We start from the raw sequence: 280,911 nt of genomic DNA, 5'->3' as shown, positions 1-280,911 counted from the left end.
CTATTTTCAAACATTTTGAGGAACCTCATGCGTGTTTCCAGAGTGGTTGCACCAGCTTGCATTCCCACCAACAGTGTAGGAGGGTTCCCCTTTCTCCGCATCCTCGCCAGCATCTGTCATTTCCTGACTTGTTCATTTTAGCCATTCTGACTGTGTGAGGTGATATCTCATTGTGGTTTTGATTTGTATTTCCCTGATGCCGAGTGATGTGGAGCACTTTTTCATGTGTCTGTTGCCATCTGGATGTCGTCTTTGCAGAAATGTCTGTTCATGTCCTCTGCCCATTTCTGATTGGATTATTTGTTCTTTGGGTGTTGAGTTTGCTAAGTTCTTTATAGATTTTGGACACTAGCCCTTTATCTGATATGTCATTTGCAAATATCTTCTCCCATTCTGTCAGTTGTCTTTTGGTTTTCTTCACTGTTTCCTTTGCTGTGCAAAAGCTTTTGATCTTGATAAAATCCCAATAGTTCATTTTTGCCCTTGCTTCGCTTGCCTTTGGTGATGTTCCTAGGAAGATGTTGTGCAGCTGAGGTCAAAGAGGTTGCTGCCTGTGTTCTCCTCAAGGATTTTGATGGATTCCTTTCTCACATTGAGATCCTTCATCCATTTTGAGTCTATTTTCGTGTGTGGTGTAAGGAAATGATCCAATTTCATTTTTCTGCATGTGGCTGTCCAATTTTCCCAACACCATTTATTGAAGAGGCTGTCTTTTTTGCATTGGACATTCTTTCCTGCTTTGTTGAAGAGTTGACCATAGAGTTGAGGGTCCATTTCTGGGCTCTCTATTCTGTTCCATTGATCTATGTGTCTGTTTTTGTGCCAGTACCATGCTGTCTTGATGATGACAGCTTTGTAATAGAGCTTGAAGTCCGGACTTGTGATGCCACCAACTTTGGCTTTCTTTTTCAATATTGCTTTGGCTATTCGAGGTCTTTTCTGGTTCCATATAAATTTTAGGATTATTTGTTCCATTTCTTTGAAAAAAATGGATGGTACTTTGATAGGAATTGCATTAAATGTGTAGATTGCTTTAGGTAGCATAGACATTTTCACAATATTTATTCTTCCAATCCAGGAGCATGGAACATGTTTCCATTTCTTTGTGTCTTCCTCAATTTCTTTCATGAGTACTTTATAGTTTTCTGTGTATAGATTCTTAGCCTCTTTGGTTAGGTTTATTCCTAGCTATCTTATAGTTTTGGGTGCAATTGTAAATGGGATGGACTCCTTAATTTCTCTTCTTCTGTCTGTTGTTGGTGTAGAGAAATGCAACTGATTTCTGTGCATTGATTTATATCCTGACACTTTACTGAATTCCTGTACCAGTTCTAGTAGTTTTGGAGTGGAGTCTTTTGGGTTTTCCACATAGAGTATCATATCATCTGCAAAGAGTGATAGTTTGACTTCTTCTTTGCCGATTTGGATGCCTTTAATTTCCTTTAGTTGTCTGATTGCTGAGGCTAGGACTTCTAGTACTATGTTGAATAGCAGTGGTGATAACGGACATCCCTGCCGTGTTCCTGACCTTAGCAGAAAAGCTTTCAGTTTTTCTCCATTGAGAATGATATTTGCGGTGGGTTTTTCATAGATGGCTTTGATAATATTGAGGTATGTGCCGTCTATCCCTACACTTTGAAGAGTTTTGATCAGGAAGGATGCTGTACTTTGTCAAATGCTTTTTCAGCATCTATGGAGAGGATCATATGATTCTTGTTCTTTCTTTTATTAATGTGTTGTATCACATTGATGATTTGCGGATGTTGAACCAACCTTGCAGCCCTGGAATAAATCCCACTTGGTTGGTGAATAATCCTTTTAATGTACTGTTGAATCCTATTGGTTAGTATTTTGGCGAGAATTTTTGCATCTGTGTTCATCAAGGATATTGGTCTGTAGTTCTCTTTTTTGATGGGATCCTTGTCTGGTTTTGGATCAAGGTGATGCTGGCCTCATAAAATGAGTTTGGAAGTTGTCCTTCTATTTCTATTTTTTGGAACAGTTTCAGGAGAATAGGAATTAGTTCTTCTTTAAATGTTTGGTAGAATTCCCCGGGAAGCCATCTGGCCCTGGGCTTTTGTTTGTTTTGGAGATTTTTGATGACTGTTTCAATCTCCTTACTGGTTATGGGTCTGTTCAGGCTTTCCATTTCTTCCTGGTTCAGTTGTGGTAGTTTATATGTCTCTAGGAATGCATCCATTTCTTCCAGATTGTCAAATTTGTTGGCGTAGAGTTGCTCATAGTATGTTCTTATAATTGTCTGTATTTCTTTGGTGTTCGTTGTGATCTCTCCTCTTTCATTCATGATTTTATTTATTGGGTCCTTTCTCTTTTCTTTTGGATAAGTCTGGCCAGGGGTTTATCAATCTTATTAATTCTTTCAAAGAACAGCTCCTAGTTTCGTTGATTTGTTCTATTGTTTTTTTGGTTTCTATTTCATTGATTTCTGCTCTGATCTTTATGATTTCTCCTCTCCTGCTGGGTTTAGGCTTTCTTTCTTGTTATTTCTCCAGCTCCTTTAGGTGTAGGGTTAGGTTGTGTACCTGAGACCTTTCTTGTTTCTTGAGAAAGGCTTGTACCGCTATATATTTTCCTCTCAGGACTGCCTTTGTTGTGTCCCACAGATTCTGAACCGTTGTGTTTCCATTATCATTTGTTTCCATGAATTTTTCAATTCTTCTTTAATTTCCTGGTTGACCCATTCATTCTTTAGAAGGATGCTGTTTAGTCTCCATGTATTTGGGTTCTTTCCTAATTTCCTCTTGTTAATGAGTTCTAGCTTTAGAGCATTGTGGTCTGAAAATATGCAGGGAATGATCCCAATCTTTTGATACCAGTTGAGACTTGATTTAGGACCAAGAATGTGATCTATTCTGGAGAGTGTTCCATGTGCACTAGAGAAGAATGTGTATTCTGTTGCTTTGGGATGACATGTTCTGAATATATCTGTGATGTCCATCTGGTCCAGTGTGTCATTTAAGGCCTTGATTTCCTTGTTGATCTTTTGCTTGGATGATCTGTCCATTTCAGTGAGGGGAGTGTCAAAATCCCCTACTATTATTGTATTATTGTCGATGTGTTTCTTTGATTTTGTTATTATTGGTTTATATAGTTGGCTGCTCCCACGTTAGGGGCATAGATATTTAAAATTGTTAGATCTTCTTGTTGGACAGTTCCTTTGAGTATGATATAGTGTCCTTCCTCATCTCTTATTATAGTCTTTGGCTTAAAATCTAATTGATCTGATATAAGGATTGCCACTCCTGCTTTCTTCTGATGTCCATTAGCATGGTAAATTCTTTTCCATCCCCTCACTTTAAACCTGGAGGTGTCTTCGGGTTTAAGATGAGTTTCTTGTAGGCAACATATAGATGGGTTTTGTTTTTTATCCATTCTGATACCCTGTGTCTTTTGATTGGGGCATTTAGCCCATTAACATTCAGGGTAAGTATTGAGAGATATGAATTTAGTGCCATTGTATTGCCTGTAAGGTGACTGTTATTGTATATTGTCTCTGTTTCTTTCTGATCTACTACTTTGAGGGTCTCTCTTTGCTTAGAGGACCCCTTTCAATATTTCCTGTAGAGCTGGTTTGGTATTTGCAAATTCTTTCAGTTTTTCTTTGTCCTGGAAGCTTTTAACCTGTCCTTCTATTTTCAATGATAGCCTAGCTGGATAGTATTCTTTGCTGCATGTTTTTCTCATTTAGTGCTCTGAATATATCATGCCAGCTCTTTCTGGCCTGCCAGGTCTCTGTGGATAAGTCTGCTGCCAATCTAATATTTTTACCATTGTACGTTACAGACTTCTTTTCCGGGCTGCTTTCAGGATCTTTCTTTGTCCTAAGACTTGTAAATTTTACTATTAGGTGATGGGGTGTGGACCTATTCTTATTGATTTTGAGGGGGGTTCTCTGAACCTCCTGGATTTTGATGCTTGTTCCCTTTGCCATATTGGGGAAATTCTCTCCAATAATTCTCTCCAACATACCTTCTACTCCCCTCTCTGTTTCCTCTTCTTCTGGAATCCCAATTATTCTAATGTTGTTTCGTCTTATGGTATCACTTATCTCTTGAATTCTCCCCTCGTGGTCCAGTAGCTGTTTGTCCCTCTTTTGCTCAGCTTATTTATTCTCTGTCATTTGGTCTTCTATATCGCTAATTCTTTCTTCTGCCTCATTTATCCTAGCAGTGAGAGCCTCCATTTTTTATTGCACCTCATTAATATCTTTTTTGATTTCAACTTGGTTAGATTTTAGTTCTTTTATTTCTCCAGAAAGGGCTTTTATATCTCCCGAGAGGGTTGCTTTAATATCTTCCATGCCTTTTTCAAGCCCGGCTAGAACCTTGAGAATCGTCATTCTGAACTCTATATCTGACATATTACCAATGTCTGTATTGATTAGGTCCCTAGCCTTTGGTACTGCTTCTTGTTCTTTTTTTTGTTGTGAATTTTTCCGCCTTGTCATTTTGTCCAGATAAGAGTATGAAGAGCAAGTAAAATACTAAAAAGGTGGCAACAACCCCAGGAAATATGCTTTAGCCAAATCAGAAGAGATCCCAAATCGTGAGGGGGGAAAGGGGATAAAAAGGGTTCAGAAAGAAAAAAAAAAAAGAAACTATTAAAAAAAGAAAGCTGATAAAAAATAAAAAGGAAAAATATTATATATTAGATAAAGTATTTAAAATACATTAAAAAGAAATATAAAAGTTAAAAAATTTAGCAGAAGAAGAGAAAAAATTGAAAAAGAAAAAAAAATTTAACTGCAAGGCTAAGAATCATGGGGTGAAAGCCATGCGATCCATGCTTTGCTTTCTTCTCCTCTGGAATTCCGCCGCTCTCCTTGGTATTGAAACTGCACTCCTTGGTAGGTGAACTTGGTCCTGGCTGGGTTTTTCTGTTGATCTTCTGGGGGAGGGGCCTGTTGTAGTGATTCTCAAGCGTCTTTGCCCCAGGCGGAGTTGCATCGCCCTTACCCGGGGCCGGGCTGAGTAATCTGCTTGGCTTGCTGGGTTTGCTTTTGGGAGCTTTTGTTCCCTGAGCACTTTCCGTAGAGTTCTGGAAGACGGGAATGAAGATGGCGGCCTCCTGGTCTCCGCCCCGGAGGAGCCGAGAGCCCGGGGCCCCAGTCCTCAGTGCGCCCTCAGAAAACAGCACCCAATTACTCCTGTCACCCTGGCCTCCAACTTTGCTCCGAGCTGATCGAGCCTGCGACCGGTTCAAGGTAACCCCAAGTTTAGAGCTCACTCCTCGGCTCTGTCTCTGTAGCCGGCTTCCCTGTTCTTTTTTTTTTTTTTCTTTTTAAAGATTTTATTTATTTATTTGTCAGAGAGAGAGAGAGAGCGAGCACAGGCAGACAGAGTGGCAGACAGAGGCAGAGGGAGAAGCAGGCTCCCCACAGAACAAGGAGCCCGATGTGGGACTCGATCCCAGGACGCTGGGATCATGACCTGAGCCGAAGGCAGCTGCTTAACCAACTGAGCCACCCAGGCGTCCCCCGGCTTCCCTGTTCTAATACCGGTAAACTCTGCGACACTCAGACACCCCCGATCCTTCTGTGACCCTTTGGGACCTGAGGCCACGCTGACCCTGCCTGGGCTTCACCCCTGTTAAGCCTCTGGAGCGATGTCCCTCAGCGGAACAGACTTTTAAAAGTCCTGATTTTGTGCTCCGTTGTTCTGCCGCTTGCCGGGAGCCGGCCCCTCTCCCCGCGGTCTATCTTCCCGTCGCTTTGGATTCACTTCTCCGCCAGTCCTACCTTTCAGAAAGTGGTTGATTTTCTGTTTCTAGAATTGCTGTTCTTCTTCTCTTCAATCTCCCGTTGGATTTGTAGGTGTTTGCAATCTTTAGATAAGCTATTTAGCTGATCTCCCGCTACCTGAAGTAATCTCAGCCTGCTACTTCTCCGCCATCTTGACTCCTCCCCCCATAAGAGACTCTTAATCTCACAAAACAAACTGAGGGTTGCCGAGGGGAGGGGGCTAGGAAGAGAGTGGTAGGGTTATGGACCTTGGTGGAGGTATGTGCTATGAAGTGTGTAAATCTGGCGATTCACAGACCTGTACCCCTGGGGCTAATAATACATTATATGTTAATAAAAAATAAAAAAAATATTTTAAAAAAGCAGGAACATAAAAACATGGAAAGAAGGATATACAAAGAGAAGTACTTAGGATATACAAAGAGAAGTTCCCTGTGGCATTTGAATTTTCTTCAATTTTGGTTAAACAGAAACAACAATATGATTCAATTCTTTCCAATTACTCACTAAGGTGATTTTAATAATTGCATAATTCACACATATCCTATGTTTAAGTGACATCAGGGGTTTCCCAGTTAAAAATCCTTCCAAATTGAATAACTCTGATGGGTGACAATTAGAAAGTAAATACATTTAGATTATCTGGAAATAGGTTAAATACCTGAATAGATTAAAATACCTTTAGATTATTTGGAAACTAAGAGCTGGCAGGTCTAAACATATAGAAAGATTCTAATAGGAAGTTAAAAAGGCAAACAACTGGTCTCTGATAGCAGTGACTGAATTTGAGGGAAGAAGTGGTCAAAATGAGATGGGGAAGATCTACCAGGCATTTCTCCTTTGTGTCTCGTGGCAATACTCATTTAGGAGGAGATGAAGGGGATCACAGTGTGTGGGGGGCACAAATTATGGTTTCCTAAACAATGAATAAGCTGTTTAAGAAGACAGAGAGGTTTGCCTATATTTTAGAATGATTTCTGAGGGAAAAGGGGTAAAATTTTAAAATTTGGATGCATAACACATTAGTTAAATTGAAAACATTGTACTTAACAACATTCCCTAATAATGCTGATGGAGATATTGATGAAGAAATGAATGAATGAGTTTGTTTTTCCACAAATAGATTGGATGCTGACCATGACCCTGTGCTGGATATAAGCCCAATAATGATGAACGGTGGAATTGCTTGATAAGTATTTAACATCAATGATAGTAGGAGTTGCAGTTTCCACATAGCCCTTAAAACACCAATTTTCAATAAAATAGAAAAGAATGGGAAGTAGAAAACTAAGATCATCACAATTTAGCTGTATCAATTGTTCAGTAAATATGTGTTGGTTTGAATTTATGTAAACAGTATACAAAACCAAAACAAAATTCTAGAATTCTCCTACAGACAACATCAAGAATTGATAGGAGTTTCTTTTATTCTTTGGGACCTCTTGGTTTCTCATTTCTGTCACTCTGTCCTAGTTTCTTAGGTTCTGTCTTCCTGAACACGTGAATTCAATTTGCTGTCATCAGGAAAACAGGATCGTTTCTGGTAAGGTACTTATGGAGGAGTTTATAAAGCTCTAAAGCCCTGCACATTTCCCTGGTTAAAAATTTGAAACACAGAGGATGGGGCGCCTGGGTGGCTCAGTGGGTTAAAGCCTCTGCCTTCGGCTCAGGTCATGATCCCAGGGTCCTGGGATCGAGCCCCGAGTCGGGCTCTCTGCTCCGCGGGGAGCCTGCTTCCTCCCATCTCTCTCTCAAATAAAAAAATAAAATAAAATAAAAAAATTGAAACACAGGGGAGCCTGAGTGGCTCAGTGGGTTAAGCCTCTGCCTTCAGCTTAGGTCATGATCCCAGGGTCCTGGGATCTCTGCTCAGCAGGGAGCCTGCTTCCCCTCACTCTGTTTGCTGATCTGCCTACTTGTGATCTCTCTCTGGTGTCAAATAAATAAATAAAATATTTAACAAAAATTAGAAACACATACCCAGTTCAGATCAGGTTCCCCATTTGTTATGGAGAAAGGGTCTTAGCCACTTGGGGCTCTTACATTCTTTTCTTTTTTAAAAAAGACCACTGGGGGTCACCTCGGTGTCTCAGTTGGTTAAGTGTGTGCCTTCATCTCAGGTCCTAATCCCAGGGTCCTTGGATGGAGACCTGCCTGGAGAACTGAAAGGGCTCCCCGCTCAGCAGGGAGTCTGTTTCTCCATCTTCCTCTGCCTCTGCCCCTTTCTCTTTACCTTCCCCTTCCCCTCACCCCTTCCCCTGTTCTCTCTTTCCCTTTCAAATAAATAAATACACTTTTAATTAAAAAGGTCTGCTCCAAATACTCACAGGTGAAATCTAAGTTTTCTACTTGAAACACTCACCTAGGACTTCAAAACACATTCTTTTGTATATCATTATGGATTCCTGAATTTTTATTTTCATAGTGTTATAATCAATATCGGTCATTCTGATCTTGCTAAACAGTCACACTAGGTTGTCTCCAGCATCTGGTGCTATTCATTTTCTAGGGCTGCTACAACAAATTATCACAAACGAGGTGGCTTAAGAAAACAGAAATTTTTTTCTCAGTTCTTAAGTTCAGAAGTCTAAAATCAAGGTTTTGGTAGAGTCAGGCTCCCTCTGGACAACCCCCTGACAGAATACTTCCTTGTTTCTTCTAGCTTCTGGTGGCTCCAGGGATCACTTGGCTTATGGCTACATGCCTCCAATCTCTGCCTCCATTTTTACATGGCCTTCTCTGTGTTTTCTCCTCTTCTGTGTCTTATAAGATTCTCATTAGATTTAGGGACCACCCAGATCATCAAAGATGATTTACCTTGAGATCCATAATTACAACTGTGAAGATCCTTTTTCTAAAAACAGTCACAATCCCATGTTCCTTGGTTTCGGATATGAATATATATATCCAACAGGCAAAAACATTTCTTCTAGTTGTTAGAGCCTCTCTATTTTTAGAGTTGGCAAATAGCATAGACAGAACTAGCTCTTACTACAATTTATTTAATAAATTTTAGTGAGTGCTTGTAGAGGACAAATATTATGCTAGTTATGAGACTGCAGGCCAGGTTCAGTATTTGCTCAAATGTCAAAATTTGAAGCATCAGAGGATGCAGATGCCAGCAGATCTCTTGTAAGAACTCTCCAGGCCATTTTATATCTCAAAGTTTTACTCCAGGTTACAGGCACCTAACCTGCAAAAGCATACCATTCTGAGAGTTGGGTCCCTCAGGTTGTATTTCTGGTTCTGCTCCTGGATTGCTGTGGGACCTTCCACAACACAGAGAAGGTGGGTGCACTTCCTACAAAGCAAGGAATATCCTGAGGACCCCTCTGCACAAGGGACCCTCATACCCCAAGGAAAGCTGGAACCCAGGAACCAAGCGGACTGGCTGGACTCCTCACCCTGAGTCTAGGGATGCTCTTCCTGCGGCGAAAGCCACTGATTTCAGTGTCAAATTGGAGCTCTGACTTTAGTTTGGTCAAAGGGACTTCAAATCCCTCTTTAGTGTGAATCTAGAGTCAAAAGGAAAAATAGTTTGCATTTTAAAAGCCTTGACATTTTTTTACTGAGATATTCTTGTGGTTCACGTTGCACTAGAGAAAATGGGTGGGTACAAAGGAGCAAGGAGGGGAGCTTGGGAGCTCTGGGCCCTCTCTGGGAAGCGGGCAGGGGGATGCTGTACAGGGGCTTGGGGACTCTGGAAAGGTAAGTCACCCGTCCGGCCACCTGAAGAACTACATTTCCTTAGAGGCCTTGCAGCATTCAGCCAGGTGGGGAGGAAGAACGTGCTCGGACCCAGCCCATAACTCCCACTGTGCCTTCCTCACGCTTAACTTGACTGGAGGGCTCTGTCGCAGTGCCTCCCGGGACCTGTAGTACAGGTCCCAGCGTCTTTGTGATTCGCGGTCCCCCTTAGGCTCTTTGGGGGCGCCCCCGCGAGGCGGGTCCAATCGCGTGCGCGTGCGCCGATCACAAAGGGCCGAAGGGCACCTCTGGCGGTTGTGGGGCCGTGGCTTCGCCTCGACACCGCCTTCCTGCCCCGTCCCTCCTCTGACCCGCCCGCCCCCTCCTTCCTGGAGTCACTGCTCAGGCCGGGCAGCGGCGGCAGCAGCGATAGGGGCGGCGGCTGGGCTGGGTTGGGCAGTGGCTCGCGCGAGACGCGCGGACTCGGACCCTATGAGGTGAGTTACGCGTAGCAGGGGTCTGCTGCCCCGCCGGCGGGTCGGTTTCCCGCGGCGGGATGTTCTCCCGAAGGAGCCACGGAGTTGCGAAGAAGTCCACCCAGAATGTGCTGGAAACCTATCAAGGACGTGCTGCCGCTCCTGAAGCTCTGCGGGCGCCGCAAGTGGCGCCCCTGGTTCGGAGGTTCCTGCCCTGACGTGGGCCGGGGGGAGGGTCGGGGCTGGGATGCCGACCGCATGCGGGGCTGTGGGGGGTGTGGGGGTGCAGTGAGACCCTCCTTTCCGGGGCCCAGCATTGATCCCGACAGCGGGCAGTCTGGCCTCGGACTCTGCCCTGTCGCCCAGATCTTAAACTGGGTTTGAGCCCGGTCACCTCAAGGCCGGCGGAGCCGCCACTTTCCCCTCCCTGGCAAATCCTGCACTCCAGGTGCTACACAGACACACGCGCGCACACACTCACACACACTGAACTGACACCTCCCCCTCTCGTTTTTTAATTTTTATTTCTGACTCTGACACCCAAAGTAGACTGAGTCTCCAAGTGTTCCCAGCCCAGATTTAACGGAACTGTCATCTCTTCTGTGGGCTCCCTCCCCTTAAATTTTATTTTTAATTTTGCGTCGGAGTCTTAAGAGAGACGGAGCCCCCCAGCGCTCCCAGTGTAAATTTAATTCAGCTGTCATCTATCTTCCCGCGCTCCTCTTATTTTTATTTTATTTTGGGTCTGGCCGCTTGGGCTTCCTTGTGTGGTTGGTGTGAAGGGGGGCTCCTCCTGTTTGTGGAGGGAGGGGTGGCTTTCCTGGGTTCAAGGAGGCTGCTGCTGCTTTCTTGCCAGATGACACTGAGAGTTATTTCCTTCTTTGGTTTTATGGACGCTGGGTGGAGGTTCTGTGGATCCCAGGGGGCCTGCAGGGACCTGGGATGAAGCTCATCCTGGTCGCTGTGAAGTGCCCCCAAGGCTTCCTGTCACCTGCTGCATGTGATCTCTGGCCGCTTGCTAGGCTGTGTTCTGTTTTCCAATTTCTTCCCTACTTAGTCTTAACTTTTGTTTAGGACCAACACCCTAGAGTTTTTGGAGGCTGAGAAAAGGACATCTTGTTTCTTCTGGATGTCTGTATTCTTAAAATGAGGGGGAAAACACCTGATTTAGAACACATAGTCTTATGTGTCTGTCACGTGATGAAAAAGAATTGGTTCACACACCAGACAGACACACACACACCTGGTTTCTCCCCAGTGAAGTTATTAAAATCTCAGATTCCTTGAGATTTAAACTATCTCGTTCAGTTTGGAATGAATGTAATTAATTACTTACTGTTTAAGAGAGATTAGTTTTCAAGAGTTATAAAAGTGAAGTCGAATGTCCTTGGTAAACTGAACTGTCTTCTCCCTGTAGTAAAGTCTCATGGTCACACAGGTTGCATTGTGCAGGGTTCTTTGTAGTGACTGATACACACCTACTCCAGGGACATTTTGATAAAGGAACGGTATTTTAAAGGATTTGATGTGGGGGAATTTGTGTGTGTGTGTGTGTGTGTGTGTGTGTGTGTGTGTGTGTGTGTGTGTTAGAGAATTTGAACTTTTGTTCTGTCCAAGTCTGCAGGATTAAGTTGGCTCCATTTTGTAAAGGCGGAATCAATTAAACCTAGATCAGTTTGGCTTCTTGGAGATGCAGAGTATATTGTTACCATTCTAAGAAAGTAGTTTCTCAGAATTGGTGGAATTGTGGTTCACTTTAAGTGCAGCACCTATTTTGAGGAATTTTCTTTTTTCATTTCAATGAGCTCATGATGACCTCAGTTTGTAAAGTAGAGACGGTTCTTGATATGAGGCTGTTTTTTGTGGATGCATTTGTTTGTGGGATGACCCAGTGTCCTTTCTTGCTGCAATCTTTATCCTTAGGGACTATATTTTTTCAAATGTGTCTGAAGACTTCCAGTTAAAATGTCTAACATAAAGTTTGGCTGACTGCTGTGGTTCAAGACTTTAAATAAATACAGTACATTAATGTACTAGTTCCTAGTACATCATATACCCTATTTGTTTGCTACTTAAAGAAAAATTCTACTTTGAAAAAATGGCCTCTTGATCTGAAGATAGGAATTAGCCAGATCAAGACCATTTGCAGGAAGTGAACGGGCATTATTGTTGTATTTTATTTGCATATTTCTGTAATAGTAATGCTTTTCACATATTTTCTCTTCAAGCGATAATAAAGATGTTCTTTTTTACATACAAAGATGATACCACTGATCTGGATTTCCAGCCCGTGGCGGCATCACTTTGGCTGGTTACTTAGCCTGTCTTTGAACCTCAGTTTCTTTACTCTGCCAGATGGGTATAGTCATGTCTGCCTTGTAAGGGTTATGGCGAGTCTAATGTATAAACTGCTTCAGCTTGCAGCAGGCATGTAACAGTTTCCTCTCTCCTCTTACTTGCCTCCCATCATGAATAGGCCAGGACAAGTACTTTGACAGGTACTTTCCCACACCACCCTTTATATTTTGATAATTGCTATTAATTTGTCCTGTCTTTCTAAAAATTGTCTGTGTTTAAGACTACTGGCTGAGAGACATGCAACGAACTGTGGAAAGTACAGTATTTCTCGTTCATAGTAATGGCTCCAGTTAGAACTTGCTTAGCTACTTTAATCTAGCTCCATATTGTAGATTGGCCTGATATTATTAACCTTACTTTACAAGGGGGGATTCTGAGGCCCGACAGATCTTACAAGGGGCCAAGCAATGGACTATATGGCCTATATGCATTGTGTTAATTACAGGTAGAACAAAGAAGCTATTAGTTCCCCTGGCTTCCAGTTCTTCCTGTATTGTTTGAAATCATCAATGGGAAGTAAGTGAGTCAACAAAACAAAACAGAAACCAAAAAATTCTGTGTATTTGCCATCTTGCTCCAGCAAAGATCCCAGGCTTAATTAAAGTTGAGTCCCTCCTACACATCCCCATCTAGAAATGGTATTGATGTAGCAAGAAGAATGATGTACCAGTAAGCATATAGTATGGTATGTGATTAGATATTAGCTTCTATGTTGGACTCCGTTATAGGATTTCAAGGTGGTCAAAAATGCTCATTAAGAGTGGCACAAACAGAAGGGCCTTTTGAGAAGGCTTTCCTCATGCTGGTTCTAGAAGGATAGCTAGAGTACTGAGCCACATGTTTAACTTAAAATTTTTTAGTAGTCACATTTAAAAAAGTAAGAAGAGGTGAAATTAGTTTTAATAATACATTTTATTTAATCCCACAGATCTAATCTGTATTATATCAACAGGTAACCAGTATAAAATGTTACTATATTTTATGTTATGTTTTTCATATCAAGTCTTTGAAATCCAGTGTGTGTTGTACACTTCTAGCATGTTCTCCTTTCAAACTAGCTGCATTCAGAGCTCAGTAGCTCTATGTGGCTAGTGGCTGCATACTGACAGAGCGAGGTTAGCTTTTGGAAAGTGCAGCGGGAAGATAGTTCCAAGCAAGGGGAGATGGAAGCTGGTAGTGGAAGTACACATGGCAATGATGTAGAAAGGTGAGGAAACACCAGCCTGCTCCTTCCTCCTGTCCAGTGAGAGAGTCACAAGGTGATGTTGGTCATGAGACAGAGTGCTAGAATTCTTACCCTGGGAGTGTTCACAATGTCAGAGGCATGACTGGAGTATATGTAGGCCAGGGGTAGAGGACAGTACAGTAAGTTGGACTGGGGAATCTTGGTGGGGGGAGAGGAGTGGTTGGCCTGACTGGCAAAAAGCTGAGGCAGTTTGGGGACAGGTTCAGAAAAGGTCTTGTTTGTCTGAGTTGGAAGCTCCTACCTTACCTTGCAGGTGAGAGAGCCCTCTTGAAGAACTTTAGTATGGTCACATGGTAAGATTTGAGAGCTGCCTGGCTGTCAGCAGGGCCAGGAAAATGGATTGGGAGGTGATGGGGAGGGGTGACCCTGCTGGCAGTAAAGGAAGAGACGAATGACAAGGGTGTGAAATAAAGATGCTCCGTGAATGGAGAGGGAGGGTGGGATGTCAAAGGACCAATGCAGGGGGAACTAGTGATTCTCTCAGTGAAGTAATGGACCAGGTTTGTAGAAGCCAGGTGAGAAATGATCAGTCTGAAGCAGAAGAAATCTGGAATAAGAGACCATAATCAAGGCAAATCAAGTGATATCAGGGCTTGGGGCAAATATTTGGAACCAGAGAGGAGAGAACAGTCTCTCACAAATGCTATCTATATATTGACAGAGTAAAGTGGACCATTTTGGTATATTTCCTTTAAGCATCTGTTGGTTTAGAAAGGACAAGTTCACTTACAATTTTAAATGTTGCCATTTAAACTTTTTATTAGCATTTCTTCTCATGTTTTTCCTCTCATTTTTATTAACTACAAGCATTTGTTGAAACTGTGTACCATAAGTTAGCTTACCATTTCCTGAATAGTTAAAATTGTTTCCTTCCCTCCCTCCCTCCCTCCCCTCCCTCCCTCCCTCTCTTTCTTTCTTTCTTCTTTTTTTCCTCTGATCTAAATATACTGCTCTAACATCTTGGGAAGAAGCTTTTTCTCTATTTTGTGTTATCTCCTTAGGACAGATTCTCTGAAGTCAAATTTCTGGGTTTGAACAAGATTATGACTCAGTTTTCTCTGCTTTTTCCTAAGTGGTGCTCCCAGTGAGCCTGCTAGTGGCAAGGACAGAGACTATACCATGTGCACTGTAGTCTGACTAGCAATACACACATCTGTGTAATTTGATCATTGGTGGTGGGCATTTTGGAGAATGGGAGTGTCGGGAGGAGGGCCAGAGGAGTTAGGAGGAAAACCTGGCTAATGATAGATGAATTTAGTGTTAGGGGTGTTGAGTTTGAGAAAAGGGCAGGATCCAGTGGAGATGTCTAGGAGGTTGTTGGACAAGGGGTTCTGGAACATAATAGTAGGGTAGAAGCTATGGTATGGTTGTTTATTTGCATCCTGGTTCCAATCACATCTTCCCACAACCTCTGATGCAGGCAGTGTTCTACCCTCCACTGAGAGGGTGCAGAAACTGAGGCTCAGTGAGCTTAACTGCTTGTCTGTCAGCACCCAGTCAGTTAGCGGCAGAGCTGGGATTCCTAATTCTAAGGGCCATGTTTTACCTCTGCTAATTATCTGACCCAAAAGCATATTTATATATCAGAAAATATATTTACCCACCACAGTGAATGTTGACATAGAAACAAAAGCCCTAGGGTTTTTGCGTGTCTCCCAAAAATATTGCTTTGACTTTTGCTGCTCTCTTTCTTGTCCGTTTTACTAGATTCTTCTAGGGAGACTTGAGGCTATATTTGATATAGGATGGCAAAAGATTAAAAAAATAAAAATAAAGTAAAATAAAATAAAAATAAAAAAACTCCTTTTGTGTTTTCTGTTCATTGGCCTCTCTGTGCCCTTGGAGGGCCTAGCCGGTTGTAAAATGTTTGCATGGACATTAGTGCCAGAGGACATTCTACAACCAGAGCAAAGAGGTGTAATTTTCAGGCTCTTCAGGCAGTCTTTGTTTGGTCTCTCTCATTTACCTTGTTTGAAGAGAAGTCATCTTGCCATAATGCTCCCTTTGCTAATTTTCTCATCAATTACTAACGTTTTATATCTGTAACCTCTGGAACATGAGATGAACTTGTGGACACAAATACGTGTATCACAAATACACCAATCCCTGCTTCTAGCACTCGGGGATGTCTGGACTTCTGATGAGATAAGTGTGAACCGAGGATAAAGTCTGGTTGAGGGGGCGCCTGGGTGGCTCAGTTGGTTAAGCCTCTGCCTTCGGCTCAGGTCATGATCTCAGGGTCCTGGATTCAGCCCTGCATTGGGCTCTCTGCCCAGCAGGGAACCTGCTTCCCCCACCCTCTCTGCCTGCCTCTCTGCCTACTTGTGATCTCTGTCAAACAAATAAATAAAATCTTTAAAAAAAAAAAAGTCTGATTGAGCTCAGATGTTTTGTTTGGGACAACTGAAAAAGGCTGACTTCCTCCTTTTATTCTGGGAAGAGAGCTAATTGATAGGTCCGGAATACTTGGACATAAACTTTTATCATTTGTATTTTTACTTTGTTTGTGTTTTATTTGCAGTTGGGCATGAATACTTTTACTGACTGTTTAGAGTACTGATCTTGCCATAGATAAAACTGTAGAGAATTGTTTATTTTAAAAAATTGAGTTTTCAAATAGCAAATTGACTCCATTTAAATTTTAAAATTATTTTAAAGGCAGACTATTGTACTTTAAAATTATAAATATAATATATAATATTATATATATAATATATATTATATATATATATAATGTGGTATATCTATCTATCTATCTATATATAAATATGGTAGACACCTATGCTGTCTCAGATTTTTTTATTAATTATTTTTATTAACTTATAATGTATTATTTGCCCCCAGGGTACACATTTGTGAATCATCGGGCTTACACACTTCACAGCAATCACCATATCACATATCCTCCCCAATGTCCATAACCCAAACACCCTCTCTATAAAATTTTAGTTTCATAGACTTTTTTTTAAGAGTGAGTGAATGCGTGTGTGTCTCTATGTCTGTCTGTCTGTCTGTCTGCTCAGGAGGGCTGTGTATTCAGATATTAATAAGGCATAAGCCCAGGACCTATGCCTCTTGGAGAGGTCGCCAGAGCTTCCTGAATGAGATGCAGGCTGAGGTGAGTTTGGAATGATGAATATGGAGTTTTCCAGGGGGAAAAGTTGGGGATGAGGGGACTGCAGAGAGAGGAACTTGTGTGAAGGTAAAGGTGTGGGCACCATGGAGTTAAGTGTCCAGTGGCTTTTATCCTGTGGTGTGGTAGTTCTTGGGAGCCAGGACGACCTAAGTAGAGGGCAGGGGCCAGATCCGGTTTTTGCCCCCTTGGTGATTGGTCTGAGAGTCTCAGACTTTCTGAGATTTGAAGCATGAGTGCCAGGGGAATGTGAGCTCCCACCTTTTGGATTGCAAAACCCTGAGGGTGTAGCATGGGCTGCCAGCGTTCATCTTTCCCCAGCGTGGAGGGAACCTACCTCAAATGGAATCCATAATGAGAGGGAAGTGGGGCAGAGAGATGGAGGGTGAGAGGAGTGCAGCGGACCCTTTGTGACCCGAGAGGTCCGGCTGTGTCTGTGCCATCTCCAACTCTGAGCTTCTTGGTTGCAGGTGCCAGTAACACCCTGTTTTTGCTTCAGCTAGCTTGAGTCATAGTTCTGGGTCTTGAAATGGAAAGAATACAGATTCACATGCCAGAAAGAGAGGGAGGAAATCCCAGGTCAAGGATGGGTGGGGGGTGGGTATGTGTGTGTATGCTTTTTCTATTTTCTAAGAGCTGAGCCAATTGAGCTTGTATATATGTAGAAGAAGGAACTAATGAAAAAGCAAAATTGAAGAAGCAGTGCAGAGAAGAGGAATACAACAAATGGAGAAAGGTGGGGTCTTCAATGGGTGAAGGGTGTGGGGCAGGCGATCAGGCTTGACAAGAGGGACATCATTTCCTCTAAGGCCACTTGGAGGAACTAAGAATGGGGTCCTAGATGTGGAGGGAGCTCTCATGCCATGGCTTATGTTTTCTTTGTGAAGGGGAGCGTCCTCAAAATGCATTTAACTTATGCATTCAGTACTTGGAGAGAAGCCAGGAAATGCATATTTATAAAATGAGGACAGTTAGGGAGTGGGAGGAGAGTTAGGGAGTGCTCATATTGTCTGGCCTTTTACTTGGTGACCATGGCCCCAGAGTGGCAGCAGGTGGGCCCAGGGAAGTGCTGTGTTCTCAGTGGTCATCTTTCCTTCATGCCTCTCATCTGTGGGACCATCTGTCCTACTGGGTTAGGGGTAATTTTGATCTCCATTTTTACCTTGAATGCCACTTAAGCTCACATAAGATGTAATATGATTGAACATATTCATGTGGCACCTTGCCCTTTTGCAATATGTTTTCTCATATTCTCATTGGATCAATATGCTGCCTTAAGCTACCAGCTCAGAAGGGATTTACCTTTTAGATTCATAGTCAAGCTTTGTTTCTTAGTTCTGAATGCCATTACAAGTTTTTTTTCTGTGATTTTATAAAAGAGATATTTCATAACCATTTTTAAAAGATTTTATTTATTTATTTCACAGACAGAGATCACAAGTAGGCAGAGAGGTAGGCAGAGAGAGTGGAGGGGAAGTAGGCTCCCTGCTGAGCAGTGACCCCAATGTGGGGCTTGATCCCAGGACCCTGGGATCATGACCTGAGCTGAAGGCAGAGGCTTTAACCCACTGAGCCACCCAGGTGCCCCTCATGACCATTTTTATGTCTTTATATTGTTTTAGAAACTTAAACCACATCTGAAAGATATTTTCAAAGAAGTTGTAATTTTCAACAATAAATATGTCATTTGCTATTACAACTGTGGTTTAGCTTAAAAACATAAGGAGCCCTTTGATATTGTCTTGCGTTTGATTTCCAGTGATGGCACATATTCACTGAACGTCAACCATGGTTTCAAGGACACACAGGTACTAGTGACATCAGCCTTTGCTCCACTGTGGGAGCCATGAGAATGTGCCACTCAGGCCTCTGCTGTGGGGATCATGACTGACTGATGGCTCTGGCTGCTGCCCTTGGGATTCACCACCACCTCTTAGCCAAAGCTGAGCTTCTCGTGGGCTACTTGCAGTTACTGAGCAAGTGGGGATACTACTGTGGTCCACTCATGCAAGATCCAGATGCCTCTGAAGAGTGACTTTGGCTTGAGGACTCCCCATGGGTTGGTCAAGACCTTCTTAGGACTGAGTTGGGAGTCTGAGACCCTTCCTTCCAGCCCTCCTTCCTTCCCTGTCTCCTTCACAGGGGGTCAGACCTGTACTGTGGTTCGGCCTCCCCCTGTCTTCTCAGGTCTCTCCCCTTTACCCTTCACATACAGTTCCCCCAATAAATCTACACATGTAATCCTGTCTTGGATTACACAGGGAGCCCAAACTGACACATTGTCCCTTTTCCCCAGAAGGTGTTGTGTATCCTACCATCTAAAACTTTTCCAGGAGACAGCATGAGCACACTACATTTTCCACATAAACTTTCTTTATCCCTCTGCCCTGAAATGATATTTCCTCAGAATGCCCATGGCATTTTGAACTTCACATTTGTCATTTATGGCCTTTGGCTTTGTATCTGCTGGATCTCCCCTCCTGGATGATAATACATTGAGAACATGAAGAGCTTCTTGTTCATCTTGATTCGTTTTGGTAACAAAATTCCTTAGTTATAATCATATAATTAGCATTTGATCAGCACTTTCCATGTGCCGAACACTGGAATACTTTTACGTGAATTAACTCATGTAGTCTTCTCAAATAGGATAGATAATATTATTCTCCTCATTTTATGGATGAGATCCAGAGAGGTTAAGAATCTTGTTCAAGGTTACACAGCTGGAAGTGACAGAGGCAGGATTTGAACCCAGGCAGCTGGCTCGAGTCCCGTTGTTCATTTAGCAGTTATTTTTTTGTTAAGACAGAATATGTTCCAGGCACTCTACACAGTGTTGGGATTGCCAAAGCTTGCAATCCAAGTCTAGAATTAACAACTATTTAAAAAGCAAACCCCGAAATGTGATTTCCAAATAGATTAAGTCCCTGGGGTAGTAACAGCCACCCTATGTTTTGAAAAATTTTTCAAAACCTTCCTACCCCAAGATGATTCTCACTAGCCAGATGTTCCCATCATTAAAGTAATGATTTGAGACTGAGAATTAAGGTCTCCTGAAAGAGTCCCCTGACCTTCTTCCTTGTGTACATGCACTCATGATCACACCCACCCCTCTGATCCCGAGGAGAGTAGCTATAAGAAGGACTATTTGTGTGGACAAAGGGAAAAGAGGTTGGGCAAGGAGGTTGGGGGAGAGGGGCAGCCGGACCAGAGGGCATTGGGAAGGATAGGCTTGGGTGAGGCTTCTTTCATGGAAACAAAATTTCAGATACGCTACTATAAATTTTGAATATACAGAAACCAAAACTGAGTCAGTATATCTTCAAAAGGACTGGCGCTAACTAGTAAAAATTCTTTCAATGAGATCTTTGATAGTATTTTTAAGACAGCATGGAAGAGAGAGGAATAGATAACATATGTTGCTTCTTTACAACTTTTGAAAGGGATTAACGTGTTTTATTTCTGTACGGTCATATTTCTGGGACAAACAGTGTAGACCTATATTTTCCATGGATTTTATGTCTGGTAAGAGAAGGAGGATCTGTTTGGGTTGATTAGGCTTGATGTAGTAGAGCTTATGCTGAATTTTGGAGTAGACGTAAAATATCGTGTGTGTGTGTGTGTGTGTGTGTGTGTGTGTGTGTGTGCGTGCACGCATGTGTCATATTATAGCTCTTTATTTTGGAGAGAATGGTTCCATTCCTCTCTTCCTGCCCCTCATATAAATATGTACACAAGCAGACACATCATTTTAACTAAAGTAAAATGTAAATAATGGGCTGGAAAATATTTGAAATTTATAGGACAAGATAAAGTCATATTCTCAGTACATAAAGGGCCCCTATATTTTAACAGGAAAATCAGAATACATGTTTAAATTATACATATACATATCACAAATGAAAAATGACAAGAACCAGTGTCTTAAATGTCACTTCAGTTATCTAGGATATATAACTTACAAATAAAAATGTGTTTACCTCTTATTTTAGCAAAGTTGCTGTAGTGTTTGATTTTTTTTTTCCCTGAATGATTCCTCCTGGTTGTCTGTGTTTGCTTTCCAATACACCTCTGATAGGACTCTAATTTAGTATGATCTCTCTGGAAAGTAATTTGTTGGTGTGTGCTAATGGTCTTAAAAATGTATCTATCACTTGACTCAATTTCCTTTTCTCAGAAATGATGATAGGTATACTTAAAGGCGATTAAGAAATGCATTGCAGCATTGTTTTCACATTTGAAATGTTGTTTAATGAGGTAAATTTCACATAATATAAAATTAATCATTTTAAAGTGAATAATTCAGTGGCATCTAGAACATTTACAGTGCTGTGCAATCATCACACTTCTATTTCCAGAACATTTTCATCACTCCCAGCAGAAAACCCTGTACCCATGAAGCAGTCTCTAGTTCTCTCCTCCCTTCTGCCCTGGCAACTACCTGTGTGTGTGTTTAATCAGCTGGGGGATTTTTAAAATTTAATTTAATTTCTTTTTTGCTTTGCTTTTTAGAATCATTCTGCTCTACCAGAGTGATAATAGAATTGACCCTTGAAAAATGGGTTTGAACTACATGGGTTCACTTACATGTGGACTTTTTTTTTTTTCTTAATAATAACAGTATAGGATTGTAAATATATTTTCTCTTCCTTATGATTTTCTTAATAGCATGTTCTTTTCTCTAGCTTACTTTATTGTAAGAATACAGCATATCATGTGCATATTATATATATACAAAACATGTGTTTATGTTATTGGTGAGGCTTCTGGTCAATAGGCTGTTATGAGTTAAGATTTTGGGGAGTCAAAAGTTAAATGCAGGGAGTAGACACCCCTAGTCCCTGCATTGTTCAAGGGTTAGCTGTATATGTTGAGCATATTTGTATAAGTCAAGATTCTTGGTTGCAAGTGGCAGAAAGTCTAACTTCAAAAGGGGGGGATTTAATGATACACACGACTATTCCAGGGGTACATTTGGCTTTAAGTATGTATGACTGTTGACAGGGATGTAAGTGGAGTCCAGGACACCCACCCATTCTCACGTCCACCCTCTTTTTTGACCTCCCTCTTGGTGAAAAATACTCCTTTCCACTCTTGGTTCTGTGTTTGTATCTTTTCTGTGCTTCTGCTTCATTGTCAGGCTGACTCTGCCAGGTGCAGGAGAGATGGTCCCTGAAAGCTAGTGACCCTTGAGAAGAGCGTGGCCCCTTCTAGGGCCCCAGGTCTTGAGACCGCACTGATTGGCTTTCCATGGGTCATGGACCCGTTCCTGTAGGAGATGGGGTACTCTGATTAACTGGCCTGGATATCATTTGCCCTGTTCCTAGAGACTGATCTCATTCCAGCTCATATATTTCTGAGAAAGTAGTTCTAGAAAGCCATTCTGATACATTCCCACATAAAACAGTACTGCTCATATCTCTGTTCATGCCCATCTGTATCACGAGAGCATTGACTTTTGTGTTGATAATCCTAGGTCATTGACAAAACTTTACATGACATTTCATAAGTTTTATTTAAGACTGTGGGACTTATAGTGGAGGATTTATCTAATTTGAGGGAAGTAAGGGTTTCCCTTTTAATAAATGGATTTCCCACTCTTTGAATTCTATGTTAGACAGTATACATTTTTTGGAAGTCATTCCACAAGTAGATACTGAGGGCTTGCTGTGGGCCAAATGAAGCTCCAGTTTCATGAGGTTTTCATTCTATTAGGGCAAATGGACAATAAACAAATAACAAGTAAGTGTATAGTTTCAGGTAATGATTACAGAAAAATGAAGCTTCATCAGGGGGTGTATATGCTACTCTAGACAGCAGGGTCAGGGAAGGCCTCTCTGAAAAGGGATTTAGAGTCAAGATCTGGGTTAAGCAGGGAACAGTTTGGTGATTATTTATGGGAGTAGTATTCCAATCAGAGGCACAGTAAGTGCAAAGACTCTGAATCATCAATAGGCTTGAGAATCTAATGGAGATTAATAGAGTTGGAGGAGTTGGGGGTGGGGGAGGAAAGGATAGGACCAGGTGGGGCTTGTAGGTCTCACTGAGGACCTGGGATTTTTTTCCTAAGGTGAGATGGGGAGGCCCAGGGGGAGGACGAGCAGGGGTGCGACCTGAGTTGTCCTTCAGGACCTTTCTTTGTAAAAAAAAAAGCCTCTCTTCTCTTTTGGCTTGCTTTATAAAAAGTCTGATCCTTGACCCCAATACTGAGCAGTGACTGGAGACAGAAAAAGGAAGAGGTAAGAGAAGGAGTGGCTGTGGGAACCATGGCAGGAGTAGGTTTTGCAGAGGGTGGGCACACATAGCCTGTGTCTGTCCTTATTGTGACAGTGAGCAGTGATGAGAAGACAGGCTGGGAGTACTGCAGCCCATGGGGCAGGAAAGTTAGACTGCCATGGGCCATGTAAAGGGGCCCACACAGCAGCCCAGGCTTCTAACAGTATGGATGTGGGCTTGCTAGGTTACCCCAAATTTCAATAAGAGGCAAGAAGCAGATATATTAGACAGTACCCTTGGCATGCCTGGGTGACTCAGTCAGTTAAGCATCTGACTCTTGATTTTGGCTTAGGTCATGATCTCAGGGACTGAGTCCCGTGTCAGGCTCTGTACTGGACATGGAACCCGCATAAGTTTCTCTCTCTCCCTCTATTCCTCCTCCTGCTCTCCTCTCCTTGGGTAGCACTCTCTCTCTCTCCCTCTTTAAAAAAAAAAAAAAAAAAAAAAAAAAAGTTCCCCCTGGTGTTGACCACAAATGGAGATAGATCTGCCAGCTGCTAAAAAAGAATGAGCATAGGAAAGTGTTGAATCATCAGGTTAGTATTAATTCATCTATATAAATGATTGCAAAGAGAAGCCGATGGTTGGCTTCATTTCAGGAACCCGCTAAATTAGGGCCCCATTTGTACTTTATATTGTGTTTCTTAATGGAAAGACCTGAGGGAGTCTTGATCTCTGGCTCAGTGACCTGAAAGACCTGATTTTTTTAAACCACTATTGCTAGCTGAGAGTGTGCCGATTCAGATTCTGTTCTGGTGGCTGCTTGTTGGTGCCAGGTTTACCCAGAATGAGGAAATGTGACTGAATATATGCTAAGGTCACCAGGTCTTATAAATGAACCTTATCATGACTGGAAATGTCATCACCTTTTCCATGCAGGGGTGTCGCACATGTGCTTGTTCCTAAGTCAGTGCCAGTTATTGAGTGGCTGGGCAGAGATCATTTCTTTCTGCCTATTATTTTTCTACACTTTCTGGTGAATGACAATTAGAGAAGCACAGCTTTCCCTAAAGGCAGCAAAAGTCCTCAGTAATGAGGTCATTATAAGGCATTATCTACAACATACATGTTATTATAGAATAATGTATATGAAGCACATTTGATTTAAACATTGTATATCAGTGGTGTACGTTTATGTTTTGTTATATTGGTACTACATATTGGTTAAAAAGAAAGTCTTAGGATCCTATATTTGAGGAATGTATTTCAAAATATTTAAATAACTACTTTTTAAAATGTTAGTGCTAGGTAATTAGGTTACATCTTTATGTAGAATTACTTTTACATGGGGATTGTCAGTTGATAACGATATGTTAATATCTTCTGATTTGTAAGAATTTTACTTTCTACATCTAGTTTACCTTCTAAGTATAAAGAAATGAAAAATAATCCATTTGAGTAGGATAGATATCTTTTATAACCTCTTCAGTCATACTGATAATTGTTTCCTGTTCAACTGTCAGATTTTATTTTGGTATTTACAAGGGTGTTTTTGGATGTGGATAACAGAAAACCCAAATACAAATGATAAGGAATTTTTTTTTCTCCTATAAAGCAGCCCCAAGGCAGGATGAGCCTGAAACCAACTAATTCATTCAGCAGTTCTGTGATGTTGGCACTCCAGACCCTCTCTGCCTCCCTGCCTTGCCATCCTTAGTGTCCTCAGTGTGGCAGGCTTGTCTTCAAGTGGCAAAATGCCTGCAGCCCTTACAAGCACTGCACCCAAATGGAATAACATCCAGAGGCAGGAAAAGAGGAAATGCTTTGTGTCTCTTAAAAACAATGACTCTTTTCCAGACATCTCCATCAGAATTCCTCCCATTTCTTATTGAACAGTGTTGGGTCATAGGCTTGAGCCTAAACCTATCACCGGCAAGAGGCGTGTTGCAGTGTAATTGGCTCAGCAGCATCAGGTCTTCCTTCCTAGGGCCAGGGATAGGCCAGCCTCTCTGAAGTACATGACTTTGTTGGGGGAGAATGAGCCCTGAACAGATAGGGAGTCTGATAGGAAGAGGAAAGGTCTGACTGTGGGGTGGGGGACTGGAGGGAAACCAACAGTTTCTCTCTAGGACACTCTTACTTTTTTGTGTAAATGCTGTGGAGAATATCTATGGAAGTAAATCATCAATCATGGTAAAATTTTGGATATGTGTATATTTTTAGGGAGGAATTTTAAATTTTGCCCTCTAACATGGCTATAATGTAGACAAGAAACAAAACTATGAGCAAAGCTAAAAGATGAGTTTCGTTCAATTTTGCAAGTAGGAATATATATAGTTTAGGACCCAGTATGCTTCCAAAATCATTATGCCAGGACTCTAGGGGCCTTTTCCTTTTCTTGGGCTGGCCTGGTGGTGCTTGGGCATACAGGCACAAGTGTATCTGTTGTTGGCCCTGAAGAGGACTGAAGATTGGATGAACAGTGTGGATGAGGCTCACTTGAATGGTTGGGCAAAGGCTTGATTCGCTTTGATGCTTGGTTGGGTGGATGGGTTTAAAGTGATTTTACTTTTATTATCTATTACAAATTACATATTTATGAAACTTATTATTTAACATATGTACTCAATATTTATAACAGTTTAAAAAATCCTTTTATTATGTCTAACACATGGCCTGTATGCATATAAATACATTCAATTGATTCAAGGTCCAAACTGAGACTGGGGTTTTCTTGACTAAATATCGAAAGGGGAAAGGTAGGACATTGGGGGTCAATATACAAGGGCTGATTAAAAAGATGGGTTATGGAAACCAAAGAGAGGAAAAAAGAAGTGAAGACTTAAGGAGCATTTCTAGATAATAACCAGGTGGTGGGGTCTTTGTGTTTAAGGACCTGGTAGGATGGAAGAGTTGCTAGAATTAGCTTTCTAGTAAGGCGAGCAGAGACAAGGATACATGGTAGGTGACAGGGGAGAGGAACGAAACTGGGACCCCAGATGTGGGGAGGTGACAAGCAGTGCCTGGATCTAGAATATGCTGTGGGTATGCACGGTGGGAGAGGGGTGGAGGACAGCCTTGTTGGGGTGTGGAAGTCAGGCATGACCTTTGTAGATGCTGAAATCAGTGCTAGTCACAAGAGAAAGAGTGAGCCAGGCCCTGAAATCTTCTGAGAGCGTGCTGGGATGAGTGGAAGACCCTATGCAGCTCAGGTGGGTGGGCTAGCTGGCATGCAGACTGGTTGTGTGAATAGCAAAGAAGTGTTGGTGTGCATGAGGGGAAGCACTGCCATGGTCTGGATATTGCAGTGGGGAACAGGGAGGATGCCAACCTCATCTTGGGCCCAGCAGTATGTGCTGTAGGAATAATGAAAGGTTTACCTGGCAGTCTATAGGGAAACAGTCCCCTCTAGGAACTCCAGGTTGTAGGTGGATCCAGAAGAGATGTGGTGCAGGAGAGGAGATTTGGGAAGATTTTTTGGATCTAGACCATGGAAGTATTGTGGTTAGGAAACTGGGGTGATATTAGGTGATGCCCAGAGCCATATGGAAGTGACAGAGATAAGGATCATGTGGGAAGCTTGGATTTTTAGGGACATGGATGAAAACCAAGGTGGAAGGCCAGAGGGGACATCCCTGGCGTGTGCCTCATCTAATGCTTGTCTATTTATTGAGTCTGGTGTCAGGCATCTTGTGGGGAGGTGAGGAACAGGGGCGGAGTGTTGGGCAGCAGGAAGGGGAGCATCTCCTTATGTTGGCATGGGGTGGAGTAAGAGTTATCTTCAGTAACTTATTGCTTAACTTCTGGATGACTCCAGGAGTAATTCCATGTCAGATATGTCCAATGATGTGTATACCTAAAGGTGGATGTGGATTGAAAACATGGCACTTGAGAGAGTTTTTCTGGAAGTTGAAGTCTCCATGGCATCAGAAAAAGTGTGCTTTCAGAATGGATTTTTCTCTTTAAGTTCTTATAGCTTTCCAGAATTTCTAGAAATAATTTTGCAATGGTGGGGTATTGGATGGGTGTGGTATCACACCAGGTGTCCTTACCTGCTGCCTGACTTTGGGGGATTACTAGGCTGATTCACCCTTTTCCACCAGACTACTCCCACCACGTCCTTGACCACATCTCCTTTCACAGCCCTAATGGAGTGGGGCTGAATCTTTCATCTGCCAGGTAGTTAGTATTTCATCCACAACAGGATTTTGCATTTGCATATAATCGGTACAAGTGACATTTTTAGGTCTGTAAATAGATGCATTTTTCAGATGAGTATTTCTCTTTCATAATAATGATGATGATAAAAGTGTTGATTTATGATTGAAGCACAATCTTGCTGTCTTATGGGGTCTTATGACCTGATTACTTGCTGAGTCTCGACAGGGCTCCATTGTGTGGATTTTACCTCCTTACCAGGTACAAAGCTCCAGGTTGTTCATCTGCCCTTGGCACAGTATACTGCACACACAGGAGGTTCTAAAATCTACTAGCCAGTGTCAGGAAAAGGAGTCTTGCCTGCACCCTGGTTAGCATGGATTACTGTTGACAGAAAGTTTGTATCAGTGGGCAGCATCATATTCAGATAATTTTTTTTTTTTTTTTTGCTTTTCCTTATAATGTTATCCTTGGGGGCATCTCTTCATGGGCTTGCTGACCTTCATGGCCAGTGAAGCTGCTTGGTGATGAGTTTCTTCTTCCCCATCAACATTTCCACAATAATGTTGAAAAACAGCCCCTCCTAAACCTCATGGCTTATGTAGGCCTTACGGCAACAAGTGTCTATTTTTCCTCCTCACCAGTCTGCATTGGTTGGGGTGGTTCTGGCTGCCAGTTGCTTGGGGTTGGCTCCACTGTGGGCTGGGTTCAGCTCTGCTCCAGGAGTTTTCTTGTATCCATTAGAGCAGAGACTGCCTGAGGTTCTCCAGCCACCATTGGGTCATATTTCTAAGGACTTGTTGCCCCAAATCATTTGTAAGTGTGCATCAACCAAAGGTGTGTCTTCAGTTAAAGAAGAATTTGTGGCATTTTTACAGACTACCACAAGAGGGAAAGAGGACAGGGACCAAGGCAGTTGTTAAAAGATAAAATCACCAGAGTCATATAGCTTTTAAGTAACAGTGCATCACTAATGACATTAATCCTTGTCAGTGTTTTCTGTCTTATGTCTGACGAGTTTATTTTCCTTGTTCTCACTGATCTAAATTGTCTTATTTAAGTTGTCAGATTCACCTTGTATGTTTATTTCCCCTTTTTTGTATAACAGTCTGTAATCTTGAGCATCATGGTTTCATGATTTCATGTCATTGTCTAGGGAATTTGAGTCAACTAGTAAAGGATACTATCTTCATTTACACATGGTTATATAGGCAGGGCTGGGAAGGATCTTAGTTCTCTGGGAGGGGGCAGCAGGAGGGATGGAGCTATAGAAAGGACTGGGTATCCTTTCCTACTAGGGAAGAACTGAATGAATTGAGCTCCTTATTCCTTTTGAGGGTTTCCACTGGGGCTTCTGAGTGGGATAAGGATCCTTCCCCTTCCTTTGGTGCTTCCTGGAGACTGCTGAAGCAGGTTTTCATGAAGCTCTGTTATGATCCTCTCAGTTGAAAAGGAGTAGAGGGGCACCTGGCCGGCTCAGTCATTAAGTGTCTGCCTTCAGCTCAGGTCCTGATTCCAGGGTCCTGGGATTCAGCCCCACATTAGGCTCCCTGCTGGGTGGAAAGCCTGCTTCTCCCTCTCCTAGCTCCCCCTGCTTGTGTTCCCTCTCTTGCTGTGTCTCTTACTGTCAAATAAATAAATCTTTTTAAAGAGAGAGAGAGTAGACATGGTATTGAAAGGGATTATATGTGAAGGGAAAAGGAGGAATAATCCCATTGTTTTCATAGTTTTGTTTGTTAGTAGTGCTTATTGCTGTATTGGGATCAAGTACCATTTAATAAGGCCAGTCTGAACATTACTGAATTGTACCTGTGAAAAGGAAGTTGGAGTCTGCAGTGGCTGGACAAAGAAACAGGTGAGGCCCAGAGGACCTGAAGCATGTTAGAGGAGTCTGATACTGTCTCTTATGGAGAAACCCATTGTACATTATTCTAATTAGGGTGTCAGGGCCTGATAATAAAATTAAGAAGGTTTGGGTCGACTGGCAAGCTTCACACTCTGCAGAGTCCAGAATTACTTAGGCTTTATTGAGAAGCACCAACGTTTACTCATGAGAACACACCCTTCACAGCACCTGCAGATTTTTCAGAGAAGGTTCCCCAGATTTCAATGGGGATGTTGCACATGGGAGATAGGGACTCTCAGGGGCAGTTGTGTAAACATTCTTCCCTTCCACTGTGTCCAGCTCCATGCCTCACTCCCCACCTCCACCAGACCTGGCTGTTCCAAGACCAAAGTCTCTGGAGTCCTGGCAACCAGTCTGGCCCCCACTACAAGACAAACAGAGATGGTAGATCGTTTTTAATTGAGAAAGGACTACCGTGTGATTAAAGGACATGAGTGAATGTTCATGAATGTGACCACTTATTTATATCATTAGTTATGAGGGAGAGGAAAGCAAGCAGACAAATTAATAAACACCTTTGAATTTGCAAATTATCACCTATTTCTCAGCAGATAGCACTATTAAAAACTTTGGCTCAATGAAAATATTTTAATGCACTTGAAATCTTAAACATGGACTTGATTTCTGAGTTACAGCAACTCATTAAACCCAATGGTCATGCTTCCCACCTGTTAATAAGGTTAATGGTACTTCTGAATGTGGTATGAATTTCAATTACAGAGATTGTTTCCAAAGAATTATTGAATAGTTATTATATGTAAAACCCTAACTTAGGACCTAACAAATTAAAAAGAGGGATACAAGCAAAGTGAAGGAGAGGTAGAGACTGAATCCTATCACTAATGTAAAATATGCCTAGTATGAATAAAGATAGGTTACATCAATTGGCTGATAAAAATGGGGAGTTAGGAGAAGGGAGTTGAGGGAAATTGGAAGGGGAGGTGAACAATGAGAGACTATGGACTCTGAAAAACAATCTGAAAGGTTTGAAGAGGTGGGGGGTGGGAGGTTGGGGGAACCAGGTGGTGGGTATTAGAGAGGGCACGGATTGCATGGAGCACTGGGTGTGGTGCAAAAACAATGAATACTGTTATGCTGAAAATAAATTTTAAAAAATGATTTAAAAAATTGTGAAGAATAATAGTGAATGAAAAATCAGCCAAATGTGAATATAACATCACTAAAAGCTTACCTCATGTTTTCATCCTATTTTAAAATCTAACCTCATCATTGTGTTAGTGAAGCACTTAAAGGAAAAAAAAAAAAAAAACTCAGGATGCCTGGGTGACTGAACTGGTTAAGTCAGTCAATAAGCCTTCGGCTCATTGAGTCCTGCATCCAGGTCCTTGCTCAGAGTGGAACCTGCTTCTCCAACTGCCTGCCGCTCCCTCTGCTTGTGTTTGCTCTCTGTTTCTCTGTCTCTGACAAATAAACAAAATCTTTAAAATAATCCTATTCAAGTGTAACTACCATGTAGTGTTATAGTAGTTTCAGGTGTACAATATAGTGATTCCACAGTTCTGTACATTATTCCTTGCTCATTACAAGTGTATTCTTAATCCTCTTTCACCTATTAATTATCCAACTTAATCCCTTCTTTCCTTTCACTTTTCTTAGACAATAGAGCACTGTACACATTCACCTAGAGTGCTGATTCACCACAGACCCACTTTTCTTTAAAGGAGCTTTTATCTATTTCATAAGGGGTTTTCATAGCAGGTGGAAGCTCAGATAGACTAAGGTCAGCAGGAACAGCCTGACTTCTGTGACCAGGGGCTCTGGGGGGAGTCGCTCCAATCATGACATTGTTTGTGAAAGACCTTTCTCTTCTTGCGAACTGAGAGAACATTTTCAAATGATCACATCTTTAAAATAAAGGTCCATGTACCTGGAAGGAAACCGACAAGTCCACCGCATCCAAGGGCTCCTGTTGACTGTGCCTAGTAATGGAGTAAGGGCGTGACCTGCCAGATGCCCAGAAGCAGCTAAGGCCAGACCCCACCTCATGCCCCTGACAGGGACTGCCTACCTCTCCTGATTCCTCGTATATATACTCTGAAGATCATTAAAAAGCTTTTTAAAATCCACAAAATGAAAAATAGATCAGCGGCCCCTTGTTTATCTGTTCTTGTGTTAGGGCAAATTAAGAAAATGAGTCTGAATATTCAAAAGTGCAATAAGGGGCACCTAAGTGGCTCAGTGGGTTAAGCCTCTGCTTTCAGCTCGGGTCATGATATCAGGGTCCTGGGATCGAGCCCCGTGTTGGGCTCTCTGCTCAGCAGGGAGCCTGCTTCCCCCTCTCTCTCTGCCTACCTCTCTGCCTACTTGTGATCTCTGTCTGTCAAATAAATAAATAAAATCTTTAAAAAAAAAGTACAGTAAGCTGCATGACTACTTCAGTAAGACTAGAGTGGATAAACCACTCATGTTAACAAGAAAATTATAGGCCAGCATGTATGAAAGCATTTGAGTTTAGATTCCCTTACCAGTTCCTGGAAGACTTTTAAGGCATTTATAACCATGAACAAACATTTTTAAAAATTAAAGGGCTTCCTTTGCTGCTAGGATAAATGAGGCAGAAGAAAGAATTAGTGATATAGAAGACCAAATGACAGAGAATAAAGAAGCTGAGCAAAAGAGGGACAAACAGCTACTGGACCACTAGGGGAGAATTCGAGAGATAAGTGACACCATAAGACGAAACAACATTAGAATAATTGGGATTCCAGAAGAAGAGGAAACAGAGAGGGGAGTAGAAGGTATGTTGGAGAGAATTATTGGAGAGAATTTCCCCAATATGGCAAAGGGAACAAGCATCAAAATCCAGGAGGTTCAGAGAACCCCCCTCAAAATCAATAATAGGTACACACCCAATCACCTAATAGTAAAATTTACAAGTCTTAGTGACAAAGAAAAGATCCTGAAAGCAGCCCGGGAAAAGAAGTCTGTAACGTACAATGGTAAAAATATTAGATTGGCAGCAGACTTATCCACAGAGATCTGGCAGGCCAGAAAGAGCTGGCATGATATATTCAGAGTACTAAACGAGAAAAACATGCAGCCAAGAATACTATATCCAGCTAGACTATCATTGAAAATAGAAGGAGGGATGAAAAGCTTCCAGGACAAACAAAAACTGAAAGAATTTGCAAATACCAAACCAGCTCTACAGGAAATATTGAAAGGGGTCCTCTAAGCAAAGAGAGACCCTAAAAGTAGTAGATGAGAAAGAAACAGAGACAATATACAATAACAGTCACCTTACAGGCAATACAATGGCACTAAATTCATATCTCTCAATACTTACCCTGAATGTTAATGGGCTAAATGCCCCAATCAAAAGACACAGGGTATCAGAATGGATAAAAAAACAAAACCCATCTATATGTTGCCTACAAGAAACTCATCTTATACCCGAAGACACCTCCAGGTTTAAAGTGAGGGGGTGGAAAAGAATTTACCATGCTAATGGACAACAGAAGAAAGCAGGAGTGGCAATCCTTATATCAGATCAATTAGATTTTAAGCCAAAGACTATAATAAGAGATGAGGAAGGACACTATATCATACTCAAAGGAACTGTCCAACAAGAAGATCTAACAATTTTAAATATCTATGCCCCTAACGTGGGAGCAGCCAACTATATAAACCAAATAATAACAAAATCAAAGAAACACATCGACAATAATACAATAATAGTAGGGGATTTTAACACTCCCCTCACTGAAATGGACAGATCATCCAAGCAAAAGATCCCAACAAGGAAATCAAGGCCTTAAATGACACACTGGACCAGATGGACATCACAGATATATTCAGAACATGTCATCCCAAAGCAACAGAATACACATTCTTCTCTAGTGCACATGGAACATTCTCCAGAATAGATCACATTCTTGGTCCTAAATCAAGTCTCAACCGGTATCAAAAGATTGGGATCATTCCCTGCATATTTTCAGACCACAATGCTCTAAAGCTAGAACTCAATCACAAGAGGAAATTTGGAAAGAACCCAAATACAGGGAGACTAAACAGCATCCTTCTAAAGAATGAATGGGTCAACCAGGAAATTAAAGAAGAATTGAAAAAATTTATGGAAACAAATGAAATGAAAACACAATGGTTCAGAATGTGCGGGACACAACAAAGGCAGTCCTGAGAGGAAAATATATAGCGGTACAAGCCTTTCTCAAGAAACAAGAAAGGTCTCAGGTACACAACCTAACCCTACACCTAAAGGAGCTGGAGAAAGAACAAGAAAGAAACCCTAAACCCAGCAGGAGAAGAGAAATCATAAAGGTCAGAGCAGAAATCAATGAAATAGAAACCAAAAACACAATAGAACAAATCAACGAAACTAGGAGCTGGTTCTTTGAAAGAATTAATAAGATTGATAAACCCCTGGCCAGACTTATCCAAAAGAAAAGAGAAAGGACCCAAATAAATAAAATCATGAATGAAAGAGTAGAGATCACAACGAACACCAAAGAAATAAAGACAATTATAAGAACATACTGTGAGCAACTCTACGCCAACAAATTTGACAATCTGGAAGAAATGGATGCATTCCTAGAGACATATAAACTACCACAACTGAACCAGGAAGAAATGGAAAGCCTGAACAGACCTATAACCAGTAAGGAGATTGAAACAGTCATCAAATATCTCCAAAAAAAAAAAAAAAAAAAAAAAAAAAAAACTCCAAACAAACCAACGCCCAGGGCCAGATGGCTTCCCGGGGGAATTCTACCAAACATTTAAAGAAGAACTAATTCCTATTCTCCTGAAACTGTTCCAAAAAACAGAAATAGAAGGAAAACTTCCAAACTCATTTTATGAGGCCAGCATCACCTTGATCCCAAAACCAGACAAAGATCCCATCAAAAAAGAGAACTAAAGACCAATATCCTTGATGAACACAGATGCAAAAATTCTCGCCAAAATACTAGCCAATAGGATTCAACAGTACATTAAAAGGATTATTCACCACAACCAAGTGGGATTTATTCCAGGGCTGCAAGGTTGGTTCAACATCCGCAAATCAATCAATGTGATACAACACATTAATAAAAGAAAGAACAAGAATCATATGATCCTCTCCATAGATGCTGAAAAAGCATTTGACAAAGTACAGCATCCCTTCCTGATCAAAACTCTTCAAAGTGTAGGGATAGACGGCACATACCTCAATATTATCAAAGCCATCTATGAAAAACCCACCGCAAATATCATTCTCAATGGAGAAAAACTGAAAGCTTTTCCGCTAAGGTCAGGAACACGGCAGGGATGTCCGTTATCACCACTGCTATTCAACATAGTAATAGAAGTCCTAGCCTCAGCAATCAGACAACAAAAGGAAATTAAAGGCATCCAAATCGGCAAAGAAGAAGTCAAACTATCACTCTTTGCAGATGATATGATACTCTATGTGGAAAACCCAAAAGACTCCACTCCAAAACTACTAGAACTGGTACAGGAATTCAGTAAAGTGTCAGGATATAAAATCAATGCACAGAAATCAGTTGCATTTCTCTACACCAACAACAAGACAGAAGAAAGAGAAATTAAGGAGTCCATCCCATTTACAATTGCACCCAAAACTATAAGATACCTAGGAATAAACCTAACTAAAGAGGCTAAGAATCTATACACAGAAAACTATAAAGTACTCATGAAAGAAATTGAGGAAGACACAAAGAAATGGAAACATGTTCCATGCTCCTGGATTGGAAGAATAAATATTGTGAAAATGTCTATGCTACCTAAAGCAATCTACACATTTAATGCAATTCCTATCAAAGTACCATCCATTTTTTTCAAAGAAATGGAAGAAATAATCCTAAAATTAATATGGAACCAGAAAAGACCTCGAATAGCCAAAGCAATATTGAAAAAGAAAGCCAAAGTTGGTGGCATCACAAGTCCAGACTTTAAGCTCTATTACAAAGCTGTCATCATCAAGACAGCATGGTACTGGCACAAAAACAGACACATAGATCAATGGAACAGAATAGAGAGCCCAGAAATAGACCCTCAACTCTATGGTCAACTCATCTTCGACAAAGCAGGAAAGAATGTCCAATGCAAAAAAGACAGCCTCTTCAATAAATGGTGTTGGGAAAATTGGACAGCCACATGCAGAAAAATGAAATTGGATCATTTCCTTACACCACACACGAAAATAGACTCAAAATGGATGAAGGATCTCAATGTGAGAAAGGAATCCATCAAAATCCTTGAGGAGAACACAGGCAGCAACCTCTTCGACCTCAGCCGCAACAACATCTTCCTAGGAACATCACCAAAGGCAAGGGAAGCAAGGGCAAAAATGAACTATTGGGATTTTATCAAGATCAAAAGCTTTTGCACAGCAAAGGAAACAGTGAACAAAACCAAAAGACAACTGACAGAATGGGAGAAGATATTTGTAAATGACATATCAGATAAAGGGCTAGTGTCCAAAATCTATAAAGAACTTAGCAAACTCAACACCCAAAGAACAAATAATCCAATCAAGAAATGGGCAGAGGACATGAACAGACATTTCTGCAAAGACGACATCCAGATGGCCAACAGACACATGAAAAAGTGCTCCACATCACTCAGCATCAGGGAAATACAAATCAAAACCACAATGAGATATCACCTCACACCAGTCAGAATGGCTAAAATTAACAAGTCAGGAAATGACAGATGCTGGCGAGGATGCGGAGAAAGGGGAACCCTCCTACACTGTTGGTGGGAATGCAAGCTGGTGCAACCACTCTGGAAAACAGCATGGAGGTTCCTCAAAATGTTGAAAATAGAACTACCCTATGACCCAGCAATTGCACTGCTGGGTATTTACCCTAAAGATACAAACGTAGTGATCCGAAGGGGCACGTGCACCCGAATGTTTATAGCAGCAATGTCTACAATAGCCAAACTATGGAAAGAACCTAGATGTCCATCAACAGACGAATGGATAAAGAAGAGGTGGTATATATACACAATGGAATACTATGCAGCCATCAAAAGAAATGAAATCTTGCCATTTGCGACGACGTGGATGGAACTAGAGGGTATCATGCTTAGCATGATAAGTAAATAAGTCAATCAGAGAAAGACAACTATCATATGATCTCCCTGATATGAGGGAGAGGAGATGCAACATGGGGGGTTAAGGGGGTAGGAGAAGAATAAATGAAACAAGATGGGATTGGGAGGGAGACAAACCATAAGTGACTCTTAATCTCACAAAACAAACTGAGGGTTGGTGGGGGGACGGGGGTTGGGAGAGGGGGGGAGGGGTTATGGATATTGGGGAGGGTATGTGCTATGGTGAGTGCTGTGAAGTGTGTAAACCTGGCGATTCGCAGACCTGTACCCCTGGGGATAAAAATATATGTTTATAAAAAATAAAATTAAAAAAAAAATAAAGGGCTTCCTTTGTTTCTCCTTCATTTCCAGATCGTAGTAAATCATCAGTCTCCACTTTATGGAAAAGAAGCTCAAGCAGAGAAATGGAGTGTATCTCCTAAAATTTTTTTCAATCATAGTTCCAGAATCTCATGGATTCAGGTCCAGCTGGAAGCAGGCGCTCTATTAGTCCATCAGGATTCTATCTTAACAGCCCCTTTTTTCTCTCTGGCCACTACTTCTTTGTCAGTATCATTCTTGACCAGGCTTTCTGTATGCAGTTGCCCCTAGAGACTGGAGGCTTACAAGAGCTAGCTGAGCAATCACCAGGGAGAGACAGCTTCTCTGTCCTCATGCTTTCACAAAAACTCCCATCAATCCCCCCCCATTGGCCAGCTTGGTCCTAAACCAATGTCCATAGCCAAGAGTAGTGGTGTTCTCCTTAACCAAATGTGGATCCCTGTTTCCCCAGGGAACAAGAGCTTTCAGGCATTGTTGGTAGCATGCCAAATGGTACAGTCCCCAGGGTGGTGGAATATCATGTGCATTTACCCTTTGACCCAGAAAGCACATCTCTGGGAAGCTGAACCACCGATGCAGTGGGAATATATAGAATACATGTGCACAGGGTTATTCACAATAACAGAGGATTAAAAATCATCAAACATACATGAACAGAAACTGATTTAATGAACTAAGGCACATCCATAATTGGGGCTGATGAAAGAAATGAAGAGTATTAGGACGGCTAATATTATGTGTCAACTTGATTGGGTCATGAGGTGCCCTGATATTTTGGTCAAACATTGTTCTGGCTGTGTCTGTAGAGGGTGTCTCTGAGTGAGACTAACATTGAAGTTGTTAAACAGTGAAGCAGATTGCCCTCTCCAATGTGGGTGGGCCAGCTCCAATCAATTGAAGACCAGAATAGAGTAAAAAGATTTCTGACTTAGAGAGAATCCCTCCTGCCTCATGGTCTTTGAACTAGAACATTGCTCTTTTCCCCTGCCTTTGAACTGGAATGTTTGACATTGAGACAGTGTAAGTAAATATTGGGGCTTTGTGTTTGCTGCGCCCCCAATATTGGTTACACAGATACTTTCAACATTACTTCCCAAAATAAATGAATGTGTTAATCAAGCATCCTGTGTGTGAATGTTGATACTTTGGGGTCTCTTCAGCCTGGAAAGCAAGAAGTTACTCAGATTGATATCCATCTATACAACAGATTGAATGTGTGACTGGTGATAATCAGGGGAGGGCACAAGAGCCAAAACAGAACTCCAACACAACCTTGTGAGATGGTGAAAATCTGAAAGGCAGAAAAACATGTGGGTCCGGAAACATTTAATCAGGGTCTGGGAGAGAATCTGTGGATCAGAAGCAGAGACTTGTCACAATGTTTGTTCATTTTTTGAGCACGGCAAGCCACTTTATGCAAGTTTTGACACAATGTCTTCTGAGAAATTAGACCATTTTAGACTCTTCCTACTGTTAAGCTTGCTTGTATCTGACTGCTTTAATTCTTTCATGGACTTTCAAGTCATGAGGCCTCAGGAATTCCTCTAATGTTCTGCAGGAATCTATCATCTCATGTAACAAAGCATTTCATGATAAATCACAAATATCTGCTGCTTCATTAAAAGCAGATTTATCTTCAGTGATGCATGCACAAGACAATGGAGTGGTGGCTTCTGATGGTCATTCCATCCTGCTGATCCACAGCAAAGCTGCAACAGGTGCAGCCAATGCACTACTGGGCACACCAGAACCCTTAAATGCAGAAATCCAGCCCCGTTGGTCTCTCAAAAGTGGCTTTAGATGATTATGCCGTGAAAGAAAACAGGTGAGACTTATTTCTGGTATTGTTTGGGTCCATTTGCATTTTGTGATTACCCACCAGAGCTCTTAACATGTCAGATATTACCTACTTGTAGTGGACTTAAAATAGGTCAATGGGAACTTAGCCCACAATACTAGACCCAACCTCCAGGGCCAGCAATTCCCTTGCAGCAAAACCTTGAGGGAGAAACCTCAGAGTCAAAGCCCTGATTAAGGAGGGAAGAGACTCACATAGCTCTCACCAGATGCTTCTCAGCCTCAGAAAAGTTTCCATTTTTTGTCCCATGGATGGGACCATCTGGAGGCACAACCCCAGTAGCCTCGTGTCCCAGTTTCCCACAGTGGTAGCTTCTTCATTAACACAGACACTGCATTAGCTGCCCCTCCTTTCCATCTCAACTTCTCCACTTCCTAGAATGAGCTACTTAGACTCAAATGTTTTTCTCAGGGTCTGCCTCTCAGAGAACGGAATGAATTCAGTCCTGGAGCACATGCCCAGCGTACATGAGAGGGATCCCAGAGCCCTTCTTCCAATTGAGCCTTTTATTGCACTCTGACACGTGACCAGAAACTTTGGAATAGAGGGCTGAGCTGAAGTCTACAATTACAATAACGTCTCTCCCTCTGGGCTTTCTTGTGCCCAGTGTCCCTGAACCTATGAATACAACCACAGAACATCTTGTTCTCTGGATTGTCTCCAGTCAAGTGAGCTGGAGAGCAGGTTGTCTTTTGAAAGTGGCTGCCTGGTTACCAGAGTTCTAAGTTCAGTTGGGGCCTATCACAAAGGATGTGAGGTCACTCTTCCAAGATTCCAATACATGGGCCCCTTCATTCAGTCACACCTCTTCGAGCCCCTTCTTGTCAGTTGACTACCTTTCTTCCCCATGTCATCTCCATGACTGTACACACGAGCCAACAGTGCCATAGGCACAACTCTCTGGAAATGTAACTAGGTTCCAACCTTTTAGGAGACAGAGCAGAAGTCAGAGCTTTTTTCTGTTTCCTTTCCCAGTGTCTGTGTCCTAAGTCATTGTGGGCCTCCCACAGTCCCCACTTTCCCAACCTGCATAGTGGGGACCAGGCTAGAATTGACTTCCTTGGGATGTCTTTGGGTGTATGTGGATCCTATTTATAATGTGTGTGGGATGGTATCATGTGTATCTGAGGCACAAGTTGAAGGATGAAACAATTACAAGAGGGGGTGGGACTTGGCCTGGAGGACCCCCCAAAGGAGGCAGGTTCCAACACTGTAAGGTTGGAACTGTCACTTTCCTTCTTTACCTCATTATAATGTGGCACCATGAAGGGTTGGAAAGGCACAAAGATGCATACTTTGTCATCCTCTCTAGTGAAACTGTTCAGTTGTTTCCCATCCTGACTTAGACTGAGACCCCTTTGCCTCATTTTGGTCTATGAGGGGAGCAGCCGTCACAGTGGCTCCCAGGGATCCAGACCTGTGGTATAGGCATTGCTCTGTAACATTTAGGTGGTGGGGGACTAGCTTATGAGCTGTAGGATACAGTCAACATGATGAAATATCATGTCTAGAGTTTCTCTAGAAGTCATGCAAAGAGTTTCTCACTTTCTAGTTACTTTGCTCCTGTTCTGTGTTTCCCTTTTTCCTTGTTCTTCTCTAGCTCTGAACCAAAAATAAGCACAGATGTTTTGAACTGCTATCCATAGAGGCTCACAGGGCAGAGAATGAGGCAGTGCCAAGGCCCAGAGACACACAGGAACTCAGATTCTTGAGTCCAAAAGGCTTTCCGAATTCTGGGAGCTAACTCGGGGAAAAATCCTCTGCCAAGTCTCCTTCAGTCACAGCCCCAGGCTCTGAAGTATCCGGAGGTTGGGTAAACAGGACACATTATGCCTGCATTCCTCTTCCACAAAAGCTGTGGGAAATTCAATTCCTGCGTTTGGAGATGCAGGGTATTGGCACAGAGGAACAATAGATAACTGTTCCCCAGGCCTCAGCCTCTCTCCCTGCCTTCCTCCCTCTCTTCTGCTCTGCTCCCAGTTTCTCTCCAGCTATGCTGGAGGCCTTTTCCCTCTCCTCTGGCCCATCCAGCTTCTAGTTGTGAGGATCTGCAGCAGAGGTCCCTTCTTCCTGACATACTGGAGGGCTAGCTCCCTGTTTTCATTCTTTTATCAGCAAAGTCACCCTCAGTGAGGCCTCTCAGGCCTTCCTGTCCAATGCCTCTGCAGCCTTCCTTCCAAGCACACTTCATTTGTCCTATAGAGCCCTTGGTCTTTTCTTTCACATGTCTTTGTTTTGTGCTGTGGCCCATGTCTAGACAGTGGGCTCCTAAAGGCAAGGAGCTCTAGATATGATCAGCGGTACGCATGGGCCCACCAAGGTACCTGGTGTAGGGGAGTGCTTAAGTGTAGAGTTAGTGAATGAATAATTGAGAAGGTCTTGGAGCCCACCTCCCCTTTTAAGCACCTAGACTGCAGGGAGAAGTGGCACTCCAAGTTTCAAGCTGTTTCTGGGCAGGGCGACAACCATGATGGGCTGGGCCTAGCTCTTCCTGCTTCAGTTCCTCCAGCACATCTCCCTAGGTTCCATGGACAGGGAAGCACCCTATATCCTGTTCTCCAGCTCTCCTGAGACAGGCCCAGGCAGGCAGACCAGCCAAGAAAGAGATGCTTTCTTGAGGGGTGTCCTCAAGGCACTGGATTTCTAGAGTCATAGAGCCAAAGGAGCAGGATCTCCAGGCTCCAACGGCAGAAGAAACGGCCTCAGAACCCTCCCTTTCCTCCTTTTCTGTCCACTCGCAGGGTGTCCTCTTTACTATTCCACACCCTCACCTCAGCCAGAAGAGTGCTTCTGCACCCACCCCTGTATGTCCAAAGTACGACCCTGAAGATCTCATGGAGACTAGTCTTATCGCTGGGCCACAGACACAGTGTCCAGTGTCTGGCACTTCCAGAACAACATAAACACATGAGAAACATGTAGGGAAAAATGTCCTGACCATGACTAACCATCAGAAAAATGCAATGAAGAGCATAATGAGATATCACATCAGTTGGAATTTAGCTGTCATTAAGAAGACAAGAGCTAACAGATGCTGCTGGGCACCATTGATGGGAATGCACATTGGGACAGTCACTATGCAAAACAGTATGGATGCTCCTCGACAAAATACAAATAGATCTATCATAGGATCCCACAGTTGATGTTTTGGACCATAGCCGTAGAAAACCAAGGAATGTGTCCAAGAAATCCCTGCACCCACCGCCAAATCAAGAATTATTTTCAACAGCCAAGACACCAAAAACATCAGTGCCCATTCATGGTGACTGGATAAAGAAGTGTTTACCTATATAATGGGATATTAATCACCCATAAGGAAAGGAAATTCTGCTAGGTGTGACAACAGTAATGAACTTTTAAAGCGTTATGCTGAGTGAGATAAGTGAGACAGAGGAAGGCCTATTTATATATGCAGGTATATACATGTGCATACAGAGATGATAGATAGATAATAGATAGAAATATATTTTTCCCTTCTACATGGAATCAGAAACAAGGGAGAGAAAAGGAGTCAAACGAATTCAGAAAAGCAGGTCACATTGAAGGAACCAGAAGCAGAGGGCAGAGGGTGGGGCAGCGATGGAGTGAATGGTGAAAAGGTACAAACTTCCAGTTTTATGAGAAATAAGTAATAGAGTCGTAGTGTGCAACCTGATGACTACAGTTCATACTACTCTATGGTGTATTTGAGAGGTGTTAAAGGAAAGCCAATTCGGAAAGTCTCATCCCACAAAGAAAAAGATGTCCTTTCTTTTCTCTTTCTTTTTGTATCTCTAAGAGATGATGGCGGTGAACTCAACTTATTCTGATAATCTTCTTAGGGTCTGTGAAAGTGAAATCATTATGTCGTGTGCCTGAAACATGCACAGTGCTCTATGTCAATGGTATCAATAAAACTGGGGCAAAAAAAAATTTACTATTCATAATGAACCTCAAGAAAGTTGATTTGGTAAAAAGAATGGCAGGTAAACAAAACTGAAATCGGCAGAACCTAAAATCAGTAGATTATGATAGGGATAAAAACACCCAAGCCACTTGCATAAACAATGGATTCTGAGTTCAAAAATCAGTGAATTACAATGAAAGGAGATGAAGCAAATTTTAAATTTGTGTTCTATTTTAAAAAGTTGATCAAGAAATAAAATGTCTTCATAAATTAACTCTGAAAATTACCTTCCTAAATAAAGTTTTCATGTTTTGGAAACTCTGATTTTAAGGTTTGAAATGGGCACAGAATGACAACATTTGGTTTGATCCAAGTTGTCTCAGGGAAAATGGATGAAGTAAAATGCCTGAGACTGGGCCTACATGGAAAGGTATAAATGGCCCAATAAAATTCATTTCTCTGTCTTTGCAGTGTTTCAGTATAATTTATTTTTATGTCATTAAGTACATGAAGTTCATGGATATGTTCTAAATGTTTTAAAGGCCCTAATATCTTTGTACCACCTCCCTGTGCCCTGTCTTCACATCTCATTGCATCTTGTGAAACTAAGCCTCTATACCATGAATCAGAATCTTCCCGTGATCATCTCCTTCCAGCCCTTGACAAACAGCATTCTACTTTCTGTCCTTAGGAATCTACTTTAAGTAGGTCCCACAAGTGAAGTTAAAGTGTGTATTTTTTATGAATACTCATATCAGTTAGCATAATATCCTCAACGTTCACCCATGTGGTGGCACATGTCAATGTTTTCCTTTTCTTTTAAGAAAGAATACTATTCCAGTCTCTGTGTATGCAACTACTGCTCCTTCTTGGACAGAGTCTTGGATTGTGTTCATCGTTCATGGCTCTTATGAACAATGGTGCCGTGAAAAGCTGTGTTCAGATACATCTTCAGATACATCTTCAAGACCATGCTGTCAATTAAGTTGGGTATCTACCCCAGAAGAGGAACTACTAGAACACGTGGTAATTCTACTGTTGATTGTTTTGAAGAACTGCCTTACTGATTTCACAGCGATGCCGTTAACATTCCTACCACACACAGTGTACAAGGTTCCAACCTCTCTGCATCCTTGCCAAAACTTGATCTTCTCTTTTCTTTGAAGTCTTTCTTTTTCTGGGGCGAGTCATCTTAAAGGATGTGAAATGGTATCTCATTGATTTTCATAATTTGGATTTCCTGAAAAATTAGTGATGGGAGGTATCTTTTCAAATTTCTCTCCATGTGCCTATCCTTGAGGATAATAGGTCTATTTCCCACTTATACAGTCACACATTACATTTAACTTGTTCATTGTTGAGTTTATGTGATCTCTATGTATTGTGGATATTGAGTTAGATACATGGCTTGAATATATGTCCTCCCATCCTGTGGACTGTGCTTTTCCTTCATTGATCAGGACTTTTAAAGTCACAAAGATTTTAGGTATTCTGAATGTCCAGTATGTGAATTTATTTTTCTTTTCAATCCTGTGCCTTGCAGATCCTATCGATTAACTCACTGCCAGATCCTGTTTTATGAAGCTAATGAAGATGATGGCTATTGACTTCCAACTTGAGAGATGAAAAAGGTTCATTGGTGGAGGCAGGCAGCATCATGAACTAGAAAAGCACAGGCCTGAGGATGGGGTCCTGACAATATGTGATGGCATGATGACTGGAATACATGTGGTGGGCCAACAGGGGCACCACATGTGTGGATGATGGGAGCAGTGAGACATATGACTGGACATTCCCCAAGCTCAGTCTTTCTTCAAAGTGAGCCTTTTATTGCACTCCACTTCATCGATGTTTGAAGAGCTTCTTTTTTTTTTAAATATTTTATTTATTTATTTGTCAGAGAGAGAGAGAGAGAGCACAAGCAGGGGGAACAGCAGGCAGAGCAGGCAGAGGAAGAAGCAGGCCTCCAGCTGAGCAAGGAGGCCGATTTGGGACTCAATCCCAGGACCCTGTGATCATGACCTGAAATGAAGCCACCCAGTTGTCGCAATGTTTGAAGAATTTCTCAATCAGATGAGGAACATAGTCTCACAGGACAAAGGGTGATGAATGGGTTGTGGGTCACCTGCTTCCAAGGCACTTTTATCCCCCTATCGTAGGGAGTTACTGTCTCAAGTCAATTGCAAAGAAGGTTACAATGACTCAAGGACACTGGAATCAAACCCCAAGAGGCACCCATCTCTAATTCCCATGCTGAGCTGAATCCAGGTAAGATATACATTTGCTCTGTGTTACCAGTGCATGGTCACTACGTTCTATGGGACAGAGGGGAGGGACATGTTTGAAGGTGAGCTAGAGAGCTATTGTCCCCTTCATGAGTGAGAGGAAGGCCCTACCTCTAGTCATAGCACAATTGAACAAAAGGGATTGATGTCATCAAAGATAGAGAACCATCAGCCACCAGTATTCATGCCAGCTGTACAAAAACTTGTGGTGAGGCCTCCTGTGGCAAGTACGGATGTTAGGTGCTTGAGGTGACTCACCCTAAAGAGAAAAAAGTTTTTGCCACCCTGTCAAGAGTGCTCAGAATTGACTACAAGGGCAAGAGGACAAGAACTGAAGAAAGCATGTTTGAAAACCTTTTCAGGGCTGAAATAAAAAAGGTAGCATGCCCTGAGAATTGCCTCATCATGAATAGGCTATCTCATTTCATTGCTTGAGGGCAGAAAAGAAATCATCCTGTATTTTCCATGTTGAAAACAAGAAAACACAGAACCTTGGATTGTATTATTTATTTAATGTAAGTTAGCCAACATGTAGTACATCACTCACGTCAGATGTAGTGCCTAGTAATTCATCAGTTGTGTTATCACTCCCAGTGCTCATCACATGGCATGCCTTCCTTAATACTTCTCACCCAATTACCCCATCCCCCCACTCACCACCCCTCCAGCAGCCCTCAGTTTGTTTTCTTGTTAAGAGTTTCTCATTGTTTTTTCTCCCTCTCTGGTGGCTTCCCATTTAGTTTTCCCTCCCTTCCCCTATGATTATCATATGGCTTCATTCCTATATGGAACCTAAGAAACAGTGTAGTGGGTCATGGTGGATTTTCTTTAAATGATGTTATTTTTATACCATTCCATGTTTGACCGAATTTCACTTTTCCCGAAAAATGACCCATTCCAATGAGGCTTCCATTGGCCCTGGAGGGACGGGATTCTTCACTCTTGCTCAGTGAGTTAGGATCCTGAACCAGGTGTCAGGAGAACCTCAGCATGGTTATTGTTCCATTGGTGCCCTTGCTTGGCCTCAATTTCCTTATCTGTAAAACAATGAGAGATATAAATGCTAACTATTTTTCCAGAAGGTTTTCCAGCTCCACACTTCAATGGCTACAGAAAGCTGAATGTGGTTTAGTCTATGAAACAAGGGGTAGAAATATTTACTTCAACTACTTCATGAAGACACACAACCAAATAGAATGGAAAAAGCAGAGGACTAGAGCTCCAGTAGGACTTGAGTGAAATGCTTTCATAATGGCAAATATCATAGGAAGTTATCTTTTCTATGAGCACAGAGGTGGGGACTGGCCTTTTCATATCCACAGACTTCACTTTTGTCTTTGGACATTTTCATTGATCTTTAATATAGATTTACATTCAGGCTGCTTGATGAGACTTGATTATGAAATTCCAAGAGCATATTCTAATCCTTGATCTCATAATATGCTATCATTTTTTTATTTTGAAATTACATTCTAATTGACTTATGGTGTTATCTTCATTGCAGGTGAACAGTAGTGATACGGGAGTTCTGTATATGACTCAGTGCTCATCACAGTAAGTGTACTCTTAATCCCCATCTCCTATTTCAAACACCCCCCCCAACCTGGATCCCTCCAGTTTGTTCTCTATATTCGAGGCTGTTTTTTTTATTGTCTTTTTTCCCTTTGTTGTTTGTTTCTTTTTCTTCAGTGCCACACCTGAATCAAATCATATGTTAACGTAACACACACCAGCTTTAAGTCTTACCTCAGTTTCTTGATCTGGTTGAGTTGTGGTGCATAGACCACCAGGTTCAGTCCACAGTGGCTCCCAGGGATCCCCACCCCTGCCATATACCTACCAGTCTATAAACCGAATGGTTGCTAATGGATTTCTGACCAAGAGAATACAGTCCAAGAGATACTCTTTAACTCCTTTAAGCGTTCGTGACCAAACATTGTCACTTTCCTGTTACTGTCTTGTGTTCCCTCCCTTTCTCTGAAGTATCCCCAGACTGGGAAAGCAAGCACTGGTGTTTAGAACTGCCTTACACAGAGGCCACAGAGGAAGCAGCCTAGCAAGTGGCCAGGCTAATAGCAGAAAGGAACACAAGCTCCCAATTTAGCTTAAACTCAACAAACTGAGTTTCCTTCCCCACTGCCCCCATGTAATCCAGAAGGGAACCTGAGGAGAGCCTCCAGGTGTGAACAAAGCCCTGCCCTGGCTGTTTCACTTTCTGACAATCAAAACACCTCTTAGTTGCTGCCAAAATGTTGCTGATAAATCTCTTTTGAGTGGCAAAAGAGATTAACTTTTGTCCACTGGTCTGCTGACATCTTGTTTCTCCATAGGGTCCGTGGACAAGGGGCCTCGGCATCAGCTGGGAGCATGTTGGAGGTGCAGACTCTCAGGTCCGTCCCAGGCTTACTCAATCAGAATCCGCATTTTTCCGAGATACGCAGGGGATCAGAGCCTGAGAGGATCTGCCCAAAAAACCACTGTGGAATGTTCCACAAAGAGGAAGGCTAATCGGCCACCTTGATACATCAATGCGGAAGTGGCGGTTATTTCCTGGGCCTTTTTGGCCATTGCTGTCATTCTAGAATCCCCTGAGGGGTTGATTTCCCAGTGACCCCAGTGGGAACTGTCGTGGAAGAAAGGAAGGGACACCCTCCAGGCTGGGACTTAGAGCAGCCATGGAAGCTAAGCATGGGCCCAACAGCAGAAGCTCCCAACTCATCAAGGCTAAGAGACTGCTCTGGAGCTCTATGTTGTTCTCTTGCTAGATCCTTTTGTGTCAGCTTATGTTATTGGGGATTTTTCTTGTATTGCTGGAACCTGTCCTCTTAGATTCACTGTGGCTATATCTCTAAGTTGTGGCATCCTTGGCTTGTCATTTTGCTTCCATGTAATTTTAGACTTCCTCTTTGGCTTCTTGGTTGACCCAGTCCTTGTTCGGTAGCATGTTCTTTAACCTCCATGGATTCATGATCTTTCCAGGTTTTTTCTTGGGATTGATTTCTAGTTCCATAGCATCACGGTCAGAAAAAGATGCATGGTATGATGTCCATCTTTTTTAATTTGTTGGGACTTCTTTTGTGGCCTAACTTGTGATCTCTTCTGGAGGATGTTCCATGTGCCCTTGCAAAGAGGGAGTATTCTGCTGGTTTAGGGTGGAATGTTCTGCCTCTATCTGTTCAAGCCAGTACATCACTCAAAGCCATTGATTCCTTGTTGATTTTCAGTTTGGATCACGTCTCCATGAATAGAAGTGGGGTGTTAGAGTCCCAACCGTATGGTATCACTGTCAAAGAGTTCCTTTAAATGTGTTAACTGGTATATGCATTTGGGTGCTCCTATGTTGGGTGTCTAAATATTTAAAATGTTTCTATCTTATTGTGTGGTCTCCATTATTATGATGTAATGTCCTTCCTTGAGTCCTACTACACACACACACACACATATAATTTTTACAGTCTGATTTGTCTGCTAGAAGTATTCCTTGCATTGTTTTGGCATCCATTTGCCTGATAGTTCTCATCTGCTCACTTTCAATCTGTGCCTAGGTCTACAGGGTCACGGGAGTTCTCCATTTCAGATAAGTCAGTGCAACTCTGTCAATTGAGACTGAGTGTATAAACTAGTGAGTGTTTGAGACCATAGATATCAGAACAACATAGACCTAACAGTCCTCAAGGCCAGCAAGGAGAGTGTAAGGATTCTCTGAGCAAGGATATGGACCATTATCCTGGCCAAAGAGAACCAATCCCTTCTCCTTCATGCCCCAGCCAGGGAACAGTGGCTACCATGGATCTGACCAAGAGGATGGGGGCCTGGAAGGCATTGCTGCCAATGGACTGCTTAAGGAAATGGAGGAGTGCTGGAAATCGTAGCTCCTAGGTCAGCATAGATGTGAATGGAACCAGGCCCAGCTGTGGCCTTCAAGTGACACCTCCCCATTTTATCCCCCACACTCAAAACAACAGGGAAAGGAATCCAGAGATCATGAACAAAGATGCCAGGAGGATTCCAGTCTTCGTAAAGGGTGTACCTGGAGAGTCTAGAGGGAGACTGAGGATGGAAAGTCCTGACTTCCCTTCCTCCGTTTACACACTGTCTTCTTCTGGCTTTGTCCCTTCCACAGGCAGGATTGGATCTCTTTACATGTTCTTCCCCACTTAGTGCTGATGCAATCCCAGAGACTGAACTAGAAAATGGTCAGTTCTAAATACTGGGTCCAAACAAACAAAAACCCCAACACACAAACAAAAACCCCATGTCACCAAGGAAGCAAGGCATAGTCCTACTTGCTTTAGAGCGGAGAAAGGCAGCCCCTATCCTGGGCAGTACATAGGTCTGGGGAGTGTAAGGAACAGTTAAAGCCTCACCAGTTCAGTGCTTGTTGCTACTGTTCCTGGGAAAGTACCTGCCACCTCTCCATCTCAGGAGTCCTGAGGGCTGTCTCTGCTGTTTGCCCAAATTGCGTACACTGAGATGAGCCTGTCCTCTGGGAAAGGGGACTTGGGGTTACCACCGGTAGCTTGTGAGGAGGGCTGGCGCTTCTCCTTCCTCCCACATAGAATGGCTGATGACTCTAAGATCTCTTAGCTCAGGAATGAATAGGACAGTCTGTGCATCTTTTCCATTACTGTAGGAAGTAAAAGAATCAAGCCACACTCCTGAGCTAGAAAAGTTAAAAAAAAAAAAAAAAGGAATTTAATATAATACTATTTTAACCTATGAAAAACTATGTAATACCATTAACTACTGTCCCCCAAATAAGGAAATAGGTGGGAGGAAGAGGTGTTAAGCAGATGGGGTGCTCACACCACAAGTACCCCACCTGCTGAGGAGGAATCCTTGCACAGCCTCCAGTGACACAGGTTTAGCCCTGATGGTGGCTGTGGCCAGTTCTCCTGGTGCTGGAGTTCTGCTGGCCAGCTAGGACCGGGGCTCCAGCTGGCAGGACAGGATGTAGCTAAGGACAGAGGGACACCTGTGAGCTGACCAGCAACTTCACATCAGGAGTCCCTTCCTGGGTTTACCCACATCTGGAGTCTGGCACCCCGGCAACAAGGCTGGGGGCTGCCCAGGGAGCCACAGAAGAAGGATTCCTGGAGGGGCTAGCAGGAAGAGTCCACCCCGACCCTCACCCAGCTCCTCCTCACCTGTGATCCTTGCTGAGCCACTCCACAGTTGGGAACCAGGCCCTGAATTGATCCTGGGGCTCTAGAGTGTATTTCTCAGCAGCCACCAGGAGCAGCATGATGTCTCTGAGGTCTCTGTATTCCTGGGCCGAGACAGAAACAAGGGATGCAGGCAAAGCATGGGTGGGGAAGCTGCAGGGCCTGGTGAGGGCTGAGCAGCGGGACAGAGGGCCCATTCTGTGTCTTGGCACACGTGGCCACCCTCCTGCCTGGAAATTCTTCCAGTCCCAACCTTTTCTCAGAGGCAAGTAGAAATAGGCCCTCCTCCAGGAAATTCTCCGTGATGCCTTTCCTCCATCCCTACTGACTAACTAGATGGGTCTTGTACTTCTTGCTTAGCCACCAATCCCAGTAAATGTGAGAGGAAGGAGGTAGAGCCAAGGGATGTTCTTCCCAGAGACTTCTCTGATTGTGCTGCCTCCCCTTCCCTACAGGAAGTGCCACATATGCTCACCTTATTCTTTTTTTGGCGGTTGATCTCATTCCCTTGGAAAGTGGACAACCAATATCCCTCAGAAAGAGTCCCCTGGTTAGTACTAGCACCTTACAGCCACGCCTTCTTAGGCTGCACTTAGGCCAGGACACAGGAGGGGCCCACTCAGGTGCAGACAACGGGATGGGGTCTAAGCAAGGCCCTGGACTCCAGAGAAAGGAGGATGTGGGGAAAATGAACCAGCTGCAGGTCAGGATCCTGCAACACGACCCTTGTGATGACAGAAGGGGGCAGCTGAAGCCTCAGGCAGGCAGGGGCTGCTGGGCTACTCAAGTGTTGCTGATGTGCATGGTCCTCACTTCATTCTCCTCCCACAGGCAAGCTCCAAGGGAGAGCCTGTGGAACATTCAGACAGACCTCATGCAGCTTTGCCTTCAGGAATCTCTGCTGCTTCACCAGTCTTGGACACCAGTCTAGGTGTAGCCTCCCTTCCCTCAGCACTGAGATGGGCAAGAGACCCCAGCTCACAGGGCCAGCTGTGAGGCTGTCATGACAGGAGGTTTGCCAAATACAGAGAGCTCAGGGCTCAGTATGGGGGCTTTCTGCTCCCAAACCTCAGGTCTCTGGTCCTTGCTCCACAATTCTCAGGCTCCCCTACCTCCAATAGTCCTCCATTGCAGTATCCAATGTCACCAGGTCAGTGAGGAAGGTGCCAAGGTAGGAGATGACACCCAGTGTCATCAGAGGGGTAGGGTTGGATGAGTCCCTGCACTCTGGTGCCACAAGGACCTTCCCCTGAAAAGGCTTCAGCCTCCTGGCCCCCCTGTGCTTCCCACATGGGGAGCAGCAAGGACCCTTAGTAGTTTACCTTCAGTTTCCTTTCTCCTTGCCAGACCAGAACATCAGACTCCTACTGATCGTCTCCAGGAAGTCCTTGGTGAAAATCACAGGGTATGGAGCCCTGGGCCCCTCTACGCCCACAAATGCATTCTGTATCCAGCTTTCTAGACCCTCCTCCTGGTCATTGGCAAATAGGAAATTTAGGAAATGTGGCAACAGGAGGTAGAGCTAGAGTTGCAGGTCTCACCTGTCCTGATTTGGAGGCTTCCAGCTCTCAGGGCAGAGCCCCTCTCCTTGACCTTGGAGGCCCTGTACCTCAGGCACACTCAACTCTTCGGCAGCCTCTTCAGGGCTCTCTGCAGGTTCCTCATCAGGGCCACTCCTATAGGGCCAAGGACAAGTTCCTTGAGGCCAGAATACCCTCCGTTCACTTGCTCCCACTGTCTTTGATGTCAGACCCTCCAGACCCTAGATATCTGACGTAAGTCTGCTGATATTGATGCTCCATTATCCTGAAGCATGCCATGAGCCCTTCTAGAACAATCTCAGCTACCACATTCAGTCCATGTGTGATCTTGAGATTGTAGCCAGGCCTCTCTGAACCTGTTTTCTCATTGGGAAAGTGAGAACTCCACCTCCCATGGTCTCCTGAGGACTCAGGATCCTATGACTGTCATCATGGTTGTGGCCCTCAACCCATCCCAACCCCGTCATTGAGCAGGGGCCTGTCCCCGGGCTGTCAGGGTTTTTACAGTCCCCCTTGTGGACCAGCTATGGACATAGAGAGACAGGAAATCTAGCCTAGGGAGTCTGGATGGGCAGCACCAGCTCGTCTCACTCCCAAGAGTATCCTCAGCCCAGGCTGTCAGCACATTCATGCCAATGGCTTCCCCTCCCCAAGGAATGCTTCAGGCCATTCCCTACTCCATCCACACAGGACTGTGTTCCCTCACACCCCTCCCCTCTTTCTGGACCTGCACCTTCCACACTACTTTGATGAGTAGTTCCCTGCCCTGTAGGTTGTCTTGAGCACACAACTTTTTAACAATTTGAAAGCTCTTCCTGAATAGAGGGAAAGAAGGTAGGATCAGTGTAGGAATAATGGGGCAGGGGAGAGTGCAAGGCCCTTTTCCTTGGGAAGCCCCACATGTCAAAATGCCTGAATGAGGATTTTCTCTGGGTTCCTGTGAGCACTAAGATCTTTGTTGGACATGGGAGGGAGTTCTCCTGGGGGTCATCCTGGGCGTCCCTTCCTGAATTAATTGAGCAGCTCTGTTTTGGGGGATTTTGGTTTCCCATGGGCAGAGAGTTCAGTGGCTGTCAAGTGAACACGTGAGAATGTTGAATTCAGCTCAGCACAGGGTGGGACATGAGGAAAATTGATTTCTAAAGCAGGAGGCATGGTGGCCTGTTCCCCAGAAAGGCTGAGAAAACTGGCCCCAGGCCCAGGTCCTTTGGTCAGGGTTGGCTGCCTCCCAGGAGGTCCAAGCTGACTGAGGGGGTAAAGGGCAGGCTTATGGGAGATCCCTCACCTATCCTGGTCTCTCCATGGAGAGAAGCCTCCTCACCTGTAAACTTTCTCCCATGTCCTGTTCAGGCAGTGAATGGAGACACTACAGAGCCAAGAGGATGGCATGTAAGGAGGAGTAGTTCCCCAGGATCTGACAGACCTGAGGAGGGAAGAGAAGGAGCTGTCAGGGGGAGAACAGGAGCCCCATCTGCTCTAGAGCTTCAGTCTCCCCTCAGTTTACAGCTCCCCTCCTGGATGAAGCAGGTATCCAGGATCCTGCAGAAGGGGACAAGCCCTAAAGAGTAACACTGCTGGGGAGAGGGAGGATTTTCCCATTGCGCCATGTAAGTTAAGGTCAGCCTGCCCCCAGGAGGAAGAGCCTAGGGACTGCATGGTCTCTAGATCTTAGACCAGGGATTTCAACCCTGAGAAGTGATAAAGACAGAAGAGGAGGCTCAAGAGAGCAACTCAGCTGGGCCTCTCATAGCAAAACTTGGCTACCTTGATCCAGTGCTCCACCACCACAGCCTTGTCCCGGGTGTCATGCTTGGTTTGCCAAAGCAGTGGTATGACCAGTTGGCCATATTGTTGAAGTGGGCAAATGTGGCCTGGACTGTGGATGTCAGTTGCTCATTGCTAGGCTTGTTCCTCCTGGACCAGTCAGAGCCCAGGGACTGATGGGGCAGCATTTTCTTGAACAGTTCCTAGAGGACAGAGGCAGGAGAGCTGGGTCTAGGACAAGTGGAATGAGGGTTCTGCATAAGATTTAAGAGGGCACCAAAATCTCAGTAATTAAAATAAGTAATATTTTAATATGATAGGCTTCTCAAAGGCAAAATTAATGCTAAATAAATCCATGGTGAACATTATTAAAGTTTTAAGTAATTACCAGTGTTCAGCTGAGCCTTATTGGAGCCTAAGGTAAAAGAAAAAATGTATACCACTATAGATATGTTTTTATGGATTTTGAATGGTTAATTTTTTTCGAGAACATTTAAGCTTTGAAAAAATTTGAAAAAAGAACATCTCAATATCAAACAATCAAAAAGTTTTAAAACTCACTATTAGCTTAAATATTTTGCTTAAAACACAGAATGCATTATAATTTTATTTTCCTGGCTTTAATGGAACAAATTCAACAACATTTTCAAAATCTTCTGTGCTTATCTCATTTTCAATTGTGAGAACTGCAATGCTTGACAATTTCTCTTGACAAAGTAACAATCTTTTAGATGTATTTTTAAGGCCACTAGTTCACAAAGACAGTTCTAATCTAACTTTAACATTATAAAATGGATTCTTACCTGGTTTTCCATTTTAAGACACTTCCTCTGTATCATGTCTCAAGCCAATTAGTAAGCAAAGGTAGTATACCATCCCAGGAAAGGTACAAGAACACAGAGAAACAGACTTTGGGATGCACTGGCTTGCAAGGTGTGCTGAAAGTTGCCAGGCAATCAGGAACACAGACCTTTCTGGCACTATGCAGTATCTATCTTAAGCACTCAGGAGCAACAGTGTGCTGGAGGAATTTTAAATTAATCTCAGAAGGAATCAATGACCTAAATGTGAAGCATATTAACTATAGAATTTTTTAGAAGGAAGACAGAAAATCTTTGTGATTTTTGGCTTAAGCAAAGATTCTTTAGACAGGACACCAAAAGCACAATCCATAATAAAAAAAATTTATACACTGCACTCTATAAAAACTAAAAACTCTTCCTTTTTGAAGGACACAATTAAGGGAATGAAAAGATGAGTCAGAGATGGGGAGAAAATATTTCCAATTCACATAGCTGATAAAGCACTTAAATCTAGAATATACAAAGAAATTTGAAAATTCAGTATTAAGAAGACAACCCAATTAAATATATGGTCAATCGATTCAAACATACAAACTGCCAAAGACATACAGATGGCAAATAGCACATGAAAGATGTTCAAGATCATTAGTCATGAGTGAAATGCAATTAAAACCACAATAAGATACCAGTACCACTGAAATGAAAAGACTGATCATACCAAGTGTCAGTGAGAATGTAAAGTAACTACAACTGTCATACTGCTGGTGAGAATGTCAACCATTACGGGAAGCAGTCTGGCCGTTAAACATAGAACTTTACACGATTCAGCGGTTCCATTCTCAAGAGACAGGAAAGCACATTCACATAGGAAGACTTGTACACAAATGTTTACTGTAACTTTGTTTAGAGCCAAACACTAGAAGCAACCCAAATGCCCATCAACAACCGAATGGATAAACAAACTATGGTGTATCTACACGATGGAATGCTATACTACTCAGAAATGAACTATTAATATCTGCACCAACACAGAAGAATCTCAAAATAATTAATAGCGTGGAAGAAGCCAAAGAAAGAATCATGCAGTGTATACTCTTCTATTTCTGTAAGATTCTAGAAAATCAAACTAATCTAAATGACAAAAAGCAGATCAGTGGTGACCCAGGGACTGGGCAGGGGGTGGGAAAAGAACATAAGAAAACCATTGGGAATGATGGTTGTGTTCATTACCTTGATTGTCATAATGATTTCACAGGTAGACACCTATGTCAAAACTTCTCACAATGAACATTATCTACACATATCAATTATTGTATGTCAGTTATACTCCCCAAAAGGAGCTTCCTTTTTTAAAAAGGAAAACACAGAGCAGGTGGTCTGGAAGTAACTAAGTGAAAGATCAGGAGGACAGAGGTTGTGTTCAGATAAAGGTCTGTATGGTGACAAGGATGCAAAGATGAAGTCAGGAAACCATTGGGGATGAGGGGTCGAGTTGCTGATGGGTAACTTGGCAAGAAGGGAAAGGACTCAGAAACAACTAAGCCATTTAAAAAAAATAAAATAAATAAGGCAAGTAAGCAGATCAGGAGACATGGCAGTAGCAAGGACAGACAAGGCCTAGTCAAGGGAGAAGTTTCCACAGAGGGGGTGGTAGATGAGGTGTGGAATGGGCCTTGGAGAAAAGAAAGACCATGATCTCACTCCCACAGGCGTGGGGGAGACAAAGAAGCATGAGAGAAAAACCAGGTTAAAGAACCAAGGAGGTGAATCCAAGAGGCTGAGGCTCTAGGGTTATTACTTAGCCCAGTAAGAGGATTTCCAGAGGGTCAGGGACAAAGTGGGAAGGAGGGCAAGAAATGCAGGGCAATGATTTCGAAAGCACCCCAGAGATGACCCTGGGAAGACACCTAGCGGATCAAAGGGACATTAGGCCTAGCTACCACCTGGTGGACACCAAGGCAGGCAGGGACCCTATAGTTCAGCCTGGATGTGATGCTTCTCTGAGGGACCCTTACTTTAAAGTGCACAGGAGACCCTGCTCCCTCAGGAACACTGGCTTGTGCTGTGTCCTCACTATGAGTGACCCAAGAAGGGCTGTCGGGCTCAGGGTTCCAAGAGTAGTTAGAGCCCAGTGAGCTGTAGAAACTTTGAGAAGAGCCTGCTCAGAAGCTGTGTTCACATCCCAAGCACTGTCAGGCCAATGGGCAGCCCAAGGTATAAAGCAAGGGATACTCTTAAAAGTCATAAACAAATCTGCAGCTTAATTATCCACTGGCTTTTATATTATAATTAAGAACCTGGTGGAGCAAACTAGATTAAAAATGACTCCTATAAAAACCCCATATGTGGTACTATATGTATTTTCCATTTGAGCCCAACCATTTAAAACCAAGGGCTATTTATTTAGAAGATTTTTGATATAAAACATCTCTGGTACAAAATAAATCCTTTCACCCCCAGCAAACATTTATTGCATTATAAGCACAGCACTGTTCCCTGAATGGGACAGGACCTCTGCTTCCTGGAGGCTCACGAGCAGTAAACCCTCTTCAAATAAACACAGAGAACTTGAATCTGCACTGATGAGGCATGGGCACATGAAAGAGGGCCACAGCCTGCCCCTGCACCAGACAGCCTTGGTTGACTGATGTGCCGCTTGTATCATCTTCTCACATGCTGTCAGCTCTCATTATTACAGAGGTAAGACTTAAAGTGCCCACCCTTGTCCCCCATGACGTATTGGCCTAAAATTGACTTTCAGAAAATCTCCCCATTCATAATTAGTCACGGGAATTTATGAACAGCTGAGTAGCACGTTAGCAGACATCATAGCTGGTAGGTGTTTTGTCAGCCACTTCCCTCGTCTTATTCTCTAAACCTCACTTGAAGCGGTATGTCTAGATGCCTGGAATCATGAAAGGTGTTCATTTCACATTACAACACTACGACTCCCAACAGGCTTCTGCATTCAGAGGCTTATAAATACCAAGCAGCCAGCCTTAAAATCCTTAAGCACAGAGAAACTTATAGACTATATTCTCCCTCTAAAAAGAGTTTAGAGAGAAACAGAACCTCTCTCTTTGCTCTGGACAAAACAAGACAGCAGGATAAGAAACTGACTTCAAACACTGCCACTTGATGTTTTAAATTAACTTCTTCTGTGTCTTTATAAAACCTGGCTATCCAGTAGGTCTGACAACTCTTAAGTCTTGCAGGATATAGTAGTTGCTTTTATTTTAGGTTTCTATACTTAGGAACATTATTTATAGTGTGGGGCAGGAAGCATACCGAATCAGTGGTGTGTCCACCCAGCTTCAAGTTTCTAACCCAGTATTCCAGAGCACCTTGGCCACTATTGGCCCAAGTGACATTTAATCAAAAGTTTATACAGTAGTGTTCTTCAGATCAGATCAGAACTATTAGATATCTAGAATATAAAAGATCTAAAGTAAGGAACATTAGACACCTAGAATGTCTGGAACTAACTAGCCAAAAGCTTCCTGTGCTAGCCTCAAGAGGTTTCACAGAAGTGCAAGAAGATACCGATGCTATGGAAATATTTAAGGCACAATCCTTTCTCTTTGAAATCTGCTGTGTTTATAGTTTCTTAGTTTCTATAGCAAAACTTGGTCCAGACCCTGATGATATGTGGATGCCGTTTTAACAAATCTAAATAAACTGAGAAGAATGGAAAAACATGAGGTCAAGAAATGGATAGAATTGCTAATCCACAATCTCTTATTGGCAATTTAAAAATCCAATGCACCATGAAAACTAATGCATTTTGTGTGGAATTTCCTAGTGGGCAGGACCTGACCTGAATCTGAACTCCTGTGGTGGCAACACCCAACCAACCTGAGGCTATTCTGGCTTTAGTTATCCCACCAGTGCTGAATATTCATCTCTTAGGCTACAGAAATAAGAATCCTCTTGGTTACAGGGTGTTTGTCCAGTCCCCTGGGGTGTATCATATAGACATCCACAGCAGGTTAATGTTTGCTAACCATCAACATTCCACACCGCCATTCTAAAATCTGAAAAATTCTGATTCCAAAGGACACTTAACCTGATGATCATCATAAAAGGTATGTGGACCTGTCTAACCATCAACTTCTACCCAGATTGAAAAATCAGGCAAAGATATATGCATCTGGAAGGAGCCAGTCTGATTCAAGTACTAAGATATAAGCATCAAAACAAGGATGATTTATATGCAAATGCTCAAAACGTCAACATCCTGAAACATGACTCTGACCGTGTTGTCCAGCCAGCTTATTCTATGCACGAGATAAACTAGCTTCTTCTACACACCAGACTAGATAAACAGCACCTGCTCTTAGGCTGGCTCAGGAGGCTAGCACTCTGCAGTCCCCATCCAAGAGTCACTGCTCTCGGTCAGACACTATTAAACTGGGTAAAAAGCTGCTTGTACCTGCACTCTTTTTTTTTTTTTTAAGATTTTATTTATTTATTTGAGAGAGAGAGAGATCACAAGCAGGCAGAGAAGCAGGCAGAGAGAGAGGAAGGGAAGCAGGCTCCCTGCTGAGCAGAGAGCCCGATGTGGGACTCGATCCCAGGACCCTGAGATCATGACCTGAGCCGAAGGCAGCGGCTTAACCCACTGAGCCACCCAGGCACCCTGTACCTGCCACTCTTAACCAGTCATGTGGTAACAGTAGCCAGAGTTAAGGTAATCCCCCCTACACCACCTCCTACATGCATAAAGTCTCACAGCACAAATAGCAAATGAATTTCTACACCCAGTTCCAGTAAGGTTATCAAGGCTGAGGGGGGCCTATTAATCTGCAGACATTTTACCGTACTCTCTGTAGCAAACGAGGATGGTTTTCATAGACAGGACATAAGCAGAATGACAGGTTATATCTAACACAAATACACAATTCTGCATGTACTATTCTCATTTTTATCCATTCCTGAAACACCATGGAGCATTAAGAGTCTCTACGATTCCTCTTCAGATTTACTTACTGTTTGATTTTTTAAGTCTTACCTTAAATACACATCAAGTATCAATTAACAGAAATGCTATCAATAATGCTATAATTTAAAGAAAAGCCTTCTTTGTGTATTTGAAAGATTTAAAGACCAAGGTATCTACTTTCAAGTAATGATTTACTCATTCAGTTCAGTAGATGTATTTATTATATATACTTCACCAAACGGTTCTGTTTATAGAAGGGTCCGTTGTATTTTTCTAAGTGGGACTAATGAAATTCAGGATTCTGAATTTTGAAATATCCACTGAACATGCCATGTTCTTTCAGGTGCCAGGTCTTTCACAGATCGATCTCCCATCTAGGAAACTCTTTCCACACTTCTATTTCAAGGCTCAGGTAGAGATTACCTCTCTTGAAGCCTTCCTCAAGTCCTCTGAGAGAATTGTTCAACTTTCTTCATTGCTACCATTAGTACATTTTCGTAGTTGGCAATTATACTGTAATTTTTTTTTAAAGATTTTATTTATTTATTTGACAGAGAGAGATCACAAGTAGACGGAGAGGCAGGCAGAGAGAGAGAGAAAGGGAAGCAGGCACCCTGCTGAGCAGAGAGCCCGACGCGGGACTCGATCCCAGGACCCTGAGATCATGACCTGAGCCGAAGGCAGAGGCTTTAACCCACTGAGCCACCCAGGCGCCCCCTGTAATTATTTTTTTTCCTCACTTATCCCCCACCCTGGCAATCAGCTTATACAACCTTGGTGAGATATTCTTTGTTTTCTGCCCCAGAACTTTTGTTTCTTCCTCAATAGGTATTGAATGAATGAATGATGAGGGAGTTAAGATTCCATTATGTCACGTTCTCTTCAATATGATCATCTGGCAAGGAGGAAAACAGGGGAACTGTCAGTCTTCAAAGGTGGAAAAGACCAAACCAGACACTCTTTAAACAGAAAGCAGGAGTCACAGTCAATAGCACACATTACACGAGTTGTGCCATGAACAGTACATTGAGAGGAAACACTGTTTCAATGTTAACGGCTGCACAGAAAGGGCAGGAATGCTAACGTGGCTATATTTCAATGTCCCTCCTTGCTGCCACACCCAAAAGCTTTCAAACAGAGGAACTCTGCGTCAGTGAGAAAGCCTTGGAGACCAAGATATTTTTGTAGGAAAAAAAAAAAAAAAGAAAAGTTACTTAAAAATACTCTGGATCAAATGTTTCTGAAACAATTTGGTGCACAGAATCCCAAGGAGCTTCTTGTTAAAATGCAGACTGGCGGAGAAAGACAACTATCATATGATCTCCCTGATATGAGGGAGAGAGATGCAACATGGGGGGTTGAGGGTGGTAGGAGAAGAATAAATGTAACAAGATGGGATTGGGAGGGAGACAAACCATAAGTGGACTCTTAATCTCACAAAACAAACGGGGGGTTGCTGGGGGGGGGGGGTGGGGGGGGGGGGGGTTATGGATATTGGGGAGGGTATGTGCTATGGTGAGTGCTGTGAAGTGTGTAAACCTGGCGATTCGCAGACCTGTACCCCTGGGATAAAATATATGTTTATTAAAAATAAAATTAAAAAAAAAAAAGAAAGAAAAAAAATGCAGACTGATTTGGTAGGTCTGGCTGGGGCCTGACATTCTGCATTTTCTAACAAGCTCTCAGGTGAGGCTGGTGCTCCTGGTCTACGAACTATCCTTGTAAGGAGCATTTGTGGCACAAGGATAGATATCCTGTTTTCCTACAAAGTCCAGGTGGGACTTGTCTTACATTTAACCAGCATGCCCTTGTTACCATTCCTTGTTGTACCTAATCTTGGTGGTGCTAATTATATAAAACATTACTGAAAATTCAACTGGAAAAAAAATCTATGATTTTAGAAATCTTTAAATTTTCTTACCTTACTCTGGTAGTGCCATCGAAAGAAAATTTATGCAGGTAGAAATTGCAGTATTTTCTATGAAACCAATGTAAAAAATTGTTAAGATACACAGACAAAATAAACTATACACTTCATGGTAGTACTGTGAGTGTGTGTGTGTGTGTGTGTGTGTGTGTTTCAGAAAAGAAAAAAGCTATTTCTAATAACATAAATGCACACTTGACACTGTAGCACATGCGACAGTGTCTTACTAGCCCCAAACAACTTTCCTTTCCCTGAGTGCCTTACACTGTTCCAAGTTTAGGTTCCTCCTAAAAGAAAAAAAAAAAAACTAAAATGATCATTTTCCTCATAATTAAATCTTAGCCATTGCTTAAGTCTGTATTAAAAGAATAATTTCTCATAGACCAGATTCCTCAGGTTTCTACTTTTCCCTTCTACTTTCCCTTCCCATTATCATCATTATTAGTCTCTGGACAAGGACCAGTGTCAAGAAGAAAGAAAGATGAATGACCAGGAGGATAAGACCGTGAACATACAGTGGGTTAACAAAATGAAATTGCTGTCAAGAATTTCTTGAAATTAGTAGCTAAAAACAAGTTTAGGATTGCAATTAGGAATTCCATTCCCTTGACCCCCACACATTGGACGATATAATAAGGAATGAATGTATGATATACAAAAGTATTTGGCTAATAAAAGCAGGCTTTAAAAAAAATTGAACTTTTTCTTTTTTTCCCCCCACTCTACAATAAGTTTTGGCAAGTTACTCTTGGGTCATAAGATTCTTTGTACTTTCTCTGCAACCACCCTTTTAAGAATGTAGAAATCCAAAAATTCATCAAAGTATATTTCTTGGTACTGATAACACATCCCTATTTGACCATAACAAATCCCCATCCTAGGTTTATCTAGGCTAACAGTCTAACACTGAGAAAGATGAAGGAAAACATGTATACCCAGATCTCCTGAATAAGTCTATTTCCCAGCTCATCAACTGCCTCCTCCATCTGAAGGCAGCCTGAGGTTTGTTTTGTTTTCATTTCTTGTCTTAACTTTCCCCTGGGTCAGTAACTAATCTTGTCTTACTTCATTTGTTCTCATTTTGAGAACCTGAACATGTAAGAACATCTCCTGAGAAAAGTCATGGAGGTAAACTTCTGCCAGATGTGGGGGCTTAAAATGGCACAGACTCCTTGCTCTGCCTTGAGGCTTTTCTATCACAGACTTGTGCCCATGGTGCCACCTCACCATCCCTCCCACGGCAGGCACCACCTCCCCACAGGGGCCTTTCTGGGCCTGCTTTCCTACTTTTTCTGGGCCACCTCACCACTGCTCTGATGCTTTCTCTACCACCTGTTCTGTCATCCTCCCAGCCCTTGCCTGTCGCTGAAGTCATCTTCACCTTCGCCTCATTTAAAGGTGGTATTCCCTCCACCAGAGTGTCAGCCCCATAAGAAAAAGAACATCTCTGTCTTTTCTCTGAAGCATCACCAGCACCAAGAGCAGACTGGCACACAGCATGTGCTCAAATAAATACTCAGGAGAAGAATAATGCAGGCATTTTCCTCGGACAACTGTTTTGAGTATTGCAAGTATCCTAATATTTGTTATGGTCCTCTGTTCATGCTACATAAAGTGGACCTGGTCTTTCTTAACATGTCATTTATGTAACAATATTTACATTAAAATACATTAAATTCTATGGGCACTTTTTAAAACCCTAGGCCCGGTGAGTCCTTCCCAGTCCTTTTCTTGCCTTGGGGGTTCACGCTTCCTGAGCGAATGGCACACCACTGACTCGGTATCCTACTTTCTCATGCATTCTCCACCAAGGGTACAGGCACCCCCAGCTGCATTCTGCGATCATTTTTGATCCCATCCTGCCATTGGATTTTAAAACATTGAACAGAAGATGCTGAGAGAATCACTCCACACATTCAGAAGAGATCTTATATGGACTAGATGACTGCTTGTCATGCCGACTGTTCTTCACACCTTAACTTTAATCAGGAAACCAATGTGGCACTGAAATCACCGTTTCTCAGCTTTCCAAAATACTTCTCTGTCTCCTTGACTTGGCTTATTTTCTTAATATGCAACAGAGAAAATGTCCTTTTAATATAATGAAAACTAAAGAACACAACAAGATGACCTGTATCTAGACACCTGGATGCTGTCAGTAGCCACTAGTAGTCTCCAACTTGTTCTGAGGTCACGGCCTATCATCATCACCATCACTTCTGGATAAAAGTTTTCAGATTTATAAAATGTATGAACTTTAAAGATACTAACAAATAAAACTCAGTAAGGTTTGGCTATGAAACACCATGCCCAAAGTCTGAGCTATTAAAACACTCCCAAATGGACAGACTCTTATACAACAACTCAAAGGCTACATCACCTACGCTGATGCTTCTTTTTGTACCAAATATTGCAAGGACCACTGTGTACGCATTAAAGTCTCTGAAGTCAAGAAAAGTAAAGCCCCGCATGACCATCTGTGTCAATGTTAAGCCTGTCCCCTCAGAAAGTCCCACATGAAGCCTACCTTTGCTGAGGCAAATACATTATGGCATTTCCACTGCAGCTGATACTCTAAGCTACACTACTGGGAATGCCACATAAGTGATTGACATCTTGTTTGTACTTTCACTGGAGAGTAGAATAAAGATGTTTTTTTTAAGAAAGCCACACAGTGTGAATAAATATTACTGTTCTGAGAAACACATGGCTCTCTTGAATGCTCAGTGCTCAGCTGCATCTATATGGTAATCCATTATAGCACACTTGAAATCAAAATTAGGTATTACTACTGATTGGCACATCAGGGAATCTGTCATTCTTTTAACTGATTATCTATAGTGCTTTTTTCTTCAGAACCTACTGCATGACCAGGAATACTGCAAAACATAAGCTGCAGTTTATACAAGATGCCCCAGTGTACTTTAAAACTGCTGATCTTTCTCTAATTTGTGTGGGAAACCTTTTTTCCCCACATGATTACCAGATGATTGCAACATATCCCAGTTGATTCACACTTGATTTCAATTCCACTTAGAAAGGTAGGATGATGAAGAATGAGGACAAGATCGTATCCTAACTCATGTGAGGTAATCTACCAAAACAATGGCCAAAGAAACTTGTTCTATCCAGAAGGAGGGAGCATGGGGTGCAACTCTCCCTGACTAGCCACATGACACAGGGTGTGAGGTAAAGGAAGCGCTGACTAGGGAAAAAATAGGGAGTTTGGTTTCAAAGAACAGTAAAAGTCATAGTTACTTGATCTTTTGAGTAATAAAAGGTCAGAAACATTCTGACAACTGGGCAGTGGGTTCAAAGCGAATGCTAGGAGAATCTGGCCACAAGGACAGTCTTGTTTTAGGCAGACTCACAGCAGGAGGAGGCTGGAAACATGGATACTTCCAAGAAGACTGACAGAGAGGGCACCTTGTTCTTCAGCTGTCATGGGCCTGACCACACATCTTTCACTAACCATGACTCCACCTTCCAGTTTGGACAAAATACCTGCATTGAAATCTGGGTGTCAACACTTGTTTCACAACCTAAAATTTCACAGAAATGAGCTAACAGAAGGAACTGCATCATGTTAAACATAAGATGACTATGTTTTTAGCTAAAAAGGGAAGTACTTCTCTTCATTTATGGCAACACCTTCCAGAAGAGTACATTATCTATCTGATCACTAGTCACACTGTTCTTGAGCAAGGAAAGCGCAGCTCCATGTTGTTAAATCCTCTTCAGTCCTTAAGACCCAACTGAACCATTACCTCTTCAGAAGGGCTCACTTCAGCCATACCTCTCACCACACCCCTCTAAGTTTAGTTCACATGTATAGGCAGACACACAAGGAAAGGTCTCAGCTGAAGAAAGGTGCCCACACTCTGACATGGTGGAAACACAGAACCTGGCAAGTAGGTACATGATAAAGATAACTGAATGTGGAATTGTGCTTCTAAATTACAGTAAACCTTAATGCTTGATTACATCATCACTTGAGAGGCAATACTTTTCTCATTTAAGGTAAAAATGAATGAAGGAAAATATTTCAAAAGAGAGACTAAAATACAAGACAAAGACACCTAAAGGAAATATGGAATGTAATAAAAATGGAGGGACACCTAATTTCTCCCTCCTATATTTTAGGATCAACCAATACTAAAATGTTGAAAACTACATTAAGCAATTAAAATCTGGAAAGGGTAAAGGGTCCCATCTACAACCAAAACACTTAGAGAAATTACTGCCTAAAGCACACATAGAATCACAAGGAGTCATGGGTTGGGTTGGGGGTGGGTAGTAGTGCTCCTCCCATGAAAGCAGAACATACCCAGAATATGTAGGAAAGGAGGGAACCGTCCTGGACAAACATGGAGATTCCACCTTCTGAAAGAGATTTGCTGAAATAGGGTAATTTTTTTAGAATTTCTGAGTCATGTTCTTAAAAGGTTCAATAGGACAATGAATCTTATTTAAGGTCTAGGAAAATAAAATGGTGATGCACAAATAAGTAACAGCTGGAAGTCAGAAAATATTACATGGAGATGAAACATGGAAAGCATAAATCTAGAGTCCACCACAGAGTCCTCCACTATAACCCTGTGTATCACAAGACCTCCTTGGAACTAGATAGGTTGAACAGAGAAAAATATCTACATAGAGCATGTTTTAAAGTTGTAAATTCTGTATCTAAAAAAATCCTACACAACCCTATAAAAGCAGAATATCTATGAAGGAACAAAAATCAGGCTCATAGTCTTTTTCTCTGCAACATTAAGCTCCAGAAGACACTGTGGTCCATGGTTCACTGTAGACCAAGCCAAGTAGAATGGGCAACAGAATACCACCCATATGGAGAAGAGAAATTCCAAAGTAGACCAGGTGCTTATGTAAGAATCCAGTACATCATAAAGTTAGCTAGAGCAAACTACAGCTGTTTTAAAAAGCAAACAAAAATTAGAATTTTAAGGGAAAAAAGATAATGATTCAGAAAGTATATAGTCAGATATATTTGCTTGAAGGTAAAAGAAAGATATTCTAGAGTTGGAGTTATACCAGCCACCTATCTCCCTTCCTCAACATATGAAGCAAATTCATATCAGGCAAATACAGAGATAACTTAATCAAAACCAAAGGTACAGGGGCATAACCACTGTAACAGTGAGCTATACTTATAGAATAGGAGTTACTATGGTTATGAAAACTAGAGTAAATTCTCAAAATGATTAACCTAAGAGAAATAACATTCTAAAAATATTATACTAAAACAATCTGGATACAAAATACTTAATATAGCTGAAATGTGGGAAGTACAAAAGAGATAGGATTAAGGTAAAGTTTTCATCAAGTACTGCTTTACTCTTGATATGAACAATTACAAGAAAAAAGTTTTGAAGAGTATTTTGCTAATTTAAAAATAATTATTAGTAGCACAGAGGATGACAGGGGAAGGGAGAGAAGACTGCATGGGAAGAAATCAGAGAAGGAGACAAACCATGAAAGACTGGACTCTGGGAAACAAACTGAGGATTATGGAAAGGGACAGGGGTGAGGGGATGGGGCAACTGGGTGATGGGCATTAAGAAGGGCACATGATGTGATGAACACTGGGTTTCATATGCAGCTAATGAATCACTGAATTCTACGTCAAGAACTAATAATGTCCATGTCTGAGCTCTCTACTCTGTTCCACTGGTCTATGTGTCTGTTTTTGTGCCAGTACCATGCTGTCTTGGTGATCACAGCTTTGTAGTAAAGCTTAAAATCAGACAATGTGATGCCCCCAGTGTTGTTTTTCTTTTTCAACATTTCCTTAGCAATTTGGGGTCGCTTCTGGTTCCTGACAAAATACCGGTGGAATTTTTATTGGAATGGCATTGAAAGTATAGATTGCTCTAGGCAGTATAGACATTTTAACAATGTTTATTCTTCCGTCCCATGAGCATGGAATGGTCTTCCATCTTTTTGTGTCTTCAATTTCTTTCATGAGTGTTCTGTAGTTCTTCGAGTACAGATCCTTTACCTCTTTGGTTAGGTTTATTCCCAGGTATCTTATGGTTTTTGGTGCTATAGTAAATGGAATCAATCCTCTAATTTCCCTTTCTATATTTTCATTGCTAGTGTATGAGAAAGCAACTGACTTCTGACATCGAATTTGTATCCTGCCATAATACTGAATTGCTGTATGTGTTCTAGTAGATTTTTTTTTTGGCGGGGGGGATTCCATATAAAGACTTTTGGGTTTTCATATAAAGTATCATGTCATCTGCAAAGAGAGCGAGTTTGACATCTTCATTGCCCATTTGAATACCTTTTATTTTTCTTTCTTGTCTGATTGCTGTTGCTAGGACTTCTAATACTATGTTGATCAAGAGTGGTGAGAGTGGGCATCCTTGTTGTGTTCCTGATCTCAAAAGAAAGACCCCTCAACTTTATGGTCAAATAATCTTCGACGAAGCAGGAAAAAACACACAGTGGAAAAAAGACAATCTCTTCAATAAATTGCTGGGAAAATTGGACAGCTATGTGTAGAAAAATGAAACTTGACCCTTCTCTTACATCATACACAAAGATAAACTCAAAATGGATAAAAGACCTCAACATGAGGCCGGAATCCATCAAATCCTAGAGGAGAACATAGGCAATAACCTCTTCAACATCAGTCACAGCAACTTCTTTCAAGATATGTCTCCAAAGGCAAAGGAAAGAAAAGCTAAGATGAACTTTTGGGACTTCATCAAGATCAAAAGCTTCTGCACAGCAAAGGAAACAGTCAACAAAACAAAGAGGCAACCCATGGAATGGGAGAAGATATTCACAATGACACTACAGACAAAGGGCTGATATCCAAGATCTATAACACTCAACACACATAAACAGATGTCACATCAAAAATGGGTAGAAGACATGAACAGACACTTCGTCAAAGAAGACATACAATGGTTAACAGACACATGAAAAAGTTCTCCACATCACTCGGCATTAGGGAAATATAAATCAAAACCACAATGAGATACCACCTCACACCAGTCAGAATGGCTAGAGTCTTTATTTTTATTTTTAATGAGTGACAATCCAGAGACCTTCACAAATCCCCAAATTAGTAGCAAATAATTCTACCCACAATATATGGTTTTTCTCTGAACAAAGCACCCGCTAAAACAAATTCAAGAGGAGTCTTCTTTTCACACAAGGATCTTACATGGGAAATGTCAGTCACGAGCAAACTTGCCATACTTTTCTTCATTTCATACATGTTTCTACGTTCTGGTTAAAAACTGTATTTCTGGGGTGCCTGGGTGGCTCAGTGGGTTAAGCCTCTGCCTTCGGCTCAGGTCATGATCTCAGGGTCCTGGGATTGAGCCCGCATTGGGCTCTCTGCTCAGCGGGGAGCCTGCCTCCCCCCTGCTCTCTCTCTGCTGCTTCTCTGCCTACTTGTCATTTCTGTCCGTGAAATAAATAAATAAAATTAAAAAAAAACTGTATTCTCAGGTCTCTTCAATTTTGATACAAGCACAACCAGTTAGTGGTCTTTTTTCTGCCTCTTTTTTTTTTTTTAAACAAAATAAACAAATCACTTCCAGAGAGTTTCTAGCTAAGTAATGAGTAGAGAATTAACACATGTTCAGTGAGATGCCACCTCGTGGTTCCTGCCATCCCAGAAACTTAGAAGATTTAAATGCTCGTCTCAACACAATTAGAAAGTGTTGCAGAGGGACAGTCAGTTAAGACTCTGCCTTCAGTTCAGGTCATGATCCCGGGGTCCTGAGATTGAGCCCCCATGTGGCTCCCTGCACAGCTGAAAGCCTACTTGTCCCTCTGCCTCCCTACCTGCCTCTGCCTCATCTGCCTCATGTGACTTTTCTGCCTTTCTCTCCCAAATAAATAAATAAATAAATAAATAAATAAATAAATAAAATCTTTTAAAAAGAAGGCAAAAATGTCACAGACCTGCGATCTACTCAGGACAGGCCACACCACCATGTTCACTCAGTGAATGCCCAAGGTCTGCAAGAACAGCTGGTGCACTGCATGCAGACTTCAAGCCAGACTCTCCTTCCCATCTGGCCTGTGTCACAAGCACATCAAACTCGAGGTGTCACTCTAGGTGTCAGTCTGAAACAGAAACCACACTACACATTCAAACAAAACAAGCCAGAGAAAATTTATAACACACGTTTGTACAACTCTCTCCTGAATTTATAAAAAAATTTATAAACATTTATAAAAAAAAGAAACCAACTCATCCATATCATGTGAACACACTTGTGTTCACTAGTGTTCACTAGTGCACAAATCAATCTGAAGGGAGAGAAAAAGCTCTTTACAACTCTCCTGCCTTCTAACAATAAATAGTACATGCTAGTGTGAATTTTCCACATATGTAGCCCTGATGACCTTTCTACTGTCTGCCCTTAAATGGTTCCTGGAAGCTCAGGGCATCTGGGCCACAAACAGATAACCACCAGGATGTAACTTCACGCTTCCACAAACTGTCTCTAGTTTCCCTTCCCCCAAGGTGAATTGAGTAATTCAGTATATCCTCTTACATCAATCCCAAGTTTTTCACCTAGAAGTTTCAAGGCATAAAGAAAACTATACTCTTAAATAGTAAATGTAGAAGCTAAACATTCATTGAAAATGGCTCCTTTTAACTTAGACACTTGTAGTATAATCCAAATTATTAACATGCTATAATCAGATAATCAAATTTTAACCACAAGCAATCCATTTTAAGGATCGCCAGAAAGGAGTGGATGTTGATATTTATTTCCATCTCCCATTTGCAGAGATCATAAACATTTCATGATTCAAAGCAGACACCAGTATCACCATAGGCTATCGAAACGAAAGGCCTGGGCCCTAGGTTTGATTATTATCCCAGTATCCATTATAGAGCACAGAAAAGAGAAGTGATTCTGAGCTAACTCCCCACCGACGGGAACGTGTGAGACAATTGAGGAAAGAGAGCGATGGGCCATCAGGGCCTCTACTGTGGTCCCTGCACAGGGCCTCAAGGTTTATCATGGAGCAGATCACCTATACGCAACAACACTGCTGTGACCTGGAGTTCTTCCCAACCAAGGGCTCAATCAAACATTACTAAAACAAATAGACGAAAGCTGTGAAGCCAGAACACTTATATACATGCCTCTCTTGTAAAATACATATAACACATTAAAATATACATTAATATAATAAATATAATACATTAAATATACCTCTGATGTTATAAAAAGTGACCTAACATTCTGGTCAGGACAAGCAGTGGCACTGATTTTTACTCACCAATGGAATTCAGGACAGCTTTGGGGATTGGAGGTGGGTGTCTCTCCTGGCTCAGTTTTTTTAAAATGAATATTCTCCAGGGAACATGAACTAACACTAGGTTTTGTTTGGTTGTTTGTTTCTTTTTCCAGTTAAAATCAGTCATTCAGAATTATTGCAGTGACCCAGGAGCTGCATTCATGGTTGCCATCATTCTTTGAAAAGAAAAAAAATCCATGGAAGCATCCAAGTATTTGAAATCCTCACTAAGAACTTAAATTCCAAGGATTTAAGAAGAATCTGTTTTACTTGTTCATTTTGTTGTTCTTGTCCCTCCTCCACTCAATAACAGTAAAGTGGTCCTTGTGGAAAAAAGATTAAAAAGCAGTAAGAATATGAGAGATTGGTGGAAGGAAGTCCTTCACTCGGCATGAAAAGGAAGGAGTAGCGTGGAAGTATGTTTGCACACTGGACCGTCCTGAAAGAAGTCCTGAAGAATACAGCAGGAGCTGTGGAAACCAGTTATTTGCAAAACCACAATCTGCTGTCTTGCTATGTGGTATTTGCTCCTAAAATAGGGTGTTAGCCGTTACATAAAGAAAGCAAAATGATTGTGACCTAATCCTGCTGGATACCTGCCCTCAATGTGCTAGTCTGTCTAGGATTCAGCCCAAGATATTTCACTGAATGCTTGCATGGCCTTCAGACTCATTTTCATCTGCAAAGAGTTTAAAGATATGCAGTTCCACCAACAGAAGGACAAAGAAGGTGGGGGAAGAAAAATGAAGTGGGGGGAAGTGGCGGGGGGGTACAAATGGAAGCAAACATCTCAGAATTGATTGTAACCCTATTATATTCATAATTCTAGTTTTTCTTCAGGAAATGCTTCTCTCTTATTAATATCTGAGGTAGGGTGATGCTATTAAGGGTGAAAAGTTATAAATGGTCCCCATCTATACTGGAAAAAATATCAAAACTCCAATTTCTGATAGCAAATACAAAGCAAGTGTACAGAGAGTTAAAACCAGCCATTCATTTCACCTTCTTTTGCACAACTCTGGGCGCGGCACTGGGTCCGGTTGTGTTCTTATTATCAGAAGAGCTAGTAAAAATCCTTTCCTCCTCCTTTCAGGAAATAATTAAAGGTTAAACCCACTATCTCTATAAGCTCACTTGGAGCAATAAAGAAAAGAGGACCAGTGTTGAATTCCACTAAAGTAAGACAGCTCCCACTGCAGCCCTAGAACCACTGTCGCTCAGCTGGGACTCCCAAACTAACTACACCCAGCAAGACTCCATGTGCACGCGAACTGCCTCCACTCCAGCATTACCTCCACACCACAGACAGGGAAGGGAGATGGTAGGTAGGAGGCCTACGGTAAATTTCAAACAACCCAAACTCATCTTCAGTCGTAAAGGAGAAAGAAACACTAGTGACCATAGCCTACTCCCCTTCCTCTGTGTGCCCCTGAAGAAGCCACAGGTCATCGGCACTCACCTGCTGCGGTCTGCCCCTACCACCCACGCCTTCCGACCTGTATCTCCCCCCACCTAAGCAAGGGAGGAAGAGACACAGCATACCTCTTCCTGAAATGACATTCAAAGTGTTTTCTTGCTCTTTGGGTGAGGGGACTGAGTGCAGGGAAGATGGGATTGTGATGGAGAGATGAAGTACTGCTTCATTTGGCCATTATATAAAGTATTCTTTTCATCCTAAACAAGCATGAGATGAGTAGAACAGATTTGTGTGTGACTTTTCCACTTTATGTTTGCATTAGGTCACTTTGGAACCATGCTTCCCTCCAGCCAAGGGCACTGTGGTAACAAAGCCTGAGAAGCCCAGGGAAACTGCGTCAGTAAACCCTGAACCTTAAGTTCCCTGCTGTACAAGGACACAAATGTGCTGATGATTCAACCAAGTTTTTCACAAAGAGAAGTAAGTCTTTCTAATGAGGTATCAAGTGCTGTTGATAGACTATCGAGCTTCTCTGTCCAATCAATAGCCATTACGCACATGAGGCTATTTAATCTGTAAATTTAAATCAAATGAACTTACTTAAAATTAAAACTTCAGTCACAGCAGCATATTCAAGCACTGAACAGCACATGTGGCTAATGCTTATTTAATTGGATAGCACCGACACAGAACATTAACATCTTCACAAAGTTCTACTGAACAGAGCTGCCCTAGAGAAAAAGCAACTGAGAATTTTAGATCTGCAAAGGCTAGTCAGAATCAAGTCGATTTAACATTGAAACTAAACGGAAGCATGACATTTCATTTCATGCTAAAAGACTTGCCTGTGAACTTCTGATTTATAGCATCATGGGTTGGTAGAGCTGCAAGAGACTTCAGGGCTAGCCAGTCCCAGTCCTTCACCCTACATACATGGAAGCCAAGGTAAAGAAGGGTGGGTACCCACCTCAAGGACACACAGCTCAGCAGGATCAACGCATGATCTAAAGCTACCTTATTCTTATTCTTTTATCCTTAGAGTTTTAGGTGAGGAAGGAAAATGTTTTTGAAATAAAAATAACAAATAACTCCATTCGAGATAAGATGAGAATTTAAGAGGCTTTAATCCAGCAATAAATAGAAACAGGTACAAATCACTGTGGGGGCTATAAAGGATTAAACATAATGGTTTCTGGCCTCAGGAACTCTACAGTCTCATTAGGAAGCTAAGGCACAGCCACCTTCAGGGAAAACTGAGAACATCCAGCAATAATGAAATGGTCACGCGGGGAGTGTATCATACAAGTCCACAAGAAAAAAAAAATGGGCACCTCTAGCTGGAGTTGCCAGAAGAAATCAGTGGGTCTGAACAGAGCTGGAAAGTTTGGGCCAGAAGATGAGGAGAGCAAAGGGCAGGCCCCGAAAAGAGAATTGCATAAACCACAAGGCAGGACTCAAACTCAAGAGGTGAAGGGGTAGTAAGCAAAGCAGGCTATGTGTGAGAGAGCACTTCCACAGAACAACACCCTCAGCAACATGATGAAAGAAAACATGCAGGGCCCTTCAGGGGCTCAGAGTGTTAGCCCAGCTCGGGGCCACAGAGGTAAGAACCTACAAAGAACGCATGCAGGTCTCTAGGAAGGAAAAACAACAAACAACAAACAAAAAACCAGGACTTATTTAATCTGGAGAGGTAATTTGGATAAATCTAAACCTAAGGAATCTAGAAGTCAAATGTCCTATTTATCCGTAATCTTTGAAAAATAGGTAAATGAGTAGCATTGTGAGGTCAGAACACGTGTAAGCCTTGAAATTAAGCCTCTCCTGTCAATGTGTATTTCAACTGGTGTGAGGGGGAAAGGGAATGTCTTGCTGTCAAATTCTAGATTTTTCTTAACCATAAATGAATAACTCCAAACAACTGCATTTCTGAACCAAGGAAATGGCATATGACATGGCAGGCAGCTTGAAACAACATCTCTATATTAACTATATGCTCTCATTTTTCTTTATTCTTGATGCTCTGACATCTGGGACCTTGCTGACCTCAGAGGGACTGCCCCTCCCAGGGTAAGTCAAGTTGAACACACACTACCTTTGACAGGCAAACCAACCAATACAAAATCCATTCCTGCACCACCTCCTTTTATGGGTTCTCAGACTTGGGACACTATCCTCCTGCTCAAATCACCTGGGGACCAGATACTAGACCACTAGGGGCCCCCTCTACAGCCCAGAACCTGCCAAGCTATCCAATCTATCCAATCCTAAAACTCTTCAAACTATCCAATCCTAAACCTGCTTAGCTTGCTTCCCTTGCCTTGCCCATTCCTTCCTTCAGAAACCACAACAAAGACTCCCACCCTCAATTCCCCCCTCTCTGCCTGCTCTTTGTGTTCTCTATGGCTCTCTCTTCATAGCCCTGCTGGCAGGCCATGCCCCCTGTTTCTACTGTACTCCTGGGAGTACAATAAACATCTCTCCCTTCATGGCAACCATTTTCATGTCTGTGTGCCTGTCTTACCACACCTGCTGAAAACAAATCCATATGCCATTAAAACAACCTCTAATCTACTGACTATACGGGGTTCTCAAAGTTATTGACCTTGAAGCCCATTCACCAGGCATTCTATACCAGCCCTCCTTTTCCCCTGTGCAGGGAACTACCTTAAGGGCTTCCACCAAAGTATCATTTCTACAAAGGGCCATTCGGAATTTTCTGGGACTCACATCATTACTGGAATTCTGGTATAAGTCCATTGTTACTGGTGGGTGCTTCCAGTAGTAGGAAATGGAACATGCTCCATGAGGGAAGGGGGTTGTGTCTGACTTGCCCACCGCTGTATCTCCAGCACCTAGAAAGGTGCCTGAAACACGTAGCTGGCATCCAGTAAATGTGTATAATAAATGAGCGAACTAGACAAGAACAGATACATCCTGATAGACGTGGCCTGTGGAGTCCAGCTTCAAAAGCAGGGGAGTATTAAGACTCCTACATGGTAAGTGGCACGGCACTGAGTTAAAGAAAATGGGTCCTACAATCAGACCAGAGGTTAAATCTCAGTAGTTGTGCAGTCTTGGACAAGTCACCTACAACAACAAAGACCCCAGTCTTCCATTGATAAAACTTGGAAGAGAGAATCCACTTTAGAAGGAAAGGAGGACACAGGATAGCCACGTGCAACATTTTCATTGTGGTCAAGATGGCAGTGTAAATTCATTTTATGGGGTCCCACACCATCATCCCCCACTACCATTTGAAATACATGGCAATGACAGATGAAATATATTTTTAAGAGAAGAGTAAAATTAACAAGTGAACCTCGGTAACAACAACAACAAAAAACTGGCAAACATCCCCATGAAGCAGCAACTGCAGAAACTCTCAGTGATGCACAGATGTGTAGCCACAGGCAAAGGTATCTGGAGGCCGACTTCAAGGAGGACAAGTGCTCCCACTGGAGATAAAGGCAGACTAAAAAGCCTGCTCACTTACTGCCTGAAGCCGCAACTTCAACTGGGCTGGCAGCCTTGATTGCACACCCCGTGCTTCACCAGAGCACGCTGAGGTTTCCAGTAGCTCATTGCATCTAAACACTACCGCCTCCTTTAACAAGGCTTCCCTTCCTGATCGCCCCTGACTTACAGGGATAGGCAGCAGTTCTTCCAAACTCTCATCTCTCTGCTTTCTTCCAATCTGCTTTTTATTTATAGGCTATTTTTACACAATATCCCTTCTGGGATATAACAAGTCTTAATAATTCTACTTCTTGTAAAGGAAGCCTTCCCCAATTATTTACACCTTGATAAGTATTTACCTCTGAATCCTCATAAACCATTGCTTTATATGGCACTAACTTGTAGAAAGTAGCAATGAAGTTACTTAGTTTTCAGAATGAACCACACAAATTATAACCTACCTTCTAAAGCCAGAGACAGAAAGAGAACATGAGCATAAACAAAAGTAATGCTGGTTCATCATTCATTTATAGTTACTATACAAAATGAAAGTTTTAGGAAGCCTGGAATAATATATATTTCTTCTATTATATAGGCAACTAATCCTCTGTAGATTGCAATGTATCTATAACTCTTTCCCTAATCTTGAAGTTCTGACATGAGGAGAGAGTATTAAAATCTCCTCTGTGGGAGGTAGAGGACTACAGTGTCTGTTTCTGGCCTTCCTGCTGCAGGACGAGACTTGCAATTAGTGACAGCAAATGGAATCCTCAAAATATTCCTGGGCTTTAGAGGCCATCAGGAAACTAACATAAAGGACTTAAAAAAATGGTAGGAAAAAGAAGTAAGAAGGAGGAAGGTGGCAGAAACAAAGTGAGCCAAAACCTGATCTGCAAGCAACAAGCTCAAGAGGGTTCCAGAGAACGAATGCCAATTTCACTGCAGGATCTCTAGAGGGTCTGTGCCCTCCAGACCTCAGTTTCCACCACACGGTAAGCTGGAGAACTGAACCTGAGCTTTCCTTAATAATCAGGACCCTCAAATGGAGCCAAAGTGGTTCCAACCAAGAACACTCCCAGCCTCATGGCAAAAGAAAGACAAACCCTCAAAACAAACAAACAAACAACAAACAAAAAACAAAAAAAAAAACAGGATAAAGAGAGATTAAATCTAGGTTCTAATAAATCTTGTCTCAAAATCCCATCACAGAGCATGCAAGAGGCCATGTGAAAGACAGCATATTGGGAAATTAAAGACTTTAGATACTGGAATGATCCGATGCAGAATAGGAAACATTACACATTAAATGTTTAAGAACACCAAAGAGGTCAAAAACGAAGAAGGATCAAGAGTCTATCAAAAGCAACAGGCCAAGTGTGAATGCGGAACTGAAGAAAGTTAAAACAGGGACCAAAAATCACTGAGACGTAAAACACAATAGAATGGCGGAGCAGCAGATGAGTCCCAAATGAAGGACATCACGCACTGCATGGAAGAAGTGAAGACATTCCCCAGAATGCAACACAAGGAGGCAGGGGAAGGGGGTGAAAGCCAGCTCGAGAGGCATGGAGAACAGATGCAGGTTTAAATAAGAATCCTGGGAAGTACAGCAGAAGAACAGAAAGAGTCAACATTTGAGAAGACAGCAGCTGAGCATTTTACAGAAATGATAAAGGATCTGAAGCCAGAAATATGGGAAATGCACAGATACCAAGCAAGACAAGAAATCTTCAACTAGATATTTTGTGGTAAAGCTACAGAACACCAAGACTAGAAAAAGTTTTAAGGAAAGCCAGAGAGAAAAGGCAATTAAAGGAACGACCAGGTGGGGAACAGGATTTAAAGCTGCTACAGTGGTAAGGAGACGCTAGTAAAATGGTACCTGTAGAGGGTGACAGGATTATTTTCACTGCCACTACTGCTAATACTGTGTCTAATGCACAAAACAACTGAAGACTGTGAAGATTAATCTGGAGCAGAAAAAAATAAATGAATTACGACCCTCAAAAGAAGGGTCATACGAATGAATTTCACAACTCTGGTGATCACTTTCAAAGCATCTCCTCTTTTTATCAGAAGCATTTGTATCATGCCTGGGATGGGATATTATAGCACACATGATAGAATATTTTAAAACAACAGACCATTTTACTCAAACTCCATGTTGAAAGCAAATGACTCTGTGTCAAACACTTTGAAGAAGGAAAAAGTCGTGGAACAACGTTTTGTCAAGAAAGCCCAGGGAGAAAAGCAGGTAGTAAAACCAAGTAGCAGTATGGAGAAAGGGCAGCCCTCAGGAAGAAAATGAACACAATTTTCTTCAGCTTTGTTCTCTCTTTTGTTTTCCTGTTATTGGTACCTTTTTCTTTTTCTTTCCCCAAAATCACTTCATATATGCACATTTCAGTAAATGTTGGGAGGAACGGGTACCAAAACTTTTGAATGGTTGTTTCAGCTGAGTGCTTATTTTCTTCTTTAGGTTTTTCTGGGGTTTCCACTGTTCCAATAAGCATGTGTTGCTTTCTGGCAGGGTAAAGCAAAATGCCTTTTTAAAAGAAGTAATGGCAGGTCTTCTGTCCATCTGGGCCAGGAGACAGCCCATGCCAGAGCAGGCAGAGGGGGTACTAGACTCCCCTGTGATTCCTGCCCTCCTGTCTTTCCCCAGATCTTGTTCTCTGCTCTGTCTCTCCAGTCGCGTCCAAACCCAGAACAACAAAAGGACTGTTCAAAACTTTCAAAAGTTTGTGGGAAGGGCCACGCAGAGGCAGGGAGACCCCGTGGCCAAGCGAGGTATCCATGGGGGCATTGCTGCCAAGCAACGCTTTGTGTCATGTGTGGCCTGCCCTTTTTTTTTTTTTTACATTCTAATTTTTTAATAAACATATAATGTATTATTAGCCCCAGGGGTACATGTCTGTGAATTGCCAGGTTTACACACTTCACAGCACTCACCATAGCACATACCCTCCCCAATGTCCATAACCCAACCACCCTCTCCCTACACCCCCAACCCTCAGTTTGTTTTGTGAGATTAAGAGTCTCTTATGTCTCTCTCTCTCCAATCCCATCTTGTTTTAGTTATTCTTTTTCTACACCCCAAACCCCCGACTTTGCATCTCCACTTCCTCATATCAGGGAGATCATATGATAGTTGTTTTTCTCCGATTGACTTATTTTGCTAAGCATAATACCCTCTAGTTCCATCCACGTCGTCGCAAATGGCAAGATTTCATTTCTTTTGATGGCTGCATAGTATTCCATTGTGAATATATACCACTTTCTTTATCCATTCATCTGTTGATGGACATCTAGGTTCTTTCCATAGTTTGGCCATTGTGGACATTGCTGCTATAAACATTCAGGTGCATGTGCCCCTTCAGATACCTACGTTTGTATCTTTAGGGCAAATACCCAGTAGTGCAATTCCTGGGTCATAGGGTAGCTCTATTTTCAACTTTTTGAGGAATCTCCCTGCTGTTTTCCAGAGTGGTTGCACCAGCTTGCCTTCCCACCAACAGTGCATTCCGCTTTCTCTGCATCCTCACCAGCATCTGTCATATCCTGACTTGTTAATTTTAGCCATTCTGACTAGTGTGAGGTGGTATCTCATTGTGGTTTTGATTTGTATTTCCCTGATGCCAAGTGATGTGGAGCAGTTTTTCATGTGTCTGTTGGCCATCTGGATGTCTTCTTTGCAGAATGTCTGTTCTTGTCCTCTGCCCATTTCTTGATTGGATTATTTGTTCTTTGGGTGTTGAGTTTGCTGAGCTCTTTATAGATTTCAGATACTATCTTTATCTGATATGTCATTTGCAAATATCTTCTCCCATTCTGTCAGTTGTCTTTTGGTTTTGTTAACTTCTTTCTTTGTTGTTCAAAAGCTTTTGATCTTGATGAAGTCCCAATAGTTCATTTTTGCCTTTGCTTCCCTTGCCTTTGGAGATGTTCCTAGAAGAAGTTGCTGTGGCTGAGGTCGAAGAGGTTGCTGCCTGTGTTCTCCTCAAGGATTTTGATGGATTCCTTTCTCACATTGAGTCCTTCATCCATTTTGAGTCTATTTTCGTGTGTGGTGTAAGGAAATGGTCCAGTTTCATCTTTCTGCATGTGGCTGTCCAATTTTCCCAACACCATTTGTTGAAGAGACTGTCTTTTTTGCATTGGACATTCTTTCCTGCTTTGTCGAAGAGGAGTTGACCATAGAGTTGAGGGTCTATTTCTGGGCTCTCTATTCTGTTCCATTGATCTATGTGTCTGTTTTTGTGCCAGTACCATACTGTCTTGATGATGACAGCTATGAAATAGAGCTTGAAGTCTGGACTTGTGATGCCACCAACTTTGGCTTTCTTTTTCTATATTCCTCTGGCTATTCGAGGTCTTTTCTGGTTCCATATAAATTTTAGGATTATTTGTTCCATTTCTTCGAAAAAAATGGATGGTATTTTGATAGAGATTGCATTAAATGTGTAGATTGCTTTAGGTAGAATAGACATTTTCACCGTATTTATTCTTCCAATCCATGAGCATGGAACATTTTTCCATTTATTTGTGTCTTCCTCAATTTCTTTCATGAGTACTTTATAGTTTTCTGAGTATAGATTCTTTGCCTCTTCGGTTAGGTTTATTCCTAGGTATCTTATAGTTTTCAGTGCAATTGTAAATGGGATTGACTCCGTAATTTCTCTTTCTTCTGTCGTTGTTGGTGTAAAGAAATGCAACTGATTTCTGTGCATTGATTTTATATCCTGACACTTTACTGAATTCCTGTACAAGTTCTAGCAGTTTGGGAGTGGAGTCTTTTGGGTTTTCCACATAGAGTATCATATCATCTGCGAAGAGTGATAGTTTGACTTCTTCTTTGCTGATTTGAATGCCTTTAATTTCTTTTTGTTGTCTGATTGCTGAGGCTAGGACTTCTAATACTATGTTGAATAGCAGTGGTGATAATGGACATCCCTGCTGTGTTCCTGACCTTTGCGGAAAAGCTCTCAGTTTATCTCCATTGAGAATGATATTTGCGGTGGTTTTTTCATAGATGGCTTTGATGATATTGAGGTATGTGCCGTCTATCCCTACAGTTTGAAGAGTTTTGATCAGGAAGGGATGCTGTACTTTGTCAAATGCTTTTTCAGCATCTATTGAGAGTATCATATGGCTCTTGTTCTTTCTTTTATTAATGTATTGTATCACATTGATTGATTTGCAGATGTTGAACCAACCTTGCAGCCCTGGAATAAATCCCACTTGGTCGTGGTGAATTATCCATTTAATGTACTGTTGGATGCTATCGGCCAGTATTTTGGTGAGAATTTTCACATCTGTGTTCATCAAGGATATTGGTCTGTAGTTCTCTTTTTGATGGGATCCTTGTCTGGTTTGGGGATCAAGGTGATGCTGGCCTCCTAAAATGAGTTTGGAAGTTGTCCTTCCATTTCTATTTTTTTGAACAGTTTCAGGAGAATAGGAATTAATTCTTCTTTAGATGTTTGGTGGCATTCCCCTGGGAAGCCGTCCGGCCCTGGGCTCTGGCTTGTTTGGAGATTATTGATGACTGTTTCAATCTCCTTACTGGTTATGGGTCTGTTCAGGTTTTCTATTTCTTCCTGGTTCAGTTGTGGTAGTTTATATGTCTCTAGGAATGCATCCATTTCTTCCAGATTGTCAAATTTGTTGGAGTAGAGTTGCTCATATATGTTCTTATAATTGTATTTCTTTGGTGTTGGTTGTGATCTCTCCTCTTTCATTCATGATTTTATTTATCTGGGTCCCTTCTCTCTCTCCCTTTATCTCTCTCTCTCTCTCTTTGATAAATCTGGCCAGGGGTTTATCAATCTTATTAATTCTTTCAAAGAACCAGCTCCTAGTTTTGTTGGTTTTTTTCTATTGGTTTTTTGGTTTCTATTTCATTGATTTCTGCTCTGATCTTTATGATTTCTCTTCTCCTGCTGGGTTTAGGCTTTCTTTGTTGTTCTTTCTCCAGCTCCTTTAGGTGTAGGGTTAGGTTGTGCATTTGAGACCTTTCTTGTTTCTTGAGAAAGGCTTGCATCACTATATATTTCCCTCTCAGGACTGCCTTTGCTGTGTCCCACAGATTTTGAACCATTGTGTTTTCATTATCATTTGTTTCCATGAATTTTTTTCAATTCTTCTTTAATTTCCTGGTTGACCCATTCATTCTTTAGAAGGATGCTCTTTAGTCTCCATGTATTTGGGTACTTTCCAAATTTGCTCTTGTGATTGAGTTCTAGCTTCAGAGCATTGTGGTCTGAAAATATGCAGGAAATGATCCCAATCTTTTGATATGGTTGAGACTGGATTTATGACCCAGGATGTGGTCTATTCTGGAGAATATTCCATATACACCAGAGAAGCATGTGTATTCTATTGCTTTCAGATGGAATGTTCTAAATATATCTGTGATGTCCATCTGGTCCAGGGTGTCATTTAAGGCCTTTATTTCCTTGTTGATCATTTGTTTGGATGATCTGTCCATTTCTGTGAGGGGAGTGTTAAAGTCCCCTACTATTATTGTATTATTGTCAATGTGGTTCTTTCATTTTGTTATTTATTGATTTATGTAGTTGGCTGCTCCCATGTTAGGAGCATAGACATTTAAAATTGTTAGGTCTTCTTGCTGGACAGACCCTTTGAGTATGATAGAGTGTCCTTCCTCATCTCTTATTATAGTATTTGGCTTACAATCTAATTGATCTAAGGATTGCCACCCCAGCCTTTTTTGATGTCCATTAGCATGGTAAATTGTTGTCTATGCCTTCACTTTAAATCTGGAGGTGTCTTTGGGTATAAAATGAGTTTCTTGTACAACATATTGATGGGTTTTTTTTTTTTTTTTTGAATCCATTCTGATACCCTGTGTCTTTTGATTGGGGCATTTAGCCCAATTACTTTCAGGGGAACTATTGAGAGATATGAGTTTAGTGCCATTGTATTGCCTGTAAGGTGACTATTACTGTATTTTGTCTCTGTTCCTTTTCTGGTCTACTCCTTTTAGGATCCCTCTTTGCTTAGAGGACCCCTTTCAATATTTCCTATAGAGCTGGTTTGGTGTTTACAAATTCTTTCAGTTTTTCTTTGTCCTGGAAGCTTTTAATCTCTCCTTCTATTTTCAATGATAGCCTAGCTGGATATAGTATTCTTGGCTGCATGTTTTTCTCATTTAGTGCTCTGAATATATCGTGCCAGTTCTTTCTGGCCTGCCAGGTCTCTGTGGATAAGTCTGCTGCCAATCTAATATTTTTACCATTGTATGTTACAGACTTCTTGCCCTGGGCTGCTTTCAGGATTTTCTCTTCGTCGCTAAGACTTGTAAATTTTACTATTAGATGATGGGGTGTGGACCTATTCTTATTGATTTTTAGTGGGGTTCTCTGCACCTCCTGGATTATGATGCTTGTTCCCTTTGCCATATTAGGGAAATTCTCTGAATAATTCTCTCCAATATACCTTCTGCTCCCCTCTCTCTTTCTTCTTCTTCTGGAATCCCAATTATTCTAACGTTGTTCCATCTTACGGTATCACTTATCTCTCGAATTCTCCCCTGGTGGTCCAGTAGTTCTTTGTCCCTCTTTTGCTCCGCTTCTTTATTCTCTGTCATTTGGTCTTCTATATCACTAATTCTTTCTTCTGTCTCATTTATCCTAGGAGTAAGAGCCTCCATTTTTGATTGCACCTCATTAATAGCTTTTTAAATTTCAAGTTTCTTAGATTTTAGTTCTTTTATTTCTCCAGGAAGGGCTTTTATTTCTCCAGACAGTGTTTCTCTAATATCTTCCATGCCTTTTTTGAGCCTGGCTGGAACCTTAAGAATCATCAATCTGAGCTCTAGATCTGACTAGTGTCCATATTGATTAGGTCCCTAGTCTTTGGTACCGCCTCTTGTTCTTTTTTTTGTGGTGAGTTTTTCAGCCTTGTCTTTTGTCCAGATAAGAATATATGAAGGAGCAAATAAAATACTAAAAGGGTGGCAAGGACCCCAGGAATATGTGCTTTAACCAAATCAGAAGAGACCCCAAATGGTGTGTGGGGGGGAGAAAGGGGGTAAAAAGAACTTCAAAAAAAAAAGAAAACAAATAAAGAAAAACTACAAAAAAGAAAAAAATCATATATATATATATATATATATATATATATATATTTTTTTTTTTTTTTTTTAGACTGGTGACTAGAACAGGGCCACCCACTTAATTTGGGGAGTATTTTGGTCACTTAGAAGAAACTACCTCCCAAAATTTTAAAGAATGAAAAACATATATAAGGGTAAATATGATGAAGGGATGGAATATGACTATAAAGATGAAAAAAAAATTTTTTTAATTTCTAAAAAAGGAGTTGATAAGATAAGTTGGTTGGGAGAATAAAGAAAAAGAAAGTAGAGAGAATTTGCTCGGTCTGGAAACTAGAACAAGCCCAGTGCTAGATTTAGGGTGTATTCTGATCTATTAGAAGAAGTTGTACCCCAAATTTTTTAGAAGAAAAAACCCTATGTATATACAAAAATAAAGTTAGATACTATGAAGGATAGAATATGACTACAATAATGAATGTTCAAAAAAGTTTTTGTTTTTTTTTTTAATGAAAGTTATTGTTAAGATAAACTAGTTTAAAAACGTTAAAGAGGAAAGGGTAAAAGTTAAAAAAAATTAGCAGAAAAAAATTTTTTTTAATTTAATTAACTTTGCAAAACTAAAGAATCATGGGGAGAAAGCCATGAATTCTATGCTTTGCTTTCTCCTCCTCTGGAATTCCACTGTTCTCCTAGGTAAGTGAACTTGGTCTTGGCTGGATTTCTTGTTGATCTTCTGGGGGAGGGGCCTGTTGTAGCAATTCTCAAGTGTCTTTGCCTGAGGCAAATTGCACCGCCCTAACCAGGAGCCAGGCTAAGTAATCCGCTTGGGTTCACTTTGGGGAGCTTTTGTTCCCTGAACGTAGTTACAGAGGACAGGAATGAAAATGGCAGCCTCCCAATCTCTGGCCCAGAGGAGCCAAGAGCTCAGGGCCCCACTCCTCAATGTGCCCTCAGAGAAAAGTGCTCAATCACTCCCATCTCCCTGGCCTCCAGCTGCACTCCGAGCTCACCCAGCCTGTGACCAATCTCTGCCTCTGGCACACAGCTCTGCCTGGAGTCTCCAAACCCCGCAGATCCCTGAGCTCTTCCAGGGCAGTCTCCCCGGTTCTTGTGGGGACCCCACTCACTGAGCAGTGGCCTGTGCCAGGGATTACGGTTCAAGGTAACCCCGAGTTGAGAGCTCACTCCTCCATTCTATCTCTGTAGCTGGCTTCCCCGCTCTAATGCCTGCGAGCTCTGTAACATTCAGAAACCCCCAATCCTTCTGTGACCCTGCGGGACCTGAGGCCACACTGTCCCTGCATGGGCTTCACCCCGGTTTAGCCTCTGGAGCAATGTCTCTCAGTGGAGCCGACTTTTAAAAGTCCTGATTTAGTGCTCTGTTGCTCCGCCATTTGCCGGGAGCCAGCCACTCCCCCTGTGGTCTATCTTCCCGTCGCTTTGGATTCGCTTCTCCGCCGGTCTTACCTTTCAGAAAGGGGTCAATTTTCTGTTTCTAGAATTGTTGCTCTTCTTCTCTTCGATCTCCTGTTGGATTTGTAGGTGTTAGGAATGGTTTGATAAGCTATCTAGCTGAACTCCTGCTACCTGATGTCGTCTCAGCCTGCTACTTCTTGCCATTTGACTCCTCCCCTGTGGCCTGCCCTCCTGTGTGGCTGGGCAAGTCCTGCTGTTTTGGCCGCCCTCATGGAAGCAGGATTTTTGTGGTTGTGTAACCACACCTGGGGGCACAGAGAGGCCTGGGCACTGCATCCCTCCTCTGACTGGCCCCTGGTCTCTGGCAGCCTAGCCATGGCCTGGATAGAGACAGCGAGGAGCTGCAGGGCTTGGGATGGCTCACAGTGCACAGGATCCTGTTAGATCTGCCCCAGGCCCTGCTGGGCAAGCTCTCCCTGGTCCTGGACAGCTGTGACCACGTGCTGGGCAGGCTAGGCCTCCTTGAGTGCAGGTCTTGCCTGCCAAGGCAACCTGGGTAGGTGGGGCAAGGGCTGTGGTGCACATGCTCAGTCTGCTCTACAGCCCTCACTGCTGGCCAACCCTGCTGGTCCTGGACAGAGAGGATCACCTGGGTCTCCTGGGGCTTTAGACTGGGAAGCTGCCCATTCCTTGCCCTGGGAAGTGCACAAATACTCCCTGAGACCCCAAGACAAGCTCCCCCTTCTCTTTCAAAGACACTTTAGGTACCTCTGCATGATTAAGTGAGCGGAGGCTTGGGGAAAGCTGCTACCCTCCTGAAACCATCTGATGTTTATCAACTGTTCTTGCCTACCTCGGTTCAGCATATTTTAAATCAGAACGCCTAAGGGATGTCTTCTTTTTGCAAAATTACCCTAGAATATAATTTTCGTATTAAAACTTATTTATGCCTTTAAAAAAAGAACCTCTGGTGATCAAAAATTATTAGAATTCCTCAAATTCTTAGAAAAATACATAATTTATAAAACTGAATCAAGAAAAAAAGAAAACCTGAATAATCCTAAAATAATCACAAAATGATTAAAGAAATTGAATGATTGGTTACAATCTTCCAATTAAAAACAAAACAAAAAAGCGCTAGTTTCTGAATGGTTTTACAGGAAAAACTAAAACCCATTCTAGGAACAGGTAATTCCAATCTTATGCAAACTATTTTATAAAATTGAAAAAGAAATGTTTGACACCAGGTGCTACAACTTTTATAATAGGATCATTCAGAAACAATGTGAGCCAGGGAAATTTAGGCCAACCTCAGTTGTGAACATAGATCCAAAAATGCAAAGTATTAGCCTTCAAAATTCAGAACAACGATTCACATACTTATATTTATGAAGAATCATCACATGATTATCTCAGTTAATGCAGAAGAAATACATATTTGGAAACATCAAAACCTATCTGAGTTTTTATAAATTTTACCAAACTAGAAATAGAAGCGAACTTAATCTGATAAAGTATGTGTTCTGAAAACTTTCAGAGAACTTCATTAACTAAACACCAGGAGTCAGGGGAAGCCCTGAATGATGAAAAGCTAACAGAACTCTTTAAATCAGAAGCAGGATGACTGTCTTTGTTGTGTCTATTCACCCATGCGACATAAGACAAGAAAAGAGACTAACTGGCTAACTTGTCATTATTCATAGACCATGTGACTGTCCACCCAGAAAACAAACAAACAAAAAAATCTGTAGATAAAATGTTGGAATTAAATGTATTAAATTAAAGACATATTCATTTAACCCAGCAATGGGGATGGAATGAATTAACTTGAGCTAAATTCAAAAACATGAATAAATCTCAGAAGTACCACTGAATGTAAACAGCAAGCCACAGATGATTATGTACCATGTGAGGCCATTTTTATTATATTCAAAACCAAACAAAATTGCACAAGGCATTGTTTAGGGATATGAATACTGGGGGTAAAAGCCATTTTTAAAAAAAAGGGTAACAGCATAATGCAGAGGAGTGACTGCCTTCAGAGGAGAAAAAGAACAGGATCGAGGAGAAGCACCCCACTAGCTTCTAGTTCGAAAGTTCTATTTCCTGAAGCACCACACTTCAAAACTTGCGTAGATATTATATATTCTTTAGTAAATGTATCAACTGCTACAGAAATAAGATCATTTAAATTAATGGGACAGTTCAAACAAATGATGGTTAGTAGATCCATATGTAAGTGACGGGCTTAATTAAAGCTCCTGTTAAAGACAGCTCCTCTGTTCAAATTCCATTCATAAGAGGGTTGCCACAGGAAACACAATAACCACCACAAAATATATAGTAAATCAATGTCTCTTACTCTGGGGAAGGCATACAGCCCTTAAAGGAGAGAAAGGGGAATCACAGTCAGTGCCAGCCATGAGCCAAGTACTGGCCTGGGGTAGGGACAGTGGTGGAGGGGTCCTCAGGTATCTGTTTTATTCCACAAACCCAAAAAGTCCATGGAGAGCCTTCTGGCCTGGCTTCTCCTTCAAGCCAGTTCTGCAACAAACAGACATTAGGCCTTCCCTTTACAGTCATAAAGTTGATCCCACACCAACCTAAGCACATGTTTCTTCAAACCATGAATAATTTCTAGATAACCAACACTTAACTTTCAGAACCTACAATTCAGTTCTACTGGAGCTCTCAAGGTATCAGTAATCTGGCCACTTGTCCAATACAATTTGTGGGCAAGAATGACTATAAGCTTAGTCGATTAAGAACCACACACATATATATTGTTCTAACTTTGAAAAGAATATGTAAACACATATGGACACACTGACACATACGAAGATTGCAATCTCACCAGTAGTCAGGAAAATACGTATTAAAAACAATGGGTTTTCAACATATCAGTTTGCATACACACACACACACACACACATCATCATCATCATCATCATCATCATCATCATCTCCAGTGTTGGTTAGGGAAATTTACATGCAACTTCCACATAAATTTCCATATAAGTTTATATGACATTTTTTAAAGCAATTTGGCAATATTGGTATTTAATGTGGATACATTTCCATCTAATAATTTCACATCTAGGTACCATCAGGAAAATTCTCCATGTTCCAAAAAAAAATTAAAAGTCACAAGAATATTCTTTGCAGCGTTGTTTGTAAAAGTAGAAAAGAAGAAATACATGTTCATCATTTTTTATGTCTTCAAGTAAAATAAGGAGTTAAAATACCACATTTTAAAACAAGAATCTTTAAAGCTAATGAATTTAACAAAAACTTACTTCAAAAGAAAGAGGATGGAGTCCAGCTCCTCCCTTTGTGACTTATTATTCCCTACCATATATATACATAATGTATATATATGTATATACATATTATACACATATCATATATATATATATAAATAATCATTATCATGACAATGTGTAAATTTAAGAATATTAAAATTATGTTCTGTTGAAAACATTTATGCTTTGCTTACAGGCCCCTCTTGTAATCACCCAAGAAGCCGTGGGGTACACATGCACGCCCTGGGGATGGCTGTGTCCAACAACTTATTTGTACAAACAAGCAGCCAGCTGTAAGCTGTGGACTCCTGATATAACGGAATCCCCAGAGGTCTATGGAATAAGAGAAGATGGCATTCATTCATTGAACAATTCTCAAAGAAGGTCTCTGGGTCAGAGATTCTTCCACGCCATGAGGATACAGGAGTGATACAAAACACAACAATCGTTGCCCTGAGGATGTTTATATTCTGGCAGGAGGAGGCATTCAATAAATGAGGAAAACCAAGAGGAAATGTTCCTGGGAATTCCAAGATGGGTGTATTCCATTCTGACCAGGGACGTCATGGAACACCTTGCTGATGACATCTGAGCAAAGATCTGAGAGAGGTAAGGAAGGAAGACACATGGACATTCCAGGGTAAGGAAATAAGCCATATGGAATTTGGAGAAATATGCTCTGGGCAGAGGGAATGGACAAAGTTCTTAACAGTGGAGCAACACTGGCATGGTCAGGAAATAGCAAGAAGAGCCTGGTGTCTGCAGGAAAGGGGGAGAACTGCCACAGATAAGGGTTACAAAGCAGGTAGGGTAAAGGCACAGAGATATGTGGGTTCTGAGGCCACTGCAATGACTTCCAGAAATGGAAAGCTATTTGAGGGTGTGGAGTCATGATGGGAAATATTTTTTAAAGCATCATTCCAGCGGCTTTTCTGAAGAGACTCTGACAGGGGATGAGGGGATAGGGGTCACAACTGTGGAAAGAGGAAGGCCACTTATAAGGCTAACTGTAATAATCTAGGTGAGGATAATGGGAGCATGGCATTACCAGCACAGGCCAGTGAGAAGAGGCCAAAGATTCTGGATGTATTTTGAAGGTCGAGTCAATAAATGTGGGTTTGGGCCTAAATAATGGAGGGCTGAAGTTATCACAAGATGATTTCATTACTCATAGGAAACATTTTCCTTCTTTCTGTTTTCTGGTACACTTTCTTCCTGGTGTTCCGATCAAATACAGACTGTAATAAAAGCAAGAAATTTTAAAATCTCAACCCTACTTTTATTGGTTCTTCATTATGATTCTTTATAGTAGACTGCAAGAACACAGAATTTTTCCTCTCCTATCAAGAGAGGTCCATTTCTCTATTTGCACCACAGAGGCTCGTAACTTATGTGGGCCAATGTGCCATGAACAAATGTGAGGTAAACACAAGCTTGAAAAGCCTTGTGCACTCGCTGATCTTGGAACCCTAAGGCTAGCATGTAAAGGAGCTCAAAATAGCCTGCAAGCACAGAGTGCCCTGGTCAATAGTGTGCCAACCACAGGACACCTAAATGAGGCCACCTCCCACCAGCCAATAGGAGAGGCATACGCCAGCCTAAACCAGAATCACTGCCCAATAAACCCACAAAATTGTAAGCTCAGTGACTGGTTGTTTTATTAAGGCACTTAGTTTTGGGATGGTTTATAACGCAATTTGTTATGTAGCACAAAATAACTAATATATTCTTGAACAAGTACATTTTTTTTCTAAAAGGACAGAGAGAGCAAAAGGGGGGAAGAAAGAGGATGAAGGAGCCCTTAAACTGCGTTTTTTGATAGTAGGGCTCTTTTTAAGACAAAAGATTTTAATATCTTTCTTTGATTCACCATAGTATCACACTTTTTTCCTCCACACACCTGTGAAAAAAAACTAAGTGGAACAAAACAAGGAAACAGGGTAAAAATCAGATTGTTTCACATTTAAATTAGCTACCAATTTGGAAAAAAAAAATTAAACTTGAGATTTAGGTCAATTTATAACTCATAAGGGGGAAAACAGAGCAATTCATTGAGAAACAAAAAACAAAACCCCTTGTGGGGATCCTTGGGAACATGCCCGTATTTGACTTGATGACCATCTGGAACCTGGAGCATTCTGTGAGACTCTAAGCCATGTGCTCTATCTCCTTGCACCATGTTCCTTCCCCTCCATGCATGATGTTGGTCTCAGGTCTTGCAGAAGCAGTCAGGGCATCCGTACACTCCTCTCTGCACACTCTTCTGTATATGTGATCCCATCTTGACCCACGTCCCCCACCACCTTGCACCATCAGTCATCTCCCTTCAGTCAGCCTGCAAATAGGTAAATGCAGCCTGTGAAACCCACCCTCAACCAAGTTATGTGTGGAGTTGAGATTGTCTGTCTTCACCATCAAACTTTCTAAAAGGCTACTCTTGTGTGTGGCCTCCATGGTCTCACCCCAAGTCACTCCATCTCTCTGTCTGGCTTAGGATCCCACTACTCACCTCGCCTTTTCTTTCAGTACTCAGTGACAACTCCTCGATCCACCACCACTTCCTAATCCAGCTGCTCTGCAACTTTTTGCATCATCAAACATTGCTGACATTTCCTTCCTTGAAATTTTTTCTTCTCTGGACTTCTGTGACAAATGCTTTCCTGGCATCAAAGCCCCTTCCCAGCTCCATCCACTACTCCTTTCTCCTTCCTCTTTATCTGCCCAAGAAAAGAAGGAATTACCCCAAATCCTTAACTGTCCCACTCTCTACAAGAAACCTGTCCCTTGGCAACAGCATGATTGCATCTCTCTTCCCCCAAGCTCCCGTCCCTGCATTTTGACTGCCCGGCCAGAACCTACACCTGCGGGTCCCACAGACACCTCAACTCACACTGCCCAAAGCTGCACTCATCCTCCTACCTCCTGGACCTGGCTCCCCTCCTGAGTTCCCACGACTGTTGTGGCAGTTGACAAACCAGACTCAACATTCTGAAAGCACAGATGCACCCCTAAGCCTACTGAAGCATTCCTTACCATAGCCGAGATACAGAAGCAGCCCAAAGGCCCAGCACAGAAGATGAAGTGGTACATACATACAATGGCATATGACTCAGCCATCAAAAAGGATGAGATCCTGATATTTACAATAGGATGGATGTACCGAGAGGGTTATTGTGCTAAGCGAAATAAGTCAGAGAAACAGAAATAATGACTTTTAGGGATGAATCCTTGAGAAAAGTCCTACTTTCAAAGTTTTAGTATAGCACCAGAAGCTACAGTTTTAGCATGTATCATGGCATAAAATGAATTGTAAGGGGCCTACTTAGCCAGAGGGAGCCATTTTGTTGTTTATGCAGTAAACTTAGATGGACCCTATGCAGTAAACTTAGATTGACCCTGCCCCTCCCAGAGGAACTTACTTGCAAAGCCCAGATACCAGGGCGGGTTAGGCCAGGTGGAGACAATCAATCAGTGGGGCATGCAAACTGTCTCCCTAGCTACCAAGGAGAGTGGGCCCTGTCTTATGCCAGTTCTGACCAAGGTGATGGGCTAGTTCAAATATCTACTAGGGTAAATTGTAATTCAATTGGCCACCCGTGTGTGACCTAGCATGACTGTGCAGTTTTCTCTGTGTATTATAATCTCATTGGCCACCTGTGTGTAGCCAGGTCAACCACATGGCCTTTGCTCTATAAAAGTTAGTCTGTGAGGCTGAGCCATCTCTTTGTTAGAGACAGCCCTGACCAGTCAGTTTGATTCTTAATGCTTGGCTCGAAATAAAGCTTTGCTTGACCTTTGCTTTGTATCACTCTCGCTCCTTTGATCACAGACCCTAACAAAATCTTTTAAAAAATAAAATAATAAGATAATAACAGTGAGGGTAAAATTACTTAAACAATCACCTTCCTCATCATCACCAGCACCCCACCAGTCACATGTCTGACCCCCAGGCCGACACACGGCGGTGTGACTACAGGTCCAGGCAGAGAAAGTGTTACTTGTTTTTCACTTTTTGGAAAAATGATAAACAGAAGGAGTGCCTGGTTGGCTCAGCATGTTGAGTGGCCGACTCTTGATCTCAGCTTGGGGCTTGATCTCACAGTGGTGACTTTGAGTCCCACACTGGGCTCTGCACTGGACGTGGAGCCTACTTAAATCATATGATAAATAAATGAAACGACCACCTCTGTCAAACTACGTGAATTTATAACCCACATGTATGTCAAGTTCTACTTGTTCCAAGACAACATTAAAACCAGGATGTCTTATCAAGACAGGAAACAAGATAAATTGTGTATCTCAAGTGCCATGAGATGACCCCAACCACATCCAAGTCAGCTATAGCCCTCCACATGTCCACAAGGGAGGGCATATTATCCTCACTACCATGGAGGAAACCAAGGCTCAGAGAGGTCAAGAAATGGATCCAAGATCATAGCGTTATTTAGCAGCACAGTCGGGATGTATGGGACTGACCCCAAAATAGGCCATACTTAGTGTGGAGTTATAAAATCCCAGGTAGAAGGCTGCCTCAGAAAGGCAGATAATCAATAACAGGAAAATAAAGGGGTGCCTGGGTGGCTCAGTGAGTTAAGCATCTGTCTTGGGCTCAGGTCATGATCCCAGGGTCCTGGGATCTAGCTCCACGTCAGGCTCCCTGCTCACCAGGGAGTCTGCTTCTCCCTTTGTCTCGGCTCCCCACTCGTTCTCTCTAAATAAATAAATAAATAAAATCTTAAAAAAAAAAAAAGCAAAAATAAAGACATAAACCTACAAGAGAGACTTGAGTGACAAGAGTTGAAGCTGTGACACACACACCTGCCTACAGCTCTCTGACCTAAGACACAGGTGGAATTGATGGGGTAGGAGGCACACAGGCCTGGACAGCACAGCCTCCAGCAGACAGAGAACTCTGGTGTAGGTTAAGCTACCTTTCATTGTCCTTTAAAATGTCAAAACTAAAGAAATCAGGTGGGGTTATTGAAATCTGATCCCTGGGGATGCCTGGATGTCTCAATCTGTTAGGCAGCAGCCCAACATGACTCAGGTCATGACCACAGGGTCCTGGAATCGAGTCCCACCTCAAGCTCCTGGTATTGAGTCCCACATCAGGCTCCTTGCTCAACAGGGAGGCTGCTTCTCCCTCTGCTTATGCTCTCTCAATGACAAATAAATAAATAATCTTTAATAAAAAAGGAAAAGAAAAGAAAAAAGAAATCTGATCCACAATGTGGAACAACATAAAGAATGGTACTTTCTTGGGTTGTTTTTTCATTTGTTTCTTTTCTAAGTAGGCTCCACAGCCAGCATGGACACCAGTGTAGGGATTAATCTCACAACCCTGAGATCATGACCTGAGTTGAAGGCAGACACTTAATTGACTAAGCCACCCTGGCACCCCACTTTCTTGAGTTCTAATGGGACTTTTCCTGGGCTCCAATCCCAGCTGTATTGAGTGCCCAGGGAGAATTAAGTCCAGCACCATGAGAAAAACATCCCAAGGCAGCAGTCCTCAGCAGGCGCTCTGCTGGTGGCTGCCATCATCAAAGAGTCAGAGGGTGAAGGTTTTGAAGCACAGTGGGAACAATGATAGCAAATCCCTTGTGGGTATCACTGAGCCATCCTGAAGGAAGCCTGGCCCTTCTCCAGTCAACACAGTAAAAGCAAATTCATTAGAAGAACAGGGGAGGGGGTCATCTCCCCCACTCCCACAAATTGAAACAACTAGCCAGACAGTGCAGCACTGGAGGAAAAATAAAAATATGAAGGAATGTGGGGCACCTAGTGGCTCAGTCTGTTAAGCATGTGTCTTCAGGTCAGGTCCTGATCTCAGGGCCCTAGGATCTGAGCCCTACATCAGGCTCCCTGCTCAATGAAGAGTCTGCTTCTCCCTCTCCCTCTGCCCTTCCCCCTGGCTCATTCTCTCTCTCTCTCTAATAAATGAAATCTTTAAAAAAATAAAAAATATATTAAGGAATGAATCAAAATGCAGAATTCAGAAACAAATGGAGCTATATATAAAAACGTGGAATATGACCCAGTGAGTGAGGAAGGATTATTAAATCATGATGCTGTAGGAATCGATTACCAATTTTTTCTTAGAACATAGAACACACTGTACTATGCCAAAACAAAAACACAAAATTAGGATTGAATACAAAAACAAAATTATCGGTGTTATTCCATCAAGTGCTTCTCTAACCTACTGAGCAAAACCTCAGTTCATCCTCCGAAGACTCTGGGCACCACCTCAGCACACACGAACACATTTTCAGGCCACAGTTCACACTGCCCTCGATTGCCTGGGCTGCAGCCCCCACCCCAAGTCCCCAGGTTTGGGTTCCTCCAGGCAAAGCCCCTGCCAGCTGCGTCGGGGTCCCTGCCCTAGGAAATTTCCAAACCTAACCACTTCACAACAGGAAGACACAGGAAGATTCAAATGGACATAAACTTGAGACTTTGACTTTTTTTTTTAATTAGAAGAAAAATATAGCAAGAAACATTTCCAGCACACAGTGAAGAGCTAATCTCTCACAATGTCGAGAGGCATTAGAATGATCAGAACACCATCAATGGTCTGAGAGGTCAAACTGGCAAAGAGCCAGAAACACCAGAGGAAATCCTCACAGCAAACAGAGCTGAAAGCCGGGTGCCCCGACCGGCTGACATTCTGATCTGTCGCTTACCATGGGGAGAATGTGTAACTTTCCAGGGCCTCGACTTCCCTCCTGACCAGCAAGAAAGTGGGCGACACCACAAAACTCATGGCTGCTCGGGAATAAATGAAACGAGAAGGCTCAGTGAGTTTCGCCGGCACACCGCATAGTCTGTGCCCAGCCAACGGGAATTTCCTCTACCACAGCCACACGAAAAGCTGAAGGACCTGCACAAGATGCCTTTAGACAGCAGTTCTGAGATGAGAAGACACAGAACACAAAACGTGTATGGAGTGAACGCAAGGACCCCATTTCAGAATCACCACAAGAGCATGAGGCCAGCGAAGCAGGCGTGACAGGGTCCAAAGCTGCCTGGTCATAGCCTCTTCTGCACCCCTCTCTCCTCTCTGCTGGGGCCCAGGCCAGCGGGACAAGGGCCTCTTCCAGGGAGAAGATGAATGACCTCTGGTGTCTCCACTGGTTCCAAGTCCAAGTGAAGTTCCTTAAACCCCACAAACAAGGTTGGCAGCCTTCGGGGAAATAAACCTAAAGGCAAAAATGTCCTTCTGCTTGCAACATACTCTCAAACCAAACCCCACGAGGACCCAGGCCACCTGTCCTCAAACCCTTCCCCATGGGGCCACCAGTCCTATGAAACAGAAGCCACCAGCCAGAGCACCTGCCTTTTGACTGTACTCCAAAGGGGTGGGGGGAACCTGGCACACATGAAGCGCTTCCATCTCAGAGAGGCCGCAGGATGGCTATTGGACACCTGCCAGGAGGCCAGCTGCAGATGGGCTGCCTCCAAGTCACATGTTTTCTAAAGACAGGATCAGCTTAAATTCCCTGAACTGGCTCAGGGCCCTCCTGCAACAGCCTTGCCAGGCTCGGCAGCCTCGTGCTATGACACTCACCTCTCTCAAAACCCCACGGCCTGGGCCATCAGCGCCCCTGGGGGTCTGGCAGCGGGTGGCACAAGGAGACACAGCACACTCTCAAAGCCACCTCCCCTGAGAAGCCTTCTGCTACTCTCCCAGGAGGCTGCACGTCCTCCTTCCTCTGACGCTCCTTTTGGCCACATCCCTAAGACAACTGTTTATGTGCTGCTGCTCCCTGTCCTTCCGCTGGTTCCTAAAGCTCCAGCGGGCACCAGGTAACAGGTTCCAGATTCCACTGTCTGGCCAAATGCCTGGCATGGATTAAGAATTCAAAGTTTACTTGCTGAGTTAATTATTGCTAACAACTAGGTTCTAAGAGGGCAGGTTTCCGGGACAGTCCATCCAAGAAATATCTACGTCAAGTGTGTTCTTCCTCAAGAACAAGGTGAATCATAGACATAATGAGATGAGGAAGAAACGCCCCCCCTACACACCCATAAAGTTCCTGGCAGCAAGTCCAGCAACAACCATCCTGTGGCCAGTCAGTCACCGCACTACTTGGGGAGGAACAGTCAACGCACACCAGTCCAGGAAAGTGAGAGACTTCCTCCCTCTACACTGGCTTCCCGAAGCCTGAGACAATCCCCCCAAGCCATGGCCATGGCAGCCCCGGCAGGCCCTCTACCTCCTCCAGGGCCAGGTGGCCAGCCACGTGATACAGGTTTAAGGATGGCCAGCCATCACCTCCCAGACAAAGGAAAAACACACAAGATGTCAAGTACAGATCAGAGGAAGGCTGTTTTCATTCCAGGCAGCAAGACAAACCTGTATTTTATTTTATTTATCAGTCACAAAAACACGTTCTGCAGTGAGCAGAGAGGGTAAGTGCTCTGAGAGATGGGATGCACCCCTCACCCCGCCAGGGCCAGGCCTTCAAGACAAGTCAGGAAAACCCATGGCAGCTCTGCCAGTGACTCTGAGTGAGCCTTTGGAAGACAAGTCCGTCCTGAACAACAGTTTAATTTACTTCTCTTTAAAAAGCACTGGGACAAGGTCTTGACCATGTCTTCATAAATAAACGGTTTAGGATGCCAAGGCCCAAATGATTTAGTTATGTCTCTAGTGCGCACACCTCCATTCGTGTGTGGTTTCAGGAAGAAACGGTGCTGTCCGCCCACGCGGACACCCGCTGGCACTCATCTGCCTGTGACTGATTCCTGCCCACAGGAATTTGCTCCCCAGGGCCCTCCCCCTCTGAGCTCCTCTCTGGATGCTGCACGAGGCTGCTTCTTCACACCCCCATCACCACTGGGGACACCACAGCTCCCCCCGAGCCTTCAAGGAGGACGCACCTGCCTTTGCTGCCAAGCATTCCATCAGCCCAGCTCCACCACTGATTTCCGTAACCTTAATCTTTTTTTTTTTTTCAGATTCATTTATTTTAGAAAGAGTGAGACAGGGATAGAGAGAGAGAGCACGCACACACAAATATAGGGAGAGAGAATCTCCAACAGATTCCACGCTGAGTGCAGAGCACACCACGGGGCTTGATCCCACAACCCTGAGATCATGACCTGAGCTGAAACCAAGAGTCAGATGCTTCAATGACTTAGACATAGGCGCCCCTCTGTACCCTTAATCTTAACACAGACACTGCTCCTTTCTGTCAGCCACAGCATCAGAACCATCTGTCACAGAGCCAAAGCTTCAAGGGGGTAGGACCAGGTCTGCCACACCAACAATCCCAGAGGATCACCATAAAGCTACAATTTAATGGGTACCAGGACCTGCTCTAAGTTCCTAACATGGCCTTCTGCTTTATATCCCTCACATCTCTATGTGCTAGGTATTATCACCACTACACAGAGGAGGACACTGGGGTCCATGGCTTACCCTAGGGCTTCACTTTTATGTGGCAGCAGCGGGGGCAGCAGCACGCACCCAAGTCCATGACTCCAAGGCCCCTCAGTCAACTCTGCTACTCACGCAGCACCAACACAGTCATCGAGAACCTCCCTAAACCCTCATCCCTCCTGTAAAAAAGCAGGTTGTCTTCTGCCATTTCCCAGATAGTAACAAAGCTGGCTTGAGCCAGATACAGTGACCTGCCCAGGATGGTACAGGCAAGGCCTCACCTGTTCTCTCCCCAATACCCACGTCATTCTGCACGAGGCCCCTTGTGGTCCTTCATGCATCCTTCAGGGAATTCTGGTGAGACCACCAGCCTCCGGGCAAGCCTTCATCTTGACCCTGGAGGATAGGACCAATCAGGAGAAACCGGCTAGTTAAGCCTGTGTAATGAGGTCCTATCACCCAGGAAAGCCCCCTGCCATGTGAATTAGCTGCCTTTGTAGAGGGCTCCACAAGCACCAACAACACTGAGTCACTTTCTCTTTCTAAGGTCATGACTGAGTAAAAGGAACCAGGAAAGAAAGGCACAGACTGTTCTGGAACTTGGGTGCCTCGGCATCAACAATTAACGTGAGCATCTGCCTCTTCTCACCAGGTCTACATTGTATGTCGGGCACTGTTCAAAGTTCACACCCCCCATCTCTGTAACCTTCACGACAACCGCCAGAGCTCCCTGCACCATCATTACCACCTCACAGACAAGGAGACAAGGCACGAGGGGCGTGTGTAATGACACGGCTCTGTGCTGGGGCCAACCTGGGAGGACTCCCACAGACTTGCTCTTCCCACTGCTACAGGAGCAGCTGAAAACAACTGAGTCAGTTTGCATTATGTAGAGTGGAAAAGTCAACCATAAAAATCATTAGATTTTAAATGCATTATTCTTCAGGATAAAAACAGTCCCAAAAAAAGAATTTCCTCGAAGTTCAGTATATTCCTCTGGAAGGTGAACTGGCAACTTTCAGGTGCCTGGAATGTAACAGAATGTTGTTTAAATGAGTTTTGGCCCATCAGCAAGCCAGGCAGAAACTGGGGGTAAGCTGTTGGGGTCCCCAAAGTCTCCATTACAACCCTAAGGAGAAGACATGTAACTTTCACTGCCCCAAAGTGTTATGTTAAAAAAAAAAATGCACAGGTGGGACATTTTAAATTAAGGACTTTCAATGCAGGGGCTGTTAGGGTGGGGGGGTTGTCCCCCCACTACCCTCAAATGTTTCAGCTACATATAGTGACTTACCAAAGTGACTCATCACAAGTACCTACAAGGTGACTAACAGGAAACTGACCAATGAGGAAGGTATTCGGACCATTTAACCAAACCAGCACAACTTAGAATCTTCATTATTAAGAAGAGAAAACCATTCTCTTTATTAAACATTCGCCAAGCACCAAACCCGCTAGGCACTGTCACACGCTCTACTCATCACAAGGCTGCCAAACTCAGTGCAGAAACTGAGGCTGAGTAAGTCACCTAAGGTCACGCAGCACCAGAAACTGGATTCCAACCAGGTCTGACATCAAAGCCCACCCCGGCTTGCTGCAATGCTTCAGACCCTAAGCTTTGTGATGATCGATAATCTACATGCTTAACAATGTTTACACGTCTCTGTATGTTAGAATTCAGGGAAAGGTTTTTAAAAATGACATACACAAGGGGGAAAAATAATGCTAGGTTCTGGAGGCAGGCTGCCCAAGGTTCAAATCCTGGATCCTCCACTTACAAGCTGTGCTGACCTTGGATTCCTTTAACTCCCCTGTGCCCAAATGTTCCATGCATTAAAATGGGAACAATAACAGACCCTATCTCCTCAGGTAAATAAGCATTTTTGGTTTTGCTTTGTTTGTTTTTTAAGATTTTACGTATTTACTTGACAGAGAGAGAGACAGGGAGAGAGGGAGCACAAGCAGGGGGAGTGGTGAAAGGGAGAAGCAGCCTTCCCACTGAGCATGCAGTCTGATGCAGGGCTAGATCTCAGCTTCCCTGGGATCATGACCTGAGCTGAAGGCAGACACTCAACGACTGAGCCACCCAGGTTGCGCCCAAATTAAATGTTTAGAATCATGCTTGGCACGAGGTTAAACCTCAGAAGATGTGGGCTGGTGTTACTTCTTGCTGGGCACTAGATAGGGCCAGCAGCCTCAGGCCCACCATTTTAGCAACTCATTTGCATAAACAAAGCCCAGGCTCAGCCACTTCACCTATGGTTTCTTCCTGTCACTAACATCTCTCCTCACTCCTGCTCTGTGGCACTAAGCCCTGGCCTCAACCTCCATCTGTCAAATAAGGTGAGGAGCCCAGCTGATCTGCCCAAGGTCCTTCCGGCTGGGCAATCTAGGATTCTTGACAATTCAGGCCCCTGAAATTTCAGAACCTTCCTAACACAAACATTACCAGATGACACCCACTCATTTTCCTCAAATCTTCTCTTCCATATTATGTATAAATGCCTATTTCATGGCAAATCTTCTCCAAGATCCCAGAGCTCCACAGCACCCACAATAGGCTGGGCAGGCATCCCCAGTGCTGAGGCTGGGGACATGATGGTCAGAAGCTCTGACCCCCAGGGGAGACAGATTCCAAATCAAGCTGCTCTGATAAGCAGGTCCTCCTGTTAGAGAGGAATTTCAACAGAGCACGGATGAGAGGAAGTGCAGGCATGAAACTCAGAACTTGGCCCACTGGACAGAGGGCTGTAGGACAGCGGGCCAGAGGGGTGACAGAGGGATGGAGAGGAACGGCACGATCAACAGAGGCCAGCCAAGGCAGCACTGATGCTGAATGTGAGAGGCTGGGCTGGGGACACACTGTAAAAATGGCTTCACAAGCGGGAAGCAAGCCAAGCTCAGCACAAAGCAAAGTGCTGAGCAGGAACCTGCTGGGACCAGGTTGGACACTAAGGTGAGCTGAAAATGGCTGCGGGACCCAGTACAGTCTGAATCTCACCCATGCCTCTCACAGGCTGGGTGACCCCGGACCAGTTATGCTACGTCCTTTATGTTTCCTAAAGGGTATATTCACTCCATAACCCTGAGCCATGTTCTTATTCAGGCTGAGGATCAGGTGGAGCCCACAATCTACAGGGATCAAATATATACAACTAGGACAGGCTGGGGGGGAGGGAGGGGCAACAGGCTAGACAGTGGGTAAGAGGAGTCAGGAAGAAGTCGTTCCCACACTTGAGGCATGGGTTGGTACTGACCAGATAAACTGGGCAGAGGCAGTGTGCTAAGACTGCTGTAAGACTAGCCAGGCCAGGCAAAGCACCTAACAGTGATAGATGTAACCCATCTGTAAAAAGGGGGTAGGGGTACTCAGCTGGTTGAGCACCGCCTCTTCGTTCAGCTCAGTCATGATCTCAGGGTCGGGATCAAGCCGACCTGACTCCACACTCAGTGGGGAGTCTGCTGAGATTCTCCCTCCCCCTCTGCCCTCATTTGCCCCTGTGCCTGCCTGTGTTTCTATTGCACATTCTCCATCTCTCTCTCTCAAATAAAAATAAATCAATAAATAAAATCTTAAAAAAAAAAGGAAGTCAAGACAAGGAGGTACAAACATCTGCTGATAGGGTCCCCAAAACGCCACCCTCCTCAACTAGCCTCAGGAAATAAAGTAAGTGGATGCCCAGGAGCCTCCTGTGCACAGAACTTTCCAAAACAAACCTTTCAGTTGGGTACTGGAGAAAATGTGCTGTGCAATTTCAAGACAAAAAAGCTGAAGGGTGGGGCGGGGTGTTGGCCTGGTAGAGCTCTGGCCACTAAATGCCTAGTGCAGGAGCCAAGAGCCTGGAGTCTATGCTGCCAGCCCTGCCGCTTCCTGAGGCTTCCACATCACGACCTCATCCCAGAAGCTTCCTCCTGGCATCTCTGTACCCAGGGAGGCCTCCTGTGAGGCACCCACCCACACACACCCTAGCACCGGCCTCTCCAATCCACAGGGCGAGAAGGATCCCCACACCTGCTCTCTCTAGTCTCTCCTGCACGGAGGGGGTGTGTGGCCCAGGAAAGGGGATTCCTGAGGCTAGCGGAGTCCCTGGGACCCGGGACACGTGGTCTGAGAATGTGGGATTCTGTGCTACCGACACCGCTTCCGAAAGAAACGGGGTCTGGAGCTCCAAGGTGGAAAGGAGTCCAGGCACTCAGGGATTCCCAAATGTTGGTGGCCCCCAAGTGGAGGGGTCCTGGGTTTTGATGATTTCCGAGGTGGAAAGGGCCAGGGATCAGGGAGCCCCAGGTGGACAAGAACTTGTGGGGGAGGGGGGTCGAGATGGATGTATCCCAGGGTGGAGAGGGTCCCTTTGGTGGGGGCCCCAAAGTGGAGTACTGGGGGGGGGGGTGTATGGCCCCAGAAGGAACGGGGTCTTGTGGATCGAGGGTCAGAGACCTCGTAATTGGAGGGCGCCTGGCTGGGCGGCTGCGGGTTCCTCCCGGCCCGGGGACCCCGCGCATCTGAGGGACAAAACTTTTTCTTCAGGTTCTGGAAAAGAAACCTGTCAGAGCGTGCGTCTCTCTCATGGGCGGTCAAGGCGAGCGCCGCCGGGACCCCCGATGTCTCCCGTCGCCCCAAGCGCTCCCCAGGTGCAGGGGTAGGGGTGGACGCCGCGTTGGAGCCCACGCAGTCGCAGGTGGCAGCGGCCGCAGGCGCCCCGGCCCCCTCCTTTCCTCGAGGCCCGACCCCCGCCAGAGCCCCTCAGTACCGGATTCAGCGCGGCTCCACGTCACCCAGGTGCCCTCGGCCTGGCAGCCCAGGCCCCTGGAAGCCGCAACTTGAGGGGCGAGGAGGCAGGGCTTGGGGCAGGCTGTGGGCCAGGCAGGTAAGGTGCGCGCGAGCTGCCCGCAGCCAACGGCGGCGCGCGCCCTAGCTCCGCCCCCTCGTACCCCCACCCCACCGCGTCCCTGGATCCCGCCACGCGCACCGCTGCCAGGCTCCCCTGGCCCGCCCCCTGGCGGCTGCAGGTGCTTTCTACCCAGCTGCTGTCTCCGCGCTGCGGCCAAAGCTCCTCGAGCTCCCTGTTCAACCTGCTACCACTCCTGGGCGCTAGCCGCCGGCCGGGAGTCCCGGCGCGGCCTGGCCCGCCCTTTTCTCTCCAGGGGACCCAGTGGAGCCGCGAGGAGGGGCCTAGAGGATCTTTGGGCCCGCCAGCCCCGTGGACCCCCGCCAGGGGCCTCTGTACCTGCTGGGCTCCACCCATGGTCATCAGGAGGGGTAGGGCAGGAGCCGGCAGGGACCAGGGTGAGGAGCCTAGCAGCGGAGCTCATCGATGGGCACCGCTGCCCCGGGGCAGGTGTGCGGGGTGGGTGGTCCCCAGGGACATTGAGTGGGAAGTCAGCCAGGCCTGGCCTACTCCTCTGATCTTGAAAACGGGCTTTGCTGGAAGTTCTCCTTTGTCCGAGCTGTTCCACGGTGCCAGCCTGTAGTTCCCGCACTTGACTGCACTCCAGTGCTGTAGAAGGGTTCTGAAATACCGACGCCCAGGCCCTACCTCAACCCTATTAAATCACAGCCTCTGCTGGTGGAATACAGTTTGTGCCCGGTCTGCGGTGACAGCCTTCTTGCAGAGTGCGGGATGAGGTCGCTGGCCCTGGTCCCAGGACCTGACTGGAGCAGAGCCAGGATTAACAACCAGGTGCCCCGCCACAAACACCTTCCCAGGCCAGGCAAAGCCCCTCCTTGGGGAATCCAGGCTCCCAAGGCCAAAGCGACTTTATCTGTGTAATGCTGTGTTTGTTCCCTGGTCCTGGCACGGACTTGGCACTTCCATAGTCGGGAATTGTTCTATTCTGAGGACATCCAGGGCAGAGGAAAGAGTTCAGTGGCTGAGACCCTGGAGGCCTGGGGTCCACACAAGGCTTGGAGCCCTCTGGCTGTCCCCTGGCAGAATGACCAGAGGAAAACGGCAGAGAGACGGATCCCCTGTGGATTGGCAGAGCAGTCAGGGACAGGAAGGGAATGTCTCCTTCACAGAGTATCTGGAAGCCTGCAGTGGAAGATGAATTTGTCTGAGCCGTGGTCATTAGTGTTAGGCCAAGGAACCCCTGGCTTGTTTCTCCTGCCTTCATCCTATGTCTAAAACCTCTCATGGGGAGCTGGGTGGCTCCGTGGGTTCAGCCTGTGCCCAGGGTCCTGGGATCCAGTCCTACATCTGGCTCCCTGCTCAGTGGGGAGCCTGCTCCTTCTCCCTCCCCCCCACTTATGCTCTCTATCTGTTAAATAAAATCTTTTAAAAAATAAGTAAATAAAATGTTAAAAAAAAAAAAAACCTCAAACACAAACCTCCCAGACCTATTAGTTATGATGGCAGGAGGGGTGAGAAATTTTAAAAAGCAATCTCTTTTTTTTTTTTTCAGCATAACAGTATTCATTATTTTTGCACCACACCCAGTGCTCCATGCGATCCGTGCCCTCTACAATACCCACCACCTGGTGCCCCCAACCTCCCACCCCCCACCCCTTCAAAATTCTCAGATCGAAAAAAGCAATCTCTAAGAGAATGTATTAACACCCCTTACAGTGCTGGTGCATAATAGAAGTTTTGCAAATGTTTACGTTTCTGGGTGGTTTTAAGGAAAAATGCTGAGATTCCTTCAAACCCCAACATGCCTTCCCCTGCTTATTTTAAGAAGACACTAACAGGAATGTACAGACCTGCTTCATGCCTGACTTAATTAGCAATGTAATAAATAGGATTAATAAGTCCACCTTTACAGTGTTCCTGGCATCTCCCCCAAATCCCCTCCCATTCTCTTTCTGAGTCATAGGGTTTTAAAACCCCACAATGACTAGGAAGCCCATTGTTCTGAATCCGAACCAAAAAAAAAAAAAATTATGGCCCACAGATTGACATGTGGTGCCCTCTGTCTGCCTTTTCCTCACGATCTCCCCCATCCTGCGACCCACCCCCAGCCCTCTGCCCCAGCCCAGAGCCCTTCCCCAGGGCCCATCAGTCACTTATACCCTCAGTGAGCCTAAGAATCAAAAATACAAGGAGCAAGATAAGCGATGTTGTCATTTGCACTCCCGTCACCTTTGAGAACCTCAGTGCCTCCCAGCACCCCTCTGTAATAAGGAGACAACTATGTTAGGGTGGCCCGTGCCACGTCCCAGCTCTGCTGCTCACTGCTGACTGCCTTGGCAAAGCCATCCAGCCTCCCCCATGCAGACTGAATCCCGAGATCCTCAGACTGATTCTCACCCCAGTTGTTCCTTTGAGGGCTGTGAAGCTATCTCTATAGGAAGACAGCACGTGCTGTCAGTTCCCTTGCTCAGTACCAGGCCCTGGACTGGCTCCCCCTTCCTTGAATGTGTGCAGAAGCCATTCTCTGTCCACGAGGCTCCTAGCACCTCCACCTCCCAAGTCATGTGAGGATTAGAGACCAAGTAAGTGGCAGTGACAGCTACATGTAAAAAATTGTCTGGCTTTGTGAGTTTCAGGCCTGTTTGGGGAGCTCTTAGCACCTCCCTAGTAATATGGTGTAGAGAAAGTGTGTTAGTCAGCCTGCCAAGCTGAGGGGAGATGTGGGCCTCCTTAGAAAGCCCACGGAGGGACTTCATGCCTGACCTCTGAGCCTCCTTGTGCTTACTAAGCAGTACCAGGTGCCTGATACCTGTGACACCACTCCTGTGCTAGCCCCGTGCTGGGCCCTGGCCACACCAGAGTGACTGACAGCCCACAATCCCTGCCCTGGCAGATCCCCAGTCTTGAGGGGCAGATAGACATGTCACCTCACCAATCCAGCCCCATCTCCTTGCAAGGAAAGTGATTCACTGACCAGATGCAGACCTGAGGAGGGTCATTAGCACAGCCTCAGGATCCTTACAGATCCTTCAGCCCATCCCTCAGAGGGAAAACTGAGGCCCAAAGGGCATGGGAGATAGGAAGTGGGCACAGGATGAGGCCAGAGGCCTCTTTGCCCTGCAAAACCCCTTTGCATCTCTTCTCAGGAGATATGGGGATCTAGTCTCCCAAACACACTTTTTGTCCCTGGCTTCCCCACCCAGCCCCCCGAATGGGAGCTCCATAAATATCTGTTGAATGGATGAATGAATGTTATTCATAGCTGCTCCTGACTGGAGCCATCCCAGGTGCCCTGGCCATCCTGGCTGTTTTTTCACCCATTACCACAGCTGAGCCCCACAACCTGCCAAGCTCGCACAGTGACTTGAATTTTGCAGGTAAGGAGACAGGTGCTGGGTGGTGAGGCTGTCTGGTCCAGGGCTCATAGTATGGTCTTTGCTGTCCGAAGCCCTTGTCCACTCACCATCCTCCCTCCCATCCTCCTTGTTCCCAGCCTCTGTTCTAGCCACCAGGACCAGACCATCTCCATGGGGCAGAAGCAGATCACACAGCCTCCATTTATTTCCGAAGAGCTTCCCCTCAGCCCAAGCATTTTCTGATATCCACCAGAAACCTCATTCTCTCTGCCTTTAGTCCTTAGAGGGTTACCTCCATCACCGCAGACACAGGAGTGCTTTCTTTTTGGAAACAATGCCTGGAATTCAGGGTTCTATTGTTACTTCTGGAAACTGAGCGATATCCTAAAAGTAACAAATAAAATAATAAAAACAGAGGCAGGGGTAGCCTGGGAGAGCTGGAGGTCAGTCTTCCCACAATCTCAGCCCAGAGAAGACAGAGATGGAAGAGTGTCAGAACCAGCAGAAAAGCCACTACAATCCTCTCCACTTGGCTGCAAGAAGTGGCCCTCAGACCCTCACACCAGAGCCATCAACTGACGTTTTCCTCCCAGTTTTAGCAGGTGCACTTACTGGTTTCCTAGTGCACCAGGTTGAACTCGATGAATGGAGGGAGGCAGATGTCCTAGTAGCAACACTTTCATCCACAAGAGAAGGCGTGGCTCCAGCAGAGAAGGAAGGGAAAGAAACAAGTGTGACACACAGGATCTCTTCGGTCTGTTCATACACTTGTAAGAAGCTATCCTTAGACAGTTACCCCCACATTCAGGCAAAGACTAGTGTAAAAAGATGTTCACCAGTGTTATTTGCAATAGTGAAATGGACATCGTGTAGATATCTGATCACAGGGGAGACCAAATGGAGAGACTCATATGCAGCCTTCAAAAAAAGTTTATCAGAGCACAGAAGATATGCTTAAATCATAAGAGTAATACTGAATTTTAAATAAAGTATAAGCAAAGGAAACAAAATATGCATGATTTACAGGCATGAACAGGAAGAAACATTGAAATTTGAGTCTCAGAACACACTTGATGGTCTTTTGTCCCCATCTGTTTTGAAACTTAGAGACCTCCATGACAAGTTTATGCTCTGTTTTTAAAGATGGGATAGGATGCTCGCTGGTGGGTAACCAGCAGGCTTTGAGAAGCATGGCAAAGTATCCGTTGAGGGCTCCGTGCCCCGGGGCCCTCCCTACCAAAGCCTTTAAGCAAAGCAAGCCCCATTCCATGCTCGCGCTCTGACAGGTTAGGGATTCGTGCACAGCCAGGCAGCAAACAGAGCTCTGGGCCTGCGGTCTGTGCAGCCCACCGTGTCACAGCTTCTCTTGCTGCCCTAGTGACCCTGTGATGCTCTGTCATTGCCCTGGTTCACTGGGAACCCTTGAACCCAGGGCGATCTGGCCCAAATCAAAGGTCACTTATTCCCAGAGCATCCCAAGTAACTGGCTGGGGAAAATGAGTTACAATGAAACCAACAGACCCTCTGAATTAGGAAATGCATGGCCTTGTCTGTGGAGGGGGGAGACCCAGGGGAACCCCCTGTGGCCCTCGGCTTCCTGAATCTGCAGAGGAGCCAGAGGCCTGAAAGGCTCTAGTTATGAAGGAAACAGAGGGCCTGAGGGTGGGGCTCCATGTTCCTGCACACCCCAGTGGAATTTTCCAAGTAGCCTTGTTTTTATTAAAGGCATCATCGGTGCCTGTTGCTGTCACCCTTAGAAGCAAAGCCTAGCTTAGAAGCTGTGGGTCAGGTCCCACGTGGGGGCTGCAGGAGGAGGGTGCAGAGGGCGGCGTGGTCGGGGGGGGCAGCTCCTTCCCATAACAATGATCCTCTGCGGGGCACCCCTCTTGGCTACTCATGAGGCTCTGTCCCTGGGCCTGAGGTCTCTGCAGGTTCACAGAACTACCTGAGTTGTCCTCGCAAATGAGCCTTGGCCCCTGCCCTGCCCTCTACCTGGAACTCCCAGACTCCCTTCTTGCTTGAATTCCTGGTCCCTCTAGCTACTGGCTCCCAACATTACTCCAGGGGCTGCTAGACTCACACCATCCCCACCCCATTTATGCTCCTCTTACAATCCCCGGGCCACCCTTCCAGATACCCTTTTGCCATACAGTCCTTGGGTCCCTAGCAGTCAGTCCAGGTCCCACATTGAGGAGTGCACCATGGATATGTCCATGCCCTTCATTGCAGAGAGGAAACTGAGGCTCAGACCGAGGGACCTCTCAGCCCAAGGACTCACAGCAGCTAAGCACACAGGCAGGATTTGAACCCAGGCCCTTCATCTCCAGAGCCCTGTTCCGGGCCACTGTACTGTATGGTGGATTCACCTCCTGTCTCTTGTGGTGGGGATGGAGGGGAAAGAAGGCTCCATGCAAAAGACTCACCACCCCCCAGCCTTACTTTATTCATCTGTAAAATGGAGATGCCCATGGATCAAGCGCCACATCCTTGGGCTCTTGGAAGGACTTGGGGTGATGCAGCCCCTGGAGAGGGGGGAGCTGGAGTGGGATCCAGGAGGAGCAGGTGGGGGTGTGCATATAGGAGGGGGCACACGCAGCATCATTCGGAGGGGGAATGGACTCGTGTCCATTTGGAGGATGCGGAGGCCACCCAGCCTGCCTCAGCTCCCTGTCAGGGCTCCAAGTGGATGTCTGAGCTGAAAACACAGAAGAACAAGCAACCCTCCAGCTCCTCCTGGGGCTTCTACAGGGAGACCACGTAGGGGGAGGAAAGAGGCCCAGAACGCCTGAGTGATGATAGGGGCGGTATATCAAATTTACACCTAGTGGGAGGCCCCAGATCTGAGGGGTGGGAAGGCCCCTCTGTCTCCCCCACATCCGCCTGGCCCTGGGGAGTGAAGCTCAGCAAGGCTCAGGATGACCCCTGCGGCCGCAAACATAGTTTTATACCCGCCCCAAGCAGTGACCTTTTCAGCCAAGAAAGCTGTGCCCACCCCCCCACCCCCCCAGAGCTGTGGAAGGGATGCAGGAGTCTAGCTGTCCTGGGTCTGCATCTAGAAGAGATCCAGCTTCCAGTGGAGGGAGGCCGAGGGGCCAGTCTGTGCTGTCTCAGTCCTTCTGACCCCAGCTGGGCCCTTCAGAATGAGGCTCCACTGCAGAGCGAAAACCTGGCTTTCACTTTCAAACAATTTTAATGATGGAAAACATCAAATGTATACAAAGCAGAACGCAGGGGAGAGGCACGGGCCGGCATCCTGCTGCTCCCACTCCCACCCCTGGGTCAAGCGGGGCTCACATCCAGCTTGTCACCCGCCCATCTCTGGGACTGGTTCCCCTGTCATCCTTCTGTGTTTCAGTCCCTATGTAGCCAACTGTGGAGGCCAGTGAAGGGACAGGGAGCACCTCAGGGACCATGTTGGGCCCCGTCTGCATCATCCTGCTGACAGCGCCTGCGCTGCTGAGGTGGCCCGGTCAGTCCTTTCTGAAGCCTAAGTAGCATGCTGTGGGCGAGCCTGACACAATTAACAAGAATTCCTCAGCATTTCCCACTTACCTTTGTTTATTTTTTTTGAAGATTTTATTCATTTATTTGACACAGAGAGACACAGCGAGAGAGGGAACACAAGCAGGGGGAGTGGGAGAGGGAGAAGCTGGTTTCCCACTAGCAGGGAGTCTGACGCGGGGCTCAATCCCAGGACCCTGGGATCATGACCTGAGCTGAGGACAGTCGCTTAATGACTGAGCCACCCAGTGCCCCCAGTCATCTTTTAAAATGTCTTTTTTTTTTTTTAAAAGATTTATTTATTTATTTATTTGACAGACAGAGATCGCAAGTAGGCAGAGAGGCGGGCAGGGAGAGAGAGAGGAGGAAGCAGGCTCCCCGCGGAGCAGAGAGCTCAATGCAGGGCCCGATCCCAGGACCCTGAGCCACCCAGGCACCCCTAAAATGTCTTTTTGAGGTGCTGGCGTGGCTCAGTCAGTGACGCCTCTGCTTTGGATCAGGTCATGATCTCGTGGTCCTGGGATTGAGCCCTGTGTGGAGCAAGATGCTCTGTGGGGAGCCTGGTTCTCCCTTTCTCTCTCTCCCTCTGTTTCTCCCCACCGCTTATTCTTTCTCTCTCAAATTAAAAAAAAAAAGTGTTTTTCTTTTAATGAAAATTTATTTTTATCATGTTCAATCAAGTTCCAAAGGCCACAAACTGCACTCGGTGGATAGACCGCTTAACACCTCTTCTAATACATATAGTTGCCCCTTCCTTTGTTTTTCCTATGCTATATACTTGTGGGTGACACCCGAGCGCTTATCTTGTAGAATTTTTCCACATCGTGGATTTGGCTGGTTGTAGCCTGGAGCTCCCCCCTCCCGCCCCCCCATTTCCTCTAAGCTCAAGCAGAGGTTCTCAGCCAAGGACAGTTTTGCCCCCAGGGGACATGTGGCCAAGTCCTCTGAACTGGGTCCCTTAGGAAGCCCTGAGTGGGAGATGGAGGCAGGGACACATCTCGGGGTCACTCCCAGAGTGCAAATGTTTACTTCCTCCAGGTTCCATCAGGAGGGGATGGCTCGCCTCACCTTGAACGAGGTCACCTTGCTGGCTTAGTATCATCACTAAGACCGCAGAATGGTGAGACCCATTATTTTTTTTTAAATATTTTATTTATTTATTTGGCAGACAGAGATCACAAGTAGGCAGAGAGGCAGGCAGAGAGAGAGGGCAAAGCAGGTTCCCTGTTGAGCAGAGAGCCCGATTCGGGACTCGATCCCAGGACGCTGAGATCATGACCTGAGCCGAAGGCAGAGGCTTTCACCACCTGAGCCACCCAGGTGCCCGAGACCCATTATTTTTAGTGTAACACAGTTATGACCTTAATGTTTCTTCACACACTGTTTACAAAGGGCTTTTCTATCCAGGATGGAATAGCCAAACTCACTGCTATGCTGGAGGCAGGCTGGACAATCTCTGAATGATTTTCTCCAGACAAGGAGACAGGTCAGACCAGGGAAGTGGCTTGCATAAGACCCCAAGTCAGCAACAGCACCTGGCTAAACCCAGGCACGGTCACCTGCCCAGAGCCCCATTCACAGGAGTATATGGAGCTCATCCAATGGTACGAAAGGGAGGAAATGCCACAGTGAGCCTCTTTTAATAGCTATGAAAGTTCTAGAAGAGTATTGTGCATCAGCTGATTCGGCAATCCCTATCCAACCTCAGAGACCACTTCTGTTGTTTGACACAAACGGTGCCCCTGTTCACACCCCTCCAAGCACCCTGCTACCTCCAGGATGAGCCTTTCCCAAGAGACATTCAAGGTCCCTCACACACTGACCCCTCTCACCTCCTTACTTCCAACTCTTCCCAAATGATGGTGCCCACCCCAGCAACACCCACCTGGACGCTGCCGTTCAGACTCTGACAAACTAACCAGAGATTCTGGGGTGGTCTGACCAGGTGGCTTGGGTGGCCACTACAGAGGGAATCAGCACCAACCCACTACCCCATTCATGCAGGCACATTGTTCCTGCTCAGCCTGGTGGTTGGTCTCCCTTTGCTGGTTGTACAGAGGAGGAAACCGAAGCTTGAGAGGGCGAATGGCTTGGGGAAGGCCACTTGGTGGAAGCCAGGACTACTGAAGAGCCAAGCAGTCTGTCCCCCACCGTGGGCTCCTCCTGCTGCCCCACACGGCCTCCCTCCATAGGCCTGGGAGGTGGAGGCTCCCCACTGCACACTCCATCCTGCTTTCCAGGCCCAAGGAGGTGGTGCCCAGACAGCGGCTTGAGCCAGCTTTCTGGGATCTGTAGCCAGGCCAGAAAGCCAGATACTGGCCTGGAGGAAACCACACTGTTGCCAGCAGCCATCTGCAGTGATGGGTAGAGACAGATGTTCGGAAGTCTCTCCGGGATGAAACGCTTATTCGTTCTGTAGGAAGAGCCATGCCCCTCGAGTGTGTGGAATGGATGGTTGATGATCAAGCCTCCCTCCTTCCTGTGACCTGCCAGAGATGCCACATGACCTTGGCAAGGGTGCCAGCTGGTCAGGGTGGAGCAGGGCCTCACCTGCTTCACCCTGGCCTCCAAGTCGGGCCTTCCAGGCAGGGAAATTCAGGGGTTAAGACAAGGAAGAACCTTTGGATGGAGAGGGCTGTCTGGAGTTGGAGGGGAAAACACGCCTTCCTTCAGACCCCTGGGGAATGGTTGTGGTTCAGGCGAGCTAGAGCAGTGGAAGAGAAAGTCGTGAGAGGTTTCTGACCAGAGAACCAGGGCTGCGGGAGGTTTACTGATACAGAAAATTAAAACTTATTACCAGCATCAGGGATCGGGCCTAGCACATAGTAGGATCTGGATACTATCTGTTGAATGCATGAATGTTTCCAAACTCTACTTATGACCACGGCCCAGAGACCTCTTTTCTTCCAAATTCTCAGCTTCATGCTGACATGAAGATACCCCAGCCACCAAAAGACCTCAACATGCAGTTGCCATTTCCACTGTGAGGACTCAGTGAGGTCAAGGCATAGCAGATGCGTAGACAATGAGGCTCTACGGCTCACCAGCCTCATCCAGATAACAGCGTCACTCAAGGATGGCATTAGGCCTCGGGAAAGCATGTGTGAGTTGGGGACCAAGGTTCAGCATAAGGAAGTCAGCCGGAGGTCTGGGTCTCTAACTTCTACCCCTGCTCAGGAAGGGGAAGTACAGGTGGGGGATGGGAGAGGTGGAGAGGGAGGAGCCAGGGACCACCCAACTCCATGGGAAGAGGGTGGCCCTCCATCCTGGCTGGGGCCTTATGTGATGGGGGAGCCACCAGGCAAATGCAGGCTCCCAAGGGTGGGGCATTGAGCCAGGTGCAAGGGTGGGGACGGGACCAGCAGCAGGAGCGAGGTGCAGGGTGGAGCCAAAAGCCAGGTCTGCCCCTGATGAGTTCTGTCAGCTGGGAGTCCCTAATGTCTCTGAGCAGTTCTCAGGTCTGTGATCACTGGGCTAGAGGGAGGCCTAAGAGCTTAGGCATGGCAGGCGGCCTTGCAGGGGAGCCGCCAGCTGGGCTGTCCCTTATCGCTGGCTTGCAGCTTTTGGTCTGTGGGACAGTACTGGCAGGAATCGGGGCCCCAGGTCTGTGAGAAGAGCTAGAGTCTAGCCCAGAAGGGGGCCAGGACTTGCTGAAGACCCTCAGTGACCCACAGGAACCCTGGGTCGCTGGAGCCTGGGGCTTAAGGCACTCAGGCTGGGGATCCTTCAAGGCTGCGTCCTCTTCAGCAAAGGGAGAAGTTGCCATGAAACTGCCCCCATGCTGGGCCAGCAGGCTCTTCCAGCAGGCCAGGCCCACAGTGGGCCAGAATTCCTGTGGGGGCTCTTCCCTCTGGGAAGGGTCTGAAGGAGGGAGTAGAAGCCATAGTGAAGGGAAGGTGGGCCCCAGGCCTGGGAGTGAAGAGCCAGCAGCAGACTAGGACTGGGGCCTGGGACCTTGGGCACAAGCTGGGGCAGAGGACAAGGGATGGAGGAAGGACCCTTAGATGGTAGGTTCACAGCAGATGTGCTCTGGCTGAGGCAGCAGCAGGGTGAGAGCAGGAGCCTCTCTGGGGCTGGATCTGGCCTCCAGGACTGGCCCAGGATGCAGGGGCATGTGGGGACAGAGAGAAGCATGGGCAGGGGGAGCGGAGCCGGAGAGGAAGTCCAGGCCCACTCTGGAGTTAGTCCTTGGGCTACTGAGGAAGAAGCTTTACCTGCCTGTCAGCAGCCTCCTGGCCTGAAACACACATCCAGAGTCACAGGACCATGGGACAGCTGAGAACCAGCTCATCTAAGCCCCCTTATCCGGAAGCTGAGGGCTGTCCTTCCCTTCTGTGACTGCATGCTGGGTTCGGGGGAAGCCAGGGCCAGCTGGGTGGCAGGCCAAAGGCTGGGACCTCATCCACCTCCCCCAAACAGGCTCTGAGAGGTGCCCTGGATTGTGGCAGGAAGTGGCAGGCCCAGCATCTGACCGAGCTGCAGCAGGCCTCATACCTGTGCCCTTGCCCCAGATTCGGCTCTGATGGGACAACTGAGTTGTGCTATGACCCCAGCCACTGTCCCCTGGCCCAGACACCACCTGCAGCTGGATCCAGCCGGGGGAGCTGGTTTCTGCTCTGCAGGCAGAGAGTATGACCTCCCATCAGGGTGACGGCAGGACTGAGCCAGTCACATGGCCGTGGTCGACACGCAGCCCCACTGGCCTCTGCAGGGCCTGACCCTGAGGAGAGGGTCTTTGAGTGCTTTGCTACCCACCCTCTTACCACCCCCGATCCATGTGTATAGAAGGGGGAAAGAAAGGGGCAGCTTGAGGACATGATTTTCTTGAGAGTTACTGACTAGGGCATAGCAGCTTCTCCTTTGCACTTATTGCTTTTTTCCTGGCCACACCCCCAGGATGGGAGTGTGTCCTCCTGACTCTGCAAACTGGCTGCCCTACTGTTCTGTTTTATCCTTACAAACCTACACTACAGGACGCACTGCTATGATCTCTGCTTATGCGAACTTCAGATCTTGGCTCCGAAAGGCAGGCACAAGACCTCAGGTGAGCGCCTCAGTCTTCTCACCTGTAAAATGAGGCAAACGCACCTACCTCACAGCATTGTTGGTTAACATGACCGATGCTTGGAAGGATGCCCACTCTTCCTGTTACTAGTAGACATGTGGACACCATCCAAGAGTTAGGTGGTGAGGTCACTGCCAGTCACTGCTAGTTCACTCAAGTGAGGCAACTTTCCCTGGTGATCCTCTTTCCCCACACCATGACACAAACCTAGTGGCGGGTTCTCAAGTGGGAGTGCCTTTCCTGGCCTCTGTGCCTGTGAGAGTGTCTGGCCTGTGATGCAATACAACCACAGGCTGCTTTCAAGGGAAAACCTGGTCTGGGCCCTCCTTTCCATTCCTGGATGGCTGAGCAGACACAGACACCCAGGAATGCACAGCCATGAGACCAGTGGCTGAACACTTAGGACACTTCATTTTGAGAGTGGGCAGCAGGGGTGTGGGTGGCTCAGTGGGCTGAGGATCTATCTGACTCTTGATTTTGGCTCAGGTCACTTTCTCAGGGTGTGACATGGAGCCCCACATAGGCCTTTGGACTCAGCAGGGAGTCTGCTGAAGATTCTGTGCCCCTGCCTTCGCCCCTTCCCCAAATAAATAAAATCTTTTAAAAAAAGTAGAGGTCTTTATATCCCCTTTGGCTGAGAAGGACTTAGGTGTGATGTCACAATTCCAGGGGGCAGAGCCCAATCTCAAGGTGACCATGTGCACAGAGCAACAGTCTAGCTCCACCCCCAGTGACGCAAGTAGGCTGACCACACTAAAAGGCGGTCACAGGGCACACCTCCCATGGACAGCCTATTGCACCAGAACCATGGGCTCACCTATTTTCTTTACATAAAAATGAATCACAGTTCAGAGCATCAAAACAGGGTATGCAACTTTGAAACCTGGGTAAAAAACTCAAATGCATAGGCTCTTTCAGAAATGTGCAAGTGAAATGCAGGTGCTTGATAACTGGGAACGGCAAGGTCAGGCTGGTGTGCTCACATTGCACAGCCCGCATCCACTTTACTTTAAAAATTGGGAAAAGGTTTGTATAACAAAAGATAGAGTAAAGCCATATGTTGGAACAAGTTCTTTGCAAATAACTCCAGAAATGGCCTCACCTCAACAGAGGGATTAGAAGTTCCTTGGAGAGGTCGCCGAACTGTGGAAAGAATCAAGATGCCCTTCAACGGACGAATGGATAAGGAAGATGTGGTCCATATACACTATGTAGTATTATGCCTCCATCAGAAAGGATGAATACCCAACTTTTATAGCAACATAGACGGGAATGGAAGAGATTATGCTGAGTGAAATAAGTCAAGCAGAGAGAGTCAATTATCATATGGTTTCACTTATTTGTGGAGCATAACAAATAACATGGAAGACATGGGGAGATGGAGAGGAGAAAGGAGTTGAGGGAAATTGGAAGGTGAGATGAACCATGAGAGACTATGGACTCTGAAAAACAATCTGAGGGTTTTGAAGGGGCGGGGGGTGGGAGGTTGGAGGAACCAGATGGTGGGTATTGGGGAGGGCACGGATTGCATGGAGCACTGGGTGTGGTGCAAAAACAATGAATACTGTTACACTGAAAAGAAATTTTAAAAAAAGAATAGTAAGAAGCACTTTTGTGCACTGGTTCTATTAAAAATGACTGTGGTTTTTTTTTTTTAATTGAAGAAAAAAAAAAGAAGTTCCTTGGAGACAGGTGTCACCCACACCACATTCATCACCCTTTGTCGTGTAAGACTATGTCCCTCATCTGATGAAGAAACTCCTCAAACATTAATGGAGTGGAGAGCAATGAAGAGCTCACTTTGAAGAAGGGCTAAGCTTGGGGACATATCTAGTCATATGTCTCACTGCTACCATCATCCAAACAGGTGGTGCCCCACATAGACAGGGTACCATTTTCAGCACATGCCTCAGGCTGGCCCAGCATATGTATTCCTACAAACATGCCATCACATATCATTAGGACACCATCATCAAGCCTGTGCTTCTCCAGTTCATACTGCTGCCTGCCTTCACCAATGATCCTGTTTCATCTCTCAATTGGAGCTCAATAGCCACCATCTTCATCAACTTCACAAAACAGGATTTCACAGTGAGTTAATGGGTAGGCAAGGAACAGGATGGAAAAGAAAAATAAATTCTCACACTGTATATTCAGAATACTTAAAATCTTTGTGACTTTAAAAGACCTAATCAATGAAGGAAAATCACAGTCCACAGGATGGGAGACCATATTTGCAAACCATGTATCTGACAAGGGCTCAATATCCACAATACATAGAGATCACATAAACTCAACAGCAAAAAAAAAAAAAAAAATTAAATGTAATGTGTGAATATACAAGCGGGGAACAGACATATTATCCTCAAAGATAGGCACATGGAGGGAAATTTGAAAAGATACCTCCCATCACTAATTTTTCAGAAAACCCAAATTATGAAAATCAATGAGATAGCATATCACATCCCATTAAGATGACTCATCCCAGAGAAAGAAAGAAAGACATAGAAGAGAAGAAAAGATCAAGTGTTGGCAAAGATGCAGAGAGGTTGGAAACTTGTACACTGTGTGTGGTAGGAATGTTTCACAGCATCGTTGTGAAATCAGTATGGCAGTTCCTCAGAAAAATCCACATTAGAATTAGCATGTGCTCTAGTAATTCCACTTCTGGGGTAGATACACAACTTAGTTGACAGCATGGCCTTAAAGATATATCTGAACACACCTTTTCATGGCACCATCGTTCATAAGAGCTAAACCATGAATGCAATCCAAGACTCTGTCCAGCGAGGGGCAGATGTTGCATACACACATGCTGGAATAGTATTCTTTCTTAAAAGAGAAGGATAACATAGACATATGCTACAACATGGGTGAATGTTGAGGATATTATGCTAAGTGAAATGAGTATTCATAAAAATACATCCTTTAATTTCACTCTTGGGACCTACCTAAAGTAGATTCCAAAAGACAGAAAGTAGAATGCTGTTTGTCAAGGGCTGGAAGGAGGTTGTCATGGGAAGATTCTGATTCATGGTATAGTCAAAAGATGCAATGAGATGTGAAGACAGGGTACAGAGAGGTGGTACAAAGATATTAGTGCCTTTAAAACATTTAGAACATACTCCCATGAACTTCAAGTACTTAATGACATAAAAATAAATTATACTGAAGTGCTGCAAAGACAGAGAAATGAATTTCACCATGCCATTTGTACTTTTCCTAGTAGGTCCTATCTCAGGCACTTTACTTCATCCATTTTCCCTGAGACAACTTGGATCAAACTGAATGTTGTCATTCTGTGCCCACTTCAAAGCTTAAAATCGAAGTTGTCTAAAACATGAAAACTTTATTTGAGAAGTAATTTTCAGAGTTAATTTATGAAGACATTTTATTCCTTGATCAATTTTTTTAATAGAACACAAATTTAAAATTCCGCGTCATCTCCTTTCATTTCAAATCACTGATTTTTCAACTCAGAATGCATTGTTTATTCAAGTGGCTTGGATGTTTTTATCTATTGACTAGATTCTACTGATTCCAGTTTTGTTTACCTGTCATTGTTTTACAAAGTCAACTTCCCTGAGGCTCATTATGAATAGTAAAATATTTTTTGCCCCAGTTTTATTGATTTCATTGACATAGAGTACTGTGTATGTTTCAGGTGCACAACATAATGACTTCACTTTCATAGACTAAGAAGATTACCAGAATAAAGTTGAGTTCACTGCCATTGTCCCTTAGAGATACAAAAAGGAAGGAAATAGAAAAGAAAGGAGACCTTTTTCATTGTGTGATGAGAACTCTCCGAATTGGCTTTCTTTTAACGCCTCTCAAATACACCATAGAGCGGTATGAACTGTAGTCATCAGGTTGTACACTACAACTCTATTAGTTATTTCTCATAAAACTGGAAGTTTGTACCTTTTCACCATTCACTCCACCCCTGCCCTGCCCTCTGTCCTCTGCTTCTAGTTCCTTCAATGTGATCTCTTTTTCTGAATTCGTTTGACTCCTTTTCTCTCCTTTGTTTCCAATTCCATGTAAAAGGGAAAAATATATCTCTGTCTATTATCTATCGATCTATCTATCTATCTAACTAGTATCTCTGTATGTATATGTCTATACCTGCATATATATGTTATTGGTCTTCCTCGGTCTCACTTATCTCACTTGGCATAACACTTTAAAAGTCCACTGCTGTTGTCACACCTAGCAGGATTTCCTTTCCTTATGGGTGATTATATCCCATTATATAGGTAAACACTTCTTTATCCAGTCACCATGAATGGGCACTGATGTTTTCAGTGTCTTGGTTATTGAAAATAATTCTTGTTGAACATGGCAATGGGTGCAGGGATTTCTTGAACACATTCCTTGGTTTTCTATGGGTATGTTCTGAGACATGGAACTGTGGGATCCTCTGATATTTGTATTTTGTCAAGGAGCATCCATGCTGTTTTGCATAGTGCAAATGTGCAATGTGCATTCCCACGAATGGTGTCCAGGGGGTCCCTTTTCTCCATATCCTCAGCAGCATTAGTTACCTCTTGTCTTCTTAATGATAGCTAAATTCCAATTGATGTGATGTGATATCTCATTATGCTCTTGGTTGCATTTTTCCGATGGTTAGTATGGTGAGGACATTTTCTCCTACATGTTTCTCATGTGTTTATGTTGTTCTGGAAGTGCCAGAGCACTGGACACTGTTGTGTGGGGCCCAGCGGCAAGACTAGTCTCCGTGAGATCTTCAAGGTCATCCTTTGGACATACAGGGGTGGGTACAGAAGCACTCTTTTGGCTGAAGTGAGGGTGTGGAATAGTAAAGAGGACAGCCTGGAAGTGGACAAAAAAGGAGGAAAGGGAGGGTTCTGAGGTCCTTTCCTCTGCCCTTGGAGCCTGGAGATCCTGCTCCTTTGGCCCTGTGACTCTGGAAAGCCAGTGCCTTGAGGACACCCCCAAAAAACTCTTTTTTGGCTGGTCTGCCTGCCTGGGGCTGTCCCAGGAGAGCTGGAGAACAGGATGCAGGGCACTTCCCTGTCCATGCTACCTAGGGAGTTCTGCTGAGGAAGCAGGAAGAGCCAGGCCCAGGCCATCATGGTTGTCCCCCTGCCCAGAAACAGCTTGAAACTTGGAGTGCCACTTCTCCCTGCAGTCTAGGTGCTTAAAAGGGGAGGTGGGTTCTAAGACCTTCTCAATTATTCATTCACTAACTCTACATTTCAGCACTCCCCTACACCAGGTACCTTGGTGGGCCCATGCCCACTGCTGAAGATACCTAGGCCTCCTTCCCTTTAGGAGCCCACAGTCTGGACATGAGCCACAGCACAAAACAAAGACGTGTGAAAGAAAAGACCAAGGGCTCTATAGGACAAATGAGGTGTGCTCGGAAGGAAGGCTGCAGAGGCATTGGACAGGAAGGCCTGAAAGGCCTCACTGAGGGCGACATTGCTGAGAACAGAATAAAAAAAGCGGCGGGGGGGAGCCCTCTTTAAGTTTGGATGCAGTGTGTCAGGAGAGGGGACCTCTACTGCAGAGCCTCATGACCAGAAGCCGGTTGGGCCAGAGAAGAGGAAAAAAGCCTCTAGAGTGGCTGGAAAGAAACCAAGAGCAGCAGAGGGGAGGGAGGAAAGCAGGGAGAGAGGCTGAGGCCTGGGAGACAGTTATCTATTGTTCCTCTGTGTTCCTCTGCATTGCGCCAATACCCCGCATCTCCAAATGCAGGTTTGAATTTCCCACAGCTTTTGTGGAAGAGGAATGCAGACATAATGTGGTGTGTTTCCCCAGCCTCCAGATACCTCAGAGCCTGGGGCTGTGACTGAGGCTAGACTGGCAGAGGATTTTTCTCTAAGTTAGCTCCCAGAATTCAGGAAGCCATTTGGACTCAGAATCTGAGTTCCTGTGTGTCTTTGGGCCTTGGCACTGCCTCAGTTCTTTGCCTGGTGAGCCTCTATGGATGGCAGCTCAAAACATCTGTGCTTGTTTTTGGTTCAGAGCTAGAGAAGAAAAAGAGCAAGAGGGAGATGCCGAACAGGAGCAAATTAACTAGGAAGTGAGAAACTCTTTGCATGACGTCTACAGAGACTCTACACATGATATTTCATCACATTGTATCCTATGGCTCAGAAGCCAGTCCCTAACCACCTAGAGGTTACAGAGTGATGCCTATTCCACAGGTCAGGATCCTTGGGAGGCATTGTGAAGGTTGCTCCCCTCATAGACCAAATGAAGCAAAGGGGTCTCATTCTAAATCTAGATGGGAAACAAGTGAACAGTTTCACTAGAAAGGATGACAAAATCTGCATCTTTGTGCCTTTCCAACCCATCATGGTTCCACATTTTAATGAGGTCAAGAAGGAAAATGACGGTTCTAGCCTTACACAGCCTCCTTTGAGCGGTCCTCCAGGCCAAGTCCTACCCCTTCTTGTAATTGTTCCATCCTTCAATTGGTGCCTCAGATACACATGATACCATCCCACACACATTATAAATAGGATCCACATACACCCAAAGATGTCCCAAGGAAGTCGATTCTAGCTTGGTCCCCAGTATGCAGGTTGGGAAAGTGGGGACTGTGGGAGACCCACAATGACTTAGGACACAGAACTGGGAAAGGAAACAAAAAAGCTCCGATATCTGCTCTGTCTCCTAAAAGGTCAGAACCTAGTTACATTTCCAGAGTTGTGCCTATGGCATTGTTGGCTCGTTGTGTACAGTCATGGAGATGACATGGGGGAGAAAGGTAAATAGTCAACTGGCAAGAAGGGGCTCTGAAGCGATGTGACTGAAAGAAAGGGCCCACATACTAGAATCTTGGAAGAGTGACCTCAGATCCTTTGTGGTGGGCCCCAACTGAACTTAGAACTCTGGTAACCAGGCAGCCACTTTCAAAAGACAACCTGCTCCCCAGCTCACTTGAGTGGAGACATTCAAGAGATCAAGATGTTCTGTGGTTGTATTCATAAGTTCAGGGGCGCCGGGGCCAAGAAAGCCCAGAGTGAGAGACGTTATCCTAATTGTAGACTTAGGCTCAGCCCTCTATTCCAAAGCTTCTGGTCATGCGACAGAGTGCAATTAAAGGTTTGCTTTGAAGGAGGGCTGAGCTTGGGGACATGTCCAGTGATATGTCTCACTGATCTTAACATCCACACAAGTGGTGCCCAAAATGGACAGGGTACCATTTCCAGTACATGCCTCCTGCTGGCCCACTGTACATATTCCTACCATCATGCCATCACATATTGTCAGGGCCCCATCATGGGGCCTGTGCTTCTCCAGTTCATGCTGCTGCCTGCCTCCACCAATGACCCTTTTTCATCTCTCAAGTTGGATCTCAATAGACATCTTCATCAGCCTCACAAAACAGGATTTGGCAATGATTTAATATTTGGTGAAGTGGTTCTTCAGATCTTTTGCCCTTAAAAAAAGTGGATTGTCTTAATATAGAGTTGAAAGAATTGCTTATATATTCTAGATATAATCTTATTCAGATACATGTTTTCTAAATATGTTCTCCCACTTTATGCCTCATGGAGGACTTTTGAGAAGAAGTTACAGCTGGGGAGGTAGAGAGTACTCCCAGGCTGGTGTGTTTCATTCTAGATTTCTAGTCCTTTAGTAGCTCCTTTTGCTGCCAGACCTTCCTCCAATTCTCTCTCATCACAGTGACATGGAAACATCAGGTCACTGCCACTTAAAAACTGCAGGTCAGCTCTGGCCTCCACTGCCCACCCTCCACCTCATTGAAGCAATGGTGCCATACTTCCACACTTTTCTTCCTTGTGTGGTAACACATAGGAACAATTTTTAACTCATGTATTAGATTATTACATACATTTTTGTCAGTAATTGCTCTATTTTAAAAATGAACCATCCTGTAGCAGTTAGTATAGCTGCATAACAAATGACCCAAATCTTATAGTCTAAATAAACACCCTTCGTTTTTATTCAGAAGCCTACAGTTCTGCAGATAGGAGTCAAGCTCAACTGATCTCAGGTGGGCTCATGGATATACCGGCAGTCCTATGTCATCTCAATCTCTCATTTGTAAGTGGTTCAACAGAATTCCGGCCCCATATTACAATTAAGCTGCTGTTTCTCTCTCTCTATGGTTTCAGTTCACTGCACTGCAGCACTAACATGGTTTCCAGGAGGCTCTGGGATCCCTCTCATGTGCTGCTGGGCTGAGAGGGTTTGTAGTCCTCCAGGACTGTCTTCATTTTGTTCTCTGAGAGGCAGACCCTGAGAAAAATATTTGAGTCTCAGTAGCTCATTCCAGGAAGTGGAGAAGTGGAGACGGAAAGGAAGGTAGAGGGGCAGCCAATGCAGTGTCTGTGTTAATGAAGAAGCTGCCACTGTGGGAAACTGGTACACCAGGCTACTGGGGTTGTGCCTCCAGACGGTCCCATCTAAGGGACAAAAAACGGAACCTTTTCTGAGGCTGAGAAGCTTCTGGTGAGAACTATGTGAGCCTCTTCCCTCCTTAATCAGGGCATTGACTCTGAGCTTTCTCCCTCAAGGTTTTGCTGCAAAGGAATTGCTGGCCCTGGAGGCTGGGGCTAGTCTTGTCAGCTAGGTTCCGACTGACCTATTTTAAGTCCACTACAAGTAGGTAATATGTGATGTTAGGGGCTGTGGTGGGTAATCACAAAATGCAAATGGACCCAAACAATACCAGAAATAAGTCTCACCTGTTTTCCTTCATAGCATAATCATCTAAAGCCACTTTTGAGGGACCAAGGGGATGGATTGCTGCATTTAAGGGTTCTGGTGTGCCAGTAGTGCATTGGCTGCACCTGTTGCAGCTTTGCTGTGGATCAGCAGGATGGAATGACCATCAGAAGCCGCCATTCCATAATCTCGTGCATCCATCACTGAAGACAAATCTGCTTTTAATGAAGCAGCAGATATTTTTAGTGATTTATCATGAAACACTTTGTTACATGAGATGATAGATTACTGCAGAACATAGAGGAATTCCTGAGTCCTCATGATTTGAAAGTCCATGAAAGAATTAAAGCAGTCAGATACAAGCAAGCTTAATGGTGTGTGCACACATATAGAATATGCACACATATAGAATATGCACACATATTCTATATGTTTCCCAGTCTAAAATGGCCGAATTTCTCAGAAGACATTGTGTCAAAACTTGCATAAAGTCGCTTCTGAGCTTGCTGTGCTCAAAAAATGAACAAGCATTGTGACAAGTCTCTGCTTCTGATCCACAGATTCTCTCCCAGGCTCTGACTAAATATTTCTGGACCCACATGTTTTTCTGCCTTTCAGATTTTCACCATCTCACAAGGTTGTGTTGGAGTCCTGTTTTGGCTCTTGTGCCCTCCCCTGATTATCACCAGTCACACATTCAATCTGTTGTATAGATGGATATCAATCTGGGTAACTTCCTGCTTTCCAGGCTGAAGAGCCCCAAAAGTATCAACATTCACACACAGGATGCTTGATTAACACATTCATTTATTTCGGGAAGTAGTGTTGAAAGTATCTGTGTGACCAATATTAGGGGGCTCAGCAAACACAAAGCCCCAATATTTACTTACACTGTCTCAATGTCAAACATTCCAGTTCAAAGGCAGGGGAAAAGAGCAATGTTCTAGTTCAAAGGCCATGAGGCAGGAGGGATTCTAGTCAGAATTCTTTTTGCTCTATTCTAGTCTTCAACTGATTGGATATGGCCCACCCACATTGGAGAGGGCAATCTGCTTCACTGTTTAACAACTTCAGTGTTAGTCTCACTCAGACACCCTCTACAGACACAGACAGAACAATGCTTAACCAAAATATCAGGTCACTCCATAACCCAATGAAGTTGACACATAAAATTAGCCGTCCTGATAGTCTTCATTTCTTTCAGCAGTCCCAATTATGGATGTACATTAGTTCATTAAATCAGTCTCTGTTCATGGATGTTTGATGATCTTTAATCCTTTGTTATTGTGAATAGCCCTGTGCACACATATTCTAGATGTTTCCCACTGCATCGGTGGTTCAGCTTCCCAGAGATGTGCTTTCTGGGTCAAAAGGTAAATGCACATGTCATTCCATCTCCCTGTGGACTGTACCATTTTGCATGCTACCAACAATACCTGAAAGCACTTGTTCCCTGGGGAAACAGGAATCCACATTTGGTTAAGGAGAACACCACCACTCTTGGCTATGGACATTGGATTAGGACCATGCTGGCCAATGGGAGGGATTGATGGGAGTTTTTGTGAAAGCATGAGCACAGAGAAGCTGTCTCTCCCTGGTGATTGCTCAGCTAGTTCTTGTAAACCTCCAGGCTCTCGGGGCAACCACATACAGAAAGCCTGGTCAAGAATGATACTGACAAAAAAGTAGTGGCCAGAGAGGAAAAAAGTACTGTTAAGATAGAATCCTGATGGACTAATAGAGCTCCTGCATCCAGATGGACCTGAATCCATGACACACTGGAACTATGATTGAAAAAAATTTTAGGAGACACACTCCATTTCTCTGCTTGAGCTTCTTTTCCACAAAGTGGAGACTGATGATTTATTAAGATCTGGAAATGATAGGAGAAAAAAAGGGAGCCCTTCAATTTTTTTTTAAAGATTTTATTTATTTATTTGACAGACAGAGATCGCAAGTAGGCAGAGAGGCAGGCAGAGAGAGAGGAAGGGAAGCAGGCTCCCCGCTGAGCAGAGAGCCCGATGCGGGGCTCGATCCCAGGACCCTGAGATCATGACCTGAGCCGAAGGCAGAGGCTTTAACCCACTGAGCCACCCAGGCGCCCCATGCCCTTCAATTTTTAACAATGTTTGTTTTAGCCCAACAGTACACATGGTTATAAATGCCCTAAAAACCTTCCAGGAACTGGTATGAGAACCCAAACTCAAATGCTTTAATAGATGATGGCCTATAATTTTCCTGTTAACATGAGTGGTTTATCCACTCTGGTCTGTGCTAAAAAAGTCACTCCTACCTTTGTGTACATTGCCACCAATCAGCGTATTGCACTTTTTTTTTGTTTAATTTAATTTTATTTTAAGTGTTCCAAGATTTATTATTTATACACTACACCCAGTGCTCCATGCAATACATGCCCTCCTTTTTTTTTTTTATCATTTTTTAAATTTATTTTCAGCATAACAATATTCATTGTTCTTGTACCACACCCAGTGCTCCATGCAATCCGTGCCCTCTCCAATACCCATCACCTGGTTCCCCGAACCTCCCACCCCCCCCAATATGTTATTTATTTGTTTGACAGAGAGAAATCACAAGCAGGCATAGAGGCAGGCAGAGAGAGAAAGGGAGGCAGGCTCCCTGCTGAGCAAAGAGCCCAAAGCGGGGCTCGATCCCAGGACCCTGAGATCATGACCCGAGCTAAAGGCAGAGGCTCAACCCACTGAGCCACCTAGGTGCCCCTTATTGCACTTTTGAATATTCAGACTCATTTTCTTAATTTGTCCAAACACAAGAACGGATAAATAAGGGGGCAGTGATCTATTCTTCATTTGGTGGATTTTAAAAAGCTTTTTAATGATCTTAGAGTATATGTACAGGAATCAGGACAGGTAAGCAGGCCCTGTTCAAGGGCATGAGGTGGGGTCTGGCCTCACCTACTTCTGGGCACCTGGCAGGTCATGCCCTTACTCCATTAGTGGGCACCAGTCACCAGGAGCCCCTGGATGCAGTGGACTTATCAGTTTCCTTCCAGGTACATGGACCTTTATTTTAAATATGTGATCATTTGAAAATGTTCTCTCTGTTCCCAAGAAGAGAAAGCTCTTTCACAATGTCATGATTAGAGTGACTTGTCCCAGAACCCCCTGTCAATAAAGTCAGGCTGTCCCTGCTGACCTTAGTCTGTCTGAGCTTTCACCTGCTATGAAAACTGCTTATGAAATAGACAAAAGCTCCTTTAACGAAAAGGGGGTCTGTGGGTGAATCAGCACTCTAGGTCAATGGCTAGAGTACTCTATTCCCTAAGAAAAATGAAAGGATAGAAGGAATTCAGTTGGATACTTAATAGGTGAAGGGGAAGAGTACTCTTGCAATGAGCACTGAATAATGTACAGAACTAGTTATAATTGAATAAGAATTGTTTTAAAGATTTTGTTTACTTGTCAGAGACAGAGAAACAGAGAGCAAGCACAAGCAGGGGGAGCGGCAGGCAGTTGGAGAAGCAGGTTCCACTCTGAGCAAGGACCCGGATGCAGGACTCAGTGAGCCAAAGACAGACACTTAACCAGTTCAGTCACCCAGGCATCCTGAGTTTTTTTCCTTAAAGTGCTTCACTAATACAATGATGAGGTTAGATTTTAAAATAGGATGAAAACATGAGGCAAACTTTTAGTGATGTTATATTAACATTTGGCTGATTTTCCATTTCGCTATTATTCTTCACAATTTTTATCAGCCAATTGATGTAACCTATCTTTATTCAAACTAGGCATATTTTACATTAGTGATAGGATTCAGTCTCTACCTCTCTTTCTCTTTGCTTGTATCTCTCTTTTTAATTTTTTAGGTCCTAATTTAGGGCTCTGTATATAAAAAACTATTCAATAATACATTGGAAACAATATCTGTAATTGAAATTAGTATCACATTCAGAAGTATCATTAACCTAATTAACAGGTGGGAAGCATGACCATCAAGTTTAATGAGTTGCCGTAGTCAGAAATTAAGTCCATCTTTGAGATTTCAAGTGCATTAAAATATTTTCATTCAGCCAAGTTTTTAATACTGCTATCTGCTGAGAAATAGGTGATAATTTGCAAATTCAAATGTATTTATTAATTTGTCTGCTTGCTTTCCTCTCCCCCATAAGTAATGATATAAATAAGTAGTCACATTCATGAACATTCACTCACGTCCTTTACTTAATCACACGGAAGCCCTTTCTCAATTAAAAACAAGTGATCTACCATCTCTGTTTGTCTTGTAGTGGGGCCCAGACTGGTTGCCAGGATTCCATGGACTTCAGATTTGGAACCACCAGGTCTGGTGGAGGTGGGGAGTGAGGCATGGAGCTGGACACAGTGGAAGGGAAGAATGTTTACACAACTGCCCCTGAGAGTCCCTATCTCCCATGTGCAACATCCCCATTGAAATCTGGGGAACCTTCTCTGAAAAATCTGCAGGTGCTGTGAAGGGTGTGTTCTCATGAGTAAACGTTGGTGCTTCTCAAGTAAAGCCTACCTAATTCTGGCCTCTGCAGGGTGTGAAGCTTGCTAGTCAACCCAAACCTACTTAATTGTATTATCAGGTCCTGACACCCCAATTAGAATAATGTACATTGGGTTTCTCCATAAGGGACAGCATCAGACTCCTCTAACCCTGCTTCAGGTCCTCTGGGCCTCACCTGTTTCTTGGTCCAGCCACTACAGACTCCAACTTCCTTTTCACAGGTACAATTCAGTAATATTCAAGACTGGCCTTATTAAATGGTACTTGATCCCAATACAGCAATAAGCACTACTAACAAACAAAACTATGAAAACAATGGGATTATTCCTCCTTTTCCCTTCACATATAATCCCTTTCAATACCATGTCTACTCTCTCTCTCTTTAAAAAGATTTATTTATTTGACAGTGAGAGACACAGCAAGAGAGGGAACACAAGCAGGGGGAGTTGGGAGAGGGAGAAGCAGGCTTTCCACCCAGCAGGGAGCCTGATGTGGGGCTGGATCCCAGGACCCTGGAATCAAGACTTGAGCTGAAGGCAGACACTTAATGACTGAGCCAGCCAGGTGCCCTTCTACTCCTTTTCAACTGAGAGGATCATAACAGAGCTTCATGAAAACCTGCTTCAGCAGTCTCCAGGAAGCACCAAAAGAAGGGGAAGGATCCTTACCCCACTCGGGAGCCCCAGTGGAAACCCTCAAAAGGAATAAGGAGCTCAATTCAGTTCTTCCCTCTTAGGGAATGACACCCAGTCCTTACTATAGCTCCATCCCTCCTGATGCCCCCTCCCAGAGAACTTCCCAGAGCCTTCCAGACCTGCCTATACAACCATGTGTAAATGAAGATAGTATCCTTTACTAGTTGACTCAAATTCCCTAGACAATGACATGAAATCATGAAACCATGATGCTCAAGATTACAGACTGTTATACAGAAAAAGGGGAAATAAACATACAAGGAGAATCTGACAACTTGAATAAAACATAATTTATTCTGTGAGAAAGGAAAATAAACTAGTCAGACATAAGACAGAAAACACTGACAAGGATAAATGTCATTAGTGATGCACTGTTACTTAAAAGCTAATATGACTCTGGTGATTTCAAATTTTAACAACTGCCTTGGTCCCTGTCCTCTTTCCCTCTTGTGGTAGTCTGTAAAAATGCCACAAATTCTTCTTTAGCTGAAGACACACCTTTGGTTGATGCATACCATTTGATGTCCCAAATGATTTGGGACAACCAGTCCTTAGAAATATGACCCAGCGGTGGCTGGAGAACCTCAGGCAGTCTCTGCTCTAATTAATACAAGGAAACTCCTGGAGCAGAGCTGGACCCAGCCCACAGTGGAGACAACCCCAAGCAATCAGCAGCCAGAAGCAGAACCACCCCAACCAATGCAGACTGGTGAGAAAGAAAAATAGACACTTGATGCCATAAGGCCTATGTACTCCATGAGGTTTGGGAGGGGCTGTTATTCAACATTATTGTGGAAATGTTGATGGGGAAGAAGAAACTCATCACCAAGCAGCTTCACTGGCCATGAAGGTCAGCAAGCCCATGAAGAGATGCCCCCAAGGATAACATTATAAGGAAAAGCAGAAAAAATGGATCTGAGTTATAGAGGCTGCCCATTGATACAAATGTTCTGTCAATGGTCGTCCATGCTAACCAGGGTGCAGGCAAGACTCCTTTTCCTGAAACTGGCCAGTAGATTTTAGAACCTCCTGTGTGTGCAGTATACTGTGCCAAGGGCAGAAGAACGACCTGGAGCTTTGTACCTGGTAAGGAGGTAAATCCACACAACAGAGCCCTTTTGAGACTCAGCAAGTAATCAGGTCATAAGACCCCATAAGACAGCATGATTGTGTTTCAATTGTAAATCAACACTTTTATCTCATCATTATTATGAAAGAGAAATACTCATCTGAAAAATGCATCTATTTACAGACCTAAAAATGTCTCTCATACCAATTATATGCCAATGCAAAATCCTGTGTGGATGAAATACTAACTACCTAGCAGATGAAAGGCTCAGCCCCACTCCATCAGGGCTGTGAAAGGAGATGTGCTCAAGGACATGGTGTGAAAAATCTGGTGGAAAAGGATGAATCAGGAGTTGGGCCTAGTAATCCCCCAAAGTTAGCACGCAGGACACCTGGTGTGACACTACACCCATCCAATACCCAACCATTGCAAAATTATTTATAGAAATTCTGGAAAGCTATAAGAACTCAAAGAGAAAAGTCCATTCTGTAAGCACACTTTTTCTGATGCCATGGAGACTTCAACTTCCAGAAAAACTCTCTCAAGTGTCATGTTTTAATCCACATCCACTTTTAGGTATTAACATCATTGGACATATTTGACATGGAATTACTCCTGGAGTCATCCAGAAGTTAAGCAATAAGGTACTGAAGATAACTCTTACTCCACCCCATGCCAACATAAGGAGATGCTCCCCTTCCTGCTGCCCAACACCCAGCCCCTATTCCTCACCTCCCCATAAGACACCAGACACCAGACTCAATAAATAGACAACCATTATATTAGATGAGGCACAATACCTGGGATGTCCCCTCTGGACTTCTACCTTGGTTTTCATCCATGTCCCTAGAAATTCAAGCTTCCCACATGATCTGTATTTCTGAATGTTACTTCCATATGGCTCTGGGCATCACCTAAATTCACCCCAGCTTCCTAACCACAAGCCTTCCATACCCTAGATCCAAAAAAGCTTCCCAAATCCTCTCCTGCACCACATCCCTTTGGGCTCCACCTAAAACCTGGAGTCCCTTGAGGGGACTGCTTCCCCCTAGACTGTCAGGTAAGTCTTTCATTATTCCTGCACCACATACTGCCTGGCCTAAGATGAGGTCAGCATCCTCCCTGCTCCCCATTGCAATATCCAGACCATGGCAGTGCTCTCTTCACACATACCAACGCTGCTTTCCTATTCATACAACCAGTCTGCATGCCAGCTGGCCCACCCACCTGAGCTGCACACAGTCTTTCACTCATCCCAGCATGCTCTAAGAAGATTACAGGGCCTGGTTTACTCTTTCTGTTGACTAGCACTGATTTCAGCATCTACAAAGGTCATGCCTGAGTTCCATACCCCAAAAAGGCTGTCCTCCACCCTATCTCCCATTGTGCATGCCCACAGCACAGCCTAGAACCAGGCACTGCTTGTCACCTCCCCACATCTGGGGTCCCAGTTTCATTCCTCTCCCCTGTCACCTGCCATGTCTCCTTGTCCCTGCTTGCCCCGCTAGAAAGCCAATAACAGCAACTCTTCCATCCTACCAGGTCCTTAAACCCAAAGACCCCACCATCTGGTCACTATCTATATAGGCTCCTTAAGTCTTCACTTTTATTTTTTCCCCTTTGGTTTCCATAACCCATCTTTTTAATCAGCCCTTGCACATTGATCCCCCCAATGCCCTCCATTTCCCCTTTTCATATTTCCTCAAGAGAACCCCAGTCCCAGTTTAGACCTTCAATCAATTGAATGTATTTATGTGCATACAGGCCATATGCTAGACATAAAAAATGATTTTTTAAACTGTTTTAAATATTGAATACATATGTTAGAATAAGTTTCATAAATATGTAACTTGTAATAGACAATAAAAATAAAATCACTTTGGGGCGCCTGGGTGGCTCAGTGGGTTAAGCCGCTGCCTTCGGCTCAGGTCATGATCTCAGAGTCCTGGGATCGAGCCCCGCATCGGGCTCTCTCCTCAGCAGGGAGCCTGCTTCCTCCTCTCTCTCTGCCTGCCTCTCTGCCTGCTTGTGACCTCTCTGTCAAATAAATAAATAAATAAAATCTTTAAAAAAAATAAAAATAAAATCACTTTAAACCCATCCACCCAAACAAGCATCCAAGCAAATCAGGCCTTTGCCCCACCATTCAAGTGAGACCCATCCACACTATTCATCCAATCTGCAGTCCTTTCCAGGGTCAACAGCAGATACACATGTGCCTGTATGCCCAAGCACCACCAGGCCGGCCCAAGAGAAGGAAAAGGCCCCTAGAACCCTGGCATAATGATTCTGGAAGAATATTGGGGCCTAAACTATATATTCCTAATTGCAAAAAGTGAACAAAACTCATCTTTTAGCTTTGCTGATAGTTTTATTTCTTGTCTACATTATAGCCACGTTGTATATACCAGTTAGAGTGCAAAATTTTAAATTCTTCCCTGAAAATATACACGTATCCAAAATTTTACCATGATTGATGATTTACTTCCATAGATATTCTCCATAGCATTTAAATGAAAAAGTGCCTAGAGAAACACTGTTGGTTTCCCTCTAGCTCCCCACCCTACCCATTCCCACAGTCAGAACTTTCCTCTTCCTATCAGACCCCCTATCTGTTCAGGGCTCATCCTCTCCCACAAAGCCTTCAGAGAGGCTGGCCTATCCCTGGCCCTAGCGGGGGAAGACCCGATGCTGCTGAGCCAATTACAGTGCAACACACTCCCTGCTGGTGATAGGTTTAGGCTCAAGCCTGTGACCCAACACTGTTCAATAAGAAATGGGAGGAATTATGATGGAAATGTCTGGAAAAGAGTCATTGTTTTTAAGAGACACAAACCATTTCCTCTTTTCCTGCCTCTGGATGTTATTTCATTTGGGTGCAATGCTTGTAAGGGCTGCAGGCATTTTGTCACCTTAAAACAAGCCTGCCACACTGAGAACACTAAGGATGGCAAGGCAGGGAGGCAGAGAGGGTCTGGACAGTCAACATCCCAGAACTGCTGAATGAATTAGCTGGCTTGGGGCTCAGCCTGCCTTGGGGCTGCTTTATAGGAGAAAAAAAAAAAAATTCCTTATCATTTGCATTTGGGTTTTCTGTTACCTGCATCCAAAAACATCCTTGTAAATACCAAAATGAAATCTGACAGTTGAACAGGAAACAATTATCAGTATGACTGAAGAGGTTGTAAAAGATATCTATCCTGCTCAAGTGGATTATTTTCAATTCTTTATACTTAGAAGGTAAACTAGATGTAGAAAGTAAAATTCTTGGGGCGCCTGGGTGGCTCAGTGGGTTAAGCTGCTGCCTTCGGCTCAGGTCATGATCCCAGGTCCTGGGTTCAAGCCCCACATCGGGCTTTCTGCTCAGCAGGGAGCCTGCTTCCTCCTCTCTCTCTGCCTGCCTCTCTGCCTACTTGTGATTTCTCTCTGTCAAATAAATAAATAAAATCTTTAAAAAAAAAAAAGAAAGTAAAATTCTTACAAGTCAGGAAGATATTAACACTTTGTTATCCAGGACTAACAATCCACATGTAAAAGTAATTCTATATAAAGATATAATCCAACTACCTAGCGCTAACATTTTAAAAAGTAGAGATATTTTATTTAAATATTTTGACATACATTCCTCAAATACAGGATCCTAAGACTTACTTTTTAACCAATATGTAGTCCCAATATAACAAAACATAAACGTACACCAATGATATACAATGTTTAAATCAAATGTGCTTCATAGCGGTGCCTGGGTGGCTCAGTGGGTTAAAGCCTCTGCCTTCAGCTCAGGTCATGATCTCAGTGTCCTGGGATCAAGCCCCACATTGGGCTCTCTGTTCAGCAGGGAGCCTGCTTCCCCCTCTCTCTCTGCCTGCCTCTCTGCCTACTTGTGATCTCTCTCTCTCTGTGTCAAATAAATAAATAAATAAAATGTGCTTCATATACATTATTCTATAATAACATGTATGTTGTACATAATGCCCTGTAATTACCTCATTATTGAGGAATTCTGCTGCCTTTAGGGACAGCTGTGCTTCTCTAATTGTCATTCACCAGAAAGTGTAGAATAGAGTCAGGCAGAAAGAAATTATATCTGCCCGGCCACTCAATAACTGGCACTGACTTAGGAACAAGCACATGTGTGACACCCCTGCATGGAAAAGGTGATGACATTTCCAGTCATGGTAAGGTTCATTTATAAGACCTGGTGGCCTTAGCATATATTCAGTCACATTTCCTCATTCTGGGTAAACCTGGCACCAACAAGCAGCCACCAGAACAGAATCTGAATCAGTGCACCGTCAGCTAGCAACAATGGTTTATAAAATATCAGGTCTTTTCAGGTTATACTGAGCCAAAGATCAAGACTCCCTCAGGTCTTTCCATTAAAAAAACACAATATAAAGTACAAATGGGGCCCTAATTTAGCAGGTTCCTGAAATGAAGCCAACCATTGGCTTCTCTTTGAAATCAGTTAAATAGACGAATTAATACTACCCTGACCAATCAACGCTTTCCTGTGCTCATTCTTTTTTAGCAGCTGGCAGATCTATCTCCATTTTTGGTCAACATCGGGGGAAATTTTTTTTTTTAAGAGAGAGAGAGAGAGAGAGTACAAGCCAAGGGGAGAAGGAGAGCAGAAGGAGGAGCAGAGGGAGAGAGAGAAAGTAATGCAGATTCCATGCCCAGCACAGAGCCTGACATGGGACTTGATCCCATGACCCTGAGATTATGACCTAAGCCAAAATCAAGAGTTGATGCTTAACCAACTGAGCCACCCAGGCATGCCAAGGGTACTCTCACTATGGCTGCTTCTTGCCTCTTACTGAAATTTGGGGTAACCTAGCAGGCCCACCTCCATACTGTTACAAGCCTGGGCTGGTGTGTGGGCCCTGTTACACGACCCATAGCAGTCTAGCTTTCCTGCCCCAGGAGCTGCAGTATTCCCAGTCTGTCTTCTCATCACTGCTCACTACCACAATAAGAACAGACACAGACCATGTGAGCCCACCTTCTGCAAAACCTCCTCTTGCCATGGTTTCCACAGCTACTCACATCTCTTCTCCAGCACTGCTTTTTATAAAGGATCACACTTTTTATAAAGAAAGCCAAAAGAAAGTAGAGGCTTTCTTTACAAAGAAAGGTCCTGAAGGACAACTCAGATCGCACTCCTGCTGGTCCTCCCACTGGGGCTCCTCATCTCACCTTAGGAAAAAAATCCCAAGTCCTCAGTGAGACCTATAAGCCCAACCTGGTCCTACCCCTTCCTCCCCCACCACCAACTCCTCCAACTCTATTGACTTCCCTTAGATTATCAAGCCTATTGATGACTCAGCATCTTTACATTTATGGTTCCCTCTGTTTGGAACACTACTCCCATAAATAATCACCAATCTGTTCCCTGCTTGACCCAGTTCTTGACACTAAACCCTTCTTCAGAAAGGCCTTCCCTGACCTGCTGTCTGGACCAGCATACACACTCCCCAATCAAGCTTCATTTTCCTATAATCATTACCTGAAACTATACACTTACTTGTTATTTGTTTATTGTCCATCTGCCCTAATAGAATGAAAATCTCATGAAACTGGAGTTTCATTTGGCCCACAGCAAACCCTCAGTATCTACTTGCAGAACAACTTCAAAAAAGTGTACACTGTCTAACATAGAACTCAAAGAGTGGGAAATCCATTTATTAAAATGGAAACCCTTACTTCCCTCAAATTAGATAAATCCTCCACTATAGCTCCCGCAGTCTTAAGCAAAACTTATAAAATGTCATGTAAGGTTTTCTCAGTGATCTAGGATTATCAACACAAAAGTCAATGTTCTCGTGATACACATGGGCATGAACAGAGATATGAGCAGTACTGTTTTGTGTGGGAATGTATCAGAATGCCTTTCCAGAACTACTTTCTCAGGAATATATGAGCCAGAATGAGATTCAGTTTCTAGGAATAGGGCAAAGGATATGCAGGCCTGCTAATCAGAGTAACCCACTCCTACAGGAACAGGTCCATGACCCATGGAAAGCCAATCAGCATGGTCTCAGGGCCTGGGGCCTTAGAGGGGCCACACTCTTCTCAAGGGTCACTAGCTTTAAGGGACCATCTCTCCTGCACCTGGCAGAGTCAACCTGACAATGAAGCAGAAGCAAAGACACAAACACAGAACCAAGAGTGGAAAGGAGTATTTTTCACCAAGATGGAGGTAAAAAAAAAGAGAGTGGACATGAGAATGGGTGGGTGTCCTGGACTCCACTTACATCCCTGCCAACAGTCATACATACTCAAAGCCGAATGTGCCCCTAGAATAGTTGAGCGTACCACAACTTTCCCCCTTTTGGAGTTAGAATTTCTACCACTTGCAACCAAGAGTCTTGACTCATACAAGTATGTTCAACATATACAGTTGGCCCTTGAACAATGCAGGGATTAGGGGTGTCTACTCCCTGCATGTAACTTTTGACTCCCCCAAAACTTAACTTATAACAGCCTGTACACCAGAAACCTTAACAATAATGTAAACAATTAACACATGTTTTGTATATATATAATATGCACATGATATGCTGTATTCTTACAATAAAGTAAGCTAGGGAAAAGAACATGTTATTAAGAAAACCATAAGGAAGAGAAAATATATTTACAATCCTATACTGTTATTATCAAGGGGAAAAAAAAGTCCACATATAAGTGGACCAAGCAGTTCAAACCTGTTGTTCAAGGCTCAACTGCACTATCACTCCGGTGGAGCAGAATGATTTTAAAAACCAAAGTAAAAAAAAAAAAAAATCCCCCAGCTGGTTAAACACACACACAGGTGGTTGCCAGGGCTGGAGGGAGGAGAGAATAAGAGACTGCTTCATAGGTACAGGGCTTTCTGTTGGACTGATGAAAATGTTCTGGAAATAGATATAAGTGTGATGATTGCACAGCACTGTAAATGTTCTAGATGACCCTGAATTGTTCACTTTAAAATGATTAATTTTATATTATGTGAAATTTACCTCAATAAACAACATTTCAAGTGTGAAAACAATGCTGCAATGAATTTCTTAATTGCCTTTCACTATACCTATCATCATTTCCAAGAAAAGGAAATTAAGTCAAGTGATGCATACATTTTTAAGACCATTTAGCACGCACCAACAAATAACTTCCCAGAGGATCATACCAAATTAGAAGCCTATCAAAGTTGTATTGGAAAGCAAACACAGATAACCAGGAGGAATCATTCAGGGGGAAAAAAAAGAACACAACAGCAACTTTGCTAAAAAAAAAAAAAAGAGGTAAATACATTTTTATTTGTAAGTTTATATATCCAAGATAATTGAAGTGACGTTTAAAACACTGGTTCTTGTCATTTCTTCACTTGTCACATATATATGTATATTTTAAATATTTATTCTAATTTTTCTGTTAATATGTAGGTGTTATGTACTGAGGATATAACTATATCCTGTCCTATAAATTTCAAATATTTTTCCAGTCCATTATTTATATTTTACTTCAGTTAAAATGATGTCTCTACTTGTGTACATATTTATTCAAGGAGCAGGAAGACAAGAATGGAACCATTCTCTCCAAAATAAAGAGCTGTAATATGACACATGCATGTGCTCTCTCTCTCTCACACACACACATACACACACACACACACACACAGAGAGACACATGGGATAATATTTTACTTCTACCCCAAAGTTCAGCATAAGCTCTACTACATCAAGCCTAATTAACCCAAACACATCCTTCTCTTATCAGACATAAAATCCATGGAAAATACAGGTCTACACTGTTTGTCCCAGAAATATGACCGTACAGAAATAAAACACATTAATCCCTTTCAAAAGTTGTAAAGATTTTATGAAGTTCAGGAATGTTCCCTCTATCCCTATACTTTGAAGCGTTTTAATAGGAACGGATGCTGGATTTTGTCAAATGCTTTTTCTGCATCAGTTGAGAGGACCATGTAGTTCTTCTCTCTTCTCTTATTGATTTGTTCTATCACATTGATTGATTTGCGAATGTTGAACCATCCTTGCAACCCAGGGATGAATCCCACCTGGTCATGGTGGATAATCTTTCTAATGTGCTGTTGGATCCTGTTTGCTAGGATCTTGCTGAGAATATTAGCATCCATATTCATCAGTGATATTGCTCTGAAATTCTCCTTTTTTGGTAGGGTCTTTGCCTGGTTTGGGGATCAGGGTAATGCTGGCTTCATAAAAAGAGTCTGGAAGTTTTCCTTCTGCTTCAGTTTTTTGAAACAGCTTCAGGAGAATAGGTGTTATTTTTTCTTTGAAAGTTTGGTAGAATTCTCCAGGGAATCCATCAGGTCCTGGGCTCTTGTGTTTTGGGAGGTTTTTGATCACTGCTTCAATCTCGTTACTAGATATCGGTCTATTCAGGTTGTCAATTTCTTCCTGGTTCAATTGTGGGAGTTTATAGCTTTCCAGGAATGCATCCATTTCATCTAGGTTGCTTAGCTTATTGGCATATAACTGTTGGTAATAATTTCTGATGATTGTTTCTACTTCCTTGGTGTTAGTTGTGATCTCTCCCTTTTCATTCATACTTTTATGAATTTGGGCTTTCTCTCTTTTCTTTTGGATTAGTGTGGCCAATGGTTTATCAATCTTAGTGATTCTTTCAAAAAACCAGCTTCTAGTTTCATTGATACGTTCTACGGTATCTCTGGTTTCTACCTCATTGATCTCTGCTCTAATCTTGATTATTTCCCTTTTTATGTGTGGAGTTGGTATGATTTGCTGTTGATTCTCCAGTTCTTTAAGGTGTAGAGACAGGTGGTGTATTCTGGATTTTTCAATTTTTTTGAGGGAGGCTTGGATGGCTATGTATTTCCCCCTTAGGACCACCTTTGCTGTATCCCATAGGTTTTGGACCGAAGTGTCATCATTTTCATTGGTTTCCATGAATTGTTTCAGTTCTTCTTTGATCTCCTGGTTGATCCAAGCATTCTTAAGCAAGGTGGTCTTTAGCTTCCAGGTGTTTGAGTTCCTTCCGAACTTTTCCTTGTGATTGAGCTCCAGTTTCAAAGCATTGTGATCTGACAATATGCAGAGAATAATGTCTGAACTTCATAAAATCTATCTATGCATGACCCACAGCAAATATCATCCTCAATGGTAAAAAGTTTGCAGCCTTCCCGTTGAGTTCAGGAACATGACAAAGATGCCCACTCTCACCACTCTTGTTCAACATAGTATTAGAAGTCCTAGCAACAGCAATCAGACAACAAAGAGAAATAAAAGCTATCCAAATTGGCAATGGAGAAGTCAAACTCTCTCTCTTCACAGATGACATGATTCTTTATATGGAAAACCCAAAATACTCCACCCCCAAACTACTAGAACAAATATAGCAATTCAGTAATGTGGCAGGATACAAAGTCAATGTACAGGGGTCAGTTGCTTTCTTATACACTAGCAATGAAAATACAGAAAGGGAAATTAGAGAATCGATTCCATTTACTATAGCACCAGGAACCATAAGATACCTCGGAATAAATCTAACCAAAGAGGTAAAGGATCTGTACTCGAGGAACTTCAGAACACTCATGAAAGAAATTGAAGAAGACACAAAAAGATGGAAGACCATTCCATGCTCTTGGATCAGAAGAATAAACATTGTTAAAATGTCTATACTACCTAGAGCAATCTATACTTTTAATGCTATTCCGATCAAAATTCCACGAGTATTTTTCAAAGAGCTGGAGCAAATAATCTTAAAATTTGTATGGAATCAGAAGCGACCCCAAATTGCTAAGGAAATGTTGAAAAAGAAAAAGAAAACTGGGGCCATCATGTTACCTGATTTCAAGCTTTACTACAAAGCTATGATCACTGAGACGCATGGTACTGGCATAAAAACAGACACATAGACCAGTGGAACAGAGTAGAGAGCCCAGATATGGACCCTCAACTCTATGGTCAAATAATCTTCGACAAAGCAGGAAAAAATATACAGTGGAAAAAAGACAGTCTCTTCAATAAATGGTGCTGGGAAAATTGGAAAGCTATATGTAGAAGAATGAACCTCGACCATTCTCTTACACCGTACACAAAGATAAACTCGAAATGGATAAAAGGCCTCAACGTGGACAGGAATCCATCAGAATCATAGAGGAGAACATTGTCAGTAACCTCTTCGATATCAGCCACAGTAACTTCTTTCAAGATATGTCTCCAAAGGCAAAGGAAACAAAAGCGAAGATGAACTTTTGGGACTTCATCAAGATCAAAAGCTTCTGCACAGCAAAGGAAACTGTCAACAAAACAAAGAGGCAACCCACGGAATGGGAGAAGATATTTGCAAATGACAGTACAGACAAAAGGCTGATATCCAGGATCTATAAAGAACTGAAACTCAACACACACAAAACAGACAATGATATCAAAAAATGGGCAGAAGATATGAACAGACACTTCTCCAATGAAGACATACAAATGGCTATCAGACACATGAAAAAATCTTCATCATCACTAGCCATCAGGGAGATTCAAATTAAAACCACATTGAGATACCACCTTACACCAGTTAGAATGGCCAAAATTAGCAAGACAGGAAACAACATGTGTTGGAGAGGATGTGGAGAAAGGGGAACCCTCTTACACTGTTGGTGGGAATGCAAGTTGGTGCAGCCACTTTGGAGAACAGTGTGGAGATTCCTCAAGAAATTAAAATATAGCTTCTCTATAACCCTGCATTTGCACTACTGGGTATTTTCCCCAAAGATACAGATGTAGTGAAAAGAAGGGCCATCTGTACCCCAATGTTTATAGCAGCAATGGCCATGGTCGCCAAACTGTGGAAAGAACCAAGATGCCTTCAACAGACGAATGGATAAGGAAGATGTGGTCCATATACACTATGGAGTATTATGCCTCCATCAGAAAGGACGAATACCCAACTTTTGTAGCAACGTGGAGGGGACTGGAAGAGATTATGCTGAGTGAAATAAGTCAAGCAGAGAGAGTCAATTATCATATGGTTTCACTTATTTGTGGAGCATAACAAATAACATGGATGACATGGGGAGATGGAGAGGAGAAGGGAGTTGAGGGAAATTGGAAGGTGAGATGAACCATGAGAGACTATGGACTCTGAAAAACAACCTGAGGGTTTTGAAGGGGCGGGGGGTGGGAGGTTGGGGGAACCAGGTGGTGGGTATTGGGGAGGGCAAGTATTGCATGGAGCACTGGGTGTGGTGCAAAAACAATGAATACTGTTACGCTGAAAAGAAATTTTTTAAAAAAGTTGTAAAGTTGTATGTTCTCTACATATGTCATCTCTTCCCCTCTCTTCCATGCTGTCTTAAAAATATTATCAAAGACCTTATTAAAAGAATTTTTACTAGTTAGCACCAATCCTTTTGGGGTTTTGGTTTCTGTATACTTAAAATTTTACAATAGTGTCTCTGCAATTTTATTTCCATGAAAGAAGCCTCACCCAAGGTTATCCCTCCCAAAGCCCTCTGGTCCAGCTGCCCCTTCCCCTGACCTCTTCGCCCAACCTCTTCTCCATTTTGTCCACACAAATAATCCTTTCTTACAGTTGTTCTCCTTGGGATCAGAGGCGTGGGTGTGATCATGAGTGCATGTACACAAAGGAGAAGGATAGGGGACTCTTTCAGACCTTATTTCTCAGTCTCAAATCATCACGTTAATGATGGGAACATTGGGTTTGTGAAAAGCATCTTTGGGGCAGGAAGGCTTTGAGAAATTTTTCAAAACATAAGGTGGCTGTTACCCCCCCCCCCCCAGGGACTTACACCCGCTTATTTGGAAATCACATTTTGGGGTTTGCTTTTTAAATAGTTGTTAATTCTAGACTTGGACTGCAAGCTCTGACAACCCCAATACTGGGTATAGCACCTGGAACATATTCTGTCTGAATAAAAAATAACTGCTAAATGAACAACAGGACTCTGGAGCCAGCTACCTAGATTCAAACCCTGCCTCTGTCACTTACCAGCTGTGTCACCTTGGACAAGATTCTTACCTCTCTGGCTCTCATCCATAAAATGAGGAGAATATTACCTATCCCATTGGAAGGATTACCTGAGTTAATTCACGTAAAAGTATTTCTGGCAGTGTTCAGCACATGGAAAGTGCTGATTAAATGCTAATTATTACGATTACAAATAAGGAAGTCTGTTACCAAAACAAATCAAGATGAACAGAAGCTCTTCAAGTTCTCAGTGTATTGATCATCTAGGAGGGGAGATCCAGCAAATACAAAGCCAAAGGCCATAAATGACAAATGTGAAGTTCAAAATGCTATGGGCACTCTGAGGGAATACTGCAGCTTCCTGTTGGTGAACAGGAGAAGAATGAGGCACAAACAAGTCAGCTGCAGGAGAAAGGGAGCAGGGGACAACAGTAGAAAAGACTGTTACCCCAAACAACTCCTCAGTCTCGCTTTTATTAGATAGAAACAGTAACCAACAGAAGAGTCAAAGAAGGCCAAACATTAGTCATATGCCTTGTAGATAAACAAGAAGGAGGGCAAAATATGTCTGTACAAGCAGTATAAAGTTTATAGTTGAACAAGCACATTCAAAGGACTTATCTAAGTAGCCACAGGTGCTCTCTGGGGGGAAAGGGAAGATAATGGAAAAATGAAGCAGGCGGTGTTCCACCCTGAGCTAGCTGGGCATCCCCAGCTGCTCAGCTTCAAGGCCATATATCGTCCTCTCCCCCAGAGGCCTGTTGCTAGTATGTGTTTTTCTTAAGGCTATATCTAAATGTGCTTGGTAACTAGTAAAATTTCCCATGGGTTATATTTTAAGTAATACATTGTTCTGATGGGCAGTTGCAAAATACCATTTCAGGGAAGAGGGATAAAGAAAGTATGTGGAAGATGTAGTGTGCTCATGCTGTCTCCTGGAAAGGTTTTAGATGGTAGGATATGCAACACCTTCTGGGGAACAGTGACAATATGTCAGTTTGGGCTCCCTGTGTAATCCAAGACAGGATTACGCATGTAGGAGATTTATTTATTGGGGGAACTGTCTGTGAAGGGAAAAGGGGAGAGACCTGAGAAGGCAGGGGGAGGCTTAACCAGAATGTGGGTGTGACCCCCTGTGAAAGAGACAGAGAAGGAAGGCTGGAAGTAAGGCTCTCAGACTCCCAACTCAGTCCTAAGAAGGTCTTGACCAACCCCTGGGGAGTCCTCAAGCCAAAGTCACCCTTCAGAGGCATCTGGATCTTGCATGAGTGGACCATAGAAGTATCCCCACTTGCTCAGTAACTGCAAGTAGCCCAAGAGAAGCTCAGCTTTGGCTAAGAAGTGGTGGTGAATCCCAAGGACAGAAGCTAGAGCCATCAGTCGGTCATGATCCCCACAGCAGAAGCCTGAGTGGCACATTCTCATGGCTCCCACAGTGGGGCACAGGCAGTGTCACTAGTACCTATTTGTCCTTGAAACCATGGTTGACGTTCAGTGAATATGTGCCATCACTTAAATCAAATGCAAGACAATATCAAAGGCCTCCTTATCTTTTTAAGCTAAACCAATTTGCAATAGCAAAATGACGTATTTACTGTTGGAAATTACAACTACGTTGAAAATACCTTTCAGATGTGGTTTCAGTTTCTAAAGCAATATAAAAGAAATAAAAATGGTTATGAAATCTCTCCTTTATAAAAAAAACAGTTAAAAACTTGAAATGGGTATTCAGAACTAAGGTAGAAACAAAGCTTGACCAAGAATCTAAAAGGTTAAGTCCTTTCTGAACTGGTAGGTTAAGGCAGTATATTGATCCAATGAGAATATGAGAAAACATATTGCAAAAGGGCAAGGTGCCACACAAATATGTACAATCATGTTACATCTTATGTGAGGTGAAGTGGCATTCAAGGCAAAAATGGAGATCAAAATTACCCCTAACCACTAGAGCCACACCCAGTAGAACAACAGATGGTCCCACAGAGGAGAGGCATGAAGGAAAGATGACCACTGAGAACACAGCACTTTCCTGGGCCCACTTGCTGCCACTCTGGGACACATGTTACTGAATAGAAGGCCAAACAATATATGCACTCCCTAACTCCCCTTGTTTTATAAATATGCATTTCCTGGCTTCTCTCCAAGTACTGAATGCATAAGTTAAATGCATTTTGAGGGCGATCCCCAAAAGAACTACAATAACAAGTCATACAGATTACAGTATTTCCTTTAAGGGGATTCGTGGCACAGAAGAGGGAATAAGACATCTTCAGTTCCTATCACTACACCAGCAAGAAAACTGACTCAGTAGTTGAGTCTACCTCTTACCTTCACAGAGAAAACACAAGCCATGGCATGAGAGGTCCCTCCACATCTAGGGCCCCATTCTTAGTTCCTCCAAATGGCCTTAAAGGAAGGGGTGTCCCTCTTGTCAAGTCTGATCTCCTGCTCCACACTCTTGATCCCACTGAAAACCCCACCTTTCTCCATTTGTATTCTGTTTCTCTGCATTGCTTCTTCAATTTTGTTCATTCATTAGTTCCTTCTTCTACCTATATATAAACTCAAATTTGCTCAGCTCTTAAAAAATAGAAAAAGCATATCAACGGATATGAACCCATGCACCCATCCTTGATCTGGGATTTCCCCCCATCTTTTTCTGGCATATTAATCTGTATTATTTCTGTTTCATTTCTTTTTTTTTAAGATTTTATTTATTTATTTGACAGAGAGAGACACAGCAAGAGAGGAAACACAAGCAGGGGGGGGGAGTGGGAGATGGAGAAGCAGGACTCAATCCCAGGACCCTGGGATCTTGACCCAAGCTGAAGGCATAAGCTCAATGACTGAGCCACCCAGGCCTGCCAATATTCTTTCCATCTCAAGACCTAGAACTATGACTCAAGCTAGCTAAAGCAAAAACAGGGTGTTACTGGCACCTGCAACAAAGAAGCTCAGGGGTGGAGATGGCACAGACATGGCCAAACGTTTCAGCTCACAAAGGGTCCACTGTGCTCCTCTCACCCTTCATCTCTCTGTCCCACTTCCCTCTGATTATGGATTCCATTTTAAGTAAGTTTCCTCCACACTGAGGAAAGATGAACGCTGGCAGCCTCAGGGTTTGCAATCCAAAAGCTTGGGAGCTCTCACTTTTCTTGTACTCATTTCAAATCTCAGCAAGTCTGAGACTCTGGGTCCAATCACCAAGGGGACACACTGGATTTGGTCCCTAGTCGCTACTAAGATCTTCCTGGTTCCCAGCAACTACCCACACCACAGGATAAAAGCTACTGGACACTTAACTCCATGGTGCCCACACCTTTACCTTCACACAAGTTCCTCTCTCTGCAGTCCCCTCACCCACAGCTTGTCCCCCTGGAAAACCCCATATACATCATTCCAAACTCACCTCAGTTTGCATCTCATTCAGGAAGCTCTGGTGACCTCTCCAAGAGGCATAGGTCTTGTGCTTATGCCTTATTAATATCTGAATACACAGCCTTCCTCAGCAGACAAACAGACATAGCCACACACATGCACTCACTCATACACTCTTAAAAAAAATGTCTATGGAACTAAAATTTTGTGGAGACAGTGGTTGGGTTATGGATATTGGGGAGGATATGTGATATGGTGATTGCTGTGAAGTGTGTAAGCCCGATGATTCACAAACATGTATCCTGGTGCAAATAACACACCATAGGTTAATAAAAATAATTAATAAAAAAATCTGAAGACAGCATAGTTGTCTACCACATTTATATATCATTAATTTTAAAGTACAATACAATAGTCCGCCTTTAAAAATAATTTTAAAATTTAAATGGAATCAATTTGCTATTTTGAAACTCAATTTTTTAAAATAAACAATTCTCTACAGTTTTATCTATGGCAAGGTCAGTACTCTAAGCAGCCAGTAAAAGTCTTCATGCCCAACTTCAAATAAAACCCAAACAAAATAAAAATACAAATTATAAAAGTTTACGTCCAAGTATTCTGGACCTATCAATTAGGTCTCTTCCCAGAATAAAAGGAGGAAGTCAGCCTTTTTCAGTTATCCCAAACAAAACATCTGAGCTCGATCAGACTTTTATCCTCAGTTCACACTTCTCTCATCAGAAGTCCAGACATCCCCAAGCCCTAGAGGCAGGGATTGGTGTATTTGTGATATGCGCATCTGTGTCCAAAGCTCATCTCATGTTCCAGAGGTTACAGATATAAAACATTAGTAACTGATGAGAAATTAGCAAAGGGAGCATTATGGCAAGATGACTTCACTTCAAACATGGTTAAATGAGAGAGACCAAATGAAGACTGCCTGAAGAGCCTGAAATTACACCTCAGGCTTCACTGTGGTCATAGAATGTCCTTTGGCACTAATGTCCATGCAAATATTTTACCACCAGCTAGGCCCACCAAGGGCACAGAGAGGCCAATGAACAGGAAAACACAAAAGGAGTCTTTTTATCTTTTTCCATCCTGAAGTCAAATATAGCCTCAAGTATCCCTAGAAGAATCTAGTAAAACAGATCGAAAAGAGAGCAGCACAAGTCAAAGCAATCAACATTCACTGTGGTGGGTAAATATATTTTCTGATATATAAATATGCTTTTGGGTCAGATAACTAGCAGAGGCACAACATGGCCTTTAGAATCAGGAATCCCAGCTCTGCCGCTTACTGACTGGGTGCTGACAGACAAGCAGTTAAGCTCACTGAGCCTCAGTTTCTGCACCCTCTCAGTGGACGGTAGGAACACGGCCTGCATCAGAGGTTGTGGGAAGATGTGATGGAACCATGATGCAAATAAACAACCATACCATAGCTTTCTACCCTACTATTAAGCTCCAGTCCCCCCTGTCCAACAACCTCTTAGACATTTCCACTTGGATCCTGCCCTTTTCTCAAACTCAACACCCCTAACACTAAATTCATCTATCATTAGCCAGGTTCTCCTCCAACACCTCTGGCCCTCCTAACTGACACTCCCATTCTCCAAAATGCCTACCACCAATGATCAAATTACACAGATGTGTGTATTGTTAGTCAATTTACAGTGCACATGGTAGTCTCAATTTTGCAGGCTCACTGGGAACAACACTTAGGAAAAAGCAGAGTCAACTGAGTCATAAACATGTTCAAACCCAAAAATTTGACTTCAATGGAATCTGTACTAAGGAAATAACACAAAATAGAGAAAAAGCTTCTTCCCAAGATGTTTAGAGAAGTATTATTTAGATCAGAGGAGAAAGAAAGAAGAAAGAAGGAAAGAAAGAAAGAAAGAGAGAGAAAGAAAGAAAGAAAACAATTTAACAATTCAGGAAATGGTAAGCTAACATACGGTACACAGTTTCAACAAATGCTTGTAGTTAATAAAAATGAGAGGGGGAAAATGAGAGGAAAATGCTATTAAGAAGTTTAAATGGTGGACAAGATGACGGGGAAGTAGGATGAGGCACCGTTTCAACCTGTACCCTAATGTGAGCTGATTACCTACCAAAGAATTCTGATCAACCATGAAATCAGCCTGAGATGAGAATTATACACTTCTGGACCTCTATGGGGCATAAGATGCCAGTGGGCAGGTAATGTGGAATGGGAACACCGGACTGATATCGGAGGATAAACAAAAGGGGGAGGGAACCACCAGAAGAGACCCATTAGAAAGTAATACCCCAATATGAAAGTGCCCTGTGATTGGGGACCAGCATTAACTTGGAGTCTGGTTGAAAGCACTCAAAAAGAGCAAAAGATCATGGGGGGAAATTGTGGGAATCAGGCGGTTAGGGACAGGGGCTTAAGTCTGGTGCTGAGCCAGAGAGTGTGTGGTGAAGAAGCCAGGTCTTGGTCCCTGACATGCCTGCGTGCCTGAGAGTGTAAGGGCCTATTTAGTCAGAGTGATTCCATCCGGTTAAACAGTGATTTTGTTGTTTATACAGTAAAACTTAAACTGTCCCTGCCCCCCTTTCCCCCCAGGGGATTTACTTAAAAACAAGTCCCGGAAACCAGTCCCAGGTAACAAAGCCCAAATACAAGGGTGGGTCAGGCCAGGGGGAGGTATCCAATCAGTGGGGCACATACTGTCTCCCTAGCTACCAAGGAGTATGGGCCCCGCCCTTTGGGTGCCTTTTGGGCACCAATTCTTACCAAGGTGATAGGCTAGTTCAAATATCTACTACAGGGTAAATTGTAATTCAATTGGTCACTTATGTGTGACCTAGCATGACTGTGCAGCTTTCTCTCTGTGTTATAATCTCATTGGCCACCTGTGCATGGCCAGGCCCAACCACATGGCCTTTGCCCTTAAAAGCTAGTCTGTAAGGCAGAGAGGGGTCACCTCTTTGCAAGAGACAACCCCAAATGGTCGGTTTGATTCTGGATGCTTGGCACAAAATAAAGCTTTACTTGACCTTTGCTTTGTATCAGTCTCGTTCCTTTGACCATGGACCCAACAGAGAGCATCCAGGTGGTGGCACCCATAAGGGTGAGGGAGCCTCAGCAGCCAGCAGAACCACAGCCTTTTACACTCTCCGTGTGCCTTGCTACCAGAGTCTGCCCCACACCCTCCCCTGAGAGAGGTGCATACAGGCGCCAGTGCTCTCTTGGACCCCGGAGAATCTGAGCACTCCCAGCCCAGACCAGCAGGAAAATCTCAGTGCGCTATCACTGCTTGGGACCTCTCTGGAGATCTGGAGCTGCCCAGACAGTTTAGGCTATCATGGTTTTGGGTACAAGCGGGAGTTCCTGCAACCCCAGAGACTGTGACTGGGAACGTGCTCTGCCAGTGGCCTAGGGGGAATTTATGTGATCTGGAGCACCCAGAGGGGAACAGACTGAGGCTTCTCTCCGAGAGGGAGGTGTGGGTGCAGTTTGCTTTCCTCTAAACCTCCAAAAACCATCAAAAGCTGCCAAGGGGAGAGAAAACAAATGAACAAACAAAAAACCCTCCAGATTGGAAGAGATTATGCTGAGTGAAATAAGTCAAGCAGAGAGAGTCAATTATCATATGGTTTCACTTATTTGTGGAGCATAACAAATAGCATGGAGGACAAGAGGAGATGGAGAGGAGAAGGGAGTTGGGGGAAATTGGAAGGGGGGGTGAGCCATAAGAGACTATGGACTCTGAAAAACAATCTGAGGGTTTTGAAGGGGCGGGGGGTGGGAGGTTGGGGGAAACAGGTGGTGGATTGGAGAGGGCATGGATTGCATGGAGCACTGGGTGTGGTGCAAAACAATGAATACTGTTATGCTGAAAATAAATTAAAAAAAAAAAAGGAGGAAAAAAAAAAAAGAACCAGCTTCTAGTTTCAAAAAAAAAAAAAAAAAAAAAAAAAAACCCTCCAGAGAACAAAAGCCTGAAAAACCGGTTTCCTCAGAGCCCACCCCCTTGCTGAAGGGCAGGATGACTTAATTCCAGCAAGACTCTCTAAAACTGACGTGGCAGGACCCTCCCCCAGAAAGCCAGCCAAAAAAAAAAAAAAAAAAAAAGACAAGAGGACAAGCACTACTACTTCATAGATACAACTTTTATTTTTAATTCGTTCCCACTATTCTGGTTCTTTTTTTATATCTATAAATTTTTAACCTATTTAACATCACAGTGAGATGTCCATTACATCAAATTCCATAATAATCTTTTAACCTGAAATTTTAGGTACATATACCTGTGTTTTTCTTTTGCTTTTCTATTTTTTAATTTTTTAATTTAATTTAATTTAATTTTAGTTTAGTTTGTTCTTTTTTTTAAATTTTATTATTTTATTTTTTATAAACATATAATATATTTTTATCCCCAGGGGTAAAGGTCTGTGAATGACCAGGTTTACACACTTCACAGCACTCACCATAGCACATACCCTCCCCAATGTCCATAATCCCAACCTCCCTCTCCCAACCCCCCTCCCCCCATCAACCCTCAGTTTGTTTTGTGAGATTAAGAGTCACTTATGGTTTGTCTCCCTCCCAATCCCATCTTGTTTCATTTACTCTTCTCCTACCCCCTCAACCCCCCATGTTGCATCTCCTCTCCCTCATATCAGGGAGATCATATGATAGTTGTCTTTCTCCGATTGACTTATTTCGCTAAGCATGATACCCTCTAGTTCCATCCACGTCGTTGCAAATGGCAAGATTTCATTTCTTTTGATGGCTGCATAGTATTCCATTGTGTATATATACCACCTCTTCTTTATCCATTCGTCTGTTGATGGACATCTAGGTTCTTTCCATAGTTTGGCTATTGTAGACATTGCTGCTATAAACATTCGGGTGCACGTGCCCCTTCAGATCACTACGTTTGTATCTTTAGGGTAAATACCCAGCAATGCAATTGCTAGGTCATAGGGTAGTTCTATTTTCAACACTTTGAAGAACCTCCATGCTGTTTTCCAGAGTGGTTGCACCAGCTTGCATTCCCACCAACAGTGTAGGAGGGTTCCCCTTTCTCCGCATCCTCGCCAGCATCTGTCATTTCCTGACTTGTTAATTTTAGCCATTCTGACTGGTGTGAGGGGATATCTCATGGTGGTTTTGATTTCTATTTCCCTGATGCCGAGTGATATGGAGCACTTTTTCATGTGTCTGTTGGCCATCTGGATGTCTTCTTTGCAGAAATGTCTGTTCATGTCCTCTGCCCATTTCTTGATTGGATTATTTGTTCTTTGGGTGTTGAGTTTGCTAAGTTCTTTATAGATTTTGGACACTAGCCCTTTATCTGATATGTCGTTTGCAAATATCTTCTCCCATTCTGTCAGTTGTCTTTTGGTTTTGTTAACTGTTTCCTTTGCTGTGCAAAAGCTTTTGATCTTGATAAAATCCCAATAGTTCATTTTTGCCCTTGCTTCCCTTGTCTTTGGTGATGTTCCTAGGAAGATGTTGCTGCGGCTGAGGTCGAAGAGGTTGCTGCCTGTGTTCTCCTCAAGGATTTTGATGGATTCCTTTCTCACATTGAGATCCTTCATCCATTTTGAGTCTATTTTCGTGTGTGGTGTAAGGAAATGATCCAATTTCATTTTTCTGCATGTGGCTGTCCAATTTTCCCAACACCATTTATTGAAGAGGCTGTCTTTTTTGCATTGGACATTCTTTCCTGCTTTGTTGAAGATGAGTTGACCATAGAGTTGAGGGTCCATTTCTGGGCTCTCTATTCTGTTCCATTGATCTATGTGTCTGTTTTTGTGCCAGTACCATGCTGTCTTGATGATGACAGCTTTGTAAAACAGCTTGAAGTATGGAATTGTGATGCCACCAACTTTGGCTTTCTTTTTCAATATCCCTCTGGCTATTCGAGGTCTTTTCCCGTTCCATAAAAATTTTAGGATTATTTGTTCCATTTCTTTGAAAAAAATGGATGGTACTTTGATAGGAATTGCATTAAATGTGTAGATTGCTTTAGGTAGCATAGACATTTTCACAATATTTATTCTTCCAATCCAGGAGCATGGAACATTTTTCCATTTCTTTGTGTCTTCCTCAATTTCTTTCATGAGTACTTTATAGTTTTCTGACTATAGATTCTTAGTCTCTTTGGTTAGGTTTATTCCTAGGTATCTTATAGTTTTGGGTGCAATTGTAAATGGGATGGACTCCTTAATTTCTCTTTCTTCTGTCTTGTTGTTGGTGTAGAGAAATGCAACTGATTTCTGTGCATTGATCTTACATCCTGACACTTTACTGAATTCCTGTACAAGTTCTAGCAGTTTTGGAGTGGAGTCTTTTTGGTTTTCCACATATAGTATCATGTCATCTGCCAAGAGTGATAGTTTGACTTCTTCTTTGCCGATTTGGATGCCTTTAATTTCCTTTTGTTGTCTGATTGCTGAGGCTAGGACTTCTAGTACTATGTTGAATAGCAGTGGTGATAACGGACATCCCTGCCGTGTTCCTGACCTTAGTGGAAAAGCTCTCAGTTTTTCTCCATTGAGAATGATATTTGCGGTGGGTTTTTCACAGATGGCTTTGATAATATTGAGGTATGTGCCGTCTATCCCTACACTTTGAAGAGTTTTGATCAGGAAGGGATGCTTTACTTTGTCAAATGCTTTTTCAGCATCTATGGAGAGGATCATATGATTCTTGTTCTTTCTTTTATTAATGTGTTGTATCACATTGATTGATTTTCGGATGTTGAAGCAAACTTGCAGCCCTGGAATAAATCCCACTTGGTCGTGGTGAATAATCCTTTTAATGTACTGTTGAATCCTATTGGCTAGTATTTTGGCGAGAATTTTTGCATCTGTGTTCATCAAGGATATTGGTCTGTAGTTCTCTTTTTTGATGGGATCCTTGTCTGGTTTTGGGATCAAGGTGATGCTGGCCTCATAAAATGAGTTTGGAAGTTTTCCTTCTATTTCTATTTTTTGGAACAGTTTCAGGAGAATAGGAATTAGTTCTTCTTTAAATGTTTGGTAGAATTCCCCCGGGAAGCCGTCTGGCCCTGGGCTTTTGTTTGTTTGGAGGTTTTTGATGACTGTTTCAATCTCCTTACTGGTTATGGGTCTGTTCAGGCTTTCTATTTCTTCCTGGTTCAGTTGTGGTAGTTTATATATCTCTAGGAATGCATCCATTTCTTCCAGATTGTCAAATTTGTTGGCGTAGAGTTGCTCATAGTATGTTCTTATAATTGTCTGTATTTCTTTGGTGTTCGTTGTGATCTCTCCTCTTTCATTCATGATTTTATTTATTTGGGTCCTTTCTCTTTTCTTTTGGATAAGTCTGGCCAGGGGTTAATCAATCTTATTAATTCTTTCAAAGAACCAGCTCCTAGTTTCGTTGATTTGTTCTATTGTTTTTTTTTTTTGTTTGTTTGTTTGTTTCTATTTCATTGATTTCTGCTCTGATCTTTACGATTTCTCTTCTCCTGCTGGGTTTAGGGTTTCTTTCTTGTTCTTTCTCCAGCTCCTTTAGGTGTAGGGTTAGGTTGTGTACCTGAGACCTTTCTTGTTTCATGAGAAAGGCTTGTACCACTATATATTTTCCTCTCAGGACTGCCTTTGTTGTGTCCCGCAGATTCTGAACCGTTGTGTGTTCATTATCATTTGTTTCCATGAATTTATTCAATTCTTCTTTAATTTCCTGGTTGACCCATTCATTCTTTAGAAGGATGCTGTTTAGTCTCCATGCATTTGGGTTCTTTCCAAATTTCCTATTGTTATTGAGTTCTAGCTTCAGAGCATTGTGGTCTGAAAATATGCAGGGAATGATCCCAATCTTTTGATACCGTTTGAGACTTGATTTAGGACCAAGAATGTGATCTATTCTGGAGAATGTTCCATGTGCACTAGAGAAGAATGAGTATTCTGTTGCTTTGGGATGAAATGTTCTGAATATATCTGTGATGTCCATCTGGTCCAGTGTGTCATTTAAGGCCTTGATTTCCTTGTTCATCTTTTGCTTGGATGTTCTGTCCATTTCAGTGAGGGGAGTGTTAAAGTCCCCCACTATTATTGTATTATGCACATGGAACATTCTCCAGAGTAGATCACATTCTCAGTCCTAAATCAGGTCTCAACAGTTATCAAAAGATTGGAATCATTTTCTGCATATTTTCAGACCACAATGCTCTGAAGCTAGAACTCAATAACAATAGGAAATTTGGAAAGAACCCAAATACATGGAGACTAAACAGCATCCTTCTAAGGAATGAATGGGTCAACCAGGAAATTAAAGAAGAATTGAATAAATTCATGGAAACAAATGATAATGAACACACAACGGTTCAGAATCTGTGGGACACAACAAAGGCAGTCCTGAGAGGAAAATATATAGTGGTACAAGCCTTTCTCAAGAAACAAGAAAGGTCTCAGGTACACAACCTAACCCTACACCTAAAGGAGCTGGAGAAAGAACAAGAAAGAAACCCTAAACCCAGCAGGAGAAGAGAAATCGTAAAGATCAGAGCAGAAATCAATGAAATAGAAACAAACAAACAAACAAACAAAAAAAAACAATAGAACAAATCAACGAAACTAGGAGCTGGTTCTTTGAAAGAATTAATAAGATTGATTAACCCCTGGCCAGACTTATCCAAAAGAAAAGAGAAAGGACCCAAATAAATAAAATCATGAATGAAAGAGGAGAGATCATCAACGAACACCAAAGAAATACAGACAATTATAAGAACATACTATGAGCAACTCTACGCCAACAAATTTGACAATCTGGAAGAAATGGATGCATTCCTAGAGACATATAAACTACCACAACTGAACCAGGAAGAAATAGAAAGCCTGAACAGACCCATAACCAGTAAGGAGATTGAAACAGTCATCAAAAACCTCCAAACAAACAAAAGCCCAGGGCCAGACGGCTTCCCGGGGGAATTCTACCAAACATTTAAAGAAGAACTAATTCCTATTCTCCTGAAACTGTTCCAAAAAATAGAAAGAGAAGGAAAACTTCCAAACTCATTTTATGAGGCCAGCATCACCTTGATCCCAAAACCAGACAAGGATCCCATCAAAAAAGAGAACTACAGACCAATATCCTTGATGAACACAGATGCAAAAATTCTCGCCAAAATACTAGCCAATAGGATTCAACAGTACATTAAAAGGATTATTCACCACGACCAAGTGGGATTTATTCCAGGGCTGCAAGTTTGCTTCAACATCCGAAAATCAATCAATGTGATACAACACATTAATAAAAGAAAGAACAAGAATCATATGATCCTCTCCATAGATGCTGAAAAAGCATTTGACAAAGTAAAGCATCCCTTCCTGATCAAAACTCTTCAAAGTGTAGGGATAGACGGCACATACCTCAATATTATCAAAGCCATCTGTGAAAAACCCACCGCAAATATCATTCTCAATGGAGAAAAACTGAGAGCTTTTCCACTAAGGTCAGGAACACGGCAGGGATGTCCGTTATCACCACTGCTATTCAACATAGTACTAGAAGTCCTAGCCTCAGCAATCAGACAACAAAAGGAAATTAAAGGCATCCAAATCGGCAAAGAAGAAGTCAAACTATCACTCTTGGCAGATGACATGATACTATATGTGGAAAACCAAAAAGACTCCACTCCAAAACTGCTAGAACTTGTACAGGAATTCAGTAAAGTGTCAGGATGTAAGATCAATGCACAGAAATCAGTTGCATTTCTCTACACCAACAACAAGACAGAAGAAAGAGAAATTAAGGAGTCCATCCCATTTACAATTGCACCCAAAACTATAAGATACCTAGGAATAAACCTAACCAAAGAGACTAAGAATCTATAGTCAGAAAACTATAAAGTACTCATGAAAGAAATTGAGGAAGACACAAAGAAATGGAAAAATGTTCCATGCTCCTGGATTGGAAGAATAAATATTGTGAAAATGTCTATGCTACCTAAAGCAATCTACACATTTAATGCAATTCCTATCAAAGTACCATCCATTTTTTTCAAAGAAATGGAACAAATAATCCTAAAATTTTTATGGAACGGGAAAAGACCTCGAATAGCCAGAGGGATATTGAAAAAGAAAGCCAAAGTTGGTGGCATCACAATTCCATACTTCAAGCTGTTTTACAAAGCTGTCATCATCAAGACAGCATGGTACTGGCACAAAAACAGACACATAGATCAATGGAACAGAATAGAGAGCCCAGAAATGGACCCTCAACTCTATGGTCAACTCATCTTCAACAAAGCAGGAAAGAATGTCCAATGCAAAAAAGACAGCCTCTTCAATAAATGGTGTTGGGAAAATTGGACAGCCACATGCAGAAAAATGAAATTGGATCATTTCCTTACACCACACACGAAAATAGACTCAAAATGGATGAAGGATCTCAATGTGAGAAAGGAATCCATCAAAATCCTTGAGGAGAACACAGGCAGCAACCTCTTCGACCTCAGCCGCAGCAACATCTTCCTAGGAACATCACCAAAGACAAGGGAAGCAAGGGCAAAAATGAACTATTGGGATTTTATCAAGATCAAAAGCTTTTGCACAGCAAAGGAAATAGTGAACAAAACCAAAAGACAACTGACAGAATGGGAGAAGATATTTGCAAACGACATATCAGATAAAGGGCTAGTGTCCAAAATCTATAAAGAACTTAGCAAACTCAACACCCAAAGAACAAATAATCCAATCAAGAAATGGGCAGAGGACATGAACAGACATTTCTGCAAAGAAGACATCCAGATGGCCAACAGACACATGAAAAAGTGCTCCATATCACTCGGCATCAGGGAAATACAAATCAAAACCACCATGAGATATCCCCTCACACCAGTCAGAATGGCTAAAATTAACAAGTCAGGAAATGACAGATGCTGGCGAGGATGCGGAGAAAGGGGAACCCTCCTACACTGTTGGTGGGAATGCAAGCTGGTGCAACCACTCTGGAAAACAGCATGGAGGTTCTTCAAAGTGTTGAAAATAGAACTACCCTATGACCTAGCAATTGCATTGCTGGGTATTTACCCTAAAGATACAAACGTAGTGATCTGAAGGGGCACGTGCACCCGAATGTTTATAGCAGCAATGTCTACAATAGCCAAACTATGGAAAGAACCTAGATGTCCATCAACAGACGAATGGATAAAGAAGAGGTGGTATATATACACAATGGAATACTATGCAGCCATCAAAAGAAATGAAATCTTGCCATTTGCGACGACGTGGATGGAACTAGAGGGTATCATGCTTAGCGAAATAAGTCAATCGGAGAAAGACAACTATCATATGATCTCCCTGATATGAGGGAGAGGAGATGCAACATGGGGGGTTAAGGGGGTAGGAGAAGAGTAAATGAAACAAGATGGGATTGGGAGGAAGACAAACCATAAGTGACTCTTAATCTCACAAAACAAACTGAGGGTTGACGGGGGGAGGAGGGTTGGGAGAGGGGGGTGGTTTTATGGACATTGGGGAGGGTATGTGCTATGGTGAGTGCTGTGAAGTGTGTAAACCTGGTGATTCACAGATTCAAATTCAAAATTCAAAATTCAGAATTCACAATATATTATATATTTATAAAAAATAAAATTAAAAAAAACAACAGAATGCTTGGATCAACCATGAGATCAAAGAAGAACTTAAACAATTCATGGAAACCAATGAGAATATAGAAACTTTGGTCAAAACCTATGGGATACAGCAAAGTCGGTCCTAAGGAGGAAATACATAGCCATCCAAGCCTCCCTCAAAAAAATTGAAAAATCCGGAATACACCAGCTGTTTCTACACCTTAAAGAACTGGAGAATCAACAACAAATCAAACCAACTCCACACACAAGAAGGGAAATAATCAAGATTATAGGAGAGGTCAATGAGATAGAAACTAGAGATACCGTAGAACGTATCAATGAAACTAGAAGCTGGTTTTTGAAAGAATCAATAAGATCGATAAACTATTGGCCAAACTAACCCAAAAGAAAAGAGAGAAGGCCCAAATTAATAAAATTATGAATGAAAAGGGAGAGATCACAACTAACACCAAGGAAATAGAAACAATCATCAGAAATTATTATCAACAGTTATATGCCAATAAGCTAAGCAACCTAGATGAAATGGATGCATTCCTGGAAAACTATAAACTCCCACAATTGAACCAGGAAGAAATTGACAACCTGAATAGACCGATATCAGTAACGAGATTGAAGCAGTGATCAAAAACCTCCCAAAACACAAGAGTCCAGGACCTGATGGATTCCTTGGGGAATTCTACCAAACTTTCAAGGAAGAAATAATACCTACTCTCCAGAAGCTGTTTCAAAAAATTGAAGCAGAAGGAAAACTTCCAGACTCTTTTTTTGAAGCCAACATTACCCTGATTTCCAAACCAGGCAAAGACCCCACCAAAAAGGAGAATTTAAGACCAATATCCCTGAGAATATGGATGCTAAGATTCTCAACAAGATCCTAGCAAATAGGATCCAACAGCACATTAAAAAGATTATCCACCATGACGAGGTAGGATTCATCCCTGGGTTGCAAGGATAGCTCAACATTCGCAAATCAATCAATGTGATAGAACAAATCAATAAGAGAAGAGAGAAGAACCACATGGTTCTTCCTCTCAATTAATGCAGAAAAAGCATTTGACAAAATCCAGCATCCATTCCTGATTAAAACACTTCAAAGTATTCGGATAGAGGGAACATTCCTCAACTTCGTAAAATCTATCTATGAAAAACCCACAGCAAATATCATCCTCAATGGAAAAAAGCTCACAGCCTTCCCGTTGAGATCAGGAACATGACAAGGATGCCCACTCTCACTACTCTTGTTCAACATAGTATTAGAAGTCCTAGCAACAGCAATCAGACAACAAAGAGAAATAAAAGCTATCCAAATTGGCAATGAAGAAGTCAAACTCTTTCTCTTCAAAGATGACATGATACTTTATATGGAAAACACCAAAAACTCCAGCCCCAAACTAAGAGAACTCATACAGCAATTCAGTAATGTGGAAGGATACAAAGTCAATGTACAGAAATCAGTTGATTTCTTATACACTAACAATGAAAACACAGAAAGGGAAATTAGAGAATCGATTCCATTTACTATAGCACCAAGAACCATAAGATACCTGGGAATAAACCCAACCAAAGAGGTAAAGGATCTGTACTCGAGTAACTACAGAACACTCATGAAAGAAATCTAAGAGGACACAAAAAGATGGAAGACCATTCCATGCTCTTGGATCAGAAGAATAAACATTGTTAAAATGTCTATACTTCCTAAAGCAATCTATACTTTAATGCCATTCCAATAAAAATTCCACTGGTATTTTTCAAAAAGCTGGAGCGAATAATCCTAAAATTTGTATGGAATCAGAAGAGACCCCAAATTGCTAAAGAAATGTTGGAAAAGAAAAAGAAAACTGAGGGCATCATGTTACCCGATTTCAAGCTTTACTACAAAACTATGATCACCAAGACAGCATGGTTACTGGCATAAAAACAGACACATAGACCAGTGGAACAGAGTAGAGAGCCCAGATATGGACCCTCACCTCTGTGGTCAATTAATCTTCGTCAAAGCAGGAAAAAATATACAGTGGAAAAAAGACAGCCTCTTCAATAAATGGTGCTGGGAAAATTGGACAGCTATATGTAGAAGAATGAAACTCAACCATTCTCTTACACCGTACAAAAAGATAAACTCGAAATGGATAAAAGACCTCAAAGTGAGACAGGAATCCATCAGAATCATAGAGGAAAACATAGGCAGTAACCTCTTCGATATCAGCCACAGCAACTTCTTTCAAGATACGTCTCCAAAGGCACAAGAAAAAAAAGTGAAAATGAACTTTTGGGACTTCATCAAGATCAAAAGCTTCTGCACAGCAAAGGAAACAGTCAACAAAACAAAGAGGCAACCCACGGAATGGGAGAAGATATTTGCAAATGACAGTACAGACAAAAGGCTGATATCCAGGATCTATAAAGAACTCCTCAAACTCAACACACACAAAACAGATAATCATGTTAAAAAATGGGCAGAAGATATAAACAGACACTTCTACAATGAAGACATACAAATGGCTATCAGACACATGAAAAAATGTTCATCATCACTAGCCATCAGGGAGAGTCAAATTAAAACCACATTGAGATACCACCTTACACCAGTTAGAATGGCCAAAATTAGCAAGACAGGAAACAACATGTGTTGGATAGGATGTGGAGAAAAGGGAACCCTCTTACACTGTTGGTGGGAATGCAATTTGGTGCAGCCAATTTGGAGAACAGTGTGGAGATTTCTTAAGAAATTAAAAATAGAACTTCCCTATGATCCTGCACAATGCAACCTGTGTGAGCATGAGACTTTACAACAGGGAGGAGACAGTTCAGTTTACCAAGGACACCTGACTTCACTTTTAAAACTCTTGAGAACCAATCTCTTTTAGAAGTAAGTAATTAATTTACATTCATTCCAAACTGAACGAGATAGTTTAAATCTCAAGGAATCTGAGATTGTAAATAACTTTACTTGGCGAAACCAGGCCTGTGTGTGTGTGTGTGTGTGTCCTTCCTCAGAGGTACTTCACAGGGTATAAATAGAAATAATTAGCAACTTTTAATCTCATGAAAAAGATCTTTACTTAAAATTCTCACATATTAAAGAGGGCACTCGTGCTAAGCACTCGGTGTTGTATGTAAGTAATGAATCACTGAATTTTACACCAGAAACCAATATTTAAATTAAATTTAAATTAAATTCAAATTAACCAAACTTACATTTTAAAAATAACTACCAAAGTCATCAAAAACAAAGGAAGTCTGCTTTAAAAAAGGGGGGGGGCACCTGGGTGGCTCAGTGGGTTTAGCCTCTGCCTTCAGCTCAGGTCATGATCTCAGGGTCCTGGGATCGAGCCCCACATGGGGCTCTCTGCTCGATGGGGAGCCTGCTTCCTCCTCTCTCCCTCTGCCTGACTCTCTGCCTACTTGTGATCACTGTCTGTCAAATAAATAAATAAAATCTTAAAAACAAAACAAAACAAAAAAACAAAGGAAGTCTGAAAAACTGTCATAGACAAGAGGAGTCCAAGTGTAATAAGGTCTCCTTAATAGGATCTTGGGACAGGAAAGGGATGTTAGGTTCAAAATTAAGCAAATCTGAATAAACTATTTAATAAGAATGTGTCAACATTAGTTCATTAATTGTAGTAAATGTACAATACTAGTGTAAGATGCTGATAATAGGGGAATTTGTGGGCAGGGGATTATATGGGAACTCTTTACTTCCATCTCAATTTTTCTGTATATCTAAAACTGTTCTAAGAAACCAAAAAGCAAATAAATAAACATGATGAATTAGCGAAATAAAAGAAAAAGCAAATTGAGTTATACCACATGTTCTTACATAGTTCTTCATGGAGATTTGACAATTTCTGGCTAAGTTCACATAAAACATCCAGAGAGATAACTTAGATTACAAACGCAACACTATTTGTGTCAGAGTTATCTGGTCCCACTATCAACAATGATCAAATTCATTGTAGGAAATCCAAATCTGAGCCATGATGTGCAATGCGGAGACTTCTTTGATCCATTTCCCACCCCTACAAGAAGCAAAGAAATAAGAGCTCTAAAATTTCTTTCTGGAAGCTTCTATGTAGAGACTCAAGGAAAAAAAATATTAAGAGAAGGAAAAATAAGTCTGTAAGCAAGCTTCTGCAGTATGACTTAGGGTGAAAAAATTTAAGGATAACTTCTGATTCACCATAACTAAATCCTCCAGTGCTTGTTGAAGTCACTGATGGACTTTCTTTTTCACAACCCAAAGGCCTTATTGAGGCAAAGTCTATTACTGTAGCTTTGGAAATGTGTTGAATTTGCCTGCTGATATAAGGCACTTCCCACCCCTTTGGCTTATTTGCTCTCCATAGATATTATGCTGCAAGGAAGACTCTGATCAGTCTTTGTGTCTGCAAGACCTCTCCAATATCTCAGGCAGGGTTGCTGAAGCCTCAGTGCTACAGACAGGTGAGCTCTGGAGAAGTCAAAGCATTAATACCACCCTCATTTTTCAGCTTTATTAAGTATAATTAACAAATAAATTTGTAAGATATTTAAAATGTGCATCATGGTGATTTGATAGATATCATACAAGGGTTCCCACCATCTGACTGACATCCACCAATTCACATATTTATCTTTTGGGGGGTTAAAATATGTCCTCTTAGCAAATTTCAGTTAAATAATACATGTGCTCAACTGTGTGATCAACTGTAGTCACCAGATTTTACATTGGATCATCAGACTGAGTTTATCTTATAGCTGAAAGCTTGTACCCTTTTACCAACATTTCCTTGCTTGCCCCCCCACCCCACCCCACCCCTTCTCCACCATCGTGGATTTTTTAAGAAGAAAAAATGTCAGGATTATTTCTAAATAAACAATTGTACAAAGTTTAAAAATATTTGGTTCTTTTTAAAATTTTAAAATTTTCCTTCTCTGTTTCAATCAATATAGATTTGGGTTTCAGTCTGAGTTGGGTGTTGTCAGAGATCCACCCCATGAGTCTTTGGGCCCTTTGCATTTTCAAGCACACCTGCTCTTGGGATGTTTTCACCTTCTACAGCCAGTGCTTGAGTCTCCTTGGCAGAGCTGTTCCACTTTTTCCGCATCCTTGCCAAGATCTGTGGTTTCCTAACTTGTTAATTTTAGCCATTCTGACTGGTGCATGGTGGTATTGCATTGTGGTTTTGATTTGTATTTCCCTGATGCCTAGTAATGTTAAGCTCTTTTTCCTGTGTCTGTTGGCCATCTGAATGTCTTCTTTGCAGAAATATCTGTCCATGTCCTCTGCACATTTCCTGATTGGATTATTTGTTTTTTGGTTGTTAAGTTTGATAAGTTCTTTATAGATACTAGCCCTTTATCTGCTATATCATTTGCAAATTTCTTTTCCCATTCTGTCAGTTGCCTTTTGGTTTTGTTGACTGTTTTCTTTGCTGTGCAAGAGCTTTTGATCTTGATGAAGTCCCAATAGTTCATTTTGCCCTTGCTTTCCTTGTCTTTGACAATGTTTCTAGGAAGAAGATTCTGCAGCTGAGGTTGAAGAGGTTTCTGCCTGTGTTTGCCTCAAGGATTTTGATGGATTTCTGACTCACATTGAGGTCTTTCATCCATTTTGAGTCTATGTTTTCATGTAGTGTAAGCAAATGGTCCAGTTTTGTTCTTCTGCATGTGGCTGTCCAATTTTCCCAACATCATTTGTTGAAAAGACTGTCTTTTTTCCATTGGACATTCTTTCCTGCTTTGTGGAAGATTAGTTGACCATACAGTTGAGGGTCCCTTTCTGGGCTCTCTATTCTGTTCCATTGAACTATGTGTCTGTTTTTGTGTCAGTACCACAGTGTTTGGATGATTACAGCTTTATAAACTTCAGCTTTCTTTTTCAACATTCCCCAGGCTATTCGGGATCTTCCCTGGTTCCATATAAATTTAAGAATTATTTGTTCCATTTCTTAGAAAAGCATTGATGAGGGGTACCTGGGTGGCTCAGTGGGTTAAGCCACTGCCTTCGGCTCAGGTCATGATCTCAGGGTCCTGGGATCGAGCCCCGCATCAGGCTCTCTGCTCAGCAGGGAGCCTGCTTCCTCCTCTCTCTCTGCCTGCCTCTCTGCCTGCTTATGATCTCTCTGTCAAATAAATAAATAAAATCTTTAAAGAAAAAGAAAAAAGAAAAGCATTGATGGTATTTTGAAAGGGACCGCATTAAATGTGTACATTGCTTTAGGTAGCAGAGAGATTTTCACAATATTTGTTCTTCCAATTGATGAGTAGAATGCTTTTCCATTTCTTTGTGTCTTTCTCAATTTATTTCATGAGTACTGTATAGTTTTCTGAGCACAGATTCTTTGCCTCTTTGGTTAGGTTTATTCCTAGGTATCTTATGGTTTTGGGTCCAATTGTAAATGGGATTGACTCCTTAATTTCTCTTTCTTCTGTCTTGCTGTTGGTGTATAGAAATGCAACTGATTTCTGTGCATTGATTTTACCTCCCAACATTTTGCTGAATTCCTCTATAAGTTATAGTAGTTTTGGAATGGAGTCTCTTGGGTTTTCCCATAAAGTAGGATATCATCTGTGGAGTGAGAGCTTGACTTCTTCTTTGCCAATTCGGGTGCCTTTAATTTTCTTTTTCTTGTCTGATTGCTAAGGCTAGAACTTCTAGTACTATGTTGAACAGCAGCGGTGATAATGGATATCCCTGCTGTGTTCCTGACCTAAGGGTAAAAGCTCTCAGTTTTTCCCCATTGAGAATGATATTTGTTGTGGGTTTTTCATAGATGGCTTTGATTATATTGAGGTATGTACCCCTTATCCCTACACTTCGAAGAGTTTTGGTCAAGAAAGGATGCTATACTTTGTCAAATGCTTCTTCAGCATCTATTGAGAGTATTATATGGATCTTATTCTTTCTTATATTAATGTATTGATCACATTGATTGATTTGTGGATGTCGAACCAACCTTTCAGCACAGGAATAAATCCCATTTTGTCATGGCAAATAATCCTTTTCCTGTATGGTTGCATCCTATTGGCTAGTATTTTGGTGAGAATTTTTGCATCTGTGTTCATCAAGGATATTGGTCTGTAATTCTCCTTTTTGATGGGATCTTTGTCTGGCTTTGGGATCAAAGTAATGCTGGCCTCATAAAAAGAGTTTGGAAGTTTTCTTTCCATTTCTATTTTTTGGAACAGTTTCAAGAGAATAGGTATTAATTCTTCTTTAAATGTTTAGTAGTATTCCCCTGGGAAGCCTTCTGGCCCTGGGATCCTGTTTGTTGGCAGACTTCTGATAACTGCTTCAATCTCCTTACTGGTTATGTGTCTGTTCAGGTTTTCTATTTCTTCCTGGTTCAGTTGTGGTAGTTTATATGTCTCTAGGAATGTATCCATTTCTTCCAGATTGTCAAATTTTCTGTGTATAGTTGCTTATAATATGTTCTTATAATTGTATTTCTTTGGTGTTGGTTGTGATTTCTCCTCTTACATTCATGATTTTATTAATTTGGGTCCTTTCTCTTTGCTTTTTGATAAGTCTGGCCAGGGGTTTATCAATCTTATAAATTCTTTCAAAGCACAAGCTCCTAGTTTTGTTGATTTGTTCTACTGTTCTTTTGTTTTCAATTTCATTGATTTCTGCTCTGATCTTTATGATTTCTCTTCTCCTGGTAGGTTTAGGTTTTCTTTGCTGTTATTTCTCCAGCTCCTTTGGGTGTAGGGTTAGGTTGTATACTTGAGACCTTTTTTATTTCTTGGGAAAGGCTTGTATTATTATATACTTTCCCCTCAGGGCTGCCTTTGCTATGTCCCAATGATTTTGAACAGTTGTTCAAAATCAGTTTTGAACAGTTTTCATTTTCATTTGTTTCCATGAAGTTTTTCAATTCTTTAATTTCCTGGTTGACACATTCATTCTTTAGTTGGATGCTCTTTAGCCTCCATGTATTTAGTTATTTCCAACTTTCCTCTTGTGGTTGAGTTCTAGTTTCAAAGCATTGAGTTCTGAAAATATGCAGGGAATGATCCCAAACTTTTGATACCAGTTATGACCTAGTTTGTGATCCAGGGTGTGATCTATTCTGGAGAATGTTCCATGTGCACTAGAGAACAGTGTGTATTCTGTTGCTTTGGGATGGAATGGTCTGAATATATCTGTGATGTCCATCGGTTTCAGTGTGCCATTTAAAGCCTTTATTTCCTTGTTGATATTTTGCTTGGATGATCTGTCCATTTCACTGAGGGGGGTGTTAAAGTCCCCTCCTATTATTGCTGATGTGTTTCTGTGATTTTGTTATTAATTGGTTTATATAATTGGCTGCCCACTTGTTAGGGGCATAGATATTTAAAATTGTTAGATATTCTTGCTGGACAGACCCTTTAAGTATGATATAGTGTCCTTCCTCATCTCTTATTAAAATCATTGGCTTAAAATCTAATTTACCTGATATAAGGATTGCCACCTCAGCTTTTATTTGTTGTCCATTAGCATGGTAAATTGTTTTCAACCCCCTCACTTTAAATCTGTAGGTGTCTTTAGGTCTAAAATGAGTTTCTTATAGATAGCATATTGATGGGTTTTCTTTTTTTTAATCCATTCTGTTACCCTGTGTCTTTTGATCATGGCATTTAGCCCATTTACATTCAATATTGAAAGATATGAATTTGGTGTCATTGTATTGCCTGTAAGGTGACTGTTACTGTATATTGTCTCTGTTATTCTCTGGTCTATTACTTTTAAGCTCTCTCTTTGCTTAAAGGACCCCTTTCAATATTTCCTGTAGGGCTGGTTTGGTGTTTGCACATTCTTTTAATTTGTGTTTGTCCTGGAAGTTTTTTCTCTCTCCTATTTTCAGTGACAGCCCAGCTGGATATAGTATTCTTGGCTGCATACTTTTCTCGTTTAGGGCTCTGAATATATCATGCCAGTCCTTTCCAGCCTGCCAGGTCTCTGTGGATAGGTCTGCTGTTAATTAATATTTTTAGTTACAGACCTCTTGTCCAGAGGTGCTTTCAGGATTTTCTGTCACCAAGACTTGTAAGTTTTACTATTAGATGATGGGGTGTGGATTTATTGATTTTGAGTGGAGTTTCTATGTGGCTCCTGGAATTTGATGCTTGTTCCCTTTGCCATATTAGGGAAATTCTCTACTCAAATTTGCTCCAATATACTTTCTGCCCCCCTCTTTCTTCTTCTTCTGGGATCCCAATTATTCTAATATTGTTTTGTCTTACCTAGTCTTACATGGCCCAGTAGTTGTTTGTCTCACTTTTGCTCAGCTTCTTTAGTCTCCATCATTTGCTCTTCTATATCAGAAATTCTCTTTTTTGCCTCATTTATCCTAAGAGTAAGAGCCTCCACTTTTTATTGCACCTCATTAATAGCTTTCTAAATTTCCACTTGGTTAGATTTTAGTTCTTTTATTTTTCCTGAAACAGATTTTATTTCTCCAGAAATGGTTTCTCTAATATCTTCCATGCTTTTTTCGAGCCCAGCTAGTACCAATTGTCATCAAACTCTAGTTCTGACATATCACTAATGTCTGTATTGATTAGATTCCTAACCATCAGCACTGCCTCTTGTTCTTTTTTTTTTTTTTTTGTGGTGAGTTTTTCAGCCTTGTCACTTCATCCAGATAAGAATAGATGAATGAGAGAACAAAATACTAAAAGGGTGGCAAAGACTCCAGAAAAACATATGCTAACCAAATCAGAAGAGATCTGAAACTGAGGTAGACAAAAGGGGGGATAATTAAAAAAAAAAAAAAAAAAATATATATATATATATATATATATATATATATATGATTGGCAAGTAGAACAGAGCCACCCACTTGATTTTTGGTTTCTTCTGGTCTCTTAGAAGAAACTGCTTTCCAAGTTTTTAAAGAAAGAAAAACTTATATATATACAAAAATAAGGGTAAATACAATTAAGGGATGGAATATGACTGTGACTGTAAAGATGAAAATTTTATAAGATTCTAAAAAAGGAATTGATAAGATAAGAAGTTGGTTGAAAAAAAAAAAAGGAGTGAATATGATCTGGCTAGAGACTAGAACAAAGCCATGCACTAGATTTAGGGTATATTTTGATCTATTTGAAGAAATTGTATCCCAAGATTTTAAAGAAAAAAAAAACCATATATAAACAACAAAATAAGGTTAAATACAATGAAGGAATAAAACATGACTATAACAATGAAAATTATTTTTAAAAGATTTTTTTAAAGATATTGATAAGATACAGCAGTTTAAAATGTTAAAATATTAAAGAGGAAAGTTAAAAAATAGAATAAGAAAAAATTTTAAAAATTTAACTTTGAAAGACTGATGGATCATGGGGAAAAAAGCCATGAATTCTATGTGTCACTTTCCCCTAGTTCTGGAGTTTCGCAGTTCTCATTGATTGGTGAACTTGGTCTTACCTGGATGTTCTTGCTGGTATTTTGGGAAAGGAGCCTGTTGCCATGATTCACAAATGTCTTACCCAAGGTGGAATTGCACCACCCTTGCCAGGAACCAGGTTAAGTCATATGCTCAGGTTTGCTCTTGGAGCTTTTGTTCCCTGAACATTTTCCACACATCATTGGAGGATGGGAATGAGGTTGGCGACCTCCCAATCTCTGGCCTCTTAGGAGACAAGAGCTTGGGCCCCACTACTCAGTGGGCCCTAAGAGAAAAGAGGTCTATCCTTCCCATCTCCCTGGTCTCCAGCTGCACTCCAAGCTCACCAGCCTGTGACTGAGCATTTCTATCTCTGACACACAGCCCCATTTGGAGTCTCCAAACCCAGCAGATTCCTACTGTGTGTTCTGCACCACTCCTCCTGAAGTGGGAAGGTGAGTCTCCCCATATCTGCCATTTGTGGGGTCCCTGCTCAAAAAGCAGGTGACCAACTGCCCCTTGGATCATGGTTTAAGGTAATCCTGAGCTGCGACCCCACTGCTCGGCTAAATTCTCTACAGCTAGTTTCCCTGCTCTGACACCTGGCAGCTCTGCCACACTCAGACACCCCCAGTCTTTCTGTCACCCTGTGGATTCTGAGACCACACTGTCCCCTTAAGAGCTCCATCCCCTGCTAAGCCTCTGGAGTGATGTCACTCAGTGAAGCAGACTTTTAAAGTTCTGATTTTGTGCTCTGCTTCTCTGTCACTTGCCAGGAGCCTCCCCTCCTCCTCCCCCACCATCTATCTTCCCATCACTTGGGATTCACTTCTCCAACACATCCTACCTTCCAGGAAGTGGTCAATTTTCTGTTCCTAGAATTGCTGCTCATCTTCTCTTCTATTTCCTGTTGAGTTTGTAGGTGTTCCAAATGGTTTGATAACTATCAAGCTGAACTCCTGGGACCTGATGATATTTCAGTCTCTTTCTCCTCTGCCATCTTGCGTCAAGGAGATGAAATGGTAGGCGGTGGTGGAGCAAGTGCAGAGCTGATACCAGAGGCAATGCTGTGTGGATATGCATGGACTGGAATGTGGACAAATACACCTCAACCACTCATAGTCACCTGGGAAACTGAGGCAGCTGGATGGCACTGCTTTAAGAAATGCCCTTTCCTGCAGCACTTGAGGTAACAGGCTTGACAGTTAAGTGAATGTCTTTAAATAGAACATGAAGAGCCATGTCAGCTGTTATAAGATTAGTAATTTTATCTTTTGATTATGCTTAGTGTCATTTGTTCTTTTTTAAAAAAATGAATTCCTCCCATAAAGGAAGCTTAAAACACTTTCTCTTCTGTTCCTTGCACTCATTTTGACACTCATTTTGACACTAATTCCCTTTATAATGGAATCATATTGAAACTCTTTTTGATTTAAACTATGTACAAACAAACTTGGAAATTTTGTCATCCTTTGCACATCATCAGCAGCTTCTATGCCACTTGTAGTCACAATTGAATAGGTATTTAGATCAGTGAGAGGTTCATGAGGTTTGTGACACAAAACACAATGCCCACCACTAACACACACAGGGTTTACAATAAATCATAGAATCCATTGTTGATCTGATGTGACTTTTGAATACAGTTATTCTAATACTTACAGACTTCTTTCAAGACTGAGTATCTGGATTTGGAATATTGGGATTTCTGAGATGTTTAGGTGTTTTATGGAGACAAAGGGATGGAGTTAAAGTTGGAATTATTCTATACATGGCCATGGCTTCCTGCCTTGCCTATCCACACTCCAGATATTTGGAATCATAGGGTTTATGTTTGAACTACAATAATTTTCTCTCATAAAGGGACACATAAGTGGTGTGATTTAGTCATAGTTCATAGTCATCACCACTGAAATTCCAAAGACTGGCACTGTTGCAAGGGGTAGTTTGAAATGGCCAGTTTCAGGTCACAGAAGTCTCTGAGGACTTCTAGGGACTGAGCAATGTGGGGAAAAAAAAGGCATCTCCATGTTGGCTGTATAGAGGTGAGCAAAAAATAAATCAACCCACAGGACACCTCACATCTGCCACTGACTCATCCCTCCACCATAGTAAGACTTACATGCTTTCAACCCCATAAAGACATATTATCTTTTGTGTTTTGAAACCTAGGTGTCATGAAAAGATGTGATTCCACTTCCAAATGCACATGTAGAAGTAAAAAAGAACTCTGTTCATTACTTCACCCAGTTGCATCCATCCTGTGAGGAAGAATTTTGGCTTGAGATGGGCACTCTGGCTCTTTTTTGTTTGCTAATTACCAATATCAGATGGTTCACTTTGACAGTGAATTTCTGGCACAATATCTGTTTTCATTCCAAAAACACTGAGATTTACGAATTCCAAAATCTCTGCAGATCAGTTAATAATGTGGTAAACACAGTTTCTCAGCTAGACAAGTGGAGGTAGCTCTCCAAGTGCCAGCAGCTGAGGACTGATGATCTAGATGGCAGAGCCTGCTCAAGGGGAATTATTGAAAATCATAACACTAAAAACAAAAGATACTTATCCAAGCTAAGGAGTGATGTTATTCTTCCTGACAGAGATTTAACCTGATTTGCCTGCAAAAAGAGTCAGATAATTCAAAACAAAACTAGCAGAGTCACGTGAGTTTTTGGTGGCTAAACGTCAAGGTCTCCTCTGGCTTTGCTCTATCTCTCACCCATCACATTCATGCCCAGTTCTATTGGAGGATATATTGTTCATAAGGAATAGGGGGCGGGGCGCCTGGGTGGCTCAGTGGGTTAAAACCTCTGCCTTCAGCTCAGGTCATGATCTCAGGGTCCTGGGATTGAGCCCCGCATCGGGCTCTCTGCTCAGCAGCAAGCCTGCTTCCTCTTCTCTCCCTCTCTGCCTACTTGTGATCTCTGTCTGTCAAATAAATAAATAAAGTCTTTAAAAAAATAAGGAATAGGGGGCCTAGAGGTGGCATCCTTTAGCTTCCTGTTATCTACCAACACCTCCATTAAGCCACTGGAAATTAACATACCACCCGAGTGATATTGAGGTGTTTGCCATTTAAGGTAGCTCTATATAAGTTCCCTGATCCCCCTTCCAACAAGATGGCTGACCCTAAGTCCTGCCTGTGTGGAAATTTTGGATCAGTTGCTGCTTAGAGGATTAAGTTTATCATAAGCTGACAGAGAGGCTTCCCTCTACATCACTAAAAAAATGGTGAATGAAACTACCTGAGGAGCAATCACAAGCCAGACATCTGGGTAGCAATGAGACTGCTTATCTTTGGAAACCCAAAGAGAGCCAACCAGCTCTGAGACTTTTATGATGGCAAATGTGAGAGCTATTGTGTTATGTGAGGACCCTGCCTGACCCTGCAAAGGCACCTAAAGGTTTGCTTCCTGGCAGGAGAAGGCAGGAAGTTGGGCCATGAATTCGTTCAGCCACAGAGGTCTCCTGCCTCAGCATCCAGAGGGAGAGCAAAAAGTGGTTAATGTGAGGACATGGAAGGGATTCCTTGCCAACCCTGCCTTCAGTCAGTGGCAGCAGAGGAGACTGCCATCTTACCTGCAGCGTACTCTTTGAAGAACAATTGGAGTAAAGAACCCAGGGAGAAGCTGAAACAAATATGGTGGTATCTATTCATTTGGTAAATCCTAACTGGACACTGGTCTGACCCACACATTATGCTAGGCATGGGGGATACAGCTATGAGTGGAAACAGTTCCTGGTGCTAGGGTATTCCAAGTGGCAAGAGAAGAGAGGCAGTTGAACAGTGTGGCCAATCAAGATCAGCAGATGTTGGGTGGGAACTCTTAGTCGGATCCCTGAAGACATCATGTGCCATATCCTCTCAGCTCACCTTGTGCTCACCTGCAGCTGGTGGGCAGTTTCAATGCACCTTGACAGCTTCCTACCTTCTGTACCTGTTCTCCTCTTCTTTTTTCTCCACCTGGGGATGGAAGAGACTTACTGCCCCTCGTGCAACATTCAACCAGTTGGTGGATAGATTCCCTGGCTTCCTCCCCACTCAGTGGGGCAATTCAGAGGCATGGCCCATACAGTTTCCTAGAAGCCCCCAACAAGAGTGCACACCAGTCACCCACAGCAGTAGTTCACTCCTTGACAAGTCCTATATTAATGTCCTTGCCTAACTTCCCTAGCATGCCCTGGGCCACCTCCCACTTAGCCACCTGGCTCAAATCCTTAACTCAAGCTCCGCCTTTAGGGGTTAACCTGCCCCAGGCTAAGGATCTGAAACATCACATGGCACATGGCACATTGGAGTAAGTTGGAAGATGGGCTCCCACATGCTGAATATGTGGCCAGCACCAGGGTGCCCATGTGACCAGTGGAGAGGGGCCCAACCTGGATGTTACCCCACCTGCTCCCTTGATCAAGCAACTTTGGGAAGGTCACAGTCAGATTAGATTTATGCTGCAGTCCCACTGGGGTGATAGTAGAGACTTACAAACTGGAGACACTAGAGAGTTTGTACAGCTAAAGTGCTTAAGGCATCTTAACTTTATCCTGCTGCCCATGGGATGAGTGAGTGCCTTTCAAGTCATGCCTGTGGGGTTCCATGACACCCACCCCAATATCTAGGCCTCAGAAAACACATCCCCTCACTTCCCTGAGACATGAAGCACAGAGTACAGTCTTTTAGGCACTCTGTAAGGCCAAATGTGTTTCAGAATTTAAATCGTTCAGACTTTGGAACTGTAAAACCGTACATCTACCAAATATGACATATCTATCACCCCTGGAAGGGTCTGAGACCATATCCCCTAAGCCAACAGTTTAAAGTTTCTGCACCTTCAGCTTGAACAGAAATTTGCCCCAACACTACAAAAACTTTGTTCTCGGATGATATCACATCTCAAATTGCAGGCACAGGACTATGGAACTCTTCAAAGTTCCACCAACCCAAATCTATCACCTCAAGGCCCACTGTCTGCCTTTCTCTGACTTCTGAAGGACTCAGGGCACTCAGTGTATAACAAAGCACAGCACCTGATACTATTCTGTCTTACATTTTTCTCATTGTTTTTCATGTCTTCATTGCAATTGTAAATATCTGTGAAGGCAGAAATCATGTTTTGTGCAGCATGCTTTCTTTGGTAGGACTCTCTTGGTTGTAGAAAAATGGATTCATTCCAAATTTTTGAAAATGGAAGTAGAGGTCATACACACTTTACATTAGTTTCAAGTGTATAACATAGTGATTGGACAAGTCTGTACAAGTCTATGCTTACAAGTGTAGCTACCATCTGTCACCATACAATGCTATCACAATATCATTGACTATATTCCCTATGCTGTACTTTTAGTCTCTGTGACTTATTCATCCCATAACTGGAAGCTTATACCTCCCACTCTCCTTCAATCATTTTGCCCAACCCCAAATCCCCTCCACTCTGGCAGCTACATGTTCTAATTTTTGGGTTATTTTCTGTGTTTTTTGTTTGTTTGTTTTATTTTTTAGATTCCACATAGAAATGAAATGGCATTCAACATTTAAAAACTGAATTTTTGGTCTCATAACTGAAAAAGTGTAAGAATAGCCTCTGATTCAGGTCCAGTTGGGTCCAGGGGCTCTATTAGTCCATCAGGATTCTCTTATTGTCTTTTTGTCTCTCTGGCTAACACTTGTTTGTCAGTATCATTCTTGACCAGGCTTTCTGTACATTGTTGCCCCTGGAGTCTGGAGGTTTACAAGGTTTACAAGAGCTAGCTGAGCAATCACCAGGGAGAGACAGCTTCTCTCTCTTCATGCTTTCATAAATACTCCCATCAGTCCCTCCCATTGGCCAGCTTGGTCCTAAACCAATGTCCACAGCCAAGAGTGGTGGTGTTCTCCTTGACCAAATGTGGATCCCTGTTTCCCCAGGGAAAAAGTGCTTTCAGGCATTGTTGGTAACATGCCAAATGGTATGGTCCCCAGGGAAGTAGAATAACATATGCATTTACCATTTGACCCAAAAGCCCACCTCTCAGAATCTGAATCACGCTGTAGGGTCAAACAAATGGAATACATGTGCAGAAGGCTATTCATCACAGAGCTACTCACAATAACAAAGGATTCAAAATCATCAAGTCAAATATCCATGAAGAGAGACTGATTTAATGAACTAAGGTGCATCCATATTTGGGGCTGCTGAAAGAAATGGAAGAATAATAGGATGGTTAATTCTATGTGTCAACCTGATATTTTGGTCTAACACTGTTCTGGTTGTCTCTGTGGAGGGTGTCTCTGAATGAGATTAACATTAAAATTGGTAAACAGTGATGCAGATTGCCCTCTCCAGTGTGGGTGGGCAACATCCAATCAATTGAAGACCAGAAAAAAGCAAAAAGACTGCCCCTCTTCTGACAGAGAGAATCCCTCCTGCCTCCTGGCCTTTGAGCTTAAACATTGCTCTTTTCCCCTGCCTTCAAACTCGAATGTATGACATGGAGACAGTGTAACTAAATACTGGGGTTTTGGGTTTGCTGAGCCCCCTCATTTTGGTCACATAGATACTTTTGACACTACTTCCTGATATAAATGAATGTGTTAATCAAGTAATCTGTGTGTGAATGTTGATACTTCTGGGGCTTTTCAGCCTGGAAAGTAAGAAGTAACTCAGATTGGTATCCATCTATACAATCAATTGAAATTGTGGCTGGCGATAGACAGCAGAGGGCACAAGAACCAAAATGGCAGTCCAACACAGCCTTGTGAGATGGTGAAAATCTGAAAGGCAGTAAAATATGCAGGTCCAGAAACATTTAGTCAGAGACTGGGAGAGAATCTGTGTATCAGAAGCAGAGACTTGTCACAACCCTTGTTCATTTTTTGAGCAGAGCAAGCTCAGAAGCCACATTGTGCAAGTTTTGAAACATCTTCTGAGAAATTAGGTCATTTTAGACTTTCTCTATTGCTAAGCTTGCTTGATTCCAACTGCTGTAATTTTTTCATAGACTTTCAAATCATGAGGTCACAGGGATTTCTCTAATGTTCTGCAGTAATCCATCATCCCATGTAGCAAAGCGTTTTCTGATAAATCACTAAAAATATCTGCTGCTTCATTAAAAGCAGATTTCTGTTCAGTGATGCATGCACAAGATGATGGAGTGGCGGCTTCTGATGGTCATTCTATGCCGCTGACCCACAGCAAAGCTGCAATAGGTGCAGCCAATGCACTATTGGCACACCAGAACCCTTAAATGCAGAAATCTAGCCCCCTTGGTCTCTCAAAAGTGGCTTTAGATGATTATGCCATGAAGGAAAACAGGTGAGACTTATTTCTGGTATTGTTTGGGTCCATTTGCATTTTGTGATTACCCACAGGTCCCTAAACATGGCACATATTGCCTACTTGTAGTGGACTTAGAAGAGATCAATGGGAACCTAGCTGACAAGACTAGACCCAGCCTCCAGGGCCAGCAAGTCTTTTGCAGCAAAGCCTTGAAGGAGAAACCTGAGTGAAAGCCCTGATTAAGGAGCAGAGGCTCACTTAGCTCTCACCAGTTCTCAGCCTCAGCAACAGGCCCATTCTTCATCCCTTAGATGGAACCTTCCACAGGCACATCCCCAGTGGCACTGAGTCCTAACTTCCCACAGTGGTAGCCTCTTCATTAACACAGACACTGTATTGGCTGCCCCTCTACCTTCCTCTCTGTCACCACTTCTGCACTACCTGAAATGAGCTACTTAGACTCAAATGTTTCTCTCAGGGTCTGCCTCTTAGAGAACCAAATGAAGACAGTCCTCAAGGTCTACATACTCTCTGAGCCCAGCAGCATGTGAGAAGGATCCCAGAGCCTGCCAGGAGCTGTGTTAGCACTACAATGTAGTGAATTGGAACCATAGGGACAGAAACAGCGGGTTAATGGTAATATGGGGGCTGAATTGTGCTGAACCACTTAAAGACAGAGAGACCTAGATTCTGTAGGACTGCAGATGTGTCAGCAAGTCCACCTGAGGTCAGTGGAGCTTGTTTCCTATCAGCAGAACTGTAGGCTTCTGAGCAATAACAAAGGGGTTTAGAGGAGGGGAGTCAAGATGGCGGAGAAGTAGCAGGCTGAGACTACTTCAGGTAGCGGGAGATCAGCTAAATAGCTTATCTAAGGATTGCAAACATCTACAAATCCAACGGGAGATTGAAGAGAAGAACAGCAATTCTAGAAACATAAAATCAACCACTATCTGAAAGGTAGGACTGGCGGAGAAGTGAATCCAAAGTGACTGGAAGATAGACCACGGGGGGAGGGGCCGGCTCCCGGCGAGCAGCAGAGCAGGGGAGCACAAAATCAGGACTTTTAAAAGTCTGTTCCACTGAGGGACATTGCTCCAGAGGCTTAACCGGGGTGAAGCCCACGCGGGGTCAGCGTGGCCTCAGGACCCGCGGATCACAGAAGGATCGGGGGTGTCTGAGTGTCGCAGAGCTTACCGGTATTAGAACAGGGAAGCCGGCTACAGAAACAGAGCCGAGGAGTGAGCTCTAAGCTCGGGGTTACCTTGAACCGGTCGCAGGCTCGGTCAGCTCGGAGGGTGGCCAGAGCCAGGGTGACGGGAGTCATTGGGCGCTGTTCTCTGAGTGCGCACTGAGGAGTGGGGGCCCCGGGCTCTTGGCTCCTCCGGGCCAAAGACCGGGAGGCCGCCATCTTCATTCCCATCTTCCAGAACTCTACAGAAAGCGCTCAGGGAACAAAAGCTCCTGAAAGCAAACCCAGCAAACCCGAGCGGATTACTCAGCCCGGCCCCGGGTAAGGGCGGTGCAACTCCACCTGGGGCAAAGACGCTTGAGAATCACTACAAAAGGCCCCTCCCCCAGAAGATCAATGAGAAACCCAGCCAGGACCAAGTTCACCTACCAAGGAGTGCAGTTTCAATACCAAGGAGAGCAGCGGAATTCCAGAGGAGAAGAAAGCAAAGCACAGAATTCATGGCTCTCTCCCCATGATTCTTTAGCCTTGCAGTAAACTTAATTTTTTTTCTTTTTCAATTTTTTTTCTCTTCTTCTGCTAAATTTTTTTTAACTTTTACCGTTTTCTTTTTTAACGTTTTTAAAATAGTTTATTTAATATATATATATATATATATATATATATATATATTTGCCTTTTTATATTTTTTCTTTATCAGCTTTCTTTTTTTAATAGTTTCTTTTTTTTTTTCTAAACCCCTTTCTATCCCCTTTCTCCCACCTCACGATTTGGGATCTCTTCTGATTTGGCTAAAGCATATTTTCCTGGGGTTGTTGCCACCCTTTTAGTATTTTACTTGCTCCTTCATATACTCTTATCTGGACAAAATGACAAGGCAGAAAAATTCACAACAAAAAAAAAAGAACAAGAAGCAGTACCAAAGGCTAGGGACCTAATCAATACAGACATTGGTAATATGTCAGATATAGAGTTCAGAATGACGATTCTCAAGGTTCTAGTCAGGCTTGAAAAAGGCATGGAAGATATTAAAGCAACCCTCTCGGGAGATATAAAAGCCCTTTCTGGAGAAATAAAAGAACTAAAATCTAACCAAGTTGAAATCAAAAAAGCTATTAATGAGGTGCATACAAAAATGGAGGCTCTGACTGCTAGGATAAATGAGGCAGAAGAAAGAATTAGCGATATAGAAGACCAAATGACATAGAATAAAGAAGGTGAGCAAAAGAGGGACAATCAGCTACTGGACCACGAGGGGAGAATTCGAGAGATAAGTGACACCATAAGACGAAACAACATTAGAATAATTGGGATTCCAGAAGAAGAGGAAACAGAGAGGGGAGCAGAAGGTATGTTGGAGAGAATTATTGGAGAGAATTTCCCCAATATGCCAAAGGGAACAGCATCAAAATCCAGGAGGTTCAGAGAACCCCCCTCAAGATCAATAAGAATAGGTCCACACCCCGTCACCTAATAGTAAAATTTACAAGTCTTAGTGACAAAGAAAAGATCCTGAAAGCAGCCCGGGAAAAGAAGTCTGTAACATACAATGGTAAAAATATTAGATTGGCAGCAGACTTATCCACAGAGACCTGGCAGGCCAGAAAGAGCTGGCATGATATATTCAGAGTACTAAATGAGAAAAACATGCAGCCAAAAATACTATATCCAGCTAGGCTATCATTGAAAATAGAAGGAGAGATTAAAAGTTTCCAGGACAAACAAAAACTGAAAGAATTTGCAAATACCAAACCAGCTCTACAGGAAATATTGAGAGGGGTCCTCTAAGCAAAGAGAGACCCTAAAAGTAGTAGATCAGAAAGAAACAGAGACAATATACAATAACAGTCACCTTACAGGCAATACAATGGCACTAAATTCATATCTCTCAATACTTACCCTGAATGTTAATGGGCTAAATGCCCCAATCAAAAGACACAGGGTATCAGAATGGATAAAAAAACAAAACCCATCTATATGTTGCCTACAAGAAACTCATCTTAAACCCGAAGACACCTCCAGGTTTAAAGTGAGGGGGTGGAAAACAATTTACCATGCTAATGGACATGCTAGAAGGACATCAATCCTTCTAGCAGATCAATTAGATTTTAAGCCAAAGACTATAATAAGAGATGAGGAAGGACACTATATCATTCTCACAGGAATTGTCCAACAAGAAGATCTAACAATTTTAAATATCGATGCCCCTAACGTGGGAGCAGCCAACTATATAAACCAATTAAAACAAAATCAAAGAAACACATCGACAATAATACAATAATAGTTGGGGACTTTAACACTCCCCTCACTGAAATGCACAGAACATCCAAGCAAAAGATCAACAAGGAAATCAAGGCCTTAAATGACACACTGGACCAGAAGGACATCACAGATATATTCAGAACATGTCATCCCAAAGCAACAGAATACACATTCTTCTCTAGTGCACATGAAACATTCTCCAGAGTAGATCACATTCTCAGTCCTAAATGACGTCTCAACAGTTATCAAAAGATTGGAATCATTTCCTGCATATTTTCAGACCACAATACTCTGAAGCTAGAACTCAATAACAAGAGGAAATTTGGAAAGAACCCAAATACATGGAGACTAAACAGCATCCTTCTAAGGAATGAATGGGTCAACCAGGAAATTAAAGAAGAATTGAAAAAATTTATGGAAACAAATGATAATGAAAACACAACGGTTCAGAATCTGTGGGACACAACAAAGGCAGTCCTGAGAGGAAAATATATAGCAGTGCAAGCCTTTCTCAAGAAACAAGAAAGGTCTCAGGTACACAACCTAACCCTACACCTAAAGGAGCTGGAAAAAGAACAAGAAAGAAACCCTAAACCCAGCAGGAGAAGAGAAATCGTAAAGATCAGAGCAGAAATCAATGAAATAGAAACCAAAAAAACAATAAAACAAATCAACGAAACTAGGGGCTGGCTCTTTGAAAGAATTAATAAGATTGATAAACCCCTGGCCAGACTTATCAAAAAGAAAAGAGAAAGGACCCAAATAAATGAAATCATGAATGAAAGAGGAGAGATCACAACAAACACCAAAGAAATACAGACAATTATCAGAACATACTATGAGCAACTCTACGCCAACAAATTTGACAATCTGGAAGAAATGGATGCATTCCTAGAGACATATAAACTACCACAACTGAACCAGGAAGAAATGGAAAGCCTGAATAGACCCATAACCAGTAAGGAAATTGAAACAGTCATCAAAAATCTCCAAACAAACAAAAGCCCAGGGCCAGATGGCTTCCCGGGGGAATTCTACCAAACATTTAAAGAAGAACTAATTCCTATTCTCCTGAAACTGTTCCAAAAAATAGAAATGGAAGGAAAACTTCCAAACTCATTTTAGGAGGCCAGCATCACCTTGATCCCAAACCAGAGAAGTATCCCATCAAAAAAGAGAACTACAGACCAATATCCTTGATGAACACAGATACAAAAATTCTCGCCAAAATACTAGCCAATAGGATTCAACAGTACATTAAAAGGATTATTCACCACGACCAAGTGGGATTTATTCCAGGGCTGCAAGGTTGGTTCAACATCCGAAAATCAATCAATGTGATACAACACATTAATAAAAGAAAGAACAAGAACCATATGATCCTCTCCATAGATGCTGAAAAAGCATTTGACAAAGTAGAGCATCCCTTCCTGATCAAAACTCTTCAAAGTGTAGGGATAGACGGCACATACCTCAATATTATCAAAGCCATCTATGAAAAACCCACCGCAAATATCATTCTCAATGGAGAAAAACTGAAAGCTTTTCCACTAAGGTCAGGAACACGGCAGGGATGTCCGTTATCACCACTGCTATTCAACATAGTACTAGAAGTCCTAGCCTCAGCAATCAGACAACAAAAGGAAATTAAAGGCATCCAAATCGGCAAAGAAGAAGTCAAACTATCACTCTTCGCAGATGATATGATACTCTATGTGGAAAACCCAAAAGACTCCACTCCCAAACTGCTAGAACTTGTACAGGAATTCAGTAAAGTGTCAGGATATAAAATCAATGCACAGAAATCAGTTGCATTTCTCTACACCAACAACAAGACAGAAGAAAGAGAAATTAAGGAGTCCATCCCATTTACAACTGCACCCAAAACTATAAGATACCTAGGAATAAACCTAACCAAAGAGACTAAGAATCTATACACAGAAAACTATAAAGTACTCATGAAAGAAATTGAGGAAGACACAAAGAAATGGAAACATGTTCCATGCTCCTGGATTGGAAGAATAAATATTGTGAAAATGTCTATGCTACCTAAAGCAATCTACACATTTAATGCAATTCCTATCAAAGTACCATCCATTTTTTTTCAAGAAATGGAACAAATAATCCTAAAATTCATATGGAACCAGAAAAGACCTCGAATAGCCAAAGGAATATTGAAAAAGAAAGCCAAAGTTGGTGGCATCACAATTCCGGACTTCAAGCTCTATTACAAAGCTGTCATCATCAAGACAGCATGGTACTGGCACAAAAACAGACACATAGATCAATGGAACAGAATAGAGAGCCCAGAAATAGACCCTCAACTCTATGGTCAACTCATCTTCGACAAAGCAGGAAAGAATGTCCAATGCAAAAGACAGCCTCTTCAATAAATGGTGTTGGGAAAATTGGACAGCCACATGCAGAAAAATGAAATTGGATCATTTCCTTACACCACACACGAAAATAGTCTCAAAATGGATGAAGGATCTCAATGTGAGAAAGGAATCCATCAAAATCCTCGAGGAGAACACAGGCAGCAACCTCTTCGACCTCAGCCGCAGCAACATCTTCCTAGGAACATCACCAAAGACAAGGGAAGCAAGGGCAAAAATGAACTATTGGGATTTTATCAAGATCAAAAGCTTTTGCACAGCAAAGGAAACAGTTAACAAAACCTAAAGACAACTGACAGAATGGGAGAAGATATTTGCAAACGACATATCAGATAAAGGGCTAGTGTCCAAAATCTATAAAGAACTTAGCAAACTCAACACCCAAAGAACAAATAATCCAATCAAGAAATGGGCAGAGGACATGAACAGACATTTCTGCAAAGAAGACATCCAGATGGCCAACAGACACATGAAAAAGTGCTCCATATCACTCGGCATCAGGGAAATACAAATCAAAGCCACCATGAGATATCCTCTCACACCAGTCAGAATGGCTAAAATTAACAAGTCAGGAAATGACAGATGCTGGCGAGGATGCGGAGAAAGGGGAACCCTCCTACACTGTTGGTGGGAATGCAAGCTGGTGCAACCACTCTGGAAAACAGCATGGAGGTTCTTCAAAGTGTTGAAAATAGAACTACCCTATGACCCTGCAATTGCACTGCTGTGTATTTACCCTAAAGATACAAACGTAGTGATCCGAAGGGGCACGTGCACCCGAATGTTTATAGCAGCAATGTCTACAATAGCCAAACTATGGAAAGAACCTAGATGTCCATCTACAGACGAATGGATAAAGAAGATGTGGTATATATACACAATGGAATACTATGCAGCCATCAAAAGAAATGAAATCTTGCCATTTGCGACGACGTGGATGGAACTAGAGGGTATTATGCTTAGCGAAATAAGTCAATCGGAGACAGACAACTATCATATGATCTCCCTGATATGAGGGAGAGGAGATGCAACATGGGGGGTTGAGGGGGTAGGAGAAGAGTAAATGAAACAAGATGGGATTGGGAGTGAGACAAACCATAAGTGACTCTTAATCTCACAAAACAAACTGAGGGTTGGTGGCGGGAGGGGGGTTGGGGGGGGTTTATGGATATTGGGGACGGAATGTGCTATGGTGAGTGCTGTGAAGTGTGTAAACCTGGCGATTCGCAGACCTGTACCCCTGGGGATAAAAATATATGTTTATAAAAAATAAAATTAAAAAAAAATAGAAAAAAAAAGGGGTTTATTTGAACTACAACAAATGTGGTCATTTGGTTAGCTGCCTTAGTAACTGCTACAGGATGGTTGATTTTTTTTTTAAATAGAGCTATTACTGACAAAATTGTATGTATTTAAAACATACAATGTAATAATCTGATAAAGGAGTTAAAAATTGTTCCTATGTGTTACCACACAAGGAAGAAAAGTGTGGAAGTATGGCACCATTGCTTCAGATGAGGTGGAGGGTGGGCAGTGGAGGCCAGAGCTGACCTGTAGTTTTTAAGTGCAGGTGACCTGATGTTCCCATGTCACTGTGATGATAGAGAATTGGAGGAAGGTCTGGCAGCAAAAAGAGCTACTAAAGTACCAGAGACCTTAGAATGAAGCACACCAGCCTGGGAGTACCATTTACCTCCCAAGCTGTAACTTCTTGATTCTCAAAAATCCTCCATGAGGCATAAAGTGGGGGAAGATGTTTAGAAAACATATATCTTTAGCAGACTTGTATCTAGAATATATAAACAATTCTTGCAACTCTATATTAAGACAATCCAAGGTTTGTGGTTTTTTTTTTTTTTTTTTTTTTTTTTTTTAGGGCAAAAGATCTGAAGAGCCACTTCACCAAAGAAGGTTTTAAAATGGCAAATATATGCATGAAAAGATATGCCAAATCATTAGCCATTAAGGAAAGGCAAATGAAAATCATATTGAGACACTACTACAAAATCTACAAGTACAATTAACATTAAAAAGTCTGGCCACACCAAGTTTTGGCAAGGACCTAAAGCAATTTCAACTGTCCCAGTCTGCTGATAGAAGTGTAAAATGGTACAACCACTTAGGAAAATAATTTTGCAATTTTTTCAAAAGTTATATGTTTCCTATTTGGTCTAGGTATTCCATTTCCAGGGAAATGAAAGCATATGTTCATACAAAGATGTGAACATGAATATTCATAGCAGCTTAATCTAGAAAAGCAATCTGGACAAAACTGAAATGTTCATCAACAGGTGAATGGATGAACAAATTTTAGTGTATCCATATGATGGACTATTAACAACAAAAAGTAACAAACTATTGATGCACAAAACAAAGTTTAATCTGAAAATTATTATGGTGAGTAAAACAAGCCATACTGTACATACTGTTCAGCCTGTTTGCATGTATATAAAATTCTAGGGGATCCAAAATTAATATAAAGTGACATAAAGCAGGGGAAACGAAGGCAAAAATGAACTATGGGGACTTCATCAAGGTAAAAAGCTTTTGCTCAGAAAAGGAAACAGTCAACAAAACCAAAAGACAACCAACAGAATAGAAGATATTTGTAAATATCTTATCAGATAAAGGGCTAGTATCCCAAATTTTTAAAGAACTTTCAAACTCAACACCCAAAAAATAAATAATCAATCAAGAAATGGGCAGAGGACATGAACAGACATTTCTCCAAAGAAAACATGCAAATGGCCAACAGACACATGATGGAATGCTCAACACCACTTGGGACCGGGGAAATATAAATCAAAACCATAATGAATTACCTCCTCACACTCGTCAGAATGGCTATAATTAACAAGTGAAGAAATGACAGATGTTGTTGAGGATGAGGAGAAAGGGAACCCTTTGGCCCTGTTGGTGGGAATACAAACTGGTACAGCACTCTGGACAACAATTTGGAGGTTCCTGAAAAAGTTAAAAATAGAAGTACCCTATGACCCAGCAATTGCACTACAAGGTATTTACCCCGAAATACAAATTTAATGATCCAAAGGAGCACGTGCACCCCAATGTTTATAACAGCAATGTCCACAATAGCCAAACTATGGAAAGAGACCAGATGTCCATCGACAGATATGCATAAAGAAGATATGGTATATATGTGGAATGGTATATATAACAGAATAGTACTTATGCACAAAAAAAAAAAAAAGAAGTATTTCCATTTGCAATGATGTGGATGGAACTGGAGGGTATTATGCTAAGCAAAATAAGTTTATCAGAGAAAGACAATTATCATATCTTACTCACATGTGCAATTTAAGAAACAAAACAGAGGATCATAGGGGAAGAGAGGAAAAATAAAACAAGATGAAAGAGAGGAGGACAAACCATAAGAGACTCTTAATCATAGGACACAATCAGGGTTGCTGATGGGGAGGTGGGTGGGGCACAGGGTAACTTGGTGATGGGCATTAAGGAAGGCACATGATGTACTGAGCACTGAGTGTTACATGAGACTGGGGAATCACTGGACCCACCTCTGAAACTCTGAAATAATAATACATTATATGTTAATTAATTGAATTTACTTAAAAAATAAAGAGTACCCTTGCACAAGAATAAATAATTAAATAAAGCAAGTGACAGTGATTACCTGGTGATGGGCAGTTGAGGGAAGAAAGGATTATAAGGGCATCAGGGAAATTTTGAGAATGATGTTTATGTCCATTATCATGGGTATGTACATGTATAAAATCTCATCAAATGGTGTTTGTTTAAAAAAATTTTCTTTGAGTGGGGGGTGGGAGGTTGGGGGCACCAGGTGGTGGGTATTGTAGAGGGCACGGATTGCATGGAGCACTGGGTGTGGTGCAAAAATAATGAATACTGTTATGCTGAAAAAATAAAAAAATTAAAACCAAAAAAAAATTTTTCTTTGAAAGGTGATGGGGGGTATGGTACTTGGCTCATTAAGTACTCCTATTCTGGAAAATTCTACTCCTTACCTGGCATTCATAGAGAGGTATTATATCAATGTTGCCAAATCATCTTTTTAAAAAAATATTTTTATTATTTATTTATTTAAGAGAGAGAGAGAGCATGAGCAGGGAGGAGGGACAGAGGAAGAGGGAGAGAAAGAAGCAGACCCTTTGCAGAGCAGGGATCCTGACATGGGACTCAACCCTAGGTCTTTGCGATCATGATCTGAGCTGAAGACAGACACTTTACTAACTGAGTCACCCAGGTGCCCCCAATTTTTCTTTTGTAGAGAAAATGGAATGGATTTAGCATTTATTTTGAGCTGTATTCTGGAGCTCACCTGCCAAATTTGGAACATAGAGTCATCCTCTGTCCCCAGCAGATGTGGAAAATGAAAGGCAATGTGACTGGTCCAAGGTCACTTCTCAGGTCATGGCCAACCCAATGGTTTGTCCTCCCAGAGTCCAGCTGTAGACTGGTTCTTAGGTGACTGGGACACCTGGCTTCCTAAGTCCTTCAAAATGTCCATTTTTGTGTGTGTGTGTGCATGTTTTCCCTCTGAGGGCTTGGTTGAGACCATTTTCTCTGTAGCTGAGAGTTTTTAAGGACACTCTCAGAAGCCAATCTCAGTTTTCAGTACAACACTATTCCTCCTTCCATTATATCACCTCATCACAGCTTTTTTGTCCTCCTGAGCTCCTTTGATATTTGGTGCCTTTATCCCAAATCTATACCTGGTCACCTCACCAGTCCAGAACCTCATAAGCCAAGACTCTGTACGAGTAACCTGTGAATCAGGCTGCAATACATATGCTTAGCTGGAGTAATAAATACCTTCATTATCCCGGACCACCAAGCTAATATTTTATCTTCAATATGAATGCCTCACTCTACAAAAACCCTGTTGTTCTGCACTCTTAGGCTGTGGTGAGGCCTGAACATTATCTCCCTGTTCATAATGGACACACAGGCCTTAGGTTAAAACTTTTTGTGAGCACTTGTAAAATCCTTTGGGAAATCAATATAGTTTACAACAGTGCCTTATGCCACTCCCCTCACAAGCTCCTCCAGCCCATTCATGGGGATGTCCAAGGGACCCTGAGCACCACACACAGAGTGGCCATCAGAGCCTGACTCTACCCACATGTCAGGGCTGTCTCAGGATCTCAGTCTCCCACCCTGCTTTCAGCCTCGGCCATCCCTCTTGAAAGGAGTTTGTGCTCTGCACACATCACAGAGATACAGGAGGATACAGGAAAGAAAAGCCACCAGCCTAATGAAACCCATACAATATTGAGCCCTTCCAACCTGCTTCGATCTACTCTGGAAGAGAACATGAGAAGAGGCCTTCAGTTGTGGCCAAAGCCCTGCCCTGGCTGTTCATCTTCCTGATAATAAAACATCTCTCTGTTGTTGCCAGGCTGCTGCTGATAAATCTCTTTTGGTGGTGAAAGAGATGAACTTATGTTGATTGGTCCGCTGGCATCTTGTTTCTCTGTAGGGTCCATGGACAAGTAGCCTCAGCATCAGCTGGGAGCATGATGGAAGTGCAGACTCTCAGGTCCCTCCCAGGCTTACTCAATCAGAATCTGCATTTTCAGGAGATACCCAGGGGATCAGAACCTGAGAGTCCTTCCGAAACATCCACTGTTGAATGTTCCACAAGGAAAAGTTAATCAACCACACTGATACACCAATGGGGAAGGGGTGGTTGTTTCCACTGCCTTTTTGGCCATTTCTCTCATTCTACAATCCTCTGAAGGGTTGATTTCCCAGTGTCCCCAGTGGGAATTGTGCTGGAAGAAGGGAAAGAACTCCATGGAGGCTGTGACATAGAGCAGAGATGGAAGCTAAGCATGGGCCCAATAGCAGGAAATCCAACTCACCAAGGCTGAGCTGGTGCTCTGGAGCTCTATGTTTTTCTTTTGCTAGATCCTTTTGCATCAGCTTATGTTATTGGGGATTTTACTTGCTTTTGGAGGTGGGCCTGTATTGCTAGAACCTGTTCTCTTAGATTCACTTTGGCTATATCTCAAAGTTTTGGGTCCCTTGGCTTGTCATTTTCCTTCCATGTAATTTTTTATTTCCTCCTTGAATTCTTGGCTGACCTATTCATTGTTGGGTAGCATGTTCTTTAACCTCCATGGATTCATGGTATTTCAAGGTTTTCTCTTGTGGTTGATCTATAGTTCCATAGAATCATGGTCAAAAAAGTGCATGTCTCACGTTGAGGTCTTTTATCCATTTTGAGTTTATCTTTGTGTACGGTGTAAGAGAATGGTCGAGTTTCATTCTTCTACATATAGCTGCCCAGTTTTCCCAGCACCATTTATTGAAGAGACTGTCTTTTTTCCACTGTATATTTTTTCCTGTTTTGTCGAAGATTAACTGACCATAGAGTTGAGGGTCCATATCTGGGCTCTCTACTCTGTTCCACTGGTCTATGTGTCTGATATGCCAGTACCATGCTGTCTTGGTGATCACAGCTTTGTAGTAAAGCTTGAAATCAGGTAACGTGATGCCCCCAGTTTTATTTTTGTTTTTCAACATTTCCTTAGCGATTCGGGGTCTCTTCTGGTTCCATACAAATTTTTGGATTAGTTGCTCCAGCTCTTTGAAGAATACCAGTGGAATTTTGATTGGAATGGCATTAAAAGTATAGATTGCTCTAGGCAGTAAAGACATTTTAACAATGTTTATTCTTCTGATCCAAGAGCATGGAATGGTCTTCCATCTTTTTGTGTCTTCAATTTCTTTCATGAGTGTTCTGTAGTTACTCAAGTACAGATCCTTTACCTCTTTGGTTAGGTTTATTCCCAGGTATCTTATGGTTCTTGGTGCTATAGTAAATGGAATCCATTCTCTAATTTCCCTTTCTGTAGTTTCACTGTTAGTGTATAAGAAAGCCACTGATTTCTGTACATTGACTTTGTATCCTGCAACATTACTGAATTGTTGTATGAGTTCTAGTAGTTTGGGGGTGGAGTCTTTTGGGTTTTCCATATAAAGAATCATGTCATCTGTGAAGAGAGAGAGTTTGACTTCTTCATTGCCAATTTGGACACCTTTTATTTCTGTTTGTTGTCTGATTGCTGTTGCTAGGACTTCTAATACTATGTTGAACAAGAGTGGTGAGAGTGGGCATCCTTGTCGTGTTCCTGATCTCAACGGGAAGGCTGCAAGCTTTTTCCCATTGAGGATGATATTTGCTGTGGGTTTTTCATAAAGACCTCAATGTGAGACAGGAATCCATCAGAATCCTAGAGGAGAACATAGGCAGTAATCTCTTCGATATCAGCCACAGCAACTTCTTTAAAGATATGTCTCCAAAGGCAAAGGAAACAAAAGCCAAAATGAACTTTTAGGACTTCATCAAAATCAAAAGCTTCTGCACAGCAAAGGAAACAGTCAAGAATACTCCTTTCAATCATCAGTGATACTGCTTAAGGAATTCTGGCTTAAGGGAAAGGACATAACCTGTGACTCAGCAGTTTGTTTCTGGACATATTTTACGTCCTCTGATTCCTGTAAGACTAAACCCATGAATAGTTTATGGGTTCTCTCAAAGTTAAAGTTATAATTCAGATTATTATAAATCAGATTATAATAAATCAATAATTTTGCCATAATAGGCATAAAACAACAAAGTAATACTCCACAATGTGAAAGGTTTTGTTGAAATAACCTATCCAAAAGATGCAAATTGATGTTTTTCTCCATGACTTACATGTTAATTTCTAAAATAAAAATAATAAGGCTTTTTTTTTTTTTTGCCCTCTTCATAATCCAAGGTTTTTCTCCCTCATTCTTTGATTCAAAAAGCATTAACTGCGTTTCTTTCTGCTGGGCACTTATTCTAGCCAGTGAATAGATAGAGAGTAAAAAAAAAAAAAAAGAGAGAGAGAGACAAAATCCTTCTTCCAGAGATGCTCACTATGTGGTTGTGTAAACTATCTGAAGATGACACCTTACAAAATAAATATGAAGTTCTTTTTATTTTTATCTTTCAGGAAGCATTAAGAAAAGCCACTTGTTTCCTTTGTGTTTGTATAATTCTGTCCCACTCCATCTCGGCCCTGGTTGTGAGATTGCACACTGTAGGTGCAGGCTAAATAATTCCACTGGATTGTCAAGGGTTATCAACAAGGAATTTCTGGAGTCCTAGAACGTCTTGAGAGTAAAATGTGACTGATAGATGTATTCCCTCATTATAAGATGGAAAAATAAGAATCAAAGTCGGTTAGTAATTGGTCGTCACCAGTACCGGGGATGGAAAGACCAACCTGAATCTGACATGCTAGTGCTGGTGGCATTTGGGTGACTGGACAATGCCATCTCATCCCAGTACCATTTTGCAAAGCAGTTTTGTGCACCTTCCCCCATTCAGTCCTCACCACAGCCCATGAATCTCGGGTTCTTAGCCCCATTTCATCTAGACTAAAAAAAGTTCTGTGGCTGGTCCAAGGTCATCCAACTCATGAGAAGCAGGTCAAAAGGACAAATTAGACAGACTTAGATCAGCAGAGCTCAGGAAGTAAATAAACAACTTGGTTGACCTCCTGGCAGCTGGAGATCAAGATAGACCAGTTCAAAAAGAGTGAGAAAGACTCATGAAGGAGAATGTAAAGACTTGCCTGGGAACTAAAATCTACCAAGACTTTAGACTCTGCCTTGGGAACCAGAGGCTACTTTAAGGTTTATCCAGACAAACTTCAGAGTCAGGTCACTTCTCCAAATCTCTAAAGTTAGTGAATAGTCAAACTAGGTAAGAAGTTCAGGTATCTTGGCTCCTAGGCCAATGCTCAACATAACCACATTCCTTATTTGCTGTCTAGAAAGGTCAGTGGAAGCTCAATTTTTAGTTAAAACTGGAAGGAGACTGGTTGTTATCAATGACCCACACTCCCAGTGTTCATATACCCCTATATTTTTCCTTTCCCCTTAAATTGGAACTGATTCTGTGAACTTCTTTAACCCATCAAACATAGAGGAAGTGGCAGGGTACCAGTTTCCATGCTAAGCCTTAAAAAGACCTGGCAGCTTTCATTTTTGCACACTGGAAGAAACTGGTCACCATGTAAGAAGTTTGACTACTCAGAGACTGCCACCCTGAGTGATGTCTAATCTAGCCACGTGGAGAGACAACACAGAAAGGAAACAAGGTCCCTGGCTAAAGGCCTCAGCAGAGCTTCGAGCCAACAGTTAACATCAACTTCCCAGCCATGAGAGTGGGGCCATCTTGCAAGTTTACTTCAGTCCGGGTCAAACCTATCAGCCATGCAGAACAGAGATGAACTGTCTCAGCCAAGCCTTACCCAAATTATAGGACTGTCAACCGATAAACAGAAAGATTATTGGAGTGAGCTGCCACGTTTGGACATGATTTGTTACATACTGATAAGTAGCTAAAACAGAGAAGGTGTGTGTTGGTGGCCCCAAGGATCTGGAACTAGCAAATCTGGAAGACTTACCTCCTCAGCTCAACAGAGCCACACACTGCATGTACTGGCTTATCTCTAACATCCTTCTGGTTCTAAAATTCTTTGAGCTTGTGACTCCCTGTGGCTCTTCCCTATGACTCTAAACAAGCCTGGTGTCTACATGATAAAGAGATTGTTGCCTCCCAGAAGGTGACTGGCCTGACAGGGATTGCTTTTCTCACCAAGGATTAGAAATGCAGGTGACAGGAAGGGAGACTGGTCTTCCAGAGGTAGAGGAAGACAGAAAAAGCTCCAAGAGTTTGGGTGCTGGCAACAAGGAGATAAAACTCAGAGCCTGTCTCCATAAAGGACACTGGAGAATATTTACAGATTAATTAATCAAATACCCATAGAAAAAACACCATGCAAGCCTGAGATAGGCAGGTCAACAGAAATTGACTTGAGAAATTAAGTTTTGATTCATTCATTATTACAGGAAGCACTTTAAAATCTACTGGATCCATAACTAGTTCCTTGCAGCTGGTGAGCAGATAGGAACATAGATAGAGTGTCCAGAAGGGTCAGGAAGAGGGCATATCAGTTATCTCTACCACTAAAGTGTTGTGTGGCAACCAGCCACGGAATCTTAGTGGTGTACACCAATAAACATTTATTCACCTCACAGTTCTGTCAGGTTCATCTGGTCTGGTTCAGGCTTGGCTGCTCTGGGCTGAGATGACTTATCTTGGAGTTCACAGCTATTGGGTGATCTAGGGTGGCCATTTTTGGGACAACTGAAGTAACTCTGCTCTGGTCCATATGTTTCTCATCCTTCTCCTATTCTCCTGTTTCTGTTTCTATTGTATATGGACCTCATACAGTTGATAAGAAAACCATCAAAATTCCAATAGAAAAGTGGGCTGATGATATAAACAAAATAATTCACAGAAGAAACAGAAAAGGAACTATTAACCTTACTACCAAGCAAGGAACTGCAAATTAAACAAAATTGGGATGACAGTTTTCTCCTCTTAAGTCAGCAAAGTGGTTTTGAAATGAACAGTTAAAGGAGCACATCGAAACATCACTGGCCAGAGAAAAAAATTCACACAGCCTTTAATAAGCAACTTGAACTTAAATAAATCTATAAGCTTTAGCCTTATAATTTCCCATATAGGAGCCAACCTAAAGAAATAAAAGGAGAAATAATAGGAAAGAAATAACAGGAAAATTAAAATATGTTCATCAATACCCATTAGAGCAAATTTTATGTACAGATATCACAGCAATATTTAATTATTAAATATAGTTTTTAATATTAAAAACTATAATTGGCTTAAGTGTTCAATGGGGGAAATAAAGAGATTATAGTATATTCATTCAATGGAATATCATGTATGTAGCCACTAAAATTATTTTCGAATATATCAATGCAAGGGAAAGTGTTAATATTTTGGGGGAGATAATGTTAGTATTATAATGCTAGCTGAAAAAGATTAGATGATTATATATATATACAATATATTATGTTATATTGCTGTATGAATACATGCTTGCATCTGCCATTCTATATAATGCAAGGGAAAAAAAAACCCACAAGACCTCAAAATATGAACTCGGATTTTATGCAATGATTTCTATTTTTAGGGCTGTGCCTTTCCGGTTTATTACAGGAGCATACTTACTTTTGACAATCAGAAAAAAGTCACTTAAAAATAAAACAGATGAGAACTTGAACAACATCCTCTTAAAGAAACAAAAGAATTCAAAGAGTAAAACTTGGCAGCTTTCTACCTGGATTATTCAGGCTCTTTGTTAAAATATTTTCATTTTCAAGCCCATACAGGCCCATAAAGCAAACTGAACACTTCCGACCAACTTAATAGAGAAATTAAGTGGACACTAAGAGGTTTATAGTAATGACTGCTGACAGGAGGTGTCATGACTAACTGCCAAAAAGGTAATTAGAGGCCCTTCCTCCGTGGCAATTGCTTCTGTAGTTTAGCTGGGCCGGTTATGCTTTGATTCCTAGTTTCTCTCTAGGAGGAATCGAGGAGTTCACCATCATGAAGGCTGTCCCAGAGGCTCATTAGGTGTCTCCCAATTAGGTCTGGTAACATGAGCCTCTGTTTAACATTTGAGCTGTATGTACCTGTGACAGCTTAGCTAGGCTAGAATCATAAGGAGCATCTCACCTCTGGTTTCTCAAATGTAGAGAGCAGTGGAGGTTAAACAAAACCAAGTGGCATCTCCAAAGGGCTATGAAGTATAAACCTGACAGAAAATGGAAAATGAGAAGTGGTCCATTTCACCAGAGACAGAGAGAAGACCTAAGCCATGTGTTTATGTGCAATTGGCAGGATTCCCCCTTTCCCTTTGTCTTAGTTAAGCAGACTCTAAGACTAGGATGTGGACACAAGAAATTTATTTAGAAGGTCATTCTAGAAAGCCCAGTGAAGAAATGTGACCATGATTAGGGAAGGGAGGCCCTCTTGGATAAGGTGTGCCCATGAGCACGTTTTCACCATGAGCAACAGGAACTCAGTCTTACTGGAGACCCTCTGAGTTAAAGTGTGGAGAACAAGTCACTGTTGTCCTACTGAGTGGCAAGGAAGCTGGGCTATTTCTTTACTAGTTCCCACCCCTCAATGGGTGAAGTGTGTGCTTTGGGCATTAACTCCAAATCTCTGGCATTAAACTGCCCTGTCCAAGTTAGTCACCCTCCTGGCCAGAAAATACTGTTGGGTATGAAGATGCAGAAAGCTACAGAAGGAATTTCTGCAGGTAAGTCGGAGGAGCTATGGAACATCTGCTACATCAGGCCATGCCTCAATCACCTCACAGTAAATCCGCTGGAACTTGTCCCCTTAGATTTTCCTCCAAGGCTATACCATATATTCTGAACTCCTTGAGATGGGTCTGCTTTGTTTCCAAATAGTCATGGATTCTTATTAGTCTCTTTCTTTGACTTCTGGAGTTTTCTCAACAGCTCCTTTCCCCTGGTATGGTTTTCCCAATCTGGGCCTCAGGTCTGTCCAAATGTCAGCTGAGCATGATTCCTTGGCTTTATCCATTCATCCACCTACTTCCCTATCCATCTAGTTTGATTGGGAAAAGATGGGAGAGGTACGGGAAGAGAAAAAAGAGAGGGGGGGACGGTCTATAACTCTGAAAGAGATAGAGAAGCAGAGAGAGTCTTCAAGATATTATCATGTAAATAGATGTGATATCGTGTTCCATACAGCAAATTGGAATGAAGAGAGGGATCATGCAAAGAAGGGACAAAATCCGTGTAAAGTTACCACCTTTGCCCTTTGGAATGGATAATTCTCTTATAGGAAGATACCTTGAGGCTATACAAATAATTAGTTGTTATACTTTTGCCGCCGGTTTTTTTTTTTTTTTCTGTTGATATTTCTTGTATGGAACAATTATTACTACGGTGTTTGCCAAATGGTGATTTCCTAATTCCATCTTGTGTTCTATATTTATGAATTGAAATTTCACTATAGTGAAAACATTTCCCTTCTCAATTATTATTTATTTATTTATTCAATTGTTGTTATTTATATCAGTATGGATGCCTGGATACTTATCGTATTCTATGATAACACACAGAACATTCTATTGTTATCATTCAGTCACTCAAAATGTCCCAGACCTGAGGAACAGGGTTTTCATGTCTATCTGCCACAAAATGCTGCATGATATCTTCCCAGGTTTCCTGTGGTTTCTGGAGAGATAGAAGTCCCTGCAAGGTTAAAGAGGCACTAGGATTGTTGAGACAGTGTGAGCTGCACACCTATATCCCTTCAAACTCAAAAACAAGATTCGGCAAGAATAAGTCCCAAGTTATAGGACAGGACCTCTTCTTTATTTGTATATTTACCTCTGTGCTTCTTTTGCCTTTATCAACAGAGTTTGGACCCAATTGGGATATTTGTTTAGCAGAAATAATAAACAGCTGTTGAGTCCTAATCTATGCCTGAGGCTTGGGGGTCTTCAAAAATGATTGTGGTATGGGACCAGCACAGGGGCAGTCTCACTCACTGAAGTCAGCTCTCCAGCACGGTGACATGGACCGAAGGGGATTTTTATGTGGGGTATCCTCTAGGGAAGACAACAAATGAAACTCAGGTCAACTTGCGGTTTGACATTTTCAGAGTAATCTACAGAGAGTGGCAACAATGTTGAAATTACTTTCTTGAACAGAAAATTGGACTGACAAAGAAACCGAGGGCTCCAAACCACTTGTCACAGAGAAAAGAACAGATTTAGGCAATACCCAGAGCTCAGATCACCAAGGTCTGAGGAGGGAAGGTGTAAGGTCATGGACAAGGCAGGGCAGAGTGCCTTAGGCCATGGGATCCTGAAATAGACAGCCTGGTTCCAAATCTTCAATGGCCACTTTCTAACCAGGACCATTACTGAAATCCCCTAAGCCTCAGTTGTCCCATGTTTTCCATGGGCATTTTACATAGGGATGAAGACAAGAATAAGTATGCTGTGGGGGGTTTTCTCCTTTTGCTTCCCCAAATCCACTTTCCACTCTTCTCTGCCTTGCTCTGTGCCCAGGAGACCAGTCTCTTCAGGCATCATCACACCAGTGGTCTACCCTGCTAGTTGGGCATGGCCAATGGGAATCATCTGTAAGAGACTAGAATGTGGTAGAAAAGAAGGGTCAAGGATATTTATGCCTTTCCCCCTTTCTCCCACCCTTCCACCCATGTTCCCTTCAGGCTCCTCCTAAAGCCTTCCTACTACTGCTATTCCCACAGGGTTTCCCATCCCATGTTGGTTCCTTGGGCCTGCTCTCACCCCTGTGTGTATCCCTTCCTTAAACTCTCTTCCTTCAAGCTCTTTGAGTGTCACCTGTTACCAGCCAGATTCAGACAGAAAAATGCCCTACAGAGCTGCTGGCAAGACTCAACAAATGTCCCTCCAAAGCAGGACGTCAGAGGTGTGCCTCAGAAATATTGTAGTACTATATCATAGCCTCTCCCATTACTCTTGAAAGCCACATTTGGCTGATTAACAAATGCATATTTGCTTTAGTAGGGAGGAAAGGGGGGTTGACATACTGGAGCATACTCGCATAAATGGAGCCAAAACAGGATCTCAAAAAGCAAGCATTGCAGGATTGGAGTAAACAATGGAGGGAATTCTATCCTGGGACTCTGGGCACCGTGTCAAAAGCAATGAGTGCAAATACAGGTGCCATGGACCAAAGAGCCTTACTGATGATACGATATAACCTGGTTTGTGAATAAAAGCCCAAATTAGTGATTAAAACCTCACCTTTTAATGAGTATCCGAGAGTAATTTTGTCCATATCCTTACCTAGAAACAATGAAAAAAGAAAATCCAGGAGAAACCCAAGTAGCTTCTGTTCCCTAAAATAACAAACACTTTAGTAATACCTTGCTGGATAAACATGTTTTCCAGACCCTGTTTGGGGAGGTGATCTTGCACCTGTGATGACAGTGGTACACAGAAATAAGGGGTACAACACAATCATCCACTGGGACACCTCAGTGAGTGACAGAGTGCAAAAAACAAATTCTTATTCAGTAACCTTGCTGCCATGTTTTTTCAAAACTTGGTATGCAATGTGCTTACATTTGCAGTATGATTGCCATGTAAGATAAAACTGATATGATTGAAACCAAAGCACAGGTACAACTTGTAGAGTCTGCAGGGTCATTTGAATTCACTGACTTAAAAGTGTCATATGGAAACAGATAATTCAGCATTCATTAACCTTGTCTGGGAAAAATGCACTCAAAACAATGCTTCTAAAGACCTCTTTGTTTGTCAGTGTATTTCTGGAACTGAAACAACAGTCAGTGCTGAGAGGTAAGAGGAGAAGTTCTGTGAAGGAAGATTGAGCATCTCAGGGGCTTCATAGATAGGTCAACTTGCTTGTTTGCCAGTGAGAGAGGAAAGTGGGTCTGTGCACAAGGGTTCTACTGAAATACATCATTTAAATAAAGGTGAAAATTTTCAACACACCCACCTTGCTTACCTTGGGTCAAACAGGAAACCAAAGCCATGGCAGGTGACAAACACCCAGTTGAGCCAGTACAGAATTTTGGAATATCATTTTATTTTTCATATGATTTCATTTTGAAATAATGTCATGGATAAAGTGACTTGATCTTAGAACTTCAAGGGGAAATTTGTCAATGATGTGTCTCAATTGTTGATGTGTGAAGCCAAAGGTTGTAGAGATAGCTCCATTGGAGAGAAAGATGTGTGAAAGAGAGAGAGACAGAGAGATACAGAGACAGAGAGAATGACAGAGAAATGCAGATAGAGAACAGTTCGTGAGTAGACCCAGATAGTAACTGGGACTTCCTGGCTCAGTCACTTAGCACTTGTAGGTTTAAAATTTGAGAAAAACTACTTCTCTTAGCTCAAGTGACCTCAACTTTCACACAGGACAGTGATACTAAAGGATTGCCCTGGGTGCAGGGATGGCCGGGCACCTAGAAGGGGCTCAGGGCAAAATATCTATTATTGGTGTACTTGTGGAGGCCATGATTGTGCCCCACATCCCTCTCCTCGTCAGTGTTAGCTGGAGATGGGCCTCTGGCCCTTGAATGTTGAGTTTATCCGTCTGAAAAGTGACTATTCTGCCAGTAAAGGAAATGGCCTAGAGCCCTCTTCTCAGACATTGTTCAGGACATCAGAACCGTACTCTCTGCATGTTTACTCAAGTGAGAGGGTTCAAACTACTTCCTCTAATGGTTTCAGAGAAGGGCTAAAGCTTTGTCAGCTGAGCATGTGGGATCTGGCTGGCTGGGAATGAATAATTAAACTCCTGCCAACAAAAGTGTCCTGTAAATTCCTTAGAGTGGCCTTCTGTTTCCTCCATAATGCATATCTCCCCACTCCCCAAAGTCATCATATCTGTAGCCAGAGGCTCACCTCGTAAGGCTTAAACGCTGCCTCTTCCCTCTTGGGCACTTTCTTGATAGCAGTTGTGTATCAGTTTGCAGGGAAGTCCGTGCCTACCCCCACTGCCCTCCAGATCTGGCTGAGAGGGGCTAGAACGGATCCACCAAGCCCAGTGAGTCCAGCTCCTATCCTAGCAGATTCAGAAAGAGACATACCAGCAGAATATAAATCAGAGGGTGCAACCAGTGCCTTTTTGCAAGTCGATATCCTCATGGAAGGAAAAGTTGGTGTAATTGTACAACTTCCTATTCCTGGAGGGCCAGTATTCAAGGGTGCAGAAGTACTTTAAAACAAACAAAAAACACTCTTGAAAGTGTGATGGAATTGAAATTAGGCCAATTCACATCCAAGCTGTTCTGAACATACTGTGAAGTGTTTCCTGTCTCTACCCATCAATGGTGGCCTAGGATATTTCTCTAAGATCCTTGAACCTTAAGGGAACTGGCTCCCGTCATGGACAGCTGTGGCTCAGTCCACAGGTTGCCCCAGTGGAATCACATGTTTGAATGCACAACATTAAAGGAAGTCTCTTCCCACTGTGAGCAAGAGAAGGACATTAGTTTTTAATTCTGTCAATCTGATAATTTCATTGTCTTATGAGGCAGTGGTCAGTCTTTCAGATTTCTACCCTTTTGTTTCTTTCCCAGGATCCTTGGTAAGAGGACTTTTTTTGGATGTTTGAGGGAAAGATTTAGAGTCCTATTCTCTTTCTCCTTCCTGGACCCAAATCCCTTTGTGTCCCTCGTTCTTACCTTGCTGGTCTTTGGGGTCCTGCCTATGGCCAGAGGACTCAGGGTCAGTTTCCTGCCCACAGGGAAAGTCAGCCAACTTCCTCTGGTTGGTTGGCATCACCACACCTCTGCCCAATGGCAGACCTTGAAACCATGCCAACTCTGCCAAATCCTCCAGCAACCTGTTGCTTGACACCCACCCTGACCTCTGCAGAAGCATCACTTCCCACTTAGCATGGGGCTTATAAGGAACCTGGGAGAACTGCCTCTCAAGGCCCCACTGGCCACAGTGACTCAGCTGAGCCCCTGACACAAGTAGTGGGTGCAAATACTTTATTTGGGAGGTGACAGTTGGAAACACTGGCAGGGAGTGAGGAAGGAAACAGGGAAAGGAGAAGCCATTATCACGCAAATTGCCACTGTGGGCCAAGGGGGCATAATCCCCCGGGGGAGAACTGAGCAACAGTGTAGAACATGTCTCAGGGTTATGGGCATGTTAATAATCCATAAAGAGAATTGTGAAGATTACATGCAATGTGCATGCAAAGCAATTAGCACAAAACTCAGCTCATAGTAAGGGCTCAGTAGATGTGAGCACATCCTGCTTCCCCACAAGTTTTCCTGTTTGCCAATTTTTCCATGGAGCTTTTGGCTCTTAAATTATCTTCCTGATGTCTTTGATCACTTCTTCTGTTTCTCACCCATTTTTATCTTACTCTCTGAACCCAAGGCAGGTAGTTCCCAAGGTCTCTTTTCCTGTTCAGTGAATCTATCCATATGTAAAGGTAATGGAAAAAACTGTCCAGTCCCTTCAATGAAAAAACATAGATGCCTCTGGGGTACAGATTCCATCCTACCCCCAGCATGAAGTAGTGTGTATTAAAATAAAACTTGGTCATTTCAAATGTTTTATTTTAGAAAGTGTAATAGAAGCAGATGGTTAAATAGTGATAAGTTTGCTAATATGAAGGTAAGGTACTGTGGGGAAGTGCATATACTCATATCACTTTGGTGGGAGTCCCAATGTATATGGCCACTTGTGAGGACATCTTGACAGAAATTACTAAAACTTGAAAATGCACAGACTTTTTATTACCAAGCAATTCAACCTTGGCATAGCTATCATAGAGAAACTCATTCAAAAGAACACAATGATATTCTCAGCTTTTCACTATATTAGCAACAAAATTGAAAACAACTGAAATGTCCATCAGTAAGGGACCTGATAAATGAATAATCATGTACTTATATGATAGAACAAATATATGCCAGTTAAAAAGGAATAAACTAGAACTTGACATATCAACCTGGATAGGTCTATAATAAATTAAAAGAAAAAGCAACTAGCAACAACTAATATGTTTTTCATCCTTCAATTTTGCCTTTTCCAAAATGTTGTATGGATAAAGTTATATTGTCTGTAATCTTTGACTCTGGCAGCTTTCACTTAGCTTAATGCATTTAAGATTCTTCCATATTGTTACAGTTATTAATAGTTCTTTTTGATGTTTAAATATTTTGCCTGGTTTTTATGGGGCTGTTAAGTATGTGACACTGTTTTAAGAAAAAAAAAAAATGACAGGACCCATCCATTTGTTGTCTACAAGAGACCCATTTTGAAACCTAAGGATACATACAGACTGAAAGTGAAAGGATGGAGAAGCCATCTTTCATGCCAAGGGGCCTCAAAAGAAGGCTGAGGTAGCGATTCTCATATCAGATAAATTAGATTTTAAACTAAAGACTGTAGTCAGAGATAAGAAGGACACTACATAATTCTTAAAGGGACTATCCACCAAGATGATCTAACAATTGTAAATATTTATGCCCCCAATACGGGAGCAGCCAATTACATAAGAAAACTGTTAATCAAGATAAAGAGTCATATTGATATGAATACATTAATAGTAGGAGATCTTAACATGCTTCTCTCAGAAATAGACAGATCATCCAAGCAGAAAATCAATAAAGAAACAAGAGCATTGAATGACACATTGGACCAGATGGACCTCATAGATACATACAGAACATTCCACCCTAAAACAACAGAATACTCATTCTTCTCAAGCACACATGGAACCTTCTCAAGAATAGACAACATACTGGGTCACAAATCAGGGCTCAACCCATACCAAGATATTGAGATTATTCCCTGCATATTCTCAGATCACAATGCTTTGAAACTGGCCTCAACTACAAGGAAAAGCTTGGAAGGAATTCAAACACCTGGAAGCTAAAGGCCACCTTGCTTAAGAATGCTTGGATCAACCAGGAAATCAAAGAAGAACTGAAACAATTCATGGAAACCAATGAGAATGAAGACACTTTGGTCTAAAACCTGTGAGACACAGCAAAGGCAGTCCTAAGGAGGAAATACATAGCCATCCAAGCCTCCCTCAAAAAAATTGAAAAATCCAGAACACACCAGCTGTCTCTACACCCTAAAGAACTGGAGAATCAACAACAAATTAAACCAACTCCATACACAAGAAGGGAAATAATCAAGATTAGAGCAGAGATCAATGAGATAGAAACTAGAGAAATAGTATAACGCATCAATGAAACTAGAAGCTGGTTTTTTGAAAGAATCAATAAGATTCCAAAATTGAACCAGGAAGAAATTGACAACCTGAATAGACCAATATCTGGTAATGAAATTGACGCAGTGATCAAAAACCTCCCAAAACACAAGTGCCCAGGACCTGATGGATTCCCTGGAGAATTCTACCAAACCTTAAAGAAGAAATAATACCTATTCTCCTGAAGCTGCTTCGAAAAACTGAAGCAGAAGGAAAACTTCCAGACTCTTTTTACAAAGCCAGCATTACCTTAATCCCCAAACCAGGCAAAGACCCCACCAAAAAGGAGAATTTCAGACCAATATCCCTAATGAATATGGATGCTAATATTCTCAACAAGATCCTAGCTAATAGGATCCAACAACACATTAAAAAGATTATCCACTATGACCAAGTGGGATTCATCCCTGGGTTGCAAGGATGGTTCAACATTCGCAAATCAATCAATGTGATAGAACAAATTAATAATAGAAGAGAGAAGAACCACATGGTCCTCTCAATTGATGCAGAAAAAGCATTTGACAAAATCCAGCATCCATTCCTGATTAAAACGCTTCAAAGTATATGGATAGAGGGAACATTCCTGAACTTCATAAAATCTATCTATGAAAAACCCATAGCAAATATCATCCTCAATGGGAAAAAATTCACAGCCTTCCCTTTGAGATCAGGAACACAAGGATGCCCACTCTCACCACTCTTGTTCAACATAATATTAGAAGTCCTAGCAACAGCAATCAGACAACAAACAGAAATAAAAGGTATCCAAATTGGCAATGAAGAGGTCAAACTCTCTCTCTTTGCAGATGACATGATACTTTATACAGCACTCCCAAAAGACTCCACCCGCAAACTACTAGAACTCATACATCAATTCAGTAATGTGGCAGGATACAAAGTCAATGTACAGAAATCAGTTGCTTTCTTATACACCAACAATGAAAACACAGAAAGGGAAATTAGAGATTGGATTCCATTTACTATAGCACCAAGAACCATAAGATGTCTGGGAATAAACCTAACCAAAGTAGTAAAGGATCTGTACTCAAGGAACTACAGAACACTCATGAAAGAAATCCAAGAAGACACAAAAAGATGGAAGACCATTCCATGCTCATGGATTGGAAGAACAATCATTGTTAAAATGTCTATACTGCCTAGAGCAATCTATACTTTCAATGCCATTCCGATCAAAATTTCACTGGCATTTTTCAAAGAGCTGGAGCAAACAATCCTAAAATTTGTATGGAATCAGAACCAACCCCAAATTGCTAAGGAAATGTTGAAAAAGAAAAACAAAAGTGGCAGCATTACATTGCCTGATTTCAAGCTTTAACACAAAGCTGTGATCACTGAGACACATGGTACTGGCATAAAAACAGACACATAGACCAGTGGAACAGAGTAGAGAGCCCAGATATGGACCCTCAGCTCTATGGTCAAATAATCTTTGACAAAGCAGGAAAAAATATACAGTGGAAAAAAAGACAGTCTCTTCAATAAATGATGCTGGGAAAATTGGACAGCTATATGTAGAAGAATGAAACTCGACCATTCTCTTACACTGTGCACAAAGATAAATTGGAAATGGATAAAAGACCTCAACGTGGACAGAAATCCATCAGAATCCTAGAGGAGAACATAGTCAGTAACCTCTTTGATATCAGCCATAGCAACTTCTTTCAAGATATGTCTCCAATGGCAAAGGAAACAAAAGCGAAAATGAACTTTTGGGACTTCATTAAGATCAAAAGCTTCTGCACAGCAAAGGAAACAGTCAACAAGACAAAGAGGCAAGCCATGGAATGGGAGAAGGTATTTGCAAATGACAGTACAGACAAAAGGCTGATATCCAGGTCTATAAAGAACTCCTCAAACGAACACACACAAAACAGATAATCATGTCAAAAAAATGGGCAGAAGACATGAACAGACACTTCTCCAATGAGGACATACAAATGGCTATCAGACACATGAAAAAATGTTCAACATCAGTAGCCATCAGGGAGATCCAAATCAAAACCACATTGAGATACCACCTTACACCAGTTAGACTGGCCAAAATTAACAAGACAGTAAAGAATGGGTGTTGGAGAGGATGTGGAGAAAGGGGAATCCTCTTAAACTGTTGGTGGGTCTGCAAGTTGGTGCAGCCACTTTGGAAAACAGTGTGGAGATTCCTTAAGAAATTAAAAATAGAACTTCCTTATGGCCCTGCAATTGCACTACTGGATATTTAGCCCAGAGATACAGATGTAGTGAAAAGAAGGGCCATCTGTACTCCAACGTTCATAGAAGCAATGGCCACAATCACCAAACTGTGGAAAGAACCAAGATGTCCTTCAATGGCCAAATGGATAAGGAAGATGTGGTTCATATACTCTATGGAGTATTGTGCCTCCATCTGAAAGGATGAATACCCAACTTTTGTATCAGCATGGATGGGACTAGAAGAGATTATGCTCAGTGAAATAAGCCAAGCAGAGAGAGTCAATTACCATATGGTTTCACTTATTTGTGGAGCAAAACAAATAACGTGGAGAACATGGGGAGATGGAGAGGAGAAGGGAGTTGAGGGAAATTGTAGGGGGAGAGGAACCATGAGAGACTATGGACTCTGAAAAACAATCTGAAGGTTTTGAGGGGGCAGAGGGTGGGAAGGTGGGTGAGCCTGGTGGTGGGTATTATGGAGGGCACATATTGCATGGAACACTGGGTGTGGTACATAAACAATGAATTCTGGTACACTGAAAAGAAATTTAAAAAATAAAAAAATTTTAAAAAAGAAATAAAAAAAGATAGATAAGATTAAAAAAAGATAGAAATAAAACTCCCAATTATAGACTCAGGGAGAATAGAGGGAGATAGAATTAGAGAAGGGAATTGTTAAAGATTAAGATTCATCTGTAATGACATCATTTTAAAAATAGTGGATTACTATCTTAACATGTGTAATTGAAATTTCAACTTACAAAGGCATTAGATGAAGTTGCCAGTTGCACTGATTATTAAGGGATCTCCACTCTTAATAATACACATTGGAGTCTCTAGGAATAAAAAGCTGTGATGTATACAAGTTACCTTCATAAGGTTTGGGAGAAGGAGGGAAAGAAAGAGACAGAAATTAATTGAGAGAGGACACTTGAAGAGGAAAGGGTAAAGCCCTCTAATGATCAAAAGCTTGAAGTTCATGGAACTTCCTTGGAGGCAGGCCACTAATTGAGAGAAGAGGGCTGAGGACAGCAGATACCTAAATTCCATGAAGCAGAAAAGAGACCAACTGGGAGCAGCATCTATGTTCCAAATCAAAAGGAGAAGAGAGAAGAAGGGAGGAAGGCATTGCTCCTTCTGAGACACTGTGGGGATGCAGTGGGGTCCATGGGAAGAAGGAAGGGAGCAGGAGGATGAATCATTCTGAACTACCACCTCAGGGTTCAGGTCTAAACCTATGAAAGATTGCATGCATAAGGGGTTGTGAGCCTTTCAGCCTGTCTTTCCACCTGTGACAGTTGTCTGGGGCCATGGCTTCAAATTCCTTTGAACCTGAGTGATGTGACTCATAACTTGGGAGATACCTTAGTAAAGTAACCATATTCCATCAGACCTTGTGACTGGAACAGTTCATGCTGGATGATAGAAGCCAGCTGCACAATAAGGGAGCCCACTGAAGAACTAAGACAAATAAGGGCAAGAACTAGAATTTCTTGGCTCCTCATACCATTCGTGTGCCATTGGCTTTCCTACCCTGCCATTTTACCCTTGACTCATGATGGTGAAGAACAAACCCAAGGTGGTTCAGGAACATAGATGGGACCACATCTGCACTGGTATAGGAAATCAACACTAAACAAGGGATTTCCTCTTCAATGCTGTTTTGCCTAACTATTCACCCCATCTCTTGGCCCTTCTAGATATTCCTACCAGAGTGCCAAGAGTTAAATTATACTTACCAAGTGTTAACTTATACTAACATCCATGTAATGTTCATCTTCCACCCTCCCCCACCCCAAGCTGAACTTTCTTCACCATGTCCCTGTCTCTGTCAGTGGCTCCAAAGATTTCACAATCCACTTCTCTCTACTTTTTCCCTTTCTGCTCAGTTGAAACATTCATTAAAGACCATCTCCAGACTGCCTTTGAAATTTCCTTTGAGACATCTTTTCTTTGTGTCAGCATAGATGAGGAAGTGACTGCTAATTAACTGACCTTGTCTTCACTCTGGTCTCTCCATGGGCATTGCTTCTGCCCACTGCTACCAATGGTCCCAACTCCTCCCCTTCCCTCCCCAGAGCCCTCAGCAGCCTCCTACTGTCCATCTCATTAGTCCACTTATTAGTCATCTCTTGCTTAACTTCTAAGAATTCACTGCCCTTTAGATTTTTTTCCTTCAAATTGTCTCATATCCATCCTTTTTCTGACATTTCCATTGCAGCGCCCTTAACCCTAACACTCATCATCCATGAACCCAGTAACCCTTGGCTTCCTTGGTTTTAGTTCTTCCACATTATTCTACATTCTACTTTTGTGCTTATCTTGTTTAATCATGATTTCACCAGGCCACACCTTTGCTCAAGAATGCACAGTGGCTTACCACTTCTTATCACAACAAATCTCAATTTCCTTGTCTGCCTGTCATCATCAGGCCCTACACCCCAATTTTGCTAACCACCCCCACCTTTTTCCCCCTCCAAGCCAAGATTCCTCCACCCTCTAAGTTCTTTCCACATGCTACGCTTGTTCCTAATTGCATAGTCTCACTCAGAGTCTTCATTTTCTGTTCAATCAGAACCTGTTTAACTTATTAAAATCTATGGACATTTTCATGGGTATCCATCCACTCCCATCCCATTCTCTATCAATGTTAGAACCAGAGTTTGGGGAGCAATAGATCAGCTTCTATATGGGCAGGGTGGGATCGAGATTCCATGAAACCCCACGGAGGCAATTGGGCTTCAGGGCCCTAAGTATAGGCATGAGAGAGAACCCGTTACACTAAGGATACTTCTGTGGGACTGGGATGCAGGAGACAGTCAATCCTGGGAAGTAAGTCTATGCCAGAAGACTTTCAGTCTCTGGAAAAATGTAGGCATCCCAAGTTTAGAATGCCTTCAGAAGTCAGGTTCAGTTCACACAAAGAAAGAACTACTGGGAAGAAGATAAAGAAAGGAGACTGGAAGCAGAACTGGTAGCAATGGCTCTGGCAGGCTGACCAACATAAAGATATTGCATTCACCATGCATTTTGTGCATTTGCTTGAGTTCTGTGGTAGATCATGCCCAACAATGGCCACCATAATTTCCTTTCCTCATCTTTATGTACATGTCACTCTACCATTGAAAGGTGGCATTTATTTATCCTCTCCATGTATCTGGGATGTCCTTGTAACTGCTTTGGCCAATACACTGTGAAGAAGAGTGATATTCGGGGACTTCCGAGCCTGAGCCTTAAGAACCCTGGTGGCTTCCACTTTCTTATTCTTAAAACACAGTCACCATGTGGTAAGGAGCCCAAGCCACACAGCAGATCCCTGAGACACTTAGTCTATGGTCCTAGCACAAATCCCAGCCAAGAGCCAACCTCAAGCACCCCATATGAAACACCCATGTGAGTGTCACATTCTGGACATCCAGTTCAGTCAAACCCCTGCATAGTTGTTTACAGTTGGGCCAACATTATGTGAAGCAGAAAAACACCCAACTGAACCAAGTCAACCCACAGACTGGAAATATAATGAAATGATTGTTGTTTCTAATGTACCAAGATTTAGAGTAGTTTTTCTGTTATATATAACTAAAAATGTATTCATGTCATAGGGTTCTTCCACTGAAAGCTTGTTGGTAGTATCAAGAATTGGGGCATTTGTGAAGCATTTTCTAGGTGCTAGGATCTCTTTTGAGGCTATCAGGTGTATTAAACTCATTTAAAGCTTATGAAAACCCTGAGAGGCAGAGACCACTTTTATTATTTTGTGATCCAGAGGAAAACTGAATACAGAGTTACATAGGAGTTAAACAATTCGTCACTTTCCTCAACATGTGGCATGCATTACACCTTCTCAGTAATCAGATAGTTGATGGCAACATTTTTATGTCACTGGATTACCAGTGAAAATGATTTTGCTATTTATGTTTTCTGTTTGATGCACTCTGAAAGAGAGAGAAAAACCACTTCAAAGTTACAAATCTGAAACAAGTTAAGCAGAATCCCAGGCGGCAGACAGAGACTATAACAAGACAATCTAATTGTATTGCAAATATGAAATAACTTCATTGAAGAATGTTGGGGTAAAGGGATAAAGGGAAAGGTGTTGGCCCAAGCCACTTTGAAAATGGCACAAAACCATTGCACTCTATTTGATAAACTCGTTTCCCATAGGGGAAGTGTTCACAATTTTGATACCATTATACCTGTATATGGAACAGAACAATTAAGCTAATGGATGGTGATGATCAGAGCCAGTTTCTCATTATCGGAGTGAGAATTTACATATGAGCAAGGAGATGAGGCTAGAATGAGCCCTACGGTGGTGGGTTGAAGTTAGAGATATCAGTAAGAGTTCATGTTTAACTCAATATAAGTACACATGGTAACAGGGAGGTATGTGTGTTTATACATGCATTCCTGGCTTTGTCAGCTTGAGACAGCCTAGAAGCAAAGACACCCTCCTAGCAATGAACATACCTAGTGCCCAGATCTTGGTTTCTAATACCATTCTCCAATAAAAGGAATCAGGGCTCCTTGGAGAAATAGCTCATTTGACAACTGGGGTGCGAAATATACCAGATGAGCCTGGAGCCTTGTAGTGATATAAAATTTAAAAAGCACTAAAAAATCTGACACACACACTAATAAGACTATGTATGACCCCTGGAGCCAGCTGAAAGAGACCCCAGTGGCCAAAGCTAGAACAATGTGAGCAAAAGAAATAAAATTGTATTAAATAAGGCAGGAGTAAAATAATAAATATTATGAGCCCATACTGATATAAACAAATGATGAATAATTAATGGCAGAGAAGACACAAATTTCTCAGGCAGAATTCCAAGTGGATTATGTGGATATTCCAGTCTCAACGTTGTGGAGCACAATGCCCTATTCCTTAATTATGGGCTGCACACAGTGACTTCCTTCCAAAAAGCACTGGATGGAAGGGGGAAATAAAAGAGGAGCTTGAGAGTAGGAAAACCTGACAAATACTACCCCAACCAGGTGTTCAAAGGCTATATCAGGAGTCATATTCATGTTCATACTGTGTGCCCTTGATATGAAGTGAAGAAAATGGCTGTGATCTTCCTTCTGAGAACCCATAATATTCTTTTAATGATGAGAAAAACACCAGATAAATCTTAAGAGAGGGACATCCTGCCATATACTTGGCCAAGAACTTATCAAAACAGAAGACATGAATAGGCACTTTTCCAAAGAAGACATCCAGATGGCTAACAGACACGTGAAAAGATGCTGAACATCACTCAACATCAGGGAAATACAAATCAAAACCATGATGAGATACCACCTCATGCTGTCAGAGTGCTAACATTAACAACACAGGAAATAGCAGGTATTGGTGAGGATAAAGAGAAAGGGGAACACTCTTGTCCTGTTGGTAGGAATGCAAACTGGTGCAGCCACTCTGGAGAACAGTTTGGAGGTTCCTAAGAAAGGTAAAAATAGAACTATCCTATGATCCAGCAATTGCACTACTAGGTATTTACCCAAAGGATACAAAAATACAGATTCACAGGGGTACATGCACCTTGATGTTTATAGCAACATTATCAACAATAGCCAAACTATGGAGAGAGCCCAAATGTCTATCACCTGATGAGTGGATAAAGAAGAGGTGGTGTATATATATATATACAATGGAATACTATTTAGCAATCCAAAAAATGAAATCTTGCCATTCACAATGACATGGAAAGTGCTCGTGTATATCATACTAAATGAAATAAGTCAGTCAGATCCAATACCGTAAGATCTCTGTGGAATTTAAGGAAGAAAACAGATAAATATGTGGGAAGGGGGTAAAGAAAAGAAGGAGAGAGGGAAACAAGCCATAGCCCATTCTTAATGATAGAGAACAAACTGACAGTTGATGGAGGGGTGGGTGGGGGATGAGCTAGATGCATGATGGGTATTAAAGAGGGCACTTGTGATAAGCACTGGGTGTTATATGTAAGTGATGAATCACTGAATTCTACTCCAAAACCAATATTTAAATTAAACTAAATTTAAATTTAAAAAAATAACTATCAAAGTCATCAAAAACAAAGGAAGTCTGAAAAACTGTCACAGACAAGAGGAGCCCAAGAAGACATGATGACCAAGTGTAATGCAGGCTCCTTAATGGGATCTTGGGACAGGAAAGGGATGTTAGGTTCAAAATTAAGGAAATCTGAATAAACTATAAACTGTTTAATAAGAATGTGTCAATATTCATTAATTCATTCATTCATTAATCGAATGATTAATTATTAATTCAATTATTCAATTATTCATATAATTATTAATCATTCAATTATTCAATTATTAATTCAATAACCAATTAATTAATTGTACTAAATGTACAATACTAGTGTAAGATGCTGATAATAGGGGAATCTGTGGGCAGAGGATTATATGGGAACTCTTTTTACTTCCATCTCAATTTTATATATATCTAAAGCTGTTCTAAAAAAAAAAAAAAAAGCAAATAACCAAATGTGATAAATAAGCAAAATCAAAGAAAAAGCAAATTGAGTTATAGCACATGTGTTTACATAGTTCTTCATGGAGATTTGACAATTTCTAGCTAAGCTCACATAAACCATCCAGAGAGATAACTTAGATTTCAAAGGCAACAGTATTTGGATCAGTTATCTGGTCCCACTATCAACAATGATCAAATTCATCGTGGGAAATCCAAATCTGAGCCGTGATGTGCAGTGGGGAGACATCTTTGATCCATTTCCCACCCCTACAAGAAGCAAAAAAATAAGAGCTCTAAAATTTCTTTCTGGAAGCTTCTATGTAGAGACTCAAGGGAAAAAAAATATTGAGAGAAGGAAAAGTAAGTCTGTAAGCAACTTCCGCAGTATGACTTAGAGGAAAATCATTTTAAGGATAACTTCTGATTCACCATAACTAAATCCTCCAGTGTTTGTTGAAGTCACTGATGGACTTTCTTTTTCACAACCCAAAGGCCTTATTGAAGCAAAGTCCGTTACTGTAGCTATGGAAATGCGTTCAATTTGCCTGCTGAAGCACAGGGCTTCCCACCCCTTTGGCTTATTTGTTCTCCCATAGATATTATGCTGCGGGGAAGACTGATCAGTCATCGTGTCTGCAAGACCTCTCCAATATCTCTGTGTCTGCTATCGACCTCTCCAGGCAGGGTTGCTGAAGCCTCAGTGCTGCAGACAGGTGAGCTCTGTAGGTGTCAAAGCATTAATACCACCCTGATTTTTTTCACCTTTACTTAAGTATAATTAACAAATAAATTTGTGAGATATTTAAATGTGCATTGTGGTGATTTGATAGATGTATACATCATACAATGGTTCCCACCATCTAACTGACATCCATCAATTCACATATTTATCTTTGGGGGGTTTAGAATTTGTTCTGTTAGCAAATTTCAGTTAAATAATATAATGTGATCAACTGTAGTCACCAGATTTTACATTGGATCCTCAGACTGAGTTTATCTAACAGCTGAAAGTTTGTACCCTTTTACCAACATTTCCTTACTTGTCCCCCATCACTCCTCCACCATCGTGGATTTTTTAAGAAAAAAATGTTAGGGTTACTTTTAAATAAACCATTATATAAACTTTTAAAATATTTGGTTCTATTTTCAAATTTCCTTCTCTGTTTCAGTTAATGTAGATTTAGGTTTCAGTCTGGATTCGGTGTTGTCAGAGCTCTACCCCGTGAGTTCTTGAGCCCTTTGCATTTTCAAGCACACCAGCACTTGGGATGTTTTCACCTTCTACAGATAATGCCTGAGTCTCCCTGGCAGGGCTGTTCCTAACCTGTGGGAACTCACTTTAGGTGCCTGGGAATTACTGCCCCTGGAGGCAGCCCTGACCTGTGACTCACCAGGTCCAGGCAGGGTGGTGCAGGGTGCAGACTGGGGCTAGCCACACTGATCACTCAACTCCAATTGTGCCCTTCCCCAGGGCTGAGCCAAAGTTTCTCCCAGTGGAATTTTGCCTGAGATTTCACTGGTTTACCCTTGCTCTCTTTTCTCATCTACTATCCCACTTTCATGTTTTTCCTGGGAATACTTCATCATAAATCCTTTTTATACAAATGCCTGTCTCAGGGTCTGCTTCTGGGGATCCAGGCTGAGACACAACTCAGTTCCCTATTTAGGAAAGGAGGTGCTGCCTGGGAATGTGGTTGGCTGACAATATGCTATTCTGGGGTTGGCCCCTGGCCAAAGACAGAACAAGGGCACAGGTGCAGGGCCTGACAAGTCTTTGCAGGGTGGGGGTGGGGCTCCTTCCCCAGGCAATCCCACCCTCTGGAGCTCCAGCCCTGCTTGCCTCTTCCTCAACTATAAAGACAGGTTGCAAAAGTCCCAGGTTGCAAAGACAACACCTGTATGATCTGTGGTTTGTTGGATGTTAGCTTGTCTTACTTTTCTTTTTAAAAATTTGTACATTTTACTTTAGGTACCTCAGAGCAAGGCAGCCCCTGAAAAATCTTTCTGGAATGTTTCTGTTTCATTTTTTTCCCCCTCAGTTTGCCAAGTGAACTTTTTTTCTCAGAACAAACATTTCCATAAAGAAAATAAACAAGTCCTAAACTCAGAGGTAACTGTGAAGGTACAGCAGGCCTGTGATCGTGTGAGCCTTGGGAATGAATTTCTTTTAAGTCCAGATTCAGGGATGGGGCACAGAGATGATCTGTGTTTCTGAATCCACAGTCATTTGTTGACAGAGTAAGAAATGAGACCAGGTGAAAGTGAGGGATGCTTTTCTCAAAGCTCATGGTAATTTGCAGTCTGGGCCCAAATATCTCATGCTAATGAAGCCCTGTGTTTTGGGTTTTTTTTAATACTTTTTTTTTAATTTCTTTTCAGTGTAACAGTATTCATTTTTTGCACCACACCCAGTGCTCCATGCAATCCGTGCCCTCTCCAATACCCACCACCTGGTGCCCCCAACCTCCCACCCCCTGCCCCTTCAAAACCCTCAGATTGTTTTTCAGAGTCCATAGTCTTTCATGGTTCACCTCCCCTTCCAATTTCCCTCAACTCCCTTCTCCTCTCCATCTCCCCTTGTCCTCCATGCTATTTGTTATGCTCCACAAATAAGTGAAACCATATGATAATTGACTCTCTCTGCTTGACTTATTTCACTCAGCATAATGTGTTTTATCACATAGAACAGAGCTTCTCCACTTTGACACTGCTGACATTTTGAGCCAGGTAGTTCTTTGTTGTGTGGGGCTGTCCTGTGCATTATGGGATGTTCAGGAGCATCCCTGGCCCCCACCTGATAGATGCCAGTAGTATTGCCCCTCCCCCTCTCTCTGTGATCCAAATGTTCCCGCACATCCACAAATATCCACTGCTGGCAAAATCATCCCCCTGTTGAGAGCCACTGACATAGAGGTAGCTTTAGTCTGAGTGTTTCCCCCCACCCCCCAAAGTCCCTGACCCATATGTGGAAACCTAACCCCTCATTTAGGAGGTGGGGTCTTTGAGAGGTGCTTAGGGCAGAGTCCTCGTGAGTGGGATTAGAGCTCTTATAAAAGAGATCTGAGCGAGTTCCCTCCCCTCTTCCACCACTTGAGGATACAACAGGAAGTCAGAAACCCAGAAGATGGCCTTCCCTCAACCATGCCAGCACCCTGATCTCAGACTCTCAGCCTCCAGAACTGTATACAGTATATGCCAGAGAAAGAATCTCAGGTCAGCAGAGGTGCCAGAAGGGATGAGAAGTGAGGGGATAAAATAGAGGAGGGAGATGATGAGAATCAGCTCCAGCCTCCAGACCAGCAGCAGTTACAGGGATTACAGCTGATCTCACTGCCCTTCCTCTTCTCTGTTTCTCCAGGCGAAGTGCCCCGCCAGAATCCTGGACAAGCTCATTCCCAGATGGGATGAATGTCTCTTTCAGCAACTGGACTTGAGCAGCACAAGAGGTGTACCATCAGGTTCCCTTTGGAAACCCAGGACTCTTTCCCTGCTTCCCAGAGGCATTGATTGCTGATGGCTACCAGCTGAATCCCTCTCCAGGAATTGCCTTGGGTGAAGACAGCCACTGTTTTACACCCACCAACCCCCTCCCTGAAGGCAGTCCATGTCCAGTGACTAGTCAATAAAGGGGTACAAAGGTCTAGCCCTTTTGAAGACGTGGATTTTTAACACTGGAACAATTTCATATTTTATCTATCATTTATCTACCTATTAATTATCATCTATTTTCAATATATTCTTTTATTTTTTTATTAACATCTAATGTATTATTTGTCCTAGGAGTACAGGTCTGTGAATTATCAGGTTTGCACATTTCATAGCACTTACCATAGCACATACCTTCCTCAATGTCTATGACCCAGCCACCCTATACCTACTCCCATTACCCCCACAGCAACCCTCAGTTTTTTTCCCTGAGATTAAGAGTCTCTTATGGTTTGTCTCCCTCCTGATCCCATCTTGTTTCATTTATTTTCCTTCACTAGCCCCCACAACACCTCACTCTTCCTCTCAAATTCTTCATATCAGAGATATCATATGATAATTGTCTTTCTCTGATTGACTTATTTTGCTCAGCATAATACCCTCTATTTCCATCCATGTCACCGCAAAAATGCAAGATTTTGTTTCTTTTAATGGCTGCATAGCGTTCCATTGTCTATATATACCAAATCTCCTTTATCTATTCATCTGTTGATGAACATCTAGGTTCTTTCCTTAGTTTGGCTATTGTGCACATTTCTGTTATAAACATTCGGGTGCATGTGACGCTTTGGGTCACTACATTTGTATCTTTAGATCTTAAATCTTGTATCTTAAATACACAGTAGTGTGATTGCTGGGTCATAGGGTAGTTCTATTTTCAACTTTTTGAGGAACCTCCATACTGTTTTCCAGAGTAGCTACACCAGCTTGCATTCCCACCAACAGTGTAGGAGGGTTCCCCTTTCTCCACATACTTGCCAATATCTGTCATTTCCTGAATTGTTAATTTTAGCCATTCTGACTCGTGTGTGGCAGTATTGCATTGTGGTTTTGATTTGTATTTCCCTGATGCCAAATGATGTGGAGCAGTTTTTCATGTGTCTGCTGGCCATCTGGATGTCGTCTTTGCAGAAATGTCTGTTCATGTCTTCTGCCCATTTCCTGATTGGATTATTTGTTTGGCTGTTGAGTTTGATAAGTTCTTTATAGATTTTGGATACTAGCCCTTTATCTGATATGTTGTTTGCAAATATCTTCTCCCATTCTGTCAGTTGTCTTTTGGTTCTGTTTACTGTTTCCTTTGCTGTGCAAAAGCTTTTGATCTTGATGAAGTCCCAATAGTTCATTTTTGCCCTTGTTTCTCTTACCTTTGAAATGTCTCTAGGAGGAAGTTGCTGCAGCTGAGGTTAAAGAGGTTGCTGCCTATGTTTTCCTCAAGGATTTTGATGGATTCCTGACTCACATTGAGGTCTTTCAACCATTTTGAGTCTACTTTTGTGTCTGGTGTAAGGAAATGGTCTGGTTTCATTTTTCTGCATGTGGCTGTCCAGTTTTCCCGACACTATTTGTTGAAGGGACTGTCTTTTTTCCATTGGTCAGTCTTTCCTGCTTTGTGGTAGATTAGTTGACCATAGATTTGAGGGTCCATTTCTAGGCTCTCTATTCTGTTCCATTGATCTATGTGTTGTTTTTGTCTTGATGATTACAGCTCTGTAATGAAGCTTGAAGCCTGGAATTGTAATGCCACCAACTTCGGCTTTCTTTTTCAACATTTCTCTAGCTATTTGGGGTCTTCTCTGGTTTCATATAAATTTTAGGATTATTTGTTTCATTTCTTTAAAAAAAATTGATGGTATTTTGAGAGGGACCATGTTAAATGTGTAGATTGCTCTAGGTAGCATAGACATTTTCACAATATTTTTTCTTCCAATCCATGAGCATGGAATGCTTCTCCATTTCTTCATGTCTTCCTCAATTTCTTTCATGAGTACTTTATAGTTTTCTGAGTACAGATTTTTTGCCTATTTGTTTAGGTTTATTCCTAGGTATCTTATGGTTTGGGGGTCCAATTGTAAATGGGATTGACTCCTTAATTTCTCTTTCTTCTGTCTTGCTGTTGGTGTATAGAAATGCAACTGATTTCTGTGCACTGATTTTATATCCTGACACTTTACTGAATTCCTGTACAAGTTCTAGCAGATTTGGAGTGGAGTCTTTTGTGTTTTCCACATATAGTATCATATCATCTGCAAAGGGTAAGAGTTTGACTACTTCTTTGCCGATTCAGGTGCCTTTAATTTATTTTTCTAATCTGATTGCTAAGGCTAGAACTTCTAGTACTATGTTGAACAACAGTGGTGATAATGGACATCCCTGCCATTTTCCTGACCTTAGGGGAAAAACTCTCAGTTTTTCTCCTTTGAGAATGATATTTGCTGTGGGTTTTTCACAGATGGCTTTGATGATATTGAGGTATGTACCCCTTATCCCTGCACTTCAAAGAGTTTTGATCAAGAAAGTATGCTGTACTTTGTCAAATGTTTCTTCAGCATCTATTGAGAGTATCATATGATTCTTGTTCTTTCTTTTATTAATGTATTGATCACATTCATTGATTTGTGGATGTTGAACTAACCTTGCAGCCCAGGAATAAATCCCACTGGTCATGGTAAATAATCCTTTTAATGAACTGTTGGATCCTATTGGCTAGTATTTTTGTGAGAATTTTTGCATCCATGTTCATCAAGGATATTGGTCTGTAATTCTCCTTTTTGATGGGATATTTGTCTGGCTATGGGATCAAGGTAATGCTGAAAATGAGTTTCGAAGTTTTCCTTCCATTTCTATTATTTGGAACAGTTTCAAAAGAATAGGAATTAATTATTCTTTAAATGATTGGTAGTATTCCCCTGGGAATCCTTCTGGCCCTGGGCTCTTGTTTGTTGGCAGATTTTTGATGACTGCTTCAATCTCCTAACTGGTTATGTGTCTGTTCAGGTTTTCCATTTCTTCCTGGTTAATTTTTGGTAGTTTATATGTCTCTAGGAATGCATCCATTTCTTCCAGATTGTCAAATTTGCTGGTGTATTGTTCCTCATAATATGTTCTAATAATTGTATTTCTTTGGTGTTGATTGCAATCTCTCCTCTTTCAATCATGATTTTATTAATTTGGGTCCTATCTTTTTTCTTTTTGATATGTCTGGCCAGGCATTTATCCATCTTATTCTTTCAAAGAATAAGCTCTTAGTTTTGTTGATTTGTTCTACTGTTCTTTTGGTTTCGATTTCATTGATTTCTGCTCTGATATTTATGATTTCTCTTCTCCTGCTGGGTGTAGGTTTTCTTGGCTCTTCCTTCTCCAGCTCCTTTAGGAGTAGGGTTAGGTTGTATACTTGAGACCTTTCTTATTTCTTGAGAAAATCTTGTATTGCTATATACTTTCCTCTCAGGACTTCCTTTGTTATGTCCCAATGATTTTGAAGAGTTGTGTTTTCATTTTCATTTCTTTCCATGATTTTTTTCAATTATTCTTTAATTCCCTGGTTGACCCATTCATTCTTTAGTTGGATGCTCTTTAGCCTCCATGTATTTAGTTCTTTCCAACTTTCCTCTTGTGGTTGAATTCTAGTTTCAGAGCGTTGAGTTCTGAAAATATGCAGGGAATGATTCCCAACTTTTGGTACCAGTTGAGACCTAATTTTTGACTCAGGTAGTAATCTATTCTGGAAAGTGTTCCATGTGCACTAGAGAAGGATGTGTATTCTGTTGTTTTGGGATGGAATATTCTTAATATATCTGTGATGTCCATCTGATCCAGTGTGACACTTAAGGTCTTTATTTTCTTGTTGATCTTTTGCTTGGATGATCTGTCCATTTAACTGAGGGGGGTGTTAATGTCCCCTCCTATTATTGTATTATTGTCAATGTATTTCTTTGATTTTGTTATTAATTAGTTTATATAATTGGCTGCTCCCATGTTAGGGGCATAGATATTTATAGTTGTTAGATCTTCTTGTTGGACAGACCCTTTAAGTATGATATAGTGTCCCTTCTCATCTCTTATTATAGTAGTTGGCCTAAAATCTAATTTACCTGATATAAGGATTGCCACCTCAGCTTTCTTTTGATGTCCATTAGCATGGTAAATTCTTTTCCACCCCCTCACTTTAAATCTGGAGGTGTCTTTGGGTCTAAAATGAGTTTCTTGTAGACAGCATATCGATGGGTCTTTTTTTTTTTTTTTTTTAATCCATTCTGTTACCCTGTGACTTTTGATTGTGGCTTTTAGCCCATTACATTCAGGGTAACTATTGGAAGATATGAATCTAGTGTCATTGTATTGCTTGTAAGGTGACTGTTACTGTATATTGTCTCTGTTCCTTTCTGGTCTATTACTTTTAGGCTCTCTCTTTGCTTAGAGGACCCCTTTCAATATTTCCTGTAGAGCTGGTTTGGTGTTTGCAAATTCTTTTTTTTTTTTTATTTTTTTTTTATTTTTTCAGCATAACAGTATTCATTATTTTTGCACCACACCCAGTGCTCCATGCAATCTGTGCCCTCTACAATACCCACCACCTGGTGCCCCCAACCTCCCACCCCCCACCCCTTCAAAATTCTCAGATCGTTTTTCAGAGTCCATAGTCTCTCATGGTTCACCTCCCCTTCCAATTTCCCTCAACTCCCTTCTCCTCTCCATCTCCCCTTGTCCTCCATGCTATTTGTTATGCTCCACAAATAAGAGAAACCATATGATAATTGACTCTCTCTGCTTGACTTATTTCACTCAGCATAATCTCTTCCAGTCCCGTCCATGTTGCTACAAAACTTGGGGATTCATCCTTTCTTTCTTTCTTTCTTTCTTTCTTTCTTTCTTTCTTTCTTTCTTATTTTTTTACAGCTTTATAAACATATATTTTTATCCCCAGGGGTACAGGTCTGCGAATCACCAGGTTTACACACTTCACAACACTCACCATAGCACATACCCTCCCCAATATCCATAACCCCACCCCCTCTCCCAACCCCCTACCCCATCAACCCTCAGTTTGCTTTGTGAGATTAAGAGTCACTTATGGTTTGTCTCCCTCCCAATCCCATCTTGTTTCATTTACTCTTCTCCTACCCCCTCAACCCCCCATGTTGCATCTCCTCTCCCTCATATCAGGGAGATCATATGATAGTTGTCTTTCTCCGATTGACTTATTTCACTAAGCATGATACCCTCTAGTTCCATCCACGTCGTCGCAAATGGCAAGATTTCATTTCTTTTGATGGCTGCATTGTATTCCATTGTGTATATATACCACATCTTCTTTATCCATTCGTCTGTAGATGGACATCTAGGTTCTTTCCATAGTTTGGCTATTGTAGACATTGCTGCTATAAACATTCGGGTGCACGTGCCCCTTCGGATCACTATGTTTGTATCTTGTCTTTACTTTTTTTTTTTTTAATTTTTTTATTTTTTTCAGCATAACAGTATTCATTATTTTTGCACCACACCCAGTGCTCCATGCAATCTGTGCCCTCTACAATACCCACCACCTGGTGCCCCCAACCTCCCACCCCCCACCCCTTCAAAATTCTCAGATCGTTTTTCAGAGTCCATAGTCTCTCATGGTTCACCTCCCCTTCCAATTTACCTCAACTCCCTTCTCCTCTCCATCTCCCCTTGTCCTCCATGCTATTTGTTATGCTCCACAAATAAGAGAAACCATATGATAATTGACTCTCTCTGCTTGACTTATTTCACTCAGCATAATCTCTTCCAGTCCCGTCCATGTTGCTACAAAACTTGGGGATTCATCCTTTCTTTCTTTCTTTCTTTCTTTCTTATTTTTTTACAGCTTTATAAACATATATTTTTATCCCCAGGGGTACAGGTCTGCGAATCACCAGGTTTACACACTTCACAACACTCACCATAGCACATACCCTCCCCAATATCCATAACCCCACCCCCTCTCCCAACCCCCTACCCCATCAACCCTCAGTTTGCTTTGTGAGATTAAGAGTCACTTATGGTTTGTCTCCCTCCCAATCCCATCTTGTTTCATTTACTCTTCTCCTACCCCCTCAACCCCCCATGTTGCATCTCCTCTCCCTCATATCAGGGAGATCATATGATAGTTGTCTTTCTCCGATTGACTTATTTCACTAAGCATGATACCCTCTAGTTCCATCCACGTCGTCGCAAATGGCAAGATTTCATTTCTTTTGATGGCTGCATTGTATTCCATTGTGTATATATACCACATCTTCTTTATCCATTCGTCTGTAGATGGACATCTAGGTTCTTTCCATAGTTTGGCTATTGTAGACATTGCTGCTATAAACATTCGGGTGCACGTGCCCCTTCGGATCACTATGTTTGTATCTTGTCTTTACTTTTTTTTTTTTTTTTAATTTTTTTATTTTTTTCAGCATAACAGTATTCATTATTTTTGCACCACACCCAGTGCTCCATGCAATCTGTGCCCTCTACAATACCCACCACCTGGTGCCCCCAACCTCCCACCCCCCACCCCTTCAAAATTCTCAGATCGTTTTTCAGAGTCCATAGTCTCTCATGGTTCACCTCCCCTTCCAATTTCCCTCAACTCCCTTCTCCTCTCCATCTCCCCTTGTCCTCCATGCTATTTGTTATGCTCCACAAATAAGTGAAACCATATGATAATTGACTCTCTCTGCTTGACTTATTTCACTCAGCATAATCTCTTCCAGTCCCGTCCATGTTGCTACAAAACTTGGGGATTCATCCTTTCTTTCTTTTTTTTTTTTTTTTACAGGTTTATAAACATATATTTTTATCCCCAGGGGTACAGGTCTGCGAACTATGTTTGTATCTTTAGGGTAAATACCCAGCAGTGCAATTGCAGGGTCATAGGGTAGTTCTATTTTCAACATTTTGAGGAACCTCCATGCTGTTTTCCAGAGTGGTTGCACCAGCTTGCATTCCCACCAACAGTGTAGGAGGGTTCCCCTTTCTCCGCATCCTCGCCAGCATCTGTCATTTCCTGACTTGTTAATTTTAGCCATTCTGACTGGTGTGAGGTGATATCTCATGGTGGTTTTGATTTGTATTTCCCTGATGCCGAGTGATATGGAGCACTTTTTCATGTGTCTGTTGGCCATCTGGATGTCTTCTTTGCAGAAATGTCTGTTCATGTCCTCTGCCCATTTCTTGATTGGATTATTTGTTCTTTGGGTGTTGAGTTTGCTAAGTTCTTTATAGATTTTGGACACTAGCCCTTTATCTGATATGTCATTTGCAAATATCTTCTCCCATTCTGTCAGTTGTCTTTTGGTTTTGTTCACTGTTTCCTTTGCTGTGCAAAAGCTTTTGATCTTGATAAAATCCCAGTAGTTCATTTTTGCCCTTGCTTCCCTTGCCTTTGGTGATGTTCCTAGGAAGATGTTGCTGCGGCTGAGGTCGAAGAGGTTGCTGCCTGTGTTCTCCTCAAGGATTTTGATGGATTCCTTTCTCACATTGAGATCCTTCATCCATTTTGAAGTCTATTTTCGATGTGTGGTGTAAGGAAATGATCCAATTTCATTTTTCTGCATGTGGCTGTCCAATTTTCCCAACACCATTTATTGAAGAGGCTGTCTTTGTTCCATTGGACATTCTTTCCTGCTTTGTCGAAGATGAGTTGACCATAGAGTTGAGGGTCCATTTCTGGGCTCTCTATTCTGTTCCATTGATCTATGTGTCTGTTTTTGTGCCAGTACCATGCTGTCTTGATGATGACAGCTTTGTAATAGAGCTTGAAGTCCGGAATTGTGATGCCACCAACTTTGGCTTTCTTTTTCAATATTCCTTTGGCTATTCGAGGTCTTTTCTGGTTCCATATAAATTTTAGGATGATTTGTTCCATTTCTTTGAAAAAAATGGATGGTACTTTGATAGGAATTGCATTAAATGTGTAGATTGCTTTAGGTAGCATAGACATTTTCACAATATTTATTCTTCCAATCCAGGAGCATGGAACATTTTTCCATTTCTTTGTGTCTTCCTCAATTTCTTTCATGAGTACTTTATAGTTTTCTGAGTATAGATTCTTAGTCTCTTTGGTTAGGTTTATTCCTAGGTATCTTATAGTTTTGGGTGCAATTGTAAAAGGGATGGACTCCTTAATTTCTCTTTCTTCTGTCTTGTTGTTGGTGTAGAGAAATTCAACTGATTTCTGTGCATTGATTTTATATCCTGACACTTTACTGAATTCCTGTACAAGTTCTAGCAGTTTTGGAGTGGAGTCTTTTGGGTTTTCCACATATAGTATCATATCTGCAAAGAGTGATAGTTTGACTTCTTCTTTGCCGATTTGGATGCCTTTAATTTCCTTTTGTTGTCTGATTGCTGAGGCTAGGACTTCTAGTACTATGTTGAATAGCAGTGGTGATAACGGACATCCCTGCCATGTTCCTGACCTTAGCGGAAAAGCTTTCAGTTTTTCTCCATTGAGAATGATATTTGCGGGGGGTTTTTCATAGATGGCTTTGATAATATTGAGGTATGTGCCCTCTATCCCTACACTTTGAAGAGTTTTGATCAGGAAGGGATGCTGTACTTTGTCAAATGCTTTTTCAGCATCTATGGAGAGTATCATATGGTTCTTGTTCTTTCTTTTATTAATGTGTTGTATCACATTGATTGATTTGCGGATGTTGAACCAGCCTTGCAGCCCTGGAATAAATCCCACTTGGTCGTGGTGAATAATCCTTTTAATGTACTGTTGAATCCTATTGGCTAGTATTTTGGCGAGAATTTTTGCATCTGTGTTCATCAAGGATATTGGTCTGTAGTTCTCTTTTTTGATGGGATCCTTGTCTGGTTTTGGGATCAAGGTGATGCTGGCCTCATAAAATGAGTTTGGAAGTTTTCCTTCTCTTTCTATTTTTTGGAACAGTTTCAGGAGAATAGGAATTAGTTCTTCTTTAAATGTTTGGTAGAATTCCCCCGGGAAGCCGTCTGGCCCTGGGCTTTTGTTTGTTTGGAGATTTTTGATGACTGTCTCAATCTCCTTACTGGTTATGGGTCTGTTCAGGCTTTCTATTTCTTCCTGGTTCAGTTGTGGTAGTTTATATGTCTCTAGGAATGCATCCATTTCTTCCAGATTGTCAAATTTGTTGGCGTAGAGTTGCTCATAGTATGTTCTTATAATTGTCTGTATTTCTTTGGTGTTCGTTGTGATCTCTACTCTTTCATTCATGATTTTATATATTTGGGTCCTTTCTCTTTTCTTTTTGATAAGTCTGGCCAGGGGTTTATCAATCTTATTAATTCTTTCAAAGAACCAGCTGCTAGTTTCGTTGATTTGTTCTATTGTTTTTTTGGTTTCTATTTCATTGATTTCTGCTCTGATCTTTATGATTTCTCTTCTCCTGCTGGGTTTAGGGTTTCTTTCTTGTTCTTTTTCCAGCTCCTTTAGGTGTAGGGTTAGGTTGTGTACCTGAGACCTTTCTTGTTTCTTGAGAAAGGCTTGCACCGCTATATATTTTCCTCTCAGGACTGCCTTTGTTGTGTCCCACAGATTCTGAACCGTTGTGCTTTCATTATCATTTGTTTCCATGAATTTTTTCAATTCTTCTTTAATTTCCTGGTTGACCCATTCATTCTTTAGAAGGATGCTGTTTAGTCTCCATGTATTTGGGTTCTTTCCAAATTTCCTCTTGTGATTGAGTTCTAGCTTTAGAGCATTGTGGTCTGAAAATATGCAGGGAATGATCCCAATCTTTTGATACCGGTTGAGACTTCATTTAGGACCAAGAATGTGATCTATTCTGGAGAATGTTCCATGTGCACTAGAGAAGAATGTGTATTCTGTTGCTTTGGGATGACATGTTCTGTATATATCTGTGATGTCCATCTGGTCCAGTGTGTCATTTAAGTCCTTGATTTCCTTGTTGATCTTTTGCTTGGATGATCTGTCCATTTCAGTGAGGGGAGTGTTAAAATCCCCTACTATTATTGTACTCTTGTCGATGTGTTTCTTTGATTTTGTTATTAATTGGTTTATATAGTTGGCTGCTCCCACGTTAGGGGCATAGATATTTAAAATTGTTAGATCTTCTTGTTGGACAGTTCCTTTGAGTATGATATAGTGTCCTTCCTCATCTCTTATTATAGTCTTTGGCTTAAAATCTAATTGATCTGATATAAGGATTGCCACTCCTGCTTTCTTCTGATGTCCATTAGCATGGTAAATTCTTTTCCACCCCCTCACTTTAAACCTGGAGGTGTCTTCGGGTTTAAGATGAGTTTCTTGTAGGCAACATATAGATGGTTTTTGTTTTTTTATCCATTCTGATACCCTGTGTCTTTTGATTGGGGCATTTAGCCCATTAACATTCAGGGTAAGTATTGAGAGATATGAATTTAGTGCCATTGTATTCCCTGTAAGGTGACTGTTATTGTATATTGTCTCTGTTTCTTTCTGATCTACTACTTTGAGGGTCTCTCTTTGCTTAGAGGACCCCTTTCAATATTTCCTGTAGAGCTGGTTTGGTATTTGCAAATTCTTTCAGTTTTTGTTTGTCCTGGAAGCTTTTAATCTCTCCGTCCATTTTCAATGATAGCCTAGCTGGATATAGTATTCTTGGCTGCATGTTTTTCTCATTTAGTACTCTGAATATATCATGCCAGCTCTTTGTGGCCTGCCAGGTCTCTGTAGATAAGTCTGCTGCCAATCTAATATTTTTACCATTGTATGTTACAGACTTCTTTTCCCGGGCTACTTTCAGAATCTTTTCTTTGTCACTAAGACTTGTCAATTTTACTATTAGGTGACGGGGTGTGGACCTATTCTTATTGATTTTGAGGGGGGTTCTCTGAACCTCCTGAATTTTGATGCTTGTTCCTTTTGCCATATTGGGGAAATTCTCTCCAATAATTCTCTCCAATATACCTTCTGCTCCCCTCTCTGTTTCCTCTTCTTCTGGAATCCCAATTATTCTAACGTTGTTTCATCTTATGGTGTCACTTATCTCTCGAATTCTCCCCTCGTGGTCCAGTAGCTGTTTGTCCCTCTTTTGCTCAGCTTCTTAATCTCTGTCATTTGGTCTTCTATATCTCTAATTCTTTCTTCTGCCTCATTTATCCTAGCAGTGAGAGCCTCCATTTTTTATTTCACCTCATTAGTAGCTTTTTTGATTTCAACTTGGTTAGATTTTAGTTCTTTTATTTCTCCAGAAAGGGCTTTTATATCTCCTGAGAGAGTTGCTTTAATATCTTCCATGCCTTTTTCAAGCCCGGCTAGAACCTTGAGAATCATCATTCTGAACTCTATATCTGACATATTACGGATGTCTGTATTGATTAGGTCCCTAGCCTTTGGTACTGCCTCTTGTTCTTTTTTTTGTTGTGAATTTTTCCGCCTTGTCATTTTGTCCAGATAAGAGTTTATGAAGGAGCAAGTAAAATACTAAAAGGGTGGCAACAACCCCAGGAAAATATGCTTTAGCCAAATCAGAAGAGATCCCGAATTGTGAGGGGGGAGAAAGGGGATAAAAAGGAGTTCAGAAAGAAAGGAAAAAAAAAAAAGGAACTATTAAAAAAAAGAAAGCCGATAAAGAAAAAATATAAAAAGAGGAAAAAATATATATATTAGATAAACTATTTAAAAAACGTTAAAAAAAGAAAACGGTAAGAGTTAAAAAAAAATTCAGCAGAAGAAGAGAAAAAGAAAAAAAAATTAAATTAACTGCAAGGCTATAAAATCATGGGGAGAAAGCCATGAGTTCCGTGCTTTGCTTTCTTCTCCTCTGGAATTCCGCCGTTCTCCTTGGTAGGTGAACTTGGTCCTGGCTGGGTTTCCCGTTGATCTTCTGGGGGAGGGGCCTGTTGTAGTGATTCTCAAGCGTCTTTGCCCCAGGCGGAGTTGCACCGCCCTTACCCGGGGCCACGCTGAGTAATCCGCTGGGGTTCGCTTTCGGGAGCTTTTGTTCCCTGAGCGCTTTCCGTAGAGTTCTGGAGGACGGGAATAAAGATGGCGGCCTCCCGGTCTCCGGCCCGGAGGAGCCGAGAGCCCGGGGCCCCACTCCTCAGTGTGCCCTCAGAGAACAGCGCCCAATGTCTCCCGCCACCCTGGCCTCCGGCCACGCTCCGAGCTGACCGAGCCTGCGACCGGTTCAAGGCAACCCCGAGCTGAGAGTCACTCCTCGGCTCTGTCTCTGCAGCCGGCTTCCCCGTTCTAATACCGGTAAGCTCTGCGACACTCAGACACCCCCGATCCTTCTGCGACCCTGCGGGACCTGAGGCCGCGCTGACCCCGCCTGGGCTTCCAGTTAAGCCTCTGGAGCGATGTCCCTCAGCGGAACAGACTTTTAAAAGTCCTGATTTTGCTCCGTTGCTCCGCCGCTCGCCGGGAGCCGGCCCCTCCCCCCGCGGTCTATCTTCCCGTCGCTTTGGATTCACTTCTCCGCCAGTCCTACCTTGCAGAAAGTGGTTGATTTTCTGTTTCAGGAATTGCTGTTCTTCTTCTCTTCAATCTCCTGTTGGATTTGTAGGTGTTTGCAATCTTTAGATAAGCTATTTAGCTGATCTCCCGCTACCCGAAGTAGTCTCAGCCTGCTACTTCTCCGCCATCTTGACTCCTCCTCTGCAAATTCTTTTAATTTGTGTTTGTCCTGGAAGTTTTTTATCTCTCCTATTTTCAGTGACAGCCTAGCTGGATATAGTATCCTTGGCTGCATATTTTTCTCATTTAGTGCTCTGAATATATTATGCCCGTCCTTCCTGGCCTGCCCAGTCTCTGAGGTTAGGTCTGCTGCTAATCTAATATTACAGACCTCTTGTCCCTGAGCTGCTTTCAGGATTTTTCTCTTTGTTAGTAAGACTTGTAAGTTTTCTATTGGATGATGGGGTGTAGACTTACTTTTATTGATTTTGAGGGGGCATTCTCTGTGCCTCCTGGATTTTGATGCTTGTTCCCTTTGCCATATCAGGGAAATTCTCTATTCTAATTTGCTCCAATATACCCTCCTCCTTCTTCTTCTGGGGTCCCAATTACTCTAATATTGTTTTGTCTTACATGGTCATATGTGGTCTTACATGCTCCAGTAGTTGTTTGTCTCTCTTTTGCTCAGCTTCTTTAGTCTCCATCATTTGTTCTTCTATATCACTAATCCTCTCTTCTGTCTCATTTATCCTAGGAGTAAGAGCCTCCATTTTTTATTGTCTCAGATGGTACAACCTCATCTTTTTTATGGCAGTGTAGTGTGTGTGTGTGTGTGTGTGTGTGTGTGTAGCACATCTTCTTTATTCATTCATCTATTGATGGACACTTAGGCTTCTTTCATACCTAGGCTATTGTAAATAGTGGGGCAATAAACAAATTGCAAATAAACAAACATCAAATTAGTGTTTTTGTTTTCTTTGGGTAAATACCTAATACTGGAATTACTGGATCCTTTGGTAATTCTATTTTTAATATTTGAGGAACTTCCATACTGTTTTCCACAGTGGCTACACAAACTTACAATCCCACCATGCACGAGGATTCTATTTACTCCATATCCTCACCAGCACTTGTTACTTCTTGTCCTTTTTATTGCAGACATTCTAACAGGACTATGATGATATCTCACTGTGATTTTGATTATTTGCATTTCCCTGATGATTAGTGATGTTGAGCATCTTCTCATATGTCTTGGTCATCTGGATGTATGTCTTCTTTGGAAAAACATCTATTTAGGTTGTTTGCCTGTTTTTTTTCATGCATCACTTGAGTTGTATATGTTCTTTACCTATGTTGGCCATATTAACCTCTTATCAGATATATCATTTGAAAATATTTCTCCCATTCAGTAGGTTATCTCTTTGTTTTGTTGATGGTTTCCTTCACTGAGCAAAAACTTTTTATTTTGATGTAGTCCCAATAGTTCATTTTTGCTTTTGTTTTTCTCACCTTAGGAGACATATCTAGAAAAAAATGTTGCTAGCCCTAATATGTTCTTCACATTTTTTCTCTCTTCCTGGGTTACTATTTTAGATTCAACTTTTATGACTCTTAGCTACAGACTCATAGTTTTTAAAGTTTTGCCTTAGGATCTGGAAAACTTGTTTCCATTTATCTTCTAGTTCATCTATTGGAATTACTTCCTTAATAATTTTTTAATTTCTAAAAACTCTTATCTGATTGTTCTTTTTACTCATCCTGTTTTCATTGTATAAATATGTAATAAACTTGTTTTCAAGTTCCTGTCCTTGTTTCTTCCAGAATCAGTTTTGTTTTTGTTTTGTTTTTTTTTTTTCTCACACACACACATACAGCTGATTAGCTGTGTGCTTGCTGCTCTGAGACAGCTGGTCAATATTATGACCAGACTCTCTCCTGGGTGGAAAGGGCACTTGAGTCTTGTGAATGCTAATGGACAGATTTTGCTCTAGGATATGATGAGGAACATTTTCCATTTGCCCTTCCTTCCACCCAATCCCCTCCTGATCTCTGCCCTCCCAGTTGTGTTTGGTCAGCAAGGTATGCTGGGAAGAGATAAGACAGAGAGAATGGAGTGAGGTCTGGGTGTTTACTTTCCTGTCTTCCTCCCCATGTGTTGTTTCAGGTTGTCTGTGCTTATTGGCAGAAGGTCTCCAATCTTTTCAAAATACTCACTCTCCAGCTTCTGCTGACTGTCGCTGCATAAACTGGGGGTTATGACAGCCCCACTGCTTCTGGCCTTGGATCTAGCACCATTCCTTGTCTTCCCAGCATGGCCCCCTCCACACTACCTTTCCTTTTTAGGACTCATCTTACCTTGACCTCCCTAGAAGGCAGAGCCAGAGGCAACATGATATTTTTATTAGAGAATTCAATCCCAGAGCAGAGGAATGAGGAAGTAGGGCTAAGGAGGGGGGGCTAATACTAGAAGATTAGGTGATGCCATCTGCCATTGAATGCAGCTGTTTGCTCAGTTCTAAGAACAAAGTTATGTTCTTAGATGGGTTTAAGTAGGACAGGCTGTCCAGGAAAGACAGGGACAAAAATTTAGTCACTGGCTCCCATCTCCCATTTGTCAAAGAGTAGTAACTCCACAAGGTGTTCACACCCTAGAGCCTTCAGGTAGCACATGGAAGGCTCCAAGCATGATCTATGGTGTCCCAACTCAGATTGCTGATTAAGACCCAGGGCAGGAAGTCAAAGGTTTGCTAGGCATTATGAGGACATGTGCTGGAAGATTGCACCAGTGTGGTGGTACGAAATGTTTGACAACTTGTTCTCCTATTTTCATGGTGTGAATTCTCACCATGGCTGATTTCAGTAAAGACATGGAAAAATGGTGCCTTATACGGTATGTTCATCAGACAGGTACAATAGGCATCATACAAATACAATAGAATTTGCTCTAGAGAACAAATAATATTAAAATATAGTAAAATGGGTAAAAAGTAATGAGTTTTGAATATTCTTTGCCTTTTTTCTTCTATAATTTATTTAGTTATAGTTTATATGTTAATTTTTAAATAATGGCTACTTTAGTACTCCCAAGCCAGTAAGGACTGGCTCTATGGACATCAGTGAATTGTGCCTGCAAAAAGGAACTTAGGGGCACCTGGGTGGCTCAGTGAGTAAAGCCTCTGCCTTTGGCCCAGGTCACGGTCTCAGGGTCTGAGATCAAGCCCTGCATCTGGCTCTCTGCTCAGCAGGGAACCTGCTTCTCCCTCTCTCTGCTGGCCTCTTTGTCTACTTGTGATCTCTCTCTGTCAAATAAATAAATAAAATCTTAAAAAAAAAAAAAGAACTTGGAGTCTTCAGTGGCTGGTCCAAGAAATAGGTGAAGCCCAGAGGACCTGATGCAGTGTTAGAGGAGTCTGATACAGTCCTTATGGAGAAACCCATTGTGCATTATTCTAATTGGGGTGTCAGGACTTGATAATACAGTTGAGTAGGTGTGGGTCAACTGGCAAGCTTCAAACACTGCAGTAGCCAGAATTAGGTAGGCTTTACTTGAGAAGCAGAAACATCCATTCATGAGAACACACCCCTCACAGCACATGCAGATTTTTTCAAAGAAGGTTCCCCAGATTTTGATGGGAATTCTGCACGTGGGAGATAGGGACTCTCAGGAGCAGTTGGGTAAATATTCTTCCCTTCCACTGTGGCCAGCTCCATTCCTCACTCCCCATCTCCACCAGACTTGGTGGTTCCAAGACTGAAACCCCTGGAATCCTGGCAACCAGTCTGGCCCCCACTACAAGACAAATAGAGATAGTATTATTTGTGACTACTTATTTATATCATTACTTATGAGGGAGAGGAAAGCAAGCAGACAAATTCATAAACACCTTTGAATTTGCAAATGATCGCCTGTTTTTTAGCAGATAGCACTATTAAAAACTTTGGCTCAATGAAAATATTTTAATGCACTTGAAATCTGAAACATGGACTTGATTTCTGACCTGTAGCAAATCATTAAACCTATTGTGCTTCCCACCTGTTAATTAGGTTAATGGTACTTCTGAATGTGGTATGAATTTCAATTACAGAGATTGTTTCCAATGTATTATTGAATAGTTTTCATATACAGAACCCTAAATTAGGACCTAACAAATTAACAAAAGGGATACAAGCAAAGAGAAAGAGAGGTAAAGACTGAATACTGTCATTAATGTAAAATATGCCTATTTTGAATAAATTGAGGTTACATCAATTGGTTGATAAAGATTATGACAAATAATAGTGAAAGGAAAAATCAGCCAAACCTTAATGCAACATCACTAGAAGTTTACCTCATATTTTCATCCTATTTTAAAATCTAACCTCATCATTGAATTAGTGGGACACTTTAGGGGTAAAAAAATTTCAGGATGCCTGGGTGACTCAACTGGTGAAGTGTTTGCCTTTGGCTCTGCTCATGACCCCAGAGTCCTGGGATTGAGTCCTGGATTGTGATCCTTGCTCAGAGCGGAGACCACTTCTCCCTCTGCCTGCAACTCCCCCTGCTTGTGCTTGGTCTCTATTTCTCTCTGACAAATACACAAATAAAATCTTGTAAAAAATTCTTATTCAAGTATAATTAGTGTTATATTAATTATATATATACATATAAATAATATAAAACATATAATGTTATATTAGTTTCAGATGTATGATATAGTGATTCAATAGTTCTATATATTATTCAATGCTCATCACAAGTGTATTCTTAATCCCCTTCACCTATTAATTAGCCAGCTGAATTCTTTCTTTCATTTCACTTTTGTTATACAATAGAGCACTGTAGCCATTCATCTAGAGTGTTGATTCACACACAAACCCAGTTTTCTTTAAAATAGCTTTTGTCTATTTCATAAGGGGTTTTCATAGCAGGCAGAAGTTCAGACACAATAAGGTCAGCAGGTGCAGCTTGACTTCTGTGACTGGGGGCTCTGGGAGGAGTCCAATCATGACATTGTTTATGAAAGATCTTTCTCTTCCTGGGAACTGAGAGAATATCTTCCAATGACCACATCATTAAATAAAGGTCCACGTGGCTGGAAGGAAGCTGACAAGTCCACCACATCCAAGCACTCCATCACTGTGACCAGTAATGGAACAAGGGCATGACCTGCCAGGTGCCCAGAAGCAGCTAAGTCCAGACCCCACCTCCCATCCCTGAACAGGACCTATCCACCGGTCCTAATTCCTGGTACATATACTCTGAAGATCATTAAAAAGATTTTTTAAATCCACCAAATGAAAAACAGATCACTGCCCCCTTGTTTATCTGTTCTTGTATAAGGGCAAATTGAGAAAATGAGTCTGAATCTTCAAAAGTGCAGTAAGCTGGATGCTGGCAACAGACACAAAGGTAGGAGAGACCATTTCAGCACAGACCAGAGTGAATACACTATTCATGTTAACAGGAAAATTATAGGCCAACATCTACCAAGGCATTCACAATTAGGTTCTCTTACCAGTTCCTGGATTGTTTTTTTTTTTTAAAGATTTTATTTATTTATTAGACAGAGATCACAGGCAGACAGAGAGGCAGGCAGAGAGAGAGAGGGAAGCAGGCTCCCTGCTGAGCAGAGAGCCTGACGTGGGGCTTGATCCCAGGACCCCAAGATCATGACCTGAGCCGAAGGCAGAGGGTTCAACCCACTGAGCCACCCAGGCGCCCTCCTGGATGGTTTTTAAGACATTCATAACCATGTATGCTGTTGAGCTGAAACAAACATTGTTAAAAATTAAAACGGTCCTTTTTTTTCCCTCCTATAATTTCCAAATCTTAATAAACCATCAGTCTACAATTTTTGGAAAGGAAACTCAAGCAGAGACATGAGTGTGTCTCCTAAATTTTTTTTTTCAAGCATTATTTCAGTGTCTCATGGAAATGGGTTTATTAAGAGCTTTATCTGGGTTTCTGAGTTCAGACTACTGTTTACTCTCTTAATTAGTATAATATGATTTCTTTCCTTGCAATGAGTTTGACACTTCCATTGCCTCTTAAGTTGCTCAAGAAGACCTCATGTGTAGTAGTAACAGATAGAACCAGAGAATCTGATGTCAGAAATCCATGTCCTGATTAACATGGTTACATGTTAAAAGGCTAGGTGGAAGAAGCAACCAGGCTTGATGGTAGACTTTCTCTAGGAGGAAGAACATACAAATCACTGGAAATGGCATGCTGGAAAACCTGGATAGGAATCCACGATGAGGGTCTATTTGGTGTTCTCTTGAGTTAAGACTGAGAAATCAGTGATACAAAAGTTGAAAGGGAAGCTTGGAGCCAAGTACATTAGACCCTTCCATGCCAACCCTATCCATTAGCAATTGGATCAGCAGCTACAACAGAGATCCAAATTCTGTAGCTTCAGTATATTGGGTGGTAACTCTCTCATGGGTAAGAAGTCTCTCTAGAGATGGTATGACAGCTCGACCCATGCTCTATTTATCTTTCTGATTCTCCACCCTTGAGGCTATCTGTTAGCAGTTGGAGCTCCTAACATCCTGTCCATGTTATAGGTCTGATCCTGAGAAGGAGAAGAAAAAGGATGGCAGGCCATGCCCCTCCAGGTGAGGTACTTCCCCTAAGAGCATTTTCTTAAGGAAGCTCAGGGATTCCAATACAGCTCATAGACGGCTGCAAGAGCCATAGATGGCTGCAAGGGAGACTGGTATATGCTATTTTCTAACAGAGCATTGCTCCCTGGAATAAAATCTGTTGTAAGACATGAATGAAGAATGGATATTAGGTAGTAGTGTCAAGCTCACCATCCTAAGGAGTGGAGACCATTTTCTCTGGCTATGGGAAGTTGTTGGAGGATTCTGAGGAGAGGGGATTGTGTCAAGGAGAGGAAATGGCAGGAGGTGGGGAGCAAGTGGAGAGGGGAGACCAGAGGCAATGCTGTGTGGATGCTCATGGCCTGAAATGTGGACAAATACACTCTAACCACTCATAGTCACCTGGAAAACTGAGGCAGCTGGGTGGCACTGCTTTAAGAAATGCCTTTCCTGCAGCACTTGAGTTAATAGGCTTGACATTTAGCTGAATGTCTTTCAATAGAATATGAAGAGCCATGTCAGCTGTCATACGATTAGCAATTTTATCTTTCGATTATGCTTAGTGTCATTTCTTCTTTAAAACAAACGAATTCCTTCCATAAAGCTACCTTAAAATACTTTCTCTTCTGTTCTTTGCACTCATTTTGACAATAATAGAATGCTTTATAGTAGAATCTTATTGAAACCCTCTTCAATTTAAACTATGTACAAACAGACTTGGAAATTTTATCATCCTTTGCACATCAGCATTAGGTTATATACCATTTATAGTCACAATTAAAGAGGTATTAAATCAGTGAGATGTTTATGAGCTTTATGATTCAATACACCTTGCCCAAATGCACCAAGTGAACACAGCAGTCATAAATAAAGAGTATCAGCTAACACACACACAGTTTATAATAAATGATAGAATCCATTGTTAATCTGATGTGACTTTTGAATACGGGTATTCTAACACTTACAGACTTGTTTCAAGATTCACTATCTGGATTTAGAATATTGGGATTTCTGAGATGTTTAAGTGTTTTATGGGGATAGAGTTGAAGTTGGAATTATTCTATACATGGCCATGTCTTCCTGCTTTGGCTATCCACACTCCAGATATTTGAAATCATAGGGTTTATGTTTGAATTACAATAATTTTCTCTCATAAAGGAACACATAAGTGGTGTGATGTAGTCATAGTTCATAGTCATCACCGCTGAAAGTCCAAAGACCGGCACTGTTGCAAGGGATAGTTTGAAATGGCCAGTTTGCAGGTAACAAAACTCTCTGAGGACTTGTAGGGACTGAGCTACATGAAAAACGGCATCTCTGCTTTGGCTGTTTAGAGGTCAGCAAAAAATAAATCAATCCACAGGACACCTCATATCTGCCACTGACTCACCCCCTCACCATAGGAAGACTTACATGCTTTCAACCCCATAAAGGCATATTATCTTTTGTGTTTTAAAACCTAAGTGTCTGTGAAAGGACATGATTCCACTTGCACATGTAGATGAAGGAAAGAATTCTGGTCATTACTTCACCCAGTCACATCCATCCTATGAGGAAGAGTCTTGGTTTAAATGGGCACTCTTGCCTCTTTTTTATTTGCTAATTACCAATATTAGATGTTTCTCTCTGACAATGAATTTCTGGCACAATATCTGTTTTCATTCAGGGAAACACAGAGATTTACAAATTCCAAAATCTCCACAGATCAATTAATGATGTGGTAAACAGTTTCTCAGCTAGAAAGATGGAGACATCTCTCCAGTGCCAGCAGCTGAGGAGGTGAGGATCTAGATGGCAGAGTCTGGAGCAGGGGATTATTGAAAATTATAATACTAAAAACAGAAGATACTTATCTATGCTCAGGAGTGATGGTTAATCTTTCTAACAGAGATTTAACTTGATTTGCCTATAAAAACACTCATGTTATGGGATGCCTGGGTGGCTCAGTTGGTCAGGCCGCTGCCTTCAACTCAGGTCATGATCCCAGCGTCCTGGGATCGAGTCCCACATCGGGATCCTTGTTCTGTGGGGAACCTGCTTCTCCCTCTGCCTCTGCCTGCCACTCTGTCTGCCTGTGCTCACTCTCTCTCTCTCTCTCTCTCTCTGACAAATAAATAAATAAAATCTTAAAAAATAAACACTCATGTTATTAAAAAAAAAATTAGCAGAGGTCAGGTGAATTTTTGGACGCTAAATGTCGAGGTCTCCTCTAGCTTTGCTCTGCTTCTCACCCATCACATTTGCACCCGATTCTATCACAGGATATCTTATTTCCTGTAGTTAGTTTCCTGTAATCTACCAACACCTCCATTAAGCTATTGTAAATTAACATACCACCCGAGTGATATTAAGGTGCTTGTCATATTAAGATAGTTCTATATAAGTTCTCTGTTCCCCCTTCCAACCAGATGGCTGACCCTAAGCCCTGCCTGTATGGAAATTTTGGATCAGTTGCTGCTTAGGGGATTAAGTTTACCCTATGCTGACAGAAGAGACTTCCCTCTACATCACTATAAAACTGGTGAATGAAACTACCTGAGAACCAGGCACCAGCCAGACATCTGGGTAGCAATGAGTCTGCTTATCTTTGGAAACCCAAAGAAAGCCAAACACCTCTGAAACTTTTATGATGGCAAGTGTGAGAGCTATGTGTGGAGTGTAAGTGAGGACCCTGCCTGATCCTGCAGAGGCACCTAGAGTAAAGGTTTGCTTCCTTCCAGGAGGGGGCAGGAAGCTGGGCAACGACCCAGTCCAGCCACAGAGGCCTCCTGCCTTAGCATCCAGAGGGAGGGCCAAATGTGGTTAATGTGGAGACATGGAATGGATTCTTTGCCAACCCTGCCTTCGGTCAGTGGCAGCAGAGGAAACTGCCATCTTACCTGCAGTGCACTCTGTGGAGAACAATTGGAGTAAAGAACCCAGGGAGAAGCTGAGACAAATATGGTGGTATCTGTTCATTTGGGAAATCCTAACTGGACACTGATCTGAGCCACCCATCATGCTAGGCATGGAGGATACAGCTTTGAATGGAAACAGTTCCTGACCCTAGGGGGCTTCTAAGTGGCAAGAGAAGAGAGGCAGCTGAACGGTGTGGCCAATGAAGATCAACAAATGTTGGGTGGGAACTCTTAGTGGGATCCCTGAAGAAGACATCGTGTGCCACATCCTCTCAGCTCACCCTGTGCTCATCTGCAGTTGGTGGGCAGTTTCTATGCTCCCTGACAGCTTCCTACCTCCAGTACTTGTTTGCCTCTACCTTCTCCACCTGGGGACTGGAAAACACTTACTGCCCCTTGTGCAACATTCAACCAGCTGGAAGATAGATTCCATGGCTTCCTCTCTGCTCAGTGGGGCAATTCTGAGGCATGTCCCATATAGTCTCCTAGAGGCCCCCAACAGGAGTGAGCCCCAATTTCCCCCAACAGTAGCTCACTCCTTGACCAGTCTTGCATTAATGTCCTTGCCCTACTTCCCCAGATCATCCTGAGCCACCTCCCACTTAGCCTTCTGGCTCAAATCCATTACTCAGGCTGTGCCTTTAGGGGTTAACCTGCCTCAGGCTAAGGATGTGAAACAGCAAGTGGCACATGGCACTTTGGAGTAAGTTGGAAATAGGCACTCACACTCACACACTAAAAGGGTGGCCATGTGACCAGTGGAGAGGGGCCCAACTTGGATGTTCCCCCACCTGCTCCCTTGACCAAGCAACTTTGGGAAGGTCACAGGCTGACTAGTTTTACACAGAAGTCTTACTGGGGGTGATAGTAGAGACTTATAAACAGGAGACACTGGAGAGTTTGTACATCTAAAATTCTTAAGACATCTACCTTTTTCCTGCTGCCCTTGAGATGGGTGCTTTTCAAGTCATGCCTGTGGGGTTCCCTGACACCAATCCCCATATCTAGGCCTCAGAAAACACATCCCCTCAATATCCTGAGACATGAAGCACACAATGCAGTCTTTTAGGCACTCTGTAGGGCCAAATGTGTTTCAGAATTTAAAATAGTTCAGACGTTGGAAGTGTAAAACCATACATCTACCAAATATGATATATTTATCACTGTATCTGAGGCCATAGTTCCTAAGCAAACAGTTTAGTTTCTGCATTTTCACCTTAAACACAAGTTTTCTACAGCACCACCAGAACTTCTGGCTCTTAGACAATATCAGATCTCCAATTGCAGGCACAGGATTATGGAGCTCTTCAACATTCCATCTACCCAAATCCTATCACCTCAAACCCCACTGTCAGGCTTCCTCTTACTTCTAAAGGACTCATGGCACTTAGTCTGTAACAAAGTACAGCACCTGATACTACTCTGTCTCCCATTGTTCTCATTGTTTTTCATGTCTTCATTTCAATTCTAAATATGCGTGAATGCAGAGATTATGTTTTGTGCAAAATGCTGCATCTGGTAGGACTCTCTTGGTTGTAGAAAAATGGATTCATTTAAACTTTTTGAAAATGGAAGTAGAGTTCATACAAACTTTACATTAGTTCAAGTGTATAACAGTAATTGGACAAGTCTACACATTTTTTTTTCCTGCATATTCTACTTATTTGTTTTTCTTTTTTTTTAATTAATTTTTTATTTTTTCAGCATAACAGTATTCATTATTTTTGCACCACACCCAGTGCTCCATGCAATCCGTGCCCTCTACAATACCCACCACCTGGTGCCCCCAACCTCCCACCCCCCACTCCTTCAAAATTCTCAGATCGTTTTTCAGAGTCCATAGTCTCTCATGGTTCACCTCCCCTTCCAATTTCCCTCAACTCCCTTCTCCTCTCCATCTCCCCTTGTCCTCCATGCTATTTGTTATGCTCCACAAATAAGTGAAACCATATGATAATTGACTCTCTCTGCTTGACTTATTTCACTCAGCATAATCTCTTCCAGTCCCGTCCATGTTGCTACAAAACTTGGGGATTCATCCTTTCTTCTTTTTTTTTTTTTTTTTTACAGCTTTATAAACATATATTTTTATCCCCAGGGGTACAGGTCTGCGAATCGCCAGGTTTACACACTTCACAGCACTCACCATAGCACATACCCTCCCCAATTTGTTTTTCTTTTTTATTTTTTTTAATTATTTATTTCTTTTCAGTGTAACAGAATTCATTGTTTATGCACCACACCCAGTGCTCCACGCAATCCGTGCCCTCTCCAATACCCTCCACCTGGTTCCCCCAACTTCCAGACCCAGCCCTTCAAAAACCTCAGATTGTTTTTCAGAATCCGTAGTCTCTCATGGTTCACCTCCCCTTCCAATTTCCCTCAACTCCCTTCTCCTCTCCATCTCCCCATGTCTTCCATGTTATTTGTTATGCTCCACAAATAAGTGAAATCATTTGATAATTGACTCTCTCTGCTTGACTTATTTCACTCAGCATAATCTCTTCCAGTCCCATCCATGTTGATACAAAAGCTGGGTATTCATCCTTTCTGATGGAGGCATAATACTCCATAGTGTATATGGACCACATCTTCCTTATCCATTCGTCCGTTGAAGGGCATCTTGGTTCCTTCCATAGTTTGGCAACCGTGGTCATTGCTGCTATAAACATTGGGGTAGAGATGGCCCTTCTTTTCACTACATCTGTATCTTTGGGGTAAATACCCAGTAGTGCAATTGCAGGGTCATAGGGAAACTCTATTTTTAATTTCTTAAGGGATCTCAACACTGTTTTCCAAAGTGGCTGCACCAACTTGCATTCCCACTAACAGTGTAAGAGACCCCACCAAAAAGGAGAATTTCAGACCAATATCACTGATGAATATGGATGCTAAGATTCTCAACAAGATCCTAGCAAATAGGATCTAACAGCGCATTAAAAAGATTATCCATTATGACCAGGTGGGATTCATCCCTGTGTTACAAGGATGGTTCAACATTCGCAAATCAATCAATGTGATAGAAAAAATCAATAAGAGAAGAGAGAAGAACCACATGGTCCTATCAATTGATGCTTGACAAAATCCAGCATCTGTTCCTGATTAAAATGCTTCCAAGTATAAGGATAGAGAGAACATTCCTCAACTTCATAAAATCTATCTAAAAAAACCCCCAACATATATCATCATCAATGGGAAAAAGCTTGCAGCCTTCCCGTTGAGATCAGGAACACGACAAGGATGCCCACTCTCATCACTCTTGTTCAACATGATATCAGAAGTCCTAGCAACAGCAATCAGACTAAGAACAGAAATAAAATGTATCCACATTGGCCGTGAAGAAGTCAAACACTCTCTCTTCGCATACGACATGATACTTTATATGGAAAACCCAAAAGACTTCATCCCCAAACTACTACCATGGCCATTGCTGCTATAAACATTGGAGTACAGTATAAACATTGGCCCTTCTTTTCACTACATCTGTATCTTTGGGGTAAATACCCAGTAGTGCAATTGCAGGGTCATAGAGAAGCTCTATTTTTAATTTCTTGAGGAATCTCCACACTGTTCTCCAAAGAGGCTGCACCAACTTGCATTCCCACCAACAGTGTAAGAGGGTTCACCTTTCTCCATATCCTCTCCAACACATGCTGTTTCCTGTTTTGCTAATTTTGGCCATTCTAACTGGTGTAAGGTGCTATCTCAATGTGGTTTTAATTTGAATCTCCCTGATGGCTAATGATGATGAACATTTTTTCATGTGTCTGATAGCCATTTGTATGTCTTCATTGGAGAAGTGTCTGTTCATATCTTCTGCCCATTTTTTGATATGATTGTCTGTTTTGTGTGTGTTGAATTTGAGGAGTTCTTTATAGATCATGGATATCAATCTTTAGTCTGTACTGTCATTTGCAAATATCTTCTCCCATTCCATGGGTTTCCTCTTTGTTTTCTTGACTATTTCCTTTGCTGTGCAGAACCTTTTGATTTTTATGAAGTCCCAAAAGTTCATTTTGGCTTTTGTTTCCTTTGCCTTTGGAGACATATCTTAAAAGAAGTTGCTGTGGCTGATATCGAAGAGGTTACTGCCTATGTTCTCCTCTAGGATTCTGATGGATTCCTGTCTCACGTTGAGGTATTTTATCCACTTTGAGTTTATCTTTGTGTACGGTGTAAGAGAATAGTCGAATTTCATTCTTCTACATATAGCTGCCCAGTTTTCCCAGCACCATTTATTGAAGAGACTGTCTTTTTTCCACTGTATATTTTTTTCCTGTTTTGTCAAAGATTAACTGAACATAGAGTTGAGGGTCCATATCTGGGCTCTCTACTCTGCTCCACTGGTCTATGTGTCTGTTTTGGTGCCAGTACCATACTGTCTTGGTGATCACAGCTTTGTAGTAAAGCTTGAAATCAGGTAACATGATGCCCCAGTTTTACTTTTGTTTTTCAATATTTCCTTAGCGATTCGGGGTATCTTCTGGTTCCATACAAATTTTTGGATTATTTGCTCCAGCTCTTTGAAGAATACTGGTGGAATTTTGATTGGAATGGCATTAAAAGTATAGATTGCTCTAGGAAGTATAGACTTTTTAACAATGTTTATTCTTCCGATCCAAGAACATGGAATAGTCTTCCATCTTTTTGTGTCTTCTTCAATTTCTTTCATGAGTGTTCTGTAGTTCTTCGAGTACAGATCCTTACCTCTTTGGTTAGGTTTATTCCCAGGTATCTTATGGTTCTTGGTGCTATAGTAAATGGAATCCATTCTCTAATTTCCCTTTCTGTATTTTCATTGCTAGTGTTTAAGAAAGCCACTGATTTATGTATATTGACTTTGTATCCTGCCACGTTACTGAATTGCTGTATGAGTTCTAGTAGTTTGGGGGTGGAGTCTTTTGGGTTTTCCATATAAAGAATCATGTCATTTGCAAAGAGAGAGAGTTTGACCTCTTCATTGCCAATTTGGATACCTTTTATTTCTGTTTGCTGTCTGATTGCTGTTGCTAGGACTTCTAATACTATGTTGAACAAGAGTGGTGAGAGTGGGCATCCTTGTCGTGTTCCTGATCTCAACGGGAAGGCTGCAAGCTTTTTCCCATTGAGGATGATATTTTCTGTGGGTCTTTCATAGATAGATTTGATGAAGTTCAGGAATGTTCCCTCTATCCCTATACTTTGAAGCATTTTAATCAGGAACGGATGATGGATTTTGTCAAATGCTTTTTCTGCATCATTTGAGAGGACCATGTGGTTCTTCTCTCTTTTCTTATTAATTTGGTCTATCACATTGATTGATTCGTGAATGTTGAACCATCCTTGTAACCCAGGAATGAATCCCACCTGGTCATGGTGGATAATCTTTTTAATGTGCTGTTGGATCCTGTTTGCTAGGATCTTGTTGAGAATCTTAGCATCCATATTCATCAGTGATATTGGTCTGAAATTCTCCTTTTTGGTAGGGTCTTTGCTTGGTTTGGGGTCAGGGTAATGCTGTCTTCATAGAAAGAGTCTGGAAGTTTCCCTTCTGCTTTAATTTTTTGAAACAGCTTCAGGAGAATAGGTGTTATTTCTTCTTTGAAAGTTTGGTAGAATTCTCCCGGGAATCCATCAGGTCCTGGGCTCTTGTTTTTTGGGAGGTTTTTGATCACTGCTTCAATCTTGTTACTAGATATCGGTCTATTTAGGTTGTCGATTTCTTCCTGGTTCAATTTTGGGAGTTTATAGTTTTCCAGGAATGCATCCATTTCATCTAGGTTGCTTAGCTTATTGGCATATAACTGTTGATAATAACTTCTGATGATTGTTTCTACTTCCTTGGTGTTAGTTGTGATCTCTCCCTTTTCATTCATAATTTTATGAATTTGGGCTTTCTCTCTTTTCTTTTGGATTAGTGTGGCCAATGGTTTATCAATCTTATTGATTCTTTCAAAAAATCAGCTTCTAGTTTCATTGATACATTCTATTGTATCTCTGGTTTCTACCTCATTGATCTCAGCTCTAATCTTATTTCCCTTCTTATGTGTGGAGTTGGTTTGATTTGTTGTTGATTCTCCAGTTCTTTAAGGTGTAGAGACAGCTAGTGTGTTCTGGATTTTTCAATTTTTTTGAGGGAGGCTTGGATGGCTATGTATTTCCCACTTAAGACTGCCTTTGCTGTATCCCATAGGTTTTGGACCGAAGTGTCTTCATTCTCATTGGTTTCCATGAATTGTTTCAGTTCTTCTTTGATCTCCTGGTTGATCCAAGCATTCTTAAGCAAGGTGGTCTTTAGCCCCAGGTGTTTGAGTTCCTTCTGAACTTTTCCTTGTGATTGAGCTCCAGTTTCAAAGCATTGTGATCTGAGAATATGGGAATAATCTCAGTCTTTTGGTATCGGTTGAGTCCTGATTTGTGACCCAGTAAGTGGTCTATTCTTGAGAAGGTTCCATGTGCACTTGAGAAGAATGAGTATTCTGTTGTTTTAGGGTGGAATGTTCTGTATATGTCTATGAGGTCCATCTGGTCCAATGTGTCATTCAATGCTCTTGTTTCTTTATTGATTTTCTGCTTTGATGATCTGTCTATTTCTGAGAGAAGCATGTTAAGATCTCCTACTATTAATGTATTCATATCAATATGACTCTTTATCTTGATTAACAGTTTTCTTATGTAATTGGCTGCTCCCGCATTGGGGGCATAGATATATACAATTGTTAGATCATCTTGGTGGATAGTCCCTTTAAGAATTATGTAGTGTCCTTCTGTATCTCTGACTACAGTCTTTAGTTTAAAATCTAATTTATCTGATATGAGAATCACTACCCAGCCTTCTTTTGAGGCCCATTGGCATGAAAGATGCTTCTCCATCCCTTCACTTTCAGTCTGGGTGTATCTTTAGGTTCAAAATGGGTCTCTTTTAGACAACATATGGATGGGTCCTGTCGTTTTAACCAATCTGCAACCTGTGCCATTTTATGGGTGCATTTAGGCCATTCACATTGAGAGTGATTATTGATAGATACGTTTTTACTGACATCGTGTTACCTTTGAAGTCTTTCTTTCTGTAGATTGTCTCTATATTTTTGTTCAATGCTATTCTTAGGATTTTTCCTCTTTTATAGAAAGCCCCCCCTTAATATTTCCTGCAGTGTCAGCTTGGTGGTTGCATAGTCTTTTAAGCCTTGCCGGTCTTGGAAACTCTTTATCTCTCCATCCATTTTGAATGTCAGTCTTGCTGGATAAAGTATTCTTGGCTGCATGTTCTTCTCATTTAGTGCCCTGAATATATCTTGCCAGCCCTTTCTGGCTCTCCAGGTCTCTGTGGACAGGTCTGACGTTATTCTGATGGGCTTTCCTCTGTAAGTAAGGAGCCTCTTTGTCCTAGCGGCTTTCAAGAGATTATACCTACAGTTATGATTCCTCAATTTGACTATCAGGTGCCTTGATGTTTTTCTGGAATCTATAATCTTGGGTGGAGACCATTCGGCCTCTAGTACATGAACGCTGGTTCCATTTGCGAGATTGGGAAAATTTTAATGAAGAACTTGTTCCACTATATCTTCTAGACTTCTTTCTTTCTCCTCCCCTTCAGGGATTCCAATAATTCTGACGCTGGAACGTTTCATGGCGTCATTTATTTCCCTGATTCTGCTTTCATGGTTTCTAAGCTGTTTGTTCCAGGCTTCCTCTTGATCCTTTCTCTCTATCTGTTTGTCCTCCAGATCACTAATTCTATCTTCTGTCTCAGTTACCCTAGCTTTTAGAGAATTTAGATTAGATTAGAACTCATTGAGAGCATTGTGAACCTCAGCCCTGGTAGCTTTTAGCTCTGCCCTAACATTGTGAACATCCTGTCTGGTCGTTCTCAGCTTGGCCCTAATCAATTCTGTTTGGTCATCCATGGCTTTCTCCAACCTAGCTATTGCCTGAATAATTGTTAGCCTGAATTCTCTTTCCGACATATTGTCTATGTTGATAGCCGTTAGCTCTGTTGCAGAAGGTCTATCATCTGTATTTTTCTTCTGTTGGGCATTCCTCCTCCTAGTCATTTTGGTGAGAGATGACTGAACAGATGTAGCTGGTTGTATCAACCGTGGTGCAGTATGGGTGCACCCTGGAACACTTCTGAGCAATCAGTATTCCCCACCCAAATGAGAGAAAAAAGAAAAGAAAAAGAAAAAAAGAGAGAGAGAGGAAAGAAAGGGAAGATGACAGAGAAGGTTCAGCCCAAATGGACCCCAAGGTAAGATTTATGAGGTATACAAACAAAAACAGACAAAGAAAAAGACTGATAAAAGCATATAACAAAAGAAAAAAAAATATATATATGCACATAAAGGAAGAACCTTGTCGAAAAGAACCCCAAGTTTAAGATTTATATACTATCAGGACAAACACAGAAACACTGGTGGAAGAAAAAGATGGGAGAATGGTTATAAATTCTCAGTGTGGGCGAGGAAGGTTGTTTTGATTCTTCCTGGATGTATCATGATATCTTTGTTAAGGGACTCAAATTTCCTAAGCTAAAGGGGCATTAAAAATTGGTTTACCTTTAGGGGTAGTATTGATTGGGGAAAGGGGATTACTTTGAAGTTTAACTCTATATGAATATTAGAAAATAAAAATAAAAAAGGAATAAACTAGAGTAAACTAAGCTAAAATTAAAAAAATTCAAAAAAAAGAAATGCAAAAGAAAAACACAGGTGTATGTATCAAAAAGTTCAGGTTATAAGGTTATTATGGAATTTGATGTACTGGACAGCTCGCTGTGATGGTAAATAGGTTAAAAAATTATCTATATAAAGAAATGAGCCAGAATATTGGGAAAAATTAAAAATAAAAGTTGTCCTATGAAGTCGTGGTGGTTGTTCTCTTGTAGTCTTTTTTTTTTTTTTTCTTTCCTGGTTGGTTTTCTGGGGGAGGGGCCTACCACGTGGGTTTTCAGTCAATGATGTTCCCTGAGTTAAGTCCTCTAGTCCCCCTCAAGGGGGTGGGCTCTGAGGAAACCGGTTTTTCAGGCTTTTGTTCTCTGGAGGTTTTTATATTTGTTCACCTTTTTTTTTTTTTCCTCTCGCCTTGACCACTTTTGATGGTTTTTGTAGGTTTAGAGGAAAGCAAACTGCACCCTGACCTCCCTCTCAGAGAGAAGCCTCAGTCTGTTCTTCTGTGGGTGTTGCAGAGCCCATATAAATCCTCCCTTGGCCGCTGGCAGAGCAGGTTCCCAGTCGTGGTCCCTTAGGAAGCAGGATCTTCTGCTGCAGCTGTTTGGGCAGCTCCAGACCCCCAGAGAGGTTCCAAGCAGTGATCACACACTGAGATTTTCCTGTTGGCCCAGGCTGGAGGTGCCCATCTTTCTGGGTCTAAGAGCGCCCAGCTTGTGCGCACCTCTTTCAGGGGAGGCTGTGGGTCGCGAGCGCATCTCAGGCTCTGAGAATGGGGCACAGGTCCGAAAGCACCAGGCTGCGCCTTCGCGCACCTCTCTCAGGGGAGAGTTTGGGGCGCGCATCGTAGGCTGTGAAACAATGGCGCATGTCAAAGAGTGCTGGCTGGGCCTTTATACCTCTCTCAGGGGAGGATAAGGGGTGCGCGCATCTCAGGCTCTGTAGCTGGGCTCCTGCATTCTGCCACCTGGTGTGGCTCCCATCCCCTCACAGGGGCCAGAACCCACGCAATCTTGGGGCCCCGCTGGCGGCTCGGGGACCTGGTTTCTCCGACACACTCTCTCTGGCTCAGCGCCAGGGGAGGCTGTCCTGGGACCGGGGACTTAAGCCCCTGTCCCTAGCTGCCCCGATTCCCACAATTTCCCCCACGCAATCTTTTGCTCTTTTGGAGTGCTTTCAACCAGTCTCCAAGTTAATGCTGGTCCCCAGACACAGGGCACTCTCGCTCATATTAGGGGTATTACTTTCCAACCTTTCGCCTCTGGTGGCTCCCTCCCCCTTTTGTTTATCTTCCGATATCAGTCCGCCTTTCCCACTCCGCTTTACCTGCCCACTGGTGTCTTCTGCCCCTGTAGAGATCCAGACGTGTATAATTCTGATCTCAGGCTGATTTCATGGGTAATCAGAGTTCTTTGGTAGGTAATCAGCTCACTTTAGGGTACAGGTAGAAAAGGCGCCTCCTCCTACTTCCCCGCCATCTTGTCCCCCCCGCACCCCACCCCCCCGTGGATAATCTTTTTAATGTGCTGTTGGATCCTGTTTGCTAGGATCTTGTTGAGAATCTTAGCATCCATATTCATCAGTGATATTGCTCTGAAGTTCTTTTTGGTAGGGTCTTTGCCTGGTTTGGGGATCAGTTAGAATGGCCAAAATTAGCAAGACAGGAAACAACATGTGTTGGAGAGGATGTGGAGAAAGGGGAACCCTCTTACACTGTTGGTGGGAATGCAAGTTGGTGCAGCCACTTTGGAAAAAAGTGTGGAGATTCCTCAAGAAATTAAAAATAGAGCTTCCCTATGACCCTGCAATTGCACTACTGGGTATTTACCCCAAAGATACAGATGTAGTGAAAAGAAGGGCCATCTCTACCCCAATGTTTATAGCAGCAATGGCCACGGTCGCCAAACTGTGGAAAAAAACAAGATGCCCTTCAACGGACGAATGGATAAGAAAGATGTGGTCCATATACACGATGGAGTATTATGCCTCCATCAGAAAGGATGAATACCCAGCTTTTGTATCAACATGGACGGGACTGGAAGAGATTATGCTGAGTGAAATAAGTCAAGCAGAGAGAGTCAATTATCATATGGTTTCACTTATTTGTGGAGCATAACAAATAGCATGGAGGACAAGGGGAGTTAGAGAGGAGAAGGGAGTTGGGGGAAATTGGAAGGGGAGGTGAACCATGAGAGACTATGGACTCTGAAAAACAATCTGAGGGTTTTGAAGGGATGGGGGTGAGAGGTTGGGGGAACCAGGTGGTGGGTACTAGAGAGGGCATGGATTGCATGGAGCACTGGGTGTGGTGCAAAAATAATAAATATTGTTATGCTGAAAAGAAATAAAAAATTTTAAAAAAATCACATTGAGATGTCACCTTACACCAGTTAGAATGGCCAAAATTAGCAAGACAGGAAACGTGTGTTGGAGAGGATGTGCCATGATGCTATGCTTACAAGTGTAGCTAATATCTGTACCATACAGTGCTATCAAAATACCATTGACTATATTCTGTATGCTGTGTTTTTAATCCATGTGACTTATTCATCCCATAACTGGAAGCTTATACCTCCCACTCACCTTCACTCATTTTCTCCATCCCCAAACACCTTCCCCTCTGGCAGCTACTAGTTTCTATTTCTGGTTCCTGTTCTGTGTGCTTTACTTGTTTTATTTTTTAGATTCCACATATAAGTGGAATGGTATTTGACTTTAAAAGCTGAATTTTTGGTCTCATAACTGAAAAAGTGTAAGAAAACTCTCTGATTCTGGTCCAGCTGGATCCAGAGGGATTAGGATTCTATATTACAGTCCTTTTTGTCTCTCTGGCCTCTACTTCTTTGTCAGCATCATTCTTGACCAGACTATCTGTACGTGGTTGCCCCTAGAGACTGGAGGTTTACCACAGTTAGCTGAGCAATCCTCAGGGAGAGACAGCTTCTCTGTCCTCATGCTTTCAGAAAAACTCCCATCAGTCCCTCCCATTGGCCAGCTTGTTCCTAATCCAATGTCCATAGAAGAGTGGTGGTGTTCTCCTTAACCAAATGTGGATCCCTGTTTCCCCAAGGAACAAGTGCTTTCAGCCCTTGTTGGTACCATGCAAAATGGTACAGTTCCCAGGGAGGTTGAATGACATATGCATTTACCCTTTGACCCAGAAAGCCCACCTCTGAGAATCTGAACCACCAAAGCAGTGGCAAAAAACAAACAAACAAAACAAACAAAAACAAACAAACAAACAAACAAACAAACATACGGGTGCACAGGACTATTCATTCCAGAGCTACTCACAATAACGAAGGATTAAAAATCATCAAACATCCATGAACAGAGACTGATTTAATGAACTAAGGCACAACCATAACTGGGGCTGCTGAAAGAAATGAAGAATATTAGGATGGCTAATTTTATGTGTTGATTTGATTGGGTTATGGGGTGCCCTGTTATTTTGGTCAAACATTGTTCTGAATGTGTCTGTGGAGAGTGTCTCGAAATGAGACTAACATTTAAATTGGTAAATAGTGAAGCAGATTGCCCTCTCCAGTGTGGGTGGGCCACATACAGTCAATTAAAGTCCAGAATAAAAAAAAGAAAAAAGACTGTCCCTCTCCTGATTTAGAGAGAATTCCTCCTGCCTCATGGCCTTTGAACTAGAGCATTGCTTTTCCCCCTGCCTTTGAATGGAATGTTTGACATTGAAACAGTGTAAGTAAATACTGGGGCTTTGTGTTTGCTGAGCCCCCTAATATTGGTCGCACAGACACTTTGAACACTTCTTCCTGAAATAAATGAATGTGTTAATCAAGTAACCTATGTGTGAACATTGACACTTTTGGAGCTCTTTAGCCTGGAAAGCACGAGTTTACTCAGATCGGTATCTATCTATACAATAGATTGAAATTGTGGCTGGTGATAGGCAGGGGAGGGCACAAGAGCCAAAATGGTGGTCCAACACAACACAACAGAGAGGGTAAAAATCTGAAATGCAGAAAAATATCCATATCCACAAACATTTAGCCAGAGTCTGGGAGAGAATCTGTGGATCAGAAGCAGGGACTTGTCACAACCTTTGTTCATTTTTTTGAGCACAGCAAGCTTTATCCAAGTCTTGACACAACATCTTCTGAGAAATTAGGCCATTTTAGACTCTTCCTACTGTTAAGTTTGCTTGCATACAAGTGCTTTAATTCTTTCATGGACTTTCAAATCATGAGGCCTCAGGGATTCTCTAATGTTCTGCAGTAAACTATCATCTCATGTAACAAAGTGTTTCCTGATAAATCACTAAAAATATCTGCTGCTTCATTAAAAGCAGATTTCTGTTCAGTGATGAATGCACAAGATAATGGAGTGGTGGCTTCTGATAGGCACCCCATCCTGCTGATCCACAGCAAAGCTGAAACAGGTGCAGCCAATGCACTAATGGCACACCAGAACACTTAAATGCAGAAATCCAGCCCCCTTGGTCTCTCAAAAGTTGCTTCAGATGATTATGGGGTGAAGGAAAACAGGTCAGACATTTCTGGTATTGTTTGAGCCCATTTGCATTTTGGATTACCCACAAGGTTCCTAAACATGGCACATATTGCCTACTTATAATGGACTTAAAATAGGTCAATGGGAACCTAGTTGTAATACTAGACCCAGTCTCCATGGCCAGCAGCTCCTTTGCAGAAAAACGTTGAGGGAGAAGCCTCAGAGTCAAAGCCCTGATTAAGGAGAAAAGAGGCTCATATAGCTCTTACCACAAGGTTCTCAGCCTCTGAAAAGTTTCCATTCTTTGTCCCTTGGATGGGACCATCTGGAGGCCCATTCTCAGTGTCACTGTGTCCCAGTTTCCAACAGTGGTAACCTCTTCATTAACATAGACACTGTATTGGCTGCACCTCTACCTTCCTGTCTCCACTTCTCTGGTTCCTGGAATGAGCTACTTCGACTCAAATGTTTTTCTCAGGGTCTGCCTCTCAGAGAACCAAATCAAGAAAGTCCTAGAGGTCTACAAACCCTCTCAGTCCAGCAGCACATGAGAAGTATCCCAGAGCCTGTCAGAAGCTGTGTTATTACTACAATGCAGTGAATTGGAACCATAGAGACAGAAGCAGTAGGTTAATGGCAATATGGGGGCTGAATTATGCTGAACCAGTTACAAATAGAGAGACTGAGATTCCATAGGACTGCAGATGTGTCAGCAAGCCCACTTGAAATCACTTGAACTTGCCTCCTATCAGCCATACTGTAGGCTTCTGAGCAAAAATGAAGGGTATTTATTTGGACTATAAGATTTGAGGTCATTTGTTATGCAGCTATACTAACTGCTACAGGATGGTTGATTTTCTTAAATAGAGCTATAACTGACAAGATTGTATGTATTTAAAGCATACAATGTGATACTCTGATATACAAGTTAAAAAATTGTTCCTATGTGTTAGCAAACAAGGAAGAAAAGTGTGTAAGTATGGCATCATTGCTTCAAATGAGGTAGAGGGTGGACAGTGGAGACCAGAGCTGACCTACAGTTTTTAAGTGGAGGTGACATGATGTTTCCATGTCACTGTAATGAGATAATTGGAGGAAGGTCTCACAGCAGAAGCAGCTACTAAAGAACCAGAGACTCTAGAATGAAACACATCAGCCTGGGAGTACCATTTACTTCCCAAGCTGTAACTTCTTGATTCTCAACAATCCTCCATGAGGCATAAAGTGAGAGAAGATGTTTAGAAAACATATATTTTTAGCAGACTTGTATCTAGAATATATAAACAATTCTTGCAACTCTATATTAAGATAATCCAAATTTTTTTGAGGGCTAAAGATCTGAAGAGCCACTTTACCAAAGAAGTTTTTTTTTTTTTTTTAAGATTTTATTTATTTGAGAGAGAGACAGTGAGAGAGAGCATGAGCGAGGAGAAGGTCAGAGAGAGAAGCAGACTCTCCGTGGAGCTGGGAGCCCGATGCGGGACTCGATCCCGGGACTCCAGGATCATGACCTGAGCCGAAGGCAGTCATCCAACCAACTGAGCCACCCAGGCGTCCCCCAAAGAAGGTTTTAAGATGGCAAATATATGCATGAAAATATATGCCACAACCGTGCTATGGTGAGTGCTGTGAAGTGTGTAAACCTGGTGATTCAGAGACCTGTACCCCTGGGGCTAATAATACATTATATGTTTATTAAAAAGTTAAAAATTTTTAAAAAATTAAAAAGAAAAAAGAAAGAAAGGCAAATGAAAATCATACTGAGACACGACTACAAAATCTACCAGTACAATTAACATTAAAAAGTCTGGCCACACTAAATTCATATCTCTCAATACTTACCCTGAATGTTAAAGGGCTAAATGCCCCAATCAAAAGATACCAGGTATCAGAATGGATAAAAAAACAAAACCCATCTATATGTTGCCTACAAGAAACTCATCTTAAACCCGAAGACACCTCCAGGTTTAAAGTGAGGGGGTGGAAAAGAATTTACCATGCTAATGGACATCAGAAGAAAGCAGGAGTGGCAATCCTTATATCAGATCAATTAGATTTTAAGCCAAAGACTATAATAAGAGAGGAGGAAGGACACTATATCATACTCAAATGAACTGTCCAACAAGAAGATCTAACAATTTTAAATATCTATGCCCCTAACGTGGGAGCAGCCAATTATATAAACGAATTAAAACAAAATCAAAGAAACACATCGACAATAATACAATAATAGTAGGGGATTTTAACACTCCCCTCACTGAAATGGGCAGATCATCCAAGCAAAAGATCAACAAGGAAATCAAGGCCTTAAATGACACACTGGACCAGATGGACATCACAGATATATTCAGAACATTCCATCCCAAAGCAACAGAATACACATTCTTCTCTAGTGCACATGGAACATTCTCCAGAATAGATCACATTCTTGGTCCTAAATCAAGTCTCAACTGGTATCAAAAGATTGGGATCATTCCCTGCATATTTTCAGACCACAATGCTCTGAAGCTAGAACTCAATAACAAGAGGAAATTTGGAAAGAACCCAAATACATGGAGACTAAACAGCATCCTTCTAAAGAATGAATGGGTCAACCAGGAAATTAAATAAGAATTGAAAAAATTCATGGAAACAAATGATAATGAAAACACAACGGTTCAGAATCTGTGGGACACAACAAAGGCAGTCCTGAGAGGAAAATATATAGCGGTACAAGCCTTTCTCAAGAAACAAGAAAGGTCTCAGGTACACAACCCAACGCTACACCTAAAGGAGCTGGAGAAAGAACAAGCAAGAAACCCTAAACCCAGCAGGAGAAGAGAAATCATAAAGATCAGAGCAGAAATCAATGAAATAGAAACAAAAAAAAACAATAGAACAAATCAACGAAACTAGGAGCTGGTTCTTTGAAAGAATTAATAAGATTGATAAACCCCTGGCCAGACTTATCAAAAAGAAAAGAGAAAGGACCCAAATAAATAAAATCATGAATGAAAGAGGAGAGATCACAACGGACACCAAAGAAATACAGACAATTATAAGAACATACTATGAGCAACTCTACGCCAACAAATTTGACAATCTGGAAGAAATGGATGCATTCTTAGAGAGATATAAACTACCACAACTGAACCAGGAAGAAATAGAAAGCCTGAACAGTCCCATAACCAGTAAGGAGATTGAAACAGTCATCAAAAACCTCCAAACAAACAAAAGCCCAGGGCCAGACGGCTTCCTGGGGGAATTCTACCAAACATTTAAAGAAGAACTAATTCCTATTCTCCTGAAACTGTTCCAAAAAATAGAAATAGAAGGAAAACTTCCAAACTCATTTTATAAGGCCAGCATCACCTTGATCCCAAAACCAGACAAGGATCCCATCAAAAAAGAGAACTACAGACCAATATCCTTGATGAACACAGATGCAAAAATTCTCGCCAAAATACTAGCCAATAGCATTCAACAGTACATTAAAAGGATTATTCACCACGACCAAGTGGGATTTATTCCAGGGCTGCAAGGTTGGTTCAACATCCGCAAATCAATCAATGTGATACAACTCATTAATAAAAGAAAGAACAAGAACCATATGATACTCTCCATAGATGCTGAAAAAGCATTTGACAAAGTACAGCATCCATTCCTGATCAAAACTCTTCAAAGTGTAGGGATAGAGGGCACATACCTCAATATTATCAAAGCCATCTGTGAAAAACCCACCGCAAATATCATTCTCAATGGAGAAAAACTGAAGGCTTTTCCGCTAAGGACAGAAACACGGCAGGGATGTCCGTTATCACCACTGCTATTCAACATAGTACTAGAAGTCCTAGCCTCAGCAATCAGACAACAAAAGGAAATTAAAGGCATCCAAATCAGCAAAGAAGAAGTCAAACTATCACTCTTTGCAGATGATATGATACTCTATGTGGAAAACCCAAAAGACTCCACTCCAAAACTGCTAGAACTTGTACAGGAATTCAGTAAAGTGTCAGGATATAAAATCAATGCACAGAAATCAGTTGCATTTCTCTACACCAACAACAAGACAGAAGAAAGAGAAATTAAGGAGTCCATCCCATTTACAATTGCACCCAAAACTATAAGATACCTAGGAATAAACCTAACCAAAGAGACTAAGAATCTATACTCAGAAAACTATAAAGTACTCATGAAAGAAATTGAGGAAGACACAAAGAAATGGAAAAATGTTCCATGCTCCTGGATTGGAAGAATAAATATTGTGAAAATGTCTATGCTACCTAAAGCAATCTACACATTTAATGCAATTCCTATCAAAGTACCATCCATTTTTTTCAAAGAAATGGAACAAATAATCCTAAAATTTATATGGAACCAGAAAAGACCTCGAATAGCCAAAGGAATATTGAAAAAGAAAGCCAAAGTTGGTGGCATCACAATTCTGGACTTCAAGCTCTATTACAAAGCTGTCATCATCAAGACAGCATGGTACTGGCACAAAAACAGACACATAGATCAATGGAACAGAATAGAGAGCCCAGAAATGGACCCTCAACTCTATGGTCAACTCATCTTCGACAAAGCAGGAAAGAATGTCCAATGGAACAAAGACAGCCTCTTCAATAAATGGTGTTGGGAAAATTGGACAGCCACATGCAGAAAAATGAATTTGGATCATTTCCTTACACCACATTCGAAAATAGATTCAAAATGGATGAAGGATCTCAATGTGAGAAAGGAATCCATCAAAATCCTTGAGGAGAACACAGGCAGCAACCTCTTCGACCTCAGCCGCAGCAACATCTTCCTAGGAACATCGCCAAAGGCAAGGGAAGCAAGGGCAAAAATGAACTATTGGGATTTTATCAAGATCAAAAGCTTTTGCACAGCAAAGGAAACAGTGAAGAAAACCAAAAGACAACTGACAGAATGGGAGAAGATATTTGCAAATGACATATCAGATAAAGGGCTAGTGTCCAAAATCTATAAAGAACTTAGCAAACTCAACACCCAAAGAACAAATAATCCAATCAAGAAATGGGCAGAGGACATGAACAGACATTTCTGCAAAGAAGACATCCAGATGGCCAACAGACACATGAAAAAGTGCTCCATATCACTCGGCATCAGGGAAATACAAATCAAAACCACCATGAGATATCACCTCACACCAGTCAGAATGGCTAAAATTAACAAGTCAGGAAATGACAGATGCTGGCGAGGATGCGGAGAAAGGGGAACCCTCCTACACTGTTGGTGGGAATGCAAGCTGGTGCAACCACTCTGGAAAACAGCATGGAGGTTCCTCAAAATGTTGAAAATAGAACTACCCTATGACCCAGCAATTGCACTGCTGGGTATTTACCCTATAGATACAAACGTAGTGATCCGAAGGGGCACATGCACCCGAATGTTTATAGCAGCAATGTCTACAATAGCCAAACTATGGAAAGAACCTAGATGTCCATCAACAGACGAATGGATAAAGAAGAGGTGGTATATATACACAATGGAATACTATGCAGCCATCAAAACAAATGAAATCTTGCCATTTGCGACGACGTGGATGGAACTAGAGGGTATCATGCTTAGCGAAATAAGTCAATCGGAGAAAGACAACTATCATATGATCTCCCTGATATGAGGGAGAGGATATGCAACATGGGGGGTTGAGGGGGTAGGAGAAGAATAAATGAAACAAGATGGGATTGGTAGGGAGACAAACCATAAGTGACTCTTAATCTCACAAAACAAACTGAGGGTTGGTGGGGGGAGGGGGTTGGGAGAGGGTGGTGGGGTTATTGGGCTATTGGGGAGGGTATGTGCTATGGTGAGTGCTGTGAAGTGTGCAAACCTGGCGATTCGCAGACCTGTACCCCTGGGGATAAAAATATATGTTTACAAAATAAAAAATAAAAAAATAAAAAAATATAAAGAGGACACTAAAAAGAAAAAAAAAGTCTGGCCACACCAAGTTTTGGCAAGGATGTAAAGCAACTTCAACTGTCCCAGTCTGCTGATAGAAGTGTAAAATGGTACAACGACTTGGGAAAATAATTTGGCAATTTTTTCAAAGAGGAGAACATAAGCAGTAATCTCTTCAATATCAGCCACAGCAACTTCTTTCAAGATAAATCTCCAAAGGCAAAGGAAACAAAAGGAAAATAAACTTTTGGGACTTCATCAAAATCAAAAGGTTCTGCACAGCAAAGGAAACAGTCAAGAAAACAAAGAGGCAACCCACGGAATGGGAGAAGATATTTGCAAATGACAGTACAGACAAAAGGCTGATATCCAGGATCTATAAAGAACTCCTCAAACTCAACACACACAAAACAGACAATCATGTCAAAAAAATGGGCAGAAGATATGAACAGACACTTCTCCAATGAAGACATACAAATGGCTATCAGACACATGAAAAAATGTTCATCATCACTAGCCATCACGGAAATTCAAATTAAAACCACATTGAGATATCACTTTACACCAGTTAGAATGGCCAAAATTAGCAAGACAGGAAACAACATGTGTTGGAGAGGATGTGGAGAAAGGGGAATCCTCTTACACTGTTGGTGGGAATGCAAGTGGTGCAGCCTCTTTGGAGAACAGTGTAGAGATTCCTCAAGAAATTAAAAATAGAACTTCCCTATGACCTTGCAATTGTACTACTGGGTATTTACCCCAAAGATACAGATGTAGTGAAAAGAAGGGCCATCTGTACTCCAATGTTTATAGTAGCAATGGCCACAGTTGCCAAACTGTGGAAAGAACCAAGATGCCCTTCAACGGACGAATGGATAAGGAAGATGTGGTCCATATACACGATGGAGTATTATGCCTCCATCAGAAAGGATGAACACCCAACTTTTGTATCAACGTGGACGGGACTGGAAGAGATTATGCTGAGTGAAATAAGTCAAGCAGGGAGAGTCAATTATCATATGGTTTCACTTATTTGTGGAACATAACAAATAGCATGGAGGACATGGGGAGTTAGGGGAAGGGAGTTGGGGGAAATTGGAAGGGGAGGTGAACAATGAGAGACTATGGACTCTGAAAAACAATCTGAAGGGTTTGAAGAGGTGGGGGGGTGGGAGGTTGTGGGATCCAGGTGGTGGATATTAGAGAGGGCACGGATTGCATGGAGCACTGGGTGTGGTACAAAAACAATGAATACTGTTATGCTGAAAATAAATTTAAAAAATGATTAAAAAAAGTTATATGTTTCCTATTCAGTCTAGGTATCCCATTTCCAGAGAAATGAAAACATATGTTCATACAAAGATGTGAACATGAATATTCATAGCAACTTAATCTAAAAAATCAAACTGGACAAAACTGTTGTTCATCAACAGGTGACTGGATGAGCAAATTTTAGTGTATCCATATGATGGACTATTACTCAACAACAAAAAGTAACAAACTATTGATGCACACAAAAAAGTTGAATCTGAAAATTATTATGGTGAGTAAAACAACCCATATTGTACATACTGTTCATCCTGTTTCCATGTATATAAAATTCTAGGGGATCCAAAGTTAACAGAAAGTGACAGAAAGCAGGGGAAACAAAGGCAAAGATGATCTATGGGGACTTCACCAAGGTAAAAAGCTCTTGCACAGAAAAGGAAACAGTTGACAAAGCCAAAAGACAACTGACAGGATAGAAGATATTTGTAGATGTCTTACCAGATAAAGGGCTAGTATCCCAAATCTATAAAGAACTTTCAAACTCAACAACCAAAAAATAAATAACCCAATCAAGAAATGGGCAGAGGACATGAACAGACATTTCTCCAAAGAAAACATGCAAATGGCCAACAGACACATGAAAGAATGCTCAACACCACTTGGGACCAGGGAAATACAAATCCAAACCATAATGAGACACCTCTTTACACTGGTCAGAATGGCTAAAATTAACAAGTGAGGTAATGACAGATGTTGATGAGGATGAGGAGAAAGGGGAACCCTCTAGCCCTGTTGGTAGGAATGCAAACTGGTACAGCACTCTGGAGAACAATTTGGAGGTTCCTGAAAAAGTTAAAATAGAACTACCCGATGACCTGCAATTGTGCTACGAGGTATTTACCTTGTAGTGTAATATAAATTTAATGATCCAATGGAGTACATGCACCCCAACGTTTATAGGAGCAATGTCCACAATAGCCAAACTATGGAAAGATCCCAGATGTCCATTGACAGATGAATGCATAACGAAGATGTGGTATATATGTGGGATGGTTATATTTGGTATATATAACAGAATACTACTTAGTTACCAAAGAAAGAAAGAAAGAAAGAAAGAAAGAAAGAAAGAAAGTAAGAAAGAAAGAAAGAAAGAAAGAAAAAGAAAGAAAGAAAGAAAAAAAGAAAGAAAGAAAAAAAAGAATGAAAGAAAAAGAAATCTTTCCATTTGCAATGATGTGGATGGAACTGGAGGGTATTATGTTAAGCAAAATAAGTTTATCAGAGAAAGAGAACTTTCATATCTTACTCACATGTGCAATTTAAGAAACAAAACAGGGGATCATAGGGGAAGAGAAGAAAAATAAAACAAGATGAAAGAGAGGAAGACAAACTACAAGAGACTCTTAATCATTGGAAACAAACAAGATTGCTAGAGGGGAGGTGGGTGGGGGACAGGGTAACTGGGTGTTGGGCATTAAGGAGGGCACATGATGTACTGAGCACTGGGTGTTACATGAGACTGGGGAATCACTACCCCCACCTCTGAAACTAATAATACCTTATATGTTAGTTAATTGAATTTACTTAAAAAATAAAGAGCACCCTTGCACAAGAATAAATAAACAATTAAATAAAGCATGTGACAGTGATTACCTGGTGATGGGTGGTTGAGGGAAGGAAGGATTATAAGACCATCAGAGAAATTTTGAGAATGATGTTTATGTCCATTATCATGAGTATGTACATGTTTCAAAACTCATCAAATTGTGTTTGTTTAAAAAAATTTTCTTTGAAAGGTGATAGGGGGATGTGATACTTGGCTCATTTAGTACTCCTATTCTGGAAAATTCTACTCCTTACCTGGCATTCGTAGAGACGTATTACATCAATGTTTCCAAATCATCCTTCTAAAAGATACATTTTTATTATTTATTTATTTATTTATTTAAGAGATAGCATGAGCAGGGAGGAGGGACAGAGGAAGAGGGACAGGGAGAAGCAGGCCATTTGCAGAGCAGGGAGCCTGACATGGGACTCAACCCCAGGTCTCTGGGATTATGATCTGAGCTGAAGGCAGACACATTACTGACTGAGCCACCCAGATGCCCCAAATTCTTTTGTACAGAAAATGGAATGGAGTTAGTATACATTTTGAGTTGTATTCTGCAGTTCGCCTGCCAAATTTGGAACATAGAGTCAACCTCTGTCCCCAGCAGATGAGGAAAATGAAAGGCAATGCAACTGGTCCCAGGTCACTTCTCAGGTCATTGCCAACCCAATCGTTTGTCCTCCCAGATTCCAACTGTGGACTGGTTCCCAGATGACTGGGACACCTGGCTTCCTAAGCCCTTCAAAATGTCCATTGTTTTTTGGTGTGTTTTTTTCCCTCTGAGGTCTGGGTTGAGACCATTTTCTCTGCAGCTGAGAGTTTTTAAGGACACTCTCAGAAACCAGTCTCAGTTTTCAGTGCAACAGTATTCCTCTTTCCATTGTATCACCTCATTGCAGCTTTTTTGTCCTCCTGAGCTCCTTTGATATTTGGTGCCTTTATCCCAAATCTATACCTGGTCACCTCACCAGTCCAGAACCTCATAAGCCAAGACTCTGTACAAGTATCCTGTGAATCAGGCTTAAATACATATGCTTAGCTGGAGTAATAAATACCTTCATTATCCTGGACCACCAAGCTAATATTTTATCTTCAATATGAATGCTTACTCTACAAAGACCTGTTGTTCTGCACTCTTAGGCTGTGGTGAGGCCTGAACATTATCTTCCTGTTCATAATGGACACACAGGGCTTAGGTTAAAACTTTTTGTAAAATTTTTAAATTTTAAAAAATTAAAAAAAATTATAAAATCCTTTGGGAACTCAATATAGATTAAAGCAGTGCCTTTTGCCACTCTTCTCACAAGCTCCTCCAGCCCATTCATGGGGATTTCCAAGGGACCCTGGGCACCGCACACAGGGTGGCCACCAGAGCCTGACTGCCCATGTGCCATGGCTAACTCAGGAGATCAGGCTTCCACCCTGCTTTCAGCCTCGGCCATCCCTCTTGAAAGGGGTTTGTGCTCAGCACACAGGACAGAAATACAGGAGGGTACAGGAAAGAAAAGCCACCAGCCTCATGAAACCCATACAATATTGACCCCTTTCATCCTGCCTCCATCCACTCTGGAAGAGAACATGAGGAGAGGCCTTCAGTTGTGGATAAAGCCCTGACCTGGCTGTTCATCTTCCTGATAATAAAATGCCTCTTTGTTGCTGCCAGACTGCTGCTGATAAATCTTTTGGTGGTGAAAGAGATTAACTTATGTCGATTGGTCCACTGGCATCTTGTTTCTCTGTAGGGTCCATGGACAAGTGACCTTGGCATCAGCTGGGAGCATGGTGGAAGTACAGACACTCAGGTCCCTCCCAGGCTTACTCAATCAGAATATGAATTTTCTTTTTTTTAAAGATTTTATTTATTTATTTGACAGACAGAGATCACAAGTAGGCAGAGAAGCAGGCAGAGAGAGAGGAGGAAGCAGGCTCCCTGCTGAGTAGAGAGCCCGATGTGGGGCTCAATCCCAGGAGTCTGGGATCGTGACCTGAGCCGAAGGCAGAGGCTTTACCCACTAAGCCACCCAGGTGCCCCAGAATATGCATTTTCATGAGATACCTAGGGGATCAGAACCTGAGAGGACCTTCCCAAAAGGTCCTTTGTGGAACATTGTGGAATGTTCCACAAAGGGAACGTTAATCAAACACACTGATACACTAATGGGGAACAGATAGTTGTTTCCATTGCCTTTTTGGCTGTTTCTCTCATTCTACAATCCTCTGAAGGGTTGATTTCCCTGTGTCCCCAGTGGGAATTGTGCTGGAAGAAGGGAAAGAACTCCATGGAGGCTGTGACAAAGAGCAAAGATGGAAGCTAAGCATGGGCCCAAGAGCAGGAAATCCAACTCGCCAAGGCTTGCGAGTGCTCTGGAGCTCTATGTTTTTCTTCTGCTAGATCCTTTAGTGTCAGCTTATGTTACTGGGGATTTTACTTGCTTTTGGAGGTGGGCCTGTATTGCTGGAACCTGTCCTCTTAGATTCACTTTGGATGTATCTCAAATATTTGGGACCCTTGGCTTGTCATTTTCCTTCCATGTAATTTTGGATTTCCTCATTGACTTCTTGGCTGACATATTCAATGTTTTCATTGTTCAGTACATCTTTTTTAATTTCTTGAGACTTTTTTGTGGCCTAACATGTGATCTATTTGGAAAATGAGTATTCTACTGTTGTAGGGTGGAATGTTCTGCATCTATCTGTTTAAAACAGTGCATCATTCAAAGCCATTGATTCCTTGCTGACTTTCAGTTTGGATCATGTCTCCATTAATAGGTGGGATGTTAGAGTCCCCCACCTTATGTTATTCCTGTCAAAGTGTTCTTTTCTGTTTGTTATTAACTATTTTAGGCATTCGGGTGCTCCTATGTTGGGTGTCTACATATCTAAAATCATTCTATTTATTGTGAGGTCTCCATTGTGATGTAGGGTCCTCCTTTCTCTCTTACTACACTATTTTTTCTTTTCTTTTCCTTTTTTTTAACAGTCTGTTTTGTCTGGAAGAAGTATTCCTTGCTTTGTTTTGGCATCCATTTGCCTGATAGATGCTTCTCATCTGCTCATTTTCAATCTGTCCCTACGTCTACAGGGTCAAGTGAATTTCCCATTTTAGACAAGTCAGTGGAACTGTGTCAACAGAGACTGAGTGTGTACACTGGTGAGGGTTTGAGACCATAGTCTTCAGAACAACATGGACCTAACAGTCCCCTTGGCCAGCAAGGAGAGTGTGGGGATTCTCTGAGAATGAATATGGACCGTTATCCTGGCCAAAGGGAGCCAATCTCTGTTCCATCAGGCCCCAGCAAGGGTACAGTGGCTACCATGGATCTGAACAAGAGGCTGGGGCCTGGAGTGGATTGCTGTCTTCCAAATGATTGCTTAAGGAAATGGAGGAGTGCTGGAAATCCTAGCTCCTAGGTCAGCATAGATGTGAATGGAACCAGGCCCAGCTGTGGCCTTCAAGATACACCTCCCTCCTTTTCCCCCCACACCCAAAACAAGCAGGGAAAGGAATCCAGAGATCATGGACAAAGATCCCAGGAGGATTCCAGTCTTAGTAAAGGGTGAAACTGGAGAGCCTATAGGGAGACTGACGATGGAAAGTCCTGACTGCCCTTCATCCATTTACCAATTGTCTTCCTCTGGCATTGTCCCTGCCACAGGCAGGATTGGATCTCTTTACATGTTTTTCCCCACTTAGTGCTGATGCAATTCCAGAGACTGAACTAGGAAATGGCCAGTTCTAAATATTGGATCCAAATAAACACAAACCCCAACAAACAAAACACAAACAAAACCACTTTGTCACTAAGGAAGCTAGCCATAGTCCTCCTTGCTTTAGAGTGGAGAAAGACTGCGCCTCTCCTGGGCAGGACATAGTTCTGGGGAGTGTAAGGAACTCTTAATGGCTCACCAGTTCAGTGCTTGTTGTTGCTGTTCTTGGGAAAGTAGCTGCAACCTCTCCATCTCAGGAGTCCTGAGGGTTGTCTCTGCTATTTGCCCAAATTCCTTACACTGAAATGAAACTGTCCTTTGGGAAAGAGGACATGGGGGTGCCACCAGTAACTAGTGAGGAGGGCTGGATCTTTTCCTTCCTCCCACAGAGAATAGCTGATGATGCCAAGATTTCTTAGTTCAGGAATGAATAGGAGAATCTGTACATTTTTTCCATTACTGTAGGAAGTAAAAGAACCAAACCACACTCCTCAGCTAGAAGAGGGAAGAAAAGGGCTTTAATATATTACTATTTAAACCTTTGAAAAGCTATGTAATACTATTAACTACTGTCCCCCCAAATAAGGAAATAGGTGGGAGAAAGAAGTGTTGAGCAGATGTGCTCATACCCCAAGTACCCCAGGTGCTGAGGAGGAATCCTTACATGGCCACTGATGACACAGGCTCAGCTCTGATGGTGAGTGTGGCCAGTTCTCCTGGTTCTGGAGTTCTGCTGGCCAGCTAGGACCAGGACTCCAGCTGGCAGGACAGGATGTAGCTAAGGAGAGAGAGACACATGTGAGTTGACCAGTAACTTCACTTCAGGAGTCCCTTCCTAGGTTTACCCACATCTGGAGTCTAGCACCCCAACAACAAGGCCTGAGGCTGCCCAGGGAGCCACAGAAGAAGGATCCCTGGAGGGGCCAACAGGAAGAGTCCACCCGACCCTCATGCAGCTCCTGCTGGGCCTCATCTATCATCCTCGCTGAGCTGCTCCGCAGATGGGAACCAGGCCCTGAATGGAATCTGGGGCTCTAGGGTGTAATTCTCTGCAGCAACCTGGAGCAGCATGATGTCCATGAGAACTCGGTATTCCTGGGCTGAGACAGAAGCACAGATGCAGATGGAGCCTGGATGGGGAAGTTGCAGGGCCTGGTGAGGGCTGAGCAGCGGGACCGGGGACCCATCCTGGGTCTTGGAACACATGGCCACCCTTCTGCCTGCAAATTCATCTTGTCCCAATCTGTTCTCAGAGGCAAGTAGAAATAGGCCCTCCTCCAGGAAGTTCTCCTTGATGCTTTTCCTCTATCCCTACTAACTACATGCGTCTTCTACTTCTTGCTTAGCAACCTGTCCCAGTAAATGTGAGACAGAGGGGAGGGGATGGAGCCAAGGAATATTCTTCCCCAGGATACTCTGATTCCCACTGCCTCCCCTTCCCTATAGGCAGTGGTGCATATGCTCATCTTATTCTTTTTTGGGGGGTTGATCTCATTCCCCTGGAAAGCAGACAAACTAAGTCCCTCAGAAAGAGCCTCCTGGTTAGTATTAGCACCTTACAACCACACCTTCTTAGGTTGTGCTTAGACCAGGGCCCATGAGGAGGCCACTGGGACGAAGAATGGGACTGGGGCTTGGCAAGGCCCTGGGGTCCAGAGAAAGGAGGATATGGGGAAGATGAACCATCTCCAGGTTGGTATCCTGCATTGTAACGACCAAGAGGGCAGCCAAAGCCTCAGGCAGGCAGGGGCTGCTGCGCTACTCAACTGTTGCTGATGTGCAGGGTTCTGACTTCACTCTAGTCCCACAGGCAAGCTCTGAGGGAAAGGCTGCAGTCAATTTAGACAGACCTCATGCAGCTTTGCCTTTAGGAAGTTCTCCTGCTTCACTAGTTTTGGGCACCAGTCTAAGTGCAGCTTCCCTTCAGTCAGCAGTGAGATGGCAAGAGACCCCAGCTCAGAGGGGTGGCTGTGATGTTGTCATAAGAGGAGGTTTGCAAAGTACAGAGAGCTCAGGGCACAGTACAGCGGTTCTCTGCTCCCAACCTCAGGGCTCTGGCCCTGTCTCCACAATGCTCAAGCTCCCTCACCTTCAGATAGTCCTCCATTGTAGTATCCCACATCACCAGGTCAGTGAAGAAAGTGCCAAGGTAGGAGATGACATCCTGTGTCATGAGGGGGTAGGGTTGGGATGAGTCCCTGAACTCTTGTGCCACAGGAACCCTCTGCTGAAAAGGCTTCAGCCTCCTGGCCCACCCAGACTTCCCACATGGTGAGTGGTGGGGGCTAGGACCCACTGTAGTTTCCCTTCAATTCCCTTTCCCCTCACTGGCCAAGAACATCAGACTCCTGATCACCTCCAGGACCTGCTTGCAAAAGTCACATGGTATGGAGCTCTGGTCCCCTCCATACCCACAAATGCATTCTGTATCCAGCTTTCTAGACACTCCTCCTAGTCACTTGGAAATAAGAATTTCAGGAACTGTAGCAACAGTGGGAGGAACTGGAGCTGGAGTCTCAAGTCCCACGTGCCCTGATTTGGAGAGATCCATCCCTCAGGGCATGAGTGGCCCTTGGGCTGCTCTGCTATTCCCAGTGCCCCATAATCTGGTCACATAAATGAGAACCACCAGGACCAGCTAGATGGTATCTCAGATGGCCTTTGCAAATAGGAAAACTGCATACTTTCCATTTCCTTTACATAAACCCAGAAGGTCCAGAGACCTGTGAGGCTTGAGCTTGAGAACATCTTCCCTGGAGAGAGAACTAATAGCCATGAAGAGGCCCAGCATGTCCAGCAACCCTTTCTACAGAGCCAGGCCCCAGAGAAGCCTGTGCCACATTTCCTCCCATGATTTCCTACATTTGCCCTACTAGGTTCATCCTCTTAATACCCCCAGTTTCAGAAGAGGAAAGTGAAGGTCACAGAGGGGCAGTGACATTCCAAGGCATACAGCTAGTAGATGGGGGGCTCCCCCATGTGCTGTGCATGGGGTGTGCACTCACCTATTGAATGGCTGGCCAAGGACCTGCTGGGCTGAGGGGAACATCTGGTAGGTGCAGAATATGGTTGTGATGTTCAAGATGCTTCTACCTGGGAAGGATAGTACCAGGGAGTGTGCAAAATTCTGCACTGTGCCTTCTCTGCATGTCAGCATCGTGCAGGCCTCATCCAGGGACAGGGAAGATTCCTTTTCCATCACATAGAACAGGGAGGAGGGGCAACGTAGTCAGCTTCAACACCAAGAACCACCAGCATGAGCAGGGTCTGCAGCTCAGACTGCAAGATCCCATCCCTTTGGGAACTTGTGCAAGAGAAGTGACTTTAGTCACTTCAGCTCTAGGCTGAAAAGTGCAAAAAGGTTTTAGGCTTGAAAAGGACAATCTAGCCTTAAAAGTCCTGGTGACTTCAACACGTTCTGTTAGCTGAGCAACAGTAGCATTTCCCTCTCTCTTCATACCCTGTATTAAGAGCTGTATGCCTTGGAGTCATGAGTAAACATCCCTACTGTAGAGAGGAGAAAAGAGAGGCTTAGAATCTTTGATGCTGCTCAGGATCATCTGTATTGGGCCTGAGAACTGTCCAAAGAGCATAGGCTGCATGGTACTTCCCCTATGTTGATGAGACTTGGTCTCTTCCTAACATGGGGAAAAAGGTTCAGGGGAAAACCACCTTCCTTGGCAGGCCCCAAGGCAGCCAGTTGTGTCTATTCTGTGTCATGGCCCTGCCCTGATCTTCTCTGGGTCCTGAGACTGGGCATGAATCTGGACCCATTCTCACCCCAGACCAGCACTGGATGTCGTTGGTGGCCTGAGTCTCCTGCTGCTTGTCAAGGGAGATGGAGGAGCTGACCCCTTACAGCAACTCACCAAAGATGTCTGGGTGGAGCTCTGCAAAGACAGAGCCAGCTACCTGGGTCATGAGGGATCTGAGGCCTTCCACCCAACCTGAGGTTCTATGTTCTGGCAGATCATAGAATATATCATAGCAACTCAAAATGCCTGTTAGGACACTTAAGGTGTTCCTTCCTTGCAACATTGCTAAAATGGCAACAAAAGTGAATCATGTCAAGTTCCACCAGCCTTGAAAGGCTGAATCACTGTGGCAGATGAGCTCCTTTATGGAGGACGCTGAAGACATGTAAGGACACAGTATGTGACCTGGTGGACCTACAATGATTTGATGTGTTCTGAGAGAAGATACATTACAGGAAAACCTATAGAATGGCTTCCTCCCACCGTCCCTTTTTTAGGTTCAATCAACCTATTTGGTATGAGGATTTAGAAGGGGTTGGGCCCATTCTCCAAGGACAATCTAGCTGGGTTCTCCACAGGATAGCTGTGGTGAGTAGGGAAAACCATAAAAACAGTCGTAAAAGGCAAAGGTATTCATGGCTTTGTGAAAAGTCAAACAAAAACAAAAGAAAGAAAACAACTCCCCTCCAAACCACAGAAGGCATTCACTCTATTTTCTCCCAGTCCCACATAGGTGAAGGACAGTCTTCCCACCTTAGCCCATTGCTGGTGTCAGACATAGGGATGTTTGGGTTACTTTGTGGATGAGCCTGTGGGACACTGAAGTGGAAACAGTTTGGGAAGTTCCCAGGTATGTCCCCATATTTCTTTGGGGGCCCTGGGTGTGGAGAATGCTCTTCCCATTCTCACCTCACAGCAGCAGTGATCCTGGGTGACCTGGGACACCTGACACTTGTCCAGGGACTTGGTGTAATTGAAGTCACAGACCAGCTCATCCAAGATCTCCTGAGTATAGCTCTGAAAATGCAGTGCCCCATGAACTTAGGGCAAGAGACATTAGTGTCCTCCAGAGACATTGCCACAAGGGGACACCACTATTAGAGATTGTGTTCTCCAGTTCAGCCTAAGAGTGGCAGCTGAAAAGGCTTTGACATGGAGGTAGCCAGAAGAAAGCCTGAGGCTCATGACTATCATATAGGGAGATGAGATTGGTACCCAGTACTCACTTTCTCATGCTGCCAGCTGTGAGCTGGAGTATTAACCTGAAAGATGGATTAGGCTTCCAACACCTGGCAGCTTTCTTCTGCCCAGGAAGGGCATGTCCCTCATCCCCTGTCCCCAGCTCAACATACACACACACACAGTGAGGGGCAATAGGTGTATGCCTGCTGAGGTGGGTTCACAGTTGTCACCAGCCCTCCAGTGTGCTGACCAGAGCTGCCTTGTGTTACCTGGTGGTGTTTCTCCTACCACATGACCAAAAGCTTTGGAAAAGCGGCTGAGCCGATGTCTACATTTACAATAAAGTCTCTTGGTCTGGGCTTTCTTGGGCCCAGTGCCCCAAATCTATGAATAAAACAACAGAACATCTTGTTCTCTTGAATGTCTCCACCCAAGTGAGCTGCAGAGCAAGTTGTCTTTTGAAAGTGGCTGCCTGGTTACCAGAGTTCTAAGTTCAGTTGGGGCCTATCACAAAGGATATGAGGTCACTCTTCCAAGATTCTAATACATGGGCCCCTTCATTCAGTCACACCTCTTCAGAGCCCTTTCTTGTCAGCTGACTACTTACCTTTTGTCCCCATGTCATTCTGTGACTGTTCACACAAGTCAATAATGCCATAGTCACAACTCTTTGGAAATATAACTAGGTTCCAACCTTTTAGGAGACAGAGCAGAAGTCAAAGCTTTTTTCTGTTTCCTTTCCCACTTCTGTGTCCTAAGTCATTGTGTGTCTCCCATAGTCCCCACTTTCTCAACATGCATAGTGGGGGCCAGGCTAGAATCGACTTCCTTGGGACGTCTTTGGGTGTATGTGGATCCTATTTATAATGTGTGTGGGATGGTATCATGTGTATATGAGGCATCAATTGAAGGATTGTAGAATTACAGGAAGAGGTGGGATTTGGCCTGGAGGACTCCTCAAAGGAGGCCTGGGTTCCAGCCATGTAATGCTGGAACCCTCAGTTTCCTTCTTGACCTCATTATAATGTGGCACCATGATGGGTTGAAAAGGCACAAAGATGCAGACTTTGTCATCCTCTCTAGTGAAACTGTTCAGTTGTTTCCCATCCTGACTTAGAATGAGACCCCTTTGCCTCATTTTGGTCTATGAGGGGAGCAGCCTTTACAATGGCTCCCAGGGATCCTGACCTGTGGTATAGGCATCACTCTGTAACCTCTAGGTGGTGAGGGACTGAATTCTGAGCTATAGGATACAGTATGTGATGGAATATCATGTCTAGAGCTTCTCTAGATGTCATGCATGCAAAGAGTTTCTCACTTTCTAGTTACTTTGCTCCTGTTCTGTGTCTCCCTCTTTTCCTTTTTCTTCTCTAGCTCTGAACCAAATATAAGCACAGATGTTTTGAGCTGCCATCCATAGAGGCTCACAGGGCAGAGAACCAAGGCAGTGCCAAGGCCCAAAGACACATAGGAACTCAGATTCTGAGTCAAATGGCTTCCCGAATTATGTGAGCTAAATCGTGGGAAAATCTTCTGCCAGTCTAGCCTCAATCACAGCCCTGGCTCTGATGTATCTGGAGGCTGGGAAAACATGCCAAATTATGCCTGCATTCCTCTCCCATAAAAGCTGTGGGAAATTCAATTCCTGCGTTTGGAGATGCAGGGTATTGGCACAAGGCAGTTGCAGAGGAACTATAGATAACAGTCTCTCAGGCCTCAGCCCCTCTCCCTGCCTTCCTCCCTCCCCTCTGCTCTGTTCCCAGTTTCTCTCCAGCCACGCTGGGTGACTTTTCCTCTCCTCTGACCAAACCAGCTTTGGGCAGTGAGGGTCTGCAGGAGAGGTCCCCACTTTTGACACACTGCACCCAGACTTATGCAGGGCTAGCTCCCTTTTTTTTTCATTCTTGTTCTCAGCAATGTCGCCCTTAGTGAGGACTTTCAGGCCCTTCTGTCTAATGCCTCTGCAGCCTTCCTTCTGAGCACACTTCATTTGTCCTCTAGAGCCCTTGTTTTCTTTCACATGTCTTTATATTGTGCTGTGGTCCATGTCTACTGTGGGTTCCTAAAGGCAAGGAGCCCAAGGTACCTTCAGCGGGGTGCATGGGCCCACCAAGGTACCTGGTGTAGGGGAGTGCTTAAGTGTAGACTTAGTGAGTAAATAATTGAGAAGGTTTTGGTACCCACCTCCCCTTTTAAGCACCTAGACTGCAGGGAGAAGTGGTACTCCAAGTTTCAAGCTGTTTCTGGGAAGGGCAACAACCACGATGGCCTGGGCCTGGCTCTTCCTGCTTCAGTTCCTCCAAAAGAACTCCCTAGGTACCATGGACAGGGAAGCACCCCACATCCTGTTCTCCAGCTCTCCTGGGACAGCCCCAGGCAGGCAGACCAGCCAAGAAAGAGATGCCTTTTCTTGGGGATCCTCAAGGCATTGGCTTTCCAGAGCCCCAGGGCCAAAGGATCAGGATTGCCGGACTCCAAGGGCAGAGGAAAGGACCTCAGAACCCTTCTTTTCCTCCTTTTCTGTCCACACACAGGGTGTCTTCTTTACAATTCCAGCACGCTCATCTCAGCCAGAAGAGTGCTTCGGCACCCACCCCTGTATGTCCAAAGGATGACTCTGATGGTCTCATGGAGACTAGTCTTGTCGCTGGGCCCCAAACAGTGGCCAGTGCTCTGGCATCTTGCAGAACAACATAAACACATAGAAACAGGTAGGAAAAGACCTCCTCATCATGACTAACCATCAGAAAAATGCAACCAAGAACATAACGAGATATCACATCACATCAATTGGAATTTAGCTATCATAAAGAAGGAAAGAGATAACTAATGATGCTGAGGTGATGATATTTTTTTTTTTTTAAGTACGACATCTTTATTATATTAAGGTTAAATCAAAGGGAAAGCCTTCATATAAAACACTGGGAAAAATCACTTAAAATATTTATCCTAAGGGTTAAATCCAGTAGGAGGTAGAACAGTCACATGGCTTCCATCGGCGCTAGGACAGCTCCAAGGGGTCATCGCAGGCAGACAGGCAAGCCATATGCCACAGGTGCGGCCCCAATAAGGTACTTCAGTCAGGGAGCCTGGCGGGCCTGGTTGACGTAGTAGAGAAGGGGGGCTCCTGGGCCCGCTCCAAGCCGGCCCTGCAGCAGGGCCTCTGTGTACTGGTCAATGTCACGGTCAGTCACATCCCAGAGGTTACCCAGAAACAGGGGACAGCCAGCCATGATATACTTGAGCACGATGCCATGGAGAAAAGGGAAGCTCTGAGCACCATTGGTGGGAATGCACATTGGGACAGTCACTATGCAAAACAGAATGGATGTTCCTTGAAAAAATACAAATAGATCTACCACAGGATCCCACAGTTCCATGTATGGGAACATACCTGTAGAAAACCAAGGAGTGTGTCCAAGAAACCCCTGCACCCACTGCCACACTCAAGAGGAATTACTTTCAACAGCAAAGACACCAAAATCATCAGTGCCCATTTATAGTGACTGGAAAAAGAAATGTTTAAATAAATAATGGGATATTAATCACCCATAAGGAAAGGAAATCCTGCTAGGTTTGACAACAGTAATGGACTTTTAAAGCGTTATGCTGAGTAAGATAAGTGAGACAGAGGAAGGCCAATACTATGTATATGCAGGTATAGGCATGTACATACAGAGATACTAGTTAGATTTATAGATAGGTGATAGATAGATAGAGACAGAGATATATTTTTCCTTTCTACATGGAATCAGAAACAAAGAGAAAAGGAGTCCAATGAATTCAGAAAAAGAGATCACATTGAAGGAACCAGAAGCAGAGGGCGGAGGGTGGGGCAGGGATGGAGTGAATGGTGAAAAGGTACAAACTTCCAGTTTTATGAGAAATAAGTAATAGAGTTGTGGTGTACAACCTAATGACTACAGTTCATACTGCTCTATGGTGTATTTGAGAGGTGTTAAAAGAAAGACAATTCCGAGAGTTCTCATCACACAAAGAAAAAGGTGTCCTTTGTTTTCTCTTTCCTTTCTTTTGTATCTCTAAGGAATAATGGCGGTGAACTCAACTTATACTGATAATCTTCTTAGGGTCTATGAAAGTGAAATCATTATGTTGTGTACCTGAAACATGCACAGTGCTCTATGTCAATGATATCAATAAAACTGGGGCAAAAAAATATTTTACTATTCAAAATGAGCCTCAGGAGAGTTGACTTGGTAAAAAGAATGACCGGTAAACAAAACTGAAATCAGCAGAACCTAAGTCGGTAGATTATGATAGGGATAAAAATATCCAAGCCACTTGCATAAACAATGGATTCTGAGTGGAAAAATCAGTGAATTAAAATGAAACAAGATGATATAAAATTTTAAATTTTTGTTCTATTAAAAACATTGATCAAGGAATAAAATGTCTTCATAAATTAACTCTGAAAATTACCTTCTCAAATAAAGTTTTCATGTTTTGGACAACTCTGATTTTAAGCTTTGAAGGCACAGAATGACATCATTTGGTTTGATCCAAGTTGTCTCCGGGAAAATGGCTGAAGTAAAATGCCTGAGATAGGACCTACCTGGAAGGGTATAAATGGCCTAATGAAATTCATTTCTTTGTCTTTGCAGCATTTCAGTATAATTTATTTTTATGTCATTAAGTACTTGAAGTTCATGGAGTATGTTCTAAATGTTTTAAATGCACTAATGTCTTTGTACCACCTCCCTGTAACCTGACTTCACATCTCATGGCATCTTGTGACTATACCATGAATCAGAATCTTCCCATGACTGCCTTTTTCCAGCCCTTTGCAAACAGCATTCTACTTTCTGTCTTTAGGAATCTACTTTAGGTAGGTCGCAAGAGTGAAGTCAAAGTGTGTATTTTTATGAACACTCATTTCACTTAGCATAATATCCTCAACGTTCACCCGTGTTGCAGCATATGTCAATGTTTTCCTTCTTTCTTAAGAAAGAATATTATTTCAGTGTGTGTGTGTGTGTGTGTGTGTGTGTGTGTGTGTGTGTATGCAACATCTGCTCCTCCCTGGACAGATTCTTGGATTGCATTCCTGGTTTAGCTCTTATGGACAATGGTGCCATGAAAAGTTGTGTTCAGTTACATCTTCAAGACCATGCTGTCAATTAAGTTGGGTAAGAAGTGGAATTACTAGAGTACATGGTAATTCTAATGTTGATTGTTTTGAAGAACTGCCATACTGATTTCACAACAATGTCATTAAAACATTCCTACCACACACAGTGTACAAGGTTACAACCTCTCTGCATGTTGCCAACACTTGATCTTTTCTTTTCTTCTGTGTCTTTCTTTTTCTGGGCCAAGTCATCTTAATGGATGTGAAATGGTATCTCATTGCTTTTCATGATTTGGATTTCCTGAAAAATTAGTGATGGGAGGTATCTTTTCAAATTTCTCTTCATGTGCCTATCCTTGAGAATAATATGTCGATTGCCCACTTGTACATTCACACATTACATTTAATTTGTTTGTTGTTGTTGAGTTTGTGTGATCTCTATGTATTGTGGATATTGAGCCCCTGTCAGATACATGGTTTGCAAATATGGTCTCCCATCCTGTGGACTGTGCTTTTCCCTCGTTGACCAGGTCTTTGAAAGATTTTAAGCATACTGAATGTCCAGTATGTGAATATATTTTTCTTTTCCATCCTGTGCTTTGCAGGTCCTATCCATTAAATCATTGTCAAATCCTGTTTTGTGAAGCTGATGAAGGTGATTGCAAAGGAGCTCCAACATGACAGATGAAAAGTTCATTGGTGGAGGCAGGCAGCAGCATGAACTGGAGAAGCACAAGCCTGATGATGGGGCCCTGATGATATGTGATGGCATGATGATAGGAATACATATGGTGGGCCAGCAGGAGACATTTATTGGAAATGGTACCCTGTCCATTTTGGGCACCACCTGTGTGGATGATGGGAGCAGTGAGACATATGACTGGACATGTCCCCAAGCCCTTCTTCAAAGTGGGACTTTTATTGTGCTCTGCTCCATTAATGTTTGAAGAGTTTCTTCATCCAATGAGGGGCATAGTCTTACACAACAAAGGGTGATGAATGTGGTGTGGGTGACACCTGTCTCCAAGGAACTTCTAATCCCTCCATTGTGGTGAGCTACTATCTGGAGTCAATTGCAAAGAAGATTAGAATGACTCTAGGACACAGGGATCAAACCCCAAGAGCGACCCGTCTATAATTCCCATGCTGAGCTGAATTTAGGTAAGATCTTTATACATTTGCTCTGTGTTCCCAGTTCATGGTCACTAAGTTCTGCAGGTTCCTCTATGGGAATGAGGGGAGAGACATGTTTGAAGGTGAGCTGGAGAGCTATTATTCCATGAGTGAGAGGAAGGCCCTGCCACTAGTCATTGCTCATGTGAACAAAAGGGATCGATGTGATCAAAGGTAGAGAACCATCAGCCACCAGTATTCATGCCAGCTGTAGGAAAACTTGTGGGGAGGCCTCCTGTGGCAAGTACAGACATTGCATGCTTGAGGTGACTCACCTTAAAGAGAAAAAAGTTTTTGCCACCCTGTTAAGAGAGCTCAGAATTGAGTAGAAGGGCAAGGGGACTGGAACTGAAGAAAGCATGTTTGAAACCCTCTTAAGGGCTGAAATAAAAAATATAGTGTTCCCTGAGAATTGCCTCATCATGAATAGGCTATCTCATTTCATTTCTTGAAGGCAGAAAAGAAATCACCCTGTATTTTCCACATTGAAAACAAGGAAACACAGAATCCGGGATTATATATTTTTTATTTAATGCCAATTACCCAACAGGCAGTCCATCATGTGCTTCAGATGCATTGCCAAATAATTCATCAGTTGTGTATCACTCCTAGTGCTCACCACATGGCGTGCCCTCCTTCATGCTCCTCACCTAATTACCCTATCCCACAACTCCTCTCCCCTCCAGCAGCCCTCAGTTTGTTTTCTAGTTAAGAGCCTCTCATTTTTTCCCCCTCTCTGGTGGCTTCCCATTTAGTTTTCCCTCCCTTCCCCTATGATTATCATATGGCTTCATTCCTATATGGAACCTAAGAAACAGTGTAGTGGATCATAGTGGGTTTTCTTTAAATGATGTTATTTTTATACCATTCCATGTTTGACTGAATTTCACTTTTCCCGAAAAATGACCCATTCCAATGAGGTGTCCATTGGCCCTGGAGGGGCAGGGGTTCATCATTCTTCCTCAATGAGTGAGGATCCTGAACCAGGTGTCAGAGAACCTCATCTGGGTTATAGTTTCATTGGTGGGCCTCAGTTTCCTTATCTATAAAATAATGAGAGATACAAATGCTGTTTTTCCAGAAGATCATCCCGCTCCAAACGCTCAATGGCTACAGAAAGCCGAATGTGGTTTAATCCATGAAACAAGGGGTAGGAATATTTCCTTCAACTACTTCATGAAGACACACAACCAAGTAGAATGCAAACAGCAGAGGACTAGAGGTCCAGTAGGACTTGAGTGAAATGCTCTTACAATAGCAAAAATCATAGGAAGTTATCGTTTCTGTGAACACAGAGGTGGGCACTGGCCTTTCCATATCAACAGACTTCACTTTTGTCTTTGGACATTTTCACTGATCTTTAATGTAGATTTACATTCAGTCTGCCTGATGAGACCTAATTTTGAAAGTCAGAGAGCATATTCTAATTCTTGATCTCATAATACCCTATTTTTTTTGAAATTACAGTCTAATTGATATTAGTATTATCTTTGTTTCAGGTGAACAGTAGTGATTCTGAAATTCTGTATATGTTTTAATCACAGTAAGAGTACTCTTAATCCCCATCCCCTATTTCACCCATCCTCCCCACCTGGCTCCCACCAGTTTGTTCTCTATATTTGAGAGTGGTTGTTGTTTTTTTTTTTTTTTTTTTTTTTTTTGGTCTGTCTTTTTTCCCTTTGTTCTTTCTTCCTGTTTCTTCAATGCCACACATAAATCAAATTATATGTATACATAACAACACTAACTTTAAGTCTTACTTCAATTTCCTGGTCTGCGTGAATTGTGGTGAATAGACCACCAGGTTCAGTCCACAAAGGCTCCCAGGGAACTCCATCTCTGCTATATACCTGCCTGTCTATCCACTGAGTGGTTGCTAATAGGTTTCTGACCAACAGAATATAGTCCAAGCAATGCTCTTTAACACCTTTAAGTGTTTATGATGAAACATTGTGACTTTCCTGTTACTGTCTTGGGTTCCCTCCCTTTCTCTCCAGTATCCTTGGACTGGGAAAGGAAGCACTGGGGTTTAGAACTGCCTTATATAGAGGCCACAGAGGAAGCAGCCTAGCAAGTGGCCAGGCTAATAGCAGAGAGGAACTCAAGCTCCAGATTTAGCTTAAACTCAACAAACTGAGTTTCCTCCCCACTGCCTCATATACTCCAGAAGAGAACACGAGGGGAAGCCTGCAGGTGTGGACAAAACCTGCCCTGGCTGTTTATCTTCCTATCAATCAAAACACCTGTTTGTAGCTGCCAAACTGTTGCTGATAAATATCAAAAGAGTGGTGAAAGAGATGAACTTTTGTCCACTGGTCCGCTGACACCTTGTTTCTCTATGGAGTCCGTGGACAAGGGGTTTCGGCATCAGTTGGGAGCATGTTGGAAGTGCAGGCTCTCAGGTCCCTCCCAGGCTTACTCAGTCAGAATCTGCATTTTCACAAGATACCTCCAGGGGATCAGAGCCTGAGAGGATTTGCCAAAAAAAAACAAAAAAAAAAACAAAAAAAAAACACTGTGGAATGTTCCACAAAGAGAAAGCTAATCGGCTTTGGGGATGGGGAAAGAGTGGTTATTTCCTGAGCCTTCTGGGCCCTTGCTGCCAATCTAGAATCCCCTGAAAGGTTGATTTCCCAGTGGCCCCAGTGGGAACTGTCCTAGAAGAAAGGAAAGAACCCCCTCCAGGTTGGGACTTAGAAGAAAGAGAGATAGAAGCTAAGCATGGGTCCAATAGCAGGAGCTCCAACTCTTCAAGGCTGAGGGATGGCTCTGGAGCTCTGTGTTGTTCTCTTGCTAGATCCCTTTTGTGTCAGCTTATGTTACTGGGGATTTTTCTTGTATTGCTGGAACCTGTCCTCTTAGATTCACTGTGGCTGTATCTCCAAGTTGGGGCACCCTTGGCTTGTCATTATGTTTCCATGTAATTTTGGATTTCCTCTTTGAATTCTTGTTTGACCCAGTCTTTGTTTGGTAGCATGTTCTTTAAGCTCCATGGATTCAAGGTCTTTCCAGGTTTTTTCTTGGGGTTGACTTCTAGTTCCATAGCATTGTGGTCAGAAAAAGATGCATGGTATGATATCCATCTTTTGGAATTTGTTTGGACTTGTTTTGTGGCCTAACATATGATCTGTTCTGGAGAATGTTCCATGTGCACTTGCAAAGAGTCAGTATTCTGCTGTTTTAGGGTGGAATGTTCTGTGTCTATCTGTTCAAACCAGTGCATCACTCAAAGCCATCGATTCCTTGTTGATTTTCTGTTTGGATCCTCTCTGCATGAATAGAAGTGGGGTGTTATTAGAGTCCCTCACTGTATGGTATCACTGTCAATAATAATCACTTATTATTAACTGTTATATGCCTTAGGGTGCTCCTATGTTGGGTGTCTAAATATTTAAAATGGTTCTGTCTTATTGTGTTGTCTCCATTATTGTGATGTAGTGTCCTTTGTGTCTTGCTACAGTCTTTTTTTTTTTTTAACAATATGTTTTTTCTGGTAGAAGTATTCCTTGCTTTATTTTGGCATGCACTTGCCTGATAGATGCTTCTCATCTGCTCACTTTCAATCTGTCACTAGGTCTACAGGGTCAGGTGAGTTCCCCATTTCAGACAAGTCAGTGGAACTGTATCAACGGAGACTGAGTGTGTACACTGGTGATTGTTTGAGACCATAGTCTTCAGAACAACATGGACCTAACAGTCCCCTTGGCCAGCAAGGTCTGGTGAGATCTGAGCCTGTGGGACAGAGGATCCATCCTGGGTATTGGCAGACATGGCCAAACTACCACCTTCAAATTCACCCAGTCCCAACCTGTTTTCAGAAGCAAGTAGAAATAGGCCCTCCTCTGGGAAGTTCTCCTGGATGCCATTCCTCTATTCTACTGACTAACTAGATGGGTCTTGTACTTCTTTCTTAGCACCCAATCCCAGTAAATGTGAGACAGAGGGGGTGGAGCCAAGGAATGTTCTTCCCAGGGACATCTCTGATTCCCACTGCCTCCCCTTCCCTGCAGGATGTGCCACATATGCTCACCTTATTCTTTTTTTTGGTGGTTGATCTCATTCCCCTGGAAGGCAGACATCCATTGTCCCTCAGAAAGGGTCCCCTGGTTAGTACTAGCGCCTTACAGCCACCCCTTCTTTGATTGCGCTTATGCCAGGACATAGGATGGGGCACTGAGACACAGACAATGGGACTGGTATCTAGTCAAGACCTAGATAGGCCTAGAAAGGAAGATGTGGGGCTGATGAACCAGCTCTAGGTCTGCGACCCTGCAGCACAACCCTTGTGATGACACAAGGGGCAGCCGAAGCTTCAGGAAAGCAGGGGTTTCCGGGCTATTCAAGTGTTCCTGAAGAGCAGGGTCCTCACTTCATTCTCTCCCCAAAGGCAAGCTCCAAGGGAGAGCCTGCAGACCATTCAGACAGACCTCATGCAGCTTTGCCTTCAGGAAGCTCTGCTCCTTTATCAGTCTTGGGCACCAGTCTAGGCGCAGCCTCCCTTCACTCAGCACTGATTCGGGCAAGAAACCCCAGCTCACAGGGGTGGCTGAAGCTATAATGAGAGGAGGTTTGCCAAGTACAGAGAGCTCAGGACTCAGTACGGGGGTTCTCTGTTCCCAAACCTCAGTATTCTGGCCCTTCCTCCACAATGCTCAGGCTCACCCACTTCCAGAAAGACTTCCACTGCAGTATCCAACATCACCAGGTCAGTGAGGAAAGTGCCAAGGTAGGGGACAACACTCTGTGTCATGAGAGGTAGGGTTGGGATGAGTCCCTGCACTCTGGTTCCACAGGGACCCTCCCCTGAAAAGGCTTCAGCATCCTGGCACACCCCTGCTTTCCATATGGGGATGTGGTAGGGCCCTTAGTAGTTTCCCTTCAATTCCCTTTCCCCTCCCCTTCCCAGAACATCAGACTCCTCCTGATCACCTCCAGGGCCTGTTTGGTGAAAATCACAGGGTATGGAGCCCTGGGCCACTCCATGCCCACAAATGAATTTTGTATCCAGTTTTCTGGACCCTCCTCCTGGTCACTTAGAAATAAGAAATTTAGGAATTGTGACAACAGGAGGTGGAGCTGGAGTCGCAAGTCCCACCTGTTCTGATTTGGAGGCTTCCAGCCCTCAGGGAGCAGACCCTCTCCTCTGACTTGTAGGTCTAATACTTCAGGCACACTCAACTCTTCAACAGGCTCTTCCAGGCTCTCTGCAGGTTCTTCACCAGGGTGGCAAGTTTATTAGAGGGCTGGTCCTGTAGGGCCAAGGACAAGTTCCTTGAGAGCAGAATAGCCTCAGTTCACTTGCCCCCACTGTCTTTGACCTCAAACCCTTCAGACCTTAGATATCTGACCTAAGTCCACTGATATTGACACTCCATTATCCTGAAGCATGCCCTGAGTCATTCTAGAACAATCTCAGCTACCACATTCAGTCCTTGTAGGCTAACCTCCTGAGCCTGTTTTCTCATCAGGAAATGTGAGAACTTCACCTACCTACCATGGTCTCCTGAGGACTCAGAATCCTCTGACTGGCATAATGGTTGTGGCCCTTAACCCATCCCAACCCCATCACTGAGCAGAGGCCTGTGCTCTGGGCTGTCAGGGTTTCTACAGGTCCCCCTGTGGACCAGCTATGGACATAGAGAGACAGGAAATCTAGCCTAGGGAGTCTGGATGGGCAGCACCTGCTTGTCCCAGCCCCAAGAGAATCTTCAGCCCAGGCTGTCAGCACATTCATGCCAATGGCTTCCCCTCCCCAAGGAATGCTTCAGGCCATTCCCTACTCCATCCACACAGGACTATGTTCCCTCACACCCCTCCTCTCCTTCTAGACCTGCACCTGCCATGCTACCTTGATGAGTAGTTTCCTGCCCTGTGGGTTGTCTTGAGCAAAGAGCTTTTTAAACATTTGAAAGCTCTTCTTGAATAGAGGGAAAGAAGGTAGGATCAATGTAGGAATAATGGGGCAGGGAAGAGTGTGAAGCCCTTTACTTTGAGAACCCCAATGTGTCAAACTGCCTGGATGAGGGTTTTCTCTGCGTTGCTCTGAGCACTATGGTCCTTGTAGGACATGGGAGGAGGTTCTCATGCGGGTCATCCTGGGCCTCCCTTCCCAAATGAGTTGAGCAGCTCTGTTTGGGGGGATTTGGGTTTCCCATGGGCAGAGAGTTCAGTGGCTGTCAAGTAAACATGTGAGAATGTTGAATTCAGCTCAGCGCAGGGTGGGACATTGAGGAAAACTGATTTCTAAAGCAGGAGGCATGGTGGCCTATTCCCTAGGGAGGCTGAGAGAACCAGCCCCAGGCCCAGGTTTTTTAGTCAAGGTTGGCTGCCTCCAAAGAGGTCCAAGCTGACTGAAGTGGAAAAGGAAAGGCCTATGGGAGATCCCTCATCCATCCTTGTCCCTCCATGGAGAGGAACCTAGTCAACTGGAAACTTTCTCCCATGTCCTCTTCAGGTGGTGAATGGAGACACTCTGTAGAGATAAGAGGATGGCATGCAGGGAGGAATAGTTCCCCAGGATTTGACAGGCCTGGGGAAGGGAAGAGAAGGAGCTGTCAGGGGGAGAGCAGGAGCCCTATCTGCTCCAGAGCTTCAGTCTCCCCTCAGTTTGCAGCTCCCCTCCTGGATGAAGCAGGTATCCAGGAACCTGCAGAAGGGAACAGGTGAGCCCTAAAGAGGAACACTGCTGGGGAGAGGGAGGATTTTCCCTCACTCCAAAGAAGGAGTCACATAGGAACTAAGGATTCCAACATTGGGCCATGCAAGTTAAGGTCAACAGGCCCCCAAGAGAAAGAGCCTAGGGACTGCATGATCCCTAGATCTTAGACCAGGGACTTCAACCCTGAGAAATGATAAAAGACAGAAGAGCAGTTCCCGAGGCTCAGGAAAGCAACTCAGCTGGGCCTCCCATAGCATACCTTGGCCACCTTCATCCAGTGCTCCACCACCATGGCCCTGTACTGGGCTGTCATGCTTGGTTTGCCAATTAGGTGGTATTACACAATTGGCCATATCACTGAAGTGGGCAAATGTGGTCCAAGCTGTAAGTGCCAGGTGCTCATTGCCAGGCTTGTTCCTCCTGGACCAGATGGAGCCCAGATACTGTTGGGGCAGCACCTTCTTGAACAGTTCCTAGAAGAGAGGGGGCAGGAGGGCTGGGTCTAGGACAAGTAGAGTGAGACGTCTGCACAAGATTTAAGGGGGCATCCAAAACTCAGTAATTAAAATAAGTAATATTTTAATATGATAGGCATCTCAAAGTCAAAATTAGTGCTAAATAAATCCATGGTGAACATTATTAATATTTTAAATAATTACCAGTGTTCAACTGAGCCATATTGGAGCCTAAGGTAAAAGGAAAAATGTGTACCTCTACAGATATGTTTTTAATGGATTTTGAATCTATAATTTTTTATGAGAACATTTAAGCATTGAAAAATATTGAAAAAAGAAAATCTCAATATCAAACAATCAAAAAGTATTAGAACTCACTTAGCTTATTTAGCTTAAATATTTTGCTTATAACACAGAATGCATTATAATTTTATTTTCCTGGCTTTAATGGAACAAATTCAACAACATTTTCAAAATCTTCTTTGCTTATCTCATTTTCAATTGTGAGAACTGCAATGCTTGACAATTTCTCTTGACAAAGTAACAATCTTTTAGATATTTCTTAAGGTCACTTGTTCACAAAGATAGTTCTAATCTAACTTTAACATTATAAGATGGATTCTTACTTGGTTTTCATGTTTAAAAAACTCCCTCTGTATCATGCCTCAAACCAATTAATAAGCAAAGGCAGTATACCATACCAGGAAAGGTACAAGAACACAGAGAAACAGATTTTGGGGTGTGCTGGCTTGCAAGGTGTGCTGAAAGTTGCCAGGCAAGCAGAACACAGACCTTTCTGGCACTACAGTATCTATGATAAGTCCTCAGGAGCAACTGTCCACTGGAGGAATTTGAAATTAACCTCAAAATGAATCAAGGACCTAAATATGAAACATATTAACTATAAAATTTCTAGAAGAAAGACAGAGGATCTTTGTGATTTTGGCTTAGGCAAAGATTCCTTAGACAGGACACCAAAAGCACAATCCATAATAGAAAAATTTATACACTGGACTCTACAAAAACTAAAAACTTTTCCTTTTTGAAGTACACAATTAAGGGAATGAATAGATGAGTCAGAAATGGGAAGAAAATATTTCCAAATCACATATCTGATAAAGCACTTAAATCTGGACTATATAAAGAACTTTCAAAATTCAATATTAAGAAGACAAACAACCCAATTTAAAAATGGTCAATGGATTTACACATACAGACTGCCAAAGACATACAGATGGCAAATAGCACATGAAAGATGTTCAGGATCGTTACTCATGAGAGAGATGCAATTTAAAACCACAATAAGATACGATTACCACTGACATGAAAAGACTGATCATACCAAGTGTCAGTGAGAATGTACAGTAACTACAACTCTCATACTGCTGGTGAGAATGTCAACCATTATGGGAAGCAGTGTGGCCATTAAACATAGAACTTTACATGATTCAGCCCTTCCATTCTCAAGAGACAGGAAAGCACATGCACACACAAAGATTTGTACACCAATGTTTACAGTAGCTTTGTTTACAGCCAAATACTAGAAGCAACCCAAATGCCCATCAACAACTGACTGAATAGACAAACTATGGTGTATCTATACAAGGGAATGCTATACTATTCAGAAATTAACTATTAATATCTGCACCAACACAGAAGAATCTCAAAATAATTATATAGTGTGGAAGAAGCCAAAGAATCACGCAGTATATACTCTTCTATTTCTGTAAGATTCTAGAAAATCAAACTAATCTAAATGACAAAAAGCAGATCAGTGGTGACCCAGGGACTTGGCAGGGGGGGTGGGAAAAGGGCATAAGGAAACCATTGGGGGAAATTGGAGGGGGAGATGAACCATGAGAGTCTGTGGACTCTGGGGAACTAACTGAGGGTTTTGGAGGGGAGAGGGGTGGGAGGCATGGTGAGTCTGGTAGTGGGTATTGTGGAGGGCATGTATTGCATGGAACACTGGGTGTAGTGCATAAACAATGAATTCTGGAACACTGAAATCAAAACAATAAATAAAAGTTTAAAAAGAAAAGAAAACCATTGGGAATGATGGTTATGTTCATTGAGTGTCATAATGATTTCACAGGTAGACACCTATGTCAAAATTTCTCACAATAAACATTAGCTACACATATCGATTATTGTATATCAGTTATATTCCCCGAAAGGAGCTTCTTTTTTAAAAAAAAATTAAATTTTTTATAAGCATATAATGTATTTTTATCCCCAGGGGTACAGGTCTGTGAATAGCCAGGTTTACACACTTCACAGGACTCACCATAGCACATACCCTCCCCAATGTCCATAACCCAACCACCCTCTCCCTCCCCCCGCCGCAACCCTCAGTTTGTTTTGTGAGATCAAGAGTCTCTTATGGTTTGTCTCCCTCCCGATCCCATCTTGTTTCATTTATTCTTTTCCTACCCCCAACCCCCCCATGTTGCTTCTCGACTTCCTCATATCAGGGAGATCATATGATAGTTGATTTTCTCCAATTGACTTATTTTGCTAAGCATGATGCTCTCAGTTCCATCCACGTCATTGCAAATGACAAGATTTCATTTCTTTGATGGCTGCATAGTATTCCATTGTATATATATACCACTTCTTCTTTATCCATTCATCTGTTGATGGACATCTAGGTTCTTTCCATAGTTTGGCTATTGTGGACATTGCTGCTATAAACATTCGGGTGCACGTGCCCCTTCAGATAACTACCTTTGTATCTTTAGGGTAAATACCCAGTAGTGCAATTGCTGGGTCATAGGGTAGCTCTATTTTCAACTTTTTGAGGAACCTCCATACTGTTTTCCAGAGTGGTTGCACTAGCTTGCATTCCCACCAACAGTGTAGGAGGGTTCTCCTTTTGCCACATCCTCACCAGCATCTGTCATTTCCTGACTTGTTCATTTTAGCCATTCTGACTGGTGTGAGGTGGTATCTCATTGTGGCTTTGACTTGTATTTCCCTGACGCTGAGTGATGTGGAGCACTTTCTCATGTGTCTGTTGGCCATCTGGATGTCTTCTTTACAGAAATGTCTGTTCATGTCCTCTGCCCATTTCGTGATTGGATTATTTTTTCCTTGGTTGTGGAGTTTGATAAGTGCTTCATAGATTTGGGATACTAGCCTTTTATCTGAGATGTTGTTTGCAAATATCTTCTCCCATTCTGTCAGTTGTCTTTTGGTTTTGTTTACTGTTTCCTTTGCCGTGCAAAAGCTTTTGATCTTGATGATGTCCCAACAGTTCATTTTTGCCCTTGCTTCCCTTGCCTTTGGTGATGTTCTTAGGAGGAAGTTGCTGTGGCTGAGGTTGAAGAGGTTGCTGCCTGTGTTCTCCTCAAGGATTTTGATGGATCCTTTCTCACATTGAGGTCCTTCATCCATTTTGAGTCTATTTTCATGTGTGGTGTGAGGAAATGGTCCAGTTTCATTTTTCTGCATGTGGCTGTCCAATTTTCCCAACACCATTTATTGAAGAGGCTGTCTTTTTTCCATTGGACATTCTTTCCTGCTTTGTCGAAGATTAGTTGACCATAGAGTTGAGGGTCTATTTCTGGGCTCTCTATTCTGTTCCATGGATCTATGTGTCTGTTTTTGTGCCAGTACCATACTGTCTTAATGGTGACAGCTTTGTAATAGAGCTTGAAGTCTGGAATTGTGATGCCACCAACTTTGTCTTTCTTTTTCATTATTCCTCTGGCTATTCGAGGTCTTTCCTGGTTCCATACAAATTTAGGATTATTTGTTCCATTTCTTTGGAAAAAATGGATGGTACTTTGATAGGAATTGCATTAAATGTGTAGATTGCTTTAGGCAGCATAGACATTTTCACAATATTTATTCTTCCAATCCATGAGCATGGAACATTTTTCCATTTTTTTGTGTCTTCCTCAATTTCTTTCATGAGTACTTTATAGTTTTCTGAGTACAATTGCTTTGCCTCTTTGGTTAGGTTTATTCCTAGGTATCTTATGGGTTTGGGTGCAATTGTAAATGGGATTAACTCCTTAATTTCTCTTTCTTCTGTCTTGTTGTTGGTGTCTAGAAATGCAACTGATTTCTGTGCATTGATATTATATCCTGACACTTTACTGAATTCCTGTACAAGTTCTAGCAGATTTGGAGTGGAGTCTTTTGGGTTTTCCACATATACTATCATATCATCTGCAAAGAGTGATAGTTTGACTTCTTCTTTGCTGATTTGGATGCC

The 280,911-nt window shown here is 42.5% G+C and overlaps 1 protein-coding gene, 2 long non-coding RNA genes and 1 pseudogene across 3 annotated transcripts; 1 reads left to right on the top strand and 3 right to left on the bottom strand.

Moving 5' to 3' along the window:
* Nucleotides 1-40,894: 40,894 nt before the first annotated feature.
* On the bottom strand, nt 40,895-266,765 carry LOC125109317 (uncharacterized). Its single transcript, XR_007130190.1, has 3 exons — nt 266,563-266,765; nt 129,839-129,843; nt 40,895-41,255 (listed from the first exon to the last, which is right to left on the bottom strand). It is a non-coding gene; the product is annotated as an uncharacterized LOC125109317 (long non-coding RNA).
* Nucleotides 44,096-47,694, top strand: LOC125109316 (uncharacterized). The gene is made up of 3 exons (XR_007130189.1): nt 44,096-44,372; nt 45,894-45,943; nt 46,720-47,694. It is a non-coding gene; the product is annotated as an uncharacterized LOC125109316 (long non-coding RNA).
* On the bottom strand, nt 259,119-260,550 carry LOC125109315 (ral guanine nucleotide dissociation stimulator-like). The gene is made up of 4 exons (XM_047746166.1): nt 260,467-260,550; nt 259,840-259,876; nt 259,354-259,477; nt 259,119-259,158 (listed from the first exon to the last, which is right to left on the bottom strand). Exons 1-4 carry the CDS (start codon nt 260,548-260,550, stop codon nt 259,119-259,121), a joined length of 285 nt encoding a protein of 94 aa, XP_047602122.1.
* Nucleotides 266,766-273,266: 6,501 nt separating the features above from the next.
* Nucleotides 273,267-276,547, bottom strand: LOC125109860 (ral guanine nucleotide dissociation stimulator-like; annotated as a pseudogene).
* Between the last annotated feature and the right edge of the window lie 4,364 nt (nt 276,548-280,911).

This window comes from Lutra lutra, chromosome 9 (assembly GCF_902655055.1).
Source record: "Lutra lutra chromosome 9, mLutLut1.2, whole genome shotgun sequence".
Classification (NCBI taxonomy): Eukaryota; Metazoa; Chordata; class Mammalia; order Carnivora; family Mustelidae; genus Lutra; species Lutra lutra.
Note: the sequence above shows the minus strand (reverse complement) of the source record. Positions and strands in the feature narration are given on the sequence as shown.

What these genes read in the sequence shown, in the direction of transcription:
- LOC125109315 (XM_047746166.1), bottom strand. Translation starts at nt 260,550, where the DNA reads ATGACACAGGATGTCATCTCCTACCTTGGCACTTTCTTCACTGACCTG. An exon ending in CCCAAAAAAGAATAAGATGA is followed by an intron (nt 259,478 to 259,839) that starts GCATATGCACCA and finishes CTTCTGTCTCAG; the next exon opens with CCCAGGAATACCGAGTTCTC. An exon ending in GAGCAGCTCAGCGAGGATGA is followed by an intron (nt 259,159 to 259,353) that starts TAGATGAGGCCC and finishes TCTCTCTCTCCT; the next exon opens with TAGCTACATCCTGTCCTGCC.